The sequence below is a fragment of the Ambystoma mexicanum genome, chromosome 9 (genome assembly GCF_040938575.1).
Source record: "Ambystoma mexicanum isolate Mex_15411 chromosome 9, UKY_AmexF1_1, whole genome shotgun sequence".
Taxonomy (NCBI): Eukaryota; Metazoa; Chordata; class Amphibia; order Caudata; family Ambystomatidae; genus Ambystoma; species Ambystoma mexicanum.
This window is the reverse complement of record NC_090931.1, coordinates 1425740621-1425984413: the sequence shown is the minus strand read 5'-3', so window position 1 is coordinate 1425984413 and position 243793 is coordinate 1425740621. Positions and strand designations below refer to the sequence as shown.

The following is a 243793-nucleotide window of genomic DNA, read 5'->3' as shown; positions in this document are numbered from 1 at the left end:
GGCCATTTCCAACATAGCTTTGCCTAGTTCACCATCATCATACATGGCAACATGTAAGAACGCCCAGGAGGTCGATTTTGAAATGGAAAGCAGGAGTATTGGACTTGCCCGTTGAATTGCATGGGAATATTTTAGGTGGGAGAAAGGGAAAAAAACATCTAGTTTCCCACCAAAACAGGCTGGGTTTGCATGTAAACATTGGAGAACCCATAATGCCCTTCAATGACTCCTGCTAAAAGCACTCCACGGCTCTTTATCCTGAACAGGACTGCGTGCTTAAAAAAATGGTTAGTTAGTCTACTGACACCTGACCGTCCTGCACGTTATAAAAACACCAGTGCCACTGTCTACTGACCTCGCATGGTGACAGCGCCTAAAGCCGATAAGCAGCCCCTCACAGCCGCCATGCTGGGTAGGTATGTGCGTCTCACTTCCCGGCTGAAGAGGAGCATCCCGGGATCTGAAGTCCTGGCACAGAAGTTGTCACCACAAGGTTATCATTTGTATTTGTATTTCGTGGTTTTACTGTCCTCTTTCTATATAAATAGAATTTTGCCATTGACATAGAAATAGGACAAATAAAACAACGGCAACTTCAGGAAGTAATGTACCTCGCTCCAGGTTTTATGACTACACCAGATCACGTGACTTATCCCCTTAGATAAACTACATTTCCCAGCATGACCACTCTGCTTCTTTGTTCTTCCGGGTAAAAAAGCGTTCCAAACTCCACAGTGGGCGGAACTGAGGGTTGCCAGCGGGCTTTCATTGGCCCGTCGGTCTCCTGGCTACGCTCCTATTGGTGATTTTTGCCTGATGCTGTAACATGCCCCCTGAAATCCGGTGCCCTGAGGGCGGAGGCGACAGTGGATACCCTAGCGTGTATGCCCCGGCAGAGACTACCACCCATGGAGGAGGCGCAGGGGGCAGTGGCTGGAGCGCAGGTCGGGGACTTCCATGGGGACGAGGAGATCATCGAAGTGCTGGAGTTGAACGACACCGATCCGGACCCTGGTACTGATGGGCTGGGGGCATGATCTGTAGTCAGCATGTCATACGTGATCACCTGTGTTTTAGAAGGGGTTGTTTTCTCCCAATAGCCTGAATCCCAGTGTCTGAATACAGTGCTCTTTCTGCTGACAGCTCTACCTCTAGAAAGTTGGCGTGTAGGTTAGGCTTGAGAAGTTTTGTTCAAGGCAGACCCGGACAATATTATAAGGGATCTCCAATGTTTTAAAACATATTTGCACGGATTGAAGTTTCCCTGGTTACACCTTTTTGGAACGGTAACAGTCTTGTAGAAATGTCCCCATCATCTCAACAGATGGTCAAACTTGCCTTCTGGATCAAGACATTTTGCAGTTCACTTCCCCCACTGCCCGTTTTGTTTTCACAACAAATATTAGCACTGGAGCGTCTGCCACAATGTAGATTTACTTTTTATTGTGTTTCTTTCGCTGATCGAAACGGAGAGTGTGAAAACATCACTAAATGTGATGGCAAGGAGGGCTAATTTAGAGTGTTGGGTTTTTAAACTGACCATCCCCAAACGAGATGCTAATTGAAGTGTTCTCTTGGGTTTGGGTATGGAGTTTACAAGCAGTGGCAAAGCCAATAGATCTGGCTTTGCAAATGGAAGAGGGCGGGATTGTTTTTGTGAAGTCCCCACAGGACAAAAGTAAAATCTAACCCTCCGCATTTACAAAGCTTTGTAGATGATCCTTTCTAATTTTCGGTTCTATGTGTTTATTTTTTTTTTTTTTTTTTTTTTTTTCAGAGAGGCATTTTTTAAGGAAACCAAAAATGCGGAAAAAATACAGGGGGAACCTGTTTTATCCACCTATCGCACCCACATCCCCATGTATATTTTTAAAAAGGTTCAGTGTTTTTTTCGCTGCTATGGGTTCGTTAAAAAAACCCTCTCTGAAATTGTTGTTGCTGAAATAACTGAATACCTAATTTTCATTGGTTATGCCACAGTTCACCTGTAACAAAAGTGCCAATATTTATTATTATTATTTGATTTATTTGGTATAAAAAGGAACCTTGCAACATTACGTTTCTTCTTGGTGATTTTTACATCACAACAATTAAATACAAATCAATATAGGGAAATCGATTCAGACTAATTGAGTCAAAATATAATCTTTGCACTTTAAAACTGTTACTTAAAATTACACGACAGCAATAATTCAAGATACCAGTGTCCCAAAAAAGAAATCTAGATCAATAAGTCTTATTATATTCGCTCTTATTTACAAATCTAGTAAACTGCTTCTCAAGAGTAGAAAAATTTGCACTACATTCATCAAACTGAAGTTGCAGACTCTATTATTGGCCTTACAAAAACGGCAAGTTTGGAGACTTTGTGGTAGACAATTTCCAATAATAATATAGTAAAACAAAAGAGATTATGGCTGGACGGTTTAGAATTAATCTCAACCTCTGGCATTGCAGTGGGCAACCCCCCAGACCATGTTTCTTCGTCTGCCAAGCCAAACGGAAAGACGGTATGCAAATCTGGCTTGGTCCCTCCCCAAAAACGAACAGTCTAGCCCAAACTGCTTCCCAAACTGCTTGGTTGCATCCTTTCTGCACAAGACCACAAGCATCCCCAAACATCTTTCAATGGAAAAAAAATGGTCTGGGGGGTTGCCCAGAGCAATGCCAGAGGTTAAGATTCATTATAAACCTTCCAGCCATCACCTCTTTGTATTTGCTTTGTCACCCTGAGTGGGAAGGCTATGCCCAGACTTGGGTCCCGTGCCTGCTGGGCTAGAGACACAATCTACTCCTCGCTGATGAGGCCCAAGAAGGCCAAAACAAGTCTGGGGATGCTTGTGGTCTTGTGCAGAAGGGATGCGACCTAGCGGTTGGGATTGGTTGCCCCTTTTGGGGTGTGACCAAGCCTGATTTGCATATGGTCTCAAGGATCGAAATTCAGGGGCACTGAGCGCTATTTAGCTCCTGATAAAGATAAAAGTGCTCCTGGTAATCGCTTTGAAAGTCCAAGGCAGGAGCTGGTTTCAGCTGCTGCTTAATTAGCCTCCTGGGAACATGCATAAATCGCCCCTGTCAGCCTCACCCAATGAGCTAAGACAAAGGTTGCTTCTAAATAAAACAGAGCAAGGGTGCCTCCAGAATCCATTCCTTTAAAGATTCACACACCAAGAAAATAAATTATAGAAACTGCTTGTGCACAAGTGACACTTGCCTTTCTATCATTTAAAACGTGTGTACAATTTATTTTGTTCCCTTCAGCTGTGCTTTTGAAAGAAAGTTGTCAATTTCACTCCTTTACTTAAAGAAAAGCTTGACAGTACTGATATTTCCGGTAAAGCCTTTCTTTTAGAAGGCCTAATAACATATATTTTCTTACAACACTTAAAGGCTGTAAAATTAGATCATAAAGGGCTACACAAGGCCATCCAATTACTGCAGGAAACCCCTCTGTTTTTCTTTGTTAAAGTTTGAGCATACTATAGCTCTAAGTAGAGAATGTAGATTTAAAAAAGCAGGTGTAGGTTTTGCTTGCAAATCTCTCCACTTACATGTTGACTTTTCTACTTTATTGTAATGCGCTGTGTGGTGCAGATAATTCTAGTTACAAACTATGCCTGCAATTACAGCTGCACAATTGCCTTAATGAGACCTTTCACTGTAACATTAAACTGAGGTTACTGATGAAGCCGGCTAACCTTTGTAATTTTGTTTAAAAAAGTGTTCTATTCTGAAAAACATTCCCGCTGCTGTAAAACACACGTTGCCAAAAATGTCCTGTTTCCTACCAATCTCTCCAAAATATGCTTTAAGTTTCATACATGTCAGTAGAAATCTGAAGTCTGACCTAGATCTTAATGTTAGGGCAACACCTGTGCAACTGGTACGACGGCTATTGTATGGCTCCTGAGAGAAACCACATAATACATTGGGCCAGATGCCTTTTCTAAATTAGTGTTTTGGTGTCATTTGATATATCCTTAGTGGGTTAATGCACCCGACGCAAAGGTCTTAAATGGTGTCCAGTCATAATCTCGAAAACAAAATGTCGAATTACAATAATGTCGAAGCAATAATGTCGAAAACAAAAATGTCGAAATTATTATTATTTTTTTAATTTACATGTTTTTTTGGGGTTCCGGTGGTAAAAAAAGGGGTAAAACATAAATTAAAAAAAAAAAAAGGGAACCCCCCCATTTCAAATAAAAATCAACAAAAAAAAGAAATTCGGCATTTTTGTTTTCGACTTTATTTTTTCGACATTATGACTTTCGACATATTTGTATTCGAGATTATGACTATAAACCGTCTTAAATATGTCAAATCTATTTATCTCAGGTTGGAACCATAGCAGCAATAGCAACCATTCATCCTCCTGGGGTCCTTAAAATATGGTTGAATAAACCATGCGATACACTACAGCTTGAGTCATGTAGCGTCTGTAGCAAACATCTTGGCATCTAGTATATCGACACCTGCACCATAAACCCATTTTTCAGTCTTAACCAAAAGCACAACCAGAGTTTACTTTTAAAACCTTACCCTATTTCTTCACCTAAAAAGAGAAGGCGTAGGGTGGGGTAGATGTAGGGTGCAGTAGCAGGAGAGAACAAGGTGGTAGTAGCAGAAAGAAATGCTTCAGTGAGGGATAGCGATAGAAACAGTGTTCTAGTGATAGTCATGGGTGTAGCAGCAGACATGAATAATTACTGTGTGAGGAAGCAATCGAGAGACAAATAGGGAGGCTGGCATAATGGTAAATAAAAGGGAAATAAATATGTTCCATTGCACAAGATCATAATAAAAAGATACAGTTGGTAACAGAGTGCAAGACAGAGCCTTTTCGGGTGCATATCACAGATTGGAAATAAAAGCAAGTTCAACCATTTTCAGGCATTCCACAGTGAATAATAAGTGCCATCCTAAATCTATAAAGCTTTTTGTCTGAGAATCTTTTGATCTTCTGCAGAACTTTTTTTCAACTAATATTTTATGCATTCACTAACCTAAGAAAACCTTTGACCCGTTAATGTCTCCTGGGTCAGATGAATAACTCTTTGTCAGAAGGAAATCCTTGACACCCAGGAGCTACTTTCAGCTCATGCTTCTTGAATCTTAATTTCGACACCTGTGATCTATTCCCTTCTGTAAAGGCTTGGCACGGCGGTAAACAGTGGTCTGGAGGATTGCCAAAGCAATGCCAGAGGATTTAGATTCATTCTAAACCTTCCAGCCATCACCTCTTTATTTTGCTTAATAATAATATAGTGTACATCAGAGAACTTATTTTTTTCATGTTCAGGAAAGATGAACTTTGCCACTCTTTGGTGCTATTTGTTGAAGTGGCCAGTTGAAATTTTTTTTAACCACTCTAATGGGTAAAAAACACAGAATCTGGCCATGTTCATGATCCTAGAAAGAAAGACGCAACAGTGTATCGCTTCTACATAGTAAGGCGAGGAAAAAGGTTAAAGGTTTGCTTTGAAGATTTTACAATTGGTCCCTTTCATTCAGTTCTAGATTTTTAGCCAGCAGTGTTTTGCAGGCTGGGAATTGAAGTTCAAAACTCAGTATGAATCTAGTAAGTCGCAGAATTGGAAACAGGTTACCCTGGTGATATTGGGCATTCAAACTAATTAAAAAAAAGATGTATATATTTTCTTTAATGACCTCAATGATAGAATGTTTGAGGTAGCCTAGTGGTGACAGCTGTATACCCCCTTAAGGACGCAGCAATCAACCCGGTTCCTGTATGCAGTCGCTATGGTTTTTAACTACAGTAGGCTGTTTGGCGATTGGTAAATAGAAGTTGATAGAAAAGTTCATCTGCAAGATATTTTGTTTAAAATTGGAGTGAATTGGGTCTACTATTAACCAATTATATCATCCATGGTCCTATGATCTATACATACATGCATCTTGAAGCCATAGGTGTTGATACCCACTGAGTAAATTCATCTGGCTTCATTTCTGAAATTGATAAAATGAATTCCAATAAATCTGGCAATGACACCAATTATTACAGTGCTTAGGAGGAATCCCGTATTAAGAGTTATATATATGTTTTTCTTTATTGTATATTGGTTTAAAACTTTCAGTATCAAAACATATAATATTAAAATACAATTATCATTATATCCATACATAATAAAAATCATTACAAACATCAATACTAATTTTTACCTTAAAAATCTCACAATCTTAATTACATCTCATTCAATTAAAATTCAACTAATTTCCATTTTTACCGATTTACACTTTCGACAAACAGAAATTTATATGCATAAATATAATCCTATCCTCTCATGGCTATCTTATCTTTTATTATGTAACTTTACAGACACTTGTCAGAAACGCTATTCCCCTTATTTTCAGTATATTATTTCCATGAAGCATTTCAAACCATATTTGGTCTCTTAAAACACAAGAAGTGTCCTGTACAAAATCCAAAAAGTAAACGAGTCTTTCTTTCATCAACATAGAGCACCCTAATAACAAATGTGACGTCTTCATTCAAGCAAAATCTGCATACCTTCTTATTCTCTGGAATCAGTTTCCTTATAACGCCTATTTCATTAGTATTCATCACATTGAATCTAAATCTCATAATGCTATTACGCAAATTCCGTGAAGGATATTTTACAAGATATAGTTCAGGTTCTGGGAACCATTTCCGATAATACTTGAGCATACAATTTTGAATTTGTTTATTACAGAGTTATTCGCAACCCAATCAAATGCTTTAATCATCGTTTTTGTTTCTCTGGTCTCTGCAAAAGACCTTTCATTGTGACACCAATATTACACAGAATGTTTTCCACCTCTTCTTTCAAGTTCCTCATGTATTTCCCTGTGTCATTACTGCATACTTGATACAATGAATTATAATTTGCAAGTACACACTTTCTATATAGCATTGATTTTTTACAATCCATACAGCATTTTAAGGAGTTGAGGCCAAGCTCATATCTTATTAATTTGAATGGTATACACTTTGGCAGAAAAAAAAGTTTTTTTGAGGATTAATTTTCAATTTCAAATCTCTTATAAAACTGACAAATGTGTCAATGAGCCTTTGTAAGCCTATTTTCGTTTTGTCAAAGAGCATAAAATCGTCCGCGTACGCCAACCACTCGATTGCAATTCGACCCACCTTAGGAGCTAATAAAGCTGAGTAATTTAGTCTGTCATTTGCTCCAGATACATACAAATTAAATAAGATTGCTGCCAAGGCGCAGCCCTGTTTCAAGCCATTCCTAGAGAAAATGTCCTTAGACATCAAACCCTCATTATTGAGTTGCACTCTTAGAACTGTGTTTGAGTACAGATGGATAAGCATGGAGAGTAACCCCCCCCCCTCTATATTTAGAGTTACAAGTTTTTGCCATAGGAGAGGCCTGTCAACCATATCAAAGGCTGCCGAGAGATCCATTGACGCAGCATATATAGGTACATTCCCCATTTTAGATGTTTGATTCTGCAAGATAGTAACTAATAGACTCCCGGCATCAGTACCCAGGCCTTTACGAAATCCGATCTGGCGGATGTCAAGAATATCTTTATCATCCATACAGGGAAGATTGTGCGGCTGGTAGACAGGCTAAATTTGAAAATCAGATTCGGTCTTTGACTGAAGAAATCAGCTGGTCTCCTGAATGGGGCCGGGAAAATGAAGTCCTGATTACCAGCATGCGCAATCGCCTTAACCTGTGGGATTGGCAGAACAATTTTAAACATCTTAATAGTCTGAAAAGCTATAGCTTTATTCTATATATGCTATATACCTATGGAAAGGCGCAACTCTATCTAAATCAGTGCCCATCAGAACACCTGAGGTGGTTTATTCTATTAATGCGCCTCAATCACTTACCGATTCTGTCTACCCATGGCCCTGCACTGGGGCTAAGCCTAGCAGAAAGATATTGCCGGATTTGTGATCTCCCTACTGAACCGGAGACGGCTCAACACGTGTTGACGAGCTGCGGCAGGATGAGAATAGAGTACATCAAGTATCTGGGCGAATTTGTCCATAATACAGACTATATGGGCCAGGCAGATTTTTGGAAGCAGTGTTAACACATATAACCCTAAATTGCATTTAGCACTTTTTCAGGTTTGGCGAGTGGCAGTTGCTCTCATGAAATTAAACTCAAGGAGTCTTTCCCCGATAAGTAATGACATTTTGCTGTGCAAGCATGAAATGTTTTATCTTAATTATGAATCAGAATAGGATGCTTTCTCATCTCTTTTAGATCTTGATCCGAATCCATTTATAAATTAATTATTTAGAAATTGTATCAAGGATTCTATTAAGATTTGGAACCGTATTGTATTTTATTGTATTGTATTTTTGCATTTTAGATATTTGATGTTAATTTATGTGTAAAGTTTTTTACATTTGTTTAAAAGTGTATCACATTAATAAATAATAATAATAATTTATCATCCATCAATTTTAACAAGTTTTCTAGGATTATGGCAGCAAATATTTGTCTAATGTTTATCAAGGATATAGGTCTATAATTAATCGGACTCTGATGATTGGCTTTTTTTTAATATATCAATATTACATATGAAACTTTCCAAGAGTCAGCCATAGTTTGTGTCAATTACATCTTTAAAAATCGTATGCAATATTTTTGCCCACAAAAGTTCATTTTCCTTTAGTAGTGTCATAGACAAATTATTGGATCCCAGGGTAATAGAGGCTTTCATTTTATTCATTATGGATCGTATTTTTCCCACCGACACATCAAGGGTCCATTTATAATTCATCCGCCCTAAAGCAAAATCGTCATTACTAGAGCGTGTGTATAATTTCTCACAATATTCGCACCACGCCTTCTCACTAATGGGATTAGTATTTAATTGAATTTGTGTAGTCTCAGTACTATTAATCAGAGCCCAATAATTTCTCAAATTGAATTCCTTCATTGCTTTAAGCATTTTATCACCATCCTTCTGTAATATGAAGGCATGATGATGGATCCTCCAATTCCTATACACTTCTCGCCTCAATCTACACTTCTCCTTAAGTTCTTCTGCAGGCTACTTCTGTTTTTTTTAAGGCACGCAGGTCCTTATTCAACCTAGCTCTTTGCAGCTTGATGTCAAGATCGAAAGTATGTTTGACTTTTTTTACGTGAGGCTACTGCAGATGGTGGTTGCTCAATCTTGGCTCGCATTGTCCCCAATAGCTCGCCAAATTTGTCAACCGAGTATTGATTCATTTTCTCCTCTAGAGCACTATTCTCAAAATCATGCAGCATTAGATTATTGAATTTGGATGTATTTTCAGTATTCCACTTTATTCTAGAGCCCCTAACATTTACAACCGTTTTTGCACAATATACCTTACTAAAATTGTTTTGTTTCTTTATATTCATGTTCAAGGAGAACATGGCGTGATCGCTTACAGGGTTATCTTCCACAAGCATATTTGCCTCATTTCCAATTAGGAGTTCACTGGCAAAAATATATTCAATTATAGAGGACGCACCTCGAGCCTTCCAGGTAGGTTTATCATTGTACAACTGTATCAAGCCCCAAGTGTTTGCAAAATTACACCATAAAGCCCCTCTGTGCTGTTTGTTATCTATTTGCATACTTTTGTTGCAAGGGCCAATTAATTTCCAAACTCTCTCACTGCTTGTTAGAGTACAATCTGCATTCATGTCACCTGCCAAGATTATCAAACCCTCTGGAGTGGATACTTTCCACTCTTCTAACAATATATTCAAATCATGAAGCAATTTTTCTAACATACCATCATCATTATCGGCATAATTCCAATAGACATTAATTACCATAAAATGAATAATACCATCCGTAGTTGAAATTCGGAAGATAGCAGCTATGCAAGTTGCATGCAAATGTATCTCATTTATCATTGATATGTCTTGGTTGTTACGATAAGCAAGCACCAGACCACCCTTCGGGCGTCCTCTATGACCTTTAGTACCAAGCAAGCATAGGACAACAAAACCATCCCCTAGCAAAGGTCCACAAGCCCATGTTTCATGTAATAAAACAAAATCAAATTTCTCTAGAGACTTGCAGACTATTTGTCTTGCACCAAGTGCGTATGGCCTCTAGAATTCCATGACACCAATTTAAATGAGTTCTCAACGCTAAAGGGATTTACCCATGCATTTTAGTTGTTCCAGAGATACTCTGAGTGATACAGCCATGGCTCTCCATTCTTTCATTTCATTTTATAGATAAGTGATCACCACCTGCTTGGTTCATATCCCATTGTTTCTCTCTCATACTGTTATTTCGGGATAAATGATCATCACTTTTCTCTGACACATTAACACTGTGAACCAGATACTCATATGTATCAAAGCCCTTCTTCTGTAGAGCCCATGCTTCCTTAAGAATGAGTGCACGTACAATTGGTGAAGCAATCACTAGTCGTACAAAATCCATCCTATATGGGTGGATATAGTCCACTAGTTGAATGTCACAAGATGAAATAAGAGCTAGCTCTGCTAGCTCAGGAAAGAGGCTCAGGATGTAAGGTCTGTTGAGGGTAGGGGAGTAACCATCATCAAACACATACTATAAGATCAAACTTGGTTCATTGGGCCAATGAGGCCAACGCAATTTCTCATTTGGATTACTGATCTGATTTTTACCCTTCACATAAACTTCATATGCAAGATCTTGAACTCTATGAGCATACGAGGAATCCTGTGGAATCACCCGGTCCCTCACAGCACCTTCCATAGGAATATTATCACCCGTCTGGACTCTAGATTCATACTTTGTATTTAAACAAGAGCCTTTCGCGGGTTCATAGCAATTAATATCATTGGGAATGATGTTTCCATTAGTAGCGCTTTCTGTAACAGGTATCAGACCTGATTTATTCATCAGTATTTCCTTCATTAATGATCGTACGTGTTCTTCAGTCAGAGGACGATAACTATCATCTGATTCCTTTTTTAATGGTAAGTAATCGTTGATTGTCATCACTTGGGGTATGGCGGGAACTTCCAAACGTTCTCAGACACTCAACAAGGAATCAATGGTAGCCGGCTCCTCATTGATTATGCACGCCTGCACTTTAGGCATGTCTGCTTTATTAATGCCAACAGTATTCCTCTTTTCCTTCAAAACTTCTTGTACACACCCCATAGTCTCCACATGTGTTTGCCTCCCCTTACTAATACTTTCAATATCCTCATGGGACTTCTGAACCCCATTGTTATCTCTAGGAGGTATCTTTATTCGCATCAGAGTTCTTAAATAAATCAAAAATATCAAGCATCCCAAGTTCAAGATTTTTTAGGTTGGTGTCAATTCTATCCGTAACTATTTTATTTTTCATAGCATCTGATAGTTTGATTACCGCATCAGAATACCCGTACCCATTCATTTCATTACCTGTACCAGTATCCAACACAGACTTACCAGTGTACATCTCTCTTATTTATACAGGGATTTAGAAGAGGGTCTGCTGCCGATTTCCCACCACTCCTCACCTTGTCCCCATCAGATCCTCCATCAGCACCCGCCTTAGATTGTACTGTAGCATTTTTCTCAGCAATTACCAAATCTGAATCACATACATTAATATCTCTCAAAAACTTTAAAGAGGATACATTCAGTGCCTTTTGAGCACGCATCTGTTTTTGCCTATTTTCTTTCATTTTATTTTTTTAGATAGCTTAATGTTAAATATTTCCGCGACCTTAGTGGGCCCATTTGCTGCAGTTGGGATTTGCAGATCTTCTAAGTGGCTGTTGGTACTCGAAGTGTTAGGAACCTCAATAACACTGTACACGTTTTTCCTCCACCTCAATCCTAGGTATAAGCAAGTGTTGATCACTAGAAACTTGTAAGCCATTACATGGGGTGGCGATTAACTTACCTTCACCTTTTGGTAAATACATCTTTGCCATATTTTCTGCTAGCATTTCTGGAAATGCTGTCAGGGCTAGCAACATTTCTTTCAAAATACAAGTCTGTGACTTCACTTCTTTTAGTATATCATCATGTATCCCATCAGTACCCTCAGTGAAACGTGGACGAACAATCCTTCTAATCTCACTCATAACTTCTACTGGATTCGCAGTGCTACACATTGAGGTGGGGCATTGTGTAGATGATTCAAAGTGTTCAGATAATCCTAACATGGTTATTTCACCTGAGGCGAAAATGGGCGGAGTATCCATAAATGACACGCTAGTCTGCCTTTGTTTTAACTTGTTAGAATCAGTCTCACCCATTTCAGTCCCATCGCCTCCTTCCAATCTCGGCTCCTCATTGAACAGAGACTGCAAGGAGGCAGGGATATCATCCTCTCTCCTTTCAACCATCGTTTTTGCAGATTCATTTTGAGCACATTCAATTAGGTCCTCATCAGAGTCAGAAGATACTGGAAGTGGTAGCAAAGTGGCCTGAGTTATACTCATACACAGCGTTTTAATAGTATTAGTTGTCATTACTAAGTCCCGTTTACCACCAACAAGCTTTCTTTTCATTCCTCCGCAAGCCCTCAGAATAAACAAAACAATTTCAACACTTAGGTACTAAGTCTAAGCGTGCACACTCTATAAAACGTCCCGTACCTTGCACAATCTTGTCTCCCAAAACCAGTCCAGTTACAATTTTATAGTATCCTATTATCAAGCCTTGTTACCTTATTCATAAAATAGAACTCAAATAACGTAATCAAACCAAGTCTGCACACTGCGCAATGCAGCAAACAGCCAACAGCTGTACTTTGTGTACTTCGCGGGTGCGCTACAGACAACGTATTTCACGAGCACGGTGGGCTGGATCGGGGGCGGGATTAGAATGCATATGACCATTCACTGAAAGAAGGGTTAAAAGTCTGTATTAGGGTCCACACTTAGGCTTTAAGCTTTAACAAGTATCGTGTTACAAGTTACTTTAGAGTTTTACTTGTATCTCATGAAGGACAGGCAACTTCCGTGTTGCTTTGAAGTACGTCCTCTGCACGTTCAGACCACAGACTTCCAATTCGGCAGCGTTCCAGCAACATTCCCAGCCAACAGCCGTACTTCGTGTACTTCATGTGTAAGTAATTAAGAGTTATATCAAAACATCACTATTGAAGGAGGGGTGGCGCCTATGTTGCTGGACCATCTGGCCAGATTGTCCTGCAAAATAGAAATGCGCTGGTAGTGAGGAAACCATTTTTGACACAGCTGAAAAATCACTTCTACAAGACCATGCATTAAATACATCTTTACATTATGGCTTCAATCAAGGCTCCTTTTTTAATCCAGAAGAACATTCTGAAACTGACTTTTGTTCCCATTATCATTTGTACAAGTGAATGAATTCATAACTTACAGCGGGCACTTTCTCTTCCAAGGTGGATAATGAATTGGTGGCTAACAATGGAAGATTAGGGGGGCATGGTTTGGAGCGCCATCGATGTGGCAGCCTCACTGAAAGCCTCTGTGTGAAGCCCAGGCCCAAAGCAGCATTTGACCGGCATATTACCGTCTTGGCAGTGGATGACGGGCGAATCCCAGGGGGGAGATGCCCTGGAACACTTGGAGGTTGGCGGCGCTGGCGCGGGGTCCCCCGATGTGATCCCTATCCGTTCAAAGCTCCAGTGGGGGAACCCAACATGGTGGGCCAAGATGGCGGCCCCTGGCCTGCATCAGTGACCCCCTGCGCCGCACGACACCAGTGAAAGTGGCCGGCAGTGGTATAGACGGTCTGCTCCCAGGCTATGAACTACAGCAAGGCATATATTAGTTTTCAAAAATTGATTAGCAGAATTTGCTAATTAAAGTTTGCTTGATTAGCGAACAAACTTATTTGATGAGAAATTTTGTACTAAGTCACCAAACATTATTTGTACCCAAGACATTAAATTAACAATACAGCATTTACGAAGTAAGACATTAGTGAGAGGAGTGTATGTAAAAGGTTAGGTGCACAAATGGACACAGAAATGAGAATGTTTTAGTGCAAGGCTTTGTGCAGCTGGGTGCAGTCTGCGTTGCACAGAGCAGTGTCCCTTATGTTGTATGCTTGACCCACTGCTGGACCTAACACTGAAGGATAGCAATTTGTAACCCAACCTAATAAAATTGGAGGCCTCCAATAGAAGAGCCTCATACACCACCCGAGAGTGGAGAACCAGTCTTACATGGTAGTGTCTATTGGGGTGAATAAAGTCAACCACTTTAATATCAGATGCCATGATAAGTCTGAGGGCTGGAATCTCATTCAGGAGGGCTAACACTCTCCATCTGTTTAAAGAATCGGGGCCTCCATGACCAAATATGTAATATAGTAGCAGACTGGGATCATCTGGGGAAAGCAAGGCTGTCTCCATTGGACATTACTTAATACACTGTTAGATGCAGACTTAAATATCCTCCTTTTTGTGTGGGTGCCCCGAGGTGTCAACCCGGTCATGGAGAGTGGTCCCACAATCCCTGGGGGTTTAGTCATGGTATTGGGGGTTTAGTCATGGCATTGGGAACCCCTTATTTTATTTCCTGGCAAATTCCACAAATCCGACCTATGGTTCATCTTCGTTACCCGAGGTCCCATCCTTGCCTTCTCTGCAGACAGGCCCCTCAGCCCCGCCTTCTCCCCCTTCCAAAGGGGGAACACCAGTGGGTATCCACTGTTCCATCAAGGTCTTGACTGTGGATCTGACTATTTCCTCCATTAACAAATGTTGGGGAGCCACTCCTTCGTACAGACCCTTCCCTTCCCTTGCCCTGCTCCGCCTGGGCCCCCACGCTGTCAATATCTGACCCACCCGGCACCACAGTGGCACCACAGTGGTACTCTCTGGTTTGATCACAGCCCTTAGTGCGCCCTCTTCAGACAAACAAATCACTGACATGTTCCCGTCTTCCTGGCCCCCCACGGGGGTCTGGGCCGATGGGAGAATGGCATCCAGACCATGCCCCTGTGTAAGTGGGTACTCTAATGGCAACAGTGAAATTTCGCCAGCAGCGTATATCGGCGGAGGATTTAGAAAGGAAAGATTTGCTGAATCAATTGAGGCCAGCACTTGATCAAATGCAGCCTTTCCCAAAATGTGGTTGTGCACTTTCTGAGGCAAAGGTGTAAAGTCGTTAGAATCCAGTAGCAGTGGCAAACTCTCCAGATGCCCCACCTGCTTGCTGGTCCTCGTGGTTTAAAACCTCGGCCGTAACAGAATAAGCACCAGGGTGCGGGACATGCTGTCTTTTCTGCTGGTGAACACTAGAGGTGCCTGCCACCAGCATGTCTTTTTTTTTTTTTTTATTATTTTTTTTTTTCTCCCAATGCTGCAGCCCTATTTCTTTTGTCGTGCATAGTGCTAGTCTCACTTTTCCAGCGGCACAACAACGCACTGGTCAGTGAAGCTCTTCCTTCCACCACCGGACACGATTGACACTGTTAATAACAAAAGTGCACTTGGTACTGAGCGGCCCTATGAGAGGACTAAACTCATCAAACACTTGGGACCGTCCTGAACCAACTGCAAAATATGAAAGCACAGTTCTTGCGTCCAAAGGCAGGTCTATCCCATCCCCCTGACCCCACCGACCCAGCCAACAGCGCTCTGAGCGGGGGGCGGAGCTAGGATCAGTGTGAGATAGCAAAGTGATATGGTAAGAATAGTGCACAGAAAGTATGTTTAAATTATATTCTTATAGTCCATTAGTTTCCCGGTAGCTGCCTATGATGCAGTGATATCCCATGGTAATATACCTCTTGATAGAATCCAAGCAAAAAATCAGAAGAAAATCCAGCATGGAGAGAGGGCGCCAATTCGGCCACCAGCACTCGGAGGCACTCTTGGTGCGCTGCCCGTGCCTCGGCTGTTTCCGATGCGCGGGGGTGGGCCAGGATCAATCTTTGGGGGATCCTCTTATTTCTATACTGTCTAGCGACTCCCCAGGTAGTTGGGAACAATCTCTGGGCACATCCGGCGGGCTCCTTTCTTTCAAACCGAAGCCCGGTTCATGAAGGTGATTAAAAATCGTGAGGGGAGGGCACTAGTGGTAGTGAGGAGCTTGTAGGGCCAGGAGGTTCATTCACTAAATTATTATGGTCCTAACAGGATACTGTGGACATGCTAGCATGTATGTCCCATCAGTTTGAGGGGGATAACACTGGGCGGCAGACTTCAATGCCTTGTTGGAGCTGCATTAAGATGGGACAGGCAGCGCCCTACAATTGTCTATGAAGGCAACTGCCAAGTTACAGGAAATGTGTTGGGCATGGGAGTTGTTGTATATTTGGAGGGAGAGACGTGGGGTAGAATGGGGTTAAACTTGTTTTTATTTTTTCACGATTCACCAGTCTGCTTCCCGGTTGGATTATTTCTTGGTATCTGAAGGGATGGCAAGGTGGGTAACCAACGTCAAAATATTGGCACGTACCCTGCCTGATCATTCTCCGGTAGTGATTGGTTTGGAGATACCAGGGAGATTTAAAAATAAGGGTTTGACTGACTGACAGGGTGTCTTGGGCAGGAATCACCAATGTTAAAGATATGTTTTTTGAAGAACATGTGGGATCTGTTACTTCCATTTTTTGTGTTGTGGGAATCCTTTAAATGTGTGGTCCGAGGGGAATGCCTGTCAATGGAATCTGTAGTGTTAAAGCAGATACAGGAAGAGCTTGCGAAGAGTGAGGCACGCCTTCAAAGTTTACAAGCAAGTTCGGGAGGTGGGAACGTGCCGGTTATGCAGAAAGAGCTATGGGAGGAGTTGGATACATTTAAGGAGCAAGCCAAAAGGCAAGTGAAATTTTTGTCAGGAGGAGTGGCAATCCGGAAGTATGGGGAAGGACCGCGACCCTCAGTATGCTGCAGGGTGGATATGCCGAGGACACAGATCCTGGCTGTTTAAAGATGTTCAGGGGGAGCTGAAGTATGCAGATGACATACTGAGGGAATTCTGTTCTTTTCATACTCGGTTGTACACCTCACAAACGCAGGTTTTGCAGCCAGAGATCAGTGACTTTCTAGATTGAATGGTACTTTATTGGTGCACCGACGCGAGGAACGGGAGTGGCTGTGCCATCCTGTTACGGAGGCTGAAGTCTTGGAGGCGAATGTGGCTGCTTTGGCTGGGAAGGCCCCATGGCCTGGTGGCTTCACATTTATAATATATTATATTTTGGTGTGAAACTAGCTCCATATATTCTGGGGGTATATCAGCAAGCCCTCCAGCAGGGTGAATATCCGACAATTGGGACTGTGGTGACTATGCTTTTGAAACCTGGGAAGGAAGCTGATTTGTGTTCATTTTACTTGACCGATTTTCCCTTATTGATCTGGATAATAAAATATTGGCTAAATTACTGCCGACAAGGTTGGCCAACGATCAGTCTGGATTTATTCTGGGCAGTCAATGTCCTATACTTGGACTGTTGCGTGCATTCGGGTGAGCAACCAACTTACATTGGTTGTCCCCATGTGTTATGCTTGATTTATACTTGATTTAAAATGGCGCGGGTGCGCAGTGCATTCTGGGAGCGCTCGGAGCCATGTTGGATATTTACTTCATACCGCAGTGAAACGCTGCACACATTTTGCTGAGTGTTAGATTCACAGTGCTGAGACAAACCTGCTTTTCCAAACCTGGTATGCGGTCAAGGCCATTTCTGCTGGGAAAGCTAACGTTGTTATGGCTTACTACGGTTCTCCGTGGAGCGTGTTTTTAGAGAAGGTAGGCACTGCGCTTCTTGGGGGGGAGGGGGTGCGGGGGAAGCTCTCGATTGACCCAGCTGGCAACCGACGGCTGTTCCTCAACTGCGCAAGTGCAATTTCCAGAATGTTCGAGAATTAACTCCCCTTTGTGGAGTGTGTATATATGCGGAAGCCCGGAGGTGGTTGGGTGAGACTTCAGCCGGAGAAAGGACGCTTACGTCTGGATTTCCTGTGAGCTGTGGTGCTCTCGGCCTGGCTGTTCCCGGGGTCTTCCATCCGCTTCTGGACGAGATGAGGAATCCTGTTGCGCTCACGGTGATGTATTTCTTTTTGACTTCTTTACTTCTTCTGTGAACTATGTCCTTGTTATTTCTATGTACGTGTAATCTTTTGAATAAATAGCCGTAAAGATCTGATTATCTTCTAAAGAGTGCGTGGTTGTAAGTTATTGTGTCTGTCTGTTTATGGTTCAAAGGGTTTGCTCTATAATTGCATTGGTGATTTATGGTTGTTCCGTGCACTTTTCGGGGGAGAGCAATACACCATGGGAAGGGGCACAAGGCGGGGATGCCCCTGTCGCCACTGCTGTTAGCTTTCGCGATTGAACCATTTGCTGAAATAACCTGGGAGAACCACATACATAGGGGGATACAGATATATAATCACAAGGTGGCGATTTCCCTTTTTTGCGGATGACATGGTACTTTGTTAAGGAACTGCAAGTTAATTTGGGTCCGATCATGACCTAGGTGCTGAGAGTCAGGGATTTCTCAGGTCTAAAGATTAACGTAGCGAAGTCCGTGCTTTTTCCACTCGCAGATCCCAGTAGGCAATTTAATGATGTTTTTGGATTCCAGTGGAATGGGGATTATACTCTATTTTTAGGTGTGTACATAGCACAGATCCCAGAGGTTTTATATCTGCCGTAATTATGCGGTAGTATTGGCCCACACTGGGAAGGTGGTGTACAGGTCGGTGGGGCTGCCGTTAAGATTATACGGAAGGATCCGATCTATCTAGTAAAGATGGACCTGCTCCCTAGATTTCTATATACGTTTTTGAAGGTTCCACTAACATTACTCATGGCATATTTCCAGGAGGTGAAATTGTTGGTGTCTCGATTTATTTGGGCAAATAGGCAAGTGCACATGTCCAGGCAGAAGCTGACGGCGCCATTGGATAGGGGTGGTCTGGCACTGCCAGACTTTGAGATGTACTGTCAAGCAGCACAGGCGGGATTCCTGTTTTATTGGTTTGAAGAAGGGGCAGATAGGCGGCATGTGGAGTTGTAACGGCCCCTTGCAGCGCCCTTTCTAAAACTGACGGCCACTGCCAGAGGATCAAAGGTTGAGAATATGGTGGAATTGATTTGTAGGTATTTGGCTAGTATTGAGAAGAAAGGGAAGGGGGAGACTTTATACTTGCCACGATTTACAATCATTTACATCCCGGACTGCCATTGACCATTGAATTGGGATGGTGTTACTTGTTTTTTGGCATCTCTTCCTGGATTGGCAATTTCTGACAGTGGAGGTGCTCCGGATTAAGGGACTGACCACATCGCTGGATTTATCTATTACAGATTAGGGAATCCCTGAGGGGGTTGTTCGCCACCTTTCCACAAGAACCGATGTCAGCTCCCATTTTGGTCAAAATAATAGGAGGGACAGACATCAGTAGAGTGGTATCCAATCCTTGGAGCAAACCACGGGAGGCTGGGGGTGGGGGGGAATGGGCAGCGTCGCCACGTGAGAAATGGGATGCCTCGGTGGCAAGGGGGGTGCCCGAGTTGTGGGAATAACTTTGCTTGCAAACGAAGAGCACTGCGATTAACAGTAGATTTTAATTTATTAATTTAAAATATTTGCATCAATTTTATTATGCACCACGGATGTTAAACACATTGTTTCTGGACATTACGGAGGAATGTGTTGGATTTGGAAGAGCATCAGCAGATTTCATACATGTGACTTGGAATTGGCCTCTGGTGTTGCAATATTGGGAGACAGTGTTTGATATTCTGAGTGATATTATAGGGTAGAGCGTGGAACCAGACCCTGTGGTGACTTTAATGGGACATAACCGACAGATAACCAGGGAGGCTGACTGGATTATTGCTACTATTCGCTAAGAGAAGGTGGCGATGGTATGGGGTAGGCCCAATCCACTTACGATAGAAAAATTAGGCACACGTGACCATTCTTGCACTTAGTATTTTCTGGAATTGTGTTCCCTTGTAATATCAACAAGGTAAATTCTACTTTCCTCAGGAACCATAATTGGTCACACACGACCTTCCTTTGATGCAATTTTCAATTGTAACTTTCGTAACTCTTGTATGCCGCTTTGATTAGGGTTTCGGAATGGATTCATAACGCGTTCCTTCTGTAATTAAGGACACAAGATCTCTCTGGTACTTAGTAAGAATTCAACAATAGATGTAAAAGTCTTTTATTTCTCATGTAAACACTGTAGCTTCCCGTGTAAGCGTGCATGTTACATTTCCAATTAGATCATAACGAGCAACATCTACTTGCTTTTAGTAATATGCGAGACACTTCAGAGCTGGTTACATTTAACGGCAAGGATTGTAAAGTGAATCAGAACGCTTTGCTTCACTCACCGGCTTCAGAGACACTGCAGTTGAGTGTTGCTTCGCTTCCCCGACTTCTGCTTCTACTTCAGGATCACTTGGGACCCACACTCTTCTCCAGCATGGGTGACTCCGGTCCGGCCACCTTAATTGGGAGTCTGTCACTCCCTAAACCCTCAGCTTGCCTTCTGCCTCTGGCCTTCAGTTGCTGCAAAGTAACGGCTTTGCAATAACAGCGACTCGCCTCACATGGGGGGACAACTTCACCTCCAGCATGTCTTCCTCTGCAATACAGGATTTGAGAACACAGGAACATCTCAGAACTTTCAGGTTAAGTCGGCTGTCTCCACGTTCCAGCGTCCCTTATGTGCTCCCACTTCCTCGTCAATTGCCAGCCTTGTGCTTCACCTCTTCTTCTACTACTGCCAGCCTTCCAACTCCTGCTCCAACTCTCATCTTTTCTTTTGTGCTGCTGGGGCATTTTATGCCCCATAAGATGGACAATTGGCTTCAGGTGTGTGCCACCAGTCTCAATTGCCTGACTCCTGCAATGGCTATTAGGCTTAATTGCCAGACTACTACATCTACATGCTTAGCCCTCTTCCTCGTCTGTCCCCCCTCGGATCCTGGGACATTTGTTTATTTCATCAAAGAGTTAGTATTTCCTGCTTTTTGATTACCTTTTAAAGGGTGATTTCATTCCCTATTTTTAACAGAGTGGCTGTGGGTTATACCTTTTTTTTTTTTTTCATTTTTTTTTTTTTTTTTCTTTTATAGAGGAGATGGTTTAGAGAAGACCTTTCCACAATCCTTTGCAGTGCACCTTTGGATTTGAGGAGGGCATTTAGTTTTAACTATCAAAATGTTTCTTTCTTTTGTTATAGTGTGCTTTGGTGTTATCTACCACCTTGAGCGACATTAAAATGACAATAAGCCATAACCTCTGTTGGCACATTGGTAAGAATCTCCCTGCCAAAGGAAAAATACTGTCTCCCACGGAATCTCCTCACTACCCTGGGCCCTGTCTCCAGCCAGGTGATGATCCCACCAGGTGACCCTCCCGCAGTGCACCACCCCCAGGGTTGGTATCGGGAAGCCTCTGCCTGGGAGGAGACTTTAGGCAGGGTTTCAGTTAGGGATCCGCAGGAGTCTTCACAGAAGTAAGTGGGCTAGTTCACTGCGACAGATCTATGTGCACAGCCTGCAGTCATTTGACGGGCTCTCGGTGCCCTTCTCCATTACTGTACTGGAATATGAAGGCAGTGACTCTTACCTATGTTAGTTCTGCAGGGCATGGTGTCGGCACATGACGCCGCCAAAGGCGTATCAAGATTAAAAATGCAGCTTTTTCAATTCTTTCGTGGAATATGAGGGGACGTGTCCATTTATTCCCCAATCAGGACCAGAATACTAGCTTAAAAACATTCTGTTTCAGGAAGTGTGGTTATTGCATTTGATTGTAATAGATTTAAATCCTTTCAACAGCTCGCTACTAGAGCTGGGCAAGGGCGTTCATCAGGAGGTTAATTGTGGCCGTTAAATCTAGTCTTCTGGGGGAGTTAATTACAATATCAAATCAGTACTACAGTGTTTTGGCCGTTAACTATTATTTAAAGTTGAATGCCACTATAAGGAGAGTATATACTGGAATCTCAATCTTCACTTGATACTTTTTTGGGGTATCTAAATAGAGTTATTGAATTGCTTGCAAGGGAAGGTGAAAATTGAGACATTTTAATTGGCAGTGATTTTAATTCTGTTTGTGGCACCTGTTGGCCTCATGAAGTCTCTGGTGAGAAGAAGCGGGATAAGAGATTATTATACAGAATGAAATGGGGAAACTGTCACAGAATCCTGGGGACTACAGATACTTAACAGCAATATAAAAAGGGGACTTGACAATGCAGAGTACTTGGACATATTTCCATACTTCTTCATGTATTGATTTTATTTCTTTGTGGCTGTTCAATTGTTTTTGTAATGTGATTCTCTTAATATTGAGCCCACTTCGCATAGTGGTCATAGCATGTTGATTGCATCTTTTTGTATACGATTCTCAGCCTGTACCGTGAAAAACGTAGTAACTGTTGAGAACAAAAATGTGATTAGTTGCCACCCTGAGACCGTAGAACCTTTTTACTCCTAGGATTGGTTTGTTTTATTCACATACTTCATGGGAGGACAGGTGCAAAATAATTAAGTTGAAATATTTTGATGCGTTTATAAGTGCAGAGTTGCAGGAATTCTCAAGCCTCAAAGGCCATGATAAGCCGTGGCAAAATGTTTAATAGTAAAATATTTGCGTCCGTCATATTGCCAGACCTGGAGATGTGGGTATTGAAATCGGGCCACTTGGATAAACACCAAATTGTCTTTAAAAAAGGCCATAGTACTTAATTAAAATGCAATCCCTTGCCTACTCTGCAAATCAGTGCAAAGGGCAGCCACTATCTGGGGCCAGTTGTTTGTTTATTTTATCCATGGCGCTTGATTTGGTCAACCGGGAAAGGCTTTTGTAGAAGCTAAGAAGGTGGGGCCTGGATGAGGGTCTGTTGAAAATACTAATAATATTTGCATTCAGAGAACAAGCTGATGGTGTAAACGGATCTACGTTAAAAAAACAAACCCGTAAAGCTTGAGTTTCAAAATTTTGAAGTCAACTTGGTCGTATTTTGAAACTCGAGCTTATGGGATTCTGTTCAATTGTCCCCAGCTTTGTATTTAATGTATGCAGGGGATACCCCCGAAGCTCATAATGCTGAACTAGACGTGCAGGGGGACACCCTTGCTCACCTAGTTCGGCATTTTTCGATTCAGCATTTTCTCACATGCCGAATGTGCAGAAAACACGCATTCATCATTTTGTTTGTTATTTTGGGGCAATACCCGGTTGAACATGCAAGGGGAATATTAGCAGCGCAATAGAATGTTAGCAGCACAATAGAATGTAATGATGGTTTGCGTCAGGGGTGCGTCCTGGCCGCCTGTCTGTTTCATTTATATCTAGTAGACCTTGGGGAGGCTTTGTCGAGTGCAGCATTTGTCTCGCCAGAAACAGGAGATCCCATTCTAAGCTGGTTGGCATATGTGGATGATTTTACTTAGGTTGGACTGCAAAGATTGTTGGATTCCTTTACTGCATATGCAGTTGCCAATGCGCTTGAACTAAATGCAGCTTAACCAAAAATGATTCGGTTTGGCAATAAAAGAAAGGGTAAATCTGGTTTCAGATGGTTAGCAGACGGGTAGGGTATTGGAATCAGTAGGTTAACTGATTTATTTGGGATTCCATCTTTGGGCACCAACTAGTAAAGACTCTTCTTAGGGGTTTTGGTAGACAAAGCAAATTCCTACATAGCAGAAATGAGGGTGAATTTTAAGTACTGTGGCTTTTCAATCCAGCCATTGATGCATTTTTATGTTTGGAAAGTTGTCCCCTACCATTATATGGACTGGAAATAAACTTCTTAGTGGTGAAGATTGATTTAAACTTTATTGAGGGTAAAACATGGATGGTAACACTGAATTAGCCAACCTGTGTCCCTAATTCAGTACTCTTTGAAGGGGTGGTATCAATGGTGTACGCTGCAATTATATACAACATTTGTGCTACCTGGAAAAAAGTTCCCTTTATGAGGACTTAAATGTACAAAGCCAGGGTGGTAAACTCACATGTCCGATCTATATGTTTAAGCAAAGGGCAGAGAGTATTATGGCAAATTGTATGATCCCATAGACCTTGTTAATTGAGAATGTTGTAGAGTCCGAGAGATGTCTTATTTGCAAGGACTCGAGTGATACTTGGAGGGGGGGAGGGGATTAAACCGAGTGAGAATCTGTATCAACATCTAATTTGGAACTTGCGTAAACCAGATGTAATCCTAAAATATTTGGCATCTGTGCGAATTGGAACTGGCGTTTGCAGGTTCTGAAGTTCAGGCTCCATTTGGCAGAGATTAATCAAATTAGAAGAAAGGATGAATCCCAAAATTACGGTTGTGAACACTGTAAAAAGCCAGGCACAGTGGAAAATCTGCAGCACATAGTTGTTGAATGCTTTGGATTACAGTAGCGTAGAGAGAGCCATTTGGGTAAATTTGTGGTACACGCCGATTGGCTTAACTGAAGCGCTTTGGCAACGTATTGTCTCAAGGCGTGAATTGTGTTTGACGTTGGCTCTACTAAGGTTTTTAAATGGAATTAAGTTAGTGACATTGAAAAAGTAATAAGTCGTCTAAACTGTAGTAAAGTCTTTGTCACTCAGCTCAGCACTCATCCACAGACCTGCTGTGGAGTCTCAGATTGGTCCAGGTAGAACTTTATTACACAGTATGTACACAATCCAGTTACTCTTACCTATATTTAGTGACGTATAGGACAGGGATAGGTATTGGACCTTACGTACAGAGGAATAGACCGGCCATCCTATCATCCCAGCTCAGACCCCCCAACTGTCACTCTCAGATCCACTCAACATTCTCCTGAGATGCATTCATGTATCAACATTCTGATAGCGAGCACACCTGGTCAGTGACAAGACTACAATATGACATAGGCTTCCCCTTTTTAATAACATGTTTTCGTCATATGAATAATTCCGGTATAATAAGAATGTTTTCCTTATTGACCATTTTTAATTGTGATATATATTTGTTCTACTGTTTTGCAATTTTTGTATACCTGATGCACATTTAATTGTTTACATTTTTTTAAAATCTCTTTTAAGACCGGATGTAGAGTATTTCTTTGTGCAAAAAGTTTATATGTGAAACTAACGTTAAATTAAAAAGGCATATAAAGGCAGTACCTTCTTTAATATGATCGGTAACAAAAAGTAACCTTTTGTCTATTTTAGTTAACTTTTGTTTTTGTAGTAATATAATTTATTGTTGGTTTCCTACCGCAGAGGTGTCCCTTTTGATGCTATCAAGTCCAGGTCACATGAAAGCACTTCTGTGATGTAATTGGGCGAGTGATGTCATTCCCCCCCCCCCCCCCCCCGCCCCCCTACTCCTGACTCGTGAAATGGCGTCCCTGCGCATGGTCTCCTGTACCATGCACTGTTAAATCATGTCACCAACTCTATTCCCAACAGCACAGAAGACGACCACAAACACCCAAAGGCTGCCATTTCCTTGCAAAATTCCCTATTTGGAACAGCCCACTGCACAAGGAAACGCAGAACAAAGTAAAAGAAATGCCCAGTTTGAACCCAGGGACACTCCTTTTACAGTCTACTTCCGTAATGTTGGAGTTACATAAGCAGTGCGTGATGAAATGCAGCCAGTCTAGAGCAAGGCATGTAACCCAAAGGAAGAAGCCAGCTTTGCGGGAGAAGCATGTGGTTTACCGCAGTCCTTGGGTGAGTGCAGTGGGGGTAATGAAGGAGGCCGGTAAATTAGGACATCCAGGCTTCGGCACAATTCTCTCTAAAACTGCTGCTACATGTCACTCTGGGAGTACAGTGTCTCATGTTGCAGTTGGGCGTGAAGGTTAAGGGGCAAGGACCGGCGTTGCTAGCTTGTGAGCCTGTGGCTGCAGTGCCTGCCAACCTGTGTCGTTGCACCTTGACTGGCCATCACCTTTCACCTGTGACTGGTGTGGTCTGCCTGCTCGCCTGTGGTTCCTTCAGTGTGCATACTCGCCTGTGGTTGCTGTGTTTCATCCTTCCTGTATACTATAGTGTGCCTTCACACCTGTGACTTGCTGTCGCGGGCACCTGTCCGCCATGTGGCCCCTTCGAGTGCCCTGTAGTTTTTCCCTCCAAGGAAGCTGCAATGTTTGACACTCCCAAGAGTCCGGTGCCCCCACCACTCTTTGCCACAATCCCAGGCTGTTATCCCTTCGTACACCAACGGGCTCTAGTTTCAGAACAGTTCCTCGTTCTAATGGGGTTGGCAGCTGCGGTCCCTGCACACTTCCCACTCAACATACACAACCAGCATTGGCAATGCCAACCGTTTTGTAGACGTGGGAAAGGCATTTGCCAGGCACTGTCGTAGTGGTAATAACTAAGCATTAGTGGTAGTAGCTTCAAAATGGTGCAGTATCCGGGCATTTGATGGCGGCGCATACCTACACACAAGCCGACACTGTTGGCTTTGCTAATGTTTGTTTTAACAGGACTTCAGCGAAGGCTACACATACTTCTTATAAATCAAGTGGCTAAAGTCAGACTTCATCTTTATTACATGAGTTGAGTACCATGTTACAGCACCAATGAAACCGTTAGAACACAGAAGACTACTTTAAAACCCTGGCAGGCGCTTTGAGTGCAAAGTTTGATTTTTAAGACTTGATAAAGTTAGCTCAAAATATCCCAGGAGGGAGTGTTTGGGCATTGAGGGGGCAGGAAGTGGGTGGGCAAATAACCAAACGACACCTACACAAATTGTTCCTTTCCTCATATGCCTTATCTCCCTAGCTGTACTCCAATGCATTCGTTTCTGCTTATATTGATTTCATTTGGTATATGCACCCGGGTCCCGGAGGTATCCCAGCGCTAGATTACTTACATTAAAGCATAGGTAGTTACAGTACGGTCCAGTCAACAGTAGTTACATAGGTAATTATGCATATTTGTTAAAAAGTACGGTTTTGACTTTTTTGCGAAATGCAAGGTATGAAGGTTCGTTCCTGGTGGTGGGAGGGGGCGTGTTCCATAATGTGGGCATGATGACCGTGAAGCAGGAGCTTCCTGCCCGTTTTCTGGTGAATCTAGGTGTAGTAAGTGAGATTAAAGAAGTTGAACGTTAGGTTTGTGGATTGGGTTTCTTGAGATGCAGTGCGTAAGATAGGGGGGGTAGGGGGGGGCTGTGTTGTAGAGGCACCGGTGAGTGGTGGAGAGTATTTTAAAGTCAATGCGTGCTTTGATGGGAAGCCAGTGGGCTTTGTGTCTGATTTGGGAGATGTCCTCTGAGCGTTTGAGGCCCCAATCTGCTCTGAGGGCGTTGTTCTGTGTGAGTTGTACTTTGAGATTCTTGTTGGAGGTCCCTACAAAGATGGCATTACAGTTTGCTACCGACGGTTGCTTTAGCAAGAGTGAGGCAGTTGCTATGAGTGAGAAATGTTCTAGAGAGATTGAGGAGTTTGGTCGAGTATGCAGCGGAGGAGGTCATTGTTTTCAAGTGTTTGTTCAGGTTGAGTTCTGCATCTAGGTAGACTCCTAGTGTTTTCACATGAGGGGTGACGGGGATGCTGTTTCCGTCAATGATGATGATGGAGGAGTAGGCCGATCAAGATGTTTGAGGTGGTGGGGGAATCACAGTGAGTAGCTCGGTTTTATCATTTAGGCATAAGGTGGTGGTTTGCCATCCATGCCTGAATGATGTTGTAGATGTGATTGATGTTTGCGCAGATAGGTGCCAGATAGTTTGAGGAGGGTCTGGTTGTCGTCAGCAAAATATGTGTAAAGGATATTGAGGTTGTCAAGGCTATCGAATAGGTCCTCAGTGTACGTGTTGTAGAATGTAGGTGAGACGCAGGATCCCTGTGAGACACCGTAACTGGGATGGGGTCTGCTGCTTCTGTGCCTGGGAAGACCGTGAAGGTTTGGTTGCTCCGGAAGGATTTGACCCATTTGTCTGCTTCTTGGGAGAAGTTGAAGGAGGTGGTGGCAGAGGATATTGTGGTCTACGTGATCAAAGGCTGCCGAAAGGTCGATTAGCATGAGAATGGCAAGGTCTCCTTTGTCTGGAATGAGGTCTTCTTGAGATCGAGTAGGGTGGATTCCGTCCTATGTCTGGGTCTAAAGCCGGATTGGCATAGACCGAGTAGGGAGTGGGTTTTCGAGGTAGGTTTGGAGTTGTAGGTAGGCAGTGCGGTCAAGGATTTTCAAGAGGAATGGGATTGTAGTGATGGGGCGGTATTTGGTGGGGAGAGTGGGATCAAGGGAAGGTTTTTTTTCAATGGTGGTTTGACCAAGGCTTGGGTATGGTGCATGTGCTGAAGGAGGCATTCATAAATTTAGTAATGGTGTGGGCCAGCAGCTCGGCACAGAGTTTGATGCGTGTGGGGCAGAGGTCACCAGTGCAGTTCGAGGCTTTGATGTGTTGGATGATGGTAATAGTTTCTGCAATGGTGATGAGGTTGAATTGGAAGGGGGGCATGGTGGGTGCGGGTGGGGAGGATTTAGGATGGGAGGGTTCTGCTTGAGGGTTCTGTGCTTTCTTGAGGATGGTTATCTCTAACGTTCTGGATTTTGTTGGCTAGTGGGGATTGTACCAGTGTGCATCAGGCTTTGTCTTTTGGAAAGGTTGAGACGGGTGCGACTGGGGTTTCCATTTCTTTTAGGGTTTTGAATAGCTCTTTTGTGTTAGACTGGGCTTCGAGATGCGGGTATCGTAGATGCTGGCTTTGGTGTTGATGATGGCAAGTTTATAGGAGGTGACTCAGATGCTGAAGGCATCTTTGTTGCTGGGCGAGGGGAGGGTTTTTTCCGCAAGATGTGTTCTTTAGCACGCTTGGTTTTGCAGAGATTAGCTAAGTCTTCGGTGAACCAGTTGTGGTGGTCGTCTTTTTTCCAAGTGGTAGTTTTGAGAGGGACGTGAAGAACCAAGGGCTTATTTCATGGGAAGTCCGAATGGTGGGTTCTAGGCGTTCCTTAGTACGTTATATTCTTATTTTTTGTTTTTTTTGTTTAGCGGTGATGGGTTGGTGGGTGGTAGTGGGTTTTTCAGTGGAGACATTGAGGTCTAGGGTGAATGGGATCAGGGAATGGTCTCTCCAGGGCACAGGATTGATGTCTAGGCAAGGGATAGGTAGGATCCAGCTGTTTCGTGTAGCCAAGTCTTGAGTAGTAGGTAATGGATATCTGTTCTAAAGCAACACCTTCTATGTAAAACTAAAAATTCCCTCAGTCGCTCACTCGAACACAGACTCGCTCACATGCATACAGCCACACCCATTCAAACTCTAGCACACACAACATTCAATGCATGCATGTATGCCTCCACCCCGCCCCAATCACTTTTTAGGCAGTAGTAGTACTTTGAGGCGTTCAGGAAGGCTGCAGTAGAAATCAACATGTGGGGGGGCCTTCCAAGCCTGGTGGTGATAACTAGTTTGCCAAGCAATTCTGCAGCTGCAGGTGCCTTGCGCTGGACTAACGGCGACCAGCTAACTACGGTATGGTTTAATGAGGGGGTCTCTACTGGGATCATTCGAAACCACTGCACACCACTGTGGTCACTGTGGTTGTAGATTGGAACTTAGTTGTATGTAGTTGGATAACCTAAACCTAGGTAGCCCCAACCATAACACAAACGCAATGTAATGTAGCACTAAAGTGGAAAATGCATTAATGTACCAAGCATCAGTGAAGCACAACATGTTTATAAAAGCGGGATTCACAAGGGTCTCCCCGACTCGTTCCCCAAAAATGTCCACTGCTGGAACTGAGCGGTCAGTAGGATGCACCTGCCAAGCTTAATGGAGCAACTCTACTCCATTTTAATATGTACCAGCAATAGGCTGGCATGCAGCAATCTCTCGCTAGCCAGGCCTAAAAAGACAGGCTCACAGACCGCAACCATGAACTTCATGTTGAATGAAACGGGCACCACGGCTGGTGTTCAATTGGTTTCAAAACAGAAGTAACACTTTTTCTGAGCAAAACGCCATTGTGTAGCAATAATTCCCTCCGTTCAGAATTATTAGGCTTTTATGTTCACTGTGTAGAAACCAGGCATACTACAAACTGCTGATTTTTTTTTTTTTTTTTTTTTTTTTCACCAAAAATGCCCACACAAAGTTCTCACAAGGCATATTTCAATATACTGTTTCCAATTGCTTTATCATGGGCCTATAAGCCTGCTTGGCTCTGACCACTTGGGGAAACTGAAGGAGAAGATGTAGTTCAAGTTCAGGGTGAAAACTATCAAGTTTCAAGCAGGCATAAGCGTCCCTTTCCCCATGGCATGAATGCCAGTTCTCCACGTCTTACTCGATGGTGGGTCCAGATTCATAGGAGGCTGGTTGGTGCCCGTAGGTGGAACACATCTGACCTACCAGATCTTTTCTTTTCAATTCGATGCCAGCTGGAGAAGTGCATCCTTGCTGCCAGCCCATCTATTTCAGAGGGTACAGGAGTTCTGCAGTAATATTTGCTGATTTAATACACATTTTGTGTCCACTTCACTGTTTGAATTATAATTATTATGGTACAACAGCCCGGGAGGAGTCCGAAAAAAAACTGCCAAGCACCACTTAGGGTATCCTATTTTAGGATCATTTATGAAATTTTAGCCCTGCTAAAGTAAATGCATTCCTCCACTGGCATTACTGTGGCAAATGGGCGTTCGCATCCAGCAAAGCATAACTTATGCAATTTTTAAACATTTTTCAAAGGATATGTTGGGTAAAAATAAGGTATAGGTAGAATAAATAAACGCGGTGCATGTAACCATGTCCTGCAATGCGGGCCAACGCAGCTGCCACTATCCAATAGAGCAGGGGTGTGCATCTGCAGGCCCGCCGACTATGCTGGCTGGGGCTGCTAGAAGTTGTAGACCAAAACCCCTCGTGAGCCAAAGATGGCAGCCCCCTGACACAGAGAGAGCAGAGCGCACATCTTTAGTGCTGGCCTATAATACGGCACCCAGCATGCATGCCGCCTTGCTGTTAGGTCGGACGCAGTCGTCCTCAAAATGATATTCATGTGTTATTTTGTGTTTAATAAAAAAAAAAAAATGTATGTAATCATTATTTTGTTTTGTTTAATGCACGTAATTGCACAAGAAGAACTTAGTTTCTGTACCAGGATATAAAGTGGGAACTGGGGCCTTTGCTAAGTCTATCGTGGATCTCCCCTTGGTATCGGGTAATAATGTCCCCAATAAATAATGTCACCAGGAAAAGCCATTGGCAACATTCTATATGGTGACATTGGTATGGGAACAGGTTGCGGGATGTTCACTGCCCCCCTTGTAAAAAAAAAAAAAAATAATAATAATAAAATAAATCGGGTGTTGTCCTCTGCATGTTCAATGTAATAAAACAGCGACATTTTTTGCTGGGACATTATTACATGGAACACTCCCCTTCGGATCAACTCGTGCCTCATTGCTCTATCTCGGGCTCCACTGTCATCTTTAGCTTCAGGTGGCCTGGAGGTCCTTCGGCTCTCATTCTACACTGTACAAGTCTTCATATACACATGTGTGACCTAGAATTGGTGGGAGGTGGGTGCTTGTTTCCACTTGATCTACATTGGGAACTGCAACAGAGATTCCTAGACTTTTCAGGGCGTTTCCTTCATGCGTCTTCAACGATTGTCTCAACTAGTTGTGCCGTTGACTGCTGGGCTGTATGTGGTGGGGGGGGGGGGGGGAGTTGAGGGAATACTCCAGAATAATTAGCTTTTATGTTAGAAGCAGGGATGGGGTGGGTACAATGAAAACGTACAACTCCAGCAAATGATTTCTTGGAACAGTGGGAAGCTGAGATGTTGGTTCCCTATGAAGATTTGATTTCCCAGGACATGGTGAAGACCTGGTGGGACAGCTTTAAGTGAAATGCTTAGTATTTTATTTATATTTTCTTTGCTGCTGTAGTAGTTTATCGAAGTGTACATTCACTTACTGCTAATCTAGGAAATCCTATGGTGAATGCATACATCTTTCTGTTGTATAGAACATCATGCAAGATAGAATGATTCTATCAAAAATTCGGTTCTAGGATGTTTCCTCTTGAAAATGTTGTTTGAGGCCCATTTGCTTGTATTAGTGTTTTTATTTTTATTTTTATTTTTTTTGCATTTGCCTTTTTGTTTTTTTACACATTTAACTGCAAAAAAGAAGCAAAGGGAGACCCTTAATAAAAACCTAAACCCTGCCTTTGCGGCAAAATGTGTTGAGGAAAAAAAAAAAAGCCTTGACCAAATGGGCTAGTACAAAAAATTCAGATTCCAATTTCTGTGGACGAGTGGAGCTGTGAGTGTCATGTTTTTGCAAACGTGTTTATATATTAAAAACCTACCTCTGCTCGGATTGTCTTTGGTACTGTGTCCCTTTTGATGGAGGACTGCTTCTTGAAGGAGCGTTTTTTTAGGAATTGGAGTGATTTCAGAAACAGTCACCCCCTTTCATCTCGTGCACCTTTATGCAACTCGCACATTTCCATACCTGGCATGCTATGTGTCTAGGGGGCTACCTATCGTCCACCGTTTCAGTTTGGGGAAGTTGCACACGTTACTATTTAGCCATCGCTGTGATCTCCAGAATAAGGTGCTATTTTATGGGGGCGTGGGGGGACTCTCTGCTGAGGGATTAAGCGTGTTGTGTCGCAGGCTGAAAGTAATTGTCCCCCACCCTAACACAGTACCCACTGCAAGTCTATAGGGTTGTGTGTGAGCACAGGTGAACTCTGTGTTAAAGTATATTTGGAGTGGTCTTTCGCAGCAGCACAGACCACCAAGGAGGAGCTACGACCCAATCAGATCGCGTTTAGGAAAATGTAGCAGCACAGCGCCACTAAGGAGGAGATATAGCCTAATCTAATGTTCTCCATTAAAGAAGGTTGGTCATTGCCTTGTGCAGCCGCTACTGCACATCACCACTATGGAAGGTAGTAGGGATACGTTTCACAAAGTGCAAATACCTGCTCACGTTTTCGTTTTTCTGAGGCACGTTGGCAGACAGTTTAGTGGCAGTCTGTTGTGGGTAGGCTTTGCATGCATCCTCTGCTTTACAGGGCTATCTAAGAGAGACAATGCGGTGGGCAAATCTGGGGTGCTTGTTACTCACCTGTTTGCGTATAACAGGAACATACTATGATATAGGTTTTCGCAATTGCAACAGTTATCGAGTGTTGTAATTGGTTGTCACTCGTCCCCTCAGATGACCTGGCAAACGACATTGAAGATGTGGATTTTGAAGATGCAGCCGACGGAGCAGAGTTTGCAGATGACGAAGAGTGGGAGACGGAAGACGAAGGCGTGGAGGAAGGCATGGAAGCGCAGGATGACAGCGAAGTCACCTTTTCCAAACACACAGGTAGGAGCGGGGATTTCCTACCGGGTCTGTACCTTTGCAGTGTACTTTCTTTAAAAGGTATTGCTTTCTTTAGTTTTGCTGAATGGCGGTTGTTCATTGGCCAGGTCAGGTCCAGTCTTGTGGCCTCTGGTGAATGGGCAATGTCCTAGGCATGTGTACTGCACGAGTTGCCACTGAAGCAGTCCAGTAGCTTGATAGCTTGGCGTATTGTGCCATTGCTCTGGGTTACCAGGCAGTGGTCTGTCGAGAAAAAGAAAAGTGGGGCTTGGAAGAGGAAGTAAAAGCATGAAAAGATAAGCTGTTGGGAAGAGTTGCTAAAGAATATATCAGCTCGGCTTGCTCTGAGAAAAAATGAGGGCAGTCTGTGATGCCTTTACCCAGCTGATGAAGTTAAGCTTTGATCAGCAGGAGCGAAAAGAACCTCCTATACCGGGTGTTGGGCATCAACTGGTATAAGGAGCCACCTCCGACAACCAAGAAGCTATTACCTAGCACAGTTCAAATCTAACTTCCACATGAAATACAAACATCAATTTTTGTCCATTCTGTTTGATCCTTTATACTTGGGATGTCTTCTAGATGTGCCCTTATACACATTTCCCATACATAGTCCATATCACCTGGATCTCTTTATAGGGCATCAGTGGGCCTGAGTAGACCAAGGCAGCTGTAAGAGCCAAATGGCCCCCTTGTATTTTAGAACAATGCCTTTTAACTAGAAGCAACATTTCAGCGAAGGCAGTTTCTCAGTACTTGCGTAGGTGTGTGGTTATATGATGGGCCTGAGGTCTGTTCTTGAGGCATTGAGCATTGTTTGCAAATGTTACGTTTCACTGCTCCAAGACAAACCTCAGGACCATAGCCTTGGGACTGCCAAGCTTAATGGACATAGCGGATGGAGTCCAGGGTTGACTGTTTAAAAAGTGAAGGCAGTAGACCATATAGTACTTAAGGCGGCTAGAGGTAGAAGGGAACAAAGGGGGAGGGGCTGTCCACCCGCTTGCTATACCTGCTTTGGCCATGTATGACGTGAGGGATCAAAGTTGACTGCACTTTAAGACTCAAAGCTCTGGAAGTGAACCTGCAATGTATTACTTTCGAGAAGCTCAATGTGTGGGTTTCCTGGATGAGAAAAGTTCATGTGAACATAGAAAGTGTTTAAATGAGGGAGAGGGCGGCCAGTGAATAAGCTCACATGTGATACATGGATTGACTTTGTTTAATTGCAGTTTAAACTCCGGTGTCAAATGTTTCTAGGAGTGTAATGAGACCAGCAGGTGTGGCACCAAGTGTAAACCTATTCTGATCTTTGGATATCCCTCTGGGAAATGTTGTGAATTGAAAACCCTTTCTTTCCCTTTATACCTTTTTAATTTTTTTTTAAGCCATTGGCTAGTGATGATGAACTCTTCGCAAGTAAGAAAGGGTGTGCTGTGTGTATATCTACAATTGAAGTGGCAAACTACTTTTTATAGTTGGCTTGTAGTCTGCAGCTTGAAATTCGTAGCCCTGATATTACAATGCACCAGAAGTTCAGGTCAATTTCTGGGACTAGCCATGTGTGGCATTTGTGAATCCTGAATGCGACCCAGTAAGGTGTGCTGCTTGTGTCCTGGTTCCCTTCACCCCTCTTTCTTCCCATTGGAATGTACTAAGTGTATGCCACCCATTATAGATCGAAGAAGTGGAAAGGGTCTTTAAATATATTTGCTGACTTACTGAATTTCAACACAAGTACTAATTTGATCTATAGGTGGGAACTTTTATTAAAAAGTATATATTGTTGTGGGATTTTTTGGGAGCCTAACTGTACTTATCTACCAGCATTCTTACCTCCCTTGAGTGAAGCCGGACTGCTCTGCCATACTTGCCGATAGTTTTGTCTGTCTTTTGACTGTAATACTGTGCAGGGATAAAAAGCAGGATTTGATTTGCTGGAGCTAAAAGCAGCTCCTCTCTATTCATCATCCAGTAAGCAGGAACTATCTCGGGCGAATCAGAAGCTGTTATATGCATTGGGCCACAAATGTAACTTCCATTTGAGATACAAACGTATGTTTCGTCCTCTCTATATGACCCCTTACACTTAAAAAAAATGTCTAGTTGTTTCCTTATGCTCATTTATACACATTTCCAAAAATGCAGTTAATGTCTCGTATGTATGTGTGTGTGTGTGTATGGCGCCATTAGGCACAGCAAGCCAAATGTACACATCAGTGTCAACCAGGCTCTGTTGAGCTATAAGCAGGAGCTAAATAGCTTCCAGCAATTTCAAACCCTGACATGTACTATTAGAATAGGAGGTTTCGCACCACGCACTGGGCTTGCGGAAATGTTTTTCTAACCATGTTTGCCCAAAAAAATCAAGGTGAATCGCTTTTGAAGGGTTCCATGTCATTTCATCGCCTATAATTTCATCCCCTGTCATTATAACGTGCACATTCCATCGAAAATGCTCATTGTTCTTTTTTCTTTTGTTGTTGTTTTTTTGGGGGTGTGTGGAATGTGCACGTTAAATGCCTGGGGATGAACATGCAGACTACAAAGGACGTCGTACCTTTTGAAGTACTGGATGATCGCAAGTGTTCATTAACAACTGAACCAAAAATCAAATGGACACTATCCCTGACCTGGATGTGTGCAGTATGTCCACCTCCATGGGAACCGGATGAATACTGAAACCCCAAGATGATGTAGGAAATTATCCATGTGAAGTGACCGGTTACAGCTGTGAGGGGTCAGAAATGAGAGCCAGAAACAAGGTTGTCATGTTTTCACAAGACAATATTTCTTAAAAGAAAAAGGGTTGGGTAAATTCCTCTCTCTTCCTCTTTAGGCGACCAAGTCTTTAACAGTCTTTCTTTAATGCAACATTCTCTGTGGTATGGATAGCAATGTCTTTCTTTAACATCATACTTTCCAGGAGTTGAACCAACAAACACCGAACCTCTGCTTTACCATTTCTTGGGGCTTGCAAATTGCTACTCGCCTGCCAGGTTTCTTTATACAATGCCACTTTCCTGGTGTACTCTCCTGCCGGGTCTCTTTCTGCAACGCCACTTGCCTGGTGTACTCGTCTGTCAGCTCTTCACTTATGAGTTTCACTTGCCTGGTATACTTCCTGCTAGGTCTTTATATTTATATCAATTGCTTGCTATCTTTCTTGTCAGGGTTTCTACTGTATATTTCATTCACCTGGGGTCCATTTGTGCAGAGAATGTTTTACAGACCCTCATCTGGGGCTCGCAAGTCTTGTCTCCCAATCGCATAATCAAGTAGATTTTATGAAGGGCGAGTACCATTTGCAGTGGATGTTTGAAAGTTTAATTTAAGGTGTACTTTGTAGTAAATGTTAAATAAATGTTTGACTATGTATGGCTGGCCTCTGGGTGGCAGCAGTGTGCCAACCATAGTGGGTTTGTGGTGACGTGCACCATTTTACATAAAGCGCATTTAAAATTGTCATCCGTAGCCATAGGTCGAGTGCTTTTTTCTTGGGTCCAGTAGGTAAACTAAGTTACTCAACCTGCAGGTCTTGAAGAATTGTAAAGAATTTGCAAGACGTGACTCAAGTCACTGTCTGTCTTCAGCTTACACAAAACTGCTCTATTGTTCATTTTATATCTTTGGTACAAATACCTTGTGGTGACATTGACAATATTAGTACACCATTGCTAATCAAATGGACTGGTTTGCTAATCAAGAACATTTTAATGAGCAAACTCTGCTAATCAGTTTTTGAAAACAAATGTATGCTTTGGAACCCGTCTAATGATTTCCTAGCTAGGCTAGCACCTCCCCGAGCTCGCCAGGATGAATGAGAGCAACAGGCAGGACAAATCAAGTATGTTAAAAGCCCCATTGCAACCAAAGTACTGGGCAGTGGCAAGGCACATGGGTTGCCTCCATCGATGTTCTTTTTTTTCTTTTCTTTTCTTTTTTTTTTTTCTTTTTTTTTTTTTTTCTGTCTTTGTTAACTGCAAAGCTAATGTAGCTGTTTCAAGCACAGAACCATGGTTACATTAGGGCACCATCTCCCTCATCAATTGTGAGTGCAAGATAGTGGCCAAAATTCTTGCAGATAGAATAAGGAATGTGCTACCATCCCTTATTAAAGTGGAACAGGCTGGGTTTGTCTGGGGACGATGGGCCACGTAACCTCTTGCAGCTATGCACTCTCGTCCATTTTACAAACCATGATTCTGAGCAGAAGTTTCTATAGGCGCCGAAAAGGCCTTTGACCTTGTTGAGTGGTGTGGCTGTGTCAGCGTCATGAACCGGTCACGGCTGAGAAGGGGAACGGTTGGGTCTCCAGTCTTTTGAGACCCGCACATCTACCATGCATCGTTATTGGTGCCTCCCTCTTTACAAAGCAATTGCTCAGGCCAGTGTTTATTTTCTTTTTAGAACTATGACTCCAGGGTACATCTGGGAGGAGCTATGGAAATTCAGACTGCAGCCAGGAAAGCGGAGTCCAGAACATCAAGGTTCAGGACTGGGAATTTTTCTCCCAAACAGTAATGAAGTACTCAACATCTGACCTAACCCCAGACGTGTCCCAGCCAAAGGTGGGGCAACTAAAAATGAACTGGGAGTCAGAGACTGCAGGGGGACAGAATAGACCAAGAAACCCTCCCCAAACGTAATTGTCAACACAACTAGCCAGCACATGAGGAAAGCCACGTGGAGAAGGAACCACCTCATCCTCTGGCTGCTACCACATCATCATATACTGTTTAAAACCATGCTGGAAAAGGAGGAGGGGCTTAGTATGCTTTTTACAGGCTCTAATCTGTGTGAGGAAAGGAAAGGTACATATTGATTCCTAGAGACAGGTGAGCACTGCAGTGGAATCAGGAGGGGAGATATAACCATCAGGACCGAAGGAGAGACAGAGTGTGGGTTGCAGGGGGTGAGGTCCGGTTGTGGACCGACCTCAAATGGGGGATGGACTGATAGACGGAGGAGCGGAGTGCTGAGTAGTTGTTGTCAGAATTGGAGCAGAGTGCAGGTGAGCTATTTGTGAAGGAGAGTGGTACCAATTTGTGAGAAGGAAGCTGTGTGAGTGTGTTTGTGGGAGTGGGGGGGGTCGTAGTGCGGGAAGAGTGGGAGAAAGAAGTAGGAGAATGAGGGTAGTAGGTAGAGGGAGTTGATGTTGTGCGAGAGTAAGGATAGTAGAGACGGGTGTAGTGAGAAGTGGGGTAGGAGAAAGTTTAGAGACTGAGGATGTTGGAGTAGCGCAGGACAAGGAAGGAAGAGTAGTAGTAATATCAAGGAGAGAGAACCAACCAGGGTGTCTACAATTGGCATAAATCAAACATTCTTTTTTTTAACACTGGGGATCAGACCCCTTGGAAGAACCCCAGATAGGTAATGCTTTTACCTTTTAGGCCTGCGCCAAAGCTAGCCCTAAATGGAAGGTGTTTGGTGTTTGGTGTTTGTTGTGGAATGCAGGATTTAGGGTCACCTGGGATAGGGAGGTAAATGTGTATATATAAATAAGGAGCAATGCTCTTTTGATCGCAAAAAAACATACAATAGATTAGAAATCTGATTTGACGGGAAGCATTCTGACCAGGTTGTGGAGGGGAGTAAATGGAACAGTCACTGGGGACAATCCAAGTAGACATGCATAGAATAAGGACAATGAACGTTGGCCATTTTTAAGTGCAGCTAGGCGGTACGGCCAGCTGTGCTCGGATGTGACCATGATGGGTGTAGTGCTGGAGTGGAGGCAGAGGAAGTGAGACAGATGCAAGTAAGAGGCCAGGGGGAAAAATTATAACAAGCAGGCAGATGAGATGTAGGTTAAGAGGGTAACTCTGAGGCGAGGAGTTAGGCTTTTAGTTTGGTTTTAAACAAATACTTGTGGACTGTTTCTCGGAGGATAGCACAGGGGCAACAGCTTAGAGACCGAACTCTGGTATTAAGCACGTTATAAAAATAAATAAAATGTCCGGGGAAGAGAATTCCATGCAAATGGAGCAAGAAGAGAGAAGGAGCAGAAGCGAGTGTAAGCACAGGGAGGGCGAGGAGTCACACGGGTAGTTGAGAAGGCTTGTAGATTGGAAAGATACAGCAGTGCCTTACAGTGGATAGATTTGTGAGCCAGGAAAAGACATTTGGCACGGTTTTGCATTGTGTTGGGAAAAGTGGTAAGATTTTATAAAGCTATCCCTTGGTATACAGGCCCCAACCTCTAGTATAAGTTTGTACTACTCAAAGGTTTGGTAGTATAGCAGAGCAGCCAGGCCTATCCTAGAATTAACTCTGTAAATATATAGGCCCAAAGAAACGCTTATACACCAACCGCCGGCTTATGTCCCCAGACCAGAAATAGCTTTGCTTCTAGTTTCTGATCAAGAAGAGGAGAGTGAGCCTCTTCCAAAATAACACCCTTCAGATGGAGGTAAACTCTCTTCTACCCTGACACTGCAGCAACAGCAGGAGTGCAAAGCTCTCCGCTCCCTTTGCATCAGGGATGCTGCCTTGAAGTGTACCTCCTCCTTCCTCTCCAACAGATCCCAAATAATACATCTGCCTCCCTTCTCCTCGGCTCCCCGCCCTATTACTGACGGATTGCTGTTGGGCAAGATGTTCAATTATGTGAGTAATCCTCCTTACTTGTGTCAACCCCAGAACCTTTTTGCTGGACTTGGTGATTATTTTTCTCTTATGCCTAGGTGAGAGGGAATCTTTTTTTTATTTCCTCTTCTCTCACCTAGTCTTTTACTCTTTTTGTTTGACCTTTTTATGTCTCTCCATAGTGTGCATGGCGTGTGTAGTTCCCTATAACTTTTGGGCTTCCCTATTGTAATTTCTTTTAACATATCTCAGATGAACTACTATTCCCAAGAAGTAGAGTGGGATTCCCACCCCCTTTACATTTTATATAGTGATCCGGCACAACCCATCCTATGTGGGGTGTTGGGGAGATGGTTGTCCTGGTAACATTTTTGTTACTATTGCAAGTTAACTTGAATGGCTAATGGCAGTGGTTATACCTTTATTGGCCTTTTAGTCATGTTACTCGCAGCTGTCAAATCAGCCGCGATAATACATAGGCAGGTCACTATTCTGCTAGAATGGTGGGCACCTTCTTTTCCGACATTTTTTTTTAAAGTATCCTTTTTTTCCATGGGTCATCTTTCCCACATAGGACGGCAGATCTTGATTGAAGGTTTGTCTTCTGCGTGAGCCCTCTGTTTACCACCAAGGCTCCAGAGTGTATGTAAAAGCAGGAAGCGAGAGAGGAGTCTGAACCTCTGCATCCCTTTGTCTTCCAGCTTGCCCGGAAGAAATCTGTTGGAACCGTGGAGCTGGTTGTCCTAATTGGACAGCCAGCTGTCCCTTTCTGTAAACTGCAGGGAGAGTTTGCAGAAGTTATGCAGTAGCTCCCGATAAATAGTCCAATCTTGGAAGCTGCTGACAAGTCGACCAATTAAACCAAATCCAAAGAGGGAGATAAAGAAAAGACAGCTGTAACGGATGCCAGCGACCGGAGAGCCCGCTGTGTAACCAGAGCCTGTTTAAACCCTTCCTTCCAATCGACCTCTGGTGGGGGGGGGGGGAGGAATCCCAAAGATGATGACTACTACCCAAATGCTGGTGAGATCCACTAGGCTAAAGATCTGCTTTATGAGTCATCACTCGACGAGCAGAAGCCTTGCTGGGCTGCAAACTGCCAATACCAGGGGACCTCGAGCCAGTGTGCGGTGCACAGTCTTCCGAATTTCGATTCCTGCTAAAACTTTGAATTCCTGTTGGAGCTCTACAGACACGATTTGAATCCCTAAAGTCCCCTCACCAGAGTGCAGGACCGAGAGAGTGAAGACAATCCGACCAGTGATATTCGTTCTTCATCTGGTTCCTGTAAAAGAGCGCCAAATCCAGAGTCGGGTGAAGCCTTAAAGAATTCTTTGTTGGAAGCCTTTTCTGTCGACTGTTGTTGCAAGTTCCCATCCAGTGTCCATTTCTTCCGCCACCAGACTGAGATTCCAGGAACTGGGTCCTGTGCTGCTGCATCGTGGAGACGGCCATCCATAAGCTCTTCCTAGCTGATGCACTGTGTTGGCTTGGGTAATACTTACCTAAGTCTTTTGTCGATCCTGTGAGGCTGAGTGGGCGATTTGTGCGTTTGGGAGTTTGCCCAGGGCTAATGCTGGAACACCTATAGGGAGACTTATGTGAAGTCTCTGAACATGTTTAACCCTGAAGTGAATACTTACTTGTTGGTGATATCCTCTGTTACTCTCCTTAATGTAACTGAACCCTATCATGACTTGTCTACAGCTGGCTCCTGGACCACTAGGGTCCCCCTTCTGCCTCTGAGAAAACTCATGCTCTAGAATAGGGAAGGAACCTGACTCTCCAGGATGTGGAAGCGCTGTTCAAAAACAAACAAATGAAAGCTACATTTGTAATTGAAATAGAAACTCAGCAAACCTGTCCCTGTGATAATCCAGATAGGTATTTATGTAGTGCTTCATAAATGGTTCGTCCAACATCTAGGTACTGTGATTATTTTACATCAGTCGATACTCTGAAGGATGTTAGCCAATAAGATAGCTCAGCTAGTTGAGCACTCATTGCTGCAATCTGTGCGTGATCTGTAGGTTGCAGGCTCGAATCCCGTCAAGTCCAACTCAGCCTTTCATCCTTTCGAGGTCGATAATGGAGTACAGACTTTGGTTTGGTGATCGTTGTGATAAATATGTTCTATGTGCAGTGCTTTGCCAAAGCGCTATATAAATAACCATTTGATCATTAGATTAGATTAGATGGAGAATTTAGCATGGAGTCGTTGCCTCTCGTCACTGTTGTATCATAACATTGGCATAACATTAGGTAGTAATAGCTCCAGAAAATGAAGACTTTCATTAAACATCAAAAGACAATTCTGCTATCGAACCTCAAAAGACGCAATACAATTCATGCTTGCTTTACTATGTAATTGGCTAGGATTTTGGGTGATTTCAACATTTAAATATATACAGGAGAGATCAAATGGCAAGACCATAGAATACACCTTTCATTACTTCTCTGTCACAATGCAGAAAACTGCCGTACGGTAATGATTTCCATACAGTTTGTGCATGCGTCGGCTAGATGTCACATACATTTTACTCTCTTGCAAAGGAGAAAAGTAATTTTTACTCTCTTAAAATCACATTCACTCTCAGTTTAAAAACAGGGAGTGAAATACTCCCACCTCAAAATCTTATCTGGAGCACTGATGGTAACTATAATCTGTTATAGAATAAGTTACAAAGTGTCCTGAAGTTATTACTTACCTTTTTTAAGTTGCTTGTTGCTCCTTTTTAAAGTATTTACGTTGTTTTTTGTACTTACTTTGAAATAGTGTTTCACTCTTGTTAAAAGTAGTACTGTTGGCACTCTTTTATTATTCTTAGCTTAGTGTAAAAGCTTACCAATAGACTGGGTAATTCGTGGAATCATTGTACGCCAAAATCTATAGCACAAGCATGTGAAACGCAGCGCACGCGTGCACAGTTTACAGATTAATGGAAGTCACTGCGCATGGCTTACCTGGGACTTGCGCTGAATCCGCGAGTGGCGCACATGTCACAGCGATGACCCGAAAGCTGTGCGCGATTCGCCCAGTGAAGGTGCACAACTTCCAACGCACACACCTAAAAAGGGGAGGTAACATGCGAAAATGTGGGTGTAACGGGGGGGAGGGGAGTACGGCAGTGACACCCTTGCAACGCCCACACATGCACTAACAGCACGTATTCATGGAATTGAACAGGACAAACCTGCGCACGCCAAAAGACGCGCAAACCCGGGAACACGGCCACCACGCGGAAGCGGCCCGGCTCAGCATAAAAGCACGCACAAACAAGCGAGCATATACAGCTACGATGAATGTCCCGTTCCTCGCAGCAGTGATCGTGGGACACCACAGGAGGAAGATGGCCAGGCCCCGCATTTTCTTACGCAGTACCAGCCTTTTTGGGATGCCTGATGACCAGGTATAGGTTTCCACCTCATATCATCCTACACCTGGTCACTGAGTGGGAGGATGACCTCACAGCACCCACCTTGTGCTCCCAAGCACTGAGCCCCTTGGAAAAGGTTCTCAATGTCCTGAATTTCTCGCCCACTGGGTCACTTCAGCGGATAACTGCCATAGTTTGGGGCGTCTCACAGTCACGCTGCCTACACCAGGGGTTGGCAATCATGACTACACGCCCCTCAGTCCGCAGGCACATATACATGCCCTGAATACCTGCAGAAAGGCAGGCCCTGGTTGAGGACCTTTACGGGGTGGCACACTTCCTCAGAGTGCTCAGTGCCATTGATTGCACCCATGTGGCTCTACATCCACCTAGGGCCACTGAGCACATCTATCGCAACCGCAAGCACTGGTATTCCATCAACGTGTAGGTTGTATGTGATGCCAAGGGAATCATCACCTCAGTATATGCAAACTATCCTGGGTCCACCCATGACAGTTTCATATTCAGAATGTCATCCCTACTCCGGGACCTGGGAGGCATGGCAACCCATGGCTCATTGGTGAGTGCAATGGCCTGTGCACATGCATGCATGCATGTCACACGCACACAGACAAACAAACTCAACTAATGACAACCATTATCACCTCCCCAGGGGACAGTGCCTACCCTCTGATCACCCACATGATGACGCCAATATGGAACCACACCACCACACCACCCCAGGTAAAACACAACGCAGCCCATATTGCAATCCGGGGCATAGTGGAGCGCACATTCGAAATGCTCAAGTCACGTTTCCGCTCCCTTGACCGCTCTGGTGGGCAGCTACTTTATGCGCCCCCAGTAGCGTGCAGGATAATTGTGTCAGCATGGGTCCTGCACAACGTTGCAACCCAACGGGGCGTACCGGTGGACATGGTGGTGCCCCCACATCCCCAACCACACGCACAGCCACTGCGCAAGGGAGGCGAAGGGGCACGTGGCGAGGCTGCCCGTACCCAGCTTGTGGCTACATTTTTCACCTAAACCCCCTCTCCCTGCGGAGTGCACACAGGCCTGGCACATTCCAGGTGACAATCGATGATTACAAAGGGACAGTCCACTGTCACAACCTTAACACCCTGAGAATGTGTCCTTGGAAATGCAGCATTGTGTGCATCCCTAGCCACTTAAACACAATCCCTTGTGACCAAAAGGCACACATGCAAGCCACAGATTCCAAATTCCCCCATGTAAAATAGCACATGCAAATGCTAGTATGTCACCTAAACCTCCCTCAACCCCAGGTCATCCACCCCACACACCATGCCATGACATGCAATGTGAAAACCTCAATAAAAATGTCAACACACATGACCTAGCTGTCACGAAGTGCACTGTTACAAATGGAAAGACACCACAGACAATCCCCTCAGACACGCACTCTGAAGAAAAGAGTGAGCAAAAACATTGAAACTATACTAGAAGTACATAAATGCATGCCACCAAAGGCCTGAACACCAAAACCTCGAACTTTTGGTGGCATGGAGTTCAGGGAATCCCAAAAAATAAAAGGAAATGCGGGTGCTGCGGGGTTGTCCCCCGCAACACCCAGCTCACTACCCATGCAGCTGCATAATAAAACAAAGGAAAAACAATGAGCCAGCGGCGCCAGTTCACGATCCCCCAAAGTCAATGTGAACATGTGCAGCAGGGACACAGCATGTCTCAGAAGGCAAGTAGTGTGTGTGTGGTTGGATGTTGGGGTGGGGTTGGTTGGGCGTGTGTTGTGGGGGGTGTTTGCAAGGCAATCCAATGCATGTTAGCATGGGAAATGCATGAACACACAGTGTAACGTAACATTTACCATGTTAACCATTCAGTAGTGGACACATCTGCAACGGAAACATATTGTTGATCCCGTGACACATCATAAGCAAAGCCAACGCAGGACTATCAATTTACCAGCATAACACATGAACACTGGACCCAACAGTGACAATGTCAGACAGTGAGTAAATGCCATAGCACAAGTGCCTCAATGTGACATTGCACCACACGTCCCCCTACCATCATGGCCTCGACAGCCAAAGTGGGCATGGGACCACATACAGCAGGAAGTGCATCAACAATGTATACAGCAATACATGAATTAGCAGAATGAAATCCTGCACCGTCAACAATATACTCACCAAAAAGCTGTCCCACCATGCACTGGAGAAACCATCACGAATCCCCACTAGGGGTGTATACATAAATTGGACTTCAGACTGGCCACAGATATGACGGGAGTCCAATGCCTCTGTGTAAGTTCCTGTCACACGGTTCCATCCTTGCGACCACATGGAAAGGGAAAGCAGGAGTGGCATGTGTCCGGACCCCAAGCCACAAACGCAAACCCGAGACAAGCCTGTATGGGCTCAGCTGGAACACACAATGGATGCCATATAGCACCACACTGCAACATAAACGCACAATAGACAAATACAAATGGCCGTGGGGGGCCACGCAGGAGGAGGTGTGCAGGGTGCACCTGAACACCCACATGTGTAACTGTTGAGACAAAAAAAAATTCCTCCATGGGCTCATTGTCTTCACGGCATGCCCTGGGTGAGTGAGAGAGAGGTTGTTGTCGCTGTCACCCCCTGATTGTACATCAGGCGGTGGCGTGCCACAGGTGCCTGACCATGCATAGCCCCCCAGCAAGCCCCTCCACGGCAGCAAGCATGCAGGCCTGGTGAGCCTGGTTCTGAATGAATATGGCACGGAGGTCCCCATTCACCACCTCACATATAACAGAGTTCTGCCAGGCAGGCCTCACGTGCCAGACGGACCTCCTCCCGGCTTGCATGGAGTTCAGCCGAGAGTGTGCATTCCAGCTGCACCATCCTCTGGTCTGCCCGTGTATCCTGGGCCATGACAGCACCCAGAGTACTTCTGAGGGAGGAGTAATCTTCCCCAGGGCTTCCCTGTTGGCCTGTGCATCAGCAGCAATAGATGAGCGCAGAGCCACCATTTCACCCCGTTGGACCCTGTTGGACGTGCCATGCCCAGCCTGAGTGAGCGGCAGGTGGACTGCGTTGCCTGCTGCTGGAGCTCCACCTGCCTATCGGGGGGGGAAGAATGGAATCAGCCACACGTTCCATGCCTTGAGCCAACATCTTAATTGCTTCCGTCTGTTGCTATGCAATGGCATACATGGATTGCTCCCACCCAGTGTTCCCCGGTAGCACACGGCCACCCTGTTGCCGGGCACCATGCCTGCGGGGCCCAAGGAGACGTGGTCCTTGCTGTGCCAGAAGAGCCTGCTGCTGCAGGATGGCATTCCTACCGTCGATCTGCTGCCCCAGGAAGAGGAGCAACTGTTGTGGAGTGTGACGCTGCACCTGTAACCACCACAGGCCAACATGCCAACACTGACTGGCCCCTTGAGGGCTCTACCCCCACTGCAGGTGTGGTGGACAGAACAGAATCCATTGCAGAATCACCCACTGTCGATGGCATGGATTCATGAGCATCTGATTGGACATCTGATTGGACATCAGAGTCCGAGAGATCCTCAGAGCCGTACCGTGAGGCAGGCCTGGACAGGATGGCCTGGAGCACCAAGGGATGTTCGTGTCCTACCACCCTACAACCATCACTAGTGCTGGGATGGTGACCTGAACCCTCCACCCTGTCTGCCATCTCCTCCTCCACTGCTTCTGGTGCATCATTACCTGTAGAAAAATTTAAATAAACATTAGTACACATGGCAGCAGCACATATCACACACATATACAACACTATATTGAGGGCCAACACATGAGGCAACCATGTCACACACGACACAATCTCTGGCATGCATGCAGTGGCAATGAAATGGAAGGGGACCCTGAAGCAGACATGGATGCGTGTCAAATGCAAAACCCACACATGTACTGCATGTTGCAGATCAACTGCATCACACACAACCTTCTGGCAGGCATATATCTTTGCCAAAATGAACAGATGTCAACTAAGAGATGGCAGGTAGCATAGCCATGGCAGAATTTCAAAATAGCCACAGCAGTAAGTGAAATAAAAGTGTCCATGACACATGCAAAATGCATGCCCACGTGCACTACAAGAACATTAATATCAATAAAAGCACACGTGTCACAGGATGCAACAACGCAAGTGCCTTGAAATACAGTGAAGGGAGGCAAATGGATACATAACATGGCAGGTCACTTGGACCACACACAAGTGAATAGGCATGTTGAAGGGTGAAACATGGCTCAGAAGTGCATGGGTGCAGTGCAGCACATGTGTACATCCACAACTATCAACAGAACCAGAAATGTAGTGCTGTCAATCTTGTGACATGTTGGCACTGTAAGTACAGTATTCCTGTGCAAAGTGTTGGCACAGGGTTGTAGGGATGCACTGCACCCCACGCCCACCCAGGGAATCGCAGGGAGCCAGTGCATGGCTCTGAATGGCTGACTACAGTAGTGTGAAGTCCGACAGTGTATGCAGGTGTCAATTGCATCATCTGAGACTACAGCAGATGAGAGGCAGACAGAAAGCAAGACGCATGAGGAACCATCACAAGTACATCTATGCAGGCGAAGCCACAACACCAGTCGCCTGGAAGCAGGGTGGCTGCAACAGAGGGAGGCATGTGCCCGACACAGACATGGGTACCATGAACATGTGCATGATGATGTGACCCTGAGTGAGCATGACATGGATGAGCAAATACCATGAGACGGATAAAATACTGGAGATGCGTTACAATGAGTAGCCTGCCACGGTCCCATAGGGGCTTGCAGGGAATGCAATGGTCCATGAATGATCACTCATGTGCACTCTGAGCCTGTGCCATCTGCACGGTCCAAGTGAGAGACCCTGCATCAAGGACAAAGGATGTACCCCAAAGCACAGGTATGGCAGGGTTGCACAGGGAAGTGTGCCTGTACACAGGAAAGGGAAACAGGCCATAGCAGTAGTCCAACACGGAAACCGCCAGTACCATGGAGACCGTGAACTGCACAGTGGTGGAGAGGCAAGGAAGCATGCCTGTGAGGAGGAGCAGCTTGCAGGGTGACTTCACATAGCTGTCAGACATGTTACGACATAGGCTGAGTGTTGGGTGGAACTACAGCACAGGCTATATGCAAACATGTCAGTGAGCTTGAACATGGACAGAAGAGGCCGCCGAGTGACTTGCATGTGTGGTGGTGAGGACTGCCTCTGTGTGCAGCACATGTCCTGCATGCAGACTGCATGACGACAATCGCATATCAGCAAAGCATTGCATGTGTCACACGTCACTCACTTGGATGTCATCACGTCACCTAACTTTAGCTTCCATCACCTCTAGATAGAAATGTGAATGTTAGCATATGCCACACTTAGATGTCATCCTTAACTTTAGCCCTCATCGCATCTAGATAGAATATGAATGTTAGCAGGTGCCACACTTAAATGTCATCCTTAACTTTAGCCCTCATTGCATCAAGTTTGAATATGAATGTTAGCATGTGCCACGCTTGGATGTCATCCTTAATTCTAGCTTCCGTCCCTTCTAGACGGAGTTGTGAATGTTGGCATGTGCTGCACTTGAATGAAACTGAGGGATGACAAATTCCACCCCTGGATGGAATAGCGAATGATAGCGGGCATCACACCTTGACACAATTGCAAGGACAGCAACGCCAACTAAATAATCCACTAACAACTTCAGCCCTCTGCATATACCTCTCAAACACAACCACAAGCCTAAATACAGCAATCCGCACAAACTTCACTACATTGCAAACAACATAAACAAACCACACATAGACTTGCACAACAGCACACGACGACTACTGACTGTAAAACACCCCAAGCCCAGCCAACGGACCCACCGGGCTGAGGCTGCCAACAGCACATCACTGCTCTCTTGCACTTTTCCAGCTTATTCCCACTAGCGCCCCCCCCACCCCCCTTCTCCCTTTTCAGAGCCGCCAGAGCACCACTCCGGTGGTGATAGTGCGCCGTCCAAATATCGTTTAACATTAACATCAATACATAGCCTGAACTAGCAGTCAATCATAACACAAAACGCACATGGGCATGACGGACATGCATCAAGACTCAACGGATGTTGCGTCATAATCCTGCATCTCTTCCACTCCCTGGATATGTCCCTGATCGATGAACTCTGCAGCAATTCCCTCGTGCAGAGTGAGTTCATCCTCCTCTGGTGTTGGCCCACCGCCAGTCACCAGAGTCGGGGAGTAATTGGAGGCCCGCTTTTGTTTTGCACAGCGTCGGAGGTCAGTCCAACGTTTGTGGCAATCCTGAGCTGTGCACCTCTCATATCCCTTTGCATTTACACCATCCCCAATGACCTGCCAGTGGACCCGACATTGGGCAGGCGTAGTATGGCACCCTGGGCCCACCAGCATATCGTGGTTGTGTGCCGTCACGTGGTCCACAAGGAAGTCCGGCACCACTTTATTGAAAGGCCTCTTCCTTGCCTTGCCGGAGACCAATGCCGTGTCTGGGGGTCCCAGCCTCATGCACAGAAGCCTCCTCTTGGACGGTTGTGCGGACTCTAAGAGGCAAATGCCGCTCTGGTCAGTTGGGGCAGTGGCGATGGTGGACTGGCCAAGTTGGATTTGGATTTGGCATGAGGACGGAAATCCTGGGTTGTGTGATTGGCTGCTGGGTGCTGTTTCCAGGACCCAGCAGCACAACTGCCTCAGTGCCAAGAGCTGTGACCGACAGTCCTGGCTGGCAGACTCCCTGCCGGGGTGGTCGGCTGCATCTGCCCATGCAGCTCCCACCACCTGGCTGCTTGGGGCAGTAGATGTCAAAACTGCCCCAGGAACATGTGCCTTTGTCACAGCGACCTTGGACACACGTGGCTTGGCCTTCCTGCCCTGAAAAGCTGCCTGGGAGTCCTGTGGTAAGGCAGCTTGTGCTGGCTGACCCCGAGCCTGGGTGGTGGTTGCCACAGCTGCACCTGCAGCTTCCATCACCTGGTGGCCCTTGCCAGCAGATGACATTGCCTGTGGGGTGAGATGTGCACTGGGGATGACTGCAGCGCATCTCCCTGAGGTGCTGGGGGTGGTGGCATGGCTATCCCAGCAAGTTGCTCGACATCCATCTCCGGTGGTACACCCTGGCCACGTCCCCCTGCACGTCCACCTTGGCCTCCCTGGACTCCCCGGCCACGTGCCCCACCACGCCCAGCCTAGGGAGGTCACCCAGCTTTGCCGCCCTTCCCTTTTTAGTGTCCTCCCAACCATGGCACAGATGGTATGTTGCCAATGGGACGTGCACACAATTGTCCTGGGCAATTGGGGTGAAGGGTGCAGGGTATGTGATGTTGGACGCACCCCTGTGCTCCTGCAAGGCTGTCTGTGACCCCTGGTGATAAAAGACGGGTCACGCAACGCTCGGTCACCTCAAAAAAATGATAATAAACATGCACGCAACCCCCGGTAGCCCACGTGCGTGGAAAAAACCTCCCGCAGTATGCTGTGGCACCCAGGGACACAAAAAATATGTACGCGTGGAACACGCGGGCTACTCTGACCTCGAAAATGGGTGCATGACACACAGGGGCAACCACAGTGGGAAAAATAAGCGTGCGTGACTCACCGTCTGCTTTGCATGGAAAAGAAAAACACACACACGCACGTGCATAGGCAACTCCCCCGCCAAAACAAGAAGTATGAACTTTAAGCGCTGTGAAGTAATCACGTGTGAATCCACAAGAAGACGAAACACGCGCAGTCAGTCTCCTCGAAAAGCAGCGTGGGGTGGCATTTGGGTGGACATTTGCTACATGCATGTATGTTGTGACAATGTGTTGGTTGGGTGGACATGAGTCGGGCCTGTTGGAATACGCGGTGTGCCTAAATGCTGTTTAGCGCACGCAGCTGGCTCACGCTGGTGCACACTCCCTCTCTGCGCCAGCCGCGTGCGCTACATCTGCGCCTGATTCTATGAATTGGCCCCAGAGGGTTTACCTACCTTGAATGACATATTGCCATTCTTAAAGTGCACCATTGGGGTTTGCTTCCTTTGATCTGCTTAGTGCATTTCTTTTTTGTTGTTTTTAAAAAATGTTTTTAACAAGTGGCATCCGCATACAATACATGTTAGAATAATGTATTTTTAAACAGGTCTTTTTTTAATCAACATAGTTACTATTATATATATAGATTAGTCATAATTGTAGAGGAGCATGTCATGGCGTAGAGTAGGTAATGGTATTCTAGTTTGTAGTCTGGATCAAATCTCCTTTTCTAGAAAAGTTTGGTATGGAGCCCATGTGTCCTTTGGCCTTGAAGTAGTTCTGTTATGCACATTTCCATCTTCGTTTTCGTTCACTTGTGCCAGCTCCCAAAGCCATTGGTTGAGGACCCCCCGGGCACCCCAGGCCAGGAGGGTCTGGGGTGCCCCATAGTGGAATGTTCCTGTTGTATGGTTTGATTTTGAGCTTTGCCATTATGCGCCTCCAAGCGTCTATTGTCGTACGTACTGGATCGAACATGCAGGGGCCGGTCTTGTGTGAGCTGATTAGTGTGGATTTGATGTTGTGTGTCTCTGCTGATCGCTGTTCGATATCGACGTGTAAGTATTTAGTGTCTGGCGAGAACCAAAATCTGGCATAATGTGCCTGTGCGGCCAAGTAATATAGCTCTAGATCAGGGGCTGCAAGGCCCCCTCAGTGGTATGGTTCTGTTAGGGATTCCCATTTGACTCTGGCCGTCTTGCCGGCCCACACAAATCCCACGGTCAGGCTGCGGAGTGTGTTGAACTGCCGTATATGCCATATTTGGAATGGTGTTGAAAAGGTAAAGCAGTTTCGGGGCGACAGTCATTTTCAGGATCACCACTGCCAATTAATGATATGGGCAGTTTGCTCCATAAGGTAAGTTTATGTTCCAGTGTGGATAGGTAGCTCTCATGATTGTTTGTGCAGGAGTTTATATGATCTAGCCACCTGCACCCCCCAGTATATGACTTTCGTGCTTGCCCATTTCACACCGTGTAATTGTTCAGGTTCCTTGGTTTTATCGTTGGGAGGGGGGGGGGGGAGAATAACCTCGGATTTCAGTGTCAATTTTATAACCTGAGTGCTGGGTAAAGTTTTTGATTTCTGTCAATATTGGTGGCATGTTTTCTTCAGGATGCTTCAGGTAAATGAACGTGTCGTTGGCAGATAATGAAATTATCTGAGGTGAACCTCGTATGTGAATGCTTCTGTGTCCATGGAATTCCCGGATACGGCTTACCAGGGATTCATTTGTCAATGCAAACAGGATTGGGCACCCCTGCCTAGATCCCCTAGCAAGGTGGAGAGTTGCTGAGTAGTTTTGGTTGGTGCGAACTTTGGCCTTTGGGTCAGTGTACAGTGGCTTGACGAATTTGCAGAATTGCCCAGCCAAGACCAAGAGTCGTAACACGCCAAACAGGAAGTTCCAGGACCCAGTCAAATGCTTTCTCCGCATCCAAAATGAATGCCGCTGCTAGAAGATCTGGATTGATTTGTGCCATTGTTCCGAATAGTCGCCTTAGGTTGAAGGCCGTTGACCTGCTTGGGATGAATCTAGACTGATCGGGATGGACCAGGTGAGACATATATGGCATCAGCCTGTTGGTAAGAGTTTTATCAAGAATTTTTGTGTCAGAGTTTATCAAGGATAATGGTCTATAGGAGGCCATTTCGTTTGCGGGTTTCCCGGGCTTGACAAATGGCGTTCTCACAGCTTCCGTTAGGGAGGGAGGGAGTGATCCGGTTGCGTTGGCCTCCAACCACACCTCCAGGAGTCTCGTTGCTAGGATGTCTTTATAGGTCTTGTACAGTTCTATGCCAATGCCGTCTGGGCCTGGGGCTTTATTTGATGTTAGTGAGGCTATCGCGTCTGATATTTCCTCGACTGTGATTTGGCTATTTCATTTTGTTATGTCATCTTCATCCACTTTTGGAAGCCTGGTTTGTGACGGGTGTTGGTGAACTTCCTCCTACATCACTCCATCATTGTTTCAATAAAGTATTTGATAGTAGTCTCCGAACATATTGTTTATATCTTTGTGTTCAACGGTGGTCTGACCGCTTGGTTTGGTTATGCCACCAATGTGTTGTGTGCCGTGCTCCCCTTTTGAGGATTTGTATTTGTATTTATTTGATTTTTATATAGCGCTTTACACCAAATTCTGGCTAGAAGCCGACCAGGGCGGTCTGCCTCACCATATCTCCTTGCTTGCGCTGCGTGTCTCATGCTCTGCCAGATCGCAGAACTTCTGTCTATTGCCATTAATCAAACCCAATAGAGTTCTGTCGTGTGTGTCGCCGTATTCGTTTTTTCTAATTTCCTGAGATCCCCCTCTGTCTCCTTCAGTTCAGCTCTGATGGTTTTCAATATTTCCGGACATGTTGTCATAGTACCTCGGAGCCAGACTTTGAAAGTCTCCCAGACTGTGGAGTATTTGGGAACTGAGTTTTCAGAATCGCCGAAGAATGCCTTGATGTCTATCCTTAGTGATTCGACGAGGGAGTCGTCGAGCAGTGCGGCCTGGGGCATTCTCCACGGGGGTCTTGGTCTGATGGTGGCATCCTGTTGTACTTCCAGTACTATTGGTGAATGGTCGGATCAGGTTCGTGGTAGGATGGTGGATTTGCACCTGGCCTCTGTCCATTTCTGATATTAGCCATGCGTTTATACGGGAATAAGCATCATGTACTGTAGTATAGTATGTTGACTCCCTTGTAGTCGGATGTTCTGACCTCCAGATGTCTATTAATGCATACTATGACATGATCTGATGCTGCGTTTGAGCTGTCTTGGTTTCGTATTTTTCTTTGGTGCTTGATCTATCCATGGATAGCTTCAGGATTGTGTTAGTCACCGCCCCATATGACTGGGAAGTTCGAGGTATGATCCAATAGAGTAGCTATTCTTGCATAGAAACTCTAGTCGTCTGCTTTGGGGCCGTACTGTCATGATGCCTACCTCCAAGGAGCCAGACCCGGCCCAGCTTCCCCAGAGGCAGACATCATGTCCCCGAGGGAAGTCTCAGCAGCCCCAAGTAGGGGCCCTTTGGACTCTGTCCTGGCGCCTTTGGCGCCAGGCTCATATTGGACAACAGTTCATAAAAGATGACTTTGTGTTTAAAGGTGCTTGGTGTAAACTTACCTGATGCAGACCATGCTGCAACATCCGGGCCATCTAGAGGCCTGAATGGGACTACTTTATCTTTGGGGACTACTTAACCACACGGGTGTGGCCGGAGGAAGAATATATACCGGAGAGGAAGGATACATACCTGGAACTACTTTGAAGGCTATTTAAGCCACGCCCAAGCAGCAACTCACGCTTCGCGGCGTTCTGCATCTAGCAGCTGGACGCTCACCGTGTCTGCTCCTGCATCCTGACTTTTGCCACGCCCGCCAGCATCCTGGAACACCTGCAAAGGGAGAAGAGAAGAGAATAGGACAAAGAAGAGTCCTTACCTGCAAAATCCGCATTCCGGAGACATTTCGCCGACGATCCTGAAAAGGAAGACATTCATTTTAAAAGCACATCGCATCGATCGCTGCAGGGCCGCATTCCACTCACCTTTACTAGGCGCCTCCATGTTCATCAGCGACCATCTGGATCCGCAGCCACATTTCAGCGCCTAGGGAGAAAAAGACAAGAACAAAGGTGAGCTAGGGAAGAGAATAAGAAAACCTTAATTTGCCATCATAAGACTTACCTGTTGGGTCATTCCCACTTCATTTCTGGTCGGTGCCGCATCCTGGCATTTCCGGACCCCGGCCCCTAAGGGGGGAAAAAAGAGACATCAGCGTTAGTGAGCGAATGCTAAGACATTACCTGAACGCTCATTAAAGACTTACCTGATATCTACTGGAACTGCACCTCTCACTTCGGGTCGGTGCCATATCTCCGGCATTTCCGAACCCCGGCCCCTATGGGGAAAAAAGACACAAGCATTAGTGCATTAATGCAAGGACACTAAAGGAACCTCTCATCAAACAACTCACCTGAGTATCCTTCGTCTGTTCCATTGCTCATCTTGGAATCTTTGTTCTGCACCTGGAATAGAGACAACGGACAATTATTATTTCGGGCTCATACTTATAAACAGAATTCTCACAGTAATTTACCGGGAAGGTCAAGCAAACTTGAACTCTCTACAATCCATGATCCAGTGAAGTAACTGGATTACAACGCACCCCTGCATCAGAAGCAGGATGGAGAGCTTGGCCTTTCAGACCCTAAGGTGAGACTTCACAGGGAATCGCAGAAGGGTTTCGTGGAGGGTGAGAAGGGAGTGGGAGGCTTACACATTATCCCGCAGATTGTTAATACTCCCTTTTCACACACAGAAGGATATTTCTGCGAGCCAGACAAGCCAAATTTGAGGGTCCGGTCCTGTCCATCTTCCGAGTCCTGCGCTTCACAATAGAAGAGGCAACAGCACTCCAAACCAGGCCTGCGCCTCCGTGGGAGTCAGGTGAGCGTAACATGTACGTATTGATGAGGAGCATTGGGCTGTTATTGAAGGTGCCTGACACCAGGACGTACCTACCCTCAGGGTCTATTTCAGTAGTGCTTACTCTGAAATCTTTGCTTTTATGGGTGAGCATTATTATTCCTCTCAATTGGGAGGATTAGTTGGTGTATAATCTATTCTTACCCCATTTGTGCGCCAACTGTTTGTGCGTCAGTTCCAGTACACAAGTCTCTTAGAGCATCACAAGATTGGGCGAGTATCAGTCTAAATATGCTCATATCTTTCTGGCCTTAATGGGATTGTTCAATCCTCTCACATTCCATGAGATTGCTTTGAGTTGGAAAGCTATTCCGCTTTGATTGTTCCTTTTGTTCTCTTCTCTTAGTGGTGTCTTCGCTCGGATTTGCAGGATGTCGTATTGGATTGCATGCCTGTTGCCTCAACTTTTATAATCTTTATAACCCGCAACCTTCGGACTGGTTCCCATGCAGACCCTTTGAATGTCTAGGTTCCCGGGGTCCCCCTCCTCCCTCACCATCTGCCCCAACTTGATGATGTACCCCATGGAAAGACTTGGTATACCCCTGGTGGGGCATGTTGCCAGCTTGCCTTCCTGTTAGCTCAACGTCCTTGGGATAGAATTTTTGTCTTCTCCTTTCTGTTATTATAGAACAATGTGGTGTTCTGTGTCTCTAGATATAAATAGGTCTTTCTCACTCGTTTTCATTTGGGTTCCCCTCTTCGTTGTTGCATGGAATGTTGGCCTTGGGATGTTGTTGTCTTATAGGGTTGGGTATTCTCGCTTCCACATAGGCCAATGCTTGTTCAGGGTTCTCAGAGAACTGGGTTCTCCTGTCATGTTTGATACTTAATTTCGCTGGAAACATAATTGAGTACGGGCCGCTTCACGTTGACATAGGATCTTCTCTGTGATTGTATGGTGTTTGAAAAATCAGGGTATACGTGGATTCTGCTGGATTCGAACTGTAGTGTTCCGCTTTCCTGGGCAAGTCTGAGCACCAAATCTCTATCTCGGTAGTTGAGTAGCCTCGTAATTATTGTCCTCGGGGTGGGCCAAGCACACTGTGAGCCCTTTCCAACCGGAACAGCGATGATAACCTTGCGGGGGTCTAAGAGTGTTTGAAGGAGTGTTTGAAGGAGTATTTTGATGAAAGGTTCCATGGGTCCCTTCGTCGCGGTCTCTGGAATTCCAACTAGTCGGATATTATTTCTATGTGACCTGGATTCCAAGTCTTTGCATTTATTCGCTAATTTGGTAAGTTCAATTTGCAGTCATGGCTTGTGATGGTATCTTCGTTCGTACTGATGCGTCCTTCAGCCTCAGTGATTCGGCCGCTTGCTTTTTCTGCTTTCGTTTTCAACGATCTATCGTGCCCACTATGTTGTCCAATTTCACATTTATGGCAAGGAACCAGTTTTTCATTGTTTGTAGTAAGTGGTCATTCCTTGAGGTCTTGCCTCCCCCTGGTGCCTGTGAGTGGTCGGTAGTGGGGTGGTCCTCTGGGTACGAAGTTCTAGGTTCTGTGAAAGTGTCCATCGGACCCTTTTTCTTGTTGGCTCCCTAGTCATGATGCTACACGGAGCGTTGGTCTCGGGTGGACTGTTTGTTCCCCCTCAGTGTCTCTTATGACTTCTCTTATCTCCGCCATGTCTATCTTGCTACTCTGGTGTGGCACTGAGGGTGTTCGGTTTGGGAACTGTTTCTGGTGGCTATTTTGGTCTCCACAAGCCAACCAGTTTCAGTGCTATGATATAGTGAAGGGAGCCCTCCACTGGGATCGGGGTGTTGTACTTGTGGTTGCTCCTATGCCTGTAGGTTAGGGTGTAGCTACCCCCCCGGCGGATGTGGGGGAATCTCTAGATCCTGCAGACCTGTGCTGGCACCCGGCGAAGCCTGCCCACGCGGTCCATGCGGCACTGTTGTGATGTTTGCTGGACGAAGTGCCTTATTTACTGTCCTAAGTGGGCCTCGCCTTAGTAATATGGTAGTTCAATGTACGTTGTCCAGCCCAGGAATGTTGCTCACAGTGTGGGTTACTGGATTAATCCCTGGCGGTTTGCCAACCTCACGTGTCTGATGTAAATGTATGTTCATTTATGGTGTATCTCCCATGTGAACTCCAGGGGCACGGTACTCTGGCACCCACTGGGTCTCCGGGGTTTTGTCTCTTACCTTGCCGTCTCCACAGGATATACCAGCATAGAGCTTTCTGTTACGGAGGCCGGGGGAGTGTCCACTCAAGTTGTTGCTGAAGCTGTCGCCTGGGTTAAGTAGAGGTCCCCCTCCCCCCGACATCCAGCGAGGGCAGATTAGGCACGGGTGAGCTGGAGAAGATGTTTGAATGCTTTGTAATCTCGGAGTTTGCTTTGTAAGCCACTCCACAGCAGTGCGTGGGCGTGGGTGGTTGAGATCCCTCAACGTCTCTTGATGCCCCACCTTGACTACAGGGGAGCAGTATGGGGCAGCACTGCCGCATAGTACTATTGTGTTGTGCTTCGCATCCGGTGGCCTGCCCCTATGCAGTTATTAATCCAACATCTGTCAGAGTTCGAGTCTCTGCACGATTGGGCCGGTCCCTTACCCCTGGGGTCTTGGACGGAGGTGGGTCCCGAGCAGTGGCTTCCAGTGGTTGGTGCCGGGGTCTGCACGCTGTCTGGAGATGGGCCGCAGTGGTGGGATACGCCCTCTTCGTCTTGCTTAGCCTGACTTGGCTTTCGGATGGTCATGGTGCTTTGTGAGCGGGTACTCGGGTGCTCCGTGGACGTTCGTCGTACCGGCGGTGCCGAGTGCCTTGGGGATGCCCTATGATGGCAAGGGGCCTGTACGGAGCCAAATTGGGTCGTGGCGCCCTCAGCCGAACGTTAGCCTGGAAGCTGTGGTCGGGTTGCAGCCGATCGTATTCCGGGTGCCAAGGACTGTCAGTACGCTGCTCTGCTCCTGGTGCTAGACAACCTTTTCAGGTCTTCTGTGTTGAGGATACGGCAGTCAGGGTCTGCAGTTCGTTGCTCCTCCCATCTGCAGGCCTCGTAGTCTGCGCATTCGCGGCCTAACATTGCCCCAGTGCTCTAGAAGTCTGTAACGGGTGTCTGCCTCATGGCAAGTCGTGCCATCAGCCCTGCGGATTATCTCCGGTTTCTTTCCACCATGCGGCTCAGGAGCTCGCCAGACGTGGCACACAGTTCCGATCTTGGACTCCAGCGGTTGTGGAGTCTGTTAGTGAACGTAAAGCAGGATATTTGTCACTAGGATTTTTCCCTCAGACGGAGCTTCGCAAATAGGCGGCCATTGCTGTAGCTGCTCAACAGCACCCCCCTGCTTAGTGCATTTCTAAAACAGTTATTACTTGTCCTAGAGTTGCATACTGCCCCTCTGAAAAGTCTATATGCCCTTACTTACCTTGAACTGCTGATTGCCTTTGCCTTCTTAAGTCTGCTTACCTTCGAATTGTATCCTACACTCTGAAAAGTATCCTTGGTTAAACGGTCTATTCCTGTCGTAGAAATAGAGTAATACGTTTATATAGCAAAAGGTTCTACTGACCTTGACCAGCTGCTGCTCTTCCTAAGCCGTAATGTCGGGTTGTGCTTTCCCTGAATTGCTTTAGTGCACTTCTAAAATAGTTTCACTAGGTTCTTACTTGTCCATGAGTAGCTTAAGGCCCCTCCCAAAAGTATGAGCTATTGTACTAGCTTTGAACTGTGTTCTAAAAACAAAAGTACATTGGTGTTGAAATTGTATCCATTCAACAGAAAGTTACGTATTTTGCAAGATATACTTGTAACAGTGTTGGTCTGTTATTCTATAACTGAATAACACTATGTTTGTACAAATAAACTTAAGTAGTTCAAGGGCAGCAGTCCCTAACTACTTGGGTTTCACTCTGCACCCAAGAAAAAAGGAAGAAGAGCCCCCCCCCCACCTCCCCCCCCCAAGTTAGTACTTGGGTTCCCCTATTGTGTACTACCGGGGCTATGGACATAGCCTGCAGTAGAAAAATCACACAATAGTTGGTGGAACACCTCTAACTGCCACCACGCATAACGAGGAAGTTGTCAATGTGACTAAAAAGTAATGGGAGCAAATAGAAGGGAGATACTAAGTATCCCCGTGGCACTCCACATAAGGTGGTTTGTGCCAGTCTCTCTGAATATAAAGTTTTAGGACAGCTACTAAATATCTCTCTATCCTTAATAACTGTACTTGCTCAAGGCTATAGAAAAAGAATCTCTAAGGGGGACCCAAAGGGAGCGATGTGCTGCAATAGTAAAATGCAGATGCCTTATATGGAGGAAAGTAGACTCCATAGGGCAGATAGATAAAATTCAAAGAATAGAGTTCGAAAAGACAGAGCCCATAAGAATCATTGAGTGGAAAAAGGATCCACTCATTCAGGATTTCAGAAAAGGTTCCAGTAGTTCAGCAAAATGTTCTGGGGGGGGTCTCACTAGAGGAGATGCAGCATACACGTGATACATCTCCCTAACACTGCACTGTTAGTTAAACCATTTTATTTTTTATTTTATTTTTTATATTTGTAAAGCGCGCTACAGCCCAGAGGCATTGAGGCGCTGTTGCAAGCAAATGACTTGGTTACAATTTCAAACTATCCTGCACCTTTGCCCTGGTATTCTTGTTCTAGTTTTAGTTCCTCCTCCCCCATCCCATGTTAGGGAGAATTTTAATGTCTGTGCTAATTCCCTTAGAGACCCCCAGCTCTGTTGCTGGATTTAAGACTTTTATTTTATCTCCCGAGTGAGTGGGACCTTTTCCTCCATGTGTTTTTTTTTTTTGTATTTTTTTTTTTTTTTTATACCTAATTTGGATTTTGTGTATTCACCGTTTTTGGAGTCTGATAAACTCCACAAGCATCTGCTTTTTGTATGGCGGCATGCAGCACCTTCAGTGCAGTGTCACTGATAAATCCTTTGGATTTCGCCTAAGGTTTAACTACCTTTTCTTGTGTGAACTACAGTTCCCAAGAATAGTAAAGTGAAATTGACTTTACTTACCTTTTCCCTTTGTAGGTCCAGCAAACACCATCTTTTGTGGAGTGCTGGGGGTTACTTAGTAGCCTCTTAGCCTACTTTCGCATGTAACATTGTTTGTTACCCTCACTGCTTTGGCTGGTGGCAGTGGTTTACTTTTTTCTACCATTGTGCTTTTCTACCGCAGGCTGAACCCTCAGCTGCAGTACAGTCCCCATGGGTGGCCCCTGTACTTTTTTTGGCCTTTGGCCATTTTCTGTTTGTGAGGTCTCTCGTGGCTTTTACTCTGTGCGTTGAGACAGGTTTTAGCCCTTTGTTCTGCCTTTGGCCCTGAAGCCCGCCCCTGGCTCCAGTGTGTCTGGAAGGACAGGATGTGAGGGAGGGTCCCAAAACTCCTCTGTCCTTTGTGTCTCGGAATGCCTGAATGAAACCTAGTCCTGATTGGCTGGCTGGCTGGCTGGCTGGCTGGTCCGTCCTAAAAGGATAGCCACCCTGCTGTGATTGACAACCTAGGCAGTGCATACATTGGAGAAACCTGCTTAAAAGGCAAGGGTTTTGGGACTACAGGCAGAGTCGACCATTGGGAGAAACACCCAAAGAAGAAACCATGAACAAAACCTGCTGTAACCTCCTGGGCCTTCATTTGCCCGGTGAAGGCCTGCTGCTGCGCTGATCTCCATTTTCACCTAGACAGAGAAGCTCTGCAGGAACGACTTCTCCCCTTGTGTAGTGGGACCAGCTGACCCTGAGACGAACTCCTCTTGTGCACCATCCCTGACTTGCTGTGCCTCTCCGTTGCTGCAGACGCCCAATACTGGGGGGTGGGGGGTGTTAGGGAGAATTCTCTGGTTAGGCTGAATTTCCCTACCTAGTGAGTCCCCCAGCAGCTTTGCTGGATTTCTGGGGTTTATTTTTTTTCTCCTGCCAAGAGTGAGACTCTTTTACCCTCACTCTTGGACATGTGAACTGTGTTATCTTGGACAAACCTTGTGTTGAATGGGCTATGGGGTCTTTTACTCCATAGGGCCTCATGTATTTTTGTGATGTGGGTTACACAGCACCCTCTGTGCAGTAACCCAGGGGTGTCTTAGGGACTCCCCAACATAGACTCCATACCCTGGGACTGACTACTGTCTCCCAGGGCATGTAAAGTCACCAAAGGCTTTATTAGTCTTGAATCCTGAACAGAACCAGTACAAACCATCATATTGTGGACGTACTGGCTGGGGCAATTCGATTGCCCCAGGGTCTGTTAGTCGAGGGGGCACGTCTCCGTCCCCCCTGATCGAGTTTTGGCTGGTGGCAGTGGAAACTACTTTTTATATTCGACCGCGAATATTTCCCTATGGGATTTCCCATTGTTTTAGGCTAACACATTTAATTATTTATTTACGGTAGCCTTAAACATACCGCCGGTTTATATATTTATTCTTATAACTCCGGTCGGGTTATTTTGCCAAAACTTGATCCTAAAATGGCGTTGGTGTTCACCTCTGTAATTCTGACCCAAAGTGGAGCCCTTTGTTCCACTTTTGGCGGGCTTCTCCACAGAAGCCCTCCAAAGTGGTGCCACTCTGTCTGGGGTACTTAGGAGGGGTGGAGGGGAATTTAGGCACCCTGGACTGAGTTACCTTGGTAACTCAAGTCGCACTCCGTCCTGATTGGCCCAAGTGGTGAGCCGCCCGGCTCACCACTTAGCATGTTTGAGTGACAGCTAGGCTGGGTGAATGGGGGTTTGCTGCATAAAAGCAGGGCTTTGGGGACTGGAACTTCAGAAGTCGCCACAGGACCAAGAATCCGACGAGGGAAGAGCTGAGCCGACCTGCTTCGACGACACCAACTGGTGGAGCCCTGCTGAACCGTCTCACCACTTTTTCCGACGACCGAGGAGAACTCTTAACGGAGTGGCTCCTTCCCTTGACTGGTGGGGACAACCAGTTTTTCGCCTTCTTTCCGTTCTTCGAGGTATCTCGTGGCCGCCTTGCCTGTGCCAAGCACCCCGGCAATCGGAATACCACACTTTACCCCCAAACCGCGAAAGTCGGTACAACCCTTTAACCGGAGGACTCCGCGGCTGGTTTCTTCCCGGGCAGTGCTACGACCTTTCTCTTCTGCTCTTCAGCGAGATATTCTTCTCCCCTGACCGACGTCGAGCCTTGCTGTCACTGCCTGGAACAACTGCCACCGCTGGAGGATCCTTTCCGCTTAAGGTACCGTGTTCCGCCTGGCTTCCCTTGCCACCGACTGTACGGGGTAGATTTAGTCCCCGGCTTTCGAACCTGGGAGTGCCTGGGACACTTTGGCTAAACTTTCTGAGCCACTCTAAACTCTTTTTGACTCTTTGCAAGACTTTGAATCTCTAAAAACAGTGTGATCTTGGGCACATTTTCGCTCCGGCTACTCTAAGAGTGGGCCCTGCCTAGTGACTTTTGCTCACCTGTGACTTTGTTCTTCTTTAAGCCTATTGCAAGTGTTCTGGACCTTAGAGTGGTGTGTTTAACCTACTTCTGCTTTTTCTACCCCTTTCTTGGAAACTACTAGAGTGTCATCTAACGTTAAGCACTCACCTCTGTTTTAATTAAGTGGTGTTAACCTAGAGTTGTCTAGATAGGAGAAAGGATTGAATCTACTTTCATTATAACTGTGTTTGAAGTGTTTACTATATTTTGCTAGAGTGTTTTTAACTTATGTGTATTTTAAATAAATAACTATATACTTTTGAAACCAAGCTCTGGTCAGTGTTTGCTTGTGCTATTGTATTTTGGTACCTATTGTGTATACTTTGCATACTGCCTAACTCTTCTTGAGAGAAGTCTGACTGCTCAGCCACAGCTACCAGGTAAATCTGGGTGGTACAGACTGCTACCAAAGGGGTTTACTGCTCTACCTGTAGTCTTAAATCTTTTGCAGTGTTCCCCAAGGGAACTGCACAGGTTTCTGCCTAACACTGGTGTACAGCGGTGGGATTTGTATTGAGTATACATTTTAGTGTGCTTTAGATACCTTAGTGCAACTAACCACAAAGCTTAGCACTAGAAAAGTAAAACCTCTAACATGTCAGTTATAGAAAGCTATAGTCAAGAGTCCCTGGCAGCCAAAACTGCTGATTGTTTAAGAGTGCTCTGTAAACATAAGGATCTCATGACTAAGGGCAAGAAAATGGAGCTGATTGAAAGATTGTTAGCTAACCAAAGTCTGGGTGATGGTTCAGAGGAACCTACCACTCCAGCAACTGTAGATGACAGTATTGAAGTTAACATGGATCAAAATGTTGATAATTCTGAGGAAGAGTCAGAAGAGGAGGGTGAGGCTGGTGTGACTGTCCCCCCTAGGCCTCTGCCTGCTCTACCTGCTGTACCTACTGGGCCCTTACCAGGCCCCACATTTAGTCCTCAGTACTTTGAACTGGAGAAAATGAAACTAGAATTGGAGTATAAGAAACTTAATGCTCAAACTGACAAAGAACTAAGGCTAAGGGAAATGGAGCTCAAGTATGAGCTAGAATTGAAGAAATTGTCTGTCGAAAATGCTTCTCTCTCTGGCTCCTCTAGAAGTTCCAGTCCTAAAAGACCCCGGATGCCTAAAGAATTGGTTGGTATGTATGAGCCTAAGTTGGATGTGTTGGATTGGTTGTCTCTGTTTGAATATAATCATGGGCTCCAGAACATCACAGGAAATGACCTACTCACCTGGTTGTTCTCTAGGCTTCCCCCTGTTGCAACTGATGTGGTAATGGAGATGGGGGAGGAGGATAAGAAGGACTATGAATGTGTGAAACTAGCTTTGATAGCTAGGTTTGGGAAGACCCCTTCCCAGTATCTTAAGAGGTTTAGAAGCCTCAAAAAGCATGATGGTACCCCTTGGGCTACCTGGGTGAGTGAAGGGTTGAAAAACTTAGAGGGATGGATTAAGGGTTACAAAGTGAACACTTATGAAGGTATGAAGAATTTGTTTATGTTGGAGACTATTTATGATGCCTGCTCTCCTGAGCTCAGACAGCACTTGGCTGATTCCAAGGAATTAGATTCCCGGAAGCTGGCTAAGGCTGCTGACTTGTGGGTTGCCAACAGGGCCACTCACAAGGATTCTGGGGTAACTCAGAAAAAGGATGGGGAGAAACAGCCTAAAAAGGACTCCAAAGAGAATTCTAATAGTACAAGTTCCAAAGAGGGCCCCAAACAAAACTATAAGGGTAAGCCACAAGGGAAACCGAATCAGGCTAGTGTACCTTCTGGTCCAAGACCGGAAGGAGGTCAGAACAAGCCTCCATTCCAGCGAGCCTTTGGCTCATGCTTTGTTTGTAAGGCTACTGACCATGTGAAAGGAGATCCCAGATGTAAGGGTAAACCTTCAGGGGTCCAACTTGCCTCCTTAGCCTTCGCTCCAGAAGAGGAAGTACATATGGCAAGTGGAAACTTTCTATTACTGGCTGATGAACCCACTGGAGTCTCAGCTAGCGTTTCTTTAGTCTCTCTGGGGTTGTGGGAACAACAGAATTTAGATGTGTATAACTCTATCCCAGATAATACTAAAGAGTATTATAAGGACAGTGTCCAGGTGAATGGTCAGGAGACTCCTGCCATTAGGGACACTGGAGCCAGCATAACTGTGGTGGATGAATCATTTTTCAAGGCAGAGGATGTTGCTAAGGCACCCAAATGCCTCACCAGGTTAGCTGGTGGGCCTGTGCAGATGTGTCCCCAGTTACCAGTTCTCATCCAATGTAATGATATGGCTGTAAAAATACCTGTCAGTGTACAATGTGAAGTGCCAGGTAGGGTTCTGTTGGGTAATGACCTCAAAGCTCTTGGAGTTGTATCTCATACCCCCAGACCCCCTAGCAAAAGGTTACAGGAGCTCACAAAACCTGCAAGAGAGAAAACCCTGCGAGGGTTATCTCAGGAGATGACAGAAATCACTCCTCTCCCACTGGAGCAACTTACTGCAGTAACAACCAGATCAGGAGCAAAGGGGCAACCCAAGACTCCTAGAAAAAAGCCAGCAGCAAGCACTCCAGTGCTTCCAACAAGGACTTCCCCGAGGTTGTCCAAAGTTACACCTGTAACTCCACCTCCAGCTGAGGCTGAGAGGGAGGTACAACCCTGTGTGGTTGAACTAGACTCTGAAGAAGAGCTAGAAGGAGGCCCAAACCTTATTGGTGATTTGGACCCTGAGGACCATCCTGAGCTGCAGTCTTTACTGGCAGAAGGTGGACCTAGCAGGGCCGCTTTTCGTAAGGGACAAAGAGAATGTCCAACTCTGGAAGGTCTCCGCCACCAGGCAGCTTCTCAGGCCGATGGGCAAGAGCCTGGGAAGTATAGGTTACACTGGGAAGATGGCCTCTTCTATAGTGAACCGACTGAGTCTGAACCTGGAGACTACAAGCGCCTTGTGGTCCCCCAAGAGAACAGACAACAGTTCTTACAACTGGCCCATGAGATACCTTTGGCTGGTCACTTGAGTTTCAAGAAGACCAAGGAAAGACTCTCACTCTACTTTTATTGGCCAAAGATGGGGGCTGAAGTAGACAGACATTGTAAGAGCTGCCATACCTGCCAGACTTCCGGTAAGGTTGGATCCAAGAATGTGGCACCTTTAGTGCCTCTCCCCGTTGTGGGAGTCCCATTTGAGAGAGTAGGGATTGACATAGTTGGTCCCCTTGATCCTCCAACCTCCTCAGGCAACAGGTTTATCCTTGTTGTAGTAGACCATGCTACTAGGTACCCTGAGGCAATTCCTATGAGGACTGTTACAGCTCCGGCTGTGGCTAAGGCCCTCCTTGGTATTTTTACCAGGGTTGGGTTTCCTAAGGAAGTAATCTCTGACAGGGGGTCAAACTTTATGTCCCACTACATGAAAGCCATGTGGAAAACCTGTGGAGTTACTTACAAGTTCTCAACAGCATACCACCCTCAAACAAACGGGTTGGTTGAAAGGTTCAACAGAACCATGAAGAGCCTGATAGGTGCTTTAGAGGAACCCCTTAAGAAAAAGTGGGACCTTCTACTGCCATGCCTTCTCTTTGCTTATAGAGAAGTCCCTCAGGAGGGAGTAGGTTATTCTCCCTTTGAGCTTCTCTATGGCCATCCGGTCAGAGGTCCATTGGCCCTGATTAAGGAGGGATTGGAAGGTGCTCCTCCCCTCAAGCCAGTCAGAGTGACTGACTATGTGATAGGTCTCCGGAGGAGAATGTCACACATGATGGCAGAAGCAAGTGACAACTTGAAAGCTGGTCAAGCTCTGGTCAAACATTGGCATGACCAGAAGGCTAACATGGTTGAGTTTACTCAAGACCAGCTAGTTCTCGTTATGCTTCCAACAAGGCAGAGGGCCTTGCAAGACAAATGGATGGGACCCTTCAAGATTGTGGGAAAACTTGGAGAGGTCAACTATCTGGTGGATCTGGGCAGACCCAGGGAAGCTCCTAGAGTCTTCCACACCAACCGACTAAAAGCATACATCTCCAGACCTGACGTAGGAGCCTTGCTTCTAGCTTCAGCTGCAGAGGAAGAAGAGAGTGAATCTCTCCCTGATCTCCTCAGAGGTGTGCCTTTAGATGAAAAAGTCGAAGGAGTCAATCTCTCTTCAGACCTGACACCTGAGCAACAAGAGGAGTGCAAAGCTACGTTAAACCAGTTTGCCTCCCTGTTCTCACTGTCACCAGGCTTGACCCCTTGGGGCCAGCATGATATACTCACTGGTGACTGTCTGCCAGTCAAAAGCAGAGGATACAGAATGTCAGAACATATCAGAACCCACATCAAAGGAGAGGTCAAGAAGATGCTTGATCTCGGGGTAATAGAGCCCTCTACTAGTCCATGGTCTAGCCCAGTTGTGTTGGTACCAAAGGCAGGATCCAAGGATTTGAGATTCTGTGTGGACTATAGAGCTCTAAATGCAGTCACCAAGACTGATGCCCACCCTTTGCCCAGGACAGATGAGTTGGTGGATAAACTTGGTGCAGCCAAGTACCTCAGCACATTTGACCTTACGTCAGGCTATTGGCAAATAGCCCTGACAGACCATGCCAAGGAGAAAACTGCATTTTCAACCCCAGTTGGCTTGTACCAGTTTAAGGTCATGCCTTTTGGATTAAAAAATGCACCTGCCACATTCCAAAGGATGGTGAACCAAGTTCTGGCTGGGATGGAAGATTTCTGCATGGCATACTTGGATGACATTGCAGTCTTCAGCCACTCCTGGGAGGAACATGTGAACCACTTAGGACATGTGTTGCAGGCCCTTGAACAGGCCCATTTGACAATCAAAGCCAGTAAGTGCCAGATTGGTCAAAGTAAAGTTGTCTACCTTGGACATGAGGTAGGAGGTGGAGAAATAAGGCCTTTGCTCAGCAAGATTGAAGCTGTGCAAAATTGGACAACACCAACTACTCAAACCCAAGTGAGAGCCTTCCTAGGCCTCACTGGGTATTACAGGAATTTCATTGAGAACTATGGGACCATAGCTTCTCCACTGAATGTAATCTCCTCTCCTAAATTCCCTAAAAAGGTAAAATGGAATGAGGAGTGCAATCAGGCCTTTGAAAAACTGAAAAGAGCTCTTTGCCAAGCTCCAGTATTGAGAGCTCCTGACTACCACCAAACTTTCATTGTACAAACTGATGCTTCCAATGTAGGTATAGGTGCAGTTCTAAGCCAACTGGATGAGAAGGGTAGGGTGCACCCCATTTGCTTCATCAGTAGAAAACTGAAGGATCCTGAGACAAGGTGGGCAACTATCGAAAGAGAATGCTTTGCTATTGTGTGGGCACTGAAAAAGTTTAGGCCATACTTGTATGGTTCTACTTTTGTTATTCAGACTGACCACCAACGCTTGAGATGGTTAATGCAAATGAAAGGGGAAAATCCAAAACTATTGAGATGGTCAATCTGCCTACAAGGGTTTGATTTTTCCATTGAGCACAGGTCAGGGTGTCACCATCAAAATGCTGATGGACTCTCTAGGATGTATATCATCGACTAGAGGTATGAGGTTCATCCAGGAGTGGATTAAATCCTCCTGTCCCTTAGTCTGGGGGGGGCGAGTGTTAGGGAGAATTCTCTGGTTAGGCTGAATTTCCCTACCTAGTGAGTCCCCCAGCAGCTTTGCTGGATTTCTGGGGTTTATTTTTTTTCTCCTGCCAAGAGTGAGACTCTTTTACCCTCACTCTTGGACATGTGAACTGTGTTATCTTGGACAAACCTTGTGTTGAATGGGCTATGGGGTCTTTTACTCCATAGGGCCTCATGTATTTTTGTGATGTGGGTTACACAGCACCCTCTGTGCAGTAACCCAGGGGTGTCCTAGGGACTCCCCAACATAGACTCCATACCCTGGGACTGACTACTGTCTCCCAGGGCATGTAAAGTCACCAAAGGCTTTATTAGTCTTGAATCCTGAACAGAACCAGTACAAACCATCATATTGTGGACGTACTGGCTGGGGCAATTCGATTGCCCCAGGGTCTGTTAGTCGAGGGGGCACGTCTCCGTCCCCCCTGATCGAGTTTTGGCTGGTGGCAGTGGAAACTACTTTTTATATTCGACCGCGAATATTTCCCTATGGGATTTCCCATTGTTTTAGGCTAACACATTTAATTATTTATTTACGGTAGCCTTAAACATACCGCCGGTTTATATATTTATTCTTATAACTCCGGTCGGGTTATTTTGCCAAAACTTGATCCTAAAATGGCGTTGGTGTTCACCTCTGTAATTCTGACCCAAAGTGGAGCCCTTTGTTCCACTTTTGGCGGGCTTCTCCACAGAAGCCCTCCAAAGTGGTGCCACTCTGTCTGGGGTACTTAGGAGGGGTGGAGGGGAATTTAGGCACCCTGGACTGAGTTACCTTGGTAACTCAAGTCGCACTCCGTCCTGATTGGCCCAAGTGGTGAGCCGCCCGGCTCACCACTTAGCATGTTTGAGTGACAGCTAGGCTGGGTGAATGGGGGTTTGCTGCATAAAAGCAGGGCTTTGGGGACTGGAACTTCAGAAGTCGCCACAGGACCAAGAATCCGACGAGGGAAGAGCTGAGCCGACCTGCTTCGACGACACCAACCGGTGGAGCCCTGCTGAACCGTCTCACCACTTTTTCCGACGACCGAGGAGAACTCTTAACGGAGTGGCTCCTTCCCTTGACTGGTGGGGACAACCAGTTTTTCGCCTTCTTTCCGTTCTTCGAGGTATCTCGTGGCCGCCTTGCCTGTGCCAAGCACCCCGGCAATCGGAATACCACACTTTACCCCCAAACCGCGAAAGTCGGTACAACCCTTTAACCGGAGGACTCCGCGGCTGGTTTCTTCCCGGGCAGTGCTACGACCTTTCTCTTCTGCTCTTCAGTGAGATATTCTTCTCCCCTGACCGACGTCGAGCCTTGCTGTCACTGCCTGGAACAACTGCCACCGCTGGAGGATCCTTTCCGCTTAAGGTACCGTGTTCCGCCTGGCTTCCCTTGCCACCGACTGTACGGGGTAGATTTAGTCCCCGGCTTTCGAACCTGGGAGTGCCTGGGACACTTTGGCTAAACTTTCTGAGCCACTCTAAACTCTTTTTGACTCTTTGCAAGACTTTGAATCTCTAAAAACAGTGTGATCTTGGGCACATTTTCGCTCCGGCTACTCTAAGAGTGGGCCCTGCCTAGTGACTTTTGCTCACCTGTGACTTTGTTCTTCTTTAAGCCTATTGCAAGTGTTCTGGACCTTAGAGTGGTGTGTTTAACCTACTTCTGCTTTTTCTACCCCTTTCTTGGAAACTACTAGAGTGTCATCTAACGTTAAGCACTCACCTCTGTTTTAATTAAGTGGTGTTAAACTAGAGTTGTCTAGATAGGAGAAAGGATTGAATCTACTTTCATTATAACTGTGTTTGAAGTGTTTACTATATTTTGCTAGAGTGTTTTTAACTTATGTGTATTTTAAATAAATAACTATATACTTTTGAAACCAAGCTCTGGTCAGTGTTTGCTTGTGCTATTGTATTTTGGTACCTATTGTGTATACTTTGCATACTGCCTAACTCTTCTTGAGAGAAGTCTGACTGCTCAGCCACAGCTACCAGGTAAATCTGGGTGGTACAGACTGCTACCAAAGGGGTTTACTGCTCTACCTGTAGTCTTAAATCTTTTGCAGTGTTCCCCAAGGGAACTGCACAGGTTTCTGCCTAACAGGGGGAGTCAAGTGTCCATACTCGAGTGCAACGTCTGCCGTGGAACGAATCCGGCCAAAAGCTCCAGGAATCTCCTAAGGACCTTCCAGAGCACGGAAATTCCAACCGGTGTCCAGCATTCTGCATCAGTGGTGTTTACCAAGCGCTGAAACCGCAGAGCGCTGCTGAAACAAAATAGCCTATAGCTGCCAACGACCTTCCCGAGTATTGCCGCAGGAGCCCTCCAGACGTCCTCCCTCTTGTCCCCATGACTGAGGCTCAGGAACCAGAGTCTGCTTGGCTGTAGCAAGGTGGAATCTAGCTGGACCACCTTTTCTTCTAACCAAAGGTACTGTTTGGGCTTGGGGGTACTTCTTGCCTTAAGTCATGCTGTCTCACTTGAGGCTTGCACATACTTACTTTGAGTTGATTTCCACTCTCAGTTCACAGGCTTAACAGCTTGTGGCACTACAAGTGATTATTCTGAAACATTGTGCAAGACATTTATCCAAGAAGTGCATCTGAACTGTAGACTGTGTCCAAATGACTTTGGCTGTCCTGGCTCCCTAAAGGCACTCTTCTAAATGCATTGACTTTGGAATTGCTTATCCCCCCCATAGGTTGTGGCTTGTTAAACACTCTTACTCCTGGGAAAGGCTGATCTAGACTTTATTGGAGGATTCAGTAGTCCTCGCATTTTCTGAGAAACTGTTATAAACCTTTTTGCTTTCCTTAACCTTTCATTTATGCAACTCTGAATCTGCAAAGCATGTTAGTGTAATATATAAATGCAAATACTATCCTTGTGATTGAAGTAACCTCTGGGTGTAGGAGAAATGTACGAAGCAGATCCAAAGATTATTCACTGGCTTTGTTGATTCTGAAAAATAATTTCAAAGTTTATTTATATTGTTATAACCTTTTACCTTGTTAAAGAATGCTCATTTAAAACTGATGTTTAATAAATATTTATAACTGAAACCTTGAGTGTAAAGTGTTACTTGGCTACTTGTATTTATGGATTTCAATTGTACAGCTCTACAGCTCACATTTGCCCCTCTTGAGATGACTGTTCAGGCACACTTCCAACTTGTGTAGTAGAGACCTATGCCAAAAGGTGCGTTACCTAATACCAAGCAGATACCAGAAAAAAGACCCCGATTAGGTGGATTTACTTGAATACACTGCCTTCGGTTCCATCTAATTTCATCGCGGGATGTTTTTTTGTTTTTTTTTTTTATGAAAAAACGCATCGCATTTTTTTAACTTTGGGGGAGGTCCCCCCGCCAAACCCCGCAATGTTCTATAATTTGTATTTATTCCCAACACCCACACCGCCTATATATAATTTACTAACGCCCCTAAAAAATTAGAAATTTGCGTTAAAAAACATCCCGCAATGAAAGGACGTCGTACCACTGCCTTCGTACGCCGTTTAACACTAGAATTCTTCCCCAGGATCCTTTCCCGCTCTTTCTATGTGAAAACCCCTTACTCAATTTGTACTTGGTTTCCTATCCTATGCTGCTGTCTCCTAATACAACTGGAATGGTTTGTTGTGGTCCCATTTCTACTCCCTTCCCCTTTAATTCTTTATTCATGCATCAAGATAATAACATGGCACTCTCAAATGCAAAATTGAGGCTTAACTAAGATGTGGTGTGCTGTGTGCAAGTTGCAACTGAGGGGGCAAGTAAAAATACTAAGTGACCTTTTATTTCTGGCTAGTAGCTTGCAAATTGCAATTTTTGTCTCTATTTTTACCCTCTCCAATCTCTCCTTTGAACCCAATGTTGTGATACAAAACTAATTTCTCCCAATTCTCACATTTACAAATCATCAAAATTAAAAACCAACAACAATCATGATTTCTGACCCATGTGTCTGTGATGGGAACTTGTTGAATAGTTCTAGGTCCTTTGTTTTCTAATTGACGTTTTTTCTTCCTCCCTTTGGAAAGCTTCTGTTTTCTGTGTGAGCCTGGACCCCGTGCAAAGTGCCCTGGCAGTGACTGGGGGCGAAGATGACAAGGCTTTTGTGTGGCGTGTAAGCGACGGGGAGCTGCTGTTCGAATGTTCAGGTAAATTCACTCTCTTTGGGTAATGCATGTTAGGGAGATTTATCATTTTTATGCTTCATGCCCTCTCCCAGTGAGACCCTCAGCACATTTTGCTGGGTTTCGGACATTTTCTTTCTATCCTGAATGAGGGGAGCCTTTTGCTGTGACTTTGGTACTTTGTTCTGTGTTTTTATCTTTACTATGTAGTCTACTTTCCTCATATCTCTTTAAAGGCATCTGTATTTAACTTTTACATCACAAAGCACACAGCACCTTGGGTGCAGTGTTGCTTGGAACCATCTGTATACTCCTTTGAGATTCATTTACTATCATTAAGAACTACAGTCCTCCAGGATGGAGGGATACTCTGTGTCCCCTCTAACTATATACTATGAGAGATTAGCACACACACCCTAATGTGGAGTGATAAGTGGATACCTAGTGTCCCCCTTCCCTCTGCTCCTGTGACTTTTTAGTCACCTAGGCAACCCTATAGTTATGGCTGGTAGCAGTAGACGTGTTCTAACAACTATTGTTATTTTGTTACCGCAGACTGTATTCAGTCTGTTATGTACAATAGGATCACCTATGTTCTAACATGGAACACAAATCATATGTGAAGTTCAACCAACCTCCTTTAACTTTGTTGGGGTGGGGGCGCGAGGGGGGAACTAGAACAAGAATACCAGGGCAAAGGTGCAGGATGGTTTAACTAAAAGTGCCATGTTAGGTAAATGTATCATGGTTATGCTTCATCTCCTCTCCTAGTGAGACCCCCAGAACCTGTTGCTGGACTTCTTGACCTTTTCCTGAAATCCTGAATGAGTGGAGACTTTTTCCACTCTTTCATTCTTATGGGATCTGTCTTTTGAAACTCTTTTCTAGTCTACTCTCCTCTATTTCTCTTTAAGGCATCCATATTTTACTATTGTAGCACACAGCTCCCTATGAGCAGTGTTGCTGGAAACCCTTTGCGTCCCCCTTACAGATTTCTTTTTCTATATCCTAGAGTTCTTAAGGATAGAGAGATACTTAGTATCTCTCCTAAAACCTTATTTTCTGAGAGACTGGCACACACACCTTATGTGGAGTGCCAAGGGAATACTTAGTATACCCCTTCTCTCTGCCCCTGTGACTTTCTAGTCACATAGACAACCTCCTAGTTATGGCTGTTGTCAGTGGACGTGTTCTACCAACTATTGTTATTTTTTTTCTACTGCAGGCTATGTCTATAGCCCCTCTAATGCACAATAGGGACACCCAAGGGGGCTTCTTTCTTTTTTCGCCATTTCTATCGTGGTTGTACATTGCCCTTCTACCATTCTGGGAGGGGGGTGGGGTTGTCTCTGTGTTTCTGTGTCTGTGGGTCTCTGTCTAGGCTCCAGTGTCTCTACGAAGGCAGGAAGTGGGGGAGGAGTTTTACACTCCCCTGCCCTTTTTCTTCCAGAGTGCCGGAATGGAACCAGTTCCCACTTAGCGGCTGGCTGTCCTAATTGGACAGCCACCTGCACCTTTCTGTAAAATTCTGAGAGAATTTGCAGAGGAGCGAGTGGGAAAACTAAATAAATGGTGAGGTTCCTTAGTTGAAAGGCAAGTCGACCAGTGAAACAGAAGATCCGAAGCTGAAGACAACCAGAGATGCCTTAAGACTCTTCCAGTAACTGTGAAGCCACCACTGCTATCATGACCGCGTTTTCTGATCGACAGAGGAGCTCGGAAAAGGAAGACTTCTTCCCTTTGACAAGTGGGGCCAACCAGCCCTGAGATGAACTACAAATCGAGCCATCTCCCGAGGTGCTGTCTCTCTCCAGAGCTGCAGACTGTGAATACCAGAAGACCTTTGACCTATCTGCAGTGCAATGTCTTTGCAAGGCCGAATCCATCCAGAAATTTGAGCTCCAGTTGGACCTCCAGAGGCACGATCCCACTCGTCTTAGTCCCCTCACCAGAGTGCAGGACTTGAGAAGTGATGAAGATTGACTGGGCGAATACTGTTTGTTGGAGCTGATAAAAAGGTGCCAAAACCACTGACTGACCAAGGATAGGGAAGCAATCCATGTCCAGGGTCCTGTCTCAAGAATGCTGCTGAGACCATTCCATTCAGAGTCCTTCCTTTCGTCACAAGACCGAGGAAAGACTGGATCCGTTGCTGCTGTACAGAGGAGAGCCCAGTTAAGTTTTACGTCTTCTAACCGAAGGTACTGTGGGGGTAAAGGTAGAACTTACCTTAAGCCGCAGAGTCGCTCCTGTGCGTGAAGAGGTGTCCGGGTGGCCACCCTACCTCTGACCCAGGCCTGCCAGCTTGTGTCCCTTTAGGAAGTCCTTTTACAGGGTCTGCCTAACTTGTGTTCTATCATTGAGTATCTTATTCTAGTGACCTGAAAGTATCCTGAGGGTCTATGCTTATTCTGCTACTTCGTAAGACTTTAGCTTCACTCCTACCCTGACTTTTGTATAGTTAGGGATTGGACTTCAAAAGCATTATAAGATCTGATTTGCTGCTGTGTGTATAACTAACCTTTTCCCTTATAAAAGACTTATCTGATGTGGTTTTGCTGAATAAATACAATTTACTGTTTATCGGTAAAGTAACGTGAGTGCACGGTAGTACCGATAATGCGGTAGAACTGTCATTAGTGTCAATGTAACAATTGTAATAGCAAGCAACTACTATTGAAGTAATCACCTGATAAGTATTATTAAGAATTCCTGTGTGTTGGTTAGTGAAATAAGTATTTAACTACCTTCCTTGTAAATAGGAATAAATGTATATTTATAATTTAACACTTATTGTGTAAGGATTTCTTTGGACTCTTGTATTTTCTGGGTTCAGTGTACTTACCTACAGCTCACAGCTTCCTCCTTTGATAGGCCTGGCTGCTCTGCCATTCTACCAAGATCCTTTGGGTAGTACAGACTTGTACTAGGAGCTGGGGACCTGTATGCGAGGGATAGTTTTATGAAGTCTTACCTCAAGTGGACTTTAGTTAAACTCCCCTAACAATGCGTCCGGGGCAAGCAGCAATGTTCTGCTGCATTGAAGGAACAAATGCTGTTTCGTTGCAGAATTGCTCAAATGTCACTGCAGGTTTTTACACTAAACGAAAAGAATATTAGAAATTCAGTTATCGAAGTGTATTGATTAATTGTCCCTTATCAGGGCTCTCCTTGACCTCTTAGTTGCTAAGAGAATTCCTGCTGAAACACTTGTGTTTGTGCATGGTTACACCTGTGGCCTGCCATGTTATCTTTGCTACAGCTCCTATGATCCTCCAGCATTGACATTGCAGGCTTGGAAACATGGGAGTTGAAGTCAGAAACATCTTGAGGACCAGATAATGTGTAACAGAGTTATTTAATGGCTTGGAGGAGGAAAGTAAATGTCATATCCTTAGTATATAATGGAAGATTAAGTATGTAGCCTTTATTGTCCTTAAAGTTAATTTGAGGAATTTCCATTAGCTTGGGCCGGACACAGTTCTGTATTTAAGTGCTTCATAAAGTGGATAAGAGCTGTTGTGTTGAACATATGTAGCGCTACGTTCTCTAGGTAATTTAAGAGCTAAACGTGTTTACAAGCGCCATCAAATGAACAGAAGCCAGTCTGAATCATATTACTAGATGTCCATGGAAAAATAAAGTTTTTCAGTTTGTACTGCAACAAGTTTCAGATGTCCAAGGCGACCAAAGGACCAAGGATTCCAAATCTGGGCTTGCTGGGCAGACCTGCTTTTCCCATCCTCAGTAGATCTATTACATCTCGGCTTGAAAATATTTGAGGTCCTACTTTATTTGTAGGAAGTGAACCTACAATGGGGGATTTTTTTATAATGACAGAAGTGTGTTAATCGCCTCTTTGAATGTACACTTAGCCTGAATCTAAAGCTAACGGTCCAAGTCCCCCCTTTTCTGTGGCGCCGTGCAGAAAAAGGGTGACTTGGTCCAAGGCGGGCATTGGTGACTGTTCACCACATTATTTAGCATCTGAATTTTATAAATCGGTGTCTTGTGGCACCCAAGCACAAAGAGTGGCCCTAATCTTCAACTCCCACAATTTCTTTGTTGGTGCCGTTCTGAGATTCCTGTCTATATGGGTGGATGCTGGATTCAGTGACTGGGGGCACTCTCACTCACTAAGCTGTTGAGCTAAGTGTTCATGTCTGGCTGGGAATCCAATTTTAACACTCAGTGTTTTGACTTTGGGCAGAATGGGAAGAGACAAGGAGCCTGCGGACTTCTCATGCTCTGCACCATATTTTGCTTAATATATCCCACCATTTTTTCTAGTCCGTTCTTCCTACACAAACTAAGATCCTGCTGTCTCAATGCACCTTAACCCATGCTAGATTATGAGCTTTGGGATTACTATGGTGGTGAGCTGGCACAGTGTACAACCCCCATTAAAAATAACTTTTACATTTCTTAGTGTTACTGCAAGTGCTGAGGATGGCCAATTGCTGTTCTGACTCAACCACTTAACGTTGCTTCTAAATTCTTAATCTTCTCCCGCCTCTTCTACTGCTCTTCTCTTCTCTTTGGACTCCCTTTCTCTCATCTGCCCCCCCCCTAATATCCATCTACCACTCCTCTATTCGTACTAGGTCTCCTAGGTCCCCACGATTCAATTTCCACCTCGCTCTCTCAGCTGGGCTGGCTCCCCTTCCTCTCACAACTAAAATTTCAATTCCTCTGTATAGTCTTCAAATCCCTCCATGAACTTGCCCCCCGACCCCATCTCTTCTCTCCTCTCATTCTACACTCCCTCCCGCTCTCTCCGCTCGGCTGACCGCTTACTCGCTGTACACCATGCACCTCCTCACACTTCCGTTCCTTTCAGCTCTTGGCCCCCCTACATTGGAACTCCTTACCTCAATCCCTACTCATCCTTCCGCACCTCCTTAGTAGCCCTTCTCCTCCACTCCCCCTCTGACTTTCCTTCCCTACCTTCTCCCCTCTCCAGCTCCCCTCTTCCCTTCCTATCTCCTCCCCCCCCTTCCCCTCGCACCCATTGATCTCAAATCAGTTACTTGTTACCTTCCATACCTACCTCCCCTACTTTTCCCTCCTCCCTTCCCTCTACCCCTCCACCTAAGTAAATTGTTCTACATATTGTCTCACTGGTTTGCTTCATGATTGTATATATGCTTCTTTCTTTATTGTACCTTGTTATACTGTGAAGTGCTTTGGATTAAAGCACTATATAAACCTAATAAACATAAACCTCAACATCCAGTTCTTCATTTAGCTAAAAAGAGCTCATTCACTTTGGTAGTTTTCTTGGGTTGCGTCCCCTGTCTGTTTGAAAAATCCCTGGGACTAGTCTGCATTGAAGTGGTGCCCCTCTTTAAAACTGCATGGAAGGTCTTGGTGTAGTTTTTAAATGAAAGGGGGTGGGGGTGCAAGGTCAAGACCCGATGTACCCTGAACAAGAGTAGGCTTTGTCACCAATCCTGCCAGATGCTGGCATGGGATCCTTCCTTTTCAATCAGGTAAACTCTGTAAATCTGACACCTTTTGACCAGAAGGGATCTGTGAAGCACAGTCCCCAGGTCCGGGCTATCAAATTCCATAGACTGGTCCAGCATGATCAGGAACACGCCCTGGCGTTTCAGTGCTCCACAGAAACCAACACTGACCTTTAATAATGCTGTCACTGTGCCCTGTCCTGGGCACAAGTCTGATGGTCTGTCTCCCATACAGTGGTTAGCCTCAACAAAGCCTGTAGTTGCATCGTCACGACAGTGGTGCACTGGGCGATGTGTTTATGACCAATACTCCGAAGAAGGTATGAAGGTTACATATTGGGAGGTGAGGGAAGTATGATTGTCGTGCAGATTTGAGTACCAGTCTGCTCCGGTTGAAACAGCTTTAGCTGTAGGAAGCAGGGCTAATGAAGCAGGTGATGAATGGGCAGATGTTTGCCAAGACTCCCAGAAATTAATGCCGTCAATAACGTTGGTGACTTGGAACCAATGGCAAATGCACATGTTGGTGTTTAAGCATTATATTTTTTAAAATGCGTCCTACCTTAGGAGTGTCCTTTTAGCCATGCTACTTGGGCTGTGCCCAGCAAGGTTTTTGTTTTGGTATTAACGTCTAACACAAACCTCACACCAAGTGGTAAATTGCCTGCCTCACTCCAAACTGTTCAGTTGTTTTTATTTATTTGTATACGTTTCCTAAGCCCTGTCTCAGAAAGCTCTGCGCATGCCCGTAAACTGCAGCAGGTACAGGCTGCTTGCCTCCCCAATGAGTACTATGCATGTTGAGACGCAGGAATCTCATCCTCTGCTACCGATGAGCATGCCTATGCACTCTCATCTGCCTGCTTGAAGCAGAGTAGATGAGGGTGTTGGGTTAGACCACGTATTGAGCCGAGTCCTGAACTGGGACTCTGACATGATATGATAAGGCATTTGTAACGCGCCTATACACAAGTGTTTCATGCTGGTCTTTTTTTGCTTTTTCGTGAATGGTTCACAATCTTTTCTCATAGGGACTTTTCATGACCGGCCTCACTAAAGATGATACCCTGTGTAATGTGCCTCCTGGGGTCATTGGGGGTTCCCTGGTGTCTTCTGATTGGCCTACATGTTGACCAACCTAGAGCAGCCTTGATTTGTTGTTTTCTGTATTTCGCTCCCTCTGGATTGTTCCGACTCACAGGGCAAGGGGAGGATGCCTCATACATGCCCTGTTCTAGTCCCCTGCGTCTTCAAGTCTTCTGTCCCCCTAGCTGTGTATCGTACTGGCTGGGGACAGCTCTTGGTGTATTTTTAAATGGCTCCAGCTATTTTGCCTATCTCGGGGAAACCAAGGCTCGTTCTCTGTAGGCCTCCCTGATCTGGAAACCTTGCTGTCCAAATCCAGTAGGGCCCCATCTTGGCTTTGTGCACCTCGTGCTCATGGAAACCAGCATATAACTCTAGAAGGTCACAGGCTTCCTGAGAATCGAGGATGGGCGCTCAGAGTGGCCATAACCAGAGGAGTATCTGGGATTCTCTGCCAAAGCTGCAGCCTGTGTTTGGCCTCGGAAAAGCCTGGCTAAATTTGAATGTCAGGATTATCCCTGATTGCGTGGTTTCTGAATGTGCATACAGCTCACAAAAGTCCAATAAGATGGTGGGGCGGGGGGTAGGGGAGGAATCTGAACCACACCTTTAGCAATTGCTTTTAGCTCATCCTGCAGCCAGTGAAATAATTACTCCAGGGAAGTCCAAGTGTCTGCAACCGAGGGAAAAATAGAGCTGGGCAGTGTACAATCCAGCTCTTGGCCCAAGGGGACATGCTTTGTTACCACCGGAACTTGTTGCTGCCAGAAAAGATTACTGTTGCTCTTCTTGTCATTGGAGACAGACTAACATCAAGTACTGGAAAATGAGTAGAATCTGTGACATGCCACCAGCCAACGCAGCAGGCATCAGTTTTTGGCACTCCGAGGCTGTACCGCCTTTGGACCGCTGGAGCATCACAGCACTGCTGTTCTGCTGAGACTATGTTTTCAGCTATGGGTTTGGCACCATGCCCTAGCATCAGGTTTGCAGGTCACCCAGGGCTCTTGGGTCATTCATTCTCCTCCCTGCACGGTGGTAGTTGCTTGCACACCCTATACCTCCTTTGTGGAACAGTAAGTTGTTCTGACTCTGGAAACTTCCTCATCTTCTCTTACTTGTATAACTGCAAGGCCTCCCTGTTGTTTTTGGCCCACTGGCTTGTATTGAGCGTGTGCTGTTTTCCTAATCCTGAAAGCTCAGTTTTGCTATAAAGCTTTCCTATTTGAATTTAAACTGTTTAATAACACTGGAGATTTTCGTTTTAAAACCCTAAACGCTTGTTTTGGGACTCAAAGGACTGCACCTTTTAAATGCTTGACGGGCTCCTGTGGAATTCACTGCCCTGAACTCCTCCATTTCCTGTCAAATGTTTTACTGGTTACAAAGTGCATTTTCGTCTCCCATAAAGCCTGTGTTATAAATATGTTTCTAGATCTCTATATTGTTTGCGTTTGAAGCGCTACATAAATGGCTAAATAAATAAATGCTATTCTAGTTTGCACTGTACCTTTTTTAAAGCTCTGCTCCCCTCCTAGGAATACAGCCTTGACTGCCCTGCCACGTTTACTCCTAAGGGAGTCTGGTACCTAGGGCAAGGGCCTTCGACCTAGGTGTGGGGCATTCTTTCCTTACTCTTCACATAGCGCTTTGGAAAATCTCCCTAGCAGTGTCCACAAGCCTCTCCGCTGGAATGTTCAAAGCCACTACTTGTGTAACGTCGTTGGAAGCCAACTGTGCTGGCCTGCAAAGTTTTTTCACACAAATTCCTAACCAAATCCTCACTTGGTAACGAGGTTGAACATGAAGGCTTGGACATAGATCAGGGGGTTTTGCGGCAAAGTACAATGAAGAAAACGATAGTGACAAGTGCTAAAACGTCCACACAGATGTATTTAGTAGACAGCACACTTAAGTATTCTACATACTTACCAAAGCAATACCAACACATACACATTTCTCAGTTTGGTAACCAAATTGGTTACACCACATTAAAGTTGGGGGAGGCACCCCCAACTCCTAACTAAATGTAAGCAGTCAAAGCCCTATCCTACAGCAACGTTCAACAGGGTCACTTGTAGTCGACTCTTATTATTTATGTTGCATAATGTGTTTATTCTAACAGGACTTTATGGTTCAGAGTTTGAAATTGCTGGGAGCTGTTAGGTCCTGGGTAGAACCCAGAAGAACCTGCAGCTACTTTTGGGTCTCCAAGCCAACTGGTGACCTACAATTCTGCCTATCTGACATCAACTGGTGTTTTTAGGAATTTGCATGAAATCTGCAATAGTAAACCGCTACAGGACCTATAAAGCAGGAATGGTCCTATGTACTCATTTGGAAGTTAGATGTGCTACATGCTATATTGTTGCCCTCATTCTGCAGGAGCAGCAGAGAGGAGTATGAGCAGGGTTGAATCACAGAAAAAGAGCTGGCAGCAGAGATAATGTTGTGACGGGAACAGAGATGAATGCAGCAAGTGGCAGAATTATGAAGTATCCGCATACAGGATTCAGCAGCACAGACCGCAATAGAGTACCAGACAAGGCAACACTGCATTAGAAAGAGGGGTTCAAGGAAGGAACATGTCACAGCCAAAATAAAGCGAGTTATGCCATTTTACAGGCACTTTATTCCTGAGGATGGACTAAAAAGCTCCTGGTTTGCCACGAGAAACCCCATGTCTGATAAAAAAAATCCAGACACCCAGGAGCTACTCCCAGCTCCTGTCCCATGAATTCCAATTGCAATCACTGTTTTTAGACTTCCACGGCCATTTCATTTCATAGAGCAATAATGGGCTTGAAAAGCAGTAGCCTTTAGAGTTGGGTCAACACTTGTAGGTTTTCCTACAAAGAAAATGGCAGCCCTGCAGTTCAGTGCGCCCAGTGTGACTCCTATGCCCATGCTCCTCTGCCTATGGTAAGGCAAAGATGGCTGCTAAAGTAGATTTCACGTCCAACGGTTTTCTTCAGGGGGCCTAAGGACATGTAGACAAACGAGCTGTGTGGACCCAGAATCAAACGCAGTCGCTGGTAACGGGATCATTTGGGACGACTGTGCACACTGTTGGGTCTACAACACAAGTCTGACTGGTCATTGAACGGTCTGGGCAGACACTAGCAGGTCCCCTGAATGGGTGAAGACTGATTGACTTGGCCTCTCACAGATGCAGGAGTATCCCACAGAAGCAGCAGATGGAGGTAGCAGTTACAGGGACCCTGGACATGGTCAGCGGGCACTGGGCAGCAGGACAGTTGGACTCTGTACCTAGGCAGGCCTCTCCATAATGCAAAACATTGGCAAGGTGGCAAGGACCCCACATGCTTGTAAGGTTTTCCAGCCCCAGCGCTAGGCAGTGTCCATGCCCAGTGGCGGTACAATCCCTGCATGGTGCAGACCCAGTGACCCTTCCACGCTCCGAGAGGCAAGCACAGGAGAGTAGGACTTGAGACTGATTGTGCCCACCAACCCAAAGACGGGAGAAACCTCTTCCAGTTCTTCCCTGTCAATGAGAAGGCAGTCCTTCTCTGTGCATTGGATGTCTTGGCCAATGATGGGTGCAGCAGTGTTCTGTTGTCCTTAAGCATTGGATAAAATCCAGTGCTCGCACCTCAAATTGCTCCGTATGCTCTCCTATCTAGAAATCTTGGGCAGGAAGACCTCAGTCCACCAATAAGGGACCTGCAATGTTAGACAGCCCGTGCCCGTCAGCAACCATGACCTCACACTGACCGGAATGGGTATTGGCTCGAGACAGCCGCTCTACCCAGATCCAGCTAGCTCACACTATGGGGACGTTTTGCATGATGCCCACGAAAGCACATGACCATACAGGGTCACTTTCTAGCTGAGAAGGGAGAAAGACTGTTAAGAAAGGCTGTGCATCCAAGAACAGGACTTCTACTGGCAACTCTGTGATTTATGACGCCCCAAAAAGTATTGTAGTGGTAAAAATAATGTTGCCACAATAGAGCAATTTTCAAAAGCATTAGAACTCTTAACACTGCACCAGCCTTTTTAGGATATGTATAAATGGTGTCCCTGCAGTAGTCTGCTTAAGGTGGGTACTGTTGCTACCTAGATGGGAGGAACTTGGGAGGATCGGGCGGGAAGCTCTCCCTGTGCTGGTATCTGTATGACTAGTGACCCCTAAATGTTGGGAGTTAAGCAAGTGGATGAGACTAAATAAATCTCACCCCTCAGTCATGCTTTCCTAGTACACACAACTGGTCCAGTTGACTCTTTGAATCCCCGGACAATCGTGCCAGTGAGGATGCCTGGCAAGTCGCCCAAATCAATTCTTTGGCACAAATGCCTAGTTGGCACTCTTGCCTTTCTCTCTGAGCACTTCCACAGTTCTTCTTGACTTGCCTTTTTGTGAATGAAAATGGATGGCTATATACAGCATTGGGTACCTGGAGCCCAGTAGCCCTGAAGCCAGGGCAGTTAGGTACAGATCTGATGAGTAGTTGAATGGGACGTCTCGTAGTCAAAGTTTAATCCACATCCCGTTTACTTGCCTGGGAATAAGCCCATGAAACGTTAATTATGTTGACCTCCATGGATTGGGTGGCAGCCAAATGTTTTAAAGGATGCATGTTTGTGATTGGAAGATCAGCTTCTAACATGCCTTTTAAGATCAGAGGAACTTTACTTCAACTTTGTCAATCTCGGAGACAAGTACTGAAGCACTGAGGGCAACCTGAACACATTTAAAAACAGGGGTTTGGGGGCGAGGGGTGTCCCCAATTTCCCCCCCCCCCCCCCCCGCAGGTTCACTGTGTTGATGCCTTTTTGCGGCAACTTTTTTGCCACATGGCCTTTTTGCAGGGAAATGGTGCTCAGACCTGGGGATTCCAATCTTCTAAAGCTGACAAGAGGGGACTGTGTGCTGCGCAAGCGTTCTTCCCCTGTCCCAACAGGACCAGCAAGTCTGCTCTGTTCAGAGAAGTCTGTGCATGGCAAATCGTGAAAAGACTGAAGCACTGAATGGCGGAGAGAAAGTATCACTACAACTTCATGAATGAGCCCTGGGACTTGGAGAAACTCCAGCCTTACCCAATCTGCATCATTAGGTCCCCATCTGCGCTGCCTGGCTAAAGGACCTCCATCTGCTACTGGACATCTGCACCGTTCCTCAGCATCAGATGGCCTTTCTTCCTCAATCCAGCATCTGAACATGTGATTCCCTGCCTGTGGGGAGCACCCCCCCCCCCAGAAGCGAAGCAAGGTGCCTGCAGTCTGTAATTGTCATTGACTCAAGGATTCGCATAATCCTAAGTCACAGGATTGCCCTTCTGAGGAAGGGACAAGATCCTCCTCCCTCCTCCCCCCTCCAAGAAGAGTGGACAGTGAAGGAATGCTGAAGGAAGCGCACCGGAGAGGAGCTGTTCATGGAAGATGGATCAGGAAGTTCAGTCCTGCGATGTCGCATGAATGGAGGCCGCACAGGCCTCTGGAGCGTTCCAAGTGAGGGAAGACGGATTAAGTGCACTTGCCTGGGATCCTGTGGTGAAGATGTGTGGGTCTGTTCAGCTCGGAGAGCCTGCACGGTCCTGGGAGAGAAGGGCCATCCGCTTCTGGGTCGCTTTCCTCCTGGCACAGCCTTTGAGTACTGCCACAGTGACAATAGGATGTGCGGATGCTGGCAGGACCCCATTATTTTCCAAATGTTTTATTCAGTTGTCTGGGTGTCACTCATACTTCCATTAGCCCACCCCTCTGCTACAGGTCTACAACAGTGCAAAGGTTGGTTATAAACCGCATACAGTTATAGATTGGAACCAATCTACTCATTTGTTAATTTGATCTTTGAGTTCCGAGTGATCTGCTAGGCAACGTGAGCTTCACTCGTTGCCTGTCCCATGTCCTTTTGAATGTGCTGATGCAATATATCCCTATTAATTACTCATCCTATGGTCTATATCTCTATACAGCACGCTCATTTTCAATCTTCTAATGTAGCCACCTCTGAACTGCTGTCCTTCTGCTTATTTTCTGGCTTCAGGACACAAAGACTCTGTAACCTGTGCTGTCTTCAGCCACGATTCCACCATGGTGGCCACGGGGGACATGAGTGGCTTGCTCAAGGTGTGGAATGTTGAGACCAAGCAGGAAGTCTGGTCCTTCGAAGTTGGGGACTTGGAGGTGAGAATGTGTTCGTTTTGTTTCAGGGTATTTGTGCTAAGAAGAGCACCTCTGCAGACAAATTGTATCCATTTTAGGTTACTTTGTGTTTTGATGCAGTAGCATTCAGTGTATTTTCTGGTACATTCTGGGGTGTCTTATATCTGCATTACGATTGGGGGTTGGGCAGAGTATGTTGCACTACCTAGTGTCTAGTGGATTGTAGCAAGTCACCTACGGCCTACCCTTTTACTACTTTAGTGTATGTGTTTCTTTACATAAAGGGCCTCCCATCTTTCCCCAGTTGCCGCTCCCATTCTTCTTTCACCATCGACAAATTAAGGGGAATGCCCTGTTAGGGAGAAATGTCAGAAATGTGTTAATTCCCTTCTACCTTAGGGACCCCAGCTCTTTTGCTGGACTTTTGATTTTTATCCTGGAGAGAGTGAGACCTTTTTTCTCACTCCCTCGTGCATTTTTATTTGATTTGATCACTGTTTCTTTTGGTTTTAGTCTGACAAACTCCATAGGCATCATCTTTTTTACATTGTGACACACATCACCCTCAGTGCAGTGTCACGGATAAGTCCTTTGGCTTTCTGCCAAGGTTTAAATACCTTCTCTTGGATAAACTACTGTTTCCAAAAGTAGTAAAGTGAAATTGACTTTACTTAAACTTTTCTGTTATAGACCTAGCACAGATTATCTTACAATAGGGTGCTGGAGGGGTTGGTTAGTATCCCCTTTGTCTATCATCTCATGCAACATTTTTATGTTACTCTTTCTACACTTTTTACAATTAACGGCTGGTGGCAGTGGTTTACATTTTCCTACCACTCTGTGTTTTTAACGCAGGCTGCGTTCGCAGCTGCAGTGTTGTACCCATGGGTGCCCATTTGGTCAAAATGGCCCTGCTCGTCTTTTTTTGCCATTTGTTGGTTTTGTCTTTGGCGGGATTCTCTGGTGAAGCCCGCCTCTGGCTCCAGCGTGTCTGGCAGGGCAGGAAGCAAGGGAGATAACCAAAACTCCCTGTGCTTAGTCTCCTTGGCTACAGGAATGCACCCAAAGGTGATTGGCCGGCTGGTTGTCCTCCAAGAACAGCCACCCTGCTGTGTGAGTGACAGCTAGGCTTCGAATGTATTGGAGAGAATTGCATCAAAGGCAAGGTCATTTGCAAGAAAGGCAGAGTCGACTACTGGACAAAGGAACCAAAGAAAGAAACTGGAAGAGAAGCTTGCTGCACCTCCTGGACCGTTGGTTTGCCTGGTGAATCCCTGCTGCGGTGCTGAAGCTCCAATTTTGAAATCGACTAGAGAAGCCCGGAAAGGACGACTTCTCGCATTGGATTGATCGGACCAATCAAAACCAAGACTAACTTGCCTGGAACCCCTCTCTCTGCTGGCTGTACTTCTTTGTTGCTGCAGGAACAGAGGGCCAGGGTACAGGAACACCAGGACCAGCACATTGCCTTTAAGCGGGACCCGAGCTCCAGTAAGATCTTCCAGACTCCCTCGAAGCAGGACTAACCAAGCCTGAGCGACCTCAACAGAGTACTGGACCCCAGAAGCAAGGAAAGTCCACAAGGTGTCAAAAAATCGCAGTGGTGCTGTTACGAGTAGCTGAAACCGCGAAGTGCCGCTGATCTGAAATGTGCCCATTGCTGCCGCCGACCTTCAACTCGTAGTGCAGGAGTCCCCAGACGTCCTCCCTCTTGTCCCCACAACCGAGGCCCAGGAACACCAGGATCTGCAGGAACTACAACTGTAACAGAAGCCAGCTGTAACCTTTTCTTCAGACTCGAGGTACTGTGAAACTAGGGGTACTTGCCTCTTGTGTGTAGCATGCTTGAGCTCACTGGAGACTTGCATTGGCTGCCCTTTGAACAGTTGCATGGAGCTTTGCCGCTCACAAGCCTCCCAGCTTGTGGCCCAACAGTGATTTATTTTACAACAAAACTCTGTTTAGACATTGTGCAAGACGTTTGCCTATCTTCAAGAAGTGCCTCTGCTTCCCTAGACTTTGCTCAATTGACATTGGCTGTCCTGGCTCCCTGAAGACTCTTCTTACCCTCTGACTGTGTTTAACTATCCCTCAAAAAGTCATACATACCTTACTTGTATAGCTGGGAAAGGGTTAATCCATATTGCAATGGGGGATTCTAAAGTGCTTACCTGTTTTTAGAAACTTGTTAACCATGGTTTCCTTCTAAAACCCTTTCCTTTTTGCCACAACTTCAGTATTACCTTTTAAGTGTGAAAAGTGATACATTAACGTCCACAGTTCCTAGCAATTGGTCACCTGAGGGTGTAGGAAGAGTGTCTTTGCGTCATCCCAAAAGGGTATCTACGTACTTAACTGAATTGAAGAAGTGTATTTTTGAAGTGTATTTCATTGTTGCATATTGCTCCCTTGCCAAAGAAGGCTTATTTTAAAACTGACTGTTCAATTAATAAATAAGAAACCTTGAGTGTATAAGTGTTATTTGAATATCTTTCACTGTGAATCTCTTACAGCCCTACTGCTCACATTGACCTCTCGAGATAAGCCTGGTTGCTTGGTCACTCTACCAACTTGTGTAGTACAGGCCTATACCAAAGCTTGGGTTACCTATTGCCAAGAGGACAAGACTGGTGTAGTCTCCCACAGGGTTACTACATACAATCTTGCCTAACATGCCCCCTCTAAAGAAAGCGGAGTTTAACCTGTGCACCATTGGTGTGAATCTCGCTAGTGCAGATTGCCTTCCATTATGTCTTGTGCAAGTGTTGGGGGTGGGGTATTTGAATTCTTCTAAATGTTGGATTTATTTTCTGTAATGTCAAGGTTTTTTTCATTTCTTAGTTTTGCCTGTGGCCCTACAGGGTTCTGTGACGCCCTGTAATGTTTTAGATTTCTCCCTTTTTTTTGCCAACCAATTTCGGGTGAATGATATTGTATGTATATATATGTGCTCTGTAAAGCGCTTTGGATAAAGGCGCTATATAAATAACACATCATTGTGCAGTGGGAGTCGTGCCCTGTTCCATCCTCTTTGCTCGCAGATTTGTCCACAAATATACTCCTGTTAAGGATATTTGCATCCATATGTCTGAGGTTTTCTGAGTATCCCACCTGTGTTTTTAGTGGATGGAGTGGCATCCGTGTGCCCATGTTTTGTTGGCTGGCACAGCTGATGGTAATTCCTGGATGTGGAAGATTCCTAGCGGAGAATGCAAAACTCTTCAAGGATCAAACTGCCCAGCAACCTGCGGCCAAATCCTTCCAGATGGTAAGAATAAAGAAACAACTTTTTTCTTCTTGCAGTCAATTCACTAGAAATACTTTCAGCAGTCTGCCTAAGGCAAGGCTGGGTCAATAATCCCTCTGTTGCAGCAATTTGTGTGCACTCACAGGGTCCATTGTTGACCTCTTGACCACTCATTTTGAGGTTGCTTGTGTACATTTCAACTGGTTGATAGTTGCTTTTTATTATAAGTGCACATAGAAATACACATTTGTTTAGCAGTAGTTAAACACATGTTCTTATTAGTGTTGACAGTTTACGTGACTAAAACCAGCCTTAACATTGACAACAATGACTTTTGTTGAGATTGGTGTAATTGTTGGCCAGATTTTCAATGCTGACAGCAGCATCCAATTTAACTCTAAATATAGTCACAGCACCTAAGGGGTGCGCGAGTGGAGGAGTGATGCTCTTGGTATATATTTGGATTTATTCAAGAACCGGGTGTCTTTTTGAACAGAATCGACTTCAAAAGGAGGCCACAGAGAGCACGAGCAGTCCTAGGGTAATGTTCCTGTTGGATTGATTGACCTGGAAATGTTGGTGAAGGGGTAAGATTAGGAGACTAAAACGGGTACAGGGACTGGAAGACGTACTATTTTTTAAACATTGTGTGCCTGAGGCCAATATTTACAAATTGGCCTCAGGCCAATCTTGAGCACAGAATTCCGTAAAGGTGGGTAGGGCGGCTAGTTTGGATAGGTGGACCGTGGAGGTGGCTCTAGGTGAGGGGAATCAAAATGATTTGTGATAAAGGATTTTTAATGGAGATCAATATAGGGAGCAGAGGTAGAGGAGGTCGTTGCTGGGCTAGATAAAGTGGAACAGTAGATATGGTTGGACTGGGTGGGATTGGAGACAGAGTAGCTCCCTGAGTGGTGTTTGGGAGGACAATGAAGAATTGGGATGAAGCGACCAGTGAAGAGTACCAGAGGGCACAGAGAGAAGAGATGGGAGATTGGCAGAGATTATAAGTAAGCGCAAGAGCGAGAACAGACCATAATGTGGAGGCGCAGAATCGGCAGGAGCATGCTAAGAGAACGATGGGGAAGGATAAAGGGGAGACCACAGGTTAATAGGTCACCAAAGAGTGCCTTTTAAAACAATCCCAGGCCCTTAGACAGCTGCAGAGTGCAATTTTTTAAAAAAGTACATATAGTGTGGTATGTAAACACTGTCCAAAAATAGTTTCTCTTTTTGATCTGCATTTCGGCATGTGGGGCAGAATGGAATGTGCTCCGACTATACATTTTGAGGCCCCCACCCCTGGAATATTTTTCAAGTTATGAAAGCCATACATGAACTGTTATGCCTAGATGATGATGCATGTGGGCTCCTGAAATCGATTGACGCAGGGTCTAAAACCTGTTCAGGCTGAAGAGTAGAAGGGAGATCGCATTGCATCATTTGCGTTCTTCTGGTCTGTTAATACGGTAAAGGAGGTGAGCATATTCCAGTGTTTGAGGAACAAAGTTGTGAGTGAGAGGACCTCTTTTGGTGTAGGGAAGAGACAGACGTTCTATAAATATGATCGTCAAAAAGGACAATCTGTTCATGTGACTAAAATCTAATGAAGATAAAGGAATATCCTTTTGTGCATTCATTTGCAAGTGTGTTGGGACAGTTTTACTAAAGTCCACTTAAGTAAGTCTATCCTTGGGCAAATCAGAAATTCCCAACTCTTAGTGCAGGCCTGTACCAATCAATATAGAGGTAGCTTTGGAAGAGCATCCAGGCCTATTTTAGGAGGGAGAGAGGGCTGTAGGAAGGTACAAAGAACTAGTAGCATACATATGGTCCAAAGAAACACTTAGACACTGATATATGTACAAATAATGGTTTATTTTATATACGCACAGGCAAAGGGAATTCTTCAAAAAGGTAAGTACTATTGTAAGTAATAAACAACTATCAAAACCAACTCAATACTTCTGGTAAGTAAACCAAGTGTAAAGACTTTTAGAATGGCCATATTCTATTCAAGGTGAGTAAAACCCTATTTGTAGTAAACTATTACACTTATTCTGTTTCAATAACTACACCAGCAATATCAAGTACCTACTTGTAAGGGTTCCTCCAGAGATGCCTTTTCCGTTAGCAGTCCTTCCCTAATCAGGGGCATGAGTGTTCTCTGAGGCAGAAGGGGGACACTGGTGGTCCAGTCACCAGCAGTAGGCCGAACAGGATCAGGCAACTGTAGGAGAGTACCAGAGGAAATCTTATAACAAGTAAGTACAGTACTTAAGGGTCAGTAAAAGGGTTTAGGGACTTCAGAGAAGGCTCCCTAAATGAGTTCCAACTTTAGGTCTGGCCGAATGGTATGGGCAAATCACCACCCTAGTCCCACAGGAGCGACACAAGGAGACGTTGCAGACAGCCTCCTTCACGATGCAGCAGCTACAGGACCTGGTCTCTGGATTCTTGGTCTTCAGGCGAAAGAAAGGACACTGGAAGGGAAATTGCAGCAGCAGTCGAGAGGAAAGGCTCCCAGCAAAGGAGTCTTCGGTGCTTCTCGTGGCTCTATGGTTTTGGCACCCTTTTCAAGACAACAGATGAAGTAAGGTTTGATTTGCATCCCTTTCTCGGTCCGGCACTCTCGTAAGGTGACTTAAAGGTGTAGAATCTTGCTTCTGGAGAACCAGCAGGAGTCCACCAAGTTTCAGCCAGATTAGTTCTTAGGAAGACGATGCACAGCACTCAGCCTCAAGGTCCCAGGTTATTGGCGGTTTGCAGCCCAGGAAGATCACAGCTTGCAGTGGGTTGGGTCGAAATGCAGGTCTTTTTAAGACGGATTGGTCCCACCAGTCCAATGGTTGGAGTAGTCTTTGGGACTCCTCGGTCGCATGGAAGAAAGTTTCAGCACAGGCAGCAGTTACATTTCCAATCACTGGAAGTAGCTACAAGGGTCTTTTCTTCTTCATTGGATTCAGCTCCAGTGGTCATCTTGACTTCAACTTCCAGATCCAAGACATTTATCCAGGAACCCAGCCAATTGGCATTCATGCTACGTTCAACCTTCCAAGAAGGCATGCCAGAAGACAAAGGACTGCAGAGTTTTGGACTCCTTCCTCGTTTCCTGTCGTCACAGACACTGTTGAGCCTTGGTGGGCTTCTGAGGGATTCCCACCAAAGACGAAAGTCAAACCAGGACCTCCTCCACCCAGAAAGGCAGAAAAAGGACCAAAAAACGACAATCGCACAATAAATGGTGAAAAAAGAAAGAAGCCACCATATTGGGTCAATGGTGACCCTTCTTTGCATTACCGGGGTTGTGCACACAGCCATGGGTAAAAATAAAACACATGTTGGTAGAACGCATCCACTGCCACCAGCCATTGGAGTATGCCTGTCGGTGTAACAGAAATGGTACAGGAGCAGTGATAAAGGGGACACTGTGTAAACCCTCAGCACTCCACATAGGTGGGGGTGTGCTGATTTCACAATCTAAAATGTACAGAGGATACAAAATATTCCTCTTAGCATTGAGAACATGTGCTCTTACAAGGTGAGTAAAAGACTGACTGAAAAGTGAGAAAGGTGATTCTATGTAAACCCTCAGCACTCCACATAAGGTGAGGTGTGCTGATCTCGCAATGGTAAGTGATGTAGAAAGGATCAAAAGTATCGCTCTACCCTTGGGAACATTAGTTCACACAAGGAAAATAAGAGAAAATAAAAAGTGCGGCCAAGGGGCTCAAGAGCAACGCACTGAGTGCTACATGCTGCAACAGTAAAATGTAGATGCCCAAAAAGTTATAATAAAGTACGATTCCAAAAATATGGAGAGACACAAAAATGACTCCCATAGATGGAGCAAAAGAAAGGGTGAGTGGGGAAAAAGGTTCCCACTCACTCGGGGACATAGAAAAGAAATCCACAAGTCCAGCAAAATGTGCTGGGTGTCTCACAGGTGAGGCGACTTGTCATACCTTTGGAAATCTAACCTAACAAGTGATCATCTTGCTGGAGTAAAACAGAGTTGGAGACTTAAGTGAGGTCTAGGAATGTATATGGTTTTAGTGCCTGGGATTAGACCTGTGGAGGTGTCCAAGGTGCTTTTTTACATAAACGGTGATTAGTTTCTGAAATGCTTCTTCTGAACACTGACTGCTTCATCCTTTGGTCTGACATAGCCAGGCTCAGAATTTTGTGTAAGCATGTGAAATTGGCAGTCTGTCTTGTTCTATTTTGCAGGCAAGAAAGCTGTGGTGGGCTATGAAGATGGGACCGTCCGCATCTGGGATCTGAAACAGGCCAGCACGCTTCATGTTTTAAAAGGTATGTTGGTGCGGAGTGGGGAAATAGTAAAAACCAACAAAATATGTCCCCACAGGTTATAAACTGGTGATACGGTATATGTATTACCTATACACACCTCTTTTTCTCGGACCAAACAAAAAATTGGATCATTTACTTTGATTTTGTCACTTAACTAGATATAAAATCTCACCATATACATCAAGGATGTTTTTCATTATTTAATAAAGAACATAAGACAATCTTTTACACATGAGCCTCTGTGACATTTCACAAACTGTTAGACACTTTTTTTTCTTTTTTTGTATCAGGCTCGAAACATATGACAATCAGATCAACAATATCTCAATAAATCATACACCATACAAAACGATAATAATCAAAAGAACATGCATCAATAGCAAAAAAAGAAGCTATACATTTTGAAAAAACAAACAAGAAAAAATTAAACATAAAAAGAAGAAACTTTCCTTTCGGTAAAGACGCTGAGTGTCACAAAAAATACATTCTTCTTCTATGTAAAAGAAGTATTCTAAGATTACTTAGTTTCCATCCTATTTCAATTGTGGAAAGCCTCAAATCTATATGTCAAGGGTGCCAAGGAAGGAAACATTTCCAATTATTGTTCCTTGTAGGGTTTGAGAACAAGTGACTGGTGTCAATTTGGTTAATGTATTCACACTTGCCAATCACTTCTTACAATACTGCTCGGGTTTCACTTCTTACAATACTGCTCGGGTAAATAGTGGCGTGTAAATTGGCAGTTACGGTCAGTTACGGTCTGGAAATAGTCGTATATTTTTCAGTGGTTAACTTGTTGATTTTTACTGGGTGTCAAAGTTTTGTATGCCTTCTGTATCCCCGTCTCTCCATGTTAATAATTCCCTGGCTGGTTGATGGGAGCTTATTAGGTTTACAGAACAGTGGCTGTTCTTTATTCTGGCTTTGTGGACAGATGTATAGGCCAACCTTGTTTAGTGACGGGGACAACTGTGGGAGCTGTAGCTAAACCAGTTCAGGGTAGTTAGGCGAGTGGTCAAGGCTAAGTAGGAGTGAGCCTGGTAAGGGGGGTCCTCATTGAGTACACACAGTGAAAAGTCAACGAGCACACTTGGACAATCCATTATAAAAATATTTATTAATGGCCATATGATACTATGAAAAAATAAATACTAGCCTGTAATATTATTACACTGAATACATTATACATATATCCAATCACTGGAGTTGGAAAAATACAGAACAAACCCCTGCAAAGGAAGGTAAGTATTAATATGCAGTACTATAGGTCCACAGAGCTGCAACACTAACTTTAAAAGTCCATCCCTAAGATGTATGGGGCCTTGTGCCCAAAAGTAAAGTTCACCATTGCACACAGTTTTATGAGACGGGGGAAAAAGTTAGTGGAGGGCTTCTGGGTTCAATGAATATTTCCATGGGGTAGAGGTAAAGTTCTTCTAGTGAAGAAAAGTGATGGCCACTTTCGGATTGCGTCACTTTTGCAAAGCCAAACTGTTTTTTTTTTTTAAGTTTCTGAAAGTTACCAAAGTTTTGTAGAGGGGAAAGGGGGGTTCAGGTCAGTACTGTTATAACTCAACCCCTGTTACGTGGAATTCTCATTTCTATGCTAATTCCCTTCAACCTTAGAGATCCCCAGCTCTTTTGCTGGACTTTAGGATTTTTTTAATTTTAAGCCTAGGAAGCATTGCTGGTTGCTGGGATGAAAAAGGAACTGACCTGCTGGGAGACAGAACTGGTGTATAAATATGATATGATATGATAATGATATAATATGATAGGTTATTTATAACGCGCTTAATACCCGGAGGTTTCTAAGCACAGACCCAGGGATCGAACCTGTGTTGCTCTGTGTCGTCTTGCTTCCAAGGCGAGCACCTTGCCCCTGAGCTATCCTCCCGAGAAATGGAAAGCAAGCACGGTTGGGGGTCAAACATGCGATGAGGCATTGAAACCCTTTCCCCCCTCGAATAAGTACTCTAGTGTGCTTCCTCCTGTGGAGTTTGTACGAGAAGTCTAGAGTAAAAGTGTGCCTTCTGTTAGTAACTTGTGCCTTCTCTCTTGTTGGGCAGTGCTTGAAGGTGATTTGCAGATCACACACTGTCTCTTACAGCCCTGGGTCCTTTTACCTTTCATTGCTAATTGGAAGTCAGTGTGCCTGGAACCTAGCACAGTGCCACAGCCTTACGTGTGTTCTCTTCTCGCCACAGGTCAGGACAGCCACCAGGGGCCACTGACGTGCGTGGCCAGTAATAAAGATGGCAGCATGGTGCTGACCGGGTCTGTAGACTGCAGCACCAAGCTTGTGAATACGGCGAGTGGAAAGGTGAGTATGTGCTCCAGCTTGCCTTTACTTCACTGTGCAGGGTGGGGCTACTTCGAGTTGGCCATGGGCTGCAAGAAAGCTTTTGATACCCTCCCTGGGACCTGCCTGTTGCTTGCCAATATGTTTGCAACTGTCTGATTGCTAAGGTTTTAGGCTTATCTGAGTGCATGCATGGACAGATTGAATTGTGCATGCATGGACAGATTGAATTGTGCATGCATGTATGCATGCATGCAGGGGTTTAAGCAACAGTGCAAAGGGACTAGGTGTAAATGACATTGGGGGGCAGGTTGAAACAGTGGGTGGGTTTTAATTGTGCCAGCTTTTATTGGGTCAGGCGTACTGGCAGTGCAAGGGGTAGTATAGCTAAGTGGCAACACAGGTTGAAATCCCGGGTCTGCGCTTAGAAACCTCTTCGATATTAAGCGTGTTATAAAAAAAACAATTATACATATAAAGGGCAGATAGTGAATATGTATGCTCCCAAACAGAGAGTACAGATGAAACTATGCCAGATGTTCATGTTTGTCACATAACCTCAGGGTGGGTGGGGGGGTGGGGGGGGTGGGACGCTGTGTGGATCCCTTCATTCTGCCATTGTAAAATCCCTGGGAAGTCAATAGAGAGCACCAAGTGTGGATTAAAACTATACAGCTGGTATCTTCGTTGGAAAGAAAAAGAAGTGTTGACGTGCATGCTTATTTAGGTACGTAGGTCAATGTATTGCATGGTAGGAACATTGCGAAACCTTGATGTCATTATTTATGGGAACGACAAAGGAAGCGAGTTGTGCAGTGTATCTGGTGATGCGGGAACACTGTGGGAAACCAGAGGTCTGTTGGGGCGTTCTGATCCTCCCTGATTGTGGATGGCTGCCTTTGAACGGATTCGTGCAGTGTCACTTACTGGTGAATCAAGTGTTGTAAATAAGTCCTAATGCATGCATTTCTTCGATACCGTAGATTTAACCAAATGCAATTTTACCCAAGGTGAAGTGACCGGATTGATTTGACCGAAAATGGTAGAATGTGGTATGAATATAGTGCATAAAGGGTATAAGTTAAGGTAGGGAGGGGTGAGGGGGGGAGAATTAAAGTTTAAAAAGTACAAGGGTATTTTCGTTTTTCGGTAAAATAGATTCGGTCACTTCTCCATTAGGTACAATATTTTCAATTTATATCCTGGACATTCGCATTTCTTAGTCTGGCTTCTTAAAGTGGTAGGGCCAATTAGCGAATGGGTTTTGGACAGAGGACTACTTTGTTGTGGCTATAGACCAGCACCTTTAATTTAGTTGACGGGAAAGGAAATCCCTCTGAGCAATAGGGGTTAGATGGCCATTTTTTTAAGTTGAGGATACATTTTTAAGGGTTTTATTCAAGCCCAGATTCTGGTTCGCCACAATACACTGGGTTTCGGTGTGGGTGGGTGTGGGGGCGGGCTTGGGGGGGGGGGGGGGTTAAGGTCACAAATAATTGTGTTTAAAGTTATCCATCGGTCTTCCCTCTTCAGGTTGTTGGGGTATTTAAAACTGAAAGCAACGTATCAAAGGCATCCACGCGGGAAGCAGGAGAAACGGATTCCAACTCGGTGGAGTCGCTGGGGTTCTGCAGTGTGTAAGTACAGTGAGTCTGTGTACCATGGGACGGATGTAGGGTGTATAACGCGGTGGGAGGGGGTTATTGAAGGTGGGCCTGGAGGAGATATATAAAACTTCTCATGCTTGTGTAATCTGCTGCGAGCAAGGTCTCAGTGGGCCAGCTGGGATTGGGCCTGTGGCCTCCAGATTGTACACCTAGCAGCAGCAGCATGACTTTAAGTGATTCTGTTTATGTCCCAATCAGAATGTCATAGAGCAGACTAGCCATCGCTCCTAGAAGGTGCCCACACATAGGGCTGAGCTCTCGCCTTTTCTGTGTATGGGCAGTCTAAAAACGGATGAATGCATACAAAGTAACACTCTGCTGCACAGAAACAAGGCACCAATTTGTTAAAGTACATTACTAAAAACAAAGAAGAGCTACATGCTTGATGAAGATAAAATCTTTGACCAGAAAGGCCCTTTTGCCCCCAACTCCTGAATTTTTGGCTGGGCTCTAAGCTGGTACGGTAAAGTCACACTGGGGTAGCTGAAGGAGATGAAATCAGAACGCAAGTGAATGGCCCACCTCTGCATCCCACCATTTCATGGCATCTGCTTCCTAGGGAAATGTTAGCTTTTCACAACTTTCACTATATTGAATTCAATGGGACCCCCAGGTATGTGCTATGTGTTAGGGAGAATGTTCATTTCTGTGCTAATTCCCTTCAGCCTTAGAGACCCCCACCTCTTTTGCTGTACTTAGGACCTTTTAATTTTAACTCCTTAGTGAGTAGGACTTTTTTTTTTCTCACTCTGTCGTTTTTATTTGCCTGATTAGGATTTTATTTTCACTGTTTTTGGAGTCTGCCAAACTCCATAGGCATCTGCTTTTTATATTGTGACACAGCACCTTCAGTGTAGTGTCACTGAGAAGTCCTTTGGATTTCTCTTAATGTTTAAATACCTTTTCTTGGGTGAACTACCGTTCCCAAAAATAGTAAAGTGAAATTGATTTAACTTGCCTTTTCTCTTTGTAGGTCCATCACACACCATCTTATGTGGAGTGCTGGGGGGGGCTACTTAGCAGCCCTTTATCCTACTTTCTCATGTAACATTTTTTGTTACCTTCTTTTAGGCAAGAATTGGAGTAGTAACCCTGTGGAAGACTACACCACCCTTGTCCTCTAGGTATTACTTAACCCACCTATTGGTATATGTCTGTCCTACACACGTTGGTAGTGTGACTGAGCAGCCAGACTTCTCTCAAGAGGGGTAAATGTGAGCTGTAGAACTGTAGCTTTGAAATCCACAAATACAAGTATCCAAATGACACACTAAAGGTTTTCTAGTAAAATAATTATTTAACAGTCATTTTTAAATAAGCATTCTTTAAAAAGGACAATGTGCAAGAATAAAAATACACTTCCAAATACTTTCTCAGAATCAAGGCAAAGCAAGTAGATACTCTTTAGACATGCTTCATACACACCCCCTACACCCTGAGATGACTTCACTAACTAGGACAGTAATGGCATTTATATATCACTTTTGCACTTATAAATTCTGATATTGGTAAAAAGGAAAGGTTAGAGGAAGGAAACAGGTTAACAGGTTCTCAGAGCATGTGAGCACTTTTTAAATCTCCTAATGAAGTCTAGATAAGACCTTTCCCTGCAATATTCGTTAAAAACCAATGTATCACCTATGAGGGCCAGTTAGAATCAAAGTCAATGGACTAGAAGAGTCTGCAGGGAGCTAGGACAGCCAAAGGCAATTGGAGCATAGTCTATGGAGCGGAGTACCTTCTTAGCTAGCAAAAAGGATTGCACAAAGTTAAGTTTGTTGTAGAAAATCACTGTTGGGCCACAAGCTGTTAGACTTGTGAAAGTTAGAGCTGAGATCAACTCAAGAAACACAGCTACTGCAGGTCTCAAGTGAGAAAGGCAAGCTACAGACAAAGAGGGAAGTACTCCTGAGTCAGGACATTACCTTAGGTTAGAAGAAGAGGATCCAGCTGGCTTCTGTTTTGGTAGCAGTGTTTCAGATCCTGTGTTCCTGGGTCTCAGTCGTGGGTACAAGAGGGAGGACGTCTGGTGGACTCCTGTGCAGCATTTCGGAGGTTGGCGGCAGGTACGGGCTCTTTTCAATTCAACTGCACTTTGCGGTTTCAGCGCGCGGTAAACCGCACCACCGCAGATCTTGGACACCGGTTGGGCTTCAGCACTCTGGTGAGGTGACTCGAGCTTGGGTTGTCCTGCTTCGGGAGGGAGGGTCCATAGGAGTCTCCTGGAGCTTTTGGCCGCTTACAGATGTTGCACTAGACTACGGTTTTCTCTACCCCTGGCACTCTGTTCCAGCAGCAGCAAAGAAGTACAGCCAGTTGGGGAACGTCTTCCAACAGAGTTCGTCTCCGGGTTAGTTGGTCCCACTAACACAAGGGAAGAAGTCGTCCTTTGCGGAGCTACTCTAGTTGATTCGGAAATGTTTCAGCACAGCAGCAGAACTTCACCGGGCAAGTTCAATGGTCCAGGAGGATGCAGCAAGCTTCTCTTCACGATTCCTTTGTCGGATGTTTCCTCCAGTGGTCGACTCTCCCTTCTGTTCAAGAGACCTCGTCTTTTATGCCATTCATGCAGAGTCTTATCTGTCACTCACACAGCAGGGTGGCTGCCCTGCAAGGACAGACAGCCAGCCAATCCGGACTGGGTGCATTCAGGTAACCAAGGAGTCTAATGACGGGGAGTATTGGGCACCTCACTCATTTCCTGCCCTGCCAGACACACTGGAGCCAGAGGCGGGTTTCAGTACTGAAGCCTGCAAAAGGAACAAAGGGCTGAAACCTGGTTAGGCACACAGAGTAAAACCCAAGAAAGACCTCACAAACAAATGGCAAAAGAGAAGACTAGGGCAATTTTGACACAATTGTCATCCATGGGTGCTATACTGCAGCTGAGGATTCAGTCTGTGGTACAAAAGCACAATGGTAGGACAATTAAACCACTGCCACCAGCCATTTAAAGTAGTGAGGGTAACCTAAAAATGCTTACATGAGTAAGTAGAAAAAGGGGCTACTAAGTAACCCCCCAGCACATAAAATGGGGTGTGCTGGTAGTTCTCACAAGAAAAGATATTTAAACCTTTAGAGAAATCTAAAGGATTTCTAGGTGACACTGCACTGAAGTTGCTGTGTGTCACCATACAAAAAGTAGATGCCAATGGAGTTTGTCATACTCCAAAAACAAAGGAAACGCATAATCCAAATCAGATCAAAACCTATGATAAAGTGAGAAAAGGGCTCACTCTCTTCAGGGTGAGAATTAAAAAGTCTGCAAAAGGGGGGCGTGGCTTGGAGCGCCACTGATGCGGTCGCTCCCTTGAAGCCTCCCGTGGAGGACCCGCCGCGATTATCATTCGGTTCCAGCGAAGCTCCGTGATCGCCAGTATCATCTTTGGTGACCGGAACCTCTGAAGCACGCCGAGGTCGACCTGCTAACGCGCGCGCGTTATGCCTAAATTTGCCTCTCAAACCCAGCACCCACCGTCCTCTTAGGAAAACAAGATGGCGGACACCCGCTAACCCTAACGAGCGGAACGGGCCGAGCTGAGAGAAGCTGGCAGAGGACGAAGAGGAGGGGCACACTGACAGCCGACAGCGCGAGCAGCCGCGGTCCCACCTACGGAACCCCCCCGGGCCCAGAAGGAGGCAAAGCCGGGCGCGACCCTGGTGAGAACCGCGGCTACAACTATACCTGCGCAGCCACCAGGGGCCCTCTCACCCCCGGAACCCTGTCGTCAGAACCTTCCCCATCATTATCCGTCGGCCAGATCGAACTCGGCAACAGGGGGAATGCCCTCGGCCCCTTAAGCAGCGCAGGGGCACAGCCCAGAACCTCCGGAACACAGCCTCCTCTCCCCACGCAAAGAGCGCAGACCCTTCCCTGTGAAGGGCGCTGAGAGCACAAATTCACAGTAGCCCAGCTGAAGCACTTCCAGCTAAGTCCCATTTAGATACAAACCCTCACCTCCCACATTCTTCCTGGGACACCCCGGCCCACATCCTCGCCCAAGCACGCTCATCCAGCGCTCATCAAAGCAACAGACCTCTGGAGCCCCCCCCACGCAAATCGCCTCACGACAGCCACCACTGGACACACTTAATCAACCAGCCCGTCAACACTCAAGAAGTCGCAAGTCCTGATCCTTGGGGGGTGCCCACCAGGAGGTGGCCGCCAGACCTCCCCAACGCGACCCCTCCATACAACCACCATGTCCAGGCAAACGAAAGCCGGCAAAGCCGCGGACATCCCCACTATGTTCGCAGGGGCGGACAAAGGCAAGAAACAGGACCCTCTCAAACTGACCCCACAGAAACAGCCGGAGGAAAAAGACGCTCTTGCCACTAGAGGGGATCTGGTGGCCTTTATGGCGGACATTAAGGCTGAATTTCGATCTTGCCTAGCAGAACTTGCCTCCAAAGTGGAGCAGACTGACCAGAGGGTAACAGAGGTTGAACGGCTGGGGGAGGTCGAGGATCGGTCACAAGCCCACACCGCCTCCCTTGGAGAAATCCAGCAATCCATCAACGCCCTGCAAGATAAATATGAGATTCTGGAGTTTAAACAGGAGGACCTCGAAAATAGGGCGCGTCGCAATAATCTCTGGATCCGAGGGGTCCCATCCTCTGTCCTCGACAACAAGTTAACGGAATACATAGGGGATTTCTTTCAAGCCCTGCTACCAGATCTAGACAAATCCCAACTACTGCTAGATCGGACCCACCGACTGCTCCCGCGCCGGGGAGTGGACTCAGACCCTCCCCCAGATGTGATCACCAGGGTTCATTTCTTTACAACTAAGGAGGCCATCTCAGCGATTAGCCATACGGGAGACTCCCTCTCGTTCCAGGGCTCACCCCTTCAGATTTACCAGGACCTTTTGCTGCTCACTCTACAAAAACGGAGGGCGCTCCGCCCCTTAACACTCTTACTCCAAGACAAACAGGTGCGGTACAGGTGGTTGTTCCCAACGGCGCTACAATTCTCATACAGAGGCACTGTCCGACGAATCACTCATTTGGAGGACGCAAATTCAATCATGCAGCCAACCTCAACCAGAGAGACCACCTCACCGAATCCGGAAAAGGCGGGGGACTCTGAACCACCCCCCTCCCCAAAGCCCAGGCGGTCCTCTTGGTCGAAGATTCAGCGAAACCACAGGAGGAGATAACTAGGGGCGATGCGCACCTCCAGAAATCTGGGCCACACTGACCTCTGCCCTCGGCCGGTTCGCCCTCACTCACTACAGAACCGCCAGCTCATCCCTGAATAAATAGAGCTCTTCGACGGTGGCGGCGGGACACACCCATGGTCCATACCCACCCCAGGGATAGTTCCAACATCATATCCTTGGAAACCCACAATACTTTACACCTTGACTACTCCATCGGCCCAGTTGGCCAAGGGTGCGTCCGCACACACAATGTCGGCCCACCCGTTAATTAAGGTTACGCCCCGCCCCCTGTTGGGGGCGCATGTTAAAAACTCAAGTGCAGGATGACACAGGTCTAAAGCTCAACAGTAATGGCAGTTGACCCACCTCGGCCCGGCTCCCCTACGCCCTCCCTCTCCGTCAGCTCAACTCACGGAACATGACCGGTTGGCAGATCACCAAATCCTGAGACTCCTCTCCTTAAACGTCAATGGGCTGAACTCACCTGCCAAACGGAAAACAATTCTGCTCAAACTTCAGGATGAAGAGGCGGCAATAGCCATGCTCCAGGAGACGCACTTACTACAGTCGGACACTGGCCGGCTCCGCTCCCGATCATTCCCCTTCCAATTCTTCACCTTGAAGGGGGGGGGGGGGGGAACTAAAAAAGGGGGCACTGCGATCCTCTTCCGGAAGGACCTGAACCCACAGATTTTGGAAACAAAAGCCTGTTCAGAAGGCCGTTTCGTAGCGGTCAAATGCCTTCTGCTAGGAGACCTATACACCTTCATCTCGGTTTACGCCCCCAACACCGGGCAATCACATTTTTACGACTCACTAAGTACCTCCCTCTCATCATTTATAGAAGGCCAGACAATAATCGGAGGAGACTTCAACGGTGTTCTTGACCCCATAAAGGACAAATCGCACCCCCCGACCTCGAGTGACTTCACCCAGGCACTGAGCCTCCTCAAGATGTTCCGTTCACTGGAGGTAGTAGACACTTGGCGGGTCCTTCACCCCACCGAAAGAGATTTCTCCTTTCATTCAGGCGTCCATCGAACCTTCTTGAGGATTGACCTCCTCTTAACCTCCCCCCAGACTCTAGCTTTCGTCAAGGAGGTGGCCATTGGCACGAGAGCCCTATCGGACCATTCCCCAGTGATCCTGGAAATCCGGGCGCAGAACCCAAAATCTGACAGCCCACGCATATGGACGTTATACGACCCCATCCTCAATGAGATGGCTACAAGAGACTAGATCACGAAAGCCATCAAGAGCTTCTTTAAAGAAAACCCAGCATCCAACACCTCGGTGGGGAACACCTGGGATGCAATGAAAGCAGTCATCCGACGTACCCTGATCGCTCAGGGAGCAGCCTACCATAGAAATAGGCGACAAACCCAGACAGCCTTGGAAGACTAACTGAAGGCCGCAGAAGAGACCCACAAGAAGAAAGGTTGGTCCCCTAAGACACAGAAAGCCTTGCGCATAGCCAGAAAGAAATTAGAGGCCCATTATGCGGAACAGACCGCCCTACTCATGGCCGGAGCTAAACAATCGTATTACGCGAAGAACAATAAGGCAAATTAAATCTTGGTGGCCAAACTTTATCACAGGCCTACGTGACCCCAAAGGAGTTACCCAATTCTCGGAACCCAAAAAGCAACCGCTAGCGATGGACTACTTCGCCAAGATCATGACGGCCAATCCACAAAACCAACCGCAACAAATGGAATACCTACGTAAAGCGGCGCTACCGTGGCTTTCTGACACCGAAAGGGAGGAGCTGGAGGCGCCCATCACAGAGGAGGAGATTGAGGAGGCCATCAAGTCACTTAAACCACGAGCCCCGGGCCCAGATGGATTCTCAGCAAGGTTCTATTAACTATTTAGGCCCCAACTGGTTCCCCACCTGGTCACACTTTTTAACTCCTTCAGGGAGACAGGATCTGTGACGCCCTCGATGCAGGAGTCGACCACCATCCTCCTTCCTAAACCTGGGAAAGACCCACAAGACTTAGCCTCGTACAGGCCGATTGCTCTATTGAACATTGATGCGAACCTATACTCCAAAATTTTGCCGAACCGCCTGGGATCATTCAGCCAGACCAGGCAGGTTTCATCATACATCGAGCGGCAGGAGACAACATCCGGAGAACTCTCAACCTCGTGGACCTTACTGCCCGGAACTCCCAGAAGTTGGTCCTAATGGCCCTAGATGCGACCAAGGCCTTTGACAGGGTAGATTGGACGTTTATGAAAAACACCTTGGGGGGCCTTCGGCTTTGGGCCAACATTCCAATCAATGGTACTAGCTAACTATACTGGCCCGAAGACGCTCCGAAGAATCGATGGACACCATTCAGCCTGACCTGCGGGACTAGACAGGGCTGTCCGCTGTCCCCACTGCTGTTTGCCCTGACCATGGAGCCCTTTGCCCAAGAATCAGACTCAACAATCAGATCAAAGGCCCGATCAAAGGCCCGAGGGTCGGCCCCTCACAACATAAAATCGCTCTGTATGCCGACGATGTCTTGCTCATGCTTTCAGAAGCCAGCTCATCCCTCTGACACGCGCTAGAAGAGATAGACAGCTATGGTGAGGTTTCTGGCTTTTCGGTAAACTTCGCTAAGTCTACGGCCTTAAGCCTTAAAATGTGCCCAACCACGTGGGAAGAAAGGGCGATCCCTTATTTGGGGTGTCTATATCTCAGCGGACCCGAAAGACACATACAAGGCAAACTGCTGTTCGGGGAACTGGAAGGTGACCTGAAACGATGGATGACGCAGGAGATCTCGCTGCTAGGGCGCATTACAGCGTGCAAGATGAACCTCCTCCCGAGATTCCTTTACGCCTGCGCCTCCCTTCCAGTGGCGATCCCCGCTCCAGCCCTTCGAAACCTACAGAGGAAGATGTTGAAATTTATCTGGAGAGGTAAGAAGGCGAGAATCCCCCTAAAAACGCTATTGGGGGATTCCAAATTGGGAGGTCTGGGAGTCCTGGACCTACAGGCTTATAGGGTGCCAGCCCAATTAGCGCAAATCCACGCATGGCAGACAATCACAAACCGCCCCAGATGGGTGGAGCTGGAACAGTCACGAACACCACTACCACTTCTATTCTTGCCACACATCCCACCCCCTCTCCGAACACACTGGGGAGACCTTCTCCTGGCAACTAATCACACCCTAAAGTCCTGGTATTAGGCGCTAAAACGGAAGGGGGTCCCGAGAGGCCTGAGCCCTCAATCCCCGGTCTTCTTTAACCCGGCCTTCTCGCCTGGCACGAGCCCCCACAACTTCCAAAACTGGATAAACAGCGGCCTTGAAACCATAGACCAGCTATACGGGGAGGGGGCGCCCCTGACATTCGAGCAATGTAAAGGAAAAATTCCAACTCCAGGAAAGACCGATACATTTATATTCAACTGCGTCACTGGTGCACACACCCCCAAACTCTGCAGGCAGCAACGCGCCCCCCCACTGCCCTGGAACTGGCACTCTGGGACCTCCCGGCCCACGGGAAGATATCTACCCTATACAGGCGATTCTTAGGGGACTTCCTGAGCACGAGAACGCGCTGCATGACCCAATGGGAAGCGGACCTGGGTCACCCGATAGAAGACCAGACATGGGTGGACATCTGGACCCGGACGCACACCTCGTCCACCTGCATCACAAACAGGGAAAGTGCCTACAAAATCATGCTACGGTGGTATTACCCGCCCCTCAGACTTCATCACATGAACCCCCAAGTGGACTACCTCTGCTGGAGAGGGTGCGGCCTCCCAGGCTCTTTGTTCCACATGTGGTGGACATGTCCACGGATTCAGCAATTCTGGAAGACATGCCTAGAGACCATTGCGCAAATCACTGGGTCAGCGATCCCGCTGGAGCCGGAGCCCGTCCTGCTGGGAGCTCCGATCCCAACGATCTACCCCCGGGCCGGCAATAGAGCAAAATTGCTAACCCAGTGCCTACTAGCCGGGAAAACAACCCAGGCCCCAGAAGGCCCCCTGATGGCCCAGTGGTGGACGAAACTCTGGGACATGCTGGTGGCGGAAAAGGTAACGGCGGCAAAGGCGGGTGCTCTACACAGATTTCAGAACATCTGGGCCCCAGTTCTGGAATATGACTGGTGATTCCCAGCCCTGACCTATAAACCCATTAACGCTCGCTGGACCCTGAAAGACCAAGAAAACCCCGAAACGGACACATAGTGGCCGGGGCACGGGGGAGCCCGGACCTAGGGAGAGGGGGGGGGGGCACGGGAAAGGGTCTGGGGGTTAATATGCTTAAAATGCTTTAACGATGTTGCAAGTGGTTGTGTTATTGTCATCCTGCCTTGTTAAAAAATAAACAAAGTAAAAAAAAAAAAGTCTGCAAAAGAGCTGGGGTCTCAAGGGTGGAAGGGGAATTGGCATAGAAATTAGAACTCTCCATAACAATCAGTCCATAGAACTACCCACCTTCTTTCAGAATGCTTCAAACTCGGCAAAAATAAGCCACCATACACTTGATGTACGGAGGGCGGTTTTGTACTATGTGAACAAAACAAAACCCCTAAGGTAAACGGACCAACTCTTTGTTTCCATAGCTGGTAGAGAAGGCGATCACATATCAAAGGGTGCCATTTCCAGATGGATAGTCAGATGCATACAATTATGTTAGTCCTTATCCAAAAGGGTTCTACCTTTTACACCAAGTGCACACTCTACCAGAGGTACAGGGGCTACCTTAGCTTTCATTGCAAACTTCCCTCTAGACGGCATATTCAAAGCTGCTACATGGAGTTACATCCGTACGTTCACACAACATTACTGCATTGATGCACATTCTAAAGCAGATTTACAGGTGGGACAAGTCATCCTAAAACAGCTCTTTGCCACTGTTAGGCCTTAGACCCCCAGCTCTTTTGCTGGACTTTAGGACTTTTCATTTTCACCCTGGAGTGAGTGGGACCTTTTTCTCACTCTCTCATATACTTTGATCTGATTTGGATTATATATTTCCTTTGTTTTTGGAGTCTGACAAACTCCATAGGCATCTACTTTTTGTATGTTATGTTACTGTTACTACTTAAGCGCACGGCTACCCAAAGGTATCTTGGCGCTGAAGAGATGAAAAAGCATCCATACCTTGAAACACATGTGTATAGGCGCGTTACAAATACCATATCATATCATATCGGGGGCCAATAGTAGAGCAGGCACAAAGCTGGTTAAAATAGTTTTTTATTTATTATTTTTTTTTTTTTATTAATTGAAAGGGGGAGTGTGTTCCATAGTCTGGCACCGGCTACGGAAAAAGCCCTGCCTCTGATACTCATACGATGGAAGGAAGGTACGGTAAGCAGGTTTGCAGAGACAGAACATAGCTGTCGAATGGGGGTATAGCGTGAGAATTTCGTTTGCAAGAGCTCTGTGCCCTATTCATGTATGGCGCGATGGACTGTGCAAAGTGTCTTGAAATCAATGCGCTGGTTAAAAGGGAGCCAGTGCAGTGAACGTAGCACCAGAGAAATGTGTGCTACATATGGCGTTCCAGTCGCCGACCGAGCAACTATATTCTGAAGCAAGGCCCTTAGGTTGGGCCAGATACAGTGAGTTGCAGTAGTCCAGCCGCAACAATATCAGGGCTGCTACCACTGGAGGGCGGAGGTGAGCGGGGGTAAAGGGGTGGACTGTCTTTAAAACTTTCAGCTGGAAGTGTCCCGCCTGACAGACCGCAGCAACTTGGTTTGTCATAGACAGGGATGCCAAGAGAATAACGCCAAAGATCATCACCTTACTTACCGGGGAGGGGATGGCACCAAGGGAGGTAGACCAGAAAGAAGAGACCCAGAGTGAGGGTTCAGGGGAACACCCTACGACCAGCACCTCCGTCTTGTCTCCGTTCAATTTGAGCCAATTGCGGTTCCTCCATATTCCCACTGCAGAGAGGCATTCTCGCAGGCACAACAACACTCCACCTCACCCTGATCTAGGTCGAGCCGGATCAGGATCTGAGTGTTGTCGGCGTACGAGTAACACCTGATGCAGTGGGAGCGGATGAAACGCACAAGTGCCAAAATATAGATGTTTAATAGCATCGGAGACAAAGACGACCACTGCGGAACTCCACAGCTGAGATGACGGGGCAGATAGAAAAGGTGGCATGGAAAGAGTCTGGGTACGATCCGCCAGGAACGATGCAAACCAAGCTAGTACCTGGCCATATATGCCTATCTGGGCCAGCCGAGACAAAAGGATGGGGTGGTTGACGGTGTCGAATGCTGCTGACAGATCTAGCAGAATCGGAGCACCCACCCCACCTGAGTCTACCAGCCTAGCCATGTCATCCTGGACAGAGACCAGTACACTCCGTGCCTCTTCCAGGTCTAAAGCTGGACTGCGCAGGGTCAAGGAGAGAAGATTCAAGGAATGAGGATAGAAGGGTTGATGCCAGCGATTCGAAGTTTTTTGAGGAAAGGAAGGAAAGAAATTGGACCAAAAGTAGCCAAAAAAGTGGGGTCAAGTGAAGGCTTCTTTAATAGTGGGACAACTAGTACCTGGCCATATATGCCTATCTGGGCCAGCCGAGACAACAGGATGGGGTGGTTGACGGTGTCGAATGCTGCTGACAGATCTAGCAGAATCGGAGCACCCACCCCACCTGAGTCTACCAGCCTAGCCATGTCATCCTGGACGGAGACCAGTACACTCCGTGCCTCTTCCAGGTCTAAAGCTGGACTGCGCAGGGTCAAGGAGGAGAGAAGATTCAAGGAATGAGGATAGAAGGGTTGATGCCAGCGATTCGAAGTTTTTTGAGGAAAGGAAGGAAAGAAATTGGACCAAAAGTAGCCAAAAAAGTGGGGTCAAGTGAAGGCTTCTTTAATAGTGGGACAACTCTAGCCACCTTAAGTTTTTGGGGGGGACTAACCCCTACTGGCAGGAGATGTTCACTGCCGCAGTGATAGAATATCCGGAGAGATTTTCTTCATGATATCCACCGGAATGGCATCGGAGGGAGAGCATGATTTAATCCTTTGAATTGCCATTCGTACTGTCTTCTCTGAGAATGTAAGAAAGGAAGACCATTCTTTAGTATCCACCGAGGGAACTGTGTGGCTGACAGTATCATTTGGTGAAGTGGTTGTCGAGGTCTGGATGTTCTGCCTAATATCTGTTTTTAGTTCTGAAAAATTGGGATAAACTATTGCATAGCTCTTGCGTAGGTATAACGTTAGCAGTGAGCGTATCAGATGACGAGAGGGATTTGACAGTAGAGAAAAGAGCTTTGGGTTGACTTAGGGACTCAACAATTTTCTGGGAGAGATGGTGGATTTTTGCTGATTTAATGTTGACAGAAGTGGTAAGACATGACTTGACGATGTGTCACTTTCGTTCAGCCTGTCTGACTTTGTCAGCTTTAAGTTGATCAGAGAACCAGGGCTCTGAGGGTAGTCTGCGCGGTTGGATCAATCTCAGTGGAGCTATCTTATCTCCACTGCTATCATCTTATCTTGCATGGTGACACGCAGCACCTTCAGTGTCAGAGAAAGCCTTTACATTTCTCTAAAGGCTTAAATACCTTTTCTTGTGTGAACTACTGTTCCCTAGAATAGTAAAGTGAAATTGACTTTACCTATTTCTCTGTAGATCCAGCACACCCCATCTTATGTGGAGTGCTGGGGGGGTTACTTAGTAGCCCCTTTTTCCACTTACTCATGTAAAATGTTTTGTTACCCTCACTAATTTTAATGGCTCGTGGCAGTGGTTTAATGTTCGTACCATTGTGCATTTTTACGGCAGGCTGAATCCTCAGCTGCAGTTTTGCACCCATTGGTGCCCATTTTGTCAAAATGGCCCTGGTGTTCTTTTTTTTGCCATTTCTTGCTTGTGAGGTCTTTCTTGGGTTTTACTCTGTACGTCAAACCAGGTTTAACCCTTTTGTTCATTTTGTCTTTGGTGGGCTTCAACGCTAAAGCCCGCCTCTGGCTCCAGTGTGTCTGGCAGGGCAGGAAGCGAGGGGGCTGCCCGACCCTTGTCCTTAGTCTCCATGGTTACCTGAATGCACCCAGTGCTGGTTGGCTGGCTGTCCTTGAAGGACACCCACCCTGCTGTGTGAGTGACAGCTAGGCGGTGCATGAATCGGAGAAACCTGCATAAAAAGTGAGGTTTCTTGGACTGAAGGCAGAATCGACCACTAGACGAAACATCCAACGAAGGAATCTGGAAGAGAAGCTTGCTGCACCCTCCTGGACCGTTCGTTTGCCCGGTGAAGCCCTGCTGCAGTGCTTAAGCTTTGAATTTTGTATCGATTTCTTCCCTTGGGTTGGTGGGACCAACTGACCCCAAGACAAACTTTGTTGGAGCCCCTCTCCCTGCTGGCTGTACTTCCTTGCTGCTGCTGAAACAGAGTGCCGGAGGTCAGGAACACCTGAAACAAATGCATCGTCTTTAAGCCGGACCCAAGCTCCAGGAAGATCCTAAGGGCCCTCTCGAAGCAGGACAACCCAAGCCTGAGCCACGTCAACAGAGTTCTGGACCCCAGAAGCAAGGGGAGCCCATAAGGTGTCCAAGAACCGCAGTGATGCTGTTGACCGATAGCTGAAACCGCAAAGTGCTGCTGATTTGCAAAGAGCCCATTGCTGCCGCCGACCTTCAAACTGCAGTGCAGGAGTCCTCCAGACGTCCTCCCTCTTGACTCCACGCCTGAGGCCCAGGAACCCAGGAACTGCAGGACTGCAACCTGAACAGAAGCCAGCTGTTTCCTCTTCTTACAGCGGACGGTACTGTCTTGACTAAAAGGGTACTTTTTGGTCTGTAGCTTGTTTGTCTCACTGAAGACTTGCAGTAGCTGCTTTTTCTGCAGAGTTGCTTGCAGCTTTGCCTTCACATGCCTTCCAGCTTGTGGCCCACCAGTGATTCCTTTTCTACAAACTCTCTAAATAACATTGTGCAAGACCTTTGTGCTATCTGAAGAAGTTCCTCAGCTCCCTAGACATTTCCCAATTGACTTTGGCTGTCCTGGCTCCCTGCAGAATCTTCTGACCCATTGACTTTGGTTTTACCTGTCAATCCTAGGTGGTGCATACGTTTAACTTGTATTGCTGGTAAAGAGTTTAATCTACACTTCATTGGATGGATTGCAAAGTATTCACACATTCCGAGAACCTGTTAACCTTGTTCCTTCCATAACCTTTTCCTTTTCCACAAACTCAGAATTGTATTAAGTGTTAAAAGTGATATATCAATGTCCACAGCTATTGAAGTCAGGGTGTAGGAAGTGTGTGTGTGACATCCGAAAAGGATATCTAATTGCTTAACTTAATTCTGAGGAAGTGTTATGAAGTGTATTTTTATTGTTGCCTATTGCCCTTTCAAAAAAAAAAAAAAAAGCTTACTTAAAATTGACTGTTAATACATAATTATTTTACTAGAAAACCTTGAGTAGAAGTGTTATTTGAATACTTGTAATTGTGAATCTCTATAGCTCACATTTACCCCTCTTGAGATGTCTGGCTGCTCAGTCACTCTAACAACTTGTGTAGTACAGGCCTCTACCAAAGCTTGGGTTACCTATTGCCAAGAGGACAAGACTGGTGTAGTCTCCCACAGTGTTACTAAATCCAATCATGCCTAACACCCAGTTATAAATTAAGGTTTTTTTTTTTTGTTCTCGTCTTCCAAACCCGTAAGATATTCTTTGTCACCAGTAGTGTTCTATCGATCCAACCTGATTGATCGCTGGAAACCTCACATCTGCACGCTTTGAAAGAAGAATAACAGCTGGAGGGGACCTCCGAAACATTACACCCAGAGTTGTTTCCAGCCTATTTAAAACATCCCTCCAGAAATCAACAACCCTCGGACAGTCCCATAACACATGCAACAACTCTTAAAACAAGCCTTTGCACAACAATACTTAAGTCAGGAAAGCATCCTATCTGTTTAGAATTACTTCATGTAGCCCCAGCGATGCAACGTTTTGTTTGCTTTTAATTGTTTTTCTTTGTTTTTCCAGTTTTTTTTGTCTCCCTTGTGGTATATCGTTAGAGAAATCAAATCTGCAACAGAAGTGTTAATATCTCACTGTATGTTGCTGTACTATTGTGGAGGAGCCCTGTCTTCTCACTGTTTTTGTTGGTTCAAAGGTCAGCATACATTTGTGAGTTGACTGTTGGGTCAAATTTCTATTGTTCTAATGAAAATAGTTTAAAAGTAGACCTCCAAATGTTCTCTTGAAAGACCTGTTTTTGTTTTTGTGGGATGGGAGGGGTCCCCAGTTCCTCACCTGTTTCCCAACTTCTTTCACTTCTCCGGCACTTCTTTTTTTTTTTCTTTTCTTTCAATCCATCACATCTGAACTGTAATCTACACTTGTAATCCTAATAACTAATTCACTTTTCTTGTCAACATTTGGACCTGAAACCTTTTTGGCCTGTCAACTTTTTTCGATCACTTTAGGTTGGCTCACAAGGATGTACTTTTTTGAACCGATGACTGATGAGTGCATTATACTTGGTGCATTTAGCAATTTGAGTTCTGTGTTTTCTAGTTTCTCCTTATTCTCAAACTCCTTTCCTCATTTGGTCCACCCATCCCCACTATACATCTATCCCACCCTCAGTTGGTATTTTACTCTTAATGTGACTCTTGCTTCTTTCTGCTTTTTGGCTCTAGTCTGCCGCTGGCTGCTGTGGGTTACCTGGACGGAACGCTTGCAATTTACGACATCTCTACACAAAGTCTCCGGCATAGATGTCATCACGAGGTAATATGCTTCAAATCCATCTAATTCTGTGTGTAAATAGGCAAATGGTAATTTCACTGTGCTAGCTGGCCACCGTATGAAGATGTCTCTCAGTGGGACGCTTGTTGAGATTGTGTGTTTGGCGTGTGTATAACTAGTCCTATGTCTGTGGTGAAAAAAAAATGGGGGTTGGTGGTAGAGCAAACCAGGGAGATTCAGGTAGATCAGGTGCTGGTTCTGCATTTCAGAGACGTACAAGTGAGGTATGGGTTGGTGGGATTGGGATTCTTTTATTGCAGCCATTGTTATATGGGATCCCGCCGCAAATGCCAAGCTGTTACAGCTTGAGACTGCCATAGCTTACTATGCAATCACAGCTGAGACGGAGTGGACTGTTGAGTAGTGAGAGCGGGGACAGAGAAAGTGGCATTCGTGGGATGAAAGTCCAATCATTTGTGTGTCAAAACGTCTTGTGTTGTGATTCAAGCTAATGTTCTATTAGAGCAACGTTTATAGAATGCTTATAATGTGCATTCCCTTTTACTGTTAGGGCAGTTTTCCTAACGTCTACCTGTGGTAAGACTTTATAAAACTAACCCTTGGTATACAGAGCCCCAACGTCTATTATAAGTCTCTACTACTCAAGGTTTTGGTAGAATGGCAGAGCAGCCAGGCTCATCTTAGTTGGGAGATGTGAGCTGTAGGTGAGTAAAATGAACTCAGTAAATACATAGGCCCAAAGAAACTCGTACACCCCTGTAATCATAGTAAAATAGAAATTTATTTTATGTGCACAACTTAAAGTTAAATCTCAAGAAGGTAAGTACTATTTCAAGCTAAGCAATGCAATATGAAATCAAGGCAATGCTTCAGGTGAAGAAACTTTTAAGTTAAGAACTATACATGCAATTCAGCAGAGTTCAAAGGTGAGTACAATCCCTTGTTATACTCAGAAAATGTTCTGTTGGAATAAAAAGGTTAAGCAACACCAACAATAGCAAGTCAGTACATTAAAAGATTTGTATTAGTTTTCAGAGGCCTTAAGGCTGTAGCAGTCCATCCCTATCTAGGTATGAGTTCTTCAAAGTCAGATTGGAGGTAACGCAGATAAGGCACAGATACAGAAAAGGCAATGTTCCAGAGGATTCTTCAATTACAAGTAGGTAAAGGGCTGTTGTTGGTCAAAAAGGTTTAAGGGACCTTGGGAAAGGCTCCCTATGGGTGCACAAGTGTTGGGCCTGGGTGAAGGGTATAGGCAAACACCCACACTGGAATCAGCACTCCAGCAACAAAGGAGCGAAAGAATGACTCTGGGTATGTACTACCACGAATCACAGTGCCTAAGGAGTGATTAAGAAGATGCAGCTGGATTCTTTTCACGGTGCAGCAGCGGTGGACCGGTCTCCTGTCACTTGGTCGTTATGACAAAAGGAGGGACTCTGGAAGGGATGTCGCATCAGCAGTCAAGAATGGACTCCCAACAAAGGATTCTTCATGCTCCAATGTCGATCTGCAGTCTTCGTGCCTTTTCACAGACTCCAAGAATGAACGTTTACTGCTTGTTCAGTCCGTCTCGATTCTTTGGTCCTGCATTCTGGTGAGAGGACTTTGAGGAGGGGATCTTTCCTCTGGAGGTCCGGAAGGAGTCACCAAAGTTTCTGGAGAGTTTGTTCACGGAAAGACTATGCACTGATCAGGTTCGAGGTCCCAGAGTATTGGTGGTTTGCAGCCCAGGAAGGTTGCAGCATGTCGTGGGATGGCTTGAATTAAAGGTTGACTTAGGACTGATTATGCCTATAGGTTCAAGGGAGGAAGTCGTCCACTTCAGAGCTTCCCTGTCGATTTGAAAACTGGTTCAGGACAGCAGTGTTACCTCAGCAGGCTTCTCATGTTGCTGGAAGGAACTGCAGGCATCTCTGGTTGTCTTCTTCTTCGGTTCTTCTGTTCCAGTGGTAGACTTGTCCTTTGCCGCAAGCTCCTTTTATCCAGGAATCCAGCCAATCAACAGTCATGCAACATTCAAACTTTGGGTGGTGGCTGTACTTTCAGGACAGCCAGTCTACCAGTTGAAACTGGTTGCAGGCAGGCATCCCAACAGACAAAGAATAGCAGAGTTTCATACTTCTTCCCTGCTTCCGGTCCTCACAGACAGACTGGAGCCTCGGTCGGCTTCACAAAGAATTCCTGCTGAAGACCAAACTCAAACCAGGGCCTCCCTCACCCAGGATGGCAGAAGGATCAAGAAAGGACAAGCACACAAGAAATGGCGAAAAAAAGAAAGGGGCCCTCATTTTGGGTCAATGGTGACCTTTCTGTGCAATACCGCGGCTGTGAACTCAGCCATGGTAGGAAAAATATGCAAATGTTGGTAGAACGTGCCCACTGCCACCAGCCATTCAGGTATGCTCGTCACTGTAACAGAAATATTACAGGAGCAGTGAGAAAAAAGGGTTTCAAGGTAACCCTTCAGCACTCCACATCGGGTGGTGTGTGTGCTAATCTCCCAAAAGGAAAAGCTAAAAAGGATAAAAAGCATCCCTCTAACCTTGAGGTCTTAAGGAAAATAAAGACTATACAAAGTAGATCTCAAAGGGCTCCTAGCAAAACTGCACAGAAGGTGCTCTCTGCGGCAAAAGTGAGACACTGATGCCTTAAAAAGTATGGAGGAAAGCAAGATTACATAGAAATAAAGTAAAAAGGAATGAACAAGGTTTGCCATGTCGGAGCAGAAAGAATGAATGGGTGAAAAAAAGGCTCCACTCATTCAGGAGAACAAGATAAAGGTTCCAGAGTCAAGCACACATTACTGGGGGGGTCTCGCAGGTAGAGGGGATTTGGCATACAAAATGTCCCTAACCAATATTTGTCAACTTTCCCAAGCAATAGACTTGCACATTATTTGGTGATTTTCTTTTTTCTGTGTCAGCTTGCTCAGGTGATCAAGAGTTATGTGGTGGTGGGGTGTTGTGTGTTGCAAAGTTATTTGACACCAAATAATCATTACTTGGAGATTAACACCAAACCAAAAAAGGATTTTAGTTTGACTAGTCCCTAAAAAATAAAAATAAATAACTTTTTTATTTATTTTTATTATTTTGACCATGAGGGTCAACCGAGGTTTGCAGGTCAACTGTTTGAATTTTAATGCAGGAATGTAATTGGTATTAGGTCTTTTGACCTAATACCAATTACATTCCTGCATTAAAATTCAAACAGTTCAACCAGCACCTGATCTACCTGAACCTACTGTTTTTAAAGAAAGCACAGAGCGGTCTTTCTAAATAGAACTGTCAGCCCCTGCGACGCACCCAAGTGCGCGCAGGGGCTGACTGGTACACCAGGACCTGGAAGCTACCACGAGGGAGAATGTGTTTGTGTGTGTTTTGGGGTGTGTGTGTGTTTTTTGGTGTTTATGTGTAATGGTGAGGGGTAGTCTTGGGAGGGGAGGGAGATGGCGGGGACTGAGGGAGGGGGGGTCTGGGGGTATAACCCCCCACCCCCTGATTTTTAGCAAATGGGGCAAGAGAGGGTGGGGGTTTGGGGTTGAGGGGTGAAGAAATGTCCTTTTTTAACTTTTTCTTTTATTTTTTATTTATTTTTGAAGGCTGCCTAAAATCGGCCAGAAAAAAACTGTTTTGGTTGGGCGACCTACAAAAATCAGAAAAAAAATGACATAGAACCATGTAATTGCTGAAAAAACACACTGAGAATATCCAGTTTTGCTGACATCGTAGGTCATCTGGTCCACAGATCCCCTGATCCAAAAGAAACTTGGAGGAGTGTGTGTATGTATATATATATATATATATACGGCATAAATCGCAAGCGCAAAAAATTTCAAAAGCATTATTTGTCCCAAGGGGATGGAGGTTGTCTCAAGAACCAGCGCTATGCTTGCATAGTTGTGGTTAGAAAAAGAGCTGTGCTGATCTGCAAACGCAATAGTACTTCGACCGCTGGTAATGTGCCTAGGGGATGACTGCATGCAGACCATGCCCATTGTGGTGTGCCTCCAAGCCATGCCCTGTTGCCACTGATTCCAGAGGTTAAAGCCCTTGGGGCATGGCTAAAGGCAGTACACTTTGCGTGTTATGCACAAGGATACATGATCAAATCACAGCTAAATCCCAAAAAGTCCCTGAAAATCCTAGTTGAGACAGTGGATGTTGTGATTCTGTTAAGATCCCACTCGCATTTATAGTAAGAAAGGAATCCTATAGATTCCAGGAAACCACATCAGTTGTAATGCTTTGAATTCAGAAACGAAACACTGTAGTTAGCCACTCGTTGTTGGCTATGAAACCATAACTTCCAACCGCCAGACCTGGAATTTTTCACTCCATCATAGATGACCTAATGTAATGACAATGTGACCTATGATGGGCACTATGGCAATTGTGGTTGTGTGAGCCGTGCAGTATGCATGAACAAAGGCCACACCATGGACACAGTAACCCCAGGACCTAGCCACACACTATTCCTCATGGGTGCAGCAGGCAGCCAAAAGCTTCACAGGGTCAGGTCTGCGGCCATGTCCTTTGAACAGGACCTAGTGTGCATGGATGCAGACCATGTCCTCCAGGCACTGTCTGCAGGAGCCAAAGGGCTGGGCATGGCACCCCTGTCCTGGGGGAAGAGGGCACGGCAAATCATGGTTTCAGGGCATGGCATTTATCTCGCACCCAGAGCTTGAATTGCCTAATTCGTCTGAACACTACACTCTGTGTCCTAGCTCAGCTGGCCTGCCTAGTTTTGGGAGTACTTCCTTAATTTGTACTTGAATGTGAAGTGCTCTAATGCCACGCAATGCAGTATCATGGCACTGGGCCCAGCTCAGAATGTTTTCAGTATGCTTGGGTGCCCTTGACCAGTGTGGATGTGAAGCCAGATCTGCTTGTGGAGATCTCTTTTGTTGAGACAAAGTAAGGGACGTTACAGTTTCCTGTATCTAGTTTTTCAAAGGGTGTTCAAGATTAGTCATAATTTGCAGCATCTGACCGCCACTTGATTTGCTGCTCTTTCTGTGTATTGTGTAACACGTGGGGTTTACCAACCAGCAAAGTAATCATTAATGTGCTCTCCCAAGACATAATATTTATCACTGTGTACTAGATCTGCGCGGTGCCCAGTTTCATTCACAAGGTAGAGGCCACTTCTTCCTAACCCTCACCTCAAGTCTCTAAAACTTTCTTTAGAGTGATTTGTAAAGATGCTCCATTGGCTCTGCCTATAAAGTGATATGGAGACAGGTGTTGTATTGGCTAGAAGTCTTCTCAGAAGTTGCTGATGTCGTGTGCTCTCCCTTTGTAGTCTGGAATTGTGCAGTTACTTTGGGAGGAGAGCTCTGCCGTGGTCTACACCTGCAGCCTGGATGGTGCTGTTCGCCTCTGGGATGCACGCTCTGGGAAAATGATCAGCGAATACAGAGGTCACTCAGCGGAAATCCTAGACTTTGCTGTCAGCAAGTAAGTGACGTGGCAATGGGCAGGTTACCATGTCTGGCACATTCCTATACCCTCCCTCATGTGGGCTGATTTCAGAATCAGCCCAATGCTGAAGTTGTTAATTTGCCACTGTTTGCTGCATTGGGTGTTGGCTAATTTTAGAAAAAAATGCGAACTCCCATTTGCACTAGTCAATGTGACACTGATGTGCACATTTCTTTTTTCAACTTTTTTTAAAATGCTTAATAGAAATGTTGTGAAACCCCAAAGGGGGCCCATTCAAATAGAAAGCAAATTGAGGAGAAGGTGAGTGCACCACTGGGTGGGAAGGGGAAAACCGACAAAGCAAAGGGGCAAGGTATCTAATTTAGGGCCCAGACACAGTAAAAACTGTTACCCAATTATCCCCACTTTTGTTTCTCTTCACATGCACATTTTGAATAAAATGGATAATTCAAACATGGTACTGATCCTCATATCTTACTCCTGTTACTGAATCACAACGTGGATGGAAAACCTGTCCGTCTGCTGGCCAGTAAACGGAATGGACAGACCGATTTCTCTGGGCCATTGTAAACTCTTCTCAGGCGACGTCTGCTTGCATGTGATTGGTGAATGTTGGGCAAGATTGTGTGCAGCACCCTTTGGGAGACTACAGCAACCTTGACCTCCTGGCAATAGGAACCCAACCTTTGATATAAGTCTGTGCTACACAGGTTGGTAGTGTGGGTGAGCAGCCAGGCGTATCTCGAGGGGTCAATGTGAGCAGTAGTATTTTTACACAGAGGTTTACAGTGACAGTATTCAAATAAACTCTTACACTCAAGGTTTCTTGATTAAAGAATTATTAATTTAACATGCAGTTGAATAAGCCTTCTTCAGAAGGGGGCAATATAGAAGTAACACCCAAATACACTTCAAAATACACCCTCTTAGTTTCTCTGAATTAGCAAGTACCCATTTGGGATGGCACACACACTGCCTACACCCTTAGGTGACTTAAATAAATAGGACACTGTGGATATATCACTGGTACATTTAGAGCAATACTGAGCGGTGTGTCAAAAGGGTATAAGAATAAAACAATAGGTCACACAAATATTCTGAAGCAGGTAAGTACTTTTGAACCACCAATGCAAAGTAAATGAACCCTTTCCTGGAGGAAAGGTAAAACACAAAGTCAGAGGTAAGAATCTTTCCGTGCGCCAGGCCAGCCAATGTAATTGGACAAGTCTAGGTGTACTGAAGCACTTGTTGTAGGTAAGTAAAAGTCCTGCACAATGTTTTAGAAGTCTTTGTAGAATCAATGTAGGGCTACAAGCTGGGAGGCTTGTGAGTTGCAAAAGCTGCAAGCAACTCTGCAAAAGCAACCAGGATAAGTCTCAACTGAGAACAAGTAAGGCTACACAACAAGAGGCAAATCCTCTTATTTTAACAGTACCTTTTGGTTAGAAGAAATGGTTCCAGCTGGCTTCTGTTTCTGTGCAGCTCTGCAAATCCTGTTCATGGGCCTCAGTCGTGGGGACAAGAGGGAGGACTTCTGGTAACTGCTGCTGTTGACCGTCCCATTGCAGTGCACTAAAGGGCAAACTTCAATTCAGCAGCACTTTGCGGTTTCAGCTCCTCGCCTTTCAGTAAATGGCACCACCGCGGTTGTCTGCTACCACTATGGACTTTCGTCGCATCTGGGGTCCACCACTCTGTTGAGGTGGCTCATGCTTGGTCAGTCTTGCTTCCTGGGAGTCCGGAGGATCTTCCACAAGCTTGGGACCGACTTAAAAGCAATTCACTCAGTCTGGTTTTCCTCTCCCTGCCATTTCGGTTCCAGCAGCAGTGGATGTACAGCCAGCTCCGAGAGGATGTCCAGACGAGTTCACTTTGGGGTTGATTGGTCCCACCAACCCAAGCGCAGAAGTCGTCCTTGCAGGGCTTCTCTAGTCGAGGCGAATTCAGAGCTTCAGCACAGCAGCAGGGCTTTACCGGGTAAAACGGTCCAGGAGTTGCAGCAGCTGTCTCTTCCAAGTTCTTCTTTCGATTCCTTCGTCCAGTGGTCGACTCTGCCTTCCTTGCAAAAGACCTTGCCTTTTATGCAAGTCTCTCCCTTTCATTCCAGCCTAGCTGTCAATCACACAGCAGTGTGGCTGTCCTCCAAGGACAGCCAGCCAATCGCCTTTCGGTGCATTCCCTTTAAGCACCTGGGAGTTTAGGGCACCTCCCTCACTTCCTGCCCCTGCCAAACACCCTGAGGCCAAAGTCAGGCTTCACTCGTGAATCCCGCCAGAGCCCAAACTAACAAAGGGACCAAACCTGGTTTGGCGTGCAGAGTAAATCTCAAGAAGGACCTTTCCAACATGAAATGGCAAAAAAAAGAAGACCAGGGCCATATTGACAAAATGGGCACCCATAGGTGCCTTACTGCAGCCATGAACGCTGCCCGCTGTAAAAAAAACAAAGGTAGTAAAAGTAAACCACTGCCACCAGCCATTAATTGTGGAAAGGGTAACATAAACATGTTTCATGAGAAGGTAGACAAAGGGGATACTAAGTAACCCCTCCAGCAAAAGGTAAGTAAAGTAAATTTCCCTTTACTACTCTTGGAAACAGTAGTTTATCCAAGAGAAGTCCTAAACTCGGCAAAAGAGCTGGGGGTCCCTTAGGTAGAAGGGAATTAACACAGAAATGAGAATCCTCCCTAACAGTCAGTAGTAAATTGAAGAAAAATCCAGGAGCTTAAGGGATCATACCTGAGATGCACAAGCTGTTAAGCCCTCACAAGTGAATTGCAGTAATTCTAGAGGATAAAAAGGAGCACTCCCAAACTAGGAAGCACTACATTTGGTTAAAGGTGCATGCACCCAACGCCCCACAGTACCTGAGAATTGAAGCATATGTTCCAGCTGGCTTCCTTCTTGGTGCAGCGATGCAGACCCTTGTTCCTGGACCCTGGTCGTGGTGTCGAAAGGAAGGCTGTCTGGCGGGCTTCTGTGGCTGCACTCTTGAGAGGGACTCTGCAGCAAGTGATTCCATGCGTTTCAGCTACTCTTTGTGGTTTTGGCACCTTTTTTCTCAGCGCCAACGAACGACAAATGCCTCTGGTTGGAGTTTCCTTGCTCCTGGACACTGGTGAGGGGACTCTGGGTGACGAATTCCTGCTGCTGGAGGTCCTTGAAGATGTCAACAATGTTTTGGCCGGATTCGTTAGTGGGAAGACGTTGCACTCATCGGTGGTCCAGGTACCCTGGGTATTGGGTAATTGCAGCCCAGGAAAGTCACGGCGACTCGGGTTCACCCATAACGGAGCTGAAGCCCGCCGAAGGCAAAACTCACAAAGGACTCAAATCTACTCAAAAGGATAGAAGAAAAGCCCAGAAGTAACTGAGCAGCAATAAATGGCGAAAAAAGACCGGGCCATTTTGAGAAAATGGTTACCCATGGGTGCTGTACTGCAGCTGAGAAATCAGCCTGCCAGTGACCTGCACAAAAGGTAGTAAACAAACTGCCACCAGGTGCTTTAATACAGTTGTCCCCTTAGGCTCAGGGGAAAGGGGCACCACTGGGGGGGTTCTTTCTGGTCTTCTTTGGAGAGGCAGAGCTTTGGTCCTTTTTCTGAGCAGCAGGCGAGGGCCGTAGATCCAGGTGAGTGGGCAAGGGAGGATTTGCTTTTGCTCCCTACAGAACCAATTGATAAAGACTGCACCAAATCACCCACCGAGCATAATTCAAAAGGAGGACTAGTCAGTTAATCATACCCATGCATTTTGGAAAGGTTTCTCTCTCAAAGGAATTAATCCACGCTGTCCCAGGTAGTTATATGCCAGTCTGAACTGGTTTAATGCTGACTAGATTCCCCATGCACACCCAGTGACCAAAAACAGCCACCTCCCCGTTCACACATAGAGGGACAAGGGATATTATGTAACCCCTCAGGTCTTTTTGTGACACTCCTCCATTCATCAAAATGGTGGTTGTAGTGGTTTGCCACGAAGACCTAACTATGTAAAATGGAGTCCACCAAGTGGAACCATTTTACACAGGTGGAAAAGCAGCCACCAGCATAGGCACATAACTAACAGAGAGAAGGAACTCTTTCATGTCCTAAGGCAGGGACACTCCAAAGGACTACACAGGCAGAATGGTACACTGTCTGGCTCGAGATTAAGGCTGTCTGGGACAAAATCCAATTAAGAGGAGGAGACCCACCAAGTTGAGCAAAAACTCAAAAAATGAAATTCTGCCCTAACGCTACCCCTCCCCCGGGACCAGCCTCCTTGGAGGCAACCACAGGGTGTGGCAGACTCAATGGTGATCGGACCCACAGGATGTCTACGACCCTGCTGAAGTAGATGCTTCCTGTCCCTCTTCTGGACTTTCGTGACCTCTGCGACTCTTTCTATTCTTCCATCTGGACCGACTCACACTGCAGGGCACACTCTGGATGTTCTCATCTCCTCTGACCTCCCCCTCTCTATCCCTTTCACCACTCCTCTCTCCCGGAGTGATCACTTTCTTCTTTCCTCCCATCTCTCCCTCTCTACCCTGCAGGCCAAGCCAGCTCCATCACTGCCTCTGTCATCCGGCCCATGAAGCGTGTGTCAGTTGAGGTTTTTTCAGCCTCCGCCTTCTCTCCCCCTCCTCCACCTCTGGCTGACTCTCATCCTGACACTGCCCTTTCCAAGCTCCACTCTAGCTCTCATACTCTCAATGCTCTTGCCACTGTCATGAGGATCTGCTTGAAGCCCAAAGCCAAGTGCAACTCTTGGTACGACTCCAACCTAGTTACCCTTAAACATAATTGTAGGGTGGCTGAGAGGAAATGGCGGGCATCTTGTGCATCGTCTGACAAACTGGCCTGCCGCCTGTTCCAAAGGCGCTAAGAAGAGAGCCCACATCCATGCCTGCGTCTCTGCGGCATCTAACAACTCAGCCAAACTCTTTTTAAATCTGCAAGGAGCTGGCAAATCCTGCTGCATTCTCTACCTCTTCTGTCCCCTCCCAGGCCCTCTGCACAGCCCTGGCTTCTCACTTCATCTCTAAAACCCAGGACATCCTGTCCACCCTCTTGTCCTCTCCTCCTCTCTCTCCGCTACCTTCGGCCCCCCTGTAGCCACCTCTCCTCACTCTTCCTTTCCCCTGACAAGATTTCCAGACAAGTCCGATCTATGAAAGTCTCGTCAAAACAGGTTCTTCCCTGTTTTTCCAAAACCATCAAGGACCATATTGACACCCTTGCCCCTGCCCTGGCCGACTTCTGAAACCACTCCTTCATCACTGGAGCCTTCCCCTCCCCTCTGAAGGACTCTCTTGTGCACCCTCTTCTCAAGAAACCCATAGCTGAACCCTCCTGCCCGGCTAAATATCGCCTGATCTCTATCGCTCCCTTTGTGGGCAAACTCCTAGAAAAACTGCCCATTTCCCAGCTTAATCTTCACACCGATGGTTGGTTGTCTCCATGACCATCAGTCTGGCTTCAGAGCAGCCAGAAGCATGGAAACTGCTCTCAGGAATATCCGTGAAGACCTGCTCTCCAACCTTAATTATTATCTCCCCTATGTCTTCATCCTACCCAATCTCTCTTCTGCCTTTTGACACGGTCAACCATGCCATCCTGCTCAACCATCTCCGTGATAACCTCGGTATCACTTATCAGGCCCTGGCCTGGCTGACCTCCTTCCTCTCCAACCGACCCTCCAGGTCAAACTAGCCTCCTTCCTTTCCTCCATCTCACTCTCCACTTGTTGTGTTCCTAAGGGGTCTAACCGCTCTCCCTGGCTTTTCAACCAATACCTGGCACCCCTCGCACACCACATTGCTGCTCTGTTCCAATTTTCAGTTATATGCTATTGACACTCGTCCCATTTTCAGGCTTCACCTCTTCTACCTCTCTTCTGACGGTCTGTCTGCGATCCAGGAGTGGTGTGCTGCCAACGAGATCCTCCTCCTCGGCACTCCTACACCCTCCTTTCCTATCACTCTCTGGCCAGCCTCCCTTGGCCCTCTCCCTGCTCCCGCCTGTGAGGCTAAGAACCTCTGGGTCATCTTCGACTCCACGCTTTCCTTTTCCCTACACATCTCTGACGTCTCTAAGAAGTCCACTACCAACTACGCCTCCTCAGAGGCATTCTTCCTTTCCTCTCCTTCCCCCAGATGCTCAATGTCTCTAGAGCTCTGGTTCTCTCCAGGCTGGACGAATGCAACAGCCTCTTTCTAAATCTGCCTGCTACTACTCTCCGCCCTGTGCAACTAATCCAGAACAGTACTACAAGACTTGTCCTTGGCCTCAAGCCCAAGGATCGTATCTCTCCCACCCTCAGATCTCTTCACTGGCTCCCAGTGGCTACAAGGATTATGTTCAAGACCCTTTGTATTGACCACAAAGCCTTCTGGGGCCTGGGTCCTCAATACCTTCAACTCTCCCTTAAGAGATACTTTCTACTCAAGCTTTTCGCTCCAATTCCCTCAGGGTCATTTGCTTCTCCAAGCAACGAGTTGGGAGTAGATCTTTCTTCGGCTGGGGCCTCCCTCTGGAACAGCCTCCCTGCCTCTCTCAAACTTGAGGAGAACTTTCTTCGGTTCCGGAAGCGGCTCAAGACCTTCCGCTTTGCTTCTGCCTTCTCTCTTCCTCTCCCATGCTGATCTCTTCTCTTCTGTTTCTGCATTTGTCACCTGGCTACCGTCTGTTTTTGGGCACAGATCCCTGCCCACCCATCTGAATACCTGCACTGCCTCCTGGCAACCCTTGCACTTGGAGATGTATCTGCAACCCTACAGTCCCCTTACCTGCACTTATTAGACACCCGTTGCCTGCGCCTTATTCTTGCACTTGCCACCTGCTGGCCACACTACCTGTTATTTTGATCACTTGTTCGGCACTTTCCACTCCTCCCCTAACCCTTGCTCTTTTCCCCCATCCCTCCCCCCTGCACTTGCGCGTTCTCGATGTCACTGGACCTAGTAAGATTGTCTTTTCGTCCTCCCTTGCCTCGTCGCGCCTTGAAACACTTGTGTATGGGCGCAATATAAATAAAATATTATATATCATATCAAGTAGGAACTGGGAACTGGCCAGGAGGAGTGTAGGAAGCTCAGGCGGCCAAGCATCCAGTAGACAGAGTGCCTGGCGGGGTGCCGACGCAAGCTGAAGAAAAGCTGAACACGGAATCCGACCAGAAGACCAAAGACAAGCTGCTGAAGTTCCTAAGTCTCCAGAGGAGCACTGCCACGAGATGAGAGGTACGCAGTTGCTCTAGTTAACCAGGAGGCCCCAAGGAGGCGGTGAGGGTGAGAGGACTGAAGTGGGGTCGAACAGCGTAGAACCCCAAGGCGGGTTGTACAGAGTGAAGCTCCAAGACTGAAAGAAAGCAAGAAAACCCAGAGGATATAAAATGGAGAGCAGAGATCCCAAGCCAGGCTGAACGGAGTGATTCACCAAGGTTGGGTGAATGTATTGAGACCATGAAGAGGGGTAACAAAACCAGACCTCAAGGTGGGGTATGGGCAACTGTAAGCCAAATTGGGATAAAAGCACCAGGAAATGTATCCTACAAGGTGTGAACACTGACGTTGCCACGTAAAGACAAGCGAACGAGAGATACTACAGAAATTTGATTAAACTATCCCCACCAGCAAGTGATTAGAGACACTCAAGGATAGTTGCTTAAACTGTCATCCTGGGGCCTGGATCCTCATTGAGAAACACCAGAGTAGGCTCAGAAACCAGCCACCATTCACTCATTCGGGCCATGGGCTTATGCATATTTTTGTTGGATGTATATTTCTTTTGTAAGTGGTAGGGCAAGAACTCCGGTTACGATGGGGTTCTGGACGTTCGACATAATGGTTTGTTATGACATCCTAAAAAGCATCCCTTATGTCACTTTTCTTTTTCTGGCCTATCTTATAAAAAAAAAAAAGAGCAAGGGTTGTCATAGGGTTTGTGGGAAGTAGAATCAGGAGACGGGCAAGGTGGCATTGTAACAGACTGTTACCACACCTCTTCATTTTCCTGCTGTATTTGGTGTAATGGCGCGGACGGTACTTCCCTTGAAGTCGCCATCAAGGGTCGCTGTGGTCCTATTGTAGTGGGCTTTGCAGGCTTCCAAACGCATATTACCTTTGACTTCCATCTTACTCTGCTTCCATCTCTCCCAGATGGCTGGGGTCTCTAGCCTGCAGCTGGCACTCTCCTTAGGGCTCCAGAGGTGGGGGGCGGGGTGGGAGAGTCCCCTCTGCCGCTGTTCTTAGGGTTGGGTTGCTTCTTTGGGTTTTTTCTGCACTTCTGGAGTGGGAAAGGTGCTTACCGGACTTTTCTACGATAACGGAACACAGTCCATAGGCAAGCTGCTGTTTACTATAGGCAAAACATTTACAAACTCTTAAACTCCTGAAAACAGGTACTTACCTGGACTTCAATATTTTCTCATGATCCCCCTTAGGTCCCCGGAGCTCTCCACCAAAAGCTGTGACTTTTTAGTATCGATGATTTGTTATCGAAGTAATTAAATTAATCCCTGAATTTCACTATTTCTCCATAGGATAACTCCCTCCCCCTTCAGAACTTTATTATTAATATTATGTGTATCTGTGGGTGAACTGGGACCTAGTTTGGGCAAGTGAAGTCTCTCTAAAACTATCTTAGTTTATTTTGTTTTCTCGAATTCATTATATGGCTTTAAAATGCTCCCTTTCAGGTGCATGTGCTTTATAATTTATTAGAGGGTGTAGGGAACAATTGTTCATCCCATGTACTGGCATGGGGATTCCTGGGTATGTTTTAGATACTTACATGTTAGTGAAAAAAAAACACACACTTGACAGTATAATTATGTTCAGTTTGCCACAAGTAAAGGTCTTTCTTTAGCTAAAGGAATCGGAAGGGTTTATCCGAAGGCCCCGTTACTGATTTTGTGCATGTTGTTCTTACTGTCGTGTCACTGCTAGTACTCATTTCAACTATAGTTCCTTATTGTGGTATCAAGTATGGCTTGTGTAGTGTAATTTCAGCGGTTATTTATTGGGCCTAATTGTACGTAGCTCCCACCCCTCAACCTGAGCGAAGACAAGACAGTCCTAACATTGCTACCCCATTGTATTGTGGTGTATGTATTGTGAGAAACCTGAAGGTGTCCCACCCGCTAGTCCCCGGATCTGTCATCCAGGTGGCCAGGACACGGCCATCGTGTTTCTGTCCAGTTCCTGGGGGTGGACTAGTGCGGGAGGATCACCTGGATGTGATGGGTCTTTCGGGGAGTGGAAGTGGGACACTGGACGGCGAGACACAGTATCACCTTCCCTGCAACACCTTTTCCTCATTCTACCAGGTAGGATACTTAGGAAATTAACCCCCACCCTTTCCCGACATTAACACTTTCTCACGAACAGCTCAATGTGAGAGACAATGGACTAACACCCGAGCCGTATGCCTGACATGTCCCAACACAATGGTCAGGCAGAGTCAGACAATTAGTGATAATTACACACACCCGACTTCGATCACATTTCCCCACACGGATAAAAGCTGGATCACGAAAGCACCCTCTGAGCAAGCAGCGGTGCCACGATGTCAGTTTAATACAAGGAGAAAGACGGCAAGACCGGAGAGGGTTGCAAGACCGGAGAGGGTTGCAAGAAAGGGAAGTGCCCTTGAACTTTTCAGAGAAAGACTGTTACTTTCATGAGCCTTCGAGAATAAGAAACATAAGACCTGGAATTAAAGCTGAAGAAACCTGCATTGTGTGTCTGAGTTAACCGGGGCTCTCCTGAATTGATGACCAGGCGGGAGAAGTGCTTGCCGCTGTGGTACTGTCCTTGGCTCAGCACAGCCGTGAGTCCGAGAGACTGACTGGTCTGTGTTAGAGCCAAAGTTGCAAGCAGCAACATTGTATGGAGAAATCCGAAGAGAACAGTGTGTGAAGCGTATGTGACGACCAATGTTAATAATTAAACAGCAGATGAGTGGCTGAACTTTTGAAGCCAAGACAGATACCGTAAACAGAGCGGTCCGGCGCCATGTGGGTGCTCTTTAGAAGGTCTCTGTTAGTATCCATCTGAGAGGTGGCAAATGTAAAAGGAGTTGTGAAATCGAAGTGCTCCTGCAACGTGTCAAGCCAAACCCTGTGCACATTCGAAAGTCTTCGATAGTTTTTAAAAAAAAACGTTTTTATTATTTTGAAAACAAATAAACAATAGAAACCAAACTTGCAGCATTATTTACAACAGACTCGTGAACATCAATTAATGCACATTACTGCTCCCCTAATTCCTCCCCCCACAAGAGCTTGTTTGCGTTTCTCATTCTGTATCTGCTGCGTGTGGCCGGGTAGCGCTTCCTTCCGAAGCTGCAGAATCTATTATTGTGCCAAACAGTCCTGTTATTAACACTCTCCATGCCATCAGGTTACCCACTTCTTGCCATACTGCCGTTTCAGCCTCCGCCCATTTTTGCAAATCCCGCCACCACACCTCAACCCGTGGCTTGTGGCACTGCTTCCAGCCCATGGCAATCCTTCTTTTTGCAAGCACATATGCCAGAGCCCTCAGTTTCCCAACATGTTTAGTATTCCGTGGTCTGGGAAACCCTCCCAACAGGCAGGCCCAGACCGTATCTATGTTGAGCGTGACCCCTTTATCTGCTAGTTTTTGTGCCACCTCCCCCCAAAAACCTTCAATCACTGGGCAAGACCAGATCATGTGTGTCATGTCGGCGTCTTCATCGCATTTTGGGCATGCTTGTTTTCCTGCGTTTACAAACTTAGATATTCTCTTCGGGGTCATATAGGCTCTATGTGTTATACATAACTGTATCTGCTGCAATCTGGCGTTTCTGGACACTTTCTTGTGGTATCCCATAGCACGCTCCCACATCCCATCGGTCATCTGTGCCCCCACCTCCGCTTCCCAGTCCAGCCTCAAATGAGTCAAATCCTTCCCCACCCGGGTCATCACCATCTCATACAATCTAGAGATCTCGTGCCCTCCTTCTGATATGTCATATATTGTTCCCATTATGACGTCTGGCTCCTCCGCCAGTAGTCTCTGGCCAGGTTTTACGAATAATCTGCACTAGCCTAAGATACGTGACATATTGGCCTCTGTGCAAGCCTGCCTCTTCTCCCAGTTCTTCAAAATCCTTAATGATCCCCTCTTGCCATACATCTCCCAATGTGACCAGCCCGACCGATTCCCAATAGGTCCTGATTATCATTCTGAGTTGGTTGTCTCCCCCAGCCAAGGCGACTAGCGGCACCTGTGGGGAACACGGGTACGGGTTCTCCATCAGTCGGCATACTCTGCGCCACATCTTCCACCCAAGCAACATCATACCCGGGTGTTCTTTCATTTCAAGTCTAGACACCCAGATAATCTCCTTTAGGTAAAACGTAGTGCAGTCCTGTCCAAAACAGCCTAAATTCAGGAGTTACCTCATCAGAAAGCCATTTGGTTAGATATTCTTAATGCCCCCTCTATCATGGAAGTTCTGCAGCTTCCATAGCGCCACTCTATTGCGAGTGCCATGCCAAAGGAAGTCTCTGCACATGCTATTCAGTTTGACAAAAAACTTTTTGGGTATCAAGTATCGTATATTACTGAAGAAATGTAACAGCCTGGGCAGGACCACCATTTTGAGCATCGCCCCCGTCCCATCATCGCCAGCGGCAACTTCTCCCAAAACTTCATACTAGTTCGGATTTTTCCCACAGCCACCTCGGTATTATGCAAGTGTTCCTCCTCCACCGTATGGTACACATCTATTCCGAGGTAGCGGAAGGAATCAACCGCCCATGGTACGGACAACACTGGCAACCGCTCCAGAGGGGCTCCTCTGTAGCTCCCCAATGGGAACATGCTCGATTTTCGGGGGTTCACCGCTATGCCGGACAGTTCTGCATACCTTTCCATAACCTCTAGAATATATTGAAGATTTTCCTCCGGATATTTCAAGTATAGTAGGAAATCGTCAGCATACAAGGATATCAGATGTTTCTCTCCCCTTACATCAATACCAACCATGTCATATTGTTGTCTGAGGTACACTGCCAGGGGCTCCAGGGCTAGAATGTATAACATCGGGGACCAGGGGCATCCTTGTCTGGTGCCCCTACTGAGTTGCCATCTCTCAGATATCACCGATCCTGTGCGCACCCTGGCCAGTGGTTCACTGTATAGTAATTTTGCCCACCTAACATAACCCGGCCCCATCCCGTATTCTTCCAGGGCCTCCAGCAGCCATGGCCACCTCACTGAGTCAAAAGCTTTGACTGCGTCTAGGGACACCACAGCCATTTCCCCCTCGCTTCTGTTTCCCTCTTCAATCACCCGGTGGAGTCGCCTATGGTTGTGGGTTATATTCCTGCTGGGGACATAACCTGTCTGGTCCGGGTGAATCAGTTTGCTAATAACTCTACGCAGCCTATTGGCCAGGACCGCCGTCAATATCTTGCTATCCTGGTTCAACATTGACAACGGCCTATAGGAGCCGCAGCTATGCCCTGGCTTGTTGGGCTTAGGAAGCGGCACAATTAGCGCTTCTCTAAGCGATTCCGGCAGCCGGCCCATCTCAAAAGACTCATTGAGCATCTCTAGCATAGGGGGGGAGGGGGGGCAGGGGGGGGGGGGGGAGTACTTCCTCTATATATGTTTTAGAAAACTCGCCAGGGAATCCGTCCGCGGCCGGGGTCTTACAGGTGGGTAGCTGCTTCACCACCTCCTCGAAGGTAATCGGTGTGTCCAGCTCCTCCCTTTCTTCAGCACTAATCTTAGGTAATTCCATGTCTTTTAGAGTTTCTCTAATCTCCTCTCGATTGTCCCCTCTTCTGTCCTCATATAATGTCCTATAATAGTCTAAGAATGCCTCGTTGCCTCCCTCTTGGGTGTCAACCACCTCCCCGTCTTCTCTAGTTATTGTCCTAATCGGGGGCCTGGGGGTTTCGCTCTTATATAACCACGCCAACAAGCGGCCAGTTTTATCCCCACCTGCATGTTGCTTCTCAACATACTTCTTATAGTTAAGGTTGCAGAGCCTTTCCCAAAGCTCTGCACACCTCTGCTGTAGTTCGAGTACAAGTTCTGCATCCCCTCCTGCCCTGTTGCTTTCCCGTTTCTCTTCCGCTTCCTCTAGCTCGGTTAAGACCCCACCCTGTAGGCCTTTTGATTTAGCAATAGCAGCACCCCGCAATGCCACCTTAAAGGCTTCCCAGAGCGTGCATGCTGAGTCCACGCTGCCAGTGTTTACCTCAAAGTACTGTGTGATCGCATCCCTGATATCTTCCCTGAAGACCGGGTGCCGGAGCGCCTCCGCCCCTGAGGTGCCATGTCGGTATCCGCGCCCTGGGACAGCAGCACTGCCAATTCAGAACCAGAGGCGAGTGGTCCGACAGGACCCTCGCTCTATAGTCTATTTGGGTGGTCTCTATCACCACATCTGGCTTGGCAAAAAAGTAATTAAGTCTCGTATGCAGTTGCTGCGGAGCTGAGTGTTGTGTTTCATTAGGGTGTTTCAGCCTCCAAACATCTGCCAACCCAAAGTCGTCTAGTAATGTCTGCAATACCCTGGCCGCTGGGGTGGGCCTATCAATCTTAACATCAGATCTGTCTGCCTTTGGGTTGAGCACGCAGTTGAAATCCCCTCCCCAGATAACCACTCCTCCCATACACGCGCCCAGATGAGTACACAGGGTTCTGAAAAATGCTGCAGTATTTTGGTTGGGGGCATACGTATTTATAATGCACACCTCTCTATTCTCCACCAAAGCCTTTAATATGACCAACCTCCCCTCCGTGTCCACCCCATCTTTTGTATAAGTTGGAGCGGAACGTGCGGTGCCACCCAGACCAGCACTCCCCTAGCGTAGGCAGAATACGGAGAGCCTACTACAGTACCTCTCCACTTCTTCCCCACCAGTTCCAGTTTTTGCCGGGTCAAATGTGTTTCCTGCAACAACGCAATATCAATCTTCTGTCTTCAAGTACATCATAACCTTGTTTCTCTTTAAGTAACTGAGTCCCCTGACATTCCATGTCACGATCTTAACGTCCCCCATGGCTCATGAGTGTCTTCTTGCCTTCCGTGTAGCGAATCCCCCTTGCCCACGTGAATCAGATACAGCTCTCAATCTTTGCTTGTAGCTTCTTGTACCAGCTCAAACTATCCATAACTATGTACACAACAAATTCCCAACTCCCTCCCCTCCCTCCACCCGTCCCTTCCCCAACACCACACACCCCAACTGCTGCCCAGCTCCGTTCTCGGAACTCGGGCACCCCCACATCTAGCCCTGCAAGCACCAAACAATGCACAGAGCTCAGTAGGGTGAAGTCGCCCTAATGGTCACTTAACTAAGATTATTGTGGGGTAAAGAGATCCGCTCTGTAAGGCTCCCATTACTTAAATAATAGTTACAGTGCTCATAACATCTAGTGCAATAGTCTGACCTTCTCTACTGAAAGCTGTGCAGATGACTATATTCAAGTCCCACGGGTCCGTGCCGCGCCATCTTGTGGCACCTTCCTCGTGCATTACTGATCTCTTCCGTGCTCTCTCTCCGTCCGAACTTCTGACTCCTGGGGACATCCCTGCGCATCGAGCCATCCCATGGCATCCTCCGGGGTCTCAAAAAACAAAGTTTTGTGTTTATGTATAACTTTCAATTTTTCCGGATACAGTAACATGTATTTGTGGCCCGCCTCTCTCAGTCTCCGCTTTACCGTCCCAAAGTTCATGCGGTTACGCTGCACAGACAGTGTATAGTCCGGGTAGGCCGTGATGTTTGCCGCTCCTCGTATAATCGTTCCTCCCTTGCGGAAGTGTTCCAGTATCCTCTCCCGGTCCCGGTAATTAAGAATTTTGGCTATCACCGGCCTAGGCGGGTTTCCTGGCAGAGGCCTCCTTGTTAGAGCTCTATGTGCCCTCTCCACCGCAAATCCTTGAGATAGGGCTCCTCCGGGTATCTCCTGCAGTAGCATGGACTCAATAAACTCTGTGGGATCGTGGCCATCCAATCCCTCTGGCAGGCCCACGATGCAGATGTTGCTTCGTCGGGCGCGTCCTTCCGCCTCCTCCGCTCTGCTCTCCAAGTTGCCCACTCTCTGTATCGGGGCATGCAATTCGGCCTTATGGGAGGCACAATCCGCGGTATTCGGGCTAACTTCCTTCTCAAGGGACTCCGTGCGCTCCGCCAAGGCCCTGACATCCTGTCGGAGTAGATTAACATCCTCCTGCACCTCTCCGACCTTAAGGTCCAGTGCCGTTTTCAGTTCAGTGACGGCTAATTCGAGTTTAGATTCCCAGGCCGCCTTTAGGTCTGCAATCGCAGCTAGGACTTCTTGGTTAGCGCCCGTTGTCGTCATGCTGCCTGCAGGCGGTTTATCCTTGCTCTTGGTATTGTCTTGACCAGGGGACGTCTTAGCGAAATCGTCCAGGCTGGGCTGTTTCGCCTTCGGCCTCACCGTTCTATTCGACATGACCCAGAGGACCTCTGTTCTGCACAAATGACAACTGCGCACCCAGTACGCCTCTTTCGCTCGATCACCATGCGGCCTGCTCCTTCCTTTGTTCCGGACATTGGTCGGCCATTTTGTGTCGTCTTTTGTCTCCGGCGCTTCTTATCCTTTCCGCACAGATCTCTGCCGCTGTTCTTCCTACACCTTCCAAAAGTTCACCAAGCGTGGCCCAATCATTCACACACCAACATGTGTATTTTCAGCCGTCGTTGGCCCATCGTTGCGCACTTTTACGCCCGGATCATTTCAGGATCTCGGGAGCTCATCCAGATCACGTCCTCCTACATGGCCCTCGTAGCCACGCCCCCCAAGTCTTCGATAGTTGATACTAACTGACATTGATCCGAACTCGGCTGAGGGAGACTAATTGTGTGAGAGGAAGGATCTGAGCCCGGTTAACGGGAATCTGGGAATCTGGGGTGAACCGGAAGTCACCTGAGAGAGAATATTCTATGAACATTGTAAAAGGGGATCTGAGCCTGGAAGAGGGGGGATCCAGGGTGAAGAGTGAATCACCTGAATTGAGTACTACTTTTCGTTTGTTTTGGTGCATCTGGCCCTCTGAATTAAGAGTTTGATAAGTAAAGAGACTTGGGCATAGAAGGCCCTGATGTTAGTGATTGAACTGTATCCTCGTGCCGAAGAAGACAGTGATTGTGCTACGCTCGAGTGAACCGCCTTGTCCCGTGCTGAAAACATGGGGAAGGGACATCCTGACATATCATGTTTTGTGAACACTTCTTTCTTTTTCATGAACAGTACCGCCGTACTATTTGTATTTAGAGGTAAGGATTGGCAATATATATAATTTTTTATTTTTTTATTTTTTTTTAGTATAGGCCCTTTTATTTTGACAAGACACCACTAGGACTGCATTATTATTATTTGATGGTCGTAGCTTGCCCCCATCTGTAGATTTAGGATTAGATAGTTGTTTATCATACCCTTGTTGAAGTTCAATAAACACACTTAAACTGTGGTCACGGGTGTCTGTCTTGCTGTTTATACCATGCCTTCCTTACAATATCCTGTGGCTGGAACACTATTTACCCTGAGGATAGATCAGCCACCAGACGGCTATAGAAAATTACCCCCAACAACTACCACTAAGTAAGCCAGGAAAAGCTTGCCGGCAGCCCCGTTACCTAGCTGTTGTTCATTTCCACATACACACTGAACACAGAGCTGAGAAATTATTGAAGCACAATGCAGGCGTGGACTGGCCTATAGTGAACTCTGGAGATTTCCTCGTCGGCCTCTGCCTCCTGACCCTATTTTGTGTGGTAACCTAGTTTATTTCCGAATTTCCTGATAGGAAAAGAGTTGGGCTTGCTGGAACTGTGTAATATGGGGCCACGTATTTCCAGGGCCTCCTTTGGTTCCCAGTCCACCTGTGGATAACAAGTTACATGTTACTATTTCCATCCACATGCCGTGGAGGTATAAGGCACTTTCAGTGATGGCAGCAACGCTGCCGTTTTGGATGGCGAGGGCAACTGGGTAGCTCAGGCTACCCAAGCGCAGGCCCCTGACTCCGGAGTACAGGCCGCAGGTCATGTTGTGGGGACTACACCCGGCAGCAGAAGCGCTTAAAAATCACACACACCACTAAACACATAACCCCAAGTCGAGACTTGAAACATGGGTTGAGTGTTCGACAAAGCACGGCAGCCAGGGAAAAGTATGTTAAGTCCCTGTCCTCTGGACGTTCTCGTTGGAGATCTCCCCACGACAGGACCCAACCGTTGAAAGACGGCGAGGATGTTGCAAAACTCTCGCCAAAGACGATCGTCCGCAGACGAGGCTTCAGCCCTTCCCATTCGCGAAAGTCAACACTTGGTGTCAAATCAGGTAGTAGGCCCCACAGTCGGTTACACACAACTCTGGGCGCCGGGGGGGGGGGGGTATGTGGAGGAAGGAACAGTACATAAGAAGTCCTCAAAGACCCCTCGTAGGGATAAAAGCCGTCATAGGGAAGATTCTCAGAAGGAGAAGCCTAAGCAAACTAGGCCCATCCCTAGTAAGGACAAACCTGTAGAGACTAGGCCTAAAAGATCTGGGGTTATTCCTCCCACAGATGAAGATTTAGGACTTACTTCCCAACCCTTGGTAATCCCAAATTCAGCAGAATGGTCTTCACAAGACATAGATAGGGTCATGAGGAGCATGTCCTTTATGGCCAATTTCTTCGAAAAAAGACCCTGCTTACTTCCAGAGTTTCCAATCCACCCTCCCACCACAGCTCCCTCTGGGTCTCAAGACTCTGCTCAGCCTTCTCAACCCCTTTCTAAAAGGTCTCTTACAGAATCTCCAGTGCGTAGCACAGTAACACAGCTCTATGACCCGGACTCCGAGAACGAGGACCTCTTAATTGTAGAGGTAGCTGACCCTCCGTACGATGAGGAGGCAGCAAACCCTTATTATGGGGATGATGAGGATCAAGAGGCTGACCCAGAGGCCAATATGTACCCGATACTCACCCATCGATCAGGATCCTCCTATAGTTGATTCTCCTATTGACAACCAACCCCTATGAGGTGCTAGCCAAGGCGGCAGAGCACTTCGAATTGACACCCTAGAAGTGCAGAAGGATAAAGACTTTGTTGAACAGATCCTTGGGGACAAGAAAACGGTGGTTCTGTTTATTCCCTTACTCAAGTCAGTACAGCGCAGGATACAACCGTCATTGGAAGCCCCTAACCTCACACGGGCTGTGAGCCCACGTGTAGAAAAGCTTTTTAAACCCGCACCTCCAGCCCCACTGTATATTAGAGGGCAGCTGAAGCCAGACTCATTAGTTGTAACTACAACTAGGAAAAGAGTGGGCACCCCCTTGCTTCCTCTGAGGCCCCACCCGACAAGAAAAGCAAAAGGATTTTCACCATGGGTAGGAAAGTCGCCTCCTCCGCGGCTTACCAAACCAGAATTGCAAACAATGCTACCCTTTTGGCCAGTTATAACTGCCACAAATGGGAGGAAATGTCGGCCCTACTATCGTCTGCTCCAGAACCACTGAAATCCCAGCTAGCACAGGTGGCCGCAGATGGGAGGGCAGTGTCCAGCTGCTTACTTAAAACCAACCTTGACACAGCGGACAATGTTGGAAGAATCATTGCTCGGGGTACTGTTATCTAACGTCAAGCGTGACTGCGGCAATCTGGTTTCAGGCCAGAAACGCAGGCCACACTTATTAACATGCCTATTGAACCCAATGTGCTCTTCGGCAAGGCCGTCAAGGATGCCCTTAAGACAGCCAAAGACGAGTATGACACACTTAAATCGTTGGGCCCACTCACCAACAAGCCACCCGGGCCAAAGTGGTAATGGCAATTTTTGCGGCCAGGGTTCTCAACAGGGGTCCAATTGCAGTCAAAATCAAGGTACCTCCTGGGGAAATCCCACGGCTATCCTAGAGGACAACGCAGAGGTTGTGTCATGGAAGGGGCAGCCCTTCTAGAGGTGGCACCCCACCATAGAAGCAGCGACATTCTGCTTCAGGTAGAAGGGCGCATTTCCAACTTCACCCACGCATGGGCGGGAATCAACTCGGACAGATGTGTGCTGTCCACAGTAGCAGGCGGCTACTGTATCAAACTCCTCCAACGGCCCCACGACCACCGCCCCCCATGACAGAAGATCCACTTAAGAGCACACCAGCTTATCCTCCTCGAGGAGATGGCCACTCTTCTAATAAACGTCCCCATCAAAGTCGTCCCGGCCAACCAGGTAAACAGTGGTATTTATTCAACTTACTTCCTTGTGCCAAAGAAAGTTCTAACAATGCGCCCACGGCGCCCTGCAAACAAGTATGTCAAGCCACAAAAGTTCTGCATGACTACGCTACAAGAGGTAATCCCTCTACTAAAAAGGGGGATTACATGGCAACATTGGATATGAAAGATGCCTATTTTCATTTTTCAACGTTCCCAGCGCACAGAAGATTCTTGCGTTTTCAAGATGGCGAACCAGCACTACCAATTCAAAGTGCTGCCCTTCGGAATAGCCTCTGCTCCAAGGGTATTCACAAAGGTACTGGCGGTGGTGGCAGCGCACCTACGCAGGAAAGTGTTGGGGAGAATTCTCAAAAATGTGCTAATTCCCTTCACCTTAGAGACCCCAGTAACTTTGCTGGATTTTGAGGACTTCATTTTACCTGGAGAGTGTGACCCCTTTTCCCACTCATGTGTTTTGAAATGTGCTTTATGCATGTGTTTTCTTTGGTTATGGATTCTAACCAACTCCATAGACATCATCTTTTCATTTGTGTCACACAGCACCCTCAGTGCAGTGGCTCCTAGACCCAGCACACCCTATCTTACAATGGAGTGCTGGAGGGGTTACTTAGTATCCCGGGTCTAGATAATCAAGTAGCAGTCAAATGCTACCCTTTCCTCTCGAAATGGCTGGCGGCAGTGGTTTTACAACAAAATACCATAATTTTTCCCGGCCGCGAACACCGGTATCGTTAAATCGCGGGAGCCAATGTTTCAAGATGATGTCTAAGCCCCCTCTGTAAAAACATTCCCGGTCTTCTTTTTCGCCATTTCTTTGTTGAAAGATACCTCTAGAGTTTTGCTCTGCGCGCCAAACCAGGTTTGGTTCCTTTGTTCATTCGCCTTTGGTGGGCTTCAGGAGTGAAGACCGCCTCTGGCGCAGAGTGTCTAGGGCGGGCAGGAAGTGAGGGAGTTGGCCGAAACTCCCTGTGCTTAGTCTCCTTGGAGACCCCAAATGCACTCTCTGGTGATTGGCTGGATGACTGGCAAGGACAGCCACCCTGCTGGGTGATTGACAGCTAGGCTGGAATTAATGGGAGAGAACTGAATAAAAGGCGAGTCTCTTGGCTTGGAGAGTCAACCACTGGAACGAAAGAACCAAAGAGGAGCTTGAAGAGGATGGCTGCTGCAACTCCTGGACCGTTGGTTTGGCCAGTGAAGCCCTGCTGCAGGTCCAAATCGCCAAGTTCACCTCGACAGAGAAGCCCTTACAAGGGCGACTTCTTCCTTTGAGTTGGTGGGACCAATCAACTCGACACTAAGCCACTTGGATATGGAGCTGGTTGTATTTTCCTCAGAGTGCTGCAGGAAACTGAATAACCAGGGAAAGGGACACCAGCTTGTGTGCTTGACTACAGCTACCGGAATTTAAGATGTGCCAGTTGCCAGCTTTTTCACCAGTCCCAGTGCAGTGCAGGAGTCCCCCGGCGTCCTCCCTCTGGTCCCCACGACTGAGGCCTAGGAACAGTGAGATCTGCAGGAACTGCCAGTACCAGAAGTGTTCAGCTGCATCTTTGTCTTCATTTGTTAAGGTACTGTGAAATGAGACTGAGAGTACTTACCTCTCGCGGTGAAAGTGCTTCAAACTTTTGCAACTCGCAGGCCTAATCAGCTTGTGACCCAACATATGATTCTTCTTTTTACAAACAACTTCTGAGAACTTTGGCAGACACTTTTCCGTTTACTTACCAAATTTCTTTAGCCCATTGACTTTGGTCTAGCCTATTGAATTGAACTGACTCTTCTGGTGAACTCTAAATATCTTCACTGACTAAGAAATAATTGTATCCTTTTTATGTTCAGATAACCTATGCCTGTTTACTCCTCTTTCAAAGTATTCTGAATGCCTCAGAAACTTGGTGTACAGTATTGAAGTATATTTGTGTGATTATATTGCCTCCTTCTTATGAATGTTTTATAACTGACAGTTAAATTAATAAGTATTTAACAAAGAAGCCTTGAGTGTAAGAGTTTATTTGAACACCTGTTATTGTGCACCTCTGTGTAACATCATTACTGCTCACATTCCCCTCTTGAGATAAGCCTGGCTGCTCAGCTCTGCTACCAAAAACTGTGTAGTACAGAGGTATACCAAAGGTTGGTTTTGCTTACACCTGTAGTCCTAGTTTTGTGTAGTGGTCCCAAAGGGTACTGCATACAAACTTTGCCGAACAGGAGGCAATCCCAGTGTACCCTTACCTGGACGACTGGCTCATTACGGTGGAGTCCACCCTAATTTGCAGACGCAACATTCAAAAGACCTTCAACTTCCTCTTTTAATTGGGCTTCTCCATCAACCAGAAAAAGTCCAGCCTAGTGCCAAGCACTTCCAACAGTTCCTAGCAGCTGTCTTAAACACACAAGAGGGGGTTGGTCTTTCCATCAGAGGAAAGAATCGAAAATGTGTTACTGCAAATGCCACATCAGGCTGGCCGCCAGATAAGGGTGCGCAAAGCTGTGTGTTTGCTAGGCATGATGGTATCGTGCATTTACTTGGTTCCTCATGCCCGCCTGCGACCCATGCAGGAGTGGTTTGCGAAAGAGTGGTCTCAGGCTAGTGGTCGTTTCGCCAACACTTGTACAAAATCTTTGATGGTGGACAAGAGAAAATCTATTAAAGGAGACACCCTTCTATGATCCAGACATACAGGCAATTGTCACGACGGACGCCTCTCTAGCGGGGTGGGAGGGCCTCATTACCCTCATCACACAGCTCAGGGTCTGTGGTCCTGTACGACAGCCCCAAACCCCATCAATATGCTAGAACTTCTGGCAGTATTCAAAGCCCTTCGGGCATTCGAATCCCGTTTAAAGAACCAATCCGTGCAAGTCCTGACAGACAGCACTACAGCAATGTTTTATATCAACAAACGGGGGAGCACACGTTCTCCAACTGTCCAGGCTTGCACAGAAAGTTTGGAAATGGGCACTCAAACGGAAGATGTTCCTATCGTCACAGCATGTTCCAGTGGAACTCTACTCTCTAGCAGACTCATTGAGCAGGGATAGCCTACCAGAGGAACACGAGTGGCGTCTACTCTTCTCTCTATGGGGTTTCCCCACAATAGACTTATTTGCTACAAGCAAAAACAGTCAATGCTCAGACTTCGTGTCCAGTTTCCCCCCGCCAGGCTCCAAGGGGAGCGCCCTATGGATGAACTGGTCAGGGAAATTTGCTTATGCTTTCCCCCCAACCCCAACACATCTCATGAGGAAGGTGGTGATCAAGATCCACAAGGAACCGATGACGCTTATCCTAGTTGCTCCTATGTGCGCAAACTGGCGATGCGCGATCCCATCAAACTCCCTTGCATGTACAATCTACTCACTCAGCACGGGGGACTAACAGTGCACCCGCAGCCTCACTCAAACTTGGCAGCATTGCTCTTGAAGTCATAGAGTTCGGCCATCTTAATCTGCCACAGAGATGCATGGATACCTTGAAGGAATTAAGAAAACCAAACGCTAGTCACTGTTACTTTGACAAATAGAGAAGATTCGTAATTTGGTGCCAGTCTAAACAAATCAACCCCATAGAATGTACTCCTTCCCACATTCTAAATTATATGCTCCTTTTACTAGATGCAGGGTTAGTATTCCAACTACCTAAAGGTCCACCTGGCGGCTTTATCAGCCTACACCACTTCCCATAATAAGGTGACATGGTGGAAGGCACCTGTCATCAAGGCATTCATGGAAGGAGTAAAGAGACTCCACCCTCCTATTTCTAACCCACCGCCAGGATGGGATCTCAACGTGGTACTCGCTAAGCTCATGGGACCCCCTTTCGAGCCAATGCACAAGTCTAGTCTAAAACACCTGACTTACAAAACTGCCTTCTTAGTGTCTATAACTTCAATAAGAAGAGTGAGTGAAATACAAGCATTGTCAGTGCAGGAGCCTTTTTTTGTCGTACACAAGGACATGCTGGTTTTACATACTCACCCTAGGTTCTCCCCTAAATTAATCACCAGATTTCATGTAAATCAGTCAATTGAGCTACTGGCTTTCTTCTAGGAACCCAACAGCTCAGCTGACGTAAAACTCCACACACTAGATGTGAGGAGAGTGGCCCTCTACTACGTAGACAAGACCAGACCGCTAAGAAAAACAGATCAACTGTCTCCATAGCGCCAAGCAGAGAAGTTGACCGCATTTCAAAAAATGCCATCTCTAGGTGGATAGTCGGATGTATCCAACTGTGCTATTCCCTATGAGATAAAACACTGGCTTTTGCACCCAGGGATCACTCCACTACAGACACAGGAGCCACCCTGGCTTTCATTGCAAATGTCCCCTTAGACAGTATTTGCAAAGCAGCTACATGGAGCTCAATACATACTTTCACTCAGCACTACTGCATTGACACTCATTCCAAGAAAGATACGCAAGTGGGACAAGCCGTTCTAAGACACTTATTCGCTCATGAACCTTCTCACATTCCACCCCCTTCTTCTAACACTGCTCGCTAATCTATGCATAGCATGTGATCCAAGCAGATGCCACGAGCCTCAGAAGGGATACATTACACACCGTAATCGTATTTCTGATGCTTGTATCTTAGATTCACATCCAACCCACCTTTCCTCCCCTCAGAGAGACGGCGCATGGATGCTTATGAGCTTGTCTGATACGTATCTGCTTGGATACAACTGTACTCGCGCTACACCTAATGCTACCGCATGTCAGAAAAATAACAGTCTGAGGGAACTCGATGCGTGAGCGATATGGGTACAGTGGACGTCACACTGGGGATGGTATTACTGATACGCCCTGTCGATGTCCCTTTTCAAATTTCGAAAACAACTGTAATACTCTGCAGCTTCCACTTGATGTCGACCTATGCACAACATATAAATCTAAGCAGATAAGCATCAGAAATACGATTACGGTGAGTAATGTATCCCAAATATATGCAGCCATAGCACACTGGTGCACCATCGCAATGGTTTATGGCAATGATGTCAGAATGTTAACCTACAATTATTGCCCAGTACAATCTATCAGAGATTCTATTTGCAAAGGGCAGAATGTCTGGCACTGTACAATCAATCTGTCGCGCTTTACTGTACTATCTGCTGCTGTAGTTCACTTCTGCTGCAACAATGTGTCCCAGTGTTGACTTTTTCCCACGTGTGGCTGGGAATAATTCTAGTTTGGCATTAGATTGTGCGGGTCCAGAGAATGCACTGTGTGGTCTCTGCTCAACAGCTAGTGTTGAGACAGCAGTTAACATTTGTACAGCTCACATGCCTAACTATATATTTTTTAACCCCTCTGTAGGGATGCCTCCATGGTAGTGACTGCCTCCGGAGATCACCAAGCCAAAGTCTTCTGTGTGCAGCGGCCGGACCGTTAGCAGGATCAGCCAGCGTAGCACCTCAATACCTCCATTCTACGGAAAATGAGCTGTGCATCTCAAAGTGGACTTATTTTATTTGATAAATACATCTATATTTTTCCTAATGCTTGTGTATGTCAGAGCTCTGGGGGCCCTGAACGCGAGGTAGCCTTCCAGGTCATCAAAACAGAATGTCCATTTAATCATGATAGATGCGGAAAGCTCGGGGTGACTCTGTTCACCTCTGAACCGAATCTTGCGCATGTGTGATTATACAGTCGACACGAAGGATAGGGTAGAAAATGTTACTTTTCAGCAGGAAAGTCTGCTGACCTAGTGGCCCTTGGGCGTACAGAGTATGAATTCATGGAAAAGGTATAGTTCTTTTTAATCTTCCCCCGAATACTGCCTCTTGAGTGAACTGCAATGAAAGGTGTTTGGGTCAGACACTGATATGTCTCTCGTGTGTAGCCCAAGGTAGCCTTATCCGCAATCTGGTTTATATGCTAAGAGGTTTTATGGCATTTTACCATTAGATGTAGTGGGCAGAAGCGGAAGCCCAAACTTTCCCTTCCTTTGACCTCTTATCTTTGCGAAGCTGGTGTGTTCCCGTACCAACGTATGTGTCTTCTGATTAGAATCCCATGTGCCTGTAGAGGCAGAATCCAGCTCCCCAACCCTCTCATGCCCTTCAGTCACACGAGAAGTGGTGTCAAGGGAAGCAGTGGACTGGGGGTTTGAATCTGACCATGCACCATTAGTTGTTGTCCTCCAGCTGGGACCCTTCTTTGAATCTGGTTGGAGCTGTTTCAACTCACATGCCCATGTTGAAAATGTACTGTGCATGTCATATTTTTGCTTAGTAAGGTCTGGTGCTACGAATCCTTAAAAGCTGGGCACTGAGTTTGGGATGGCACGTCCCCGGCTGGGACCCTCCGTATCAGTTTTCACCACGGCATGTATAAAATGGGACCGCCCTGCAGTCCTCCTGTGTTTGGCCCTCAAAACATTAAAAAAGCAGGATGATTGAGCTAGATGTAGCTCATCTCATTGTCTGTTTCTTTGTGCAGAGGTTGCCCCAACTTCTTTTTTGTTGTTTTATCGCCTGCACAAATTATGCAGACTCTGCAACCATTCTACATTGAGTTTCAGTGAGTTTGAGTTTTGAGATTGTCCATGTCTGCAGTTTCGGCTGGTTTTGTTCAACCCCACAAATCTAGGGGGCTTTTTTTTCTTAAGTTTATTTTTTTAAATGTTTCCCTTTTTGTTTCTTCTCTTCCGAAAGGTAGACCCGCTGTGCAACGGAGTGCAAATGCTCAGATTAAGCTTGTGATCTGCATCAGTCGAGTCCCTCCTAATACCATCTTTTGAACAATGTTGTATACATAGCGTGTAGGAAAAACCTGCATATATTGGAGAATTCAGTACTTTGGCCCATTCACTTTTGCTACAGCTTTGTACTTTTGCCTTTTCACATAACAGCCAATTGTCCCAAAGCATTATCAAACATTTGTTTAATACGCATTGTTTTTATACACCCATCTTTAAAGGGCTTGGGCATGTTTGATTCTTATCTTTACAAAATAAGACCTAGCAATCAAAGCAGGGGAGGGACACGCAAGCATACAAAACAGGATGCACTGACAACCTTGCAGCGAAATTTGGTGTTCATGCAGCATCAGAGATCCCCAAACAGCCACTGTGGGGTGCTTAAGCGTATATGTGAAGGTTCCTGGGTCAGATGAAATAGAAAGCAACTTGAAGAAGTAAGTGACAGTGTACCAGAAGACATAGAAAAGTGTGTAAAAGGGAATATTAATAGTGTTTTAAATGAATTTGAGTAAGTGATGGAAGGAGGACAGAACAACCATGGCAGCCGTTAAGGTTGTGTACAAGCAATGAAGTGAGAAGTGCATTTGTTCAGCAGCCTGTCAGTCATTGGCTACTGTTATCAGAACCATCTACGGGAAGTTGACCTTTATACCCGGGAGAGGTAGGTTTAACCCCTGTGTTGGCCTCTATTGTACTCTATTCATGTTCTTATCAAAATGTTTAAGTGAGATCGTCTGTTCACCCATCTCCCCTGGCAACACCACTAACCCCCACCCCACCACAGGCCTTTGGCGCTTTTCCTTCCCTCCCCATCTGTTGCTTTCCTTTTTAATTGGAAATCATTTGAGATCTTATTGCATGGGTCTGAAACGCACAATGTTTTGGACCATGACTCCCATGCTCCCTCACTGCTGATTAAGCAGGCTAGGACTGATGGGGAATCTTAGTCTTAGCATCTGAGAGTCTGATTGGAAAGTGAACGATTACCCACTGCCCCCCCCTTTAATTCTGACCGTGCTTATTTGGGTATTTGACAGTTTTATGTCTGACTTCATCAGTTTACGTGCTCCTTCTTGATGTAATGGGATTTTTCTCCACTGCATGTCAGTGGGAGACTGTGTAATCTCCAGGCGCTTCCCATCAAATATCACAGCATTGAGAGTCCAGTTTTGGCAAATAGAAATTTGTTTTGATTCTGATTGCATATGGTTACCTGTGTATTTGGAGGGTGGAACAAGGTCTCTGTGCTCAGGAGGCAGAGGGTGATTGGAGAAAGCTTTGAAAAACAGCGGTTTTCATTTAATTTGTTGAGTATTTAACATTTCAGACTTTTATGATATAGCTCTATTTTTGGCTCCATGGCATGTTTTTAGTTTTCTTTTCATGTTCTATGGAAGAGGATGGGCTGGGGAGGAGTTATAAGCATTGATTGGGGATGGGTGTGCTTTTGCAGAGTTTGCAAGTCTTGCTGTCCACTTTGAATGTTGGACTGCAGTTCTGTGGGCTGCCCAGTTGATGTTCTGGGGGCTGTGTTGCTTGACTTGCATCAACACAGAACTGTACTGCTTTAAGGATCTCAAAAGGTCTTATGGATATCAAAGCCATGGCTTTTGTACTACAGTGTAAACTTACTAAAGTGTAAACTGGATTAAACATGAAAACAAGTCTTGCTTGCCTTCTTGACTGACGTGACGATTGACATCAACCCGGTTAGTGAGTAACGGCTTTCATCAATCAACGCTGATTAACATTTATGTATTTATTTCATTTTTTGCAGCGCCCATACCTGTAGGTAAAACAGCGCTAGTACAAGGCAAGTAACGCAGCAGAAAAAAGAAAATCAAACATGGTACACATTAGTGTCAGTCTGTGTTAGAAGTCAAATACTATTTGTGAAATTTCCGGGTTTTCAGTCATTTCCTGAAGAGGTATAAGTGGGTTCATCTTGGATGAGGGGTGTGGAGAGAGTTCCAAAGGGTGAGTGCAATGACTGGGAAGCTCACGCCCTCTGCCTTGTTTCTATGGAATTTGGGTGTAGATGAGGCAAGAGAGGACGATGAGCGAAGACATTGAGAATTGGATTGTCTTGCGATACATTGGGTGAGAAAGCGGGGAGCAACGTTGTTGATGCAGCATTGTGTGATTGTGCAGATGTTGAACTCAAAACTGGGCTTTGACTGGTAGCCAGTTGGCCTTGCGCCTGTGTTGTGTAATGTGGTTGGTGCGTTTCATACCCCCAAGCAGCACAGAAGGCATTATTTTGGATCAGCTGTAGATTGGTAAGATTTTTTGAGGAGGTGCCAGAGAGGTTGATGGTGTAATAGTCTAGTTTACTACCAATAATGGCAATAATGGGAAGGGTGAGGCAGTTCTCAGGTGTGAGGAATTTTCTGCTTATGTTGATACGTTTTGTAGAGTATGCTGCAGATGAGGCCAGGGAGTTAACGTGCTTGTGCATGGAAAGTTCTGCATCAAGGTAGATGCCCAAAGTGTTTACGTGTCTGGACACAAGAGGGGGGGTTTCCGTCAATGAAGGAGGCAAAGGCGGGGTCCAATAATTTGAGTCTATGGGGGGAGAATCCACAATGAGGAGCTCAGTTTTGTCATCCTTTAGACAAAGATGGTTTTCAGCCATCCAAGTCTGAATGATGCTGTATACTCGGTTAATGATGGCTGAATCTAGGCTGTGGTTTCCAGTAATTTTTCAAGAGTATTTGCATGTTGTCTGCAAAGTTAGTGTAGGGTATGTCGAGTCAGTCAAACCGATGTGTACATATTGTAGGGTGCGGGTGAGATGCAGGATCGTTGAGCTATGCCATTGTCATGACTTTGGGCTGTCTACCTGACACCAGCCTCCATTCCACAACATCCACTCACACACATAGCTCGGGGTCTTTCCGAGGGACACATATTCTCCAGAAAAGCCACTGGGTCAGAGGACATATAAAGGTGGGTTGGGCCCAGGCTTGGCGCATCTGGCGTCATGTACACCACCCTTTGGGTGACTAGAATCCAAGCACTTCCGGTTTTCCTCCAGCATGGAGGAGGAATAGCCTAAGACAGAACACGACTGCAGTCCTGCCTTTTGGGTGTGTCTGGCTATATAAGCCACACCTAGGCATGCAGTCCCTACTTCACGTTACTCTGCTTGATGCAGCGTGACACTCACCGGCACAGCTCCTGAAGATACTTACCCGAGGACTTCTTGCAACTCTCATCTGTTCCACTCCAGCCTCGAATGAACCGCAGTTGCAGGGATACTCGTGCAACTTCATCCAGACGACCGGCATCCAGCTCCTGTTATCACAGCTTCATCGACTCCGGCACAGCTTCAATATTCGCTCTGCGTCAGCAACGCGACTTCGGTAGACACCTGCAAAGGAAAGAAAACTGTAAGCAAAGTTCAACAGAACAGCATCGCGCATATTTTAAGAATCCCGCGCGAATACAAGAACATTACCTGGCTCTGATTACAGTTGTGGATCCACTCTGCACCATCATCACGAGTCGGCAGACACCTGTAAGGCAAAGAACAGGCCATAACAAATACCACAGGCACACAGAAGGAAAAACTCGTTAGAGAAGCATTACCAGACTTGTTTCGCTGCTGCATGCATTTGTTTACTCCATCATCCCGACACCGGCAGGCCTGCAATTGAAAGAATAGAGAGAATTAGAAGGACAATAAGCGTATACAAACAAATAGCGCAGAAAATAAGGCATAAAACCGCGCATTGAAGCAAGGACATAAGACAGACGGAAGGTATGAACACTTACTGAGGAGAATGCTCAGTGCTGTATAAAGACTCACCTGAACGAACATTCATCCATGCTGCAGCAGGACTGGGTTTTGGGAGATACGAACCAGTGACATAACTGGTTCCAACGCTGAACAGACTTGCGCCCCTGCCTGAGTTAAGAGCAGGATGGAGAGCCATCCTTTCACATATATCTGGAGCAGCTCCAGAGAACTCAGGCTCCAGAGGGTCTAGACTTCTCACGCTGCAGAGAAAGAGGTTCTGGGTGCTCCTGCAAAGCTAAGGTGAGTGTAACCGCCATAAGGTACTGGAATGGGGTCCGTAGCCTCTGCACCTATGAATGCCCTGGATGAGCGCTTGCTGAGGAATATGATCCAGCTGGTGGCATCATTAGAGAGGCTGAATTTAGTGGTGAGGTTCTGGAAGAGGATGTTGTGGTCAACTAAATTGAAAGCTGCCGAGAGGTCGAGGAGGAGATTTTGGGGGGGGGGGGGGGCGAATATCAAGGTCTCCAGAGTCACTGATGCAGTCAAGTTGGATCTTTAGGCCAAGGAGGGCAGCTTTGGTGCCATGTCTGGGTCTGAATCCCAAGTGGCGGGTACCAAGGAGGCATTGTTGTTCTAGGTGAACATGGAGCTGTGTATAGGCAGTACGGTCAGGAATTATGAATAAGTAGGGCACATTAGTGATGGGGCGATAGTTGGTGGCTAGGGTAGGGTCAAGGGAGGGTTTCTTCAGTAGGGGTGTAATCCATGCTTCTTTGATGGTAGTGGGGACAGAACCAGTTGCAAAGGAGGCATTGATAGATTGAGAGATAATGGGTGTGAGTTAGGTAGCGCAGAGCTTAGCAATGTTGGAGGGACAAGTGTCGCTTTTTTTAGTTGGGCAGTTTTTAGGTGTTGTATAATTATAATGGCGTGTACCTCTGTGGTTGAGACTGGAGTAAAGTGGAAAGTGTTAGGTAAGGATTTGGGGTAGTACCCTTTGGGTGCACTAAAACGACCTCGGCCTCCTGGCAAGAGACCCAACCTTTGGTAGAAGTCTGAACTACACAGGTTGTTAGTGTGGCCTATCAGCCAGGCTTATCTCAAGAGGGGTCAATGTGAGCAGTAGTGGAGTTAGACAGAGAGTCACAGTAACCAGTATTCAAATAAGTTTTAGTTACTTACCTGTAACTTTTATTTCTCCAGCATTGGTATCTTTCATAGATTCCGATGCTTGAATATTCCCTGTCGTCAGATTATTAAAAAATTAAATATATATACATTATTTCCATAGAAATAGAATATAGATTGCCCATTATGGCCTATGAGCCATTCCCTTGTGTAGTCCCTCCACCTCACTTTGGTCCTTTATGGCCACAACCAATGAAGTGGCAGGGTATAAGCTCTGCCCCAGGTAGCCATCTTCACATTTGTGGGCCGTAAAAGACTATATGAATAGATGGCTGTTGGGAGAGGGAGCAGCCTCTCTGGGGAGGCGGGCGCATGTGAATGTATGAAAGATACCAATGCTGGAAAAATACAGTTACAGGTAAGTAACTAAAACTTCTCCAGCATTGGATCTTTCATAGATTCAGAGGCTTGAATAGAATACCAAGCAGTTAGGCCATGCCCATACCTTATATACATTCTGCAGATCCTTCTGCTCTCCTTACTATACAACAAGTAACAGGTTACATTACCAGGGAAGGTGGGAAGAGAAGGCTGCTCCTACCTTACGCAAAGAGATTGAGAACCGCTTGACCCACTCCTGACTCTTTGTTGGTATCTCCTGCCAGGCAGTAATGTTTGGTGAACGAATGCAGAGTGCTCCAGGTTGCAGCTCTGCAGATGTCTTTCAATGGTACTCAAGTGTGAAATGCAACCAAAGCTGCCCTCCCTCTGGTGGAGTGGGCTGAAGGAGGTCTAGCGAGTGGATTGCCTTTAGACTAATGGCAATGACTGATACATTGGTAAACCCAACGCGCCAAACTCTGCTTTGAAATGTGTTGTCCTTTAGTCCGGCCAGCAAATGCGGGGAAGTCTAGTCGAGGAGCGGAATTCTTTAGTTCTCTGAATGTAGAACTTTAGAACCCTTGCAACATCGAGTGAATGTAAGGATCTCTCCACATCAGATGAGTGATTCATGAAGCAGGTTGAAAGTATGATGCACTCGGTGAGTGTCATTTCTGATGCGTCCTTGGTATGATGCGGTCTCTAAGAAACCAGGTGAAAGGAGGTTCTGAAGACAGGGCTTGCAGCTCGCTAATCCTCCTGGCTGACGTGATGGCTACTAAGAAAGCTGTTTTCCAGGATAAAAATGTTGTCACACCGGTGAATTGGTTCGTATGGTGGATACATGAGCGCTGCTAGGACAGTGTTCAGACTCCAAGCAGGAACCAGTGTAAGAGTTTGCAGGAAAGTATGCATCAATCCCATTAAGAATATTTTCATAGCCGGTTTGGTGAGCAAAGATTGTTGACCTGGGTTAGTCGTGTATGCTGATATGCACCTTGATGGATGAAAGGGAGAGCCCTGCCTTCGCTAGGTGCAACAGGTACGGTAGTATTTGTTCGATGGAAGCAAAGCGGGAATTCACTGAAGATGTTTTTTACCACTTGGTAAAACAAGTCCATTTCCGAATGTAGGTTGTTCGTGTAGAAGGGGCCCTAGAGGCCTTGATTACATCCCAACATTCTGCAGGAAGATTCAGATTAATACATTTTCGCTGCTCAGGAACCACGCATGCAGTGACTGGCTTGCTGGGTCGTGGTGGAGCAATTTCCGACCCTGTTGCGTTAAGAGGCTCTGAACTTTGAGGCGAATCGGGGGCCATAGAGACAGGTGATGCAGGGTTGGATACCAAACCTGGTGAGCCCAATCCGGCGCTATCCGGATTATCGAGCAAGCCTGTTCTTTCAGTCTGCATAGCACTCTCGCTATGAGTGGGATCAGAGGGAAGGCATAAAGGAACTTGTCAGTCCAGACCACTGTGACGTCGTCCCCCTGTCGAGAGGTGTTCTGGATACCTGGAGGCGAATCTGTGGTATTTTTTTGTTGGTCTTGGTGGCAAAAAGGATGATCTGTGGACGTCCCCACATCTGGAAAATCCACCGGGTTTCTGCTTTGTCCAGCTCCCATTCGTGGGATGCTGAATAATCTCTGCTTAACTTGTCTGCCAGGACATCCACTCCCCTTAGGTGTTCTGCCTTGATGTGGACCATAGCTTTTGAGCTTCTTGAGACAAAAACTCCAACCTTAGCATCCGTCCTGAGGAGGCGGGTTGAATTTGGAGCTTGGAAAGGCATTCCCCGTAGCGGGTTTTGAGTTATGCTCCACCATCTGAGGGTTTTGTGAAAACTTGCTGGTAGTTGTATGGTATCCTCCCATGACCTGATTGCCTGCTTCCATTGGTGGTCTAGGGTCTTGGATTGGCCTCATCCACAGTCTGCAATTTGGGAAGGAGTATGTATGAGGACTTCATGCCCAGAAGAGATTTGAGGGAGCGGTCAATGGTTGTCCCGTTGCTTTGAAACCATGAGGTCAGATGAGTTAATGCAGATATTCTGTCTGCTGACGATCTTACTCTGGGTATGTTGGTGTTGAGTTCTGATCCCAGAAAAAGCACATTCGAAGGGATTGGTTCCTCCGACGTATTCCACGTCTATGACGGGTAATCACCACAGCTGTGCTGCTTCAGAAAATTGTCTGCGTCCTGCGTCGATGACGTCGGTAAGCTGTTGTCGAGGGCCTCTGTTGAGCCGACGTCACCGGGTGTTATAAGTAGGACACACAACGCCCGTAGCCTCAGTTCTGTTTTTTCCGTGAACGTGTTCGCTTCGGAGATCTCTGCGCGCATCGGTTCTTCTGAGTACTTGTGGTGGTATGCGCCACCAGTGGATTTTTTGCAGGATGACCTGATGGATATCCTTGAACAAGGTCCACCCACTGACCCGGTCCTGCCATTTCATATGGCTTTACAGAGAAGGGTGGCGGCTTAGACTGCTCCGGAGAGTCTCCCGGCTGTGAGCAAGTCTTTGCCGAAAAAATAACATCCAGCCAGTAGCGACCCCTGCTACTTGACTACGCACCCCACTCCGGACAGTTTGGTGGTGCAGGCGGTTACGGACCCAGCAAAGCAGGCGTCGTGCCCTACCATCCCTCCTAATATGGACGACAAGCGTTTTGATGGCTGGGCGAAGAAAGTGTTTTCTTCAGGGGGTATGGCTTTACAGGCAGCCAACTCAGTGTGTGCCTTAGCACGTTTCACTCGCACTCTGTGGAATTGTGTGTCTTTGGCAGCTGAACATATTCCCGAAGGGGAGGAACAGATGGTTTTCTTGCTCTCGTTCAGGATGGCAAGGATGCCATGTGTGAATCCGTTCAGTCGGGTCTGGACATGGCAGATTGCGTCAGCCGGTCAATGGCGGCAAGCACTATAATGTGCAGATTTGCGTGGTTGCGGAAGTTGGGGTTTGCTCTTGACGTACAAGCCCGGCTTCTTAACATGCCCTTTGATGGTGAACATCTTTTTGGCAGCAAGGCTGATGAGAGCCTTGAGAGGTTGCAGACCTCCAGAGCTGCAGCAAAGTCGTTGAGCGCTGCAGTTCGCCAACCTCTGCCTTTTCACGACAATTCACCAGGGAATCTCTCTTTGAAGAGTCTGGAACCACTCCTGGCGCAGGAAATCCTATCCCTGCTGGAGAAAGGCGCCATAGAACTGGTGTCTGTAGCGGAGAGGAACAAGGGTTGGTATTCCCCATATTTTTTGCTCCCGAAAAAAGACGGGGGATTGAGACCCATCATGGACTTGCGTGGTTTGATCAAGCTCCTCAGGAGAAGGACACGTTCAAGAAGGTTACCCTTTGTCAAGTCCTCCAGGCCCTTCAACTTCAGGACTGGTTGGGGTGTCTCGACCTCAAGGACGCTTACTTTCATGTGCCGATTCATCCCAAGCACAAGAAGTACCTGAGGTTCGTGGTTGGCGACTCGCATTTTCAGTTTCTGGTCCTGCCGTTCGTATTGACCTCCGGCCCGAGGGTCTTCACCAAGCTCATGGTGGTGGTGGCAGCGTATCTCCGGAAAAGGGGGGAATTCACATCTACCACTACCTGGACGATTGGTTGATCAGGGAGTGCTCTCCCGAGCAAGTCCTGGATCATCTGTCAGTCACCTTCCACTCCCTTCACAAGCTGGGGTTCTCCCTCAACTTAAAGTCCCACTTGACACCTACCCAGAGGCTCCAGTACATTGGAACAGTGTTCAACACATCCCTGGGGCAGTGTTTGCCTCCCCAGGTGAGGGCTCATCACATTCTGCAGATGGTGCACAAGTTTCAACATGCCCAGTGTCTCCCGGCGTTCGAGTTCTTGAGGTGCTCGGCCTCGTGGCCTCCTGCATTCTTCTGGTGCCAGGGGCCAGGCTGCGGGTGAGATCTCTGCAATGGGCTCTCAAGCTCCAGTGGTCACAGTCCTCCGGCAGAATGTTGGATCCCGTTCCGGTGCCGCCCTCCGTCGCCCAGGATCTTCTGTGGTGGGCCGGCGAAGGCAATCTGATGAATGGGGCTCGATTTTGGCTACCCTGGCTGGAGGGAACAATCGTGACGGACGCATCCCTCACGGGGATCACAGGATGGGGAGCTCATGCCAATGAGTTGCCTGTCAGCGGTCGTTGGTCTCCGTCGGAGTCCAGACTTCATATCAATCTGTTGGAGCTGAGAGCCATCAGGCTAGCCATGAAGGATTTTCTGCCATCTGTGCGGGGGAAGAATGTCCCGATTCTGACGGACAACACAGTGGCCATGCACTATCGCGGGCGGGGGGGCAGGGTCTCTCCCTCTGTGCAGAGAGGCGATGCAGCTCTGGTGCTAGCCCATCCAGCAGGAAATTTCGATCTCGGCAGGTCATCTGGCCGGAGACGAGGCGGCGGATGCTCTGTGCAGGCAGAGCACAGTCTCTCACGAGTGGGAGCTGGCTCAGGAGATTCTCCTGGAGATCTTCGCCCTTGGGGGGACCCCACAAGTGGATCTCTTCGCCACCAGTGCCAACCGGAAGTGCGAGATTCTGCTTGCAGGAATTTCCTCCAAGAGGAGCCTTGGGGGGGATGCGTTCGTAGTGGAGTGGTCCTTCCCACTGCTGTACGCGTTTCCTCCAGTCCCCGTCATTCCGCAAGTGCTGCAGAGGTTAGAGGTTCGGTTCCCGGATGATCCTCATTGCTCTGGCATGGGCCCGGAAAAAGTGGTAGCCGGACCTTCTTGACATGTCCATCTGCCCTCCATGCTGTCTTCCCTACTGAGACAATCTGCTCTTACGGGAGGGGGGGGGGTCAGGTTCTCCATCCAGAGGTGAAGTCCCTTAACCTTCATGCTTTGCTTCTGAAAGGTTGAGGTATAAGGATTGGGACCTTCCTGAAGACGTGATGGAGGTGTTGCTTTCGGCCAGAAGGCACGCAACAAAGTCCCTGTACCGTTGCCGCTGGAGAAAGTTCTGCGACTGGTGCAGGGTTAAGAATGTGTATCCTTTTTCATGTGCCATTCCTGTGGTTCTGTCTTTTTTGCTTTCTTTAGCCCAGAAGGGCCTGCAAGTGGGTACCATTAAGGGTTACCTGGCGGCTCTGTCCATATTTAAGCGCTTGTCTGAGGAGTGTTTTTATTTTAAGATTCCTTTTGATTTCCCGTTTTCGCAAAGGGCTCACTAATGTGTTTCCACTGTCACCTTTCCAGGTGCCCGGTTGGGATTTGAACCTGGTTCTAAAATTCCTAATGGGAGCTCCGTTTCAGCCTGTACATTCTTGCCCTTTGAGACTCTTGACCTTAAAGTGTATTTTTAGTTGCAGGCACTTCCGCTTGCAGAGTGAGTGAGTTGCAGGCACTTTCGGTTAAGCCACCCTTCACGGTGTTCCATAAGGACAGGGTTGTCCTTAGGGTTCGTCCTTCTTTTCTTCCGAAAGTTGTCGGAATTTCATTTAAGCCAGAAGGTTGTTCTTCGGGCGTTCTATTCTCCTCTGCATCCTGGTAAGGAAGAGGAGAGGCTCCATAGGCTGGATCGTAGGAGAGCTTTAAGTTTCTACATCTCACTCATGTCCCGGGTCAGAGTGGACGATCAGCTCTTTATTGGATACGCTGGAAGGCGTTTGGGACAAGCTGTTACTAAACAGACTTTGTCTAGATGGATTATCTTGACAATTTCTGAATTTTACCGCTTGGCGCGTAAGGACCCTACGGTAGGCTTACGGGCCCATTCTACTAGGGGTGTAGCTGCCTCTACTGCCCTGCAGAGGGGTGTTCCCACTCGTAACATTTGTGAAGCAGCCACATGGGCCTCTGTCCATACTTTGGTCAAACACTACTCCTTGGATTCTATCCATGGGCAAGATCTGGCCTTTGGAAAGGCGGTCCTCTATTCTGCAATTTAATTGGGCATTCTAAATTCTTTCCCACCTCCTTGCGTTGGTACTGCTTTGGGAGTCTGTCATAGATGTGTAATACATCGGAGGAACCAATCCCTTCGAAGAACAAGTTACTTTCTTACCTGGTAACGTTCTTTCGATGGGATGTTCCAACGACAAATTCCACATCGCTCCCTCCCTAACGGGCAGATCTACAGAATTTGTTATGCGATTGCAGCTTTCGTTTCCGCAAGGCTTTTTGTAGTCATTATGGCAGAAGATTGGTGCCACACGTTCTGGGAAAAAACTACAACTGAGGCTACGGGAGTCGTGCGTCCTACTTATAACATCTGGTGACGACGTCTCGACGGAGGCCCTCAACGACAGCGTATCGACGTCATCGAGGCAGGACGCAGACGGCGAACATTTTCCGAAGCAGCACAGCTGTGGTGATTACCTGTCATAGATGTGGAATACGTCGTCGAAACATCCCATCGAAAGAAAGTTACCAGGTAAGAAATTAACTTGTTCTTGCTGCTGGGAATGGGATGGGATTTCTCTTAGTTTATTGAGAAACCTAACTCTTTCACGTATCGGGTAATATAATCCCCATATATATGGTCACCGTAAATAATATCGCTGGGAAAAAGTTGTGGCGATATTATTTGGGTGACCATATATATGGGGACAGGGGCAGCGGAGGTTGCAGGGGTGTCCCCCGCATGTTCCATGTAGTAATGTCCCCACAAAAAACGGCCATTTATCAGCGTTTTTGTTTTTTATTTTATTTTTTTAGCATGGCAATATTTTTGCAGGGACAGTATTACATGGAACCCTCTTTCAAGAGTTTTACTGTTCTCTCCACTGCGATGCTCGCCAGTTTGAATGCGCTCGCCCTTATGAGCCAAGCTTCTAAATACAGGAAGACTTCAGTTCCCGATCTTTTGAGGTATGCTGCCACCGTTGCCAGGCACTTGGTAAACACTCTTGGTGCTGATTTTAGACCGAATGGGAGGACACGAAATTGAAAATGTGACTCCCCTATGGCGAACTTGAGGAATTGCCTGTGGGCAGGATGAATAGGAATGTGGAAAGAAGCGTCCTCCAAGTCGAGGGTGGCCAGGAAGTCGTGTTGGTTTAGCCACGGTAGAATGTTCTGAAGGGACGTCATCTTGAATTTGATGAGCTTGATAAACTTGTTGAGAGCTCTCGAATCCAGAATCGGTCTTCACTGACCATGTTTCTTCTTCACCAGAAAAAAAACGGGAGTAGAAGCATTTGCTGGTATGGTGCTGGCTCTATAGTTGCTTTTAGGAGTAGCTTGTGAACCTCCAGCATGAGCTGCTTCAGATGAACCTTGTGTGGAACGTGGGCAAGAAATGGAGGTTGGCCCAGGAATTTGATGGTGTGACCTTCGCGGACCACCTGTAGCACCCACTTGTCTGTTATTTTTAGCCAATGTTCGAAAAAATAGCTTATTCTCCCTCCCACTGGGGTGCGTCGTGAGCAGAGGAGGAGGAGAAGGATTATCAATTTTGCTTGTTTTGGGTCTTTGCATGGTTGGAGCCATGTTTACCCCTATGGTTGTATCTGTTTATTGACTGATGGTATCTGTTATATTTTAGGAGGGGTGGCTGAAACCCCTGTATTTTGAGGACGCACCTCAAAAGGATCTACGATCTTTGTCTTTGTCCTTAAGGGAACTGATGGTTCGTGCCGTATCAGTGTCAGCCTTTATACCCTTGAGATGATCGTCAATCTTTTTCCAAAGAGATCCTGCCCATCGAAGGGCATATTGAATATCTGAGCCTGAACCTCTGGTCTAATGTTCGTAGCCTTCATCCAGGCTTTCCTCCTCAAGGCTGTACCATGGGCCATTTGTCTGAAGCCCGACTATGTCCACAGCCGTGTCGATCATATGGTCTGAGGTAGCATCACCATCCGATATGATTGCTTTGGCCTCTTCTTGCAGATCCGTAGGCAAGTGCTTGTACAGGTTGGACATACGGAGCCAAAACTCACGGTCCAGCCGTGCAGTCATGGCCAGGGCGTTTCCAGCCTTGATGGTGAGAGAGACCGACGATGATACCTTCTGGCCCATGGCTTCCAATTTATGCCCTCCTTTGTCGGGTGTTGCTAAAGGAGACAATGATGGGTTAGCCAACCTTTTCCTCGCTGCAACCATTATGGCGGCATCCGGTTTGGTATGCCCCCTTCAGCATGATGGTGCTGTGTCTGGTGCCTTATACTTCTCCGGTCTTGAAACGAGGGCTGGTGTGGACATTGGCGTTGCCAACATTTTTGTTCCAGTGTCCCATATCGTGTCCAAAAGCAGGATCGTAGTGACTGTCCTACGTTTGTCTCTGTTCGTAGAGCACCGATTAACTTTTTTCTCTTCTGATGTAACTTGTAAATTAAAGAGGTCCGCCACTTTACCAATTATGGTATGAACGGACACTAGATCGGGTGGTGAAGCATCTCCTGGGGAGTCCTCCTTAGGCTTTTCTACAATGTAATCGTCCCACTCGCCCTGCACGTCTGGCTTATGGGTAATCTCCCCTTCTTCAGGGTCTGAAAAAAAATCCCTGAAAGGATCTTCCTGCCAGTTGGAAACAGATGTGGTGGATGGAACTATCGTGGGGTCTCTTATGAGCAGTCTCATGGGATCCCTTGTGGGTGGTCTTGGCGTAGGCGAAGATCTAGAAGGGGAGACCCCTGTTGGCAAAACACTGAGCGTCCTGCTCCTGGAACTGCGGGGAGGTTCCGGCGAGCGTGCTCTCTTCTGAGGTCTGTTCCTGTTGGGAGAGCTTCTTGGAGAGTTACGGGGCGGTGAAAACTGCCTTCGAGGAGATCTTTCCATCGGTGTAGAGGAACGATGCGTTTGTCTCTGACGCTTATTAAATTTGTCAATAATCCTCTACATCGAAAGCAGGAGTTGTGGATCACATGGGTCTGTGGGTTCCTCTTGGGTGGGATTCCAGGGAGGACTGTTCTCCTTGGGAGTGAGGATCGGTTGCTCAGGTATTAGTTCGGAATCCAAGAAATCCTCCTGTAGGATGTCAGGAAGTTCTGCCATCTCTTTTAAGGGAGACCGTTGGGCTCCTATTGGCAGAATGAGGGCTTCCGGTGTATGGAGGTCTATGTCCATTAGTCCGAACGACTCGCTTTCCTTGGAAGGCATGTTTGGGGTATGTGTGGACGGTGCCTTAGACTTATTTTTCTCCGTGGCCGAGGGGTCAATAGACTGTGGTTTGGGTTTCGTCAACGAGGCACTTCTAAAAAAAAAAAAAACGCAAGCAGCGACGTAGATGACCTCCAACTACAGACCGATCTCAAACATCCCCTACCCGGCAAAACTCCTCGAAACCTACATATACAAACTAACCCAAGAATATGTTGAAAAACACCACTTGCTAGACCAAGCTCAAGTCGGCTTCAGACCCACAAGAGGAACAGAAACCGCACTACTATCCATCTGGGACGACCTAAAAACGAACGCAGACTCCAACACAACCTCAGCCCTTATTCTTCTCGACCTCTCCGAAGCCTTTGACACAGTTAGCCATGACACCCTAACCAAAAGACTAGACGACATAGCCATAACGGACACAGCACTACGCTGGACTAAATCATTCCTAACAGACAGAACAAACTGTATGGATTAAACCCTTCAAATCCACCCCACGAGTTAATGACTGTGGAGTACCACAAGGATCCTCACTATCACCACTGTACTTCAACATCTACCAAACCCCTGTTATCAGAATCTTCAAGAAACAAAACATTAAATGCTACAACTACGCAGATGATACTCAAATCATCTCCAAAATCAAAGACACCCAAGCCGATCATTCAAACGTAACCGACTGTCTTCAACTGGATTAATGGCAACAAACTGAAAATCAACCCAGGAAAATCAGAAATCGTGATCATATCCAAAGACCAAGAGAACGAAACCGCCATCCCGTGGCCAACGGAAATGGGAACTGCACCATCACTGTCTAAGGTTGTAAAAAATCTGGGGTCCTGATGGACAACACCCTAACCTTAGAACAGCAAATTAATGCAACAGTCAAGAAATGCTTCTTCCTCCTCCACACGGCAATAAGAATCCTACCTTTCCTCTCCTTCACACACAAAACACTCACTATCGTCGCCCTCATGTCAAAAATCGACTATGCAAACAGCCTCTACCTCGGAATACCAGAATACCTGCTGAAGAAACTACAACGGATTCAAAATACAGCAGCCATACTACTCAAACTGTCCAGAAGAGGCCACATCACCCCATCCCTAAAAACACTTCACTGGCTGCCAGTAAAACATTGTATCACCTTCAAAACAATGTGCATAACACACAGGGCAATCTGCAGACAAGGAGCTGAATTCCAACAAAAGAAAATAACAATCTACAAACCAACGAGACCCCTGAGGTCAAGTAATGAAATCCTCCTGGAACTAAAACCATACATCAAAAAAGAATTCAGAGGCACCGTCTTCTACCACCTAGCCGCAAAAACCTGGAACAACATCCCAAAAGAAATGAGAAACACCAAAGATCACCTAACATTCACGAAATTACTAAAAACCTGGCTTTTCAATACCACGGGTGATGCAGGGCAGAGTGGAACACAAGCGACACACAGGGCGACGAATCAACATCCCCAGCCAACCCTAAACCAACATCTTCAACTGCCCCTAGCTGCTACTAGATATCACTGGGTTGTGGAATTGTCGAGACTGAGTTGTGGACACTGGCAGGTGCACTGGCCATGTAAGTGGGAGTGAGGAACATGCAGGGTTGTTGGGGAGGCTGGTGGAGGTGGCAGCGAAATGTGAATGGGCCTCGAATTCAGAACGGGCCCAGACCGAACCAGAGGCACAGGGTGCACACGCACCCCATCTGTGAGAGATTACACAAGCCCAACTCTTCAATTCAGGATAGAGATGCCAACTAACCAATTCCACTAACAATTGTCCTCCTCTGCATACACCTCTCAAACTCCAAACACAACCACAAACCTACAGCACAACAAACTGCACAAACTTCACTACACTGCAACAACAAAACAAAAAACACACAGACTCGCACAACAGTACACGACGACTTCCGGCCGCAAATACCCCAGGCCCAGCCAACGGAACCACTGGGCTGAGGCCGCCAACAGCACATCGCTGCACTATTGCACTTTTCCATCCTCCCCCCCCCATCCCCACTAACGCACTCTCCCTCTTTCAGAGCCGCCAGAGCACCAGGCGACCTCTCCGGTGGTGATAGTGCGCGATACAAATGTCCTTTACATTAACTCGAGGTTTCTTGATAAAACAATTATTAATTTATTTACCAGTCATTTAAACAAGCCTTCTTCAGAAGGGAGCATAATAAAAGCAACACTCAAATATACTTCAGAAATACACAGTCTTGGGTTTCTCAGAATCAGTAACGACCCATTGGGGATGGCACACAGACAATTCCTACACCCTCAGGTGACTTAAATAACTAGGACACTGTAGACATTAATATATTACTGTTACATTCAGAGTAGGCTTTGAGAGTGTCAAAAGAAAGGTTTATCAGAACAAACGAGATCACAAATATTCTTTAAGCAGGCAAATACTTTTGGACCCCCAATGCAGAGTAAGTTGACCCCTTCCTGGGAGGAAAGATATAACGCAATAACAGAGGAGAGAAGAGTAATTCAGGGAACCAGGCTAAGCCAATGTCAATGGGCAAAAGTCACTGTGTCTGAAGCACTTCTTGCAGGTAAGTCTTTGCACAATGTTTTTAAAAGTCTTTGGTGAAAAAGAAGAATCAAATGTAGGGCCACAAGCCGGGAGACTTGTGAAGTAGAAGTTACAAGCAAATCTACAAAGAGAGGCAAGTTCTCTCAGACTTTGCAGTACCTTTAGGTTGGAGAAAAATGCAGCAGATGATTTTGGTTCCTGTGCAGCTATGCAGATACTGTTGTTACTGGGCCTCAGTCGTGGGGACAAGAGGAAGGCCTTCTGGGGACTCTTGCACCACAACGGGACGGTCACTGATGGCGACTGACACACTTCAAACAAGTGGCACTTCTGTTATGCAGCTCCTCGCGTCTTCCGCAAACAGCAACACTGCGGTTCCTGGCTGTTGAGGTGGGCTTTCCTTGCTTCTGGGGTCCAGCACTCTGTTGAGGTGGCTAAGGCTTGGTCAGTCCTGCTTCCTGGGAGTCCGGAGGATCTTCCTGGAGCTCTTGGCCAACTTAAAAGCAATGTACGCAAACTGGTGTTCCTCTCCCTGCCTATTCGGTTCCAGCAGTGGCATCCATGTGGCTTACTTTGGAGTTCATTGGTCCCACCATCTCAAGGGGAGAAGTCGTCTTTGCAGGGCTTCTCGGTCGCTATGAATTTGGAGTTTCAGCACAGCAGTTGGGCTTCACCGGGCAAACCAACGGTCCAGGAGTTGCAGCAAGCGTCCTCTTCAAGTTCTTCAGATTCCTTCGTCCAGTGGCGACTGTCTTCCAAGCCAAAAAGCCTTGCCTTTTATACAGCAGCTTGCTTCCATTAAGTCCAGCCTAGCTGTCAGTCACCCAGAAGAGTGGCTGTCCTTGCCGGACAGCCAGCCGGCCAATCACCTAAGAGTGCATTCCTGTCTACTAGGAGACTAAGCACAGGGAGTTTCGGGAACCTCCCTCACTTTCTACCCCCGCCAGACATACTGGAGCCAGAGGCGAGTTTCACTCGTGAAGTCTGCCAAAGACCATATGAACAAAGGGACCAAACTTGGTTTGGTACGCAGAGTAAATCTCAAGAAGGACCTAAAAAAACAAGAAATGGCAAAAAAAGAAGACTGGGGCCATTTGGACAAAAATGGCATCTGGTGCTTCACTGCTGCTGCGAACGCAGCCTGCGGTAAAATCACAACACCGTAGTAAAAAGTAACCACTGCCACCAGCCATTAATTGTGTAAAGGGTAACATAACATTTTTTACATGAGAAGCTAGACATAGGGGATACTCAGTAACCTCTCCAGCACTTTATTGTAAGACAGTGTGTGCTGGGTCTAGAAAGTTACAATGTATGTAAAGTCAATTTCACTTTACTGCTCATGGAAACAGTAGTTCATCCATGAGTAAGGCATCTAGACCATCGACAATCTAAAAGAATTCCCTGCGTCACTGCACTAAAGTTGCTGAGTGACAGAATGCAAAATGATGCCTATGGAGTTTGTCAGACTCCAAACACCAAAAGAAACACATTTTAAATCACAGAAAAATACATGAGAGAGTGGCAAAAGGGTCTCGCTCTCTCCAGATTAAAAAGTCCTAGAGTCCAGCAAAAGTGCTGGTGGTCTCTAAGGAAGAGAGGAATAGGCACATTTCTGAGAATCCTCCCTAACAGAAGGGAAGAAGGGTGGTGGAGGTAGGGTCAATGAGAGGGGGTGGTGGTGGTGCTTTGGTGAGTAGGGATTTCTTCAAAATGGTTTTCTCTTAGCTTGCATGTTTTGTCTCTAGCGCTATTTGGATCGTGGTGCACCATGTTTTGTCTTTGAAGCTAGTGGCAGGGGGGTATGGGAGATTCAAGCTCTTGTGTTGGAGCTGGCTTCCAGGATTCTGCTTTTGAAGATCCCATATTTGGTGGTGATTATGGCTTTTTTGTCATTTCTGGCAGAGGATAGGAAGGCTTCTTTGTTGGACGGAGAGGGGTTCTTTCTCCAAAGATGTTCAAGAGATCAATTTGTGTCTGCGAAGGGTAAGCCAGGCTTAAGAAAAGACTTTGTTGCAGTGTTTTTTTTTTTTTTTTTTTTTTTTTAATCTTTGCACAATGGTTTTTAGATGCACATGTAGTTTAAGGGTATGGAGTAGAGTGGCATTGTAGGTGGAAATTATGGTGTCAGGGGTTTTTGCTATCGGCTTGTGAAGAGAGAAAGGTCAGAATGGTGGTTTCAAGCAATTCCATAGTAAGTTTGTGAGTGTGTCTAGACGTTATGGTGCATAGTCTGGTCTCTTTAGAGATGTTGGGGAAGTTATGAGAAAGGTTGAAAAGAATGAGGGAGTGAACACTCCAGGGAATAGCGTAGACTGAGATGATACCAACGGGTGTGTTGTGGTTCAAAATCCAGTCAGGAATTCTGCCTTTTGTATGTGCTGGTGTAAGGATGCATTGTGTGAAGCTAAGGTCCACAAGTGAGGCCATAAGGGTGATGGACATGGCTTCTGAGGCATCATTAAAGCCTAGGTTAAAGTCTCCAAGCAAATGAATTTGGTGTTTGGCTTAATCAAGAGGGTTAGGGGGACAGATAAGTCTGTTGGGTGCATTTAATTATTGGGTTGGTGGTAGAGGACAAGGATTTTGATGGTAGTTCAAGGGTTGGGCTCAAGTTTAGCCAGCAGAAGTTCATAACCTTGACTAGGTGGTAGTGGAGAGACTTGATAGGGAGGGATTTCTTTACAATTAGAGCGGCGACTCCTACTTGTTTTCCAGCTCTCAGACCTGAGGATTGTGTAACCCATGGGGATAGCTAGTGGGCCAGAGGCTTCGTGTAGCCAGGTTTCAGTGACTGCAAGGAAGTCTAAATAGTTGCCGAGTATTAGGTCATGGATAGCAGAGGCATGAGTGCAGAGGGAACGTGCATCAATGAGGGCGCACAAGTATGTGTTGGAGTGCTTGAAATGTAAGAGAGTGAGGTAGGGGTGTGTGGGGTGGTGGGTGGACGTGGGCAGGATGGGGGTGACTTGCATTCTGGTGCAAGTGAGGAGTAGAGGATGAGTAGCAGTTTTGTGTGTGTGTTTTGCCATCTATATGTAAGGAGTGGGGGGGTCTGGAGTATGGGCAGCTGGGGGTAACTGCTTGTAGGCATTTAGTTCTGAGTGGGCCTTTGCACAGAGTGGTGGAAGGCAGTGATGGCCTGACGGGCTTGGGAGAAGGTTATCTGGCAGGTCGTGGTCGGAGGTATGCAAGTAGTGTGGGCTGGTGTGTTGGTTTCTGTAAGCCCAAAAGTGATGGGAGAGGTTTGGTCGGCCAGGGGGTTTGGGGGTGGGGGGGGGGGGGTCAGGAGTAGTGGCTGCGTCACCTTTGTGTCAGCCTCCTCCTTCTGCAACCTTATAACCTGCACAAAGTGGACGACTGCTCCATTTGCCAAGCCTTCTCCGCGAAGACTTGGAAGGCTCGCCAAAGATGGTTGGTGGGTTGGCTGGAAGAGGGTGCAGTGTCTTTGACTCAGCCTCTGTCCAGAGTCCTGCCTCTATCGGGGTTGGCAGACCAGTAGATCGGACTGCCTCTACAAAGAGGTTGAGATCCCATGTGGACACATCCTGGGTAAGAAGCCTAAAAGGGTTTTGACTGCCTCTCCGTCTTTGACATTGGCAGCAGCCTGATCTCCGGTCCTGTCTGACTGCATCGTCTACGATCATGACTAAAGCGACTACAGAACACTTGTCCCACTCTTTGGGGACGAGAGTGCCATTGACAACCAGGATTACCCATTGACGAGCCACAAGCGAACATCTCAGTCAACGCCAGTTACTTTCTTCACAACCTCATCCACAACAGTCCCATCAACTAAAATCTACCACTTCATCAATGACTCCTTCATCGATGACTAAGGCAGTAGCCAGAATTTCTCTGCCTCCAAGGTCAACATCTGCACCATTCTCCAGCATGGGATCTGGCATGGATTCACATGCTCATGAATATTCCCCGTCGTCAGGCTGGGAATCCTTGGTAAAGAAACCATCAGTTTCATTTCTGTACTGTCTTTCTCCTAACAACCATTCACTGAGTTCTGGGTCATTCTGTGCCTAGCCAATGACTGCCCTCTACCTAAACCCCTCCTCTGGCAGTCATCTTCAGATTTTTACTGCATGTTCAAGCGTTGGGAGGCCTTGTGCTTAGCTCTCAAGCTTTTACTGCGTTTTTCACGTTTGGAAGAGTTTTACTCTATTTTTATGTCAATCAGGCCTTGTGCTCTAACGGGGATCAGTTTTTTCGCATTCTTCTATGCCCCTCAAGGCGAGTTTCTTCGTGGACAATTCCAGAAGATTCTTCGGGGCCCACCGCGCGTGGGCCATGTCCGAGGAGAAGGAGGATTTGGCGCCCTTATTCAAGATTTGCTCCGACTTGTGGAATGTCTTCTCGGACGACAAGCATTCCCGATGCCTTTACTGCCTTTATCCGGCGCACAAGGAGGAAGATTGTGCATTTTGTCAGGAGATGACAGCCTGCACACTGAAGGATCGGGACAGGCGGATCAAGGATTGGCTGCAGGCCAAGACTACTACACCGGGTGAGTCCTGTGCACTTGCCCCTATCCCCCACTCCCTAGATAGCTGAGCGTGTGTCTAACACCAGAGAAGGCCAAGGGGCATCGGGGCTCACACCCTCCCCCCACACTAAGGAGAAGGCCTTGGGGTTGTCCAAGGCCATGCAGGACACAGGACCGGTCCAGTCCGTGAAGGCCCAGGTCCATCCGATGAAGACCCATCCTTCATCGAAGGGGTGGTGGCCACCCTCACGAAGGCTCCGCCGTGGCGGATCCGCTGGACGCCACCCTGAAGTTCAAAGTGTTGTTCCCCACCCACACCCTGGAGTGTTCACTTTTGCACCCATAGAGAAGACGCCGGAGAAGATGTCAGTCCTTTCCCTTAAGCCATCCTTTCTGGTCGCAGTGAAAAGGGGGGGGGGGGCTTAGTCCTCAATGGCACGGATATCTCCTCACCGGAGGAGCAGACTTCCCCCCGGACTATCCAGGAGCCCTACGACGGGGGTTCTGACAAATGCGACAACGGGAGCGACAGTCTACGAAGAGCAACACGTTGGGGACCCGGGCGGCCAACCGAGACCCCAGGCTCCGGTTCTGCCTCCTCCTCAGTTGCCACCTCCGCCTCAGTAGGACGTTTCAGTGGACATCCTCTCGGCTTTGCATACTCTGGTCTCAGAGATACACGAACAAGGATGCCTGTTATGCTGGTGACACCACTTGCGGCACCGGTGCCGACGGGGGAACCACCGGCCAAGAAGGAGGGTACACCCTCCACCTCTGTGCCACACCTTGCCTCCCCCCACCCTGAGGGATGAGACGGACCCGGACACAGCTACGATGGGCACTGGCACGGACGATGACGGCGGATTAGGTGACCTCCCATAGCCTCCTCCCTGATCCCCTCGCACCGCCCCCCCCCCCAACAACACCCACCCCCTGACGAGATTGGTTAATTCCACACAATGATCTCCAGGGCTTCGGAGCTCTCTCAGCTAGTTCCAGAGGAGAAGGAGGGTTTCCAGTATCGGGGCCGCAAGGCTAAGATGAAGACAGGAAGACCGTCCATTTGGTTCCGTTGCTGGATGACATTTGGGACGAGGACTTGTCTCTCATAAAGAACCCTTCAACGGCCCCGGCGAGGAGGGACTGTTATGAGAAGTACAGGGTGCCAGACTCTGCGCCAAAGTGTCTACTCTGTAGTCTCAGCAGCTGCCAAGTTGTCTTCGGGCTCTTCTTCCTCAGCAGCCTCCACCCCTCCAGACAGTGAAGGGAAGAAGTTGGATGCCTTGGGGCGGCAAGTTATCTCCTCGGCGGCAACTACCAGCAAGGTCGCCCTCGTCTCAAGCTACGACCGGGATCTGTGGTTTAAGATCGCTCCTATCCTGGACTTCCTCCCCGACGACAAGAGTTCAGCGGCGTTGGATATTCTGCAGGAAGGAGACGTGGCATTGGACCACACCATTACGGTGGCCACGGACATCGCCAACATGGGTTTCCACCAAATGGGCTACGTTTGCCTTCGTCGCTGAGGCTGGCTCAAGGCGACCAACTTTCATCAAGACGTTCAGGCGAGGGTATTGGACATGACATTCGACAGGGACAATCTGTTTGGGAAGGCTGTAGATTGAGTCCATTCAAGCCATCAAGGCAGACACGGAGACGGCCCGCGCCTTGGGCGTGCTTCAGCAGCGACATCTGTCCTTTCGGACCCCAAGCAACAAGTCGCAGGGATCCACCAAAGGTTTCAGCGAGGGTTCCTCTTCTTACCGCCAACCCTCCCGCTCTTCGGCCCAGGAAACCAACAGGGGCTGTGCCAAGATCTTCAGAGGAGGACGTTGTCGTCGCCAAGGTCCCGAAGGTGGACCTTCCACGTCCAAACAGGATTGAACCGGCCGTGGTGTAGGGCCTCTACCAGTGCACCCCGGTGGGAGGTCGCCTGACGAAATTTGTCGGTGTGTGGAAGACCATCTCCACCGACCAATGGGTGCTGGATGCTCTCGCCCACAGACACACCCTGGAGTTTCAATGGGAGTGTCCCCCAATACCACCAGTGGCACGGCAGGAAAACCACATCCATCAGCTGCTGCTGGAGGTACGGGCCATGCTAAAGAAAGGCGCGATAGAGCTTGTTCCAAAGAGGCTCCGGAGTGTACTCGAGGTACTTCCTTGGAAAAAAGACCGGAGGCTGGAGGCCCCTCCTACACCTGTCGGTTAACCAAATATATCAAGTCCCAAAGGTTCCAAATGGTAACTCTTCTGATTGTGCTCAGACCGCTCGAAGAGGGAGACTTTCTGTCATCGTTGGACCTAGAGGCTGCTTACTTTCACATACCCATCCACAAGGGACACCTCAAGTTTCTGCACTTCGTCGTTCAGGGGAAGCATTACCAATTCAAGGCCCTTCCCTGTGATTGAAGTCGGCGTCAAGGGTTTTCACCAAGAGGCTGGCACCGGTGGTGGTGCATCTGCGGCTGCAGGGGAACCAGGTCTACTCGTAATTGGATGAATGGCTCATCTGAGCCAACTCGAGGGATGTCGCTGTTGTTCACACAGAGAGGACTGTCCTGCTGACGGATCTGGGGTTCTCGGTGAACTATGCAAAGTCCCGCTTGACTCCATCCCAGGACACGCTGTTTCTGGGATCCTTGCTCGATACAGCGTCATGCCTGGCGTCTGTCGGCGGAAAGAGTGGCAGCAATTTTGGGCATGGTGCAACAGCTGTTGTCACTGAAGGTCGCCACAGTGAGGACCATCAAGTCTCTGCTCGGCATGATCTCGTCATGCATCTACCTCATACGGCTATGCAGACTATGCATGCGGCCAGTGCAGGAGTTCCTTGATGACCATTGGATACAAGTGTCAGGAAGCTTCCAGGACAAGATAACGCTCTGCGTGAGCTTCCGTCGGGCGATAAGGTGGTGTGAGTTCGGGCACATCAATACGCAGGTTCGGATTTCCAGACCCCACCGCACCAGGAGACGGTCACGATGGACGCCTCTCTGAAAGGTTGAGCTCACATCGGAAGTCTTCACGCAAGAGGCCTGTGGCTACTGGAGGAGCAGGCATTGCACATCAAGCTAGGAGCAGTGTTTTGGGCCCTCAGTCTTTCCTTCGTCCCTCAAGGGCAAGTTGGTGCGGGTCTTCACAGACAATACGACCACAATGTTTTACATCCGGAAGCAGGGGGTAGCGGATCCCCCGGCGCTCTCCAAGGAAGCACAGCACTTATGACACTGGGTCGTGGCCAAGGGGATGTTCCTCATCCTGTTTCATCTGGCCCGAAGTGATGAACACTGTCGCTGACTCTCTCAGCAGGGAGCTTCGCTCTTGCAACGAGTGAGGATCCTCGGCAGGACCAAGTGGATCGCCTGTTACGCCAATGGGGCGTTCCCCAGATCAATGTATTTGCGACAGCAATGAACACCAAGTGCCGGAGGTTCGCCAGCAGGCTTCCCCAGCGGGGAGCATGGTGGATGCATTCTCATTCCTCTGGGACGGCCTGTTTCTGTATGCATTCCCTCCGTTGCTGCTTCGACTAGTCAATCAACTCAGAGGAGGATGATGCTCGTCGCACCAGCGTGGCCGAGGCAGATATGGTACCCGGACCTTCTCGACCTTTCTGCTTCCCCTCCAGTCAAGCTTCCGGTGGTCGCAGATCTTCTCGCCACGGCAGGGGGAGCAATTCTCCACCATGATTCAGGATCACTGAACCTGAAGGCCTGGCTCCTGCAGCATTAGAGTTCGGGAGTTACAATCTCCCAGCAGATTGCAGGGAGTTGCTTGCCAAGGGCAGAGCATCGTCTCCTCTTAAATGCTACAGACATAAATGGAAGAAGTTTGCCGTGTGGTGCCGTACACAGAAGATCAACCCTCTGAGTCACAACTCTGCAGGTACTGCCGTATTTGCTGCTGTTGGCCAAATCAGGACTGGCTCATGCATCCCTCAAAGTTCATCTGGCAGCTATCTCCTGCTACACCAGATCTCTGACAGGTCGTCGTTATGGTCACACCGTCTGGTTAAGGAGTTCATCAAAGGATTGTTCAGTTCCGTTCATTGCTGCCGGTGAAGGCTCCAGCCCCGCTGTTGAAACTCAATGTGGTGCTGACAAAGCTCATGGTCGCTCTGTTCAAACCTATGCATACATCTCCTCTGAATTTCTTGTCGTGGAAGACTGCATTCCTCATTGCCATCACCTCTCCACGACGTGTGGGTGAGATTCAGGTCCTGTAAGCCAACTTACTTGACTTTTCACGGCATGAGGGTGGTGCTGAGGATGCACCCATCCTTCATGCCCAAGGTGCCGTTGGACTTCCATCTCAATGAGCCCTTGGTGTTACATGTGTTTTTTCCGACGCCTTTGTCGCCGGCTGAAAGGACTTGGCACTCGCTGGATGTGGATAGTGCTGAAGTTCTATGTGGACCGCACAAAGAGTTTCCGGAAAACGTTGCAACTGTTTGTGAACTTTGGCCCTGTGAACCATGGGAAGGCCCTCTCTAGGGCTTCCATTTCAAGGTGGCTCTCCGGCTGCATCACCCATTGTCACCGGTTGGAAAACTGACTGTTGCCGGTCGTCCGAGAGCCCATTCAACCAGAGCGATCGCTGCTACTACAGTGTTCCTGTCTGGTGTGTCCCTGCTGGACATCTGCAAGGTTGCTACGTGGAGGTTGACGCACACCTTCACGCAATTCTACTGCATTGACAGGGATTCCAGGGAGGAGTCCAGAGTCGGCCAAGCAGCGCGGCACAACCTGTTCACTTGAAGGTGAGCCTGGTGAGGAGGTAAGAGATATTTATGCTGAGCCTTGCCACCTCCCATGGTTGTGCATGTGTGTACTGTTATGTATTCTTTATTCATGAGCATGTGAATCCCTGCCAGATCCCATGCTGGAGAAGAAAGAAGTTACTTACCTGTAACTGTTGTTCTCCAGCATCGATCTGGCATGGATTCACACGCCAACCCTCCTGCCTAGTCCTCTGTGGCTCTTCTCTTGGTCCTACTGCCACTTTATATGCTACCAAATCTGAAGATGGCTGCCAGAGGAGGGGCTTAGGTAGAGGGCAGTCATTGCCTTGGGCCAGTATGACTCAGACCTCAGTGATTGGTTGTTAGGAGAAAGACAGTTCAGAAATTAAACTGATTTTTTTTCTTTACCGAGGATTCCCAGCCTGACGACAGGGAATATTCATGAGCATGTGAATCCATGATCCATGCTGGAGAACAACCGTTACAGGTAAGTAACTTTTTCCTTTTCGTCTACGGTACAGTCATCAACTCTACAAGCACCACTGCTCGTTTCATTTCCTAGAAGCACAAGTGTGCACAAAGAGATACCCTCACCTCTCTTCCCTACCGTGGCCAGCTAAAAACAAACTGCTCTTTACCCTTGTGCCAGCGAGACCTCCTGCCCAGTTTATGCAAGAGAGTGTTCTCAAAAGATGAAGTCTCTGGAGGCTTCATTGTCTGAGCATTGAGGTAATAGAGGAAGTACCAGACCCAATTCTGCCAGCACCCCGGTCACCAGTACCTGTTCCACCAGTGCCTGGGTGTACAGTTCCCGTGGGAATGTCATAGGCACCCAGAGACCTGTCTGCGGACATTCTGTCTACTCTACAAACTTTGGTCACTGAATTTGCGCAGTGCCTGCCTCCTCCAGTCCTGCAAGATGCACAGGTGGTCCAAGTAGGCCAAGTAGAAGTCCTCCTCCCGGGCCTTCACATGAGGCATTGGCTCTACTAGAACCACCACCCAAGTAGGACGACATGGTACTGTCTGATTGCGAGCTTCCAGACATGCCTTCCAGAGATTTGGCTCTGAACGAAATTGACTCCTTCCATGCTCTGCTCATGCTGTGAAGCTTCTTGGCCTTGAACTGGTTCCTTTTTCAGAAGCGATAGGCCTCCAGAAATCTGTAGTTTCCCCAATGCTTGACAACATGTGGAAGGATGTGCTGCTTATTATGAAGAATCCTTCCTCCGCAGCTCGCAGAGAAAGACTGAATGGGGAAAAATTATAAAGTTACAGATTCTGCCCCAGCATGTCTTTGCACTAAGCCAGGCCCTGACTCTGTGGTATCCGCTGCCGCAAGAAAGCAGTCTGGTAACCGGTCCTTCCCTTGCATGGTGCCTGCAGACAAGTAAGGAAAGCAGCTAGACTCTTTTGGAAAGCGGCTAATTACCACGGTCGCTACCACCATTAAGGCAGCCAATTACTTGGCCATTGTCTCCAGGTACGACAGTGAGTTATGGTAGAAGATGGCCCGATTCTGGACTTCCTGCATGATAACGGGATGAGGCTCTTGCTTTGCTTCATGAGGGAGAAAGCAGCCTTCGGTCATGCTGTTACCGTGGCCCAAGACATTGCTGAAACAAGCTTCAGCCAGATGGGCAACAGAGCAGTCCTAAGTCGCCTGAGGGGGTTAAAAGCCATATGCTTCTGCCCTGAGAGTCAAAGGTTATGAACGTGTCTTTTATTGGTGTGGACCTCTTTGGAGAAAAAAAAAAAAAAAGGTTGACGAGACACTGCTGGCCAACACGACAGACACAGATACAGCTTGGTCCATGGGTACCCTGCAGCAGAGAAGACAGTCCTTACCGCCTGGGAAGGGCAGATTCTCAAGGGACCTCAAGAGATTATCAGCCTACCTATTGTCAACCATCCTGCGCCAGTTCGCAGGAGGTATACAGAGGAAGATTGCAGGTGTATAGGAATACGCAGAGGTGATGCTGTTCTTCCACCCGCACAAAAACACCGAGACAAGCCTAACCAGCGTCAGGTTTCTATCTCCACTTCAGCACTCCGGTGGGGGGCTGGCTATCGCACTTTGTCCAGCAATGACAGAACATCACCGACAAATGGGTGTTGAACATGCTGAACCCTACATAAACGGAAGTGGAATGGCCTCCAGCTGTATAGTTGTTTTCAAGCTGTCTCTAATTTAACGGGCAGTTGGACAAAGAAATTGTACTTTAAATGTATTAAGTGTAACTTAGCTTCATAACTGCTGAATTGTTTTGATTTATTTGCAAACAGTTGATCTATATATTTTGTTATGGTTATTTAATTCTGTCTTACTTTCCGTACTCTACATAACCATCCTTTAGGTCACTCCCACCGCTTTGACACTGGGTCTTGTCTATTCACCAACTTATTCTGTATTTTCAATCATGTGTGGTCTTTTCACACTTATGATAGAATCTTAACATTTGCAAAGTATGGTTAATGGATTTATAGCTGTTTCTACTCCGTATTGATCAGATTTACAATATTGAGTGAATAACTTTCCATTATGTGCCTTTGTCCTTATTATTTATTACTTTTTCTTCTATTTGCAACAATAATTATTCCCATTTCGATATAATCACAGGCTGTGTCTTTTGTGTTATTTGGCAGATAGAAAATGTTTCTGTCGGGATTTGTTTTTCATTCAAACCCACTGGCTGATATCTTATAACTTTGCACCAAAGTAGCACTCTAGGTATCAACACATAGCAGTAGTTTTCTCTTTCTTGATATATGCTGAACATCGTCCAGCGCGGTCACACGCTGACATTTCTAGACAAATGCCCCTCCTTTCCTCCAATACGAAGGCAAGAGCAACATCTTCCACTCCTCCTAAAATAAGTTAATTCCTTGCTCCATAAAGGGGCCATAGAAGTGGTTCCATTGCATCTCTGAGGATCCGGCTTGTACTCCATAATACTTTTTGGTGAGTGGAGACCCATCCTGTACCTCGGGGAATTCGACAAGTTTCTAAAATCGCAAAGGTTCTGCTTGGTCCTGCTTCAGCACGTGCTGGAAGAACTGGAACAGGGGGATTTCCTCTTGTCCCTGGACTTGGAGGATGCATACTTTTTCATACCCATCCATCAGAAGCACAGGCATTCGCTTTGGGTGCAAGGGAAGCACTACCAGTTCAAGGCCCTGTCGGACGGACTAAAGTCGATTCCATGGGTATTCACCAAGTGCCTAGTACCAGTGGCTGCCCATCTGTGCCTAATGGGCATCTACCCTTACCTGGATGACTGGCTAATCTGTGCACAGTCTCTCCTACTAGCCCTCCAACGCCGGAACAAACCATTTATTGCCTGACTTTGCTGGGGTTCTCCATAAACTGTCATGCATGTCGCCATCTCAGAAGGCCCTGTTTATGGGGGCACAACTCAAGACACTGCAGTGCCTAGCTACCCCCTCGGAGGAGAGGGTGAAGCCTGTACTTCGTAAGATTCAGCAGCTGTCCTCCATCCAACTGACAAGTTTGCTCAATCAAATTGTTACTCGGGTTGATGTCCTACTGCATCCCTCTAGTGCCTCACTGCAGACTGCGTACAAGACCTGTAAGAGTTACTAGAAGCCAGTTGGAAAACTGTGCCGGGCTCCTGGAATGACAAGATCTCATTTAACCTGGCGTTCCACCTGAATGCATTGGTGGACTCATCGACAGCACCTCACGCAAGGCACCCCCTTCTGCCCACCAGTGCCTCAGGTCACGGTGACAAAGGATGCCTCTCTGGAGGGTTTGAGGGGCGCACACACCGGAAGGTTCGACACCAGAGGACTCTGGCAGCTAGAAGAGAAGCTGCTACATATCCATGTGTTGGAGCTCTGAGCTATGTTCTGGCCTCCAGTCCTTCCAACCCCGCCTCCAAGGCAAGGTGGTTTGCATTTTATAGACAACACCACCACAATGTTCTACATCAGGAAGCACGGAGGGATCCACTCTGCCGTTCTGTCCAGAGGCGCAGACACTGCACTGGGTGCTTTTCCAGGGCAAGTTCCGCCTCCCTTTTCACCTAGCAGGGATCCACAACACTAACGCAGATTCCCTTATCAAGAAACTGCAATCCTGCCACAAATGGGAACTCCATTAGGAACAGGTTTGTCATCTGTTCTCAAGGTGGGGTCGCTCACAGATCGACTTGTTCGTAACAGTGGCCAACTCCAAGTACGGCTAGTTTGCCAGCAGATACCCACCAAGGAAGCGTCTGGGGGACGCTTTCTCCGTGCCCTGGGAGGACCTGTTCCTGTGCACATTCTTTCCAATCGTTCTTCTGCTACGAGTAATCTATGCACTCAAACATAGCCAATGCAGGATGATCCTCATTGCTCTGGCCTGACCTCTGATGATTTGGTATTCCCACCTCCTACATCTGTCGGTGGCACCTTGCATCAGACTGCCTCCTCGTCCAGACCTGCTCTCCAGAGAACGAGGGTCTGTTCTGTACCACGACCCAGCGTCCTTGAAGTTGGCGGCTTGGCTCCTGCAGCCCTAGAGTTTGGCACAACACATTGACAGAATATTTTCTGAAGTCTAAATGCAAAGGCTGGAGCTCTCTCTACTCTCCTAATGCAGGCACTATATGGTGTCATTCACAAGGGTTAGACCCTCTTTGAATCAAGGCTAAGTAAATACTATCATATCTTCCATCATTGGCAAAGGCAGGGCTGGCACACGCATCCATAAAGGTCAATCTCGCGGCGATCTCTCACTACAATCTCACAGGAGGCAAGCCTTCCATATGTTCTCATAGACTGGTTGAAGGAATTCTTTGAGGGTCCCTCCCAGTAAAAGCACCTGCTCCAGCATGGGAGCTCACAGTGGTGCTCTCCAAGCTCATGAGTCTGCTTTTTGTGCCCTTACATCAAGAACCTCTAAAGTTTCTCTCATGGAAGACTGTTCATCTGCCAGATGTGTAGGGGAGTTTCAAGCTCTCTCCTGCAAGCTACCGTACTTGACTTTCCATTATCCAGTGTGGTGCTCTCATCCCTCATTTATGGCAAAAGTTCCATCGACGTTTCACGTGGTCGTACCGCTGGTCCTACCTGTGCTCTTAGGCTCTCCCACCTCTCCAGCAGAGAGGGCATTGCATTCACTGGACATTGCCCGTGAGTGAAAGTTTTATATTGCACGCTCAAAGGACTTTCGCAAAAACATTTTGTAACATTTGTACCTGTTGAACATGGGAGGGTCCTGTCAAAGGTTTCCTTTTCCAGGTAGCTACATGGGGAACACGCCTCTTCCCCATGTACGGTACAATGGGATTCAACATTTTTGTCCGAATGCGCAGTACATGTGCGTTCAGCATTTTCTTTTTGCAGTAAACTAGTGATACCTATTAAACCTGTCTTTCTGAAGTCTTGGTTTGTAGGTTCTTTTTTTCATTGGTGCCAGTGTTTCTTACCCATCTAAACACTCCTCTACGTTTTGATGCCTTCAGTTACTAGGAGGCATACTTTTGCGTCGACGAAAGAACGCTATACCGCCACAGCTGGCACAGGCTAAAAGCGTGTAGATTAAATTGCCACCGTCCCTCTTGGAGTGCCTCTATTTAGCGATGTTGGGAAAAGCGTTCCTGGCACTCAAGGCATTGGCGCAGTGTTTGAGAAAGCCCCCAAGTACACTTGCTGCTGCCCTCCCCACACACGCAACAACAAGGGGCTGTAACCTGGAATTGTGTCAAAGAAAATTGCTGCAGAACAGCCATGTTCTGAATATCGGAAGCAGAGGGAACGAACAATGAAACCGAGCAGTATCTGCAGAGTTGAACCGCCCCCCACCCCAACCACCCCACTTCCAAAATGATTCCCCAAGGAAGGTCGTTTTAATGTCTTGCCCAAATGTAACTGAGAGCCTGAAACAAAATATAAACCAGGAAACCATGGAGTGTTGATGGTAAAACAGAAAATTCTCCCGCATTGGGTCTTTCATAGATTCACACGCTGGGAATATGACCCCCCAGAGCCCCCCCCCCCCCCCCGTCGCCAGACTGGGAATCCTCTTGCGCAGTATAGGGTGAGAGGCTATTGCGCTTTTTTGATGATCCGAGGAGTCCATGATGTGAAAGCACTGTATTGCAAGGACTGGGATTTTGTTTAAGGAGCATTGTGTTCTGGTACATGTAGTCCATGGATGTCATTTTGCTAAAGTATGTTAGAGTTTATAGAAGTGGTGTAACAGATCGGCCTTCTGAAGGATTGAAAGTGGTCATTGAGGCCCAGATCTTTCTGATGAGTGATTTTAATTTCTTTCAGTAAGTGTATCCTTAAATTCGAGAGAACGGTCTTATTTTACTTGCCCTTAATGTGTATGTAGGTAGATTAAAATAAAAAAAATGCCCAAAATTTGATAAGAAATGGTACCATTAACCCTACTTCACAGAAATCTAAAATGTATTCTAGGGTAGCCAGATGCAAGTTGGAGACCATTCGTTGCTACTGAGCTGTCAGGCACATTCAAATGGGTGCTGTCGCAGGGGCCAAATTTCAAGTTGCAAGCTACTCGCTAGGGATGAAAAGACACTTGCTACCTCAATTCTACAGTCACAGCACACCATATCTTACTCGCCAAGAGTCCGTTTTCACTAGCCACTGGCTAATGGCGGATATGCATTTTGAGCCCTGCAGTGTTCGAACACATTGTTTTTCTACGCAAGCACTGCTGAAGGCAGCCATTGTCTAGATCATAACTGCATAGAAAGTTAAAAAGCAAATTCTATCCTTAAGAGAAATATGTTGTAAAAGATTTTAGAAAATGTGAGCAAATAATTTTCCAATTTGCGAGGAAGTCATTTTCTTCAGCCAAGGCCACATGCCTGTCTCAAAGTGAGACTTCCATGCACATAGTTATCCAGTGACAGTCGCCTGGGAAAAGGACACTAGGGGGCGTCATTAACCCATATTTGCAATCTCGAGAAAATCAAGCACTTTCCCCATATATTGTAGGACTGGAGTACATAATACCTGTTCTGGAATATGTGGGGTAAGGCTTTTAGGGGGAGCAGGGAAAAAAATGCCTACCTAGTAACTTCTCCCTAGATTACATTTTCACCTCAATCCCAATGATAGTGCTTGTTTTATCAGTTTAAAATTCTTACTGTTCGGTCCCCAGGTGGCCTTTATATCTCTAATCCACGCACCAGTCTTCGAGTCATTTAGTCCATCGAGCTAAATCCTTGAGACACCGTTAACATCCACATGTTTCCCTTCCCTAACAAAACATTTGAATGGTCCTAGGTTTTCCAGTATGAAATCAAACACGTGTTAATGAGTTGGGTCCTAGTCTGCCTGTGTAGCGAATTGGCGCGCCCTCCCTCTTGTAGCGGAATACCTTGGATTGTAGTGAGTTGTTGCATGCGGGGATTCTGAGATTGCCAGTTGGTGAGAGAGTGGGCGTTTAATGAGGGGGCTGGTAGATGCTTCTAACATGCATCTTGCCTACCTCTGTTCCTGCCAAGCTCTAACCCATATATATGTGTGCTGGACCTGAGTAAAGAGCTTGCCCCTGGCCTGTGGCTCCGAGCTCCTCTTTCCTGGAAGGCTGACTCAACATAATGCTACTCTGTAAGGATTGCTGGTGTGCAACACACACCGGCTCCCTAAAAACAGAAGGCACAATAAAGCGGTGCATCGCAGCAGGAACCTTTGCATGTACCCAGAGCTCTTTGGGCATGATGAGCGCACGGTCTGGTCAGGGGATGAGACTTTTTCATGGCAATGGCCCAGGCTAGTTCTTGCTGGTAGCATAGCAGACTTCCCACTTCTTTCAGCAGCAGGAGGGCTCGGTCAGATCAGACCGCCTGGGTGCACAAAGGCTTGTCAGGCCCAGCATAGCTTTATGCAGGAGAGAGACTTCACAGACGTGCACTCAAGATTAAACCACGCATTTCAGATCCCAATGTTTTCCTGTCTTCCCCTCCCCTCTCAGCACACGACCACAAGCCAGCTATGGGTTTATCTTGGCCTTTGAAGTGATTGCACTTGGTTATTTATAATGCGCTTAATACCCAGAGGTTTCTAACCGCGCACCGAGCCTGTGTTGCTCCACGTCTTAGGCGAGCACGTTGCCCCGTAGCTATCCTCCTGAGACTGTCTGATTCAAAATATTGTGATGCCGTTTAATATCCGCGTGCCACAAAACAGGGTTGGAAAATACTGTTGGATCCTGACTGCTTGTATACTGAATACTTGTATGCTGACAAGCCGAGCAAAAGCTCAACGCCCTTTACTCTGGGGCGAAGCTGCAGCTTTTGGATGGTTCCAGCTTCTTTCTGTGGTCCTCCTTTGCTAAGCCCTTTATTTTGACTTCTCGCGTTACCACCTACAAAACATGTGTCTGCACATCGCTGTGGACTAGTTCAACTATTTTCTGTGCACCCTTGAGAGGGGACAGGATCGATGCAATGGAAGGAACCCGCAGCTCTACTGCTCTTACCTGCTTTCCACTGGCAGAGGGTAATGCTAGGTGCCATGGGATTTGTGCCCACTGATACAATAAGCTTGAGGCAATGCAAATAAAACCATTGGAGTTTTGTATAGAACTTCATGACTGATTTCCCTCCTCCCCCTCCAAGTGCTGTCTTAGGCAGAATTCTCATAAATATGCCAATTCCCTTCACCTTAGAGACCCCCAGCAACTTTGCTGGATTTTGAGGACTTTAATTTTTTACCTGGAAAGAGTGTGAACCTTTTTTCCCCACTCTTTCATGTATTTTGATGTGTTTTTTACATTTGTGTTCTTTGATTATGGAGTTTTAAGATAACTGCAAAGGCATCATGTGTGTCACACAGCACCCTCAGTGCAGTGACACAGGGAGGTCTTCTTAGACTTCCCAAAGGTTTAAATACCTTCTCTGGGATCAACTACTGTTTCCCAGAGAATGTAAAGTGAAATTGACTTTACTAGTCTTTCCAAATTCTTAGACCCAGCACACACCATCCTATGGTGGAGTGCTGGAGGGGTTACATAGTATCCCCTGTGTCTAAATACTCATGTAGCAGTCAAATACTAACCTTTCCTATTGAAAAGGCTGGTGGCAGTGATTTTGCAACAAACTACCATGATTTTTCCCGACCGCAAACACTTTTAGCTAAAAATCATGGGAGCCATGTTTTTCAAGCTGGCACCTTAAGCTCCTTTGTTTAAACGGGTCCTGGCTGTTTCTTTTTGGGAAGGTCCTTCTAGTGTTTGTCTCTGCACGCCAAACCAGGTTTGGTCCCTTTGTTCGTATGCCTTTGGCGGGCTTCAGACCTGAACACCGCCTCTGGCGCCAGAGTGTCTGGGGTGGGCAGGAAGTGAGGGAGGTGCCCGAAACTCCCTGTGCTTAGTCTCCTAGGAGACCCAAATGCACTCTGCGTGATTGGCTGGCTGTCTGGCAAGGACAGCCACCGTGATGGTCAAGTGACAGCTAGGCTGGAATGAAAGGGAGATAACTATTTAAAAGGAGTCTCCAGGACTGGAGAGCAGAGTCAACCACTGCAACGAAAGAACCGAAGACGAGCTGGAAGAGGATGGCTGCTGCACCTCCTGGATCATTGGTTTACCCGGTGAAGCCCTGCTGCAGATCCGAATTGCCAAGTTCATCTCGACAGAGAAGCCCCTTCAAGGACGACTTCTTCCTTTGAGTTGGTGGGACCAATCAACTCGTAAGCCACCTGGATACCATTCTCAAGGCTGGTTAGGATTAACCAGGGAGAGGGACACCAGCTTGTGCGCTTTAATCTACAGCTACTGAAACTGAAGTGACTTGCATCTTTACTTTTTCGACGATCCCGTGTAGTGCAGGAGTCCCCTGATGTCCTCCCTCTTGTCCCCATGACTGAGGCTCAGGAACAGTGAGATCTGCAGGAACTGCCAGGAACAACGTCTTCAGCTGCATTTTGTTCTTCATACTAAGGGACTGTGCCAACACGATTGAGAGAACGCCACTCTTGCGTTGAAAGTTTGTGAAACTTTCCCAACTTGCAGCCCTAATCAGCTTGTCACCCGACATATGATTCTTTTTCGCCTAAACTACTTCTAAGAACTTTCACAAAGACTTTACCGTTTGGTACCAGAGCTGCTCTTTCCTATCCAGAACACTAGCCCATTGACTTTGGCCTGGCCTATTGACTTGAATTGAATTCTTCTGGTGAACTGAAACTATTTGCACTGTCTAATAAGTATATGTGTTCTATTCTACTTACCTTGTGCCTTTTGCTCCCTTCTAAGTAACTGAACTGCCGTGTGGCTCCTATTTCAGGGGAGCTCAAACTGTCTTAGAACCTTAGAATTTTGTATTGAAGTGTATTGGTTCATGATACTAAGATGCCTCCTTCTAGTGAAATGTTTTCTAAATGATTGTGTAATAAATTAATAAATGTTTTTACCAAGAAACCTTGAGTGTAAGTGTCTACTTGAACCACTGTGATTGAAAGACCTCTGTGTAACCTCTTGTACTGCTCACATTCACTCTTGAGATAAGCCTGGCTGCTGAGCTCGCTACCAAAAACTGTGTGGTAGAGACTTCTACCAAAGGTTGGTTTGGCTAACACCTGTAGTCCTAATTGTGTGTAGTGGTCGTAGAGGGTACTGCCTGCAATTCTGCCTAACACGCTGTAATATTAGAGTGACTGATTTCCCTCCTCCGCCTCTAAGCGCTGTAATATTAGTGACTGATTTCCCTTCTCGCCCTCCAAGTGCTTTAATATTAGAGTGAATGAAAGCAAGAATGGGATCGAGTCTGTGGGTGCTGCTGGATTTCATTATTTTAGTTAGCAAAATGGGATAAGTATCTTGTTTTACAGGACTCGGTCTCAGAAACACCAGGATGGAAATTATCTGAAAAAAAGGGCCAGCAGATAAACATTCTCCCAAATAGGTCAACAAACAAAAGGGAGCGAAGAGACATGAGCCTCGGATGTAGAGTCAATCATTCAAACTTACTCCATTTCGGCGGCGCGTCATAAAAGTCTTCGAAACACACCATGATGAAAGCACATCAAAACAGAATACAAAAATACAGTAAAATACTTAGGTTAAAAATCTTAATAAGCGAATGCACATCCAAACTTTGATTGCAGGAAACATGTGCCACTAGCAATCGGAACAACACCTTCCTCTTAATTTCATCTATAAACTGGTGAGGAACATAACCTTTATGCAGGCTCGGACTAATAAGCAGATCCTTGGCCTTGCCCTTAACATGTTTTTCACTCCAGAAATCACATTTGCAGCATTCTCAGTTCTTCTACAGAGCGATATGGCTTCACTTGTTAAACCATATTTGCATAAATACTGCCTGATTATAAACATTGGCCTAAGCCATTTCACATTTGTATTAAAAACCTATGCTCAACTAGATCTAGACAGAATTGACTTTGCCGCCATTTTGGAACACACCTGCCATTTTGATTCTGACTCTTGCTTTCTTTTCAGAAATGATTAACCATGTTTTCAGCTGCCAGAGCAGACTGACCTTTGAGCTCTATGTCAACACTAGAGCTGCCAGAGCAGACTATTTGTTCTGTGCAAAGAGACCTTGTAGTCCGAATGAACTCTCATTCAAAGTGTTATCTATGTCTACAGACTCATCCTCCCTCAAACAGTGACATACAATGCAAAGTAAATAATGCTGTGAGGTTTGGAATAAATCCTTTGTGCATTTCTTGGAACAGGACTTATCCTAAAGCTCAAGAAACAAGGAAAGATCTACACAGCTGAATACAACAAAGTTTGCCAGTGTCTTTAAATAACCTTGGAGCCACAGTGAACCTCAATTCAAAGTGTTGTCTTGATCAATATTATCGGCCATATACAAACATCAGAACTGAATGGTAGACAAACAAACTATGTGCCTTAGCAATAAACCATTGAATTTGTTTCTTGAAACTAGGATCGACCTAAGTTGGAGAACCAACATCACCATTGAATCTTCAAGGATAGGACAACATGTCACAAGTGTACACTAATATTGTTTTATTTGTTATGTGAACTGGGCACAAACCCAAATGTGTAACCTATTAGTTTGGAGAAGGGCTGGGCTATGACCAAAACTGTGTATAGATACTGCATGCTTTGTGATGACCAGTACTCCCTCCCCTCACAGTGTCTGCTGGTACACACTGCGAGGCGCTTGGGAACCAGATAGCTATCTGCTTTGATATTTGAATCTGTACAGAATAAAGTTATATTCATAAATTTGACTTTGTGACTGGCGGATTCAATTTTTGGTGGTACTAAGCCTTGATATTCCTTGCTGATCTATCAGATGGCGCTCGGATAGGGACCCTCAAGATTGATGTCACCTTGCTAATCAAGGACGCGGCGACCGGGATCGGAGAGTGAGAAAGGGGCCCCTTTTTGTATGAGACGCAACACCTTGACAGTACTGCACGATCTGATTCCCTGAACGGTGAGCAAGTGGTTCGAGAGGACATCTTGACGAGGGTCCCCATATCGAGATGGGTATTTTTGCCGGAATCGGCAGCCACGTTGATCCTTTGTAATCAGGCTAGTCATGCCCCGATTCCTAAGAATCCTAAAATTGGTTGCAGTTTTGCACTTGCAATACAAACGACGCCAGGTAACACCAGTGAACTGATATGCCTGGGAAATTGTCTGTTTCAGGGGGTTATTCCGCAGAGACCGACAATCTTTGGAATATGGCCGACTTACTATGTACTGTAAGTACGGCCTTGGTAGTATAGTATTCAATGATATTTGGCACAGACAAACTAGACATGCTTCCGAATTTCAGTGGCCAGTTCATGGTAGTTTCGAAATTGCCCGTATAGGATAGAGAGTCTATATTGTTAAAGAAAAAGGCCAGGACTGCAGCATTTGATGTAATTGGGAATTAGAGAAAGGAAGCTATGCAGCAACTAAAGAGTAAAGGGAAACACGCATGTCGACATATGTCTAACTCAGAGAAAGCATTATTGTATGATCAACAGAAACAGTCGGAATCTATTAGAAGTATTGATAGGGTTTTTCAACTTGGGGTACAGAAAATATATCCATCTCAGGACTTTCAGGCCTCAGCCAAACTAATCGATAAGCTTTTAAATGAGCGTAGGACTGTTGCTACTGCATCACCTCCTTATGTGACTCTCCCTGTTTTACCTATTCCTGCTGTTGCACCTCCTCCTGTTGTATTCCTATTATTCCTGTTCCTCCCATTGTTGCTCCTCCAGTCGTTGCTCCTCTTCCTGTTGTTGTCCCCCCTTCCTGTTGTTCTCCCCCCTTCTGCACCTCTACCCTTACCAATAGTTATCGTTCCTTAATTCCATCTCCACTACCTATTGAACAGGATTTGCCTGAATTTCCTTATCCAAGTGGTTTTGCAGTGATTGAAGGAGCGGGTGCTGACTCAAGAATAGTGACTCGTAGAGCAGTATCCAAAGCTAGAAAAAGAGAATTGTATGCATGGGCTAAGAAAAATATAGAAGAAGGTGAAGAATCAGCGGTTCTAGTTAATATTTCTGTTCAAGAAAGTATTCCTGAACAGGCTATTTTGATAGAGGGGGTGGCAATGCATTTAGCTGATATTTGGAGTGATTTGACGGACATGAATGTCCCACAGGGGTTGCAGGATTTGAATTTCCTTGCCCACTCAAGAGACACTGCGGAGAAAGTACATGAGCATGTTCAGAAGGTATTTGAGTTTAAAAGGGAGCAAGATTGGTTACAGAAAGATGAATTGGATAGTAATAGATTGCAAGCCTCATATGTGCAGAAGCAGTTTCTTCCTTCATTGAAACCAGTGAGTGAAGAAATGGCCGTTTGCCCAAGAGATGCTCTTAGATGGATTTCAGATGTTTCACTGTCTCCCATTGAAGTGCATGACATGTTTAATCAATATGCTTCGGCTATGCAAAGGATAGTGCTACAGGTGATGGTAGAGTATCTACAAGATGAGTTTATGAAGAGAAAGGTATGTTGTCCCGCAGATTTGATGGTCATTTATAAGAGAGCATTTTCGCCCGATACTGCTTTGACTACTTTGTTGCTATATTTAGCTTTATTGCTTAATAAATGTTCAGAATTGCCTACTTTGCAACTGCCGATGAGGGAGGTTCCTCTGCCATTTGTTCCCAAAGTAGAAATTCCAGCTGATTCCGTGGCAGGCACTCCAGCCACTACTATTGAAGCACACTATGTCTCACAGTTTGTGCATGTACCATTTTCTAGACAGGAAGTGAATACCATTAGGCAAACAATTCCAGATATTGGGAAGAATCCAACAGGATTTTATAAAGAAATTGAATCTGTCTTGCATTCATCAGTTTTCACACTGGGTGATATAGATTTGATGTTCCCTGTGATCCTACCTGCTGATTTATGGAAACAAATTGGAACTGTAGATGATCAGGCAGGGATGGGTGATGCATTGGTTAACTTGGTACGGATAGATGGAGAATAGAAGGCCGGTGAGAAACCAGCACAGGTGATATTGACACTGCCAGAATAGTAACTAAATTGAAAACTTTGGTTCCAGAGAAAAGAATAGTTTGGGACAAGCTTACAGCTTGCATCCAGGGGAAATCTGAGGGTCCTCCTGAATTTTTTTATGGATTTGAATAAGTGTTTTCAGATTTTAGCGGTCTCGACTTAAGTACTGAGTCAGGAAAAAGGCTGTTTGTAGACAAATGTGTGCGTGGATTGTTGCCTGATATCCAATCACAAATTATGACTTCTGAAAGTGTTTGGTAAGCTAAATCGCAGTCCAAAGTATTGCACATGGCTCAGTATTATGAAAATGGAGTCAATACTGAAAAAGAGAGGATAGAAAGGAAGGGGGACCTGAAAACTAAAGTACTACTGCAACAGATTGTTAGAGGTGCCGGAGGTGGGAATACACAATTTAGCGATCAATTTACACCACAGTGTAGTGCGCACCTGGGTCCTGTACACATGAACCAATGTGCATATTGTAGACAGTCAAGTCATTGGCGCGCACAATGCCTGATACTTCAGCAGAGGTCAAATAGCACATATGGTGCCATGGCTAGACGACCCAGGGGCTGTCCTGGGATAGGGGGTCCTGGCAGAAGTCGGTTCACTCAGAATCAACATTAATCTTCACAGGGTATTCAACAACATGGTGTCAATAGTGGGAACATTTTTTGATTTTCTTTTGACTGTTTATTTCTCTGAGGAGCTTGCATTTGATGACGTACTGTTCCGTTAGGACAGCCCGAAAGCAGAGTCTGGAACCAGTGCCCATTCCCGTCGATCAGAAAGTGCCCTACGTTGAGATGCAGGTGGGGAATAGGAAGCATCTATTTTTGAAAGATACAGGAGCACGGAAGTGTTCCATAGATCATTCACAGGTTCCGGATATTCCTCTGTCAGGGCAGAACAACATTTCTGTAGGGTTTTCTGGTACACCAGTGGTTAGTCTGGTCTCTCAGCTGGTACCTATTGCACTGGGTCCATTTACTGGTGTGTGTCCATTTCTTTTGACCACAGAGTGTGGTGAAAATTTGTTGGGGTTAAATTTGTTGATAGAATTGAATGCCATAATGTACTGTTCTCCGGATGGAGTGCATTCAACGATTTCATCCTCAACAAACTTCTGTCTCACAGTTTTTGTCTAGACCTTTACCATCTGAATTAGATAAGGTTCCGACATGTCTATGGGCAGTTAATGACAATGACGTTAGCATTTTGCAAATCAATCCACTTAAAATTGTGTTGAAACCAGGTGTTAAACTACCACGTATTGCGCAATATAAGATTTCGGTTGAAGGTGAGCATGCTTTGAAGAGTATTGTCTCTGATCTTGTACACATCGGTGTGATTGAGGAAATTGCAGGGAGTTGGTGTAATAGTCCGATTTAGCCTGTGTATAAGAAAGGGATAATGTGATATGATAGCTTATTTATATAGCGCCTATACACAATGTGTTTCAAAGCGCTTCAAGGCAAGGAAGGGAACAAGGGAAAATACAACGACATTCTTACAGGCCATGAACAGTAAGGATGTGAAATTAACTATCGTACTCGGCCTGATGACATTTCAGATGGTGCAAGTGCTAAGACATAGATAAGGAAGGGAGGGGGAGAGTGGGAAGGAAATGTAAACAGACAGGTGACTACCGTACTAGGCCTGATGACATTTCTGGTATAGCTGGGCGAAAACAAAAGGTGAGGGAGAGGGGTGCAGAAAGGGAGGGGAGGAACAGAACAAGTGACCATCGTACTAGGCCTGACAACGTTTCAGATAGTGCTGGAGGGAGGGGGGCAACAGTAAGGGGATACGAGAGTGACTATGGAGGTTGCTATCATAGTAGGTCCAGGGACAATTCTAATACAGTAAGTGCATAGAGGAAAGTAAGGGGAGGAGGGGAGGAGATGGGAGATGGGAAATGGGAGAGGGGAGGGGAGGGGAGGAGAGAACACAGAGTAAGCAGTCAAAAAGAGTGGAGAAGCAAGAGAAGAGAGCAAATACAATTGCAGAAGTCAGTAGTAACACAATGTTGCAAGCCAGGATACAAGATGGAACAGCATGATTCAGGGCCACCATGAGTACAAGATGCAAAGGAAGTCCAGCATGAAGAGTTGAGAAAGGGTGACGTACCGTGAATCGATGAAGTCCATAAAAGTAAAATCCAGCATTGGCCACAAGACGGTGATGGTGAAACCAGAATGCATCAGGACAGACTCCTGTGTGCAGGAAGGGGGGGTGCACACGGGAACAACACGGGGGCACCAGAGAGGGTGGGAATGGCCTGTTGGGACAGAGGGTGTATACTCATGTTGGTGCATGCTTACTTGCTGTCTTAGCAGGGGGTCGGACCCTGAATCCTCCTGGTCCGAACAGGTCCAAACAGCAATGACGTTGGCATTTTGCAAATCAAACCAGTTAAAATGTGATTCCTTTTCGTTTTATTATTGACAATGTTGTTGCCCCACAGTTTCCGGTTGTACCTGATGTGACTACAATATTGACAATGATTCCAGCTTCAGCTACTCATTTTAGTGTTGTGGATTTAAAGAATGCTTTCTTTAGTATTCCTGTACATGTTGACAGATATTTGTTTGTGTTCACCCTAGGGGGACGCTCATTTACATTTACTCGTGTGCCACATGGGTCCAAGCATCTATAGTAGAGCATTGAAGGAACGGCTTGATACACTTGTTACCTTCTACTTGCACGTTGTTACAGTATGTGGATGATCTACTTTTAGCTGCAGATTCTGAAGTTCCTTGCAAGGAGGGCACTGTGGTGCTGCTTACTCATCTAGCAGAACATGGGCATAAGGCTTCACTAAAAAAGTTTCAATATTGTCAACAGGAGGTCGTCTATTTAGGCTACCTCCTGTCGAAGGAGGGAAGAAGACTGACACCTGAACGGATACAAAGCATCTCTGTCCCAAATACACAGAAAAGTCAGAGCTTTGATAGGCATGGCTTTGTACTGTAGATAGTGGATCCCTAATTTCTCATTAATGATAACACCAATGTTGGCATTGACCAAGAAGGGCATTTCTTTGCCTTTACCTTGGAACTTGGATTGCCAGAAAGCTTTTGATCTGCTCAAGGCTGCGTGGTGTTCAACACTGGTTTTGGGCACACCAAATTATGTACAGGCCTTTGTGTTGTATGTGCATGAATGTGATGGATGTGCTTTGGCTCTGTTGACGCAGGAGCATTGAGGGAAGAATAGACCCTCCACGCTTGAACCTGTTGCATGAGCTTTGCCGAGATGTTTGAAAGCTGTTGCTGCTGCCGCTGCATCTGTAAAGCAAAGTGAGGGTATGGTTCTGGGTCACCCCCTAACCATGATGGTCCCTCACTCTGTAGACGTTCTATTAAACAGAACACAAATGCGACATCTCACATCAGCACGATTAACAAGATACGAGTTGATTCTATTTCCACCGCATATCCAAATTAAGAGATGTTGCGCATTAAATCCGGCCAAACTATTGCTTCTTCCGCTAGAAATTGCTTGCAGTGACAAGATGTCGCAGGACTGCCTCTATACCACAGAGCAAGAAACTAGGCAGAATTGACTTAAATGATACACCGTTAAAAAATCCACAAGGGGAGCTGTTTTGAGATGGCTCCTGCTTCAAACTTCCGGATGGTACATCCACTGCTGCTTATGCCATCACTACATTAAGCACTATTGTGGAAACCAAAAGAATTCCGCGTAACTCCGCGCAGGCCGCAGAGATTATTGCATTGGCTCGAACTTGTGAACTTTCCGAAGGGCTTGGTGTGAATATATTTACAGACAGTCAGTATGCCTTTGGGGTGGGTCAGAACTTTGGTAGATTATGGGCAGAAAGAGGTTTTTCACATGGAACTAAAATATAGCATGGCACTTTGATAGTTTGGCTACTCTCAGCACTTGTGCTTCCTACTCAACTAGCAATAATGAAGTGTGCAGCACACCAGAAAGTAACAGATGATGTGGGGAGAGGAAACCCTTTTGCTGACAGGATAGCCAAACAGACTGCCACTGATTTGTATTCTGAAATGTATATAACGAGAGAAGTCACTAACACTTGTATAATAGACAAATTAATTGATTGTTTAAAAGACATTCAGGCTGATGCCACTCCAGAAGAGCTTAAGAAATGGGCTGAGGGTTTAGCAAGTTTAGACGATGAAGGTTGTTGGATAGATAATGCACAACAAAGATGGATGCTACCCGATGCTTATGTCGCCGCTATGGTTATGATGGCTCATGGTCCAACTTGTATGTGCTAGAAAGATTTGCAAACTGTTAGAACCTATCCGGGTGAATGTAAATATCCCCAAAACTGCTGAGCGTTTGATTCAAAATTGCATGGTCTGCTTACAGCAAATATTTGCGCCAGTAGCAATTTGAAATGGCCAGATGCCTTACCAATAGCTCTATTGTCCATGCGGTCGACCCCACAAACGAAAACTGGTCTCTCTCCCTATGAGATAATCATGGGGAGACCAGCCAATATTTGGAATGTACCCAAACCCAAACGGTTGAAAGATATAGAGCATTTGCTCCTTTCTGAGTACTGTGACCAGTTAACTCAAAACTTGTATTTGATTTATAAACAGGTGCGAGAAGCCCTCCCAGTAAAATACGAGGGGCCAGGTCATCGACTTTGACCTGGGGACTGGGTGCTCACCAAGTCATTTGAAAGGGCATCCTGTCTTGCACTTCGCTGGAAAGGACCGTTCCAAGTCCTATTAGCCACACAGATCGCTGTATGAGTAGGCGGAAAACGACACTGGATTCACGCAACCCACATCAAGAAGATACTTTTTCGTCTGCCTCGCGACAATGGAGAAGAGAAGGAAATTGTTCACTCTGTTCCGCATCACATATCTGTTCTACCCGACACCGAGGGTGTCCTGGAAATCCTTCCTGAGCCTGTGGGGCCTAGGGAAACTGCCGCTTCGCCTTCAAGTTCTTCTTCATATCTTTCTGCAGTGGTAAGCAATCTTGCTTCTGCTTCATCAATTCCTTCCGGAAGCGACGACACTCTGTTTGCAGATCACGCCGTACCTAGAGTCTTGGGGTTTGATCTGCGTCCGAGGCACCAGACTTCCAGCACAGCATTGGCTGTGCCCACAAGGAATCATGGTTGAGCCAGTCCCTTGTAACTCTTCCGCTGAAACATAAGTAAAAGGCAGGGACCGGCAAAGCTACCTTCAAGCAAGATGGGCCAAGTGGTCAGGGGCAACCGACGGATGAACTAAAAGAGCCTGACGGAGAGGCTTCTAAATGGACTCTGAGAAACAATGTCCTTTCCTAAATCTACTTGTGCGGAACAAGCTAATGGTCTTGTGGCTAACAGAGAATCTGTTCGTCAGAGATCATGGTCCACGAGGACCCATTGTTTTTTGATCACAGTACTAGTCCTTTTTGTAATTATAATTGCGCTTGGGTTATGGTACATTGAGGGGGTGCATCCACTTGAGACTTTGTTACCTACTGCAGTTATCTCCACTGTGTCTCCACCTTTCGTGCATCCTAGAGACTCCCAACATAGACAGGGTTATCATAATAATACTCTTTTATTGATTATGAATGCGACCCATGCGATTCTAAACTGGATGAATTGCTGGGTGTGTTCACATTTGCCACAGCACGGGGAAAAGGGGTTGGGCTGGTATATTCATCCTTTTCCTTTAACTACTGCTTACTATGCCTCACTAAGGGCACTATTCTTTGGTCGTTGGAATGACAGTATTTCTGGGAACTTTGATGGGACTAATCTGAATGAGTTCGAGAAACTAGTCCTAACACCTTTTGGGATGTTCCCTCTTTGCAAATAGGAGCAAACTCAATGTTGCTTCTATTAGGCCTTCTGATAGACTCTCTAGACCATTTCAATCACTGATTTCTTTCAAGATGGCTCCCGTAGGCAACCGGGATGCCATGCATCCTTCCTATACTATCAATCATAGCCCGACACTGTTTTTCTGCATACAAAGGGATGGTTCTCAGCCAATGGGTACATTTGGGGGTTGTATCAACATCACAAATCTAACCAGTGAGGACAGACCTTTGTATGTAGGAGACCCCGTTTACTTTCTCTGTGGCGATGAAGCTTATCCTTGGTTACCTCGAGATTGGCAGGGTACTTGTTATTTGGGTATTGTGTTACCAGGGGTATATGTGGCTAGCACCTCTGAAGTCTCTAGAGCTCGTCCAAGGCGGGATGAGAATGGAGATACTCCTTCACACGTCTTGGGTGATGTAGCAAAATCCTTTGTGCCATTTTGGGGACAAATAATGAATTCCGAGGATATTAGAAGACTAGCAATGGTACTGGAAGAAACCATCAATAGGGCCACCAATGTTTTGTACAACATGCCGCTGGAGCAAAAGGCGATTAGGTTAGTAGCCCTTCAAAATAGAATGGTGTTGGACGTCATTCTAGCTGAGCGTGGTGGGGTATGCAAAATGATAGGATCAGCATGCTGTGTTTTTGTACCCGACTCCTCCCCTACCATATTCAAGGCAATTCAAAATCTACATACCTTGAGTACTGAAGTACATGTCCCAGAGGGAAACTAGAATCTTAGTACTTGGTTCTGGGACTTGTTACGATCATGGGGTTGGAAAATCTTTGCAGTCTTAAAGGTGATTCTTGGTATTCTCCTGTTCTGTTGTTGTGTACAACGCCTCCCTGTCATATGTTCCATTATAGGAGGATGTTGTGCACATGCAGTAGGTACACTAGGACCTAAGGTACAAATGCCTGAAAAAGCAACCAATGCCTTAGTAATGCAGGAAATAACTACTAAAGAGTTAATGGTAATTGATGTTTTTGAATCCAGCAACTCGGAGTGTTCTGATTATGATACATGGTCATCGTATATTCAGAATGTTTAAATTATGCCCTTGGCTTAGGCCAAAAGGAGGGTTTGTTAAACCATATTCGCATATATACTGCCTGATTATAAACATTGGCCTAATCCATTTTGCACTTGCATTAACCCCTTCAGTGCCACGGGCGAGATATCTCGTCCTTGGAATTGCATGTGCAGTGCCAATGATGAGATAGCTCGTCCTTTTTGGCACCTTGTTTTGAGCGCTCAAAACTATAATCCAACCCCCGGGCAATGTGAGGGTGAGGTCCCCCCCTCACTGCCAGGGGGCTGGATTACCTTCAGTTTCACGTCGGCGTGTGTAAAGCACATCGGCGTGAAACAAAGTAAAATCACTGCAGCAGCCATTTCGGGATGCTGCGGTGAAAATAGAAGGTGAGTGTTCACCTTTCTCCCCCTCGATCTCTGACTGTATTTCAACCCAGAGATTGAGGGAGGTGTCGTTGGAAAGGGGAGATGCTCCCCTTTCCAAGGACACCCTTTGTGACAGCATTGCTGCCTGCGGATCGGGGGCAGGGCGCTCGATACGCGGGCAGCAATGCCCACTAGTCACCAGGGATGTGTTTGTGACATGGGGGTTAGAGGGGCTGCCTACAGTAAGCAGCCCTCTCCTTCCCCAAGCCCCCAAAGCATGGGGGCACATATATAATGACCCCTGGGGGCAGACAGGTGACCATCTAGCCCCAGGGTCGGGGGCATAAAAAAAGAAGAAACAAAATGGGCAGTGGTGAAAGGCTTGGGGTTACCAGTGGGTTACCCTTTTCCTTTTGCGCCCCCCGGTAGGTGCACCCACACATTTGAGGTACCTTTTTTGTCAGGACACGTGTGGGGACATGGGAAGGTAGGCCATGTGTTGTTGGTGGTGTGTTTCGGTGCGTGGCCAGAGCGAAATGTCTGAGAATTGTCTTCATTTCCAGCCAATTTCAGAGACATTTCCCTGTGTCCACTCAACGAAACACGTCGCCAACAACAGATGTCATTCCTTCTCGTGTTCCCACAAGTGTCCTGACGAAAAAGGTACCTCACATGTGTGGGTGTACCTACCGGGGGCGCAAAAGGTAAAGGGTAACCCGCTGGTAACCCCAAGCCTTTTGCCACAGCACAATTTGTTCATGTGGACAACCTACAGATTTGGGCCTAGGGTGTCGAAGCCAGCAATGAAAACGGGGAACCCCATGCATTGCCCAAAAGAGGACACCCGTGGGAATGCACAGAGGTCTGACTTGCGCGAAGCGGCCCAGAATGTATTACCCAGAACCCCAGACAAAGTGAACATTGTGTTTTTTCCCCACAAAATATCACACTTTGTCTGGGATTGTGGCTAATAAAAACTGGGGCAATTTGCGCAAGGCAGACCTCTGAGGATTCCCACGGGTGTTCTCCTTTGGGAAATGCATGGGGTTCCCGGTTTTCCTTGCTGGCTTCGACACCCTAGGCCCAAATCTGTAGGTTTCCCACATTAACAAAATGGTCAGTGGCGAAAGGCTTGGGGTTACGAGTGGGTTACCCTTTTCCTTTTGCCCCCCCCCCGGTAGGTGCACCCACACATTTGAGTTACCGTTTTCATCGGGACACGTGTGGGGACGCGGGAAGGTAGGCCATGTGTTGGCGGTGTGTCGCCAACAACAGATGTCATACCTTCTCGCATTCCCACAGGTGTCCCAATGAAAAACGGTACCTCACATGTGTGGGTGCCTCTACTAGGGGCACAAAAGGAAAAGGGTAACCCGCTGGTAACCCCAAGCCTTTCGGCACAGCCCATTTTGTTCATTTTGGCAACCTACAGATTTGGGCCTAGGGTGTCGAAGCCAGCAAGGAAAACAGGGAACCACATGCATTTCCCAAAGAGGACACCCATGGGAATCCACAGAGGTCTGACTTGCGCAAATCGGCCCAGAATTTACTACCCAGAACCCCCAGCAAATTCCAAATTTGGGGGTAAAAAATACAATTTCCAGACATTTCACTCTGCTCAACCACCGAAACACGCTGCTAACAACAGATGTCATACCTTCCCGCGTTCCCACAGGTGTCCCAATGAAAACGGGACCTCACATGTGTGGGTTCACCAATCTAGCCGCAAAGGGAAAAGGCTAACCCACTGATAACCACAAAAGGGTTTGGGGAGATAACCTACAGATTTGGGTATAGGGTGTCCAAGCCACCAAGGAAAACTGGGAACCCCATGCATTTCTGAAAAGAGGGCACCAGTAGGAATCCACAGAGTTCCAACTTGCGCAAAGCAGACCAGAATGTTTTACCCAGAACCCCCGACAAAGTGAAAAATGTGGGTTTTTCCAGCACATTTCAGACTTTGCCGGGGCTTCTGGGTAATAAATTATTGGCCGATTTGCGCAAATCATACCTCTGCGGATTTGCACGGGTGTCCTCTTTTCGGGAATGCATGGGCTTCCCTGTTTTCCTTGGTGGCTTGGGCACCCGAGGCCCATATCTGTATGATGTACCCGTCTGCAGAGAGTGTGAAATTCAGGTGTAAAAACAGACTTGGGGTTACTTGTGTTTTAGGCTTTCCCCTTGGTGCCCAGGTAGGTGCACCCACACATGTGAGGTACCCTTTTCATCGGAACATGGGTGGGAACGCGGGACGGTAGGCCATGTGTTGTTGGTGGCATGTTTCGATGGGTGAGCTGAGTGAAATGTGTGGAAAATGAGGTTTTTTTTCCCCCACATTTTGTACTTTGCGGGGGGGTCTGGGTAATACATTCTCGGCCGATTTGTGCAAATCATGCCTCTGCGGATTCACACGGGTGTCCTCTTTTCGGAAATGCATGGTGTTCCCTGTTTTCCTCGGTGGCTTGGACACCCGAGGCCCATATCTGTATGGTGTGAGAGTGTGAAATTCAGGTGTGAAAACAGACTTGGGGTTACTTGTGTTTTAGGCTTTCCCCTTGGTGCCCAGGTAGGTGCACCCACACATGTGAGGTACCGTTTTCATCGGGACACCTGTGGGAACACAGGAAGGTATAACATTGTTGTGTTTGTGTGGTTTTCATAACGTTTTGACCCATTTGCTGGTGCCCTTTGTAACACAACCCTTTAATTTCCCAAATGTGACCTACATTTAGTCACTGCTTTAGGCACCGTACACTTTTGTAACCTGCACAAGTCACCTACCCTTGAAAAGGTCTGCCTATGCTCTTTCAAATAAATGTATGCTTGCCGTTCCTCACCACATTGGTTTTCCTGATTTACACATGCTAAGTGCGTCTGTTCAGGCCGTGAGCATAAAACTCCTGTGTATCATGGCTCAGTGTTTGGCTTGTAGTATTGCTTGTTTTGTAAAACACTACAAAAAAATGTGTGCTTTCCTAACTGCAAGAGTCGGGGGAATGTAGCGAGCATTTCTTTTCTCAAAATTCATAGAAGCCATTGCCGTACCAAGCCAACCATGTCCAACACATAACTTTTTTTTCGGTCATTTTCCCCTACCTAGTTGTTGCCTGACCTACGCAAATCACCCCTTCCTAAACTTGGAATTTTGCCTACTTTTCAGAAATATATGCCTTTCTGTCATCCATTTCGGCTTTCCTACCCTTTTCTTCCATTCCGTCCATGCATGTCCAATTGGCAAAAATTGCCAAAATCGCCTACCTTTCACAAAACAGTTGCTAACCACATCAAAATATTATTTTTTTCATTTCAACCTGTTCTTGAAAGCCAGGAAATTGGGGGATTCAGCACAGCAAACCATTTGTTCCTAGCTCTTACAAGGAAAAAAACCACAGTCTTCTTTTTACATCATTTTATTGGCATTTTTTGAAGAAAAAAAAACAATTTTTGCCCTTTTTGCTTATTTTCTCTTACCCCCCCCCTACAACAACCTATGATTCCTGGGTGGCGTTACGACTGCCTATATGTGGGGGAAAAAAGGAGCCAAATTTGGCCGAGATATATCATGTAACAAAAAAGTTACAAGGCATTGAATGGCCACATACTGAAATCACCAAAGAAGGCCCTGGCACTGGTGGGGAAATACCCATGGCACCTAAAGGGTTAAAAACCTATGCTTAACTAGAGCTAGATAGAATTGACTTTGCCGCCATTTTGGAAAACATCTGCCATTTTGATTCTGACTCTCTCTGTTCAGAAATATTAACCATGTTTTCAGCTGCCAGAGCAGACTGACCATTTAACCTATGTCAACACTAGAGCTGCCAAGAGCAGACTATTTGTTCTGTGCAAAGAGACCTTGTAGTCAGAATTAATTCTCATTCAAAGTGTTATCTATGTCTACAGACTCCTCATCCCCCAAACAGTGACATACAATGCAAAGTAACTAATGCTATGAGTTTTGGAAGAAATCCTTTGTGCATTTCTTGGAACAGGACTTATCCTAAAGATCGACACAGCTGAATACAACAAAGTTTGCCAGTATCTTTAAGGAACCTTGTAGCCAGAGTGAACCTCAATTCAAAGTGTTGTCTGCATCAATAACATCAGCCATATTCAAACGTCAGAACTGAATGGTAGACAAACTAAAACTATGTGCCTTAGCAATGAACTATTGAATTTGTTTCTTGAAACTAGGATCAACCTAAACCGGAGAACCAACTTCATCATTCAATCTTCAAGGATAGGACAACATGTCAAAAGTGCATACTAATATTGTTATATTTGTTATTTGAACTGGGCACAAACCCAAATTTGTAACTTATTAGTTTTGGAAGGGCTGGGCTATGACCAGGACTGTGTATACAAACTGCATGCTTTGTGATGACCAGTAATCCCTCCCCTCAGTGTCTGCTGGTACACACTGCAAGGTGCTTGGGATTCAGATAGCTATCTGCTTTGGTATTTGAATCTGTACAGAATAATGTTATATTCATAACTTTGACTGGCGGATTTCATTTTTGGTGGTACTAAGCCTCGATATTCCTTGCTGATCTATCACACTAACAGCCCTAATATCAAGCTCTTGAAACCTTGCTTTCAAATGGGCTCTTCTGTATAACAAGTATGAAGGGCAAGCGAGAAGGAAATGCCCAACAGTTTCGACACTGTGCACGGGCACTTATTTGTTTCAATAGGGGACTATGCTGTGCATAATACAGCCACTGGCAAAATACTAAATCTAAATTTAACGTATGAGCGTAAATATTTTACTGTGTCCAAATACACTTCATAGCCTCTGCAACCTTTATCGTCCCAATAATTCCTCAGGGCAACAGATGGACGAGCGCTGCTCCTCCCGCTCTGTTTTTCTACTTTTTGTGAGTAGGGCTCCTTGACTCTTAGCTTATCATTAGATACAATGACAGATGGAGGATACTATAGACCGTTCTATCCTAGGACCCTAACCAAGTCCTAACCATGCAGGATCCACTTCATGGAAGGTGTCTAATGCCATACTTGAGTTTGGTTTCTAAGTGTGAATCCGGGATTTGAACCTCTGTTGCTCTGCATGGTCTTGCTTCCAAGACCAGCACGTTGCCGCTGTACTATCCTCCGTTGGCCCAGAAGGTCAATCCCAGCATCTTTAAACTTAAGGAGATCCTCCTTACCCCACAGTCTAATCCAGTATAAAACTGACATAAGGGCTATTTCATCTCCTATATTGGGTAAAGTTGTTTCCTCGTGAATTAGCACAGTGGATGTCCCAGCTGGGAGCCCCAGATTCCTCTTCAGGAAACCATTCTCGGCTATACTGAGCTTATTACATTTTGAGTGACCCTAAACCTCAGCCTGATTTACAGTCATGTTACCGTCATGTTCTCTTCAGATTTATTTATGACCCTTGTGGTAACATTACCACTCCTTGTTGTGTTTTCTAAATTTGTGCAATTCTCTTTAGGGACTGGGCATGTAGGCTGATTCTTATCTATTGTGTCTACCCATGGGTCCTTACTACAATTCACATTTTCTCCTGGCGCTCCGGTGACCCATGAACAGGAGTTATACTTCGTTCCTTGATGAAATTGTGACATTATATTGCGGGTGTGATGTCCCTCTATTGGCTCACTTCCTGGCATCACAAATAGGCCCATGTGTTTCTACTGTGATAGAGTATTTCTCCCCCCCACCTGGTTGCCAACCTTAGATATTTTAAAGGGGTCAAGCATATCATTCATTCTACGGAGTGAGATAGAGGAGATATTATCCCTTGTATCCTGGCAAGTTTTGCTTCTGCTACTTAGCCCTTCTGTACTGGATAAGGGAGAAATGACAATAGCCTTCCTACATACCTTATCTGGCGAGGAGTGTAAGTCTATTTATAACGCCTCATCCACATAGTTATTAATAACACAGTTAGGCGCAAACAAGCTGAGCAATATCTTCCGTGGTCCCGGGGATTAAACTGGTGGTGTTCCACGTTGCTTGCTTCCAAGCCAGCGCATTGCCCCAGTGACAAACACAACAGATGTTTTCTTTGCTTTGTTAGGCTTAGAAGCTGTGGGAGATGTTAGCACCGTTCTCTTAGCCATTACTGGGGGGTGCCTCACTATACCCTCCAATGTCTTTATATACAACACACTAAGTAAAAAGAAGTGCTGTCGCAAGTACAAAAAGAATTCTTTTTCACCAGAGAATCACGGGTGTCCCTGCGCAACCAGGCCCATTTCTTACACCCGGAAAACAACCAGCAGCAGGCTGAGGAAAAGTCATTTCAGGTGACTATGAAACACAGATAATGCATTCTGATCTAGTGTGGTTTAGTACTACAGGCCAAAGGCCCAGAACCATAGCATGGTGTAGTCCTCTCGATGCGACCACCTGTCCTCAGATAAGAACGGAACACTGCTTAATTCTATCAAGATTATACATAAAGGGGAAGTTTACTCAGAAAGTTTGTCCCAATAGATCGGCATGTATTTTTAAACCTACATTTTCCTCACATTTCCACATGCAAAAACAATGGTGTGGGCGCCACCATCTTGTGCTAATCTTATCTGTTCGTACATCGCCCGAAGTTCAAGTGCCCTCGTAGCAAGAATATAGATCACCCGCCCCTCCAACGGACGTCACTTATCCAAACTATATGCTCCACCTATTTACATGAAGTTCGTGGCCAGCTTAGCCAAACGTACCCTGTCATCACCCACGCCATAACGTTACCTGACGCAGAACCAAGAAGATAAACGCATGCATCCTCTAACAGCTCGAAACCTTTCTCTTTTCACAAATGGGAGAAGAAAACCTTTATTTTGAAGAAAACAATAGTCTGCAATGTTACAAGTACCTTTATTTTTCACATAACGCTCTAAATAGATTGGCCATGAAGACATGTATATATTTAGCCAGTAGAAGTTATAGCTAGTGAAAATCGCGTGCTTCCAATGTTTTATAACCTAATGAAATTCCGATTGCGCTTGGTTCCATCGCAGATTTTATTTTCGAACGCACTGTGTTCCATTAGTCAGAAGATAAGGAGTTGTTTCACTTTCAAACACAACGGCATCACATCAACTTGTTTTCACATCATAAACGCTAACAGGTTGCTCCTTGTTGCCGTGTCCGCTAGAGGACATATTGGTCCCTGGCTATCGTCCCACATAATGTTAATCACAGAAGGGCTGTTGATTATTATCGTCCAATGTTGATTGAATAATCCATGAGACAGGAGCTGGAATCTATGGCATGCGCAGAACGGTAGAATATAGCTATGTAAATGACAGTAATAGAATATATTTCAGTAGCTGTTTTATAATAAAATATACACATTAAAATATGCTAGCTAACAAGTTACATTATAATTCAGTACCAGACGAAAACGAATGAGCAGCACCCACACCACACGTAATGAACACAGATGTCAAGACTGGTGAGTAGGTAATGTACTAGAGGGTAATTCCCTACTCTGTCAAGGACTGGGAAATCACAAACCGAAAACAAAAAGGTGTCCTGACAGGTTCACTAAACATACATATACATTCTATTTATAGTAGTCTCCTCAATGCCAAGAGTATGGCACAAACTATCTGAAATAGTTGCTAGATATGATTTTTATAATTTTATGTGTCCACCTAAGTCTTCATTGGGATAAGTCTTTCAAATCCACCATTTCCTACTTCTGTGTAAGAATTTATACAAAAGTAACTTTTTATTAATTTTTTGTTATTGCTCACAAGCAAGGTCTATAAATTACCAAGCACAATTGGCTAAAAATAAATTCCGAAGCAAGCACAATATATACAACAATGGAACAGATGGGTATCCATATTAGTGTACACAATTTTTCATATAGAACAAAATACAATTATTTATACACATTTGAAAAGAACATTGGAAAGAAGAAAAAAAACTTTTTCTCTAAACTGTCAACACAATGTGAATATTGGAAATGATAGGTCCCCTCTCGGTGGTTGAAACCATATGTAGCTGAATTTTAAATTGTCAGTTCAGTTGGGGGCATTTCCAATTTGCTAGCTAAACTCAAGGTCTGCTAGCTGATCTCGGGGTCTACGTGTGACCTCATGATGGATCTAGAAGGTGTCGTACTCGTACAAGTATGAATCCAAAAGTACAAGTAATCTACGTTTTGGCAGAGTAGGCAATCCCGCCTTCCTCAGGACCAGTAGAAGTCATGACCCATGTCTGGGGCTCAAGATCGAATTCGCCACTTATTGTACAGTCAGTAGAGTGTATAGCACGACAATCCGTCACATATATACACAGGCGTTTCTTTAAATAGCAGAATAAACTTTGCAGCAGTCACTTAGCATCTTTTTGCATGCAGAGCACTGGGGTGCCGTTAGAAAGCCATGCTCAGTTTGACACCGTGGTGGTACCCAGGATGGACTGCAACCTTCAGAAGTTGTATTCGTCAATCTGTGTGCTGGAGCCACAGTATATGGGTTGTTGCTCTCTCAAAGGACTGCGGACGTGTGAGTCGGCGAGTCATGCGAGCGTAGTCATGGTAAACGACAGGAGCTGGAAGCTATGGCATGCGCAGAACGGTAGAATATAGCTATGTAAATGACAGTAATAGAATATATTTCAGTAGCTGTTTTATAATAAAATATACACATTAAAATATGCTAGCTAACAAGTTACATTATAATTCAGTACCAGACGAAAACGAATGAGCAGCACCCACACCACACGTAACAAACACAGAGATGTCAAGACTGGTGAGTAGGTCACACCATGACGTGCAGGGAAGAGCACAGAAGTAATCAGACCACCGAATGGGAGGGAGACCCAGGTGTACCCGTTTCCCATAGCGGCCCCTACCTGAAATTAAGGACAGAGATAGGAACGTCTTAGGTTGAACCAAAGACAGAGGGCATTTTAATTAAAGTGGAAACAGTAGCGAGCAAACAGGTAACCTCTGTGATCCAGGGAGCCCAAGGGCACTGCGAAAAGGGTTTCGCACTGCCTTAACGGTGCCCAGGGATACGATCGTAGCTGCACACCAGGATATGCCATGGGACAAAGCAGTGCAGTCGTCATTAGCCTGAACACAGGTTGTGGGTGCAGCTGTTGGAGGAGTCATCACCACAATATAGACCACCTAACAACCCACAACTATGCACAGAAAATATAATTGTGAAAGGCACAACAAACCGCAAGGGCAACACTCGGGTGGTTATAACGCGCAATATAAATGTTCTTCAACATAACATAAGGTACGATGTGCATTCTTTGCATCAAAAAATAAATGTATCCGTTTCATAGTTAGTCATCAAGTGCACAGCACAGATGCCATTTTCAATCACCGAAATATCATGTAAAGTTACGCTTACATCATTTCCGGGTGTTCCATTCTCTCGATGTGAAGCAAAACAACTGCACTGACCAACAGATCCCAGAAATAGAAACTGAAGTTTTGTATGTCCACTTTCAATATAGCCAATGTTATCAATTCTTTGTGGCTATTCGACACAGGAGGGTCATTACAAGTTTTTAGCGGTGTCTAGGCGCTTGCAGTAACTGCACTTGCACTAACCTACTGAGCTATCTTGAGTATATTAGAGCTTATTCGAAGCGTGGAGGAAAATGCTGACATCATCCAGGCCTCTCGAACTGGGTGAATCCCACATGCTTGTAAGGGGTTAACTGCGAAGGCCCTTCATGAAGACATGAACATCTAGCCTTTGCAAGAAGCTCTATGCAGCCCTTGGGAGCCAGGCACAGCTTTGCACAGCTTTGCTCGTCTTCGCTCTGCGAGTCAGGTCCACTGATAATGCAGAAATACCAGACCTTCCCCAAAACAACGTGCATGAAGCCTGGGAGCCAAGACTGGCTGTTTCCAGTCTTGTAACTTTCCAGGTGAAAACATGTTTACTGCCCGGAAGGATGAGCCCAGAAGCTTCTCGAAGAGTTGGTACGTCATAGTGATTGACGTGCAGCCCCTAATAAGAGAACTATACCTGGGCCAGTAAGGGAGGGACTCATCCTGGGCTGTTTGGTGAAACGCGCGCACGAAGAGGAACAGCGCCTGGACGACCAGCCATGCACTATCTGGGCCGAGACTCCTAGCATCACATCCCTGCTCTGGTACAGGACTGTGGGGGCCTTGGCCAGTCCTCCCCTCATCTCTCGAGGAGTGCCGGGCACCTGTAGCGGCGAGGGTCCCGGGTGTGATCTGACCTGATCTACATTTTCTAGGAGCGTAAGATAAATAATTGCATATTCATCTGTGACTGATAATTGGCATTATTCAGCTTGCACTTTTATTCCCATATTATTGTAAATTGCTGCTTAGTTCTCACTAGACATTCTAGAAATAAATACAAGCATTGTATATTCTGTGTGATTGGGTTTCTTCCAGACTGAGTTCATTTTGTTTCGTATAAACTTACTTGTGTGGGGAAGGTGATTAGGAGTGATTATAGCACCAAGGGCTGGCCCCAAGGGGAGGGTGCGGGATTCCCCTTTTCACTACATTTGGCGTGGTCGATTGCAGGATTTACGAGCACAATGCCTTTCTGGAAAAGACAAGCAAAAGATGAATGCAATGTGGGAGATGGTGCACTCTGTCACATTGCAGGATGGCCGGCATCAAATGCTTGGTCGGGTGTGGCAGACATTTTGCATCGGTACTTGGCACCGAGGGCATGGGACATGCTTAAAAATGATGTTTCCCCGGCGGTAATTAGTGAGTGCTTGGAGAGTTTGCCGCTTGGGAAATGCAGATGGGAGCTAAAAGCAGCAGGAAACATAGGCTGGTTATTCCTGCAGGCGCTCAGAAAGTTGCATGAGAATGAATTGCTTAAAGATGCGCAGATTCACAAATTAACTGATGAGATTTCCCTGCTCCAGGAGCAACATATAATTATATGAGAGAGCCTTGAATCGTCCGTTAAGAGGGCTGATCTGATGGAGGACAGGTGTGCCTCTTTAGCTGTGCGTGTAGCCACGCACAAGCGCAGACAGCGGCGGGGCAATCCGTCAAAGATAAGGATTCGCGCACTAATTAGGAAAGCTAACTAGGACCCAAATTTATGGTCGGGTGAAGTCAGTGACAGCAAAACTGAACAAACATTTGACTGGGATGAATCTGTTGAAGTCAGGCTTGCAGAGTTAGACTGCTCTGACGAAGAGGAGATGGAATGTGCTCCAAAGAAATGTGTTTATCCAGCGCGGCCGTTAATCACTAACAAGTCAAAAGGCGAAGCTGGCGGTGCAAACATTCAGAATACTAGGATTGTCCGCGATTATACACAGACTGAACTTTTAGATGTTGCCCAATTATTCAGACAGACGACAGGTAAAGCACTTTTGATGTGGTATCTTCTTTTGTGGGATACGGGTGCCGATGCGATCTTCTTAACTCCAGAAGAACTGTTAAAGATGGGTTCACTCACTACTAATGTAATGTTGGGGCAGATAGTGCGCAGTGCACTCGGGCAGCAAGGCTTGCATTCCTTGTTTAATTGGCTTCAGACTGCCCTATTGAATTTGTATCGGAGTCAGATGGATATAGAAGAGAATTGGGGAATTTGGGGATCAATAACAGAAGCAACAGATCAGCTTAGAGAGATGGGTTTACAGTGTGCACTGTACAGTGCAAATCTTGCAGGGCCTGACATGGAGTTATTTACAGCTGGAATGCGTGCTCGCTTGCTGAGAAACGCTCCAAGCCATATGAAGGGAATATTGCTTTCATTGCTGGGTCCAGCGCAAGGCAAACCCATCTGTTAGGGCAATTAGAAGGGTTGGATGTGTGCAAAGCGGCGCGCCTAGTGGCTGCGAGTAATGACTCAGAGAAAAAGCGTGGCAAAAATGTAAAGTCCAAGGAGAAAACTAACACTATTGAGGTCACACGCAGACAAATGTGGGTGGACCTGCTAAAAGCGGGAATTCCAAGGGAAGAGATAGACAGTAAACCCACACCTGTGCTGCTTGAGAGATGGAAGAAATTGAGAAAACAGGGATCGGGAAAAACGAAGCCCTCTGCACCCTCTGAAGAAGAGGTGTTGAAGCCCAAAGTGCGAGCAAAAGGTTACCCTGATTTAGCAAAGGACAAGTGGGAGGTCCCAGACCCCATTTTTGATTGAAGGGCTGGCTCGGTCTTTGAGGTACGGTTAATAAAGAGAACCAGTCCCAGAGACAGATGCCCTTTTGTGCCACTTACATTGTATTTGGATGAGAAAATAAAACACGTCTTGGCTCTATTAGACACGGGAGCTGAGGTAACCAATTTGAATGGCAATCCCAGTAAATTATCTGGTCCCAGAGTCCTAGTCAATGGGTATGGGGGAGCAGAAACTGTTGCAAAAGCTTTTAACGTAAAAATGTCAATTGGCGAGGGATTGCCTTTCACAGCAAATGTCTTGATTGCAGATATACCGGAATATATCCTTGGCATGGATGTGTTGTTGGGCAAAAGTGTGACTACAGATTTAGGTGAATTTGTTTTTGGCAATCGGAAAGTCCATGTGAGAGTTGTTAACCCCGTGGTGGTTGGGCATGCCAAATGGTCCCCCTTGAATTTACCTCCTCCTGCTGAGCCAGTGTGCGTGAAACAGTACAGGTTGCCAGGGGGACATAAAGAGATCGGTGAAACTATTGAATCATTGGTAAAAGCTGGCATAATGAGGCCGGCAGTCAGTCCATTCAACTTGCCTATCTGGCCTGTCTGCCGCCCAGATGGGGCATGGCGTCTGACAATTGATTACCGCATTTTGAATAAGAAGGTGCCGCCCTTAGCTGCAGCGGTGCCAGACATCATTACTCTGATTGAAAACCTTACTAAAGAAGTGGGTGAATGGCCTGTGGTCCTTGACCTGGCCAATGCATTTTTCTCCATTGATATTGACACTGAATCACAAGACCAATTTGCTATCACTTGGGGAGACAGACAATTTACCTTTACTAAATTGCCCCAGGGGTATTTGCATAGTCCCACTCTGTGTCATGGATTGATTGCCAGAGACTTAAAGATGATGCAGTTGGATGATGTGTATGTTGCTCATTACATTGATGACATCATGCTGACCAGTGCTGAGAAAGAACATGTAGAAAAAGCTGCTGAAAAGTTGATCACACACATGCAAGACCGGGGGTGGGCCATAAATCCCGAAAAGGTACAGGGGCCTGCTAAAGAGGTGAAATGTTTAGGTGCAATCTGGTCTGGGTCAGTAAAGAAATTTCCCGACCCTGTAATTGACATGGTTCAGCAGATGGCTCCAGCAGCAGATAAAAAAGAGGCACAAAGATTTATTGGGTTAATGGGTTTTTGGAGAAATCACATACCTCACTTTAGCCTGATACTGAAACCCATCTACAAAGTCACCAGAAAGAAACATGATTTTACATGGGGCCTAGAGCAACAGTCTGTCTTTCAGCAGGCTAAGGACGCTTTGCAGAATTACATCACGCTGGGCCCCATGACAAAAACTGATCTGTTTGAACTGGAAATTCTTGTCTACAATGATATTGCTGTGTGGAGCTTGTGGCAAAAGCAAGGACAGAAAAGAGTGCCGCAAGGTTTCTGGTCAAGAAAGCTCACAGATCCTATGACAAGATACATTCCGCTTGAGAAACAGGTTGCTGCAGTGTACTGGGCTCTAGTCGAGACTGAAAGAATCACAGGCGAGCAACCAGTGACAATTTGCACAGAAATTCTGATCATGGGCTGGGGGCACGACACTGCTGCAAGCGGGAAAAGTGGCAGAGCGCAAGACGCCACCCATGTCAAATGGAAATGGTATTTACAACAAGGTGCGAAAGCTGGCCGCACAGGGGTTTCCAGACTGCAAGAACAAATGCTGGAGGCAGTGAACTTGGAAGCAATGCCTGAACCGAGCACCCCTGTGACGCTGCCAGAATCTCCTTTCAAAGCCGCACCCGCCTATGATACATTGACGGAGGAAGAACAAAAGTCTGCATGGTTCACGGACGGCACCGCAAAATATGATAAAGGGCAAAGACACTGGCAAGCTGTTGCATTCCAGCCCCACCTAGAAACACTGCTAATGAGAGAAGGTGTGGGAGGATCCAGTCAATATGCTGAACTGCAGGCGGTGGCCTCCATGATTGAACAGGTGAAAGAGACAGAGACTGCATACATATACAGGGACAGTTGGGCCACGTATCAAGGCCTGACGCATTGGGCACCAGCATGGAGAAGAGACGGCTGGTGGATCAAGAACACTCCGATCTGGGGAGGACCGGACATCTGGGAAGAGATGTGGTGCAAAGGTGAGAGGTGCAAAATCTGCATTGGGCATGTCGATGCACACATGCCCCCTGACATCTCACTGGCCACCCTGTTCAACAACGAAGTGGATCAAATGGCAAAGATTTGCCCAGTGACAACACCTGAAGAAGCTGAGGTATTGCAAGGAATGGCGGACTGGGCACACTAAACCTCAGGGCATCTAGGGCAAACAGGACCTTATCAATGGGCAAAAAGGAGACAATTGCCCATTACCATGGATCAAGCCAGGTAAGCTGCGTCCCAATGTTCTGTGTGCTGTGAAGTGAAGCACTACCCTCTGGAGAGGAAGCATCAAGGCCCTTTGAGAAGAGGTGAAAGAGCTGCTAGCGTATGGAAAGTTGACTACATTGGCCCTTTACTGCCAGAGAATGGGAAGCACTATGTGTGGACCATGGTAGACACATACTCTGGACTACTGTTCGCTTATCCAGTCGCCCATGCAGATCAACGGGCTACCTTGCAAGGAATGGAATACCTCATCAGGCACTATGGCATCCCAGATGAAATCCAATCGGACCAAGGCAGTCATTTTGCTGGACACAATGTGCAAGACTGGGTGTTAGAACAAGGCATCAAATGGACACTGCACATCAGCCGGTACCCAGAATCCTCTGCTCTGGTGGAACGCAGCAATGGGCTGCTCAAGCAACAAGTTGACTAAGACTCACACTCTCAAGGGGTGGTCCAAATACCTGGCACAAGCACTGTTTGAACTGAACAATCGTCTGCTGGGAAACCGCCAGACACCCTTTGTGAGACTGACAAGTGAGAAAGTGGAATCCACAAAGACTCTTGTTGTGTGGAAAACCGACAAAGAAGCAAAGCTGCCTGTGCAAGCCACTGCAGGCAGCATTGGGCTTGATCTATCTATCTGTGAGGATGATGTTATACCAGCGGGGCAAACCAAATCCATATCACTGGGTATTGGCATCAAATTGCCGGCTGTCACTTATGGACGCATTGCTGCACGTTCCAGCCTGGAGAAAAAAGGCATTGACATTTTGGGAGGTGTGATTGATCCTGATTATAGAGGGACTGTTTTGGTACTCTTACATAACACTGGTGCATCTGCAGTACCATTAACCAAATAGGACCGAATTGCACAATTGATTTGTGAGCAAGCAGTTGTTCCCCTAGTGGTTGAAAGTAAGCCAGCCCCAGACACTACACTGAGGGAGGAAGGATGCTTCGGTAGCACAGGGAAAAAGGTGTGGGTTCACCATCCAAACAAAAAGCCTGAGGCTGGGGAAGTGTTAAGCCAAGGTGTTGGAAGTACTTATGTTGTACTTTTGCATAATTCTGACGTGCCTGTTTATATTCCCGCTACAAGGCTCATACCACGAACGTAGAGCAGTATGCAGGGGATGGGATTTACCTTGCTGTGGGTGCTCCTGGCCTGCCAAGCAAACGCTTTCTCTGTAAAGAATGGGTTGATGCAAGACGCTACATGGACTCTGAGAATCGCATGCACTACACCTGATGCTCCAGTCCTGCGTGATAACTACAACCGCACCGTAACCTGTGAGAAAAGCGCTACAAACGAGTATCCACATGGAACTGCGAAAGTGATAAATTGGCATATTGTCGGACACCTTTTGTCACTGACTCATATGACTGGTGCTTATGAAATCTTAGGCCCAAACGTTTCAGTGAATGGATCCAATAATTTGTTTGTTGTTTCATGTTTCTTCTGTCCCAAGAACTGCAGCGAGTGTACTCGGCAAGATTTTTTGGACTATAACTTGACCAAATGCATTTCATACAATTGTACGTTGAAACAGCCACTGCTGGATGGTAGTATGGTGTTTGTATCTAAAACTGATATTGTATATGGCAGGCATCCCACTTGCAGAATGGTTTTCTTCAAGTCACACAAAGTAGATACTGTAAATATGCTAGATTTCCCAGTAGTTAGACAACACTTAAACTGCAGACATGTGATGCACGCGTCTACCATTACAGAGGTGCACTTAGACATAGATTTATCACGAGGCAATGTTTCCTTAGTACTACCAAGCTGCTACAAATGGAGTCAATTTCTATGGCCCATCGCCAAATTGCGAGTAGCTAGGGGGTTAGATTCATTGATTGCAGGGGCAGCAGGGGTGGGGACAGGAGCTTTAAATGCTTTTGACATAGAAACTGTGCGCAATAAGTTAGCCACTATGGGTTCTGATGCCAGCGCCGCTATAAAACTCCTGGCCCAGTGGGGCCCATTGATAAGCCCTACCCTGTGCAACACTGCTACAAGTATTGGCAACCAATGGAAATGGCAGAATTTTAGCTATGACGAAATTTTTTCTGCCATAGAGCAGGTCAACAAGACTGCTAAAGACACACGATGCATTTTATGGCAAACTTTGTTAAATCAGCAGGTGTTGGCTTTCCGCTCCGAATGGGGGCGACTATCCTCAACCCACTGGCACACAGAGCTACAGTTACTAGCAAACATATGGATTAAACCGCTTGCTTTTGACTGCATGAATAACACATGCCATGCTTTAATCCAAGTTAGTAGAACCGCTTATGCTTTAGAAATATGGTGTCCTTTTATAGTACTGCCTATGAAAATCCATGGTTCTTGGTGGGTGCCGCAAATACGAGGGGAATGGTTAGACAGCCAAAACCACACCATCCACAGTCACACCTGCATGCCCTGGGATCAGGGGTGGGTGTGTCCCCAAACGGGGAGGATTCCTGACCTGTGCATGCATCCCGTAGCAGGGGAGTGCACCTGGATGCAATGCCACATTAATGGGACTGACATTTTCCAAATAGATCAGCATAAAGCTTGCGTAGTTACTAATCATTCCTTGCTTATTAACAATTACAGGTTATTAGGGAATCCTCAAGTATTTTGCGTAGATCAGGTTGTGACTATCTTAGACATTGTTACTCACACCTTATATTCATTAACCCAGTGGTCTCACACTACTTTACATGCCGAGCTCACGCATTTGCTTAACTGGACTCTACCCTATGGGGTGATTACTGCCCGGCTTCAAGCTATTAGACAATTTGCCCAAACTGCTTGGAAAGATTTCCAGACGCTAGCTACCTCAGTTATTTCTGCAGAGTGCAAGTTGATAATAGACAGGAACCAATTAATCAAAACTGCTGCCATCTGCAATCAGTTACTACTCACCACTGGTGGGATGTATTCACTGGATGGTCTCCCTCATCCACTAAGCTGCTTAATTGTCATGCTTGCGCCATGGGCGCATCCATTTACACTCAATATGGACTATTTGCTTATCATTTATTTACAACAGACTCCAACAAACTACGTATACCATAATGCACCTGGCTACAAACATCGATTCCTGGCTGTTCCTATTTGTCATCAAAGGAACTACACCCCCCAGAAGCCCTAGGGACTTGCCCTGCTTCCACCAGCCTAGGAACAGAAAGGGAGGTGGCCGATTGCCTGCAGGTGTGCTTAGCCAGGTGCAACCAATTAGCCTGCCTCTGTGCTGGGCTAGGCAGTATAAAAGGCTGCTGCCTGCAGTGGCTCGGCCTCTTGCATTGAGAGTCCTTCCTCCACCTTTCACGTTTTCCTTCGGATCTTGTATGCTGATTACCTTCACTCCTGCTTGGACCTTGCCTTGTTGCTTGCTCCACCCTGCTGCCTCCAGCCATAGCCTTCCAGGCTCCCTGCCTCAGAGCCCTGCTTCTCTGGGCTCTCCACACTGCAGCTGATCACGCTCTGCTGCCTTCCAGCCTCCGCCCTTGCCCTGCCGGGCTCTCCACATTGCAGCCGATCACGCTCTGCTGCCTTCCAGCCTCCGCCCTTGCTTTGCCTGGCTCTCCACATTGCAGCTGATCACGCTCTGCTGCCTTCCAGCTTCCGCCCTTGCTCCTCCGGGCTCTCCACATTGCAGCCGATCACGCTCTGCTGCCTTCCAGCCTCCGCCCTTGCCCTGCCGGGCTCTCCACAATGCAGCCGATCACGCTCTGCTGCCGTCCAGCCTCCGCCCTTGCCTTGCCGAGCTCTCCACATTGCAGCTGATCACGCTCTGCTGCCTTCCAGCCTCAGCCCTTGTACTCTGGGCCTTCCTACTTGGCAGCTTATCACCCTCCACTGCTTACTACCTACCTTTTCCGCTGGGTTCTCGGCCTAGCTGCCCTCTACAGTCCTCTGCTACCTTCTACGTTCAGCGGCCCTGCCCTTCAGGGTTCACTCCATACTGCCGGCCCTTCTGGGATCCTTGCCGTGCAGTCTGCTTTACTCTTTTGACCTAAGCCCTTTTCCTCTGGGCTCTCTACCTTACAGTCCTACTCCTGTGGGCTTACTCATTGCCTTCCTGCTCCTCTGAGCTCTCAACCTTGTTCCTTACTGTCCTCTGCTATCCTTTCCTGGTACACGACTTTCCCTCCTTCTGCGAGTTTGCTATCACCTCCTTTCCTGGATTTGTCTGTAGTATATTCTCTTGTGCTGTTTGTAGACCCTTTTGTACAGAGCTTGTCTGTTGGTTGCCATCAGTCAACCTCTGCCCCTTCCCTTGTCTCGTTTCTACATTACAGACACCCATAGCTGCTGTTCCAAGTCATGAGCAAACAGCGTGGGCCTCTGTTATAGCAAACTGTGCAGAAGGCTAGAGTATTTCCAAGGTTCTTGGAATACTCTTTTCCTATATCTGCATACACCCCAAGAGGGTATTCATTCTGTATCTTTTTCCTTGCTACTCTTCGTTCTCTTTCCTTTCTGCTGTGTGTGTTCTTATCTGTCCACTTTATTTGGCACAACCACCCCAAACCATTTCTGGGTGTCCTGTGCCACTCTTAATAGAGTGCCATCCTTGACAGAATGCAAGAGCCAAAGATTTCTTATTCCATTGGCCGGAAAGGCACACACAGACCAAAGATGCTTTCCTTTCGAGTTAAGAAACCTTTGCATAAACCTATGGTTTCCCTAAAGACAGCAAACAAGAAACTTAGTCTAAAGGACAGTCTCGCCTTAGTAAACAAAGATTTACAAGCACGGTACTATACTCACTGGCTAACTGACCCTTCTTCCATGTACAATTATTATGACATTTGCGACTATGATCCGCAGTCCTTATCTGTTGCAGAGCTACAGCAAGATAATGAATTCTTACAGATCTTGTTAGACCAAACAGTGAAAGATTCACCTGCGTCTTCTGACAAGCCTTCTAACACCGCAACAGCTAAGGATATATCACTCATTGTGAGAGAATCTAAACCAGAATACGCTGTTGCCAGAGTGATATGCGCAAGATCAGCTTGGCAAGCTCCCCAGAATGCTGAATACCCTTTTTTGACAGGACAAGGCAGTCAGTATCCTGAGTTTTGTGCATCTGGTTCTGGGTACAAAAGACCTATACTAACCATCGGTTGTCTTAATGCTTCCACTGTATCTACTAACTACAATTACTCTAAGGTCAGTCTTCCCATTGCTACAACCGAATTTTCTGCCACACCAGCTTCTGAAGCTTTAGATCAAACTAATGATACTTACCTGCTACACGAACAACTTCTACGCCTTAAAAAGAAGACCGAAGACCTCTATGATGACTTTGTTTATTTGCATTATAAGAATCTTATGAAGGGACACAAGTTACCAGACCATCTGACACTATGTCCAACACCTGACATCTTATCTTTAGAGATCGACATGATAAGGCCTGGAATTGTCACGCAGAAAAGTATACAGACTTATACCAAGCAGATGGAAGACCTAAATATAGCATATGTATCCCTTCTAAAGACTGACACAGCTCTTTCACCTTCCAGCCACAGTAACTCAGGTTATTGTACTGACAGAAAATAATTAACTCCTCCGGTGGGTCAAATCACTCACACAGCCATAACACCACAAAACAAGGGTGGTCTTCGGATTGGAGATTCCTCTGAGTCAAAGGATGGTTCCGCCCTCACCCTTGCCTATTGTCCAGTACTCTCACTTACAACCTCTGAAATGACAACGGCAGCTGAGGAGACTGGCGCAGTTCACATCAAGCATGCTGAGTTGGCAAGCAGGGCTTGTCAAAGTGTGGCTGTGCTATCAGACAACACTCTTGAGCAATCAACATCTTCAGTTTTTTCGATACCCCCTGAATCGCCAGTGGTTGTGGTACCCGATCTACCAGTAGTTGCAACACCTGAACTGTCTGTAGCTGCTACAGCACCCGAACTTCCAACTGCAATTCATGATCTTCCTGCTGCTGTGGTTCTTAAACTCCCTGTCACATTTGAGACTCCTGAAGTCCCTGCTGCAAATCTTGAGGTTGCTATAGCTACTGTGATTCCTGAAGCTACTGCTAATTCTGATGCTTCCGATGCCCAGATTTCTACTTCCTTCGCAGCTGTGCTCGCTGCAGCAGAATCCTCTGCTACACAACCTGATCCCGCAGCACCTTCTCTTCCTGATCCTACACCCGCCATGCTAACTGTTGCAAAGTCAGCGAAGGGTTTTCCTGTTAAGACTACTGCTCCAGTTGTTCCTGCTGGTGTATCTATAGCACTAAGACTGTCAGACTCTACTCTACCAGTCTCAGGTGCGTTCCAGCCCGCTGGCTCTCTCATGGCACCCACACACCCAGTCGCTACAGCATCGATACTCTCTACAGCCATTCAAGATCTCACCGCTGCTGTAACCTCTGAACTGTCTACTAATCATGGGGAAACCGCCGCTGTGACTCCTGATCTCTCTGCGGCTAACCCTAACGTTGTCATTGCTGCTTCGGATGTCTTGGAAACCCTTCCTAAAGCTACCAACTCTGCTGTACCTATGGCTCCACATTCCAGCATCATACTGTTGCCCGTCAAAGCAAAATCTATCATGGAGCCTGCAGCAGTTTTTCGCAGTTCCTCTCTTCATGCACACACAGTTGGCGTTTGTGATCCAAAGACTTCGTCTTTTCTGATTTCTACATCTAAAGTTCAGAACATTGGTACTGTCTCCGTCATTCAAGACTCTCACCTTGTAACCCGTTTCTGGTGCTTCATGATGTGCCTTTTTGGATTAAGACTCTGGTACGATGTGACAGACATTCTTCCTCTAGGTCGGTCTTCAGGGAGCCTGGAGAGGGGCCTGGAGAGGGGCATACTGTCATGCTTGCGCCATGGGCGCATCCATTTACACTCAATATGGACTATTTGCTTATCATTTATTTACAACAGACTCCAACAAACTACGTATACCATAATGCACCTGGCTACAAACATCGATTCCTGGCTGTTCCTATTTGTCATCAAAGGAACTACACCCCCCAGAAGCCCTAGGGACTTGCCCTGCTTCCACCAGCCTAGGAACAGAAAGGGAGGTGGCCGATTGCCTGCAGGTGTGCTTAGCCAGGTGCAACCAATTAGCCTGCCTCTGTGCTGGGCTAGGCAGTATAAAAGGCTGCTGCCTGCAGTGGCTCGGCCTCTTGCATTGAGAGTCCTTCCTCCACCTTTCACGTCTTCCTTCGGATCTTGTATGCTGATTACCTTCACTCCTGCTTGGACCTTGCCTTGTTGCTTGCTCCACCCTGCTGCCTCCAGCCATAGCCTTCCAGGCTCCCTGCCTCAGAGCCCTGCTTCTCTGGGCTCTCCACACTGCAGCTGATCACGCTCTGCTGCCTTCCAGCCTCCGCCCTTGCCCTGCTGGGCTCTCCACATTGCAGCCGATCACGCTCTGCTGCCTTCCAGCCTCCGCCCTTGCTTTGCCTGGCTCTCCATATTGCAGCCGATCACGCTCTGCTGCCTTCCAGCCTCCGCCCTTGCTCCTCCGGGCTCTCCACATTGCAGCCGATCACGCTCTGCTGCCTTCCAGCCTCCGCCCTTGCCCTGCCGGGCTCTCCACAGTGCAGCCGATCACGCTCTGCTGCCGTCCAGCCTCCGCCCTTGCCTTGCCGAGCTCTCCACATTGCAGCCGATCACGCTCTGCTGCCTTCCAGCCTCCGCCCTTGCCCTGCGGGCTCTCTACATTGCAGCTGATCACGCTCTGCTGCCTTCCAGCCTCAGCCCTTGTCCTCTGGGCCTTCCTACTTGGCAGCTTATCACCCTCCGCTGCTTACTACCTACCTTTTCCGCTGGGTTCTCGGCCTAGCTGCCCTCTACAGTCCTCTGCTACCTTCTACGTTCAGCGGCCCTGCCCTTCAGGGTTCACTCCATACTGCCGGCCCTTCTGGGATCCTTGCCGTGCAGTCTGCTTTACTCTTTTGACCTAAGCCCTTTTCCTCTGGGCTCTCTACCTTACAGTCCTACTCCTGTGGGCTTACTCATTGCCTTCCTGCTCCTCTGAGCTCTCAACCTTGTTCCTTACTGTCCTCTGCTATCCTTTCCTGGTACACGACTTTCCCTCCTTCTGCGAGTTTGCTATCACCTCCTTTCCTGGATTTGTCTGTAGTATATTCTCTTGTGCTGTTTGTAGACCCTTTTGTACAGAGCTTGTCTGTTGGTTCCCATCAGTCAACCTCTGCCCCTTCCCTTGTCTCGTTTCTACATTACAGACACCCATAGCTGCTGTTCCAAGTCATGAGCAAACAGCGTGGGCCTCTGTTATAGCAAACTGTGTAGAAGGCTACAGTATTTCCAAGGTTCGTGGAATACTCTTTTCCTATATCTGCATACACCCCAAGAGGGTATTCATTCTGTATCTTTTTCCTTGCTACTCTTCGTTCTCTTTCCTTTCTGCTGTGTGTGTTCTTATCTGTCCACTTTATTTGGCACAACCACCCCAAACCATTTCTGGGTGTCCTGTGCCACTCTTAATAGAGTGCCATCCTTGACATTAATATAATGCTGTATCCATTGCTGTGGCTGCTGATTTCCCTAATATTAATTCTTATCATTTTCATTGGGCTCTTGCGCAGAACGTCTTTCCTTTATACTAGAATGACTGCGCTAGAAAAATGCTTAATCGGCCTACAGCACACCGTACATGCTTCTAAATCATGGGACTGAGTCAGAATTTTCAGGCCTCACTTTGAAAGGGGTGGAATGTCGTGTTAAGCTTCTAGGCGCTTGCAGTAACCTGCACTTGCACTAACCTACTGAGCTATCTTGAGTATATTAGAGCTTATTCGAAGCATGGAGGAAAATGCTGAAATCAGCCAGGCCTCTCGAACTGGGTGAAGCCCACATGCTTGTAAGGGGTTAACTGCGAAGGCCCTTCATGAAGACATAAACATCTAGCCTTTGCAAGAAGCTCTATGCAGCCCTTGGGAGCCAGGCACAGCTTTGCACAGCTTTGCTCGTCTTCGCTCTGCGAGTCAGGTCCACTGATAATGCAGAAATGCCAGACCTTCCCCAAAACAACGTGCACGAAGCCTGGGAGCCAAGACTGGCTGTTTCCAGTCTTGTAACTTTCCAGGCGAAAACATGTTTACTGCCCGGAAGGATGAGCCCAGAAGCTTCTCGAAGAGCTGGTGCGTCATAGTGATTGACGTGCAGCCCCTAATAAGAGAACTGTACCTGGGCCAGTAAGGGAGGGACTCATCCTGGGCTGTTTGGTGAAACGTGCGCACAAAGAGGAACAGCGCCTGGACGACCAGCCGTGCACTATCTGGGCCGAGACTCCTAGCATCACATCCCCGCTCTGGTGTAGGACTGTGTGGGCCTTGGCCAGTCCTCCCCTCCTCTCTCTCTCGAGGAGTGCCGGGCACCTGTTGCGGCGAGGGTCCCGGGTGTGATCTGACCTGGTCATCTACATTTTCTAGGAGTGTAAGATAAATAATTGCAATTTCATCTGTGACTGTTAATTGGCATTATTCAGCTTGCACTTTTATTCCCATATTATTGTAAATTGCTGCTTAGTTCTCACTAGACATTATAGAAATAAATACAAGCATCGTATATTCTGTGTGATTGGGTTTCTTCGAGACTGAGTTCATTGTGCTTCGTATAAACTTACTTGTCTGGGAAGGTGATTAGGAGTGATTATAGCACCAAGGGCTGGCCCCAAGGAAGGGTGCGGGATTCCCCTTTCCACTACAAGCGGTAACCCTCTGGTGCTACCGGTGGATTGCTGCCGACTCTAACACCATTCCTGCCGACTGAGATCACAGTGCCACTTAGACATTACAAGTCACGGCGGCCGGGATATCAGGCAGCGGAAAAGGTTAGTCCCCATTCCCATCGGACTCCATGGGGACTCGGAAGCACCGGCACCATTGTTAATGGTGTCGGTGCTTCCATGGCAACTGTGCCTTGCAGGGCCAATGCATCCGGCGGGTCAGACTACCATCGCGCAACGTTGTTGGCAGGCACAGTTGTAGTACGGCAGTCTGGAAAGGGTTCCAGTACGTTGCTACCAGCACCCTTACTTCCTTACCGCTGTACTTGTAATGACCACCATTGTGTCCTTCGAACTGTTACTGTGTTTTTTCATTCAAGGACAAGTAATGCCAGCCTGTATTCAGTGATCTAAGCAAGAGAGGGGTAGGTTACGTTTTGGAGAAATAATGTCACAAAAAAAGGTACAGCATAAGACCTTGCTTCTGACACGTGGTTTAGAAAACGAAGGACAGTTAAAAACAGCGATTTACAATATGTGCCTCAACAGGCGAGAGAAAACACAACAGAAAATGATGTATTGCCGTTACCTCTGGGGCTAGCTCTGCGCTGTAAGAATAAGTGAACCATACCCCCTTCTCGCTCATCCGGCACTCTTTCATGGCCCAAAGAAACCCCTGCACCTAGTCTCCTATAAACCTACTGACCTTCATTACTGAGTCCCTGTTCTACCCTTGATTCGTTTGTTCGCTACCTACATTTCTGGCATATTTTGAACGCCCCTTACTCCAATTCCTGCATGTCCGTTAATGCTCACTTGCACACCTGAAGCAGCCCTGTGTACCATTAGGCGATAATGGGTGAGATTGTGTGCTCACACTAAATATGTCTCCCGTGTGTTTATTCTCATGTCAAGTAGCCACACGCACCATGAGGTGAGACTTTAAAACACTGTGTACTCATACCTATTGTGCCTCTTGTCGCACTTGAAGTGACTATTTCTGCTAGCCAGGAATTCAATGTGGTGTATTTATCTCTTTTTGTTTTTTATTGAGCATTTGTAAAGCGCTTTACACAACAGAATTGCGTTTCTGAGCGCAACAATGCTCAATGGGAACAGAACATGGGGAAATAATAACAATGGCAAAACGGTAATACACTGTCATACTAGGCCTTGTGGCATTTGCCTGTGCTAGTGCATTGTGGAGAGGTGCTGGTGATTGCCATGGAAGAAGGAGCAGAGGGGTGGACAAGTGCTGGAGGAGGGCCCGGGAGGCAAGTGCTAAGGGGAGCCAAGGAGGAGAACCTCAGGCCTTAGTGCTAGTACAGGCGGATCTCGAGGCTAGTATGTGAGCCATCAAGCAGGGGACCACAGGGCAGTGAAGTGGGGTGGATGGGTGCTGGTATTGACTGGGAGGATGGTCCTGGGATCTTGTGAGATTCATGATGATCGGGCCATTGGTCACAGCGGCAGTGGGCTTATTAGCGGTGTATGCGAAAACAATAGAGTTCCTTGTGCATGATTGCGAGGGTCTTGAATTCGATCCTTGCAGCCACGTGAGGCAGTGCAGAGGTTTTAGTGCTGGACAGATGCAGTACCTGGGCTTGAGGGCAAGTATAGGCCTTGCAGCCCTATTCTGGATTAGCTTGAGGGGGCGAAGGGAGGAAAGAGAGAGATTGAGAAAGCTCCTGTTGCAGTAGTACAGCCTGGAGAGGACCAGAACTCCGGAGACATTGAGCTTTTGGGGGAAGGTTGAGAAAATGAATACCTGTGAGGAGGTGGAGCTGGAAGTTGGACTTCTTGGGAGGGTCCATGAGATGTGGGGTCAGGGAGAGAGCAGAGTTGGAGATGACCCCGAGTTTTTGTGCCTCACAAGATGGTTGGGGTAGAGGGCCCAAAGAGGGTCAGCACAGGGTAGGAGGAAAAGAGAGCACAGGTGTCCCGATGAGGTAGTCAGGAACATAGGCCTTTGTTCGATTACAATCTGAATGTGCGCATCTGGGATGTCATCCTTTTCACCACTTTCATTGGCCCTTTCAGAAAACGTTAACTCTAGGAGGAACGCACCTCCACTTCGTACAGGAAAAGACTTTAATGGCCGTACTTATTACTTCTGCATCGCCATATCCACGGATGACATTTCACGTGGTTACCTATTATTACATGATTGGAAATATGCATCAAAGTTTAGAACAATGGGCCATATGTCTGTACAATAATTGTCAGTTGTTGTTCGTGAGTGGTCCCCATAGATACAATTACCATCAAGAACACGGCCACAACTTCATCTCGTGTATCGCGTAACATGAATGGTAAATGTGATCTACCATGTTCATGTGAATCAAACCAGGACAATGGCGGTTGGTGAGTTGCAAGCAAATGATCAACGAGCTATGTGGGCTAATGCAGTTGTGCTAATACGTACACACATTTGCGACCCCTACGACCTATGCCGATGCAGCTAGGACCCACTTGTTCATGTGCCACTGGACTTGAACGCTATCTGCAAATTCATCACGTGAGTGATGGCTGAACTCTTCTACTGCCACTATCTACTCTGAATGTGATCTGTGCCTCTCACATCTGCCTGTCTCACCTATTCTACTTCTTGTTCATTGCGTTTTGTGCCCTGCTTTTGACTCTCAAACCAAGGTGCTGTGTTTTTTCATCCTGCAATTCCTAGATTGCATTGCATTTTGTGCCCTGCTTTTGACTCTCAAACTTGGTGCTGTTTTTTTTAACATGCTGCACACCCCTCCTACAACCGCTAGGCCCCTTGTGAGTAGAGCTGTAACCTGCAGTGCAGACTCTCCTCCTCCCTTCAACTATCCTATGCAACCCTGATGGCACTCACCATCTCTCCTATCTTCTCCAACTGCTACACTATCATCCATCCTCCCTCTCTTACAAAGTCTGTTAGGAAAAAGCATAAGAAAAACATACTGAGAGCCAAACCTGGCCTACCTATCACAGACACCTATGTCAGTGAAACGTCCAGAGAGGTCTTCAGTGATATCCTTTTCTCTGTCCCTTCTCCAGATCTATGGACTCCTCATGTCCACTCTCCTTCCTTTCACATCCTCTCCTATTAATGGTGGCCCCAAGTTGGAAGTCCTCTTGGCCGGCTTCTCATCATCACGCTGAATCATTAATGTGTAACACGCAGGCACTATCTTGGTTCAGGGTTCTCAACCCAACCTCCTCCTCTTTGACCTGCATCCCTCATCAACTTCCTTCCTCTCCCCCTACTACTGTATCCTTCCCTCTGACTGTTGTACCACGCCCCATACACCACCTCAGAAAACCTTCAAAGGCAGCAATCTCCTTCACCTGGCTACTCTTAACGCCAGCTCAGACGACAAACACTCCACCGCCATCCGCCTCCTTCTTGAAGAAACTGACCTCGACATTCTCGCTCTTACCGAGACATTGTTCAATGCCAGCTCAGTCATTGCTTTGACACCCTTCTCCCTGATGGCTTCAAGAACATTTCCAAGCTACAGCCTCACTGTGCTGGTGGTGGGGTTGCCTTAATCTTCCCTGAGTGGGTTTCTTCTTCCATCTTACCCACCCAGCTCTTCTCTTCCTTTGAAAGCCTGGTCTGCAAGTTGGTCATCTCTTCCCTCCTCTCTGACCATTGCTACTAACTACAGGCCTGCTGGTACTACCACCCTGTTCCTCTCTGAATGGGCCGATTTCTGTTCCTCCCTACTCTCAACCACCTCCTTTTGGATGACTTCAACATCCAATTGGACTCCCCTGTCACAGCATCCCCTCTCTCCCCCCCCCCTTTAGTCACTTCACTCTCGGTCAGATCATTCTCTCCTCTCATCTGGGTCCCCTTAGCCGCCTGACTGCACCTCCAAATGCCCTGCCAACCTTGTTCATGAACATCCGTCCGATTAAACAAGTGTCAGCTGCTGCCTTCGCAGCCACCTTTACCCCCCAACTCTACCACCGACTCTGCTCTCAGCAACCTTAATTTGGCCATTACCAACACCCTTCACATTCTGTCCCCAGTCATGAGGATCTGCCTGAAACCCGTCTCCAACATAACGTCGTGTACGACTCTGAACTCAGCCCTGAAAAGCAAGTGCAGAGCTACGGAACAGAAGTGGCATACCTCAGGCCCAACCTCTGACAAACTGGCCTGCCACCTGCTCTAAAGGCAATACAGACTCTCCAGCCGTGCCAAGAAAAGGGCCCACATTCAGGCTCTGGTATCTGGTGCATCCAATAACATGGCTGAACTCTTTGAAATCTGCACGGAACTATCCAACCCTTCTGCAGTCTCCTCCCCTACTCTTCCGTCTCAGGCCCTCTGCAACGCACTGGCCACACACTTCTCCACTAAAACTCTGAATATCCTGAGCACTCTTGCTACCCCACACCCAAACTGTCCCTCACTCCTTTGCCTCCTATGGCTTCTCACCCTATTTCTGCCTCTCTCTCCTCCTTCGGCCCTGTCACACCTGAAGAAGTTACTAGAGCTATCCACTCCATGAAGGTCTCTTCCAAACAGGTTTCCCACTGCTCACCCTGAACCATCAAGGACAGTATAGGCTCTCTTGCCCCTGCACACTTTGATCTCTGCAACCACTCTTGCCACTGGTTCTTTCACCTCCTCCCTCAAGCACTCCCTTCTGTGCCCCTCCTGAAAAAACCCACAGCAGACCCTACCTGTCCAGCCAACTGCCTTGCAATTTCTATCATCCCCTTCATTGGGAAACTTCTGGAGAAGCTTGCCTTTCCACAACTTACCTCACACACTGAACTTTGTGGTGGTCTCTACGACGATCAGTCTGGATTCTGAGCATCCAGAGGCACGGAAACTGCTCTCCTGAACACCTATGAAGAACTGCTCGCATCCCTTGACGCTAACTCTCCAGCTGATTTCATCCTGCTCGATCTCTGCTCTGCCTTCGACACAGTCAGCCATTCTATCCTCATAAAACAGCACCACGATACCCTTGTTATCTCGGAGTGGGCACTGGACTGGCTGACCTTCCTAACTGACCCTTTGACGCAAGTTATTGTGGGATCCTTCTCCTCACCTACTTCCTTCTCTGCCTTTGGTGCCCCCCAGGGCTCAAACCTCTCACCCTAGCTCTTCAACACTTACCTTGCTTGGGCTGGAAATCCTCATTTCCTCACTCTCTGCCAACTTCCAGTGCTATGCAGATGACACTCAACTCTTTTTCAAACTTCCTGCTGACACTCTTGCATCTTCCATCATCCCTGACTGCCTATCTGCCCTCCAGGCCTGGTGCACTTCCAACGATCTGTGCCTCAATGGCAGCAAGACTATCATTCCCATTGGGACCCCTGCTCCCTCTTTTTTCCGCTCACTCGGGCCATCCTCTATGGGCTCCCCCCTGCTCCTTCTTCAGAAGCCAGAAATCTTGGAGTCATCTTTGACTCCTACCTCTCCTTCCTCCCTCATAGTCAGGACATTGCCAAGAAGTCCCACTTTCAACTCTTCCTTCTCCCTTTTCTCACTTGCCAACAGAAGCTCAATGTTACACGTGCCTGGTTCTCTCTAGGCTTGACTACTGTAACAGCCTCCTCCTGAACCTTCCTCCTTCCACTCTGCGACCTCTTCAGCTAATCCAGAATAGGGCAGCAAGACTTATCATTAGCCTTAAGCCCAGGTACTACATCTCTCCTGCCCTAAAGTCTTCACTGGTTCCTGGCTGCTGCCCGGATCAAATGAAAGTCCCTCTGCATCATCCACAAGACTGTGTGGGGCCTGGGACCACACTATCTTACTAAATACTCTCCCTCTAGACATCTGCAGTTCTCTGGCACCAACTCTCTGTGTGTAAAGCGTTTCGCTAAACAGATGGCCGGAGGCTGATCACTTTCTTCAGCTGGCTACCTCTTATGGAACAGCCTCCCCCTCCCTCTACGCCTTGAGCAGGACTTCCTCAAAATTCCGGAAGCTCCTCAAAACTTTCCTTTTTACCTCCTCCTTCCCTTCGTCCCTCCTCTGATAATCTCGCAGTTGCTGTGATTGGTGGCAAAGACCCTTATGTATCCTTGGGGACCTGGCCTCCCATACCCAATCGCCCCAGCCTCTGCCTACCTCTCAGCACTTGGCTAGCACCCACTGGCCTCAATCCTGTAGGCTTTCCCTTTATTCTCAATGCGGCCATAGGCTGCATAGCACTTACCATACTATGCACTTCATCTGCTGCTTGCCCACGACCACAGACATTCCAACACCTACACCCACTCCCCTCTTCTGCATGTTCTGAATACTCACAAGGAATAGTAGGTTCATCTTTATCTTCCTCTTTATTTGTTTTTTCATTCCCATGTTCCCTCCCTTCTGCCCTGTGTGTGCTTTGAAACAGAATAGACTTACTGGCTTGGCCACCCACTGTTTGCTTTGTTTTGTAAACACTTTGTGGTAATGAAGCATCCTGAAAGGGCCTTCAGTTCTTGCTTGTTACCTCCCAAAGTTCTCATTGTGGGCAGGTACAGCCAGTCTTGTTCTGGTAGAACACCTCTAAATCTCCAGTGTGGCAGAATTTGGCAAGTCCCTTTAGGTCTCTTGAAAGCATTTTCTCGTACACAATTTTCTCCAGTGCTGCGTGAGGAGGGGAACCTGACACCAACCACTTCTTATTAAGCTCCTGCTTCTTACTCAAAGGTCCATGTCCACATTCGTGAAAATGTTCGGTTTTTCTCCAAGAGTGTATATTGGAACAATGGTGCATCAATGAACGCCACTTTTCAAGTAGAATTTCTACAGATCCGGTGCAAGATTTTGAGCTCCATCAAAGATGGTTGCTCATAGGCTGTGACCACTTTAAAATGTTTCATGAACCATTTTTCTTACCGGCAGCTGTAATTTGTTTAAATATTTTTTGCAACGTGGCACACATTAAATTGATGCTCTGTGTGGGAGCTGCTCTCGCATGGCCTTTTGGCCTTTGCTATTCCAGCGTACCTGTCAGTGGCTATTGGGCTTAATTGCATTCCCCTGGATTCCAGAAGTTCGATTGATTTAATGAAACCATGTTTTTCCATGGCAACAGACAATGTACATTCAGACACCTGCACGATGACCAAACGCACTATTGTTTTACTTTCCATGTCTTACAAGTGGTAAGTGCAGTATCCCGCGGAAAATCCAGGACTGTCACACTGTCCGTTGCCACAAAGCAGGACCCTTTTGCCAGTGAGTGTACTGTGAATTGATATATGTTTGAGTTTCCAGGCCTGGCTAATAGCAGGGAATAAGAAATAATTCCTGATATTTGTATTACTGTGTTTTAGCAAGTTACTCAAGTCCCACAATGTTACGCTCACCTGGTTCCCACAGGGGCATCGATCGAACCCGGACATCTGCGGTCTCCACCAACGTGATGCGTAGTGCAGAGATGACGGTCTGGACTGGCCTGTCTAATCTTGTCTGCTGGACTCGTAGAAGTATTCTCCTGCAAGTGGACAAAGGGATTTAGCCACCCGTGGACTTTAGTGATGGCCCCCCAACTGTTCTCATTCTCCCCACTAATCACGTCCGATATCCCCTCTTTGTAACCTCACCTTATGTTTTTAAATGATGAGCTCTCCATCCTGCATGGCATGCAGGGGCGCGTAGATACCAGTTACTTCACTGGTTTTAAGGTACTGGAGGAGTTCCGGAGGAATATTGACTCCAGTGTCTATAAAGTTCAAAGAGTTCAATATGTCTGATGTTGACTCTTGTTCCATTCCCTCGTTAGGTTGCAGCTGGGTCCAAAGGAATATTGCCTGGAGGCAGCTGATGGCGTTCAGGTAAGAGTCTGTATTACCAAACACTGTCCGGTAAAAGTTGCATGAGTTTAACTTGCTGTTTTCCTTCCCTTTATAGGTGCAGCATAGGAAGATGCGGCGAATTAAAGGATAATACCTCCGGTGGTAAAGCAGGTAAGCCTATGGTGGCAAGAGATTGTCTTTGTCGGTTTTCTCGGCTCACCTTGTTATTCCTTTTGTTTTCCCCCCAGGTGCTGGGTTTCGACGAAGAAAATGATGGAGGCAGCGGCGAGTCAAAAGATGCGGTGGACTGGTGAGTATAATGTGGCGTTGCTGCTGGCGAAGCGACGTGTGCTGAAATAATGTCTTTTCCAGGCTCGGAGCTGTGCTGGGTCCGGAATCAGGAAAGGAATCAAATAATGTCCGTGATCTAACCTCTTCTCCTTTCTTTTCCTTTTGTCTAGGAGCTCCGGATTCGAGGCGGGCGTGGCAGAAGACTGGATGCTGACTTGCAGACACGGTGAGCGTTACGCTGCTGGATGCAGAATAACACGAAGCATGGGCTGCTGTTCGGGCGTGGTTTAAATAGCCTGCAAAGTAGTCCCAGGTAAGAAGTTCCCCAGAACCACACCCGAGTGAAAAATAGTCCCTGTAATAAAATAGTCCCATCCAGGCCTCATGTTGGCTTGGACTCATTTGCAGCATGGTCTGCATAAGGTAAGTAAAGTCTATGGCGCCAGGACTGATTTCTATGATGAGCCTGGCACCTAAGGCGCCAGGACTGAATCCAAACAGCCCCCAGGCGGGGCTGTTGGGGTTTTAATAAGTATCTGGATGCCTGCTCCCGGGGCTGATGGACTCGATCCGGATGCCCGGGGGTAGGCATCATGACACACAAATGGACAGAAACTTGAAATTTTACTGAATGTTGATCCACTGAGCAGCAAAGCAGATGAACAAAGTACATTTCCAGCAGGCACTTTTCCAAGCATAAGCTGTGTTAACCATGAAAATGTGCTATGGTGGTGGACACAGCTGGCCTGGATTTTCAGGTTAGTGCCCTTTGACTGCACGAGTAAAATTCACCAATGACTTCCCACATATCCTCCTTTTTAATTTATGATCACATTTAATCATTTGTATAATCTGGAGCAGGCAGCAGTTGAATACAATGTGTTTTTGCTCCTTTAAAAGCCAATCGTCCTGCAGTTCTGTGGTTTGCGATTCGATGGTGGTGGACAGCTCCCCCCAGGAATACATAAGGCGAGATCATGAGCAGATTCGTCAATGAATTGTGAAGATACTTCAGTCATTTCAGGCTGTGATATTTCCGCAGTAATGGGAGAAACAGGGATAATTGAATGTTTTGTTGGGGGACATTGTTTAGAGGGTGTAGATTGTGTCATCGGGTCTGCAAACCTTTCCGATATATCTTCTGCGGCTTCAGTTCCATCTAGGTGATGTTCTGCAATGCAGCAGCAATGATCCATGGTTACTTTGCATGGCTCTCTGGTCACATTACAGTCATATTCCGGCCACTGGACAGCTGCATCATGACTGAATCTTGACTGGGCCATGCTGTGCCTCAAAAAAGTAGTTGCTCCATAGTGACATCCGTTTAGCAAGCAACATCTTTGGTTTTGGTTGTTGTCTGAGTCTTTATGCTCCTCCTCCTCCTGGGCCTCTAACGGATTGAAATACAAACACGCTCAATTTACAGCACACAATCGGAAGACACAATTTAACAACTAAAAAATGTAATATCAACAAAATGTCCAAGTAAAAACTTCTCCTTAACAAACTAGTTTGTTCTTTACCCTTGTTTTCTTTACTATCTTTGAAACAGTGGACTTCGATGTACTGACCACAAGACTAAGCTGAAAAAAAGGCATTTTTACAATGTATAAAACACATTTTTTTCCACTCAAAGAAACATATGTACATATCTATGAATAGAACCTACTTTACATACGTAAAACATTGGAACATATTAAAAATTACAATGCCAATCAGATGTGGTGGTAAAGGATATTTCAGATTGTTATGTATATCCCTTAACTGTACTTAATAGGTAAACCGATTACCTCTATCTCACTGGAACCTCCCTGCATGACTTTCGTTTCACGAATGCCATGCATCACTAATACAGCCACTGACCTCACAGGTCAGCTTGGCTGCCCTTAGCAACCTTTGTGCACCCCTATTACACCTGTTATGAGCCGTTTCAGTGCGTATACTGTCAAGCCTCTCACTGCTTCTGTCTGATAGACTCCAACAACAACCAGGCATTCACTTCCCCCACGACTTTCATGTCTTTCCTTGAGGAAGGTTTTACAACATTGTTTCTGCAATTGACTACTCTATTTGCATAACTGACCCTGCGATGCAATAAAAAAAAACGCAATCTTGCCGCCTTTACCTGAGTAGCTCTTACAGCCCCCATTCATGCTGGATCTGGCTGTGCCAGCAAGTGCAGTGGGCTGTATATGTAGCTTTAACTTTTCTGTATTGATCTGATTTGACCTGCAGACGTGTGCTGCATATGGACCTACCTGATTCGACCTGCAGCCCTTTTCTAGCATATGTAAATGAATATGTCTGTAACCTACCTGACTTGACCTACAGACATGTGCTGCACATGAACCTACCTGATTTGACCTGCAGCTGTGTGCTGCATATGAACCTACCTGATATAACCTGCAACCACGTGTTGCATATGTAATTTGAACCTATCTGTAGCCTACCTGACTATACCTACAGCCGTGTGTTGCATTAGGAACCTACCTGATTTGACATGCAGCGGCTTGCATATGTGATTTGACCCTGTCTGTAACTTACCTGAATTGACCTGTAGGCGCGTGTTGCATATGTAATCTGAACCATTCTTTAACCTACTTGACTGACTTCATCCAATGTATCTAGTGCCTAGATGCCCTTGGGCTCCGGGCGCTGCTATAAATGCAAAAATAAATAAATCAATATACCTTTGATCTTTGCATCTCTTCCATTTCGACCACTTCAGTGGTACATTCCTTGGACAAAACATTCATTACAAAGTAATTTAATTGGCAAGCACATTTAATTGCACAATCTTTGATCTCACAAAGTACTTCTCGACAAAGTTGTTTTAAATAATTGTCGACCTGAAATTATATGATTAGTCGTAAAACAATTTGAAAATTCTTAGCAAGGTCACGTTGAACACTTTGAACGTGTGATGTTTTCAATATATATATTTTACATTTCATCTGATAACCTTCTGTGATGTCACATGGAGTTGATGTGATATCATCCTGCAAAACATAGTGATTAAAATGGTGCCTTCCAAATTAGTTTGAGCTGTAATGTTTTAATTTTTAATGTATTCTGCTTTGGGCAGGAAGTTGAATGTTATTGACAATAACAGAAAACTTTCATACGGTGACAGGGTACATGCATTTCAGTTTCGTAGTATGTTTTTGGGAGGCTTTACTTTCATTGTTGCAGGTCCATGGGCGATAAATACAACACGGTTGTTGACTGATTCTTTTTGCACTTTTCTAACAGTATTGTACATTTCTTGAAAAAAAAAACACTGCTGTTAATATCAAACCAAATAAAGTAGATGCACGACTACCAATGTAACGCAAATTCTAACTATGCATACCTCATGCTCCGGACCGGTTTCAAATGAGGAAGGGATTGTCGTTGAAGTTCAAGCATACCCCAATAACAAGGCAATTGTTTTAATACGGATCTAAAACCAAAATTAAAAAGAAAACATCAGATGCAGGCGATGGTTCATATTGAGAGACACTCCTACAAGACACATCTTGTCAATAACTAATGTTATACATAATAATCTTCAATATGTTTCAATTTGAAGTAGCCCATATGCATATATTGTTCAATCGCATATCAAGGATTAGTATAGAATAGTTACTTGATGGGTGAGTGATGTTGCTGTTGACTCCTGGATAGTGATCAATGATGAATCTTGCTCCTTTTTATATTATGTGTATAATCAGTATATAGTCCAATTGAAAAGGTACATTAGTATTATATATTTGACCATATCCAACGCTCAGAAATATTACTGTGTGCATGTGGCTTGACCATTTGGATAATCGATGTGTCTGGTTTCCTCATTAGTGAAGGTCTGCACTTGCATCATTGAGCTCTACGGAAAGAAAGACATGTTAACTAATAAATAATTAAGCGAAAGTGGGGATGGATAAAGTAGCCTGAAGTGAAATATTTTAAAAGTACAGTGCTTTGAGCCGTGAGCGCAACTTGTGTAATATAACATTGATGTTAATATTCCACAAAAAGTAAAAAACGCTCATCATGTTACCTTTTCCCTACACTAATTCATTAGATTGCGAGATCGTTTATAAGACATATGCATAGAGAGCACTCCTTTTATATCATGCATACAAAATTGTTCATCCACTACTCACCGGAGCCAGTGTGTGCTAAAATTTAGTTGTAACTGCATTGGGAAGTCATTTGCAAAGGCGTCTGGGGTCACGCTTTTCAGTGTAGTGGGATGCTTTGTACATATCGTCTGAGAAGTGCATGCTGCAGACGGTGAATCGATTGCCCTTCATGTCTTCTAAGACACCCTTGGCTCCGTTTTCAATCTCGGACAGTGAAATCTGAAATTTGAATGTCATGTTCTTATTAAATCTAAATCCTTTGGGAATGCATGCAGGAGTTTTGACATGGCTCACAGTAGGGCAATCAAAGACGATATTCATTCTTGAAATGTCCCCAAGATCTGTTAAAGAAATATAAATAATTATTAAAATTAATAAAGTATCACTGTGAGCAATGCAACGATCAAATCATCTAATTATCACAGTGATTAAATTAGTCAGAACACGTTATACTGCGAATTGTAAGGTATTACTAGTCCATTCAATAAACTTTGAGCCATCAAAAGTAAACGTGTGTTGAAAACATGGACTAAGAAACATTACATTCTAATACAATGCTCTTCAATGAAATGTGCCAATTCCAGAGATAAAAATACATAAATCTTTTGATAATGGTGAACCCTTTGAGAAAAAATTAAAATGAGAATACGGTGTACATTGGGTATTGTACATTGGGTATAAAACAATACAAACTTCCAGAGCACCGATCGATGAAACCACAGAACGAAATAGTTGACCAACCCTTAATTGGACGAACAGATAGGTCAATTGAGCAAGCCTGCTAACAAGTAGATCAATGGCAATATACCTTATGGATTGCAGAGATGTTACGTAGTGAACTATCAATGTGTTTATAAAGGCTTACAAAAGTGGGTGTGTATGTGAATGTGTGATGTGTTCGTTGACACCCACCAAGCCTCGATGCCAATGTTCAACATCCTCATACCCATGCACCCAGCCCCCTCCGGAGCACACAGTCATAGGGGCGAACTGCCATTGATACTGGAGGGGGATGGATGGGCAAGAGGCGAGAGCAAATGGCCAGAAACAATGTTCAAGCGATACATACATATGTTGATTGCAGGGACGGGGTCTTCACAGGGGAGTCTGGAGACACCGAGTCTGGGGAGGCCATGTGGCCAATGTTCGCAGTGCAGAAGATTCCTTTGAGGTGCACATGGTGTTCGGCACCTTGAGCGTCCCCATCCACCCAGCCCCCTCGGGAGCACACGGTCATAGGGGCGAACTGCCATTGATACTGGAGGGGGATGGATGAGTGTGAGGCAAGCGCAATAGGCCTGGAACAATGTCCAAGGGATACATACATATGTTGATTACAGGGAATGGGGTCTTTGAAGTGGAGTCTGGAGACACTGAGTCTGGGGAGGCCATGTGGACAATGGTCGCAGTGCAGAAGATTACTTTGAGGTGTACATGGTGTTCAGCACCTTGAGCTTCCCCATCCACCCAGCCCCCTTGGGAGCGCACGGTCATAGTTGCGAACTGCCATTGATACTGAAGGGGGATGGATAGCCGCGAGGCAAGCACAATAGGCCCAGAACAATGTTCATGGGATACATATGTTGATTGCAAGGATGGGGTTTTCAAAGGGCAGTCTGTAGACAGCGGGTCTGTGGAGGCCATGTGGACAATGGCCACAGTTTGGTAAACCCCTATGAGGTGTATATGGTGTACGGCACCTTCAGCATCCCTATCCGCCCAGCCCGCTCGGGAACGCAAGGTCACAGTCGCAAACTGCTATTGAAACTGAAGGGGGGTGGATGGGCATGAGTCGAGTGCAAAACACAACCGAACCTCATCATGTACCTCCTAGACGGTTGGACGTGTTGTTGACTTACTGAAAATTTCAAACAACTATTCATATTAACTCTTTTTTTAAATTAGTTTGGTAATGTATATGGCACAAATAAACTACAAATTGTATTGTTGCGGTACAGTGTGTAAAAATCCGTTGTCACTGGGGAATTTTGCACAATTTAAACTAACGACAAAGGCAGGTATTACTCGTTGAACGCAGAATCCAAGCCTTCCCTGGATACACCATGTAAACGCACGATAGGCCACAAGCCTGTACCACCTGTGAAAGAGAAACAGAAACATTCCACTAGAATGAACCAGATAACTGTACTTATTTAGTTTGAAACACCATCTGAAGTATCGAAAATGTAAACGCCCATTAAAACAAGTACAATTTGGGACATAAGGAAATATTGTTTTTAAGTTCAAAGGGAAATAAACATAATTGCTCAGATGTTACATCTAGTGATGAATACTCTGGTTTTACATTAGTACGGGAAATGTATTCAAATTACAGAAATAAACGTTCATCAGTAATCGAAGTTACAATGATGTAGGAGAAAACATCAAATGTCAGCCGTCTCAGTTGTCAAACATACCTCAGATCTAGAGTAAACTTGCTCATTACTTGGATTAGGAGGGCAAACTGTTGCTCGAAGTTTGTACAGAAGGACCATCATCATCCGCAACACAGATCTTGTAAGGCAGACTGTCCTCAAGTCATGCAGCTCGGTAACGCATTGCGGTGGTGTATCTTCTTCGGCTATGTAGGCCAAGCATCCAGAGTGTTCTCGGCGGCAGCAGTTCTCCATCTCGTAACCTAGCAACCATTGCAGGTACACCAGGTGGACAGGGTTCAGACTCCAGTGATTGATCATCACGACTCTCGTCCGATTTCCCATCGTTTCCACTTCTTTCTCTTTCAATTAATTCCTCCTCTAAATATTCGAGCTCGTACTGGTATGGCTGTATTGTTGCCATAGTTCATGATTATTGAATAAGTACAAAATCAAAAGTCAGAAAAATAAGAATGTGTTTGTTGGTATACGCAAAACACTGTTAAAGAAGGAGAAGAGAACACACTGGCATAGTGCAAAGACATGAACAATAGGCACAAACTATGACATTTCACATTCACACATGGAAAAAATAAGCCTTGTAAAAGTACAATTAAATCTGGTTTGGCAAAGACATTTGCACATAATATAAGAAATGCTTAAATAAAAAGCAACTACTAAGTTCAATCAGTTCAAATAGTGTAAGTACCTGTTTGCAGGGCATCAAACTTTGAATACAGCAGAACAGAGCAGAAACATGTCATGGAGGCTCGAAACGAAATACACTGACATGATGGAAAAAGAAACTCCAGTGTTGTGTGATCAGAATGGGTTTGTTTTTACCTTTAGAGGAACGAGGCATCTTGCCATTTCCATGGAGACACGTCAATAGATTGCGCACAGAGGACGTTGACACAAGACAAGCATTTGCGTTGAGAAAAGGGGTGTAAGCGTTTAGTAATGTAATTTTGAGAGGCAGGAGATCTTTTTTCTTGCAGCAAGGGTACTTGATCTTAGGGCGATGTATAAACGGATAGGATTAGCACAAGATGGCAGCGTCCAGCCCATTGTTTCGCATGTGTAAATGTGAGGAAAACTACGGTAAGATGCAGTATACCTAAAAATACATGCCCGATTGATTGTGACAGTAACATTTCTGAGCAAACTTCCCTTTAATGTGTAACAAGCAAAACCGCCCCGTACTTTCCTTTCCGGTTCCTTGTGGCGGTCATCCTTGAACTCCTAAATGCACGGACCGGCCAGTGAACTGAGTGGAAGGACTGCCGCCACAAAGCCTCTGAGGTGGGTCCTCTGCTGGTTTAGGGGTGAGTTGCTGCATGCGATAAGCAGTGCATCCACCCACCATCCCAAGCGGCTGCCTGACAGAGACAAAACAATACAGCCATTCTTTATTAGCAGAAACAAGCATCCATAACACTTCCTCTCTGCAGGGCCTCTCTCCTACAGTCATCTTTGCAAACAGATGCCTGGTCACAGGCCCGCCTTAGCGAAACAGTGCTTGTTCTCTTGCTGGGCAGGTAGATTGCTTAGTCAGGGTCATGCCGCTGAGGAGTGTATGTTCACACTCCAGATCACAGGTACAGACCCTATAAGAGTCAACAAAGCTTTTTTTTTTTTTTTTAAATCATCCTTCTGCACTAAATGCATTGTTTATATTTAGGGGTGGGGAGCCATAGGTGTCATGGGTCAAGCAGAGCCAGAGTCGATCCCGGGGTCTGGCTTGGCTCGAAGAGCCAAAAATGAGCCAAGATAGCAAAAGACCCATGGTGACACATGGCGTCCTACCTCCACACATGTCATCTTGACTCCCCACCCCCAGAACACAAAACTAATACCCGCACCCTGCCCCCCCACAACACAGCCTATACTTGGCATCCTGCACCAGCCCCTCCGCAATCCCTGCCTATATATCTGGCATCCCAATTCTGACAGATGAGTCATAGAAAACGGTGTGCCCAGGACCACCCCCTTTAGCTAAGAGGTGAAGCCGGATTTGATCTCAGATTGCTCTTAGGACACTTAACAGCATATCTTCTGAGCTCCAGCTGGTACACATATGTGTACATATATGGATCCAATACTGGAATGTCTGAATGGCGTGTGTATGGGCACAGCAGAGGTAGACTGTGAACTAAATAGGGGTGGATTGTGTTTAAGGCGATAGAGAGTTATGCGGGAAGTTACAGTTCGGATTTTTATCGTTAATGTCAGCTTCATTCTTATGGCAGAGGTGTTGTGCAAAAGTGTTTGCGTTCTATGTGAGTGCAGGGTGTGTGGAGTGAACCTGGACCTTCCTCTAAGTTGCAAAGGTGCGGTGTGCGAGATATAGATATGTTCAGGTAGTATTCTTTAAGTTCAGAACTCTATGGAATAGTATTCCTTGCTAAGGGAAAAATATCATTTTTCTTAGTTGCAGCACTAAATATAAATCAATTGGGCCCCACATGTTTCACACAGTGGGATGTTTACTATGTGTTCCCTACAGTTAGTGGGCTTCTTTAAGGCCCATTGTATGCACTTAATGTGTATCTTTTCTTTTTTTTAAACCTCTTCTTTATTCAAGCTCTTATTGATTTGAAATGATGTGTGACTCCTTAAGGAGGAAGGAAACTTACCTAGGTTTCCCCTCTTTTGGGAAATGTACCACCTGAATTGTTACAGTGTATCTCATTGACTCTATATTGATGTTTGTAATGTGTTAACTCGTTTTAAATGAATAAATAGAGAGTTTTAAAAAACACCGCTATGTCTCTGAGTCAGTCTCTTGTCTTGATGGACTTTTTTTTAGGTTCATTGCAGGTGACGCTCTGCACGACATGAACGCGTCGGCATGCTAAAACTGAATTTTCTTACATAGTGGGGATGTATGTTATCCCAAATATGAACCTTAATTCGACCACTGTACTCTATTCATAATCGTACGTCCCGCGCATGGGGAAATCTCTCTGGTCTATCCCGGCTTGATTAAAAATCTAATTAAGTAGCAAACCCCAGAAACAAGCAATCGTGGGAAATAAAATGTCAAGGAAGGGCATGGTCCTGCTGACTGCCAGGCTGCCATATGCTCACTCTGCCACTTATTCTGGGTGTGATAGCTTAAACTCTGGTTCTCAGTTCTAGAAGTTTCCAGTTTTGCATTGGACTCTGATATGGCCAGAGTTCCTCATGTTGGTGCTATATAAAATATCTGAAATTAATAGATAACTAAAATAAAAAAATTGACCTTTTATATCACTATTCATGCCAGAGACCATCCTCCAAACGCGCAACATGGATTCAAACCTGTGAATCTCTGCTTTGGTTTGCTTCCAAGACAAACACGTTCCCCTTGAGCTGTCCTCCCTCTGCCCTCTATTCGGCGATCCTGGCAACCTCTGTTGCAGCCAAACAATCATTTGCCAGGGCAAAATGGCATCTGCCACATTCAGGGACATCATTTCACCAAAATGCCGGGGGTAGCAGAAGAGACATCACACGACTCCTGACCTCTAATGACATCACAGGAAGTGATCACATTTGACCCCATCCCCAAGTGACATCACAGGAAGTAATGGAACACGACCTTTCACCCCTTGAAAAAAACAGGACGTGGCATCCCATAGCATTGTTTCTAAGTACACTACGAAAAATATGGTTATATCACTGTAAAGTGATATACGTTTCACACAAGAATGGATCTCCATGTGTATCGTTAATATCAGTCCGTATAGGCACATATTACCATATCACTGAATGCTAGCAGACATCCAAGGCCAAGCGACAATGATGTGTTATTATAGAGCACTTCTGCTTAAGCACGTCATATAGAACAAATATACATACAATATCACCCAACCTGTGTTGATACTCATTTATCAACCTCCGCAGGATGAAAAGCTGAGTGGACCTTGCCGGCAGTCGAAACTGCAACCTGCAGATCTCACACACATTGCAGCAGCTAGCTCTCAACCCACTGAGCTATTTTACCGACTATAGCTATCAGAAAGCCAGCCACTCCAGAAACAAACAGCCACATGCTGCTGGTCATAGCCCAGAAGCCGCATTATAAAAATAAAGTTGGATTAAAATATTTTTTTAGGGGTAGCAAGGGAGACCACAAGGATCGCAGGTGCGACCCCTGGCAACCGCTAAATGACTTCCCAGGCCATATTCAATAATAGTTTAGCCATTCACAATATAATCAGCCATAAAAGAGGTAGGAACGCAGCACAGCGGAAGGCCAACCTGGCAAACACAAGGAACCACAAAGAATCAATGCATTGGAAGTCCCACAGACTCTGGAGACCGCTCTCCCTGGGTAGGTGTTGAACTCTGTACTTGGAATCAGGAAAATTCAGAGCCTCCTATGCAATAAAAAACAATCCAATCCCAACCACCTCCAAAACATTGATAGAAACAAAAGAATCTCCAATACCAGCACGACTAAAACTGAGCCCTCTGCGCCTAGGAAACGATGCATCAAGTAAATACTAAATGGATAAATGCTGTAAAAATCTTCAAGCCTGGCACACTAAAGAGCCACCTGGAAACAGTCATGGACGACCATAAATGGTGACAAGATCAAAATAGACAAAGACTGCCTCCACACTGCTGACTGTCCAAAGATCCTATGCAGGGGTCTGCGGTCTTTGGCTCCACATGATGTTTTGGACTACAACTCCTTTTGACCCTAGTAGGCTTAGTCAATGGTGAGGCGTCATGGCAATTGTAGCTCAAAAACATCAAGAGATCCGCAAATCCCTCTCCCTGTCACATAGGAATGAAATCGGACCATCTGTTTGGCGGTCTCCGACTGCGCAATTCAGCCCATCGACGGAACCCTGATAGAGCCTGACTGCAACTTCATTCACCAGGCCACAGAATCTTAGAATTCAACCTTGAACCCTACCTACAAGGTACATCTATTTACTGCAACTTTGTTGCACTGAGGGCCTCTACCTTTAAATTGACATTCAAGACATCCAGATGATATTAGAAAACCATCTGCTAACGAAACAGGGAGACCTAAACAAAATATTCTGCCAAACCCTGGCCCCAGGTTCCTGGTTCGAGACTCGACCACCAAGGTCAAACTCTCCTCAATGATCTTGATCATGGGGAGAAAATGGCAAAGGCTCTCGTGGGTTTAGTGCTCCCCAACTCCCTGCCTGCTCAATACACAGGTTGAAGTCAGTAGACTGATAGGGCCCTCTGTCCCACAGGCATTCTGAAACTGTCCCACAGGCAAAAGTCTGCCAACAAATGCCACGCTGTATCTCATCTCAAGAAGAGTGGTGGTAGTACACACAGAATGGCAAAAAGTAAACTACACAAGAACGACAGGCTAACAACGTGCACACCCTCCTCCACCCCCGACTCCCATAAGGTCAGGTGTCGGGAGGATAGAGGAAGCAAGACGACACGGAGCAACACAGGTTCGATCCCGGGTTCCGCGCTTAGAAACCTCTGGGTATTAAGCAAGTTATAAATACCCTATCATATCATAAGGGACCTCCTTATCCCAGCCAAGGTCTCTGATACACCAAGAAGAAATGGCTCTGTTCAGAGGGCCACCTTGTGAAATTAAATTGTCATGACGAAGATCTGTTTCAGCTAACAGCAATACAGGCCTACCTAACAAACAACATTGAAGCCTAACACAAGATCTTAAACACACCTAGGGTGTCATAACAAAAACATGCTTCACATGTTACATGCCACCCAACGTGAATAAAAAGTGCAAGAGTGGATGGTGTTGGATTCAGCAACTGAACGAAGATGCTATATTGGATGCATTTGGATTCTGCAAACACCTTGCCCTCTTCCCCAATGCACACCGCTGTCGGACACCCCTTCAAAGACTACAAGAGAAGGCTATGATCAGACTCTCCAACCTACCTAAGAGCAAGGCAGGCACATAATCCTCTACCGTTGACTCATGTTCTGCATGCACACTGAACCAGTGCATGTAAAGAAACTGGTTTCAAGGTGCCAAATGCCAGGATGCAGAAGTGACTACCTAATGGAGAATTCTTTACCAGGGCCCAATTTACCAATACAGGAAAGGTCATCAAACTGCAGAATATTCCCACACTATGTAAACCCAACCACCAGATCTCTTTCGCGATCGGCTTCTACATCTGCCACCACCAGGTCAATCCAACACTGTGATCGGATCCAAATCCAACAACCTCCAATTCAAACCCACCAAATAACCTCAACCATATCCACTCTTTACTGCATTGTCAATAACTGTAGAAAGGCAATGGGCGGCACACCCTACTGAACTAGCAGATACCATCTGTGAACGCGACCCTGACCACCTCCTGCTAACCAAAATGAGGCTCAAACAAATCCCCTAGACTATCAAAGGCTCCTTGCTGTAAGAGGTGATCCCGGTCAATCGAATGGGAGCACAATGATGGAACTGGAGGTAGTTTTGCATTCATTCACAAAAACGGTATCTCCTACAAACAAATTGATTTATGAGTATAATCGCCCTTGGGAGAAAAGTCACTCCGTCAAGATCGAACTCTGAACATCCTCCCTCTCCCAAAAGAGAACAGCTGATGCCAGGACAAAGTAGAGACAAAATCATAGGAACTGATGAAAACCACTTTCTAGGAGACTTCTACAACCACTGGGAAGATGGCTCCTTTTGGCCAGTGCTGAGTGGCACAACAACATTCTTTAAAGAAATCCACATATAAATATAGAGGTACTGAATACAATATCATTCATATCTACCCCTTCCCATCAATCCCAGATGTTGTTATCTTGAAAACGATGGCCTCCTCATTGTTGGACCTGTCCAATCAAAGGATGCTGTCCTTCATCCAGGTTTGATATCTTCCAGGCATTCTTAGGTTCTCCAGCATTGGATCTTTCATAGAGTCACATGCTGTGAATATTCCCTGGTGTCAGGTTGTTCCTTCCACCATACATTTGAAATAGATATTTGTGTAGTCTGATTACCCTCTCCAAAAGGTGCAAATAGACCATGAAAAGGAGCAGGACAGGGCTGACCCCAGGGGGACACTGCAAGGGATATGATTGGTTGATAGTGTAGTATGGCTAAATCTGATATGATGGCTGTGGTCAGTGAGGAAGAAGCTTGCCATATGAATTTCATGTTTTGATTTTCCAGTCACTTATTCCAGCTGGTCGAGGAGAATGCCCTGGTCCACTGTGTAATACACAGCAGATATCAGGATCAGGGCTTCCAGTTGATATTATTTGATGGATGTGGGGAGGTCTTCCCTTATAGCCACTTGTGTGGTTTCAGTGCCCCTGAAAAGCCTGACTGGTGATTATGGAGGATGTTACCTGCTTCTACATATTTCTGTACCTCCAGTGTATCCTCACCTTTTTTTGGATCTTGCTTGGGAAAGGGGGGTTGGATACGGTGCAGTAGTTTACCAAATCTTTCGGGGTCATTGCAGCATTGATCAACTCTGCCACGCCACCAACTAGGGAGGTTCTCCTTCATAAAAGTCAATACTGGAAGATCGTTCCCAACGGGTCCATTCACAAACCTAATTATTCTTAAAGCAATTTATGTGTACAGTAAATGAAGCAACATGCATTGTAGCCTTAGTCAAATCAATTGATACCACGTGCATTGGCTGAATAGTAAATGTAATGTATTATTTTTGAACAAATTAATTCAATATATAAAAGACAACATCACTAATGCAAAAATGAAAAACTGACAATGGAATGGATATGACTGGATTTCGACAATTGAAAAAGCCAGCACTAACAAACTACTGGCCCACCTCCTGCCAACATTTAACAAAAGTCAAAAAACCACAAAACTATTGCCTGAAATTGCCAAACAAAGGCATGCGATATATGATCTTGAAGGCTAGACTTAATCTACTAATGACGCACGAAATCTTAGCCATCCGCAGTCCGGCAATGGACAATAGCTGCCGCTTATGCAAGAACACGGACAAAGTGGAAACCTTGAAACACCTGACGCTCCAGTGCCCGATGACCGAACAAAGCAGAGCCACATACCTTCAACCTCGACTCCAAGGGGTAACAACAGTAGAGGAAGAGGTTTTGTGGAACAGGCTAATCTCAGGAGAGACAACACGTTGGTCCTTGACATTGGTGAAACTAATAGAAGCAGCCTTTAGACTGATAAACCAGCTAGGCTCAGCGAGAGAGTCACTGAAATCAGGAGACTAAATCTCAGAGGCAAAGAGGGAGGTATCTGCATCGCATCAACCCAAACAAGAAAAGAGACTGTGAGGAAAGGACTCCGGACTCAGAAGCACACGTTTTTCGCTTTAGGGATTCTCTAAGTTGTGAAAAACCCTTGTAAAAATTAAAAATGTATTTTTAATAAAAATTCAAGTAAAAAAAAATTACGAAAAAATCGTGAAAGAAAATAGTACAAATATACCAAATATACATGAAAACAATATCCAGAAACAGAAAGCATAAACAAAAATTAGTTATTATTTTACTGTTCCTGTCCAGATAATTCCCTAATACAGACCAGACCCCCTATTCTTGTCCTAGTCTAAGGAATAGTGAGGATAAGGAAAGATCAAACTGTTGAAGGCCAAGAGACACATCCCAGGTCATACAAGGTCATAGGTAGCTCTGTGATGGGAGGCTGGATTCTATGATCCTTCCAGCAGCAGCAATCCCCCTGGCCCATACTCTGGTGAGAGTGATGACAAGCATGCATTGGTTTCAGGGAACACCATAGCTGGATCTCTTTTGTTTTGAAACATTCAAGGATATTTTACCATTATTATGGAGGGGCAAGATAGATGATTTTAGGCTCATCAGAGTCTGTTACCTCTCATTAGTTCGTGAAGAGTATGCAAATGAGGTTCATCCCATGCGAGTACTCTTTGGTGCAATATGCTTTGGCCCTCATGATGGACTTATTGTATCCTCTAATTCAGGCTTTATAACTGGATTTATTAATCGGATTTATTTCCTCCATCAATGTTCAAGAGTTCAACTTCTCCTTTTGATTTTTGATGAGATGCTGCTAAACCACTTGTCGGATGCTTTGTCTGATGGTTTTGGTCTAGTGAATTTCACTGGGGAAAGCATTGTGTGTGATTTGGGTATGTTAGAAGGATGAGCTGGTGAGTGTTGGACTCATCAGGAGCATGAATGGGGGGCTTAGAAGCTGACTGTGAGTTCTCTTTATGAAATCTCTGTAGGGGATCAGCTTTGTGGCCGTTGTACTGTACAAGCCCTGAGGCAATGCCAATGAGGTCAGGGGAATGGCCCAAGAAGTACTTGGACTGGGATATATGAAATGACTGTCAACTTAAATGCTGAAAACGAAAATGTTGATTTTCTGTTTCTTTCAAACTTTTGACCAAAATGTTAGGCGGAGCTGATCGCCCACCCCCATCCCCCATACTTCCATTATATTTTGTATACCCCCACCCCCACATATAATTGCGTTGAAATGTGCATTTCGAAATTAGATCTTTTCACACTGATGACACAATACGCTTGGGCTGGACTCTCATCTTCATTGTGTTGAAACCACATGAGAAAACGATGTCAAAGGTGTTTACTGCTCTGTGTGTTGAGGAACAAGCCTGTTGGGTGAAGCCTAGTGAGATCTGATTGTTGTTCACATCAGATGTTGTTGGCTAATTCCACTCAGAGATTGGAGGGACCGATCTACAGTATTTGTTGTGAAAGTACGTGGGTGGAAAGCAAAAGATCAGTAATTTTCTCATGGAAAGTGGTGCAATACTCGGCTTTCCACTAGACTGTGGAGATAAAACATGTGTTTGGGCTTGAGGACCATCACTGGGATTGCGTATCCTGTGAGGTCTGCCAAGTGCATCACTGCCAGACTATCCCCTCTGCTGCTGTGTCTATTCAAGCAATAAGCACCACGCAGGGGCAGCATTACCACTCCAGGTAATGCCCGGGGCCCATAGTTACCTAATGAAGGACCTGGGGCATTACCTGAAGTGGTAATGCCCCCCTCCACCTGCGAGTGGCATATTGCTATTAGTACCCCGGCCCGTAAGACCTGGGTACTAAAAACATTTGATTTTCTCTGTTGACATGTTTCGCAACAGAGAAACCAAAAATAAGAAAAAAAGACCATCAAGGAAGGAGAAAGCAGTCTGTTCTTGCTTTCCATGGCGGAAATTGGAAGTAGTAAAAATAAAAGTAAACTAAAAAATGGCCGCCATTGAGAGAAAGAAGGGACTACACATAGTCCCTTCTCCGTTTCCATGGCAGCCATTAAAAAATATAAGGAAAAAAGTAAACAAAACAAATGGCCACCATGGAAAAGGAGAGAAGGAACTATGTGTAATCCCTTATCCCTTTCCATGAGGGGGATGGGAGGGGGGGGTGGCGCAGATCGGGAGCAGATGCGCTGGTGACAGAAGTGTACCCAGCACGTCCGCTCCCGATCAGCAATGGATTAAGGTAAGTGGGGCGGGGCCAGGGCAGGGAAGGAAATATTAGGCAAAGGGGGAAGGGGGAGCCACTTACCTCATTCCCCGGCGAGGGGAGATGGCAGCTGCCAGCCCAGAGAAGGTTTAGGGCGGCAGGATTACCATCTGGTAACACCCATGTTCTTAGCCTCCCCATTGGCTGGGAGGGCCTCCACACCCCCCTCGTTGGTTACTAATAAGGAAGAAGACTTTGCACTGTATTGCTATATATTTATCATGGATGTTTCATGGATCTACGTTTCAGAGACTTCTAGGATGCGAAAATGCTCTCCCTCAATCATGCTACGATATGACTGAGTGTTTAACTCTTGATTGTACAATATTTAGGTCAATGTTAATAATGTTAACGGCCCACTTCTATCAACAATATGGGGCAGGGAGGCTGGATATGTCCTGCAAAGTGCTTGAGAGCAAAACCCAGGCCTCAGTACTGTATGGTGGTGAAATTTGGGGTTACGCGCCATGTAGCTGCCTGGAGGTGCCACCGAATATTCTTCTGACTAGTTTGTCGACCCTGTGCTCCTGGAGATGTTTTGAGGCAAATCTCCGGGGTATTCAGCATAGCGATTCAAGCTCAGAGGGGCCTCTTGAAACTCCACAAAGCTGCACGAATTACAAAGTAGTATGCATGCTTAAAGAAATGTCAGGACCGCTCCATCCTCAACACGGTATTTGTGGTTTGGGAAGGGGTTCGCCTACTAAAAATCTCAAGTAGTCTGTCAAAAGGGGGCGCACAAGGCGTTGCTCAAAGTTAGAGCAAGAGAAATGTAAGCAAGCAGGACCCGGAGCCGCATTGATAACCTTCATCGCTAAAATGGTACAGACTGTACTCGGATGCAGGCCCAAAATAAACCAAATAAAGGCACCAGAGGCTAGGCGCATTCTGTTGATGGTTTTAAATGTATTACCCCTGAAGACCCGTATGCCCGGTTAGATATTAACAAAAAATGCACCTGTGGGTCAGATATAGCAACAAAGATGGCCGACACATGATGTTAATTAGTAAAAATCTGCTGGACCAGAGGTGGAAATGGCTAAGGCCGCACTTCATGGACATCAAATAAGGACATGCTCCGATGCCATATCTGCGATTTCCAACTCTCTTCACCCTGTGTTTTATGATGTTCCGAATGTGAATGTTTTTAGGTAAGTTTGTTATCTGTGTTAATGCATTGGTTTCTGAATACAAACTTTAACTGAACTGAGTTAGGCTTTAGGTTGGTGTTTGTAAGGTGTGGCGGAGGCTGCAGTGATTCTTCAATAGGCGATGCCACTACAGCACTGATTGCATTGATCCTGGATGCACAGAAATGGATCCTCCTTGATGCGGCATGGGGAATTTGTTTCATGTTTCCATTATTATTCAGGGGATGGAGTCTGTCTCAGCCTCTCATATTTGGTCTGGTGGATTCTGTTGTTGCTGGGTGTTGCAGGTGTGAAAGCTTCTTCTGCCGAGGAGATGACCTGTGGCTGGTTGGTTTCTTCAAATACATGGGCTTTCCCCAGTGTGGTAAATGCAAATTGCAAATGGCTTGTCGTGTCAATGTCTGTGGATGACACAGGTGTGAACTGCAGATGTTCACGAGGAGAGGAATTCGCTGACGGGCCCATTGGTCAGCACTCACCCTCTAGAACTTGTAAGACAAGATAGCTGCACCATGTGAGGACAGGGGGTGCAGGATTCACTTACTCCGACACGACTCGATAACGAGGACTCAGTAGTTTGGCAAAGGGGAGTCCGTTTAATGATACATACATCAAACAGGGAAACAAATGGGAATCAGCTGTAGTGCGATCACCAGTCTCGCTCCAACTTCAATTGAACAGAGGTTCTTATAGGCAATGTTCGTCATCATTGACGTCTAACTTTACAAAACTCGACATGCAATATAATTGGGTAGGAAAGGTAACTTAAATATAGGTGTTATATCTATATATGTTAATGGGCCATATGGATTGGATAACTCTTATCAGGTGGGTGTCTACGCCCATCCCTCTACATCACGCGTGATAGACGTCACTACAACTACGATGTCCTATTGGTTACATTATCTATAGGACTTAAGATAACTTGGTCCATTGTGATTGGGCAGGTTACACCACTAGACATACATTTCCACTTTTAATTAGCAGCATGCAGAATGGACACCCCTGTGCCTGGTGTCCCAAGTTTCACCCTGCCTCCCTTCCATCAATCAGTGTTTTAGGGCGATGTGTCAATTAGTTGGCTAAGGATGGCCTTGAAACTGTAGCCTCTTATCGGGAAAAGTTATGGCATCCTCAGGTCTTGGATGACATCAGGCAATGGTACTTCTTCGCGCCTGGCTGGTCACGTCTTAGTTCACCATGAATCTGCTTCAGTTTCCAGCTTT

At 46.3% G+C, this 243793-nt stretch overlaps 1 protein-coding gene across 1 annotated transcript; it reads left to right on the top strand.

Annotated features, from left to right (window-relative positions):
• Window positions 1-597: 597 nt before the first annotated feature.
• Window positions 598-146040, top strand: AAMP (angio associated migratory cell protein). The gene is made up of 11 exons (XM_069616827.1): window positions 598-1014; window positions 33086-33241; window positions 72799-72918; window positions 85459-85598; window positions 88701-88845; window positions 93055-93138; window positions 95346-95461; window positions 96974-97077; window positions 112921-113011; window positions 118301-118455; window positions 142986-146040. The coding sequence occupies exons 1-11, from the start codon at window positions 885-887 to the stop codon at window positions 143059-143061; spliced, it is 1317 nt and encodes a 438-aa protein (XP_069472928.1). The 5' UTR covers window positions 598-884; the 3' UTR covers window positions 143062-146040.
• Window positions 146041-243793: the final 97753 nt, after the last annotated feature.

What these genes read in the sequence shown, in the direction of transcription:
- AAMP (XM_069616827.1), top strand. Translation starts at nt 885, where the DNA reads ATGCCCCGGCAGAGACTACCACCCATGGAGGAGGCGCAGGGGGCAGTG. An exon ending in TCGAAGTTGGGGACTTGGAG is followed by an intron (nt 85,599 to 88,700) that starts GTGAGAATGTGT and finishes CTGTGTTTTTAG; the next exon opens with TGGATGGAGTGGCATCCGTG. An exon ending in CACGCTTCATGTTTTAAAAG is followed by an intron (nt 93,139 to 95,345) that starts GTATGTTGGTGC and finishes TTCTCGCCACAG; the next exon opens with GTCAGGACAGCCACCAGGGG.